Source organism: Vidua macroura, chromosome 28, assembly GCF_024509145.1.
Source record: "Vidua macroura isolate BioBank_ID:100142 chromosome 28, ASM2450914v1, whole genome shotgun sequence".
NCBI classification, from domain to species: Eukaryota; Metazoa; Chordata; class Aves; order Passeriformes; family Viduidae; genus Vidua; species Vidua macroura.
The window spans coordinates 1,852,243-2,129,892 of NC_071598.1; the positions used below are offsets into that span (position 1 = coordinate 1,852,243).

Genomic DNA, 277,650 nt, shown 5'->3' on the forward strand with positions numbered 1-277,650 from the left:
AGTGGGATAAATATTCCAAAGGGCCCATGGTGCTGGAAATGCAGGTGTCAGTGCCTCTGGAGCACTTTCGGGGAGGGAGGAGAGCAACAGGCTGTTATTCCTCAATCAGAGACCCCACTGTGGTTCTGCTTTGGGTTCCCCAAATCGAGGGGATTCCACCAAAATCCACAAGGGGAAAACACCGGGGAATGGGGCCACGTGTCCCAAATCCAGGAGGGAATCAGCACCCCGAGAACCGCCCGCTCCAGCTGCCGAGCTGCCACCCCGTGCCCCCCTTTTGCCCAGGAGCTGTTTATCACCACTCCAGCCTAATGAGCACCACGCACTCGTCCCCGGGCTGGGGACACCGCGGCCGGCCCCGCTCCGCGGGCGGGGCAGCCGGGACGGACTCGGGAAGCGACACATCTCCCGAGCGGAGTGTGAGGAGGAGGAGGAGGAGGAGGCGGCCAGCGGCCGCGGTGGCAGAGCGCAGCCTTCCAGCCCAATTACTATCATGCGGGGGGACACATGGATTGGTGACATTTGACATTTTCTACACAATATTTTGATGCAGAATGGCACCTCCGTCACAAATTATTTTGCAAAACTTGGCTTGGGTTCTGATGGGTTTTTTTAATTTTTTTTTTTTTTTTTCTGGGGGGGAAAAATAAGAAAATAAAAGCGTTGCACAGGGGGTGGCATTTGCAGGCGAGCAAAGGGAAGGGTCATGGTGTCCCCTCCGTGAGCAAAGGTTGCTGTGCTGCCAAGTGGGAAAACAAAGGGGAAACTGCACCCAGAAATTCCAGGCTTTGCTCCCGTGCACCCACAAGGCCCTTGGGGACCCTCAAAAGCTTTTTCCCTGCTCCCTCCCATGATTCCTGAGATGTCTCAGCTCGGGAGCATCGGGGGCCCAGACCCCTCCTGGCAAGGCAGGGGTTCTCAGCGCTGGGAATTGCTGAACTCGGTGCTACCAGACACCTCGGCGAAGCTGAAATGACTTTAAATGCCTAAACATTTTAAAACAAACCCTGGAACAATTCAGCTCCGAACTCCTCGCCTGCTTTCTCTCCCTCCTCGCTCTCTCTCTCCCATTTTTACGGTTTCCAGAGCTGTTTTACGCCTCATTACCTGCACACTGTGAGTGATGTCTGTCGGTCCTAGAGCTGTAAATACCTTAAATCATGCTTCATTAAGAATATCTCTGGTGCTATTAAAGAGCTATAATAGACAACGAGTTAACAGATGATTAAATATGAACTCCATTTGTGTCACTCACCGCGGGCAGGAAGAGGCTTTAAGTTTTTTAAACTCGCTCTCATTATCTGGGGAAGTGGCGGGGATGGAGGGGGATGGAGGGAGGCTCGATGGGATGAAGGGATGCTGGCTTGGAAATGTGAGGATGGGGATGGAGGGGGGAGGCTGGGGATGGAGGGAGGCTGGAGTGGGATGGAGAGAGGCTGGAATGGGATGGGGGAGGCTGGAATGGGATGGAGAGAGGCTGGAATGGGATGGAGAGAGGCTGGAATGGCATGAAGGGAAGCAGGAATGGGATGGAGAGAGGCTGGAATGGGATGGAGGGAGGCTGGAATGGAGAGAGAGAAGCTGGAATGGGGTGGAAAGAGGCTGGAATGGGATGGGGGAGGCTGGAATTGAGAGAGAGAGGCTGGAATGGGATGGAGAGAGGCTGGAATGGGATGGAGGGAGGCTGGAATGGAGAGAGAGGCTGGAATGGGATGGAGGGAGGTTGGAATGGGATGGAGAGAGGCTGGAATGGGATGGAGGGAGGCTGGAATGGAGAGAGAGAAGCTGGAATGGGATGGAGGGAGGTTGGAATGGGATGGAGAGAGGCTGGAATGGGATGGAGGGAGGCTGGAATGGGATGGAGAGAGGCTGGAATTGAGTGGAGAGAGGCTGGAATGGGATGGAGAGAGGCTGGAATGGGATGGGGGGAGGTTGGAATGGGATGGAGAGAGGCTGGAATGGAGTGGAGAGAGGCTGGAATGGGATGGAGAGAGGCTGGAATGGAGTGGAGGGATGCGCACACAGAAATGGAGAAATGGGGATGGAGAGGTTTTTGCATGGGATCAAAGGATGCTCCCACAGAAATGGTGGGACTGGGGGTGGAGGGATGGTCCTGTGGAGCTGGAAGGATGGGAATGGAGGGGAATGGAGGGGAATGGAGGGGAATGGAGGGGAATGGAGGGAGCCTCACGTGGGATGAAGAGATGTGCACATGGAAATGGAGAAGATGAAAGGATGTTCATATGGAAAAGGAGGGATGCTCATGTGGAGATGGAGGGATGGGAATGGAGGAATCTCACATGGAGATGGAGATATGGGAATGGAGGAACGTTCACATGGAGATGGAGGGATGGGAATGGAGGATTCTCACATGGAAATGGAAGGATGGGAATGGAGGGATCTCACATGGAAATGGAGGGATGGGAATGGAGGCTCAATGGAAACGGAGGAATGCTTCAATGGAAATGGAGGAATGGTTCTGTGGCCATGGAGCGATGCTCGTGAGGAGCTGGAGGGACAGGAATGGAGGATGTTTTGTGTGGAGATGGAGGGATTCTCTCGTGGGGATGGAGGGCTGGAAGGATGCTGTGAATGGAAGAATAGAATGGAAGAATGCTGTGGAATGTGGATGGAAGAATGTTTTGGAATGTGTGGAGATGGAGAGAGGGGATTTGAGGGATGCTCACAGAGATGGAGGGATGGGGATTTCGGGATCCTCACATGGAAATGAAGGGATGGGGATTTAGGGATGCTTGAGAGGGGATGGGGGGATGTTTCCATGGAGACAGCAGGATGTTGGCCCCACGGATGGGGGTTCTGCACCAGGAACACCCAGGAGACACCAGCTCCTCCACTCTGTGACTCCGAGCTGATGATTCCTGCTCGGATTTTCCCAGCTGGGGTCTGGTAGTTGGAGATTAGCAAAAAAATCAAATAAAGGGGAGGTGGACAAAGAAGAGATGCTTTGGATGGGACAGGGTGAGCACCTGGAAGAAAGGTGGATGGGACTGAGGGATGCATGGATACCTGGGAAGAAGGGCTGGAGAGAGGCAGCATGAATGGGGATGCAAAAGGGATTGAGCATCGCTGGCTCTCAAATACCAGAATAGCTCAGCACAAATGAATTGCCAAAGTGCAAATTAAATAATAATTAATACAGCTAAAATCCCATGAGCACACAAAAATACTGGGGAAAATTAAATAATGAGTGTTTTCTCTTCTGGATTAGATTCTGCTCTGTGAAAAGAAAGAGCATTTTCACAGGCTCCAGCACAAGTGGAATTATCCCACTGTCACAATTCCAGCTTCCCGCTGGGATCGGGGCTGTGGATGGTGCCAAACACCCAGCACACACATCCCAAACTGTCCCAAATGGGGAGGGGCTGGAGCCCCAGGAGAGGCTGAGGGAGCTGGGAAGGGGCTCAGCCTGGAGAAAAGGAGGCTCAGGGGGGACCTTGTGGCTCTGCACAGCTCCTGCCAGGAGGGGACAGCCGGGGGGGTCGGGCTCTGCTCCCAGGGAACAGGGACAGGAGGAGAGGGAACGGCCTCAGGCTGGGCCAGGACAGGCTCAGGGTGGACACCAGCAGGAATTTCCCCATGGAAAGGGTGCTCAGGCCTTGGAACTGCCCAGGGAGGGTTGGAGTGCCCTGGAGGTGTCCGAGGAATGGCTGGGTGTGACAAGGTGGGGATGGGGCACTGGTTGGACTCAGCGATCCCAGAGGCCTTTTCCAACCTCAGCCATTCTGTGTTTCTGAGGGAGGAGGATCTGGGGATGAGGACAGACCCTGACTGTGGGAAATCCTGAGCATGGCCCACGTCAGGAACGTGGCCACTGTCCCAGCAGATGTCCCTGTGGTCTTTGTGAGGAGTCTCAGAGCAGCACACGGCGTTGAGAGGAGCCTCCCCGGCTTCTCCCCAGCCTCTCCCATCCCCTCCTCCACTGGGATCAGCCTTAAAATCATCCGGACATGGATAGGGCCCTGTGGGAGCTGCCTGGCTCTGTCCCATGCCCTGTGTGGAGAGGGGGACACGGGACAGTCCTCAGTGTACCACACACCCCCCACAGCCACCAAACCCCAGCCCTGCTCCAAGAGAAAATCCACGGCCTGATTCCTTACAGGGATGAGCTCTCATTCCTACAATCCCCCGGCGCTCTCCCCCTGCTCATTGATCATTCCCGAACGCTCCCCGACCCCTCTGCAGGGACCCGGGGCCGCCCCCGAGGCCACCGGGGGGTGCCGGGGCGGCCGCGGCGCTGGCGGGGGGACGGTGACACTGCTGTCCCCAGGGACGGCGCTGCCGGGGCCGGTAATTGAATCTGGGCTCGGCGGGGCCGCTCCGGGATTGAGTTCACTGGAAATGCCATTTCCGCGCTGTCCAAAGCGCGGAGCGCCCCGAGCTCCTTATCAGCGGCCGCGGGTCCCCTCCGCTCCCTCGCCGCGACCTCGCGGCCCCTCCGGCGCCGGGGTCAGGCGGCTGCGGCCCCCAGGGTCACCCGAGGAAATTAATCCCGGAGCCCCTTGGGAGCCTCCGCCGGAGCGATCGCAAAGGCACGGAGAGAAAAAAAATACCTCGGTTCCATTTGGGGGGAAATTAAAGCGTTTCAGGAGCGGCGGGAGCTGCTCGGTCCGGCTCCATCCCTGGGGATGTGGCACGGACCCACCCACGGCATCCATTCACCTGCTGGAACCCCCTCCCAGCACTTGGAATTTGCTGCTGCCGAGTTGTGAGTATCCAAAAGAACAGACAGGGCCTTTCTCCCACCCCTATGCACCAAATAAAATAGTTTATAAAAATATATATATCGTATATTTGGAATAAAGATTATATATATTCTATATTTCCATATAGAACAGATATATTTGTATATTTTAATATATATGTCTAGATTTTTAAAATATATTCCACATGGAGATGTAGACTATATTCTCTATACATTCTCTGTATATTCTCTATGTATTCTCTATGTATTTTCTATATAATCTTTACATATTTTATATATGCACTGTATGGAAATACAGACTATATCCCAGACAGATAAAGATATATTGGAAGTACAGATATATTCCCAATATTACTTAGGAACAGGACCCTGCCTCAGGATCTCATTAAAAAGCTGTTTAAATCTAGGAATAATGGGAGAAATCTACACCCAGCTACCCCCAGAAAGAGCTTCGGGAAAACAACCAAGAGCTCACCCTCCCTCCACACAAACTGCTCTTGCCAGGAACAGGAGGGAAAAGATGCTCAGCTCAGAACTTCCCTCCCTGGTAAAATATTTAATAATAAACTCCGAGGAGAAGCCAACTGTCTCCCTTGGATGTGGTTTTCATTTGGAAGTTAATGGGAGTTTTATTTACAATCCAAAATTTTTTTTTAATTTTTTTTTTTTTTTTAATTCCTGATGTATGTTTTGTTCTGATAAATCCATCCTGTCACGGCGAATAAATTCCAAATGGGATGGACAGAGGGATGACACCCGTGTCACACTCCATTCCCCTCCAGCCACCCTTTCCCGAGGCTCCTGATCCCCGGCACTTTGTTAATCGATCCCGGGAACAACATTTGGAAATACCCCGAGCTCCACAACAGCCGCGTTAATGCGTTAATTCCCACCATGCCTCGGCGCTTTGAAATCCCGGGAGAAAAAAAAAAAAAAAAAAAAAAAAAAAAACAAACCACCAAAAAAAAAAAAAACCGGGGGAAAGCTGAAATGAGTCCTGTGAAAAGGAACAGGGCATCATTAACGCAGCCGGATCCGTATCACAGGCTGCAGCAATTATTCCCGGGTGGAACACGGCAAGCTGTGAAGAGCTTTCATTACCAGGGGTGTTACAGGTCCCTCACCTCTGGCCAATCTCCCGCTAAAACGGGCATTTTCTGCACCACGGATTCCAGCTCCATTTAAATCCATAATTGCTCTGATTGGGGGGCATATGGAGCACGGGGAATTCATGACTGAGAAATCTATTAGGCAATAAGTTGATTACTTTTAGGCACCTTGAAGGCAGCTCGCCTCAATTGCTGCCCGCCTCAGGGGGGTGCCTGGAGGTGCTGATTTCCAGGGGGTGCGATCTGCCCCGGCTCCCCTGTGCCTCAATTACCTGCCCAGGTCACCAAGGGGGAATTCAATCAGGGAAGCAGCCCATGGGATGCTGCTCCTGCCTTGGAAATGCAATTCCCTTCTCCAACCCACCCACGATGGATATCGGATGGGGTTTCATCGTTCCTCAGGCCAAGCAGGAGGTGTTTGCTTCAGGTGTGGATCAGGAATGATCCTTCCACAATATTTTTCCTTCTTGTATCGCTCATTCTGTACAGGGATGCTCAGATGATCCCTCCATCCCTATTTCCCTTCTCCTGTATCTGTGTTTGGTCCAGAGATGTTCAGGTGTGGATCAGATCTGATCCCTTCATCCTTATTTCCCCCTCTCCTGTATCCAATTCTAGTCCAGGGATGCTCAGGTGTGATCCCTCCATCCCTATTTCCCCCTCTTCTGTATCCCCTCTTTTCTCCAGGGATGCTCAGGTGTGGATCAGACCTGATCCCTCCATCCCTATTTCCCCCTCTTCTGTATCACTTTGCTCCAGGGGTGCTCAGGTGTGGATCAGACATGATCCCTCCATCCCTATTTCCCTTCTCCTCTATCCATGTTTGCTCCAGGGATGCTCAGGTGTGGATCAGACCTGATCCCTCCATCCCTATTTCCCTTCTCCTGTATCACTGTTTGCTCCAGGAATGGGTCAGATGAAATCCCTTCATCCTTATTTCTCCCTTTTCTGTGTCCATGTTTGCTCCAGGGATGCTCAAGTGTGGATCAGGAATGATCCCTCCATCCCTCTTTCCTCCTCTCCTGCATTCCCTGTTTATGGGTCAGGTGAGATCCCTCCATCATTATTTTTCCCTCTCCTGTATCCATGTTTGGTCCAGGCTGTGGATCATGTGTGATCCCTCCATCCCTATTTCCCCTCTCCTGCATTCTCTGCTTGCTCCAGGGATGTTCAGGTGTGGATCAGGTGTGATCCCTCCATCCCTATTCCCCCTCTTCTGTATCCCCTGTTTTCTCCAGGGATGCTCAGATGTGGGCCAGCCATGATCCCTGAATCCCCATTTTCCCCTCTCCTGTATCCGTGTTTGGTCCAGGCTGTGGATCAGAAGTGATCCCACCACCTCTATTTCACCCTCTCCACTTTTCCCCATAAACAGCCCTTTGGAAACCAAACAAAACCGATTTCTCTGCCTTTTTTTATCACTCCATTGTACCAAAACGGGCACATCCACCAGAAAACTCCCAAATTTCCTCGCTGCCATTCCCACTTCCCTCACTCCCTGGCTGAGCTGTGCATCCTGGGGTTATCCATTCCCAGGGGATGCTGCCGGAAACGGGAGACAATGGTCTATTCTCCTGTTCCTCCCCATCCCTGTATCCAAGTGCCTTCCAGGAGTGCATTAAATGATGCGATTAACATCTGTCACATGCGCTTCAGTCTCTCTTTCAGCCTCTCCCGGGGGAAGCAGCCACACGTGCAGGGAGAGGGTTTGTTTTGGTGGATTCAGCTCCTTTCTCCAAGCTCCTGGAGCACGGGGGGATTGAATCTCCCCGTGGGTGGAGTGTCCCGTGGTTGGAGCAGGATGAGGGGGATGGCATCTTCCAGCCAAATCCCGCTTTTTGGGATGATGGGTTCAGCCAAAAGCTGCTCCTGGGGTGGGAGGGGGTTTGGGGAAGATGCTGAGGGGTTGGAGCAGAGGCAACAGCAGCATTCCAAGATTCCCACAGTGGGATGGCCCTTCTCTTTTTATACCCAAGCCCTAAAAAACTCTAAAGCCCTTTCTGGGGATAGATGGGTATAGATTTCTCCCATCATCCCTAAATATTTTTTAATGAGATCTCACGGCAGGGTCCTGTTCCTAAGGGCTGATCTCCCTTCCCTTTTTATACTCAAACCCCAAAAAACCCCAAAGCCCTTTCTGGGGATAGATGGGTGTAGATTTCTCCCATCATCCCTAAATATTTTTTAATGAGATCTCACAGCAGGGTCCTGTTCCTAAGGGCTGATCTCCCTTCCCTGTTTATATCCCAAAATTCAAACCCTGCAGGGAAAAAAAAAATGCCCATTTCCTGCATGTTTCTCCTGGCAGGAGCTGAGCCTGGCACCTTTAACCAACCATCCAACCTGTGGCTGCTCCCAAAAAAACCCCACATCCCATGTGGACATTGGGACACACCCAGGGCAACCCCTCCACTCCCCAAATCCACCAAAATCAACACCAGCAGCAAGGCTGGGACACCACAGGACAGGGATGCTCCAGCATCCAGGAGATTGGGAGGAAAAATCCCCATTTAGGGGGATCAGCCCCTTCTGTGGGATTTTTTGGGGGGAAGAGAAAGGATGAAGCAGCATTTTAGCAGGACAGGCAGGAGGGCTGGGATGCTGCTCCCACAGCCAGGATTCCTTTTAATTAATTTCTCATGGTTTGGTGGCTCCTGGCTTTAATTACAACACAAATGTTTGCTGGTACAATTATGGTGCACACGCCATAAAGCTGTTAGAGGGTGTCACCAGGTCGTGGGTCTTCATTTATTTATGGCCTCGAGAGGGAAAAAGAGAGATCCTGCTTCCTGCCCAGATCCCCGGGGATCAATCCTAATCCCAAGGTGGGTTTCTTTGTGGCGGATTGGTTTGGATTTTTTTTTTTTTCTTTAGGTTTAATACATTAAAAGGGAAAGAAAATAAAAATGTGCCTTGCAGCAGCTCTGTCTGGGGGTGAAATAATCCACTCAACATTCCGATTATCAGCTAATGCACATTTGCATTAGAATGGGTTAGAAGAGCTCCCAGGATGGAGTGAGATCCCTGCGGATCAGCCACTGGCCTTACACAGAAAAGCCACGGATCCTTGCCCTGAGCACAAAAACACTCAGGGATGCAGGGCCAGCGACAGCATTAAATGTATGGAATATAAAACAGATGTATAGAAAAGCTGTGTTATATATAATATACTGGGGATATAAATATTATATATAATACATTGGGAAAACACATAATATGTGTAATATATCGGGAATATTGGGAATATACATAATATAGATACAATATTAGGAATACACATTATATATATATTAATTAATTGGCAATGCCATTTATGGCATATAATATGCCATTTATGTATGATTATTTGGAATACATTCACAATATTCTTTGGAAATAAGACCATGCCATGAGATTTCACTATAAAATGTTTGAATTTAGGAAAAATGGAGGGGGAAAAAACCCAGAATTGACCAGAATTAGCCAGGGCAGCTGAGCCATGAGGTTCTCCTAAAAGGTTTGGAAGTGCCTCACACTGGGATGGCAGTGCCAACCCCATGGAATTGTGGAAAACCCAGAGCACCCCTCGGCTCTGGGTCTGTGCCCATCTCAGCTTTAATCCCACAGGAAATTCGGGAGCAGCAGCCTCACGCCAGGTGAAGGGAAGCCGAGAGGAAATTCCCGGTGCGGAGCTGCCGAACGCAGCCCCCGGAGCGGCCACAAACCCTGACGCTGCACCTTTCCCACCTCAGCTGTCAAAAATGAAGCCCTGGCCCACCCCCCCCCCCTCCAGAGCCTCGTTAAAAATGTGATGCTTCCCTAAGGCGACCGAGGGAGACATGGCCAAATTAATGAGGATGTGACAGAGTTTACAGGGCGGATTAGACTCCTCTTCCTCCGGAATAAACCTGGGGATTGAGGGAGAAGAAGGGAAGGCGAGGCTGAGGGATGGCCGGGGGTTTGGGGAGCATGTGCGCTCACCAAAAGAGCAATCCTGTCCTTGTCACTGTTAATCAGGCACAGGGACAGGCGGGAAACGCTCGGCCCTGCCGGGAAAGGATTGGAATTAAACCTCCCTGCCCCACGGATCCGGATCCAGCCTCCTCTGGATGAGCTGTGCCAGGAGCAGGTTTGCAAACACGTCCTTGCAGCTCTCCCACTTCATTTCCCCATTGGAAAATAAATAAACATCATTGTTTGGTTTTGGGTTTTTTCTTTTCTTTTTTTTTTGTTTTTTTAAATCTCTCTTTTTCTGCTTTTCTTTGTCCAATCTGGAAAGCAACAAATTTCCAGCAAGAAGCTGGGATAGGCTGGAGGCATCTCCAGCTGGGCAAGGGGCACCCTTGTCTGTGTGATGATGAAAGATTTGTACCCCAAAACCCCACAGTGCCTAAAGCATGGAACATCACAGTCCCAGCCCAATAATCTGGGATTTGCTACCTCTGGAAGAATCCAGCTGATCCCACTGGAAATGATGCTTACAAAATGCCCACCCCTATAGATATAACCCTACACCTATGTCTGGAGGGGAGGAGACACCTGTGATCCCCTCTCCCACCATCAACAGCATTTGAGGGGATCAGGGATTTTAGGAAAGCACTGAGAGGGTCCTGTTTGAGGGCACCTCTTTAATCCCAACTCCATGAAACCGAAATAAAGCTTGAAACAATCCTGAACCAACCCCTCGAGCCCAAACAGCAGCGAGATTTGGGAGCCAGTCCAAGCTCTGCAGCTTAGGCCCATCTCCAAATATCTCCCAACAAGTTTATTTATGGAAAATAAAATCAGTCCAAGATGTTCACAGCTCAGGAATATTTAATGCTATTTGGTGAGAAAGTATTTCCAGCGCGGAGGGAAGCGCGCAGCTCCCCGAGCCCGGCTCATGGCATCGCACCGGGAACGGCGCCGGCACCGACCCACACCGGTCACCCCAGAGCCCTGAACTGGTCTGACTGGATCAAACGCCTCCCTCATTTCATTCCTGCTTAATTAATTGGCTCTGGAGGCCGGGATGAGGTGAGCTGTGAGAAGAGGAGGTGCTGAGGGATCTCCGAGGGGAGCGCTGCCCCTGGGTGCCACCGCGTCCCTGAGGCGGGGACACCTCATAGACCTGTCCCTTTCCTGTCATCCGGGAGCAGGAGGGAAATTTCCCTGTGTGGGAAGGGGAGGGAAGGGCAGCAGAACGGACCCAGATGATGCTCAGACACAGATCCCCCCCCCTGCAGCAGCCAAAATCCCAGGAGCCGTGGCCACCTCGGCGCTGAGGTCACCCACGGGGGTCACGCGTGACACGGAGCTGTCTGCTGGGCCAGCCCCGGGTCAAGGGCAGGCCGGAGGCAGCGGTGATGGGAGTCACGTTAATAGACACCTGTCACCTGATGGGGAGCGTTAATGCATCCCCCTGATCGCACAGAATGTCCCCCTGATCCCACAGGACACAGAGGAGCATCCTCAGCCACATCCCGGCTGCCACCACACGCTGGGCTGTCACCTTGGCCAAGGGGGGGACACCAAGCAGCCAGGGAGGGAGGGACAGCGCCAGGGCAAGGCCTGGACTTTACAAACAGCTCTAATATCCCTGGAAGACGTCTCCGAGTCATGCACAGGGTTGGAAATGTCTCCCATTATAATTCTGAGTCATTCGTGACTCAGTGACATTTCTGGAATGGAAAAGCAGTGGCTGGCCCAGCCCTGCACTGAGGCCACACCACAACTCCAGGGCTTATTTCTGATCCTATTTCCCAAACAAACAACCCCCCAGAGCCGTCACTCCCCAGCCCGGATGTGCAGCCACTCGTGGATGGTCCTCTGGGATGGCAAGTTTTGGATTCCCACCCCAAGAGGTTTTGTTTTGTGTGGGAAAAACTGGGATTCTGAGCTCAGCTTTGCCACTCGGGACAGAGCCAGGTGTGGTGGCAGCGGCTGGAGCTGCCCCAGGGATGTGATGAGCAGTGTGGGATTTCCTAAATCTTTATGTTTAAACATAAAATACTTAAAAAGAAATAAAAGCAACAATAAAATAAATAAAAGCAACTTCCAACAAGCTCAGAGCTGACACACACAAAGCCAGGGTCATGCTGCTGCTGCAAATTCCTGCAGGAAAAAGGGGTTCAGCAACACTCGGCCGCAGCAGGGTTGGAATGGTCACACTGGTGTTTCCTAGGGACAGGCATTTTCATTAAGGCAGCCCTCATCGCTCAGTTTTATCCTGGGAATGGCCAAATCCAGGGCAGGAAACACTTGGTGAACTGATAACTCTGGATCACACAATTATTTCCCCCCTCTCTCCACGGTCCTTTTACAGACTGTTATTAAAGCACTTGATTTTAGAGGCTGGGAGGAAGCTGCCCCTGAGGAAGGCATGGGGCCAGGATGCTCGGGGCCAGGGATGCTTGGAGGCAGGATGTTGAACAGCTGGGGGACTTGGAGGATGGAATGTTTGGGAGTCAGGATGCTCAGAGGTCGGGATGATCAGAGGTTGGGATGCTCAGACGCTGGGATGATTGGGGGTTGGGATGATCAGGGGTCAGGATGCTTGAAGAGAGGGATGCTCAGAGCCAGGGTGCTCAGGGGTCTGCATGCTCAGAGGATTGGATGCTTGGAGAACAGGATGCTCAGGGGTCAGCGTTCTTGGAGGCCCAGATGCTCAGGGACCAGGCTCAAGGGTCACAATGCTCAGGGATGAGGATTCCCAAAGGCCGGGATGCTCAGAGGTCAGGATCCTTGGATGTTGGAATGCTCAGGGACTGGGATGTTCAGGGGTGAGGATATTCAGAGGCTGCGATGTTCAGGGTCTGGGATGCTCAGGGGGTCAGGGTGTTCAGGGATCAGGATGCTCAGGGATCAAGGTGCTCAGGGATCAGGACCCTCGGATGTCAGCATGTTCAGGGGCTGGCATGGCCAAGGATCAGGATGCCCAGGGATCAGGATGCCCAAGGATCAGGATATTCAGGGATCGGGATGCCCAAGGATCAGGATATTCAGGGGTCAGGATGCCCAAGGATCAGGATGCTCATGGATCAGGATGCCCAGGGATCAGGATGCCCAAGGATCAGGATATTCAGGGGTCAGGATGCCCAAGGATCAGGATCCTCAAGGATCAGGATGCCCAAGGATCAGGATATTCAGGGGTTGGGATGTCCAAGGATCAGGATGCTCAGGGATCAAAGTGCTCAAGGATCAGGATGCTCAGGGATCAGGATATTCAGGGATCAGGACCCTTGGATGTCGGAACGCTCAGTCCCTCACATTCCCCAACACCCCAATCCCTCCATGCAGCGACAGCACCTGCAGGAACCCGTCACGGCTGCAGCAGGACCCGACCCCAAAACAGAACCAAACCCCAGGCCCAGGGACTTTGGGATGCCGGGAAAACCCAGCTCAGTGCAGGAGCCTTCCCTGCACAACCCACTTTGCCACCTGCAGCCGGTGATCGCCGGCACAGCTCGGCACCCGGGGAAGGCTCCGGCGGCGCCAGGACACATCAGAGCAGAAATAGACCCGGAGCCGTCGCCCCCCTCCCCGTCCCTGCCGCCCCCTTTTTACTATTATGTCTGAGAAGAGACGTCTCTCCTGGTTTTTTTCCCGCTGATTTAATCGCTTGGTGATGAGGGCTGCCTGGCTGGGATACAACTGCGCTCTGGGCATCGCCAAAAGAAATGGGGGATCTAAAAAGAGGAGGAAGCATCAGTAGCAGCGACGCTGATTGACAGCGAATGAAATGGAGCGGCCAAATTCCATTGGCGTGGTTTGAAAATCCCAGGACGCTGCCGAGAGCTGATGGCTCCTTTCCTAGGGTTTTGCCAGAGCTGGCATGTGCCTTTCATCCTCGTTTAATTCACTGTTTGGAGGCTGCCACGGGTTTGTGTGTGCGCGTAGTGGGGTTTTAATTGCACGCTGGGCCTCGTGCAGGAGGTTTTTTTTGTGTGTTGAGGTGTGCAAAGAGGAGGCAGAGACTTTTCTTGGCCACAGCTCTGCCTTGTGGCCTCAAGCCCTTGGGAAAAGTGCAATTCCCACCCTGGATATAGGTGGTTACATGGTTTATAAAGGATTTGCCTGGAAAAACAGCATCTGTTGGGGTTTAAACTCCGCGTGCCTGGGTGGGATATGGGTGGTATCGCTCAGGTAGGGACCCCACAGGGATCCCCCCATCCACCTGCAGGTACCCCCATCCCAAATACTGGATTTTGCTGGGAAAACCACATGTGTGAAGGCTGCAGTCACTGCAGGGGCCAGAGTGGCTTTGCTCATCTCTCCTCTCACCCCACAGCGACATCCCAACAAGACCAAAAAGTAACAAAAGTCCCATTTGCCAAACATTCCTTCACTTTCCAAAGGGAAAGGTGCCAGACAGCAGCTCCCTCTCTGCCAGCAGCCTCTCCTGGACCAGCTCATCTCATGGATACCCCATGGAAAAGGAAAAGAGAAAGGGAAAGGGAAAGGGAAAGGGAAAGGGAAAGGAAAAGGAAAAGGAAAAGGAAAAGGAAAAGGAAAAGGAAAAGGAAAAGGAAAAGGAAAAGGAAAAGGAAAAGGAAAAGGAAAAGCCCAAACTCTGACCAACCCAGCAGCCAAACTGCTCCTGTCCCCAACCATCAGGAGCCCTGATCTCCCTCATGGCCAGCTCTCCACCCAAATTCCCAGGCTTTTCACTCCAGCTGGAAGAAATCTGGCAAATCCCTAGGCTGCTGTGACCTGCCCCTCTGTGAGGAGGGAGAACTCCCAGGAGCAGCGAGGACAGGACAAGGTCCAGCAGCTGCCCCACAAACCAGTGCAAAGTCCCAACCCAATCCTGACCCCCAGGCCCAGCACGTGCCCCTCACTCCCATCCAGGATAATCCCCCCCAAAACAGTCGGGTCGAGGCAGGAATTTAACAGTTTTAGTGGAGAAAAACTGATTTTGCAAATCTCGTGGGTGCAAGACACTGCTCCCACCCCGGGGTCATCCTGGCTCTGTCATTGTCCTCCTCAGGGCTGTGAGTGATGGGGAAGGGGCTGGGCAGCATCTTAGGGGGTGCAGAATTTTGGGGGGCTCTGGCATTTTGGCGGACTGCAGCACCCTAAGGGATTGCAGCATTTTGGGGGGCTGAAGCATCTCAAGAAGCTGCAGCATTTTGGGGTCTGCAGAATTTTGGAGGGCTCAGCAGGAAAGGGGGACAGCATTTTGGGGAGCTGCAGCATTTTGGGGGCTCAGTGTTTTCAAAGGCTCAGCATTTTGGGGCAGTGCAGTATTTTGGGGGAGGCTCAACATTTTGGGGACTCAGCATTTTGGGAGGCTGCAGCATTTTGGGGGCTCAGCATTTTGGGGGGCTCAACATTTTGGAGGGCTGCAGCATTTTGGGGGCTCAGCATTTTGGGGGGCTCAGCATTTTGGGGGGCTCAACATTTTGGAGGGCTGCAGCATTTTGGGGGCTCAGCATTTTGGGGGGCTCAGCATTTTGGGGGGTGAAGCATTTTGGGTGAATGCAGCATTTTGGGGGACTGCAGCATTTTAGGGGACTCAGCATTTTGGACCAGTGAGCATTTTGGTGGGCTCAGCATTTTAGGGGGCTCAACATTTTGGGGGGCTCAGCATTTTGGGGACTCAGCATTTTGGGGGGCTGCAGCATTTTAGGGGGCTCAGCATTTTGGGGACTCAGCATTTTGGGGGGCTGCAGCATTTTAGGGGGCTCAGCATTTTGGAGCAGTGCAGCATTTTGATGGGCTCAGCATTTTGGGGGGCTCAGCATTTTGGTGAGCTCATCATTTTGGGGGAGTGAAGCTTTTTGGGTGAGTGCAGCATTTTGGGGAGCTGCAGCATTTGGGGACTCAGCATTTTGGGAGTCTGCAGCATTTTGGGGGGGCAGCATTTTGGGGGAGCGAAGCTTTTTGGGTAAGCGCACCATTTTGGGGGGCTCAGCATTTTAAGCGGCTGCAGCATTTTGGTGGGCTCAGCATTTTGGTGGGCTCAACCTTTTGGGGAACCCAGCGTTTTGGGGGGGCTCAGCAGCGCTGCTGCTCCCCTCCTCTTCCCACTCACCAAATATTTGTTTAACGAGGGAATTCCCGTCCACGCGGGAAGCGCGGCTGCCTCCAGCATTCCCAAACCCTGGAAAACCTCTGGAGACAGAGAGCCACGAGCCCCTGGAGCCCCGGCCCCAGCTGCGGCGTGGAGGTGACAATCCCTGGCACTGGGCACTTCACCCCGTGCCCCCCCCGGGCTGTGCTGGAGTGAGAGCAGCCACCCCGCCGTGTCCCCCGTGTCCCCTGGTGCCACCACATCGCGTCCCCCCCTCGGCCACCGCCGCGCTCCGCTCCCCGATCGCCGCCCGCCGCGCGGCCGCTTTGATCCGCTGCTTAATTCCTGCTTCCCATTAATTCCTGATCAGGCTCTGAACCTTCTCGCGGAGATGCCGAGATCAAATGCGTAGTTAAGAGACAGTCGGGCCGGGGGGAACATGAAAGGGAGAAGTTTTGTTTCAGGATTTTCATCCCGGCGAGGCGGCGCCGGGAAGCGGCGGAGTCGCGAGCCGAGAGCTCCCTCTGCTCCCAGAAAAAAACCTTCCAGGATTCCAAACGCTCCCAGCCTCCTTCCCCGGCCCGCTCTCGAGGCCCTGCAAACTCGTCACACCCCCAGGGGACAAGCGCAAGCTGCTGCACAGGGAAATGTTTGCTGCAGGGGATGAATTGTTGATTAAAAAGTGGCAGGAAAAGGATAAAATGGTCACAAACCCCTATCACCCCAAAAATGCATCAGCTCCCACGACAAGGGAGACCCCAGGATGTAGAATATCCTCTATAAATCATAAATATCTGATTTATCAATTGATTAGAGACAGCTCGAGGCAAATAGCAGCACTTGGAGCTCCCCAGGGATGGGGGGAAATGAAGGAATTTGTATTTCCATCGTTTGGGAAGGGAAATAAATAAATATCAGGCCAGCCAGGGGGATTTGGGGCAAAGAAGAGCTCAACACCCAAAATACAAGGGGAAATCAGGGTGCGAAAAACGATTTCAATTGCAATGAAAACGTATTTTATTAGAGGAAGCAGATTCATCTTTGGTCCTGGATCCCAAGAAAAGCAATATCCAGGGCTGTGATATCCCATCTCGCAGGGAGAATGAGTTATTAAAGCACAAGATGAATGGCTTGCAGTGCAGCTAAGTGCTCCAGTTAAGAGAAAAATAGTTCTAAACTTACTCTTTGCCCCAAAACACATTCCTCCCCCTCATCCCCGGGCCTCGGCTCTCCCCTCGGGTGAAGCTCACTCGTGTGCCTCATTTTTTTCTGGCTTATCAAAATTCCAGAGGGGAAATTTTAATAGAAGTAAAAATAAGGTGAATTTAGACGGGTGGTGATGCTTGGGTTTTTTGGGGTTTCTTTTTTTTTTTTTTTTCTTTTCTCCTCCCCTTCCCCCAACCTTTTAAAAAAAAAAAAAAATACACACGAGTAATAAAAATAACCCGGATAAGTTCAGTTGTGGGGAAGGAGGGAGGATGTAAATGAAGGAGCATTCTCATGGAGAGCAGCGCTCCCGAGCAGGGCGCCTCGCCCCGCGCCTCGGCTCTGCATGAATAAATAGGGATAAAAATGTAACACACGCAACTCCCAGCCCAGCACCTCGAGAGGGCTCCTCTCCTCGCGGGCTGGAGCAGCACAAGCCTCCAGCACTCCTGGATTTTTGGTATTTAGGGAAAAAAGCGTTGAAATGGTGATTTTGGTGGGGTGCAGAGCTGGTTTGGAGCCCCTCCCTCAGGTATTGAGGCTGGTGGTGCAGATCCACTGGGGACAGTGGGAAATGAGGGATTTTTTCCCAGATCTTTGGATCACTCATGTTGGAAAAGAGCTCCAGGATCACCAGGTCCAAGCTGTGCCCTGTCCCCACTTTGTCACCAGCCCAGAGTGCTGAGTGCCACGTCCAGGTGTTCCTTGGACACCCCCAGGGATGGGGACTCCAAACCTCCCCTTCCGAGGTTTAACAACCCTTCCCATAAGGAAATTCCTGCTGATGTCCAACCTGAACCTCCCCTTGGGATGATCCCAGGAGCGCTCAGGATCAGGCCGCCTCCTCCAAGCCATCACTGATGTTTCCTTTGAGTTCAACACTGAATCTCATCACAAAAATCCCTTTCCTCCCAAGATCCAAAGGAAACAGGGATGCTGGGAAGTCACCCAGTGACTCAATTAATTCCAAATCCGTGCTGAGAGGTGAGAGCACCCCAAAACCTCCTGGCGAGGCACCCGCAGCACATCCCAGCAGCCGGATTTTCCCCGGCACCACGGACTTTTCCCACTCGTTTCAACGCAGCCCTCCCTGCTTTCCCCCCTCCCCAGGCAGGATCTCCCGACCCCCCCCACCCCCCCGGCTGCCTGGCTCCCCGTTACACAACCCTGCTCGGGAGATCCTACGTGGGCAGCCGTGGGTTTTCCTGGGAATCGACAACAGCTCTCGCTGCAGCTCAGCAGAACATGAGCATCTTACATAAACAGCCCCGCGAGTTCCCCTGTGTGGGGGCTGCCCGCAGCCCCCCGGGCTGGGAGGCAACGCTGGGAGCCGCCTTTCCCCCCCCTCCCCATCCCCATCGCCATCCCCATCCTGCTTTTTTTTTTTTTTTTTTTTTTTTTTTTTTTTTTTTTTCCTTTAAACCAACCCAAACCCTTGTGGGGGAAAAAGGCAGCGCGCGCGCGAGAGAGAGAGAGAAATGACTCAAGTGTTTTGTAACTTGTCACATTCGGAGCTGCAATTTGGAGGCAGGAAGGAGGGATCCAAAATAGTCGCCCCAACCCCGGATTGTATAACCGAGATCCCCCCCCCCACCAGCCCCTCCCCTCCCGCCGAGGGGAAAAAAAAAAAAAAAAAGAAAAAAAAGGGGAATTTCTGCTGGAGATGGCAGCTGGAAAAAGAAAAAGGCAGGCGAGCTCAGGGTTGTTATAGCGCAGGAAGGAGCCCCCAAATTGGGAAGAATTACTCATCCATGGAAAAAAGGCTCCTGTGCTGGCGGGCAGGCTCCGGGGAAGATGCTGCAGGGGAGGAGGGAAGGCTCCCGGGAATGATGCTCCGAGCCCAGAGGTGAGGCTGAGCTCCCCGGGATGCTCCCCGCAGTGGGAGGTGATGTTTGGGAAGTGCAGCTGGGGCGGCAGAGCAGGACAGAGCAGGATTCCCTGCCAGGAAGGGACCTGGCAAGGGCTGCTGAAGGGCATCGCTGCCAAAATTCGGGTTCGGAGCAGGCTCGAGGCATCCCAGATGCCAGAGCCAGGCTGGGAGATGCTTGGATAATCCCAGGGGAGGGTGGCAGCAGGGTCAGGGTGTGTTTGCCAGGCAAAGACCTCTCCCACACCTCGCTGCCCTCCGCCCAGCACCTGGCAATTCCCAATTCCCAGATTTTTCAGCCATGTATCCAGCAGCTTGTCACACCCCAGAGAAACCCAGGAGAGCCCGGCTGCTCCCAGAGCCCTCTGAAAATCAGGGAGAGCAACACCTGCCTGGAGTGGGGAGAGTGATGGAGCAAAGACCCCCCCCAGTACACCCAGCCCAGTATTCCAGAGGTCCTGGAGCCTTTCCCAGCCCAAAAAATGTCCAGAGCTGCGGAGCAGGGAAACTCCATGGAATCAGGAGGAGCTGGGGAGATGGGGAGGATGCCAGGAAGATGAAGGGGAGCCATGCCCAGCTCCCCCATATTTAAACACAATTCCAAACCCCATAAATTCAATTTTCAAGCGCCAGGAGCATCGGGAGGAACCTGCCTGCTGCTATAAACCCTCATGCCCACCCAAAATGCCATTAATTCCTTTTGAAAAAGCCCAGGCGGGTCCGGGGCATGTCAGGAGACACCACGAGGGTGACAGGTCCACCTTGGGGCTCATTGATCTGCCATCGATCACCACGTGGAAGCTCTGAAACCCAGCTGGGCTCCAGGCTCTGCGGGGGCAGCGCTTCCTAAGGGTCTCCTCAAAAATAAATCCTGGAGTTGGGATGAGGGGAGGGATCTTTGCAGCTTTCTTCTCCAGTGCCACCTTGGTTAAAGGCTCTGAAATTCCAAGTGCCCGACGCCCACACTGGCACATCACAGGCTGCGGCATGCCGGGAAAACCCAAAGATGGGGCAAGGGGAAAGAAAAATCACATTTTTTTCAACAGATTCATCTGCTTCTACAACTCGGTTTGGTTCTGCAATTAATAAAATTCATGTAAAATCGATATTTTTTTATGCCAGACCCACCTGGCAGGTGCATCCCTGCAGCTTTGGGATTTGCAGGTGAAAATAAAGTGAATATAAAGCACTTGCTTGTGCAATAAACTGAGACAAAAAGCAAAATTTCCAACAAATTCCCAACCAGAGCATGACCACACCTTCCCCAGGATGTTCCACTGGAATCCTGGGCAGCCCCTGGCACATCTCATCCCCTCAGACACACCAGCACCAATTCCCACTGGTTAATTCCATACAAAACATACATCTGCGGGAGCCACACAATTATCTCTGGGAGCGAAGCGTTGATGGATGGAAGTTTTAATTACCAAACCTTCTCATCCTCCCCCATGCACAAAAAGTGCATTTCCTGGCATGTTTATTTAATAATAAAACATGGCCAAATTCCACACTGGTGGAACACGTGCGCGGGGCACGGCAAGGACGAGCCGAGCTGAAATCTGTTTTGTCACCAGAGCTGGAAATTTTAAGTTCCTTTGATCTCCCTGCCTCCAAAGCTGCTGGGGAAGGAGAGAGGAGAGAGCAGCGCACAGAGAACGTTATCCCAGGGCGTGGAGGGGTTCAGGGATGGATCCCAGCTCCTGCCTCCGCACGTGCCAGGGTTGTGGAGATTGACAGCTCCACTCCCGCACACGTCCCCATCCCTCGATGTCCCCAAAGAGCAGAGAAAGCACAAGCCTTAATTCCCATGGACAGGGCTAAAGGGTGCCCCTGTCACCCATCAGTATCATTTAAGGCTTGGGAAGTGCCCAATTCCCGTCGGGAACGCCCGGTGGAGCTCCGTGCTCATATCAGTCCTAATTTCATTTGGTCCTTCACACCGTCCCCCGCGGAACGGCGACGCCGAGCCGCGCTTCCCGGCCCCTGGCAGCGGGACCCGGCTGCTGCCACGGCTCGGGAGCCACCCTCTGCTCCAAAACCTGGCTGGCATCCGGGAACAGCGGCGGCTCCAGCCTGTTGGAGCCCAGTGTGATCGAGGTTACTCATTCCCAGCGCAAAGACGTGCGGAGGTTGAGGTCCCCCCCCCCCGCCTCCCCTTCCTTCCTTTCGCGAGTAAATCCTCCAGCAGGAATTTTCCCCCCTTCCTTGGAAATTCACAGCCAACCTGCTAATGAGTCTTTGTGAAACTTGTGCCTTCTTACCTCTAATTTTACAGCCTGTTCGGATTTGAGCTCTGTGGACAGCCTCACATTTGGTTGGGAATTATAGGCTGAGTGGCTGTTCTCTCCTATTATTGTGCTGTCAATCTCCTATTAGCACATTATAATATGCTACACTGAATGCATCTGTTCTGTAGATCACAAGTCCTAATTGTCATTTGTTGAATCACTTTGTCTTATATGATTGTTAAGCAATTATTTCACCCAAAGCAGCTTAAACTTTGATTACTGTATAGTGTTTACAGGGATCAAAGGGAGAAATCAGCGGCGCCTTCAAACATTTTCTGTGCTGCGGAAAACGAGGAGCGAGCGGGAGACGCCGAGGCACGGGGGATGACCCGGAGGTGCTTCCCAGCCTCCTGCCTTCGGGGGATGATGTTTGTCCCGGGTGGTTAAAGGTCCAGGGAACGGGAAGGTCAGGAGATGGATGTGAAGTGACATTCCTGCCAGGATTGCTCTTGGAACGAGGCTCTCCTGGCGCGTGGCACCAGCTGCTCACCGGTCGCCTCCGGTGGGACCGGGGCCCGGTGGGGGAGAACACCCCCTGTGATGTTGTTGAGCCACTCCAGGCATTCCCATCAAGGGGAAAAAACCTTCCTGCTCCCCAAAAGGATGGGAATTGGAGCAGTGCTTGGCTCGGAGGGGTCACATCCCGAATAAATCCCCAATGGAAGCGGCGGCAGGGGGTCAGCAGAGGACAGGGCCGAGGCAGCACGCAGAGCTCTCAGCACACACATTTATTTTGGCTTTGCCACCCCACTCCAAAGCCCTCAAAGAGGCCCCTCTGGAAGCTCAGATCCCTCACACCATTCCCCTCTGAAGTCCGGGGTGCTGGAATGCCACGGAGCGATCCCAGGGCATGGGAACCCAACCCAGCAGGGCCAGAGGGAGGGGTTCATCACCGGGGGCTTGGGCTAATCCCGGGAATCTCGGGCTGACAGCAGCGGGAAGGAATGTTGGGCCATTGTTTCTGAGGAGCCCAGACAGGATTGAGAGAGGGAGAAAACCACGCTGGTGGCTCCTCAGCTCCAGACGGCTCCATGAGCCAGCAGGGATACACAAACTGTCAGAAATCTTCTGCTTCCAACCATCTTCTCCAGCAAGGCGTGCATGGAACCTGAGTGCCACAAAAAGGTCCCTCCCCAGGCAGCTGCACGTCCCCTCCTGCACATCCCGGGAGGAGATGGAACAAAGCCGCCCTTGCCTTTGTTAAAATTAACGAATTTCCTCACACAAATGATTGCCCAAATAACGGGAACACAAAACTCTTTATGAATCAGGCCTGTCCCCAACTAGGCCACCAAGTGCTTCACAAAAAAAAAAAAAAAAAAAAAAAAAAAAGGGGGAGAATCAGGGAAAAGAACCAGAGTGGATTTTCTGTGGGTTTTTGGGAGAAGCTCATCCTCCTGCTCTTCCCTCCCTGGGCTCCCATTCCCAAGGGCACAGCTCCAACTCCCAGGACCTCTCCAGCCCCACCCCTGGGTGCTGGTCACAGGTTGAGGCACAAAAAGCTCAAAGCCACCCCTGAGGGTCTCATCCCATGGGTCACACAGCTGGGGGAGCTTTTCCAGCTGCCTTCCCAGCCCCAGTTCATCCCAACTTGGGAATGCTTTTATCCCAGAGAGCTTTGGAGCACCAGGAAGGAGCTGAGCTCAGGGATGTGCAAATGGGCTGCTTGCAAAAACAAGTTTTAAATAGTTACCTTTGGGGTAGAAACCCTGAGAAAAACACTTTATTTCTAGATTTTATCACCAAAAAGAAACCCTCCAATTCCTTCCTGTAGCCTAAAAAAGTGATGGCACGGCCTAAAGAAGCCTCTAAGGAAGTTGTCAAACCTTGGGATGAAAACAAATCTGGAGGAGCAGGTAAAAGGTAGCGGCTCCAGCACAGGTAAATTGCTTTTTAACAAGGAGACAAGGCCCATCCCTGGCATCTGCCGTATGTTTTTATAAAGCCCAGAAATATGTTTTTAAAAGGCCAGTAAATAAAGTTCCTATCGATTTGATCTCCCGTGTAATCTGTTTTTCTGTCTGCCACCACGAGTGGTAATAAAAGGGAATCAGGGGACGCGGGTTTGGGTTAATGCAGCGATCCATCATCGTCGGGGGCTTTGCTACGCTGCACAATTGAGAAACTGCCCCAAATTGGTGCAAGGGCCAATTTTCTTTTCCAATTTATTTTTGCTTGAGCGAAGCAATATCGAGGCAGGACAAGGAGGATGCGTTTCCCGTCCTTCCAGATGTTCTCCTGCTTCCCTGGGCTGGGAAAGGGCCTCCAGCAGCTCCCAGGATGGGGGTTTTGGGAAGGTGCTGTGGGTGCTTGGATGTTTGGGGGTTCGAGGTCAGGTCTTTGCAGTGGGACCCAAAGGGGGATTGGGAAGTGCTCAGGAGAGTTTTCCAGTGAGGATTGGGCATGCCAGGGCTGCATCTCCCATGGACTGAACATCCTGAACATCCCAGGAGTGATGTCCTATAGATTGAACATCCTGGCCATCCCATCCCAGGGCTGATCTCCCATGGACTGAACATCCCAGGGCTGATCTCCCACGGATTGAACATCCCAAACATCCCAGGGCTGATCTCCCATGGACTGAACATCCCAAACATCCCAGGGCTGATCTCCCATGGATTGAACATCCCAAACATCCCAGGGCTGATCTCCCATGGACTGAACATCCCAGGGCTGATCTCCCACGGATTGGACATCCTGAACATCCCAGGAGTGATCTCCTATAGATTGAACATCCTGGCCATCCCATCCCAGGATGATCTCCCATGGACTGAACATCCCAGGGCTGATCTCCCATGGATTCAGCATCCTGACCATCCCAGATCACCCATGGACTGAACATCCCAAACATCCCAGGGCCGATCTCCCATGGATTGAACATCCTGAACATCCCAGGGCTGATCTCCCATGGATTGAACATCCCAAACATCCCAGAGCTGATCTCCCATGGACTGAACATCCCAGGGCTGATCTCTCACGGATTGAACATCCCAGAGCTGATCTCCCATGGACTGAACATCCCAGAGCTGATCTCCCATGGATTGAAGATCCCAGGGCTGGTATCCCATGGATCAAACATCCTGAACATCCCTGGAGTGATCTCCTATAGATTGAACATCCCAAACATCCCAGGGCTGATCTCCTGAGAGATATTCCCAGATCTCTGCCCACCAGGACAGAGCAGTTCAAGGTTTCCCAGGGTATCCAAGCCATCCAGAACCACTCTCCTGTCCCTGGCAGTGCATCCCTGACTCCTTTCCCTGAGCCTGTTGCTCACTGAGATGCTCTCACGGCACTAAAAACTGCCCCAAAATGGGGGTTTGGGGCAGTAAATTGATGTTTGATAAAGCTGGCTTCGACAGCTCAGTGTTTAAACATGACAAAATATTCAACTCCACCCTAAAATGATGCAGTAAAGTCCCCCAGGCCAGATTTTGCTGCTGTCACAGCTCAGCTTTGCAAGATGCCACCCCACTTTCAGCTCCTTCACCCCAAACCATCGATGTTCCCTTCCTTGAGCAGCTGCAGAGACGGACCTTGAGCACAAAGGTGACCCCAAACCCATCCCAAATATCTGGGACGAGAGTGGAAAACTTCCCATTCGCCCCCCCCCCCCATACCCCTTTCAGAAAACTGATAAATATTTCTAGAGAGAAAAACAAACACTCCGCATTTGGCTTTTTTGGTGGTTGTTTTTCTTGAAGAGACAAAGTGTTCCACAGAGAGCCGACACTTCCTACACAAGTTTGCATCCTCAAACCCCGAGATTTTCTGCCACGGATTTGGATGGGGAAAAGCATCTCCAGCCCTTCGGCCAGCCCTCCCCACCCCATCCAGGATCACCGAGCTGGAGCATCCCACTGGAGCACCACAGGGAGATGGAGATCTCCTCGCTTTGCCAAATTTTCCCACTCTCATTTGGGAATAAATTAGGAATAATCAAATTTTCTGGGTTTAGAAATACCCACACAAAGCATAAAAACAACTCTCATGCCACAGCTCTTGGTCCCACTCAATTTAGGGTGAGCTTAGGAGGGGGAAAATATTATCCCAAAGCATCCTTAGAGGTTCAGGAGTAAGAAAATTGTATATTCCTATTAAAAACCAAAAAAAAACCTGAGGAGAGCCAGTTCTCTGTGAGGGGTTCAAGGCCACCCAAAATGAGCTCTTGGTTTGGACACTGCAGCTGGATCATTGCCAGCTGTGCAGAGCTGGGGAGGCATTTTTGGGGAAGGCCAGAGGAGAAAAGCACCCCAAACCCCGGGAAGCAGCGGGGCCCCGTGTCCTCAGATGCCGTCTCAGCACAAGATGTGCCGAGATGTCTTGGAAGGAAACGGTGCCAAATCCATCAGCGGAGCCATTCCCGGTGCCAGCGGGAGCCGCCGCCCGTGCCAGGGGCTCCCTGGGGACCTGCCACCCCCGAGGCACAGCTGGAATTCCATCCCAAAATAAACAGGTGCCACCCCCACGCTCCCAGCTCAGCCTTCCCTGCTTTTTGTGGATTCTGCATCCCACTGGCACAGCCTGGCAAGGTCTGGCTCTGGTGCCCAAAATCCTTCCCACAGCCGTCGGCAGCGGCATTCCAGCCCCGGAGAGTCCCTTCCCTTCTCCCGGCCCTGATTTGCTTTCCAGGACTAAAATTAAAGGAAAAACAACTGCCCACATCCCTGGGAAACTTCAAACTCCTGGAAAGCCGGGGATGGGTCTGCGTGCAGCAGCCTCTGCCAGGAAGGAGGATTTTTTTTTTGAAGAATCAGACATCTTTAAGGAAAAGTTCTCCTTCCAACCATGTGATCCGCAGGGGGAAGAGACTTCCCAGACGGCGCGGAAGAGCCGGAAAAACGGATTGTTCACACTCCGAGGTAACGCCAGCAGAGCTGACTTCTCCCTTAGCAGCTCCCAGGGCTGGAGCTGGCCGTGGGAATTACGGAAATTATTGGGATAAGGAGGTTTTTGGGGTGCCAGCGAGGATTCCACCGGGATTTGGGAACGCTACGAGACGATGCCGCATCTTGGGACAGATTTGGGATCACAGCAGGGCACGGCGCAGGGTGTCCCCCAAAATACGGCAATGTCACCCCATTTATTGTCCCCTCCCCGTGCACCCTCAGCGCAGATCCCGGCGCTCCCAGTTCCTCCCAGTTTCTCCCAGTCCGGGCGGCGCTGGAGCTCGGGCAGTTCAATGCTGCCACCTGGTGGTGGCAGGAGGGAACAGCAGCACCGGCATCTCCCGCCCCCCCCCCAGCCCCGATCCCAAATTCCCAAATTCCGCCGCGAATCCCAAATTCCGCCGCGAATCCCAGAGCTCAGCCCGAGGCCGGGACGGCTTTGAAAAGTTGACTACAAAAAGGAAATCAGCGGTGGAAATGTTTAAATTGATTTTTTTTTTGTTTTGGCTGAGTTGTGGCAAAGAAAAAAAAAAAAATGAAACGGCCACAGTGGAGTGAAAAAAAAAATCCAGTGGTCAGAAAACACCAAAAATTAAGTAGTCAAAGCAGAGGAAACAAAATCGAAATAGTGAAAATGCAGCAAAAAATATAAATATACAGTGGCCACAACATAAATAAAATTAATTATTTTTTTCTCTTACATGTGGCCATTTAATTCCTATTTTTCATACTTTGTGGCCATTTAATTACTTTTTTAAAAATAGCCATGATGGAACACAAAATTAAATCATTAGGAGGCTGCAAATAGCAAGAAATTAAATTATTAAGTGGCCACGTGTGGCAGAAAACATAATTTAATTTCTTTGCTACCTTCTGGCCACTTAAATGGTCACAATATATAAAAAATTTAATTGTTTTAAAAGTTAATGTAGAGAAAATTATAAATGGCTGCATTTAGAGGGGAAATAATAGTTACAATGCAGCAAATATTCTAAATTGAGATGTGGTGATAGGGTGAAAATAATTTATTAAATGGCTACAATGTGGCTGGAATAGCTGTAAAATGGGTGCAATGTAGAAAAAAATATATCAAGTAAATGGCCAAAAGAAAAAAATATAAAAAATATAAAATTAAAAATACAGCTATAAAGATATTTTTAGAATAATAAAATAAACTATAAATATAAAAGTAAAAATATAAAAAGGGTTTCAGAGTAGTAAAAAAAACACTCTGAATGTGAGAAAAGGTGATTTAATGGCCACAGTGTAGGAAGAAAAAATAGAAATAAACGACAAAAATATCACAAAAAAAAAAAAAAAAAAAAAAAAAAAAAAAAAAAAAAAAAAGGCAATTCCATTTATCCACAGCTCAGCCAACAACCAAACCCCTGAATCGATGAGGAAAAGTGGGAGAAAAAAACTTCCAAAAGTCACCCTGATCCCAGGAAAAGCCGGAGCGGGGCCTCACCTTCTTGGCCCAGGGGAAGCGGACGCGGGGCTTGCCCCACTCCTGGCTCAGCTTCTGGCGGTACCCGTGGCACTTGGGGATGTAGGAGCAGCTCACGTCGCCCACCTCGGGGTAGATGACTTCCAAATTCCCCCTGGAAAACGGGGACAGGGAGGGAAAATGAGGCTGGAGGTGGGAATGGTGCCAGGGCGGGCTCGGGATGGGGTTGGGAATGGCGGGCAGGAGCTGCAAGGGTGGGATAACAGAAGGTTATTTGAAATGATTGTCATTATAAATTCCTTCCCTAAATCTGCTGAAGAGCATTTTAAATTCCTGTGCTCCTCGTGTGTTCTTCAGCAGATTTTGGGAAGGAAGGTGAGGAGGGGCTGGGATGGAATTCCCAGAGGAGCTGTGGCTGCCTCATCCCTGGAAGTGTCCAAGGCCAGCTTGGACCAGCCTGGGAGAGTGGGAGGTGCTGGGGTTGCACCTGGATGGGTTTTAGGGCCCCTTCCCACCCAAAACATTTCAGGATTCCATGGAAAAGCAGCCTGAAGCGTTCCACGGAAAACTTCAGTCGTCCCTGACGCTGCCAAAGTCACTTCAAAGCCTCTGCACAGCAGGGCGGGGACCACTCCAGGCGCCCAGAGCCATCCCGGATTCCCGGGAAAAGGCGGAAAAGAGCCAAAGGGACAGCGGGATGAACAGAGCTGGGAGGTGACACAAAGGGAATGGCCGGGCGGGGGACAGAGGCCACGGAGCGAGGCTCACCTGCAGAACTCGTGGTCGGACTCGCTGAGGCTCTGGAAGATGCAGGTGCGGGAGGCCTCGCTGGCCCAGGCGCCCGGCAGGAGCAGGGTGAGCGCCGCCAGCACGGCCCCCAGCAGCTTCATCCTGCCCTGGGGACAAGGGGACAGCGAGGCTCAGCCCCACGGGGACCCGCACCAGGCAGAGCATCCCCGTCCTCGTGGGTCCCGTCAGGGCCTTCACGGACCCAGCGATGGGCTAACGGAGAGGCACTTTAGGAACTGTTATTCTGGTTTTAGGCTCGTGTGAAAGGTGAGACAACACAGATATAATTTAATTTTCATATCGATTTTTAATATATTATACATTAATGTATCATGCATATTATGTATATAAAGTATATCACGTATATTACCTATATCATATACATAATGTATATTATATATTAATATATATGAATATTATATGTATTATATATATCAGGTATATTATATATATAATATATTCTATTATATATTAATATATATAGCATGTATATTATATATATATCATGTATATTATATATAATATATATCGAATTCTTATAATTCACACCATTACAATCAGAAGCCAACTCTTTTTTAATTACATTATAAACTGGTTTTTGGCCTAGCAGCTTTTGCCACGCCGTACTTTAAATGTTTTAAAGTTAATTATCTAGAATTACTCCTCACGCATTTTACTATAATGCATCTTTCATTGTTCTATTTCTCTAAAGTTCTTCGTTTTATTTGTATTTATTTGATATTCTTTCAAACTTGTTTCTGGTTATATTTCTCTCTCAGCGAAGTCTGTCCTATCCTGTGGCATTTCTACGTCAGGATTTCTTATCTCGAGGTGTGCAAACCTCTCCGTTACCCCATCTCCGAGTTGAAAACGAACCTAAATCCGGCACTTGCCCATCATTTCCTCCTCCAGCTCCACAACTTTAATCCCATTTTTAATCCCATTTTTTCCAGGACAGCTGTTTCCTGCTGCTCCCCTTTGCCAGGCACTCTGAGGACCCTTTCCCGCGTGGCACCAGCAATGTCCCCACGTGGTGACACCGCGCTCCAAACCCAGCGCCAAGAGGGGACAGAGTCCCCTTCTCCACCTGCTGCTCTCCCAAATACGACGGAAAATTGGGATCAGGAGTGGTTGTGGTGTGTCCAAGACCACCCCCAAGGACACGCGACCAGCCAGGACACCGGGACATGTCCCCACCCTGGTCCTGCAGGGGAGCCTTGACCCAGCCACCCCCTCCAGCGCTTTTCCCACACGAGGACAACTCGGGCCACCCCTTTTTTAAGCCACACAAAGCCTCGAGGGGGACGAGGGGACACGGGGCTGGGTCCCCCCACCCCCCTGCCAAGCCCAGCGCCAGCCCTCACCTCCTGGCGGACCCGGTAGCCACGGGCCACCAGAGAGCCACTTACCAAGGTCCTGGGGACGGCTGAGCAGCTCCGAGGCAGAGCCCGGAGGTTTGAGGTTGCCGTGGAGATGGTTTCCTTGGAAGGAAGGGACAGAGGGACTGGGAATGAGAGTCAAAGCCCAGGGAAGAGGCAGCCGGCTGCTCCGAATGTGCCAACGGCTTTTAACCCCCCCGGCAACCGCCCCAAACGCCCCAAACGGCGCCGGGTCCTGCCCAGCCCAGCCCCCCCGGCCGCACCTGCAGCTGCTCGGGCTAATCAGGAGCGGTGTGAGCCCAACTTTGATTTGCCCGTCTCGTCCACTGCCTGATCGGCTCCGGGGAAGAGGCACATGCGAATAAATAAAATAAAATAAAATAATAGTAAAAGAGAGTGAGTTGGGAGTGGGGGTTACAGCAGCGAGGGGATCATTACATAATGGGGCTGTGGCTGCACGCTCCGAGAACACGAGCGAGCCCGGCGAGAGAAAGAGGCGCCGGGCTTAACTAATTAGAAACATTAATGGATTGGGAATGATCGGGAGCTTTTAGGGGCTTAATGGCTCCCGTTCCCACGCTGCCGAGATGGGCACAGCCCGTAATTAGAGCCCTGAGCCGGCAAATGGGCTCACGTGAGTCAGGCTTTTCCCAGGAATGCCGGGCTGGCTGAGTCAGGGCTAGGGTTTGCACCCTCACGGTGGCACATGGACGGGGGAGGTTGAAAATTGGGGGTCCCCAGCCCCGGGCAAAACTGGTGATGAGCAGAAAACGCCCAGAAATGTGGTCATGGAACGGTGAGAAAAGCAGGGATTTCCTTGGAGAAACGGGGATGTGGCTGAAAGTTGAGCAAGGGGCAGGCAGGGAGTTGGGCAACGCGAGAGGTGGAGATGTGAAAAAGGAACTCCTGGCAAAACATGGAATGGTTTGGGGTGGAAGGACCTGAAATCCCTTCCAGAGCCACCCCTGCCACGGCAGGGACACCTCCCACTGTCCCAGGCTGCTCCAAACTCACCTTGGGCACTGCCAGGGATGCAGGGGCAGCCCCAGCTCCTCTGGGAATTCCATCCCAGCCCCTCCCCACCCTCATTCCTTCCCAATATCCCACCCAAATCTCCCCTTTCCCAGTGGGAAGCCATTCCCTGTGTCCTGTCCCTCCTTGCCTTGTCCCCAGCCCCTCTCCAGCTCTCCTGGAGCCCCTTCAGGCCCTGAAGGGGCTCTGAGCTCTCCCTGGAGCCTTCCCTGCTCCAGGTGAGCATTCCCAGCTCTCCCAGCATCCAGAGGGGCTCCAGCCCTGGAGCAGCTCTGTGGCCCCCAGGTCTGGCTCAGGATCCTCTCCAGACCCTTTGCAGTGGGTTTTTTTCTTTTTGTTGTTGTTTTTGTTTGTGTTTTTTTTTTTTTGGGTGACCCCTTCACAGAGCTTCCCCAAACAACACCAAGAACTCAAAATGGGATGAACTCAGAAAAGGGATTTTTTTTTTTCCCCCCAAGCCCAGAGACTGGGAAAAGTCCTTTGCAGAGCCAAAATCAGCTCCTTCCATCTGGAGACCTCTCACACATCATCCCAAACGTGTTTACCAATGGAAAAGGTGCAGGGGGATCTCCCAGGGATGCTCAGGAAGCAAAACTCATGGGAACAACAATTTTACATTTTTTTAAATGTAAAAGTTTACAATTTTTCATCTTCCCATGTAAGATGAACCATGGCTTCCTCCCTAAAAAAAAAAAAAAAATAGAAAGAAAGAATTTTTTTTTTTTTTAACAAAGATTTTATTTCCTCCACTCAGGAGAGAGAGTTTAAAGGGCAGCAGGAAATTTGTCCTGCTGCCAGGGCCAGACACCCTCTGCTGTGTGATGCTCCCGAGGGGCGGGAAACCACTGGAATATTTAATTTTTAAACCCCTGTGGTTTCGCAACCCAGGCCAGGGTGACTCCAGATCTGCTGGCTTTGCTGTCCCTGCCACATTCCTGGAAATCCGGCCCCAGGGATGGGCGATTTCCTCCGGCATCCTCCTCTCCATCCTCCTGCCTGTGCCTGGAGCTCTCCCGGCTGGGGAGAAGCAGGAAAACCCCGGCAGGGGCTGCAATTGCCCCTCTGGAGAAGGATCCTGCTGTTGGAAAAGGCAGCTTGGGTGTCAAACCAGCTCCCAGGGAGGGGAAGTGATGCCTCAGGTTTGAGCTTTTCTAGTTTTCACATTCACATTTAGGTTCGTTTTCGACTCGGAGATGGGGTAACGGAGAGGTTTGCACACCTCGAGATAAGAAATCCTGACGTAGAAATGCCACAGGATAGGACAGGCTTCGCTGAGAGAGAAATATAACCAGAAACAAGTTTGAAAGGATATCAAATAAATACAAATAAAATGAAGAACTTTAGAGAAATAGAACTATGAAAGATGCATTATAGTAAAATGTGTGAGGAGTAATTCTAGATAATTAACTTTAAAGCATTTACAGTGTGGCGTGGCAAAAGCTGCTAGGCCAAAAAACAGCTTATAATGTAATTAAAAATAGTTGGCTTTTGATTGTAATGGTGTGAATTATAAGAATTTAATATATAATATATATAATATATATATTATATATGTAATATACATGATATACATTATATATATAATATGCATGATACATTAATGTATAATATATTAAAAAATAGAGCTGCTTTAGTGTGTGGGTCTGGGCTTCACATCAGGGGATGCTGAGCTCTCTGCACAGAGCAGGGAGACAAAACAATTCCTTCTCCAGCTGGGCACCAAGGACAATCAATGCAAGTTTCAGGCCCAAGAGCACAAACAACGTGGGCTGGAGAGAGAAAACGAGGATGGGACTTTGTGAAAAATGCAAATTTTATGATTGGCTTTTCGCAAATATTAAAATGAGTCTTATATGTGTAATGTTAGAAAGTTGTGCTGTATTAATTCTTTTAAGTAGTGTGCTAAATACAGCTTTAGGTTATAACATAATGTTAAAATAGAAACTCTGTAAGGTATTTTTTACTAACTCAAGAAAGGGATGAGGTAAACAAGAAACTCTTCACACAGAGATAACAGCGACAGGGCACACAAAGAGTTACAGCCTCCTTATCAGCAAAGACAAACATCCTTCCACCTCCTCTCCCTCTTCATGGAACCACCAGGATTAAGGGGAAGAAGTTGACAAAAACCAGAAAAAAATTCTTATTTTGCAAGGAATTCCCGCACCATGTATGAGATCTATGAAGATGCAACAGGCTGTTGCTTTTCAGGGTTATTCCTTTGTTCACAGGGCGTGGTTTTGGCAGCTCAGTGCCCAAAAACATCCGGACATCCAAAATTCTTCGCTTTTTATTGTCTTGTAATTGTGCTAACTCTAAATTTTTCTTACTCTAATTGTATTACTGCTTTTATAACCACTTCATTATTATTCAATAAATTCTAAATTCTTCTAAATTAGAATAAATTCTTCTAAAAATTCTAAAACCAAGTGACTGGCGCTTTTCACAGACTTCATCAGCTAAAGCTGTAATTGGACAACGAACTCCAATGTGCAAATGGACCCAAACTTATAAAATTCGTGCATTTTGGGACCATTTTGGTTCATTTTGGGTGCAGCCCTGGCTGGGCTCTTGTGCTGCCCATGGAGGAGATCCTTTTCATAAATCCCTGCTTTATTCTGTAGCTCTGTTCCAGGTCAGCCTTCCCGACCATCCCACCCGAGCCGGGTTCCTGTCCCGGCCACCCCGGGGTGTTCCCAGGTTCCCTGTCCTGACTAAGCCCTGTGGGACTGCAGGAATCTCGTTTTTCCAGCTGGGAAACCTCTGCCACCGTCCTCACGTGAGGTTCAGAGCTGAGGGAAGTCCAGGAATTCCCCCCTCATTCCAGGGTGGGATGAGAAACAAAGAGATGCTGCCCCGCACGTCAAAATTTTCATTTATTTCAGCTAAAAACACCATTGAAAACCTGTTTAAAACGCCTCAGCATTCCCAGCTTTCACGAGGGATATTTCCCAATATTCTGGAAATAGAATAAAGCTTTCAAACTAATCAGCACAAGATTAATTTAATTAATCAAATGAGGGAATTGATGGAATGAAATTACCGCAGTCCCAACATCAATTCATTTGGGAGCAGATATTTAAATAGAGATACAAAAATAAATATATTTTGCATTTGTATCCCCAGCAAACACCTCCAAAAGCGGCTCAAAAGCCTCTCAGAGCTGACAAAACCGAGAGTTAGGTGAGGAAATTATTTTCCTGTTAATATCAGAGATTAAAACGCTCTTAAAAAAAGGCAACCACCTGAAGGGAGGGGAGGGAGAGAGAAGTCTGGGGCTTGTTTTAACAGCAACAAAGCACCTGTGAAAGCCAAATCAGCCGAGTTGGGAGCCAAGTTCAACCTGGGCTGAGCCATGGGGCCACAAGTGGGGTTTGAGAGGGAATGGAAGGGGCAGAGGAGGCGAAAACCCCCAGCACATCCCACCTGGGCGCTCTCCCATCGCTGCCAAGGGGCCCCAGGATTCTTCAAGGGAGCTTTAAGATCCAGCTGAGGCAAAAATAGACAATTTTCGAGGCTCCCCATGACCATCAGCTGAGAGTGAGAAGCTCTCTGAGCTCCCCCACATGTGCCAAGCCTCCAGCTCTTTGTTTATTTAATGCGGAACCGTCACTTCCCGAGCAGAGTTTCACTTAAAAAGTTCATTAAAATCTTGTTTTTACTTCCCAGGAAAGCATTGTTTGGAACTTCCCTCCCGGAGCTGGCTTCCTGTTGATGTGAAATCCTGATAAACCAGCGCCCACGGCCTTTCTGCTCTCCCTGCTGCATAAAAAAAAAAAAAAAAAAGGACATTTTGCCATTTTCTTGGAATTTTCAGCTTGCTCCCATCCCATTTCGCTGCGGCCCCAGTTGTCCCCAGGTGTGAATGGCCTGCAGGGACAGGGAGGTGACACCACGCCCCTGATGTCCCCAGTCCCATCGGGATTTTTTTGCTCCCAATTTCAGGCTGGACAAAAATTTTAAGTCACCACTGAAGCCATGAAATTTCAAATCCTTCCTCATCAGCGAGCCAAAGCTCTGGAGAACAAGGATTTATTCTGCTTTTCGCCAGCAGAAGTATTTCTGAGCAATAAAAATGCTCCTTGGGCTACCAAGACCCACAGGCATCAGCCCAGCCCAGCTCTTCCTTTAATAATCCAGCATTTTCTTCTCATTCGGGAAGAAATCCAAATATTTCCAGGAGGCATCTCCATGCCCCAGAGTACACTGATCAAATCACCTGAGCAACTCCAAAATATCAACACCCACAGGCTGAAAAATCACTAAAAAACCATATTTACACTGCTGATACCAAGCAGCAAGGCAGCACGAAGCCAAGCACCCGGTGGCCGGGGGAATTCCCTCAATTTTGGCCTTGCAGGAAGCCCATTTTCCAGCCCTTTAATTCTGCAGAAATCAGAAAAGGAAACAAAACCCACATCCTCTCTCCTCGCTCAGCAGCTCCAGCTGTGCCTCTTATCTCCCTTCTCCATGGGTTGTCCTCGCATTTCCCTCCTTCCCCGGCCAAGAACTCGGTCCCTGCTCCAAGCCAACAACCCCAAGGTCGCCTTCACCTTGTCCTGGCCAAGCCCCTGGGCAAGAGCTTTGTGAATCAAAAACCCCACGCCGTAAATTTGCATCTGAAGCGATTTGCGGGGCTGGCTCTGCTCCTTGGGGAATTTTTAAGTGGATTTCAGGGATGTGACAGATTTATTGGGCTCGGGAGTTCCCCTGGGTCTGTCTAGAGCCACGTTGGGGGCAGGGGTTAAAGTCCCCACAGCATAAAAAGCTGAGCCACGTGTTAAAGGGCTGAGCCTGGAATTTTGGGTTTTTCCAGCATTTATAAGATGCTGGGGCAAAACCTGGAGGGAGGGGGGTTGAATTTATCTCCCCAAACCCCTCCTGTGAGCCGCAGGCTGGAACAGCAGAGCTTTAGACACCGAATGCAGATCCCTGGTGCAGCCTGAGATTAAGAGGGAAGGATTTCTGGCTTTTCCCTTTATACCTGCCAAAGCTCCAGCGCTGAACTCTCACCCCCTCCTGGCCCATTTTCCTGGCCGGCAGCTGTGCCTGGTGGAGCTGGATTAAACCTTGTGGCTGGGCAGGTCACGAGTGACCGCAGGGGACAGGTCAGAGCCCCGAGAAGGGGGGTTGGACCCAGAGCGCCCTCTGAGCAGGAATGTCTGTGCGATCAGGGAAGGGATCCGCGATGCTCTTTGCCTTTGGAGCTGGCAGCACCTCGGCTCCTGCACGGATCCCAACAGGAGGAGCAGCACAAACGCAGCGCCAGAGCAGCCCCGGCGCTGCTGCGACCCCCAGACCCTTCCGTGGCACCACCCCCACTCCTCTGACTCAGCTGGCTATTCCAGCAGCCATCAGGAGAAGAGGGATATCCGATATTTTCCGGGGAAAAGCGCGCAGCTGAGCGAGCCCCCCGAGCCCGGCAGCAACCCCCAGAGCCGCCCCCTTCCCATCCCAAAGCTCAGGTCCAGCAGCAGCACGAGCAGGAATTATCCCAATCCCATCCCCTGCAGCACCCGTGGGATCACAGGACTTGGGGATGCGGCCCCCACCCCATCACCCCCGCACCCCAACCCCAATCCCAGCCCCGGGGGCGGCTGCCCCATCCCTGAACTCCTCTGGCACGTTCGGGGAGGGTCGGGGGGAGCTGCAGCCCGGGGGAGGTGACCTTGGGGACAGCCGGGATGTGCAGCGCCGCACAGGCACACCTGGCACAGCCCCCCGTGCCACGGCAGGTACCTTGTGACTGCTCCTGCCGGAGCTGCGGCGCTTTCTGGGGAAGGGCTTCTATTTTGGGCAGAATGTTTTCACTTGGCCTATATTAAGCACATTCATTTCGCAGTCACAAGGCAGCGCAGAGCGGTGCGGGAGCCGCTTCTCCTCCGGCAGCAGCTCCGCAGCCTGGCAGCTCCCCGACCCCAGCGGTGCTGGCACAGCCCAGCCCAGCCCGCTCCTCTCCAGGTGCTGCCCGATCCAATCCCGTTCCCATCCCTCCGTTCCCACAGCGCTGAGCCCGTCTGTAACTTCCCGGCTCGAATTCCTGCATTAAGCACTCCCCACTCCCGGCTCCTGGAGACGGGAAAAGCCACCGGGAATTGCTGCAACACCCGACACGCGACCTCAGCTTGCAGGGAAAGCATTGAGAAACCCTCAGGTGTGACCTCTGCCAACCTCACCGCGCTCCCTGGGGATGCTGTGTGGGCGCAGGGATCGGGATGGAAGCATTTCCACCTTTTCCCTCTTTCCCTCCCACTCTCCTGCACACCGTGGCCTTGAAGAGGAGATGAATCTCTGCCCCGTGCCTCGTGGATGCTCTAATTGTGATTACAGCCCTTCAGGGATGACAGCAAAAAATAAACAAACACCTCTTCCAGGTGCCACGGCCCGGCTGGATGAGACTCGTGGGAAAGCCCTGGGGCAGTGGGATAATGAGGAGCCGGGATGAGGAAGGAGCATCCTCTGCTCTGACTCAGCTCGGGCTCAGCCCTGGTCCCACGAGCTGGGATGGACTGGGAAGGTTCCACTGCCCACCCTGCTGCTCCCTGCGCCAGCTGGGCTCCCCTGTGCCAGCTGGGCACCGGGACCCGCGTGGAATCCCGGCTGGCTGGGCAGGGGTGGGCTATAAACAGCAGCGTTCCACATTCAGCCTCCATGAAGCTCTTCCCTTCAATCCCTGCTTTGTTTTCTCCCTCTTCCCAAGGCTCTCTGCAGCCTGGGATGAAGGGGAGCACAACAGGCTTGACGCTTCCCTAAATCCTCCAGGGAAAACCTGGAGTTGGAACAGTTAAATTGGTTCAAATCCCCCGTGTTGATGCACTTATACCAGATTAACCTTTTCATCAATAGGCCCCCAAATCACTCTGAACCTGCTTAACCCTTCCCCAAATGGGTTTAACTGGTTTGCAGCAGGGGCTGGTAGAGCTTTAACGAGCTCACAGCTGAGTCCCAGTGGTGGTGCTTTCCTGGGAAGCCCTGAGCCCCCTCATGATCCCCAAAACCAGTTTGGAGCTGGAAGAAGGTGAGGGCACTTCCCATATTTGGGGGGAATCCTTCAGCGTGAGCATCTTTTCCAGAACACTTTCCAGCTTCTCCCCTGCCCAGGTGTTTTTTCGCAGCCCCTTGGCCCCCTGGCTCTGAAGGGGACCCCAAAATCTCCCCTGTTTACAGTTCCTCACAGTGGCAGGGTCACAGAGGTGCTGCATTTACACCCCAAAAAACCCTAAGCTGCAAAGCGACAGAAAACAGCCTGGGGTCCCCAACACAGCCAGCCAGGCCCCCCTTTTCCACCTGCCCCTCTTTCCAGCACCAGTATCCCCAGGGCAGGGCTGAGCCTGTGCCCAGCCGGCTCTGGCAGAGCCCCAGGGCTGAGCCTGGAGCCAGCGAGGGCTGAGATCCCCCCAGGGTGATCATTTGGGAGCAATTTGGGCGAGATTAGGACCATTTGCAGATGTTCCAAGACGCAGCTGCAAACCCGCCCTTGCTCCGGGCGGGGAACGTTTCCCTCGCTCTGTGACCCGGCAAAACAGGCGCCTTTTAGTGCCTCCCACCAAATTAGGTGGAAAAATGCCCCCGAGTTCCCTCCCTGACCCAGGCTGGAGCACGGGGCTGTGCCTGCAGTGAGGCCAGAACATCCTGGAGGTGCGAGAGAGCCCCGCTGGGTGCCCCGCGGCACCTCGGGGTGGAGGCGAGGCAAGCGCTGCGCTGGCCCCGTGTGTGCCGAGCTGCACGTTCCTGCTCTTATCAAATCCATCGGGATCAGCTCCAGCGGCTCCCGCTGCCAGCGTTCTCCAGCGAGGGGAACAGCCCGAGAGGAGCGCGTTCAAGGGGGCTCCTCCTGCCCCTTAATCCCGTGGCGCTGCCCATAATCCCATCGCCACCCTCCTTTCCCACGGAGTCACCGCTCGATCCCACTGAGTCACGCTCGTGCCTCCTTTCCGTGGCCCGTGGCCATTTCCCCGGTGCCTCGGTTCCCATTGACTCACCCATTCAGAGCTCACCGTCTCTTTTCCAGTTCCCATCCCGGGCATTTCTGGTCACTCGGCCTCACCTGGGACCTGCCTTCCTTCCTGCATCCCTGAGGAGCATCCCAGAGCAGGACCCCCAGGCTGGGCAGCTCCTAAAATCACCTCCAACCTGTGCAGAAATGCTATTCCCAGGCCTCAAGGCTGCAGGGAGTTTCCTTTTCCAGGAGCAAAGGATTCTCCCCATTTCTCACCCTAGCTGGCATCTTCTGCTGTGTTGGGTTTTTGTTTGTTTGTTTGTTTGTTTGTTTCCCACAGATCATGAGAAAATTAAAAGCTTTGCAGAATTTAGATGCAATCAGTGCCTCAAACATATTCTTTCACACTTCCCATCCATCCCTCCCTCCATCGTGGAACCATCCCATGGGTCGTTTTCTCCAGCTGTAGCAGAGGAAACATTTAGGAACGAGTCTGAGAGACTTGGGATTTGCAGGGAAATGGGATTTTTTTTTTTTTTTTTTTGGGGGGGGGGGCGGGGGGGAGCAGAGAGATGCGGGCCCCGGCGCGTGCCGGCGCACCCAGAGCCGGCCTGAGTGGAAAATTCCTGTCCGTTGAGCTGGGATTGTGGTCCAACAGGTTTTCAGTCCCAGCCCCTTGAGTTGTGTCAGTGCAAAAACTCATCCCTAGGGCATTTGTTTGGATCACATGGGCGAGCGTATAAAAATGGGTGCTGCCAGTCCAGGCTAGTTTGCACCTGGAAAGAGAAGGCGGCTGCTGGAGCAGAGGGGAAGAGCCGCGGGACAGAGCAGGGCCGCTGCGCTCAGGTAACCACGCCCGGAGCAAATCATCCCCCATTTCCCCAGGGAGCGCCGATGGGGCATGGAGGGGTGAAGGTTTCTCCGCCGGGAATGCAGAGGCTCTGAGAGTTGGGAAATGGGGGAATTGTGTGGGAGAAGGGCTGGATCCTGCCCTAGGAACAGCTCCAAGCGCCCCCGAGTCTTTTCCCGGTGCCCAGGGGCGATGCAGCCCCTCCGGAGCGGGGAGAGGTTGGCATTCGCTGCTCCTCCTTCCCTCACTACCCCTTGGAGCTGTCGAGAATTGGGGTGTGGGGCCTGTGGGGTGCCGTGGTGGCCCTCAGGGCAGAGAAGAGGCTGCTCAGGCAGAGCCACGTGTGAGGAGACACCGAGGTGTGCGAGCAGAGAGTTTTCCAGCGCGGAATTTGGCCCTGCTTTCCCACGGGAAGGGGAGATGCAGCCGCAGATAAAGCCGGCGGCGCTCCCCGTGCGCTGCTCGCTGTTTCGGTCACGGCTGTCGGTGGCTCCTGGCCAGTCATCAGCACAGCCACGAATCCACTCAGGGCTGTTGGTGGCTCCTGGCAGACAATCATCACAGCCATGAATCCACTCAGGGCTGTTGGTGGCTCCTGGCAGACAATCATCACAGCCATGAATCCACTCAGGGCTGTTGGTGGCTCCTGGCAGACAATCATCACAGCCATGAATCCACTCAGGGCTGTTGGTGGCTCCTGGCCAGTCACCAGCAGAGCCATGAATCCACTCAGGGCTGTTGGTGGCTCCTGGCCAGTCATCAGTAGGGCCATGAATCCACTCAGGGCTGTTGGTGGCTCCTGGCAGACAATCAGCACAGCCACGAATCCACTCAGGGCTGTTGGTGGCTCCTGGCAGACCATCAGCAGGGCCATGAATCCACTCAGGGCTGTTGGTGGCTCCTGGCCAGTCACCACCACAGCCACACAGGCACCGAGCCCTGGGTCACCTCCCTGCCTGCGCGCCCTGCGCTGCTGCCGCTTCCCTCGCCCTTGGGGTAGGAAGTTTCTCTGGGGACCCGGGAGCTGTTTCACAAGCCAGGGCTTGGATGATGACAGAGGGAAATCCTCCTGCCCCGGGGCTCCTTTCTGCTCCCAGTGCTGTCACCCCCATGTCCCTCTTTTCCTGCTGTTCCCTCCTTCCCTCTCCCCGCTGGGATCTCCAGAAGTTTTCTCCCCACTTAGCTTCTCCTTCTCTGCTCTCCATCCCTACTTGGAGACAGTTGCTTGGAGACAGACTCCTGGTTCTTTGATGTTTTAATCCCTTTCATTTTTTTAATGGGGGAACAGTGGGAGACGATGGCACGATGGGTACCACCACACTGGTTGGGAGCAGATGAGGGAGGAGAGTCCAGGAAAGATCTGACACCAGAGGGAAAGGTCTAAACCAAGCAACACCAGCATTTTCACCTCATCAGGAAATATCCAACCCCCCACCAAGCCCCCCCAAGCTCCATGCCCTGAAACAAGTCCTAGGAGGGTCCCATTTTCTCCTTTCTCGCCCCAGGCCCCCACCCAGGTACGGAATGAGAATGAATTCCTGGGCTGGGGGTGGCTTGGACGGCTATTTTCCTGTCCTGACGAAGAGCCCAGGCTGGTTGGCAACATTATCCACCTATTTTCTGCACTGGTCTCCGTAGCAGGAGAAACCAGGAGAAAAAGGGAAACGGAGAAGCCACAGGATGCACCGTTATAAGAGGAACTTTCCCCAAAATAGAAGCTTTTCACAGTTTTTTCACGAGGCGTCAGCAGCTCTTAATGCTGTATGAAACTGTGAATCCTGCCTGGAGCAGCCGGCGGGAGCCTGTCAGTGCTCCAGGCTGCAGCTGCAGCCTTTCCCAAGGTGTGGGGCCGGCCGTGCCCCCCAAAACCTGCCTGGGGTGTCGGGAACAAGCAGCTGGAAGCGCAACCTCGGCTGTGATCCCATGCCAGCAGCTCTTTCTGCACCCCTCGGGCTGGTAAATACAACATATCCCAGCTGGAGGGTGCAGAAATCCTGCACGGATGGATCGAGACCTTGAATTTCGCCCTGACCTGGTTTTTAGCTGCAGAAGATCCGTCTGGAGAGCCCCAAATGTTCATTAGCTCAGCGCTGGGGCGAAGGGATCTGGGCTTGTGTAAGGAGCTGCATTTTACAGGAGTACACGGCTCCTTCTGGGTTTAAATATTTATAAGCTGAGTGATGAATCCCTGGAGCTCTGCAGCCGTATCGATGGCAGGGTGAGCTGTCACCTGGGCCGTGTCAGGTGGCTGATTCCAGGGCTGGGACATGGGATCCAGCTGGGGCAGAGAATTCCTGCATGCAGGGAATTTCCAGAGCCCCCCCAAACTCCTGGCTCTCAGACAGCCCCTGCTGCTTTGGCAGGGCAGGGGATGGAAGGTGCAAAAATGTTCTTTTTTGCTTGTTTTAGACCTTTCCTTCTGGTACCAGCTGTTTCCCAGGCTCTGCTCCCCACCAGTGTGGTGGCACACCTCAATGTGTCCTTTTTCCCCCACTGTTCCCCCATCAAGGCTGGGTTTTGCCATTTTTGCAAAGTTCTGGTTGAAGATTTCTCCCGGCTCCAGTTGGATACTGAGCCTGTAAATGCCATTTTTTTGGACCTTCCACCTCCCTCCCTGGCTGCTGATGGGCCTGGAGGGCCCACGGGGTGCTTGGAGCTGTCCTGAGCAAGGAGACCTCTTGTAGCCTCATCCAGGAAGCAAAACTGCAGCATTTGGGATTTTAGAGAAGCAAAACAGAGGGGTAACCCTTGCTGCTCTTCATGGTGAATCCATGGATGGATCCAGCACCATGGTGGGTGCCTGGAACCCACTCCCTGCCAGGAGCCAGCACTCTGCTGGCTTTGCCAGGAGCAAATCCCAGGCTGGACTCTGCTCCTGACGTGTGCAGGATGCAGCGACGGGGAAGGAGGGGCAGCCCCTTGCCCTGCCTTGATCCGGAGCCTTGGCAAAAGCCACCATGCCTGGGGACTCGGTGGCCTGCTGGCCACCCCAGGAGCCAGGCACTGCCCGGGGAGCTCAGATCCACAGGGAAGGCTCCTAGCCCGAGGGTGAGCTGTTTGGAGAGGGGGTTTGAGCTGGGAGAGCCTCGCTGGGGCTGAGGGGAGGTTGTCACTGTGGAACCTCCAGAGCAAGGCACAGGTCTGTGTGTGTTCCATGGATTGATTTGTTTTGGCTGATTTGTAGGGTGGCATGAGGAGGGCAGGGCTGGCAGCGAGACATGGGGACAATGGGGAGACAAGGGACAGCTCTGTCCCCACACCAGGACTCTGCTTGGCCAGCCCAGAACTCACCTTCCCAAAATCTTTCTGTCTCCAGGGTCGGGAGGTGACACCGAGTGGGGAGGGGGTGGCTTTAGGATGTGAGTCCGTGTTTGGGGTGATCTCACAGATCCTTGTGCCCTCTCCTTGCAGAGCCTGCCAAGAGAAAGCGATGGAAAGCCCAGGGAAGGGCAGCCCCGCCGGGAAGATGACAGCCATGGCTCACAGCCTGTAAGTATCTCCTGCTGCCTCCTCCCGCCCCTGCTCCCGGCACTTTTCCACCGGTCACTTTCCCCGGGGACTTTGCTCTTTGCTCCCATCCCACCCACGCCACAGCAATGCCTCCGTTCCCCGTGGATGAGGTAGAAAACAGCAGAGGAAGGCAAAGGCAGGGTCCCAGGGGCTTTGGGAATGTGTGGTCTGGGGCTGCCTGGGGTTTTTGGGGTGTTTCCCTCTCCTAAATCCGCTGGCCTTGGTCTGTGCCAGCCTTTCAGCCCCTTGCAAAGTGAATGATGCTGGATTTTGGGGGCAGGGTGGGGGGCCGAGCCAGGAAAGCTGTAGTGGTTGCAGAGCATCCAAGGAGCATGAGGAAAATGGGTTTGGGTTTGGATTGCTGCATCCTGCCCCCAGTGAGGCTGGGCAGGGTCCTGGCAGCACCTGGAAGGGGTGGAAATGCCCCGGCTCTAAACTGGAGAGTCATAAATTTTACTGGGGCTGGAGTAATGTCTGCTCATATCTTGGATCTCCTGAGGGCTTCTTCATTCCTGGCTGGGGAGTGGGAGAAGGAGGGAGGAGGATGCTGTGGGGTGAAAAGGGGGTTTGGTGTGAACCCCAGAGCTCAGCCTTGGGTGTGGAGTCAGGATCATGGAGCTGGACAGACGGGATTCCTTGGGGACAGGCTCAAAAGGCTTAAACTGGAGAGACGGGAGCGGGAAGCAAAAGGCCTTTTAATCACAGCCCTGCCGGAGATCGCGGTGCTGAGGGAGGGGGATGGCACTGGGCAGCTGTGCCGTGCCGTGGGCAGCTGTGCCGTGCTGTGCTATTCCATGCCGTGCTGTGCTATTCCATGCCGTGCCAAGCCGTGTCACAGCGTGGGCTCGCTGGGGAGCAGTCAGCTGAGACTTGTGTTTCTCCCTCCCTCGGAGGAGAGGGGCTGTGAGCAGCACCCATGCTCCACAGCTGCTCCCGACCCCTCTCCCCTGGCCCGTGCCCACCTGGGTGCCTCCATCCGCCGGCTCTCTCCTCCCGCGAAACTTTTTCTGCCGGGAAGGAGGCCCGTGCGAGCTCCGCGGCCGGAGCGTTCCGCCTGCGGGTGACAATCGTGCTTTTGTTTTGCCTGGCTGCGAGAGGGGCAGGCGGGAATTTGGCTGCCCAGAAAGCTGCCGGGAACCCTTTCTGCCACAATTAAGCACCTGCTACAAGAGAGCAAATAAGCCAAATCATGCGGCTGGCAAACAAGCTTTACGTGTTCCTTCCCCGTGACCCACTCCAAGAAGCAGAAAGCTCCAGGCTCTGCGGCTCGGCTGCTCGCAGCTCCCGGGGCAGCGATTCCACTGCTCCGCCGCCGCCTCCCGGTCCCGGCGCGGGCACCGAGGCAGCGCCGGGAGCTGCTTCTTGCCGGCTCAAAACCCAAAAGGGCTTTCCCCTCCCCAAATTAGCGGCTCCATCTCCTTCTGCTATGGAGAGACAGATCCCCGTGCTGCGAGTTCGGTGAGGCGGGGGCCGGCGGCCGGGCTGGGGGGGCTGTGCCGGGCCAGGCGAGCGCTGGGCTTTGCGCCGTTCGCTGCGGCGCTGCATCAGCGTCAGCCTCGGCACGGGCCTGGTCCGAGCGGGACGGGATCAGGCCATGCAGGGGGCCGAGCTTAGCGCGGCTCCGCGGCGGGGATGGGCAGGGAAGGCGGCTGAATGCCTCGGGAAGGGATGGCGAGGATCACATGATGCGGATATACGGGGTCCGAGCAGCGCGGCCGGCGGTGCCCGGCGCCTTCCCGGCAGCCGCGCTGCAAAGATGACTCGGAGTTTTTTTGTGCCCTGAGGGTTCAGATTTTGGGGAAGTGCCCTAGGGGCGAGGAGAGGGCTGCAATAAGCCATGTAGAGAAGGGTAAAAAGGCAGGATCGCAGCGTGTGGCCTGTGCTTGGAGGGCACGGAGGGATGGAACAGATTTGCTCCCCTGCACGAGAAGCCCTGCGAGGGTTTGGGGGTGCTGCGGGGGGGCTGTGGAGCTTGTGAGGGGTCTCCTCCACAACCAGCACCACGCATGGCCCAGCTGGGAGCTGACACCTCCCTGAAATTTGGGGAAAGATCTCAGAGGGATGCAGGAGAGGGTGCACCCCTTTCCCAGATAAATACTGGAGGGCACGGGGGGGATCGGATGCAGAGGAAGGATGGAGGTGAGATTTAGGGGGGATGAGGGTGTCATCCCCCCCTATGGATGTCACAGAGGGTGGAGGGCAGGGTAGGGCTCTCATGCAGATGGAGGATAGGGATCCATGGAGTGCAGGACTGGGAGCCAGGACGGAGCTCCCTCTATGGGGTGGGTTTAGGGCCAGGATGGGGTCGCATGGAAGGCAGGATTGGGGAGGCACAGCAGAGTCCCCTGCAAGGGAGAATTAGGGACACGATGGGGGTCCGAAGGCAGAATTGTGGGGGCATGACGGAGCCCCCTGCAAGGGAGGATGAGAGGACATTATGGGGTCTCCAGGCGGATTTAGGGGGACATGACAAAGCCCCCTGCGAGGGAGGTTTACGGGCAGCATGGGGGTCCCACGGCAGGACTCGGGGCCACAACGGAGTCTCCTGCAAGGGACACGCTGAGGGTCCCCATGCGCGGCAGGATGCCCGTAGCCCCCCCGGGAGCCCCCCCGTGTCTCTGTGAGCCAATGCGCGGCAGCGGGGGGGGGGCTCGGGGCGGGGCTCGGCCGGGGCCGCTTGTTTTTTGTGAATGAAAGGCGGGGCGGCCGCGACTGCAGCGCGCAGGGCAGCGCGCACCGCTCGGCGCAGCGCGCAGGGCCGCGATCCGCGCAGGGCTCCGCGCAGCGCAGCGGGCCGCGGATGCGGAGATCGGGGCGGCCGAGGTGCCGCCATGGGCCCCCGCGGCCCCGGCCCTGAGCCGCGCAGCGCGGCGCCCAGCCGTGCCCAGCCGAGCCGCGCAAGCCGCGCCGTGGCCATGTCCGGAGGGGCGAGCCCGGCCCCGGCCCCTGGGAGCCGCCGCTTCGTCTGTGTTGGTGTAAGTACCGGGGGACCCCCCCGCGCTTCCGCCCCGCGTCCCGCTCCGCCTCCGCGCATCCTGCCTCGCCGCCCGGCCCGGCCCGGCTGGCGGACGGGGGACAGCGAGGGCCCGGCCCCTTCGCCGTGCCCCGCACCCCCGATCCGGGTGGCTCGACCCCCCTCTCGCCCCCTCGCCGTGCCTCACGCCGGTTCCCGGTGTTCTCCAGTCCCCTCGCCGTGTCCCGCACCCCCTCCCGCTGCTTCCCGTCCGCCTCGCGATGCCCCGCACCCCCGATCCAGCTGCCCCGAGCACCCCCAAGCTCCTCGCGATGCCCCGCAGCCCCGATCGCGTGCTCCGAGCTCTCCTCAGACTCCTTGCGGTGCCCCACATCCCCGGCCTAGGTCCTCCCCAGTCTCCTTGCCATGTCCCGCACCCCCGATCTGGTGCTGCGAGCACCCCCAACCTCCTCGTGAAGCCCCGCACGCCTGGCCTGGGTCCTCCCCGACCTCCTCTCCGTGCCCCGCAACCTCTCCCGGTGCTTCCCGTCCCCTTGGCGATGCCCTACAGCCCCGGCTCGGGTGCTCGGAACCCCCCTGAGCCCCCTTGCGATGCCCGCACCCTCTCCGGATCCTCCCGAGCCCCCTTGCGATGCCCGCACCCTCTGCCATGCCCTGCACCCCCGATCCCGATGCTCCGAGCACCCCCGAGACCCCTCGCAGTTTCCCGCACCCCCAATCCGGCTGCTCCCCGCTCCCTCCCCAAACTCCCGCACCCTCTCCCGCTGCTCCCCGAGCCCTCTGCGATGCCCCGCACCCCCGATGCGGGTGCCCCCCGCACCCCCGATCCCGGTGCCGCCCGCCCGCCGCATCCCCCGGCCCCGGCCGTGCTGCAGCCCCGCTCGGGGCCCCGTTTCTCCCGCACCGCCTCCCGCCGCGGCCTCCACAGCCCCGGCTGCTTCCGCGGGGACGCCCGGGCCCCGTTCCTCCCGCACCCCGCGGCTGCCCCGAGCGCCCCGTTATTTTTGGGCATCGCTGCCCTTTCGGGGCGGTTTCGCCCCGGTTTGGGGGTTCTCCTCCCCTGGCGAGGTGCGGGATGGAGGGTTTGGAGCCTGGGAGTTGCTAAGCGACAGCTCCCGGGGTGATGGTGCAGTTGCCGTGGCAACCGCGGGCTGGGAGCCTGGAAGGAGCAATTTTGGGGTTCTCCTTGGGGAGGGTGTGGGTGTGAATTGGGTGCCCGTGGTTTGGGTGGGGGGCTGCGGCAGGCAGGGAGAACAGGGCTGGGGGGCTGCTGGCTGGAGCAGCCCTGCTCCTCTGGGAAGAGCTTTTCCTTCAGGGGGAACTCCAATCTCTCAGCATCTCGGGTTATTTTTACTCTCCGGTGGGTTTTGGAGCTGTTCCCAGGAGAGAAGTGATGGTAGGAAATGTGAGGAGGGGGCTTGAAAAGCTTCAGCCCCTCCTGGGGTGGTGTCATGGGTGAGGGGCTGTGACCTCCCCCCCCCACTCCGTGGGGCTAACAGAGCTCCCCAGTGAGGTTCTGCTTTATCGAGAACCCCCTTTTTGTCCCTGCTGCTGTCCCCCTCTTCCCCTCCTCACGGCAGGCACTGATCCCACAAGGATTTAGCCCTTAATTCCCATGAGGCACCAGACTTTCCGAGCTGGCTCGGCTGGGGGTGGGCTGAGCTCCCCATGAGGGACAAACATCCCAAGTGCCAACTGCAGTTGTCATTCCTGTGCCTTCCCCCTCCATCCCAATGAGCTCGGCTGGCTCGGGAGCACGGCTGGGCCTAAAAATAACCACAGCAAAGCTCCCCGAGCACTCACACCCCCCACCCTGGAGATCTCCTGGTCCTACAGAGCCGAGCTGATCCCTGGCAGGAGCAGGGGACAGGGGGTGGCAGCAGAGGGGGACGGAAATGGATTTTGAGGGGCTAATGGGGAAGGAGCCCACCTGCCCTGCTGCTGCTCCTGGTTTTCAATGCCCTTTGGGATGAATTCCCCGCATCCCAAAGGATGGAGGGGGTGTGGGATGCGGCGACAACTACTCCGAGAAGTTCTGCCTCGGGACCAGCCCGGTGTGGAAGCGCTGGCACCCGAAGTGACCAGGATTTGTGCCACCTGCCTTTGCCTCCAGCTGCCCACGGGGCTCGTGGCTCCCCGTGGATCCAGGTGTGCCCAGGGAGCCTGCGCACGGAGGGAGGTGCTAACATTGGGAAGTCCTTGCCAGGCTGCCGGTTTGGGGAGCTGTGGTCCCACGTGCAGGGCTCGGTTGCCATCGTTACCGGGTATTTTCGCTCACTGCGCTGGTGGTTTATTATAGCAGCTCAGGAGGCCGCTGCCAGGAGGGAGCGACGAGGGGGAAGAGATCCGTGGCCTTGGGAAGTTCAGAGAAATTGGGATGTGGGTTTTTTTGTCCTCCTTGCTATACCGAGGGGGAAGAGATCCGTGGCCTTGGGAAGTTCAGAGAAATTGGGATGTGGGGTTTTTTGTCCTCCTTGCTATCCCAAGGGGGAAAAGATCCGTGGCCTTGGGAAGTTCAGAGAAATTGGGATGTGGGGTTTTTTGTCCTCCTTGCTATCCCAAGGGGGAAGAGATCTGTGGCCTTGGGAAGTTCAGAGAAATTGGGATATGGGGTTTTTTTTTTTTTCCTTTTTGCTATCCCTCAATCTCCTCAGTGCTTTTTCCCCTGGAAACCACATAAACCCTCAGATTCATGCTGTGATGAGTTAATTCTGCCTGATTTAGGCTCTAGCTTTGAGCAGGGAATGGGTGACACACCTGGGCACACCTGGGTGCTGCTCATCAGCTCTGCAGCACCCACAGCACCAGGAGTGCTCTCAGGAGTGTTGGGGTCACACCTGCTCCTGGGAGCTCTCCCAGTCCCCGTGGCTGCTGAGCCTCTGGGAAACCTAAGGAGTTTTGTCTTGCTGCTCTTAGCTGGGAGCAAATATCCCGTCGGGAATGGGGTGGGAAAAGGGGGGCAGGTCGGTGTCCCCTGCCAGGCAACAGAGCCTGGCAGTGCCCGTGTGTGCACTTGGTCTGGAAGCTTCTCTTGCAAATGCTGGAGATGGAGAAAAGGAAGAGGAGGAAGGGAGAGGGAAAAAAAAAAGCCTCATCTCACATGAACAAGCATGAGCCGGAGAGCCGGGAGGGAGGAGGGCACAATCCAACGCAGGCCATGTGTCTGACGTGGCACAGCAGCCACACTGCCACCAGAACATGAAATTTTAAAGGGGACTGGCGGGCACAGCGAGCTGGGAAGGGCTGGGCAGCTGCTGCAGAGCTTCCCCGGGCTGCCAGGGAGTGTCAGCATCCTCCTGCTTTGTGCCCCTGTGGTGCCCTGGAGACACCACCTGGCTGGTCCTGGCTGTGTTTGCCGAGCCCTCCTTCCCCTGGCAGGTCCCAATTAATGGATTCTGACATGGATTATGAGAGGCCAAACGTAGAAACCATCAAGTGCGTCGTGGTCGGGGACAACGCGGTGGGCAAGACCCGGCTCATCTGTGCCCGTGCCTGCAACGCCACCTTGACCCAGTACCAGCTCCTCGCCACCCACGTGCCCACGGTGTGGGCCATCGACCAGTACCGCGTCTGCCAGGAGGTGAGGGCTGCCGAGGATGCTGGGGGGGCTCATGGACACCCCGTGGGAATCCCGAGGAGGTGGGAGCCGCGTCCTGCTCGCAGGGGGGTCGTGATTGACTCCCCGCGGTGGGGACAGCCCTGCTGTTGTTGTTGTGAGGCTCAGGTTCTGAGGAGCTGGATGGTTTCTGTTCCCGCAGGTGCTGGAGCGCTCCCGGGATGTGGTAGACGATGTCAGCGTGTCCTTGCGCCTCTGGGACACCTTTGGTGACCACCACAAGGACAGGCGCTTTGCCTACGGCAGGTAGGGAGAGGCAGAGCCCGGCGCTACCCTGGGCAGGGAGGGGGGTCCCCAAACCGGACCTTGACCCCTCCCTCGTCCCCTCACAGGTCCGACGTTGTGGTTTTGTGCTTCTCCATCGCCAACCCCAACTCCCTGCACCATGTGAAGACCATGTGGTACCCGGAGATCAAACACTTCTGCCCCCGCGCCCCCGTCATCCTGGTGGGCTGCCAGCTCGACCTGCGCTACGCCGACCTGGAGGCCGTCAACCGGGCACGGCGACCCTTGGCCAGGTGGGACCCTCGTGCCCTGGACACGTCCCTGCCTGCCCTCCTTATCTCAAGAGGTCTCTTCATTAATTATCTCCCGTCTCTTTCAGGCCAATTAAACCTAACGAGATCCTTCCCCCGGAGAAGGGCAGGGAGGTCGCCAAGGAGCTGGGGATCCCTTATTACGAGACGAGCGTGGTGGCCCAGTTCGGCGTCAAGGACGTCTTTGACAATGCCATCCGTGCCGCCCTCATCTCCCGCCGCCACCTGCAGTTCTGGAAGTCCCACCTGCGCAACGTGCAGCGGCCCCTGCTCCAAGCCCCCTTCCTGCCCCCCAAGCCCCCTCCTCCCATCATCATCGTCCCAGACCCCCCTTCCAACAACGAGGAGCGTCCAGCCCACCTTCTGGAGGACCCCCTGTGCGCGGACGTCATCCTGGTGCTGCAAGAGAAGATCAAAATCTACGCACACAAGATCTACCTCTCCACCTCCTCCTCCAAGTTTTACGACCTGTTCCTCATGGACCTGAGCGAGGAGGACCAGCAGAGCACCGCGGGGCACGGCTTCGGGGCGGCCGTCACCGCGGCCGCCGAGCGGATGCTGCACCAGGAGGAGAGGCACCACGGGCGGGATTTCCTCCTGAGGGCCGCCAGCTTCGACATCTGCGAGAGCGCCGAGGAGGCCGGACCCGGCCAACGCAAACCGTGCCTTAGAGCCTCCACCAGTGACGGGATCCTGCGGGGCAACCGCTACGAGAACGGCGAGCGCGGGCTGCGGCGGGGCCGGAACCTCTCCTCGTGGAGCCGGGCCTTCACCAGCATCCAGGAGGAGATGGCTGAGGACCCGCTGACCTACAAGTCCAAGCTGATGGTGGTGGTGAAGATGGACGCGTCCATCCAGCCAGGTCCTTTCCGGGCCGTGCTGAAGTACCTGTACACGGGCGAGCTGGACGAGAACGAGCGGGACCTCATGCACATCGCTCACATCGCCGAGCTGCTGGAGGTGTTCGACCTGCGCATGATGGTGGCCAACATCCTCAACAACGAGGCGTTCATGAACCAGGAGATCACCAAAGCCTTCCACGTCCGGAGGACAAACCGGGTGAAGGAATGCCTGGCCAAGGGGACTTTCTCGGGTACGGCTCCGGGAGCAGCAGCCTGGTCCTTTCTGGGGGCTCACAGGCTGGGTGGGGGCTCGGAGCTCCTGGCTTTGCTCTGTGTGTGAGGGGGCGGCCGTGCCTCCCCCAGGGTTTTTGGTCACACTTTGCTGTTTGGGGATTTTTGTCACCTTTTTTTTTCTCCGAGAAAGTGAGTATGAAGCCCTTCCCCAGGATTTCCTGCTCCCCAGCTGGCCCAGCAGCTCTATTTATTTATGGAAGAGTTGCAAAGTCGACTTCCTTCACTCCCAGACGTTCACAGGGTCATCCTGATTTATGAGGAGCAAGTGCCCTTAGTAGGATTTCCCCAGCTTTCCAGCGAGCACCACGAGCCACCAGCACGAGGTGACATCCCAGGGGGACGTGAATGTCCCAGCTTCCCTCTGGCTGCATTTGTTTCATGGAGATGGATCCTAATATGGTCAGGCAGTTCCCTGTCAGGGACAGATGTGTGGGAGAAGCTGTGGAGAGCGAGGCAGGAGATCCCCAGCCTCCTTCCCAGCTCTCCAAGGACTCAAGTTTAGGTGTGACATTTGCTTCCCAGGTTTTCCCCTTGGAAAACCCCTTGGAATTTCCAAGGGGAAAACCCCTTGGAATAGGCAGAGCACTGCTGAGGCTCTTCCCCGTGCTCCTCCGAGCTGGCGGGGAATGCTGGATAAAAATGAGAGATATTTTTGGGAAAAATACAGGATATGCCAGGCTCTATCCCCTTCCCTCTGCTTTCCCCGGGCTGAGGGGTTTTGTGGCTGAGCCCCAGGTGGCAGGGCCGGTCCCAGCAGCACCCCTGTGCTTGTCCCCAGATGTCACCTTCGTGCTGGATGACGGTGCTATCAGTGCCCACAAGCCCCTGCTCATCTCCAGCTGCGACTGGATGGCCGCGATGTTCGGCGGCCCCTTCGTGGAGAGCTCCACCAACGAGGTGAGGAGGGCTCCCTGGGAGGGTGGCACAGGTGGGGACGGCCAGGAGGTGACAATGTGTGTGTCTGGCAGGTGGCACTTCCTCACACCAGCAAGAGCTGCATGCGGGCGGTGCTGGAGTACCTGTACACGGGGCAGTTCAGCTCCAGCCCCGACCTGGACGACATGAAGCTCATCATCCTCGCCAACCGCCTCTGCCTGCCGCACCTGGTGGCTCTCACAGGTGAGTCCAGGTGGCTGCAGCACGGCAGGGTGACTGTCACCCCATCCCAGCCACCCCCTGACCCCCTGTGTCCCCCTGTGCAGAGCAGTACACGGTCACCGGCCTGATGGAGGCGGCGCAGATGATGGTGGACATCGATGGGGACGTGCTCGTGTTCCTGGAGCTGGCTCAGGTAGGACAGGAGCCTGTGCTGGCAGGGCTGGGGGTGCTCCAGGTGACACACAGAGGGGTCTGAGGGGCTGGGGGTGCTCCAGGTGACACACAGAGGGGTCTGGCAGGGCTGGGGGTGACACACAGAGGGGTCTGGCAGGGCTGGGGGTGCTCCAGGTGACACACAGAGGGGTCTGGCAGGACAGAAAGTGACACACAGAGGGGTTTGAGGTGCTGGGGGTGCTCCAGGTGACACACAGAGGGGTCTGGCAGGGCTGGGGGTGCTCCAGGTGACACACAGAGGGGTCTGGCAGGACAGAAAGTGACACACAGAGGGGTCTGATGGGGCTGGGGGTGCTCCAGGTGAGACACAGAGGGGTCTGGCAGGGCTGGGGGTGCTCCAGGTGACACACAGAGGGGTCTGGCAGGGCTGGGGGTGCTCCAGGTGACACACAGAGGGGTCTGGCAGGACAGAAAGTGACACACAGAGGGGTCTGATGGGGCTGGGGGTGCTCCAGGTGACACACAGAGGGGTCTGGCAGGGCTGGGGGTGACACACAGAGGGGTTTGGCAGGGCTGGGGGTGCTCCAGGTGACACACAGAGGGGTCTGGCAGGGCTGGGGGTGCTCCAGGTGACACACAGAGGGGTCTGGCAGGGCTGGGGGTGCTCCAGGTGACACACAGAGGGGTCTGGCAGGGCAGGAGGTGACACACAGAGGGGTTTGGCAGGGCTGGGGGTGCTCCAGGTGATACACAGAGGGGTCTGGCAGGGCTGGGGGTGCTCCAGGTGATACACAGAGGGGTCTGGCAGCTCCAGGAGCTGGACAGCCAGGTCTGGCCTTGGATGTCCATGGAGAGATGAGGTGAATCCCTGGTGCTGGCCCGTTCCTGGTGGCCCTGAGCTGGTGTCCTGTCCTTTCCCAGTTCCACTGCGCCTACCAGCTCGCCGACTGGTGCCTGCACCACATCTGCACCAACTACAACAACGTCTGCCGCAAGTTCCCCCGGGACATGAAGGCCATGTCGGGAGGTGAGTGGCAGCCAGGGGGATGTGACAGGGGGGTCCCTGCAGTCCTGGCACCGCCCTCACCCCCCCCGTGTGCCCGCAGAGAACCAGGAGTACTTCGAGAAGCACCGCTGGCCGCCGGTGTGGTACCTGAAGGAGGAGGATCACTACCAGCGGGCGAAGAAGGAGCGGGAGAAGGAAGACTACCTCCACCTCAAACGGCAGCCCAAGAGGCGGTGGCTCTTCTGGAACGCCTCCTCCTCCCCTTCTTCCTCTCCTTCATCGTCGGCAGCCACAGCCTCCTCTTCCTCCTCCTCCTCCTCCTCCTCGGCTGTGGTTTGAAAGCCCCGTCCTTGCCCTGGCTCCAGCGTCCCTGGGAGGAGACGGGGAGGAGAAGGAGGAGGAGGAAGGGTGGGATGCCCTGCCCCAGCGCCAGGCGTGGGGCGGCACTAGCCCCGCAGCAGGCGGCGGTGGCCGCGGGGCGGTCGCTGGGGAGGGGCTCAGCCCTGCTCTCCCCGCGGCAGGACTGGCAGAGCCCGAGCAGCAGGAGAAACTCACGTTTACAGGAGCGCGAGGGCTGTGCTGTGGTTTCATTTCGGAATTTTTGTTGGAAATTGGTTTTGTTTTTTGGAACATCATCAGCATGAGGAAGGAGAAGACGAAGAAGAAGAAACACATCCTGCTTCTACTTTGATTTGGAACCAGAAGCTCTGGGATGTGGTTTGGGTGTCTGATGGCATCTCACCACCTGGAGCCACTGTGGGGGTCCTGCCACCCCCTTGGACTCACAGCAGGGTCAGGCACAGGGCAGGGGACCCTGGTCCCCAAAAGCCTCCAGGCACTGCAGGATTTCCCCTACAAGTGGGGTCTGTCCTAGTTCAGGGCACAGAGAGGATCGGAGTCCTCTCCTCCCTGTTCTTAACTCTTCAGTTTTGTTTAGACAGAAACTTAAAGCAAAAAAACAAAAAAAAAAACAAAACCCCAAACCCAAACCCACTCCCTCAATCTGCCACACCAGAAACCAACCCCGAGCCCTCGGCTTGGGATTTTAGCCTGGAAGGCTCCATTGTAATAAATGGTGTTTTAAAAGCCCGGCGTGGTCCCTGTGTGTGTGGGAGGAGCAGCTGGACAGGCACATCCTCGTGCCAGGCTCGGGGTGATGCCATTACCCCCTTCCAGCGCTCCTGGGACGGGCAGGGACAGCGAGGCCTGGCAGGACCCAAACCCTGGTACAACACGAGGTGGTGGCTTTTCCATCGGACTAACTCTGCCTGTCCCACCTGTGTCCCTGCAGGGCTGCCAGGCAGGGCAGGAGGCACCCAAACCTCCTCACCCTCCCCAGCTGGGATGGGGAAAGCTCCTTGGAGCCCATCCCTGCAGAGGCTGCTGCTGGTGGAGCACCCAGGGGTGCTCCCGGTGGCGTCTCCTCCCACCCCACGCTGCTCCTCTTCCCAGCTGGCCTCGTGGAGCACCTTGGAGCCTCCCATTCTGCATGCCCACCCTCAGCCGCGGATGCAGGAGCGAGGTGGCTCCTCACCCTCGGTGTTCCATCCCTTGGCAGCCCCAGTGAGCAGGTAGGAGCACGACTTTCTCTCCTTTTTCACACAATCCGGGCGCTCGCCGCTGCTTCCGAGTCCTGTTTGCCTTCCCCGGGCCAGGACCCGAGCCCTGGCACTGAACCCTGCATGTGCCTGGCCCTGCCCAGGTCTGCATGCTCAGGGGGCACAGGGGGATGCCCACGACCCCTCCGGGCAGGAAAAACAGCTCCTGCTTTTCACCCCAGCCCCCCACGCTCTTAAAAATCCCCTCTGCGGTGCAGGGGCTGGGGAGCAGCTGCAGGGGCGTTTTGGGGGGGCTGAGCAGAGCCCTTTTCTCACTTAGCACTGCATGGATTTGCAACACAGCTACTGCAAGCAACACACAGAGCCCTGGCTGGGTGGAGCCGGAGCCCCCCAGGTCAGCATTGCCAGTGCCACCCCCAGCACGAGGGACAGGGGTCACCCCCCTGCTCTGGTGAAGGGTAAATAAAGGCCAGGATGGCTGCTGAGAGCTTTCCCTGGCAGAAAGGGCCCTTGGGGGCTTGGTGGGGACCATTCCTGGTGGGATGCTGGGGTGGCTGAGTGTCGCTGTTGAGGCAGGACGGGAATAATGAGACTCCAAGATCAGAAGGCAAGAATAAACGATTTATTAACAAGTACATCGCTCTTTATAGAGCACATTGTGAGGACCAGCTTCACTGGTCCTACAGTAAAAACATCTCACACCACTGGTGCACTATGGATAGCACACGGTGGCAGCACATATCTATAAACAATATGAACAGCAGAGAGGTAATAAATTGTTTACATTCCTTTTGGACTCTTTCCCAGGCTTAGCCTGGTAGAAATCTCTCCTTTTCTCTCTGACTGAACTGAGACTATCCACAGCTGAGCATTAATTCCCTGGGCTGAGTCCTCAGTGCCACATGGAGCAACTGGTGTCCACTGGGACCCTGGACCTTGGTGTCCAGTGAGACCCTGGACAGGCCCTCACCAGAGTTCTGGGGGCAAAACAAATCAAACCAGATGAAAAAATCAAGAGGATTTTTTTTTTAAATAGTTAACCCTTCATGAACAAATGTACAAAACGGAATGTACAAAAGAAATGTACAAACGAGAAATGTACAAATGTGGAAAATAGCAAACTGGCTGGGCCAGAGCTCTGTAAAAAACACACAATCATGCATAAGAAAAAAAACAATATTTTTATATTGCTTTTCAGTTAATACATGTAATATTTACAATTGCTAAATAAATAAGTACAAAATTTCTGCTTGCGGATGCAGTATTGGAGGGTGGAGGAGAAGGAGAGCAGCAGGAAGGGTGCTGAGCACCTTCTCACCTCACTGGGGAAAGTCCTGGTGGACTGGGGTGGCAACTCAAGTAATCCAGTAGTTTTCCCAGTTGGTTTTGCAGCTAGGTTGTCCCTGAGCTCTGTGTGAGGCTCAGTGTTTGGGGAGCTGCCCACGGGCTGGGATGGGCAGGGAGTACCACGGTCACACTCACACTCAGTGCATTCAGCCCTCCATGCTGGGGCACACAGGGACAGCAGAGCCACCCCACGGCCACGGGGCTAACCTGGGCCCAGCAGGGGATTTTTCCCTTCTCCTCAGCTCTGGGGAGACTCCACTTGCAGCTCTGGGGCCTCCAAGGTGTTGGAGCAAATCCAGAGGAGGCCACGGGGCTGCTCTGAGGGCTGGAACCCCTCTGGAGCCAGGCTGGGAGAGCTGAGATTGTCCAGCCTGGAGAAGAGAAGGCTCTGGGACACCTTCAAGCCCCTTCCAGTACCTAAAGGGGCTCCAGGAGAGGGGAGAGGGACTCTGGATAAGGGCCTGGAGTGCCAGGACACGGGAATGGTTTTAAACCGAATGCAGATCACATTGGATGAGCTATCAGGAAGAAGTATTTCACAATGAGGGTTGGTAAACATTGGCAGAAAGGCTGCCCAGATAAGCTGCCCCATCCTGGCAAACATTCAAGGTCAGGTTGGATGGGGTTTGGCGCAGCCTGGTGGAGTGGAAGATGTCCCTGGTCCTGGCAGGGGGCTGGGCTGGGTGACCCCTGCATTGTCCCTTTCCCCAGGCACTTCCCCAGTGTTCACAGTGCAAGTCAATCATTCCTCCTGCCCCCTCCAAGTGCAGTTTTAAACTGCCTCCTAAAAACAAGCAGAACGATGTAAAACAAAACAAAACAAAAATTCAGTACACAAAAAGTAACCCAAGACCCCAGCTGAGCTTGCAGAACCACCAAGCATGCAGAACGAAGCTTACTCAGAGATGTTCTAAAAGCAGAAGCCATTTCATGATGCCAGGAATCCTTTGAGAATCAAGGATGATCCAGTTCAAAAGCACAGGGGTGCCAAAAGCCCTTCTCTGCACTGATCCCAAAGAAATCTGGGTAGTACCAGTGCTTCCAAGTGAGATGATCCGGGAAGCAGATTGAAATTATTTTAAACTCTTGGTGTTGTCCCAGTGAAATCAAGAAACCAGCTCGGATTCCACGAGGAAGCAACAACCTGTAATTCCAGCAGAGAGGACCCTGAGGCTAATACTTCACATGAGGATCAGCTCCTCCTGGCTCAGCTGAGCTCGTGATGGCTTCAAAAGGAGAGCAGCCACAGGAGTGCTACAAACAGCTAAAATCGAAATGTTCTCTGAGGTATTTCACAGCTGTAGCTTGAAGGAGGGAGTTGCAGCGTGTGCCCTGCTCCCTTCAGCTCGTTTCATACTGAAAACCATTCTTGAGGAGCCTGGAGGACATGTCCTCTGCCACCCCGCCGAGGTTGAGCCGGACCAGGGTCTCCAGCAGCGTGTTCACGGAGGCCTTGGAGCCCTCCCTGTTCTGCCACTTGCGCATCATGTTGTAGAAGCCATCGTCCGACTTGGCCATGTTGATATCGTTGTCCTCCAGGTTCAGGCTGTGGCCAAATTTCATCCAGTAGTCCATGGGGATCTTCTCAGCGAAGATGTAAAAGGTGCTCCGCAGCGCTGGAGGGGGGAAAAGGACAGCTCAGAGCACGGGGCAGCTGGGACAGGAATCCCAGCCCCCAGCACGGCCCCTGGGCCCCAGCACTTACCATCACTGGGTTCCTGCCCTGGTGCTGGAACCAGACGCCTCATGGGTTTCTCATTCATGGGCTTCTCATTTGGCAGCATCTCCTGCAATGACAATGTCACTCCTGGAATGACAATGTCACTCCTGGAATGACAGTGTCCTACAGCACCCCCCAAGCCCCAGCACCAATGTGTGATTAATGGGGACTGGAGACCCGCTCCCTCTCTCCCGGGGCTGTTGGGGCAGGAGATCACCCCCCACCCCCAGGACATCCGTGTTTCCTGTCTCTGCAATGGCAGCAGGCCCCGAGAGGTCCCTCTCTCTCCCCAAGGGAGACCAGAGCTGTGTTGGCTCGCATCAGCGTTAAATCCTCCGAGGACTCTCTTGAGTGCAACAAGCAGATTTTGCCATCCTGACCCCACAAAGAGACCCTTCACCATCTCCCTGAGCAGCCCAGCCCTGGAAGCCTCCCAGGATGATCAGATCTTGGCCTGCCACGCCGGGGCAGAGGGTGCCACTCACGTACCTGTATCTCTGCTGGTGTGTGAGGCTGACGTCTCTCTACAGGTGTGTTGTCCTCTGAACTCACCTCCTTGCACGACAGCAGCTTCCTAAACATGGAGCTCTGTGGCAAGGGAGAAACAAGAACTGTGGGGGTCTGGGAAGGCAGGACCCTGCCATGGATCCAAGGGTGTGGATCCCAAGCTTGCAGGGGCTCTGGGCAAGCACAGCCCCCCCCTACCCTGGGGTCTCCCCTGTGGACCCTGGATGTGCCAGCACTGCCACCAGGAAAGTGTTAATGGCACTGAGGAGGGGGCTGGAAGCGCCCAGGGCACTACCAGAGAGCCTCCTCTGCTTGGCCCAGCTCTACCACAACCCTCAGGGATGAGCCTCATCCCCCTGCTCCTCCAGCCTTCCCAGGAACTGCTGGATGAGCCTCATCTCCCTGCTCCTCCAGCCTTCCCAGGAACTGCTGGATGAGCCTCATCCCCCCTGCTCCTCCAGCCTTCCCAGCTGGATGAGCCTCATCCCCCTGCTCCTCCAGCCTTCCCAGGAGCTGCTGGCCAAGTGGGGAGCAGAGGGAATGGGGGACATCACCCCAGCCCACAAACACAGCCACAGCCCCCTGCCATGCCAGGAACTCACCACTATTTTATAGGGCCTCCTGCTCGAGGGTCTCCCATCCCCTGGAAGATGGAAAGAGCACTGTGATCCCTCTTCCCCCAAACAGGACCCTCTTCCCACCCAGCCCACACCAGATGGGTGCTCCCGGGGTCTCTCTTCCCACCCAGCCCACACCTGCTGGGTGCTCCCGGGGTCTCTCTTCCCACCCAGCCCACACCTGGTAGGTGCTCCCAGGGTCTCTCTTCCCACTCTACCCACACCAGATGGGAGCCCCTGGCCAAGGTGGGTGCTCCAGAGGCCCCCTGCACCCACCTGGGGAACTGCAGAGGCGTTTCCAGCAGCAGAACACAACCAGGATCACACCAATCACTGTGATGATGCTGATGGCCTTGATGTCTAAAGCAGATAAAACAGGGCTGTGAGCAGCTGCTCCTGCTTGAGCCTCAGCAGCAGCTCCCACTCCCAGCCCTCAGCCCTCCCCCAGCACCCCCCACTCACAGGAGGGCCAGGTGTCCGTGCCAGGACCACACAGGAGGTCACTGTTAGGTGTGCAGTGTTTCAGCTCCACTTGACCCTCGGGACACCTGGGAAAGGGGACACGGGGTGGGCTCAGCAGCCGTGGCTCAGCAGCACAGATCCCGCAGGAGCCGCCGCGGCACCCGACCCACCTGGGCTGGCACTTCTGGCACATCTCGCAGGGGTGCTCCGGGGGGCAGAAGGTGCCGTTCTTGCAGACACACACCGTGTTCCTGAGGGGCTGGCAGGGACTCTGCTTCACCTGATCTGTGGCACAGAGAGGACACGGCTCCACCCCGGCTCCTCTGCTCCCACCCCAGCTGAGCCGCGGGCCCGGGCAGGACCAAGTCCCTCCCTGCTGCTGAGTGCCAGCCTTTCCTGCCCCACAGCTGCCAGCACTAAGGGAAAAGCAGTGCCTGGAGCAAACTCCACCAGCAGCTTCCAGTGCTGCTGGGAGCCTCGTCCTCCTGCTCCATGCGGAGGTCTCGTGTCCAAGCTTTGCATGAGCGATGTGGCCTTTAACAGATACGGTTCTGGCACAGATTGCAGCCCCAACCACTCTCTGGGGACACTGCAGGTGACACTGTGCTCTGAGAGAGCTCAGCTAGACCCACCCTGAGCCATCAGCCCTGCTCCCCCCCAGCTCGTACCTTCCCTGCACTCCGAGCAGTCCTGGCACCACTGGAAGGCGTTTGGATATTCCATGTATTCCCCAGGTCTGCAGGGCTCACACCTGCCAGAGCCGTTCTGCTCCTTACACTCCTCTGCAATGTAGGTGCCTGAAGAGAAAGGGAAACTCGGAACACACAGGGAAGGAGCTGGAGCAGCAGGAGAAGCTGAGGGAGCTGGGAAGGGGCTGGAGCAGCAGGAGAGGCTGAGGGAGCTGGGAAGGGGCTGGAGCAGCAGGAGAGGCTGAGGGAGCTGGGAAGGGGCTCAGCCTGGAGAAAAGGAGGCTCAGGGGGGACCTTCTGGCTCTGCACAGCTCCTGCCAGGAGGGGACAGCCGGGGGGGTCGGGCTCTGCTCCAGGGAACAGGGACAGGAGAGGGAACGGCCTCAGGCTGGGCCAGGGAAGGCTCAGGGTGGACATCAGCAGGAATTTCCCCATGGAAAGAGTGCCTTGGAACTGCCCAGGGAGGTTTGGAGTGCCCATCCCTGGAGGTGTCCAAAGAAGGCCTGGACTCAGAGGCACCCAGTGACAAGGTGGAGATAGGGCACAGATTGGATTTGGCCCTGGAGGACTTTTCCAACCTGAAGGATTCTGTGATTCCACCACCAGCGAAGCTCAGAGGCAAATGAGCCAAGAAAGGGAAAATATTCCCAAAATGAGTGCTTAGATCCATGAGAGTGGAGCAGGGCAGAGCTCGAGCTCTGCTGCCCCTCAGGAGGAGCGAGGACACAGAAGAGGAGCACAGAGAGGCTGCAGAGGTGGGATCAGTGCTGAGACCATCTCACCTGCAGGGCACTTCTGGCAATAGACACCATCGCTTTTCCTGTAGTAACCATCTTCCCCTCGCCAGGTGAGATCCCTCCTCCTCAGTGCTCCTTTGGAAGCACTGGCTCCCAAAACAGACGCCTGTTAAAAAGATACAGAAAACCTCAGGTTAAAAACCACCCCAATCCACAGGGCAAGGGGAGAACGGGCAGGGGGAGAGCTGCTGTGCCCAGTGAAGAGGAGAGGAGCTTTGGGATGGCTCAGAGCCACCTCAGCCAAAGGCACTCCCCACAAACCAGGGCCGGTTTTTCCAACCTTGGCAAAGCCTCCGGAAGAGCTCTGGAGGTTTGCAGGGGAATTCTGCCTGCCAGGTTATCAGCAGGGCAAAGAGTCGCTAACGACCCTTTTCCTTCCCCAGTTTCCGAGAAGGACCCTTTTCCTTCCCCAATTTCTGAGTGCACCAACAGCCCCAATGGAAGGGAAGAGTCGGGAAGAGGAACGGGTTTGTGGGAGGAAACAACCCCGTGTCAAGGCTGGAAGGTGGCTCCAGTGCCCACCAGAAACCCCTGGGTTGTCGCTCTGGGCTCGCAGGGGACAGCACGGCCTCGTGTTTTCCCTGTTATCCTGCTGAGGATCAGGAAGAAAAGTCCACATTTCCGCCAGCTCTCCACACCCTTTTTGTGCTGCCTCAGCTCCTTCCTGGCCGGGTCACTCCAGGCGGACGATGCCCAGCTGGAATGGCCATCTGTCCCCTTAGGCTTCGGGGGTTTTTGGGCACCTCAGTGTCCCCAACGGGGACAACGCCATTGGCCTCTGAGCCAGCACGGAGCTGCCCCATGGATATCCGTGGGTATAAAGCTGCCCCTACCTCACCAGGGAGGTAAGGACAGACATGTCACAGCACTCACAGGCTGCAGGAGACACTTTTCCTCTCCCCTCCCCTCCCCAACACCGAGGGTAAAATCTGCGTTAAAGCAAATATTTCTGCCGTGAGTCAGAAGCCGCCTGGAACACCGAAACAATAGAGTTGCCCCTTCTGTACAGCACCAGTTCCTGCCTCCTCCTCCTTCCCGAGCTTCGGAGCAGGAAAAGACAAAACTGGCTGCAGCAGGTCACAGAGGGGAACACAGAACCACAAAACACTGAGACCAGCCAGGCTGATGCCTTGGGAAGGCTGGCCTAGAGCAGGGGTTGGACAGAGCTAAAGAATAAAGCAGGGATTTATTAAAAGGATCTCCTCAATGGATCCACCTTGGGCAGCACAAGAGCCCAGCCAGGGCTGCACCCAAAATGGTCCCAAAATGCACGAGCGCTCATGGGGTCTGTCACTTTTATCCCATTGTCCCAACAATGGAGGAGTTTGGATAGGGAGTTTGGATTCACAGTTTTGCAAAACCTTCACTCTCCCCTTCATCCCACAGCTCCTTTGAAGTCCTGGTTCTAGGGGAGGGAAGGAAGGAGGGGAGAGAAAGGGAGAGGAGAGATCTGAGGTCAGGCTCTGCATTTACTGTTAATTGTTTTTAGGGCACTGGGCTGGCACAGGAAGGAGAAGGGTTTATTTGACCTTCCCCCTAATCAGAGGCTGGGAAGCTGCCTTAGGAAAGGGAGAAAGGATGAAAAATCCACCTGCTTTTTAGTTTTGGTCCATTAGAATATTGGAGTTAATTGTCCAACTATAGCTTCAGGTTACAAAGTCCCATCCTCCTTGTTTTTCTCTCAATTCATCATTGTTTATGTTTTTGGGCCTGAAACTTGTATCGGTTGTCCTTGGCCCCAATCTAGAGAAGGAATTGTTTTGTCTAGCTGCTCTGTGAAGAGAGCTTACCACCACTGAATATGAAGCTCAGAACTGCACACCTAGGCAGCACAGAACCTGAAAAATATGAAAGCTAAAACTTAAGGCATCTGTGGCCACCTCGACCAGGCCACAGAGCCCCCAAGCCCCGGCCAGCCCGGGAACGGGGCCAGCTCCGGAGCCTGACTTGGAGGGATCAAATCCATGTTCCTCCAACGCCTTCTGGCTCTACATCTCCCAGGATCTGCTTCTGCTCCTCTTTTCTCCAGCTAGGAATGTTTGCAAGTTTGTAAAGTTTTTTATCCACTTGAGGAGCTCCAGCCACAGCGGCTTCACCCATTTTGGTCTTGGAAGTCCTGGCAATGAAGGGACAATTTGTTCCACTTCCATGGCGGGGGGGGGGGGGGGGGAAATCCATATTTCTTCCCCACCTGAACTCTGCCACGCATTTTCTGCAGTTTGGGAGGGCCCCTCAGCCATGGAATTTAATTTCTTTACAGAGAACAGCAACATGTACACGATAAGGTTATCAGCCTGCAGCACCCTGCTGCCATCCCTGACCAAAGTATCAGTTGGAGAATCTAGCACGGCAGAATTCAGGAGTTTTCAACCACAGTAAACAACTCAAAAAAGCCTGGAGGCAGAGGAATTAGAGGCACAGGAATCCCTCATCAGCCAAAAGCCTCTTCCTTCTTGGGGGATCAAGTCTGGGAAAAAGCTCAGGAAAGCATCAAGCTTTGAAATTCCCCCGCTTCCATCCCGGATTTGTTTCTCTCCTGAGATAATCCTCTTATAAACACGTTTATAGGTTAACTCAGTTAATCAATAGTTACCAAGTCAGTTAATTGTTAATCACCAGGTTAAATACCTCGATTCTGTTGATTACTGATATTGTTAATTACCCTACCCAACAGTCCTTCACCTGTACCCTCTTTTTTATCTGTGGAGTATTACCTCCTCTGCTTCCCAAATTGGCCCTAGCTATAAAGAAGAAGGTAATGGGCATATATGCAAATTAAATTAAGAGACATTTGGTACCATTGGGAGGAGTAACAGCCTAGAAAAGAGGAGCCAACCTGCACTTCAAGAGACTAAGTGACCTGTCCTGCTTGAGAACTGTCCTCCTATTCCACTGGCGTAATTCCAGGTTGTCACCACAAACCAACAAGAACTGGACCAGGGGGAGGACCTTAGACGACGAGCCCAAAAGTGTCTTTCTGGGCACTCTGTGAGGACGGAAGCGCCAGCTGTGCTCTACAGCAAAGCTGCCCGTCTCCTCCCTGATGCTGAAGGGAGCAGTGGGCAGTGTGTGTGTGACAGACAGTGTGTGTGTGCCACCTCCGGCCCACACCCAGAGCTGATTTCACAAAGAAGACGTTAAAAAGGAGCAGGTCTCCTTGCCCATTGATTTCAATCCCAAAAGGAGTTGGGACCCTGCAGCCAGCTCCAAGGAGAGACCCCTGGCTGAATTCCTGAGATGAAAGAGGATAAAACACAGAGAACCGGGATAAAAGCGGTGCCGGGCAGACACCTGATGTCATCTGCTCCAAGGACAGGGGGCTGACGCAGGCTGGGATTTTCCCCTGGAATTCCCGCACGTCCATTGGATTTGAAACTCAGCAATCCATCCTAAAACGTGTGGCCTGTGTCCAGCCATGACACAAGAGCCAGCGGACATGACGCAATATCGTATGATCATGTCATGTGAGTCACCCCCTCCCAAGCAGCTCCCCGGCCCTTTTATTCAAAAAAGGGGATAAAAATTAAAAAAAACCAAAAACCTGAGGCTGTTACCAGCGTGCCCTTAGGTGATGGGTTTAGTAAGGCTTGACTTTACCAGGCCAGTCTAAATGGACTCTGCTAAACAATGAATGGAATGAATTGGATGAGCTTTCTCTGAAAACCTGTTCTGGGCAGTGCTGATGTAATTCCGGTGTAATTCCGATGTGGGAGGCAGCACCCGCTGGGCTCCTTCACTACCGTGGGGTTACAGAGCAACCCTGGGATACAAGTCAGGGCAGGATCTCTGAGATAAAATTCAGGCCAGGATCCTCCTGACTTCAAGTGACAACAGAATTTAGCTATTTCCCAACTCTACAACATCCAATCCACGGGGAAATATGATATGCCCAGGTGGAATTTTCTGTACATAATCCCTGTGTTAAGAGTTTGGACATTGTTTGGGCTAGTTGCATTCCTGTTCAGGAGCATTCCTTGTGTTAAAAGATCCCCAGGGAGTGTCGGAGCTGCCACCAGAAGCCAGCACGGAATGGCAAACCCGGCTTGGGAGCGAAGGGAGTGGAAATCCCCTTCCCCGGGCTCCGACAATGAGCCTCCCGTCCAGCCCCACCGCCATCATCGTCCTCGCCAGGGCCATGTGCTCGGAGCCGGGGTGGGGGGCTGAGATCGCTTTACCCATCGAAAAAATTCCCATTCCAGGCTCTGGCATCTCCCCACCCTCAGCCTCAGGTCCTCCTGGTACCCTGAACCCCACTGTACCGTGCCCAGGTGAACCCCCTGGTCCCGCCTGCCCTTCTGAACCCCCCTGGTCTGCCGGCCCATCCGAACCCCCTGGTCCCCGCCTGCCCATCCGAACCCCCTGGTCCGTCTGCCCATCCGAACCCCCTGGTCCCCGCCTGCCCATCCGAACCCCCTGGTCCCCGCCTGCCCTTCCGAACCCCCTGGTCCCCGCTGGCCCATCCGAACCCCCTGTTACACCTGCCCATGCGAACGCCCTGGTCCGCCAGCCCATCCGAAACCCCCCGGTCCCCGCCTGCCCTTCGGAACCCCCTGGTCCACCTGCCCATCCGAACCCCCTGGTCCCCGCTGGCCCATCCGAACCCCCTGTTACACCTGCCCATCCGAACCCCCTGCTCCGCCTGCCTATCCAAACACCCTGGTCCACCTGCCCATCCGAACCCCCTGGTCCCCGCCAGCCCATCCGAACCCCCCTGTTCCGCCTGCCCATCCGAACCCCCCTGATCCGCCGGCCCATTCGAACCCCCCATGTCGGCCTGCCCTTCCGAACCCCCCTGGTCCCCGCCTGCCCTTCCGAACCCCCCTGGCCCCATCGCCTCAATCCCCCCCATCCCCCGGGCCAGGTGAGCCCCACCGCCCCTGTTTTCCCTGTCTCCTCCAGAGCAGGTGAGCGACCCAGCCCCCCCCCCCCCCCCACGGCTCCCGGAGCAGGTGAGCCCCTCCATGCCTCAGTTTCCCCCCGACTCACAGGCCCTTCTCCCCGCAATCGCAGGTGGAGGCACGCCGCATCCGCCGCTCTGCCCAGGTAACCCCACTCCCCTCACCTCCATCCAGGGGCACCCCCATTCACACAGCCCCCGCCGCTCGGCTGAACCTTCACCAGGACAGCCCCCCCAAACACCCCGATGTCCCCTCCCCACCCTTTCCCCCCCAGCCCCTCGCCGGACCCCGTCCCACTCCGCCGCTCCGAGCACCTCGACAGCGCGGCAAGTCTGGGCATGTCGCGACAACACCGCGCAACCCCGACAGGGCTCCGGACCCCCCTGACCGCGCTCCCGGAGGGTCCCCACGGCCCCACAAGCCCCGTCCCCACTGACCGTGACCAGCAGCAGCACAGGGAGGCAGCGCTGTCGGGGCCGGCGCATCTTCAGTGGAGCATGCAACGCCGCAGGGCGAGGAGCGGGCACGGAGCGGGCACGGAGCGGGCACGGAGCGGGCACGGAGCGGGCACGGAGCGGGCAGAGCGCGGGCCAGGCCTGGACACGGCTCTGAGACAACCGCCTCTCCCCAGAGCCTGGAGGAAAATGTGTGGGGAGGGCCCAGGCTGGAGCTTTTATAGAGGGCTAGACCGGGCGGGATGAGGAGGAAGAGGAGGACCTGGGGCTGTCCCAGCGCTGGCCCCGTCCGTGCGGAGTTCGCGCGTTCATTCGATCGAAATATTCTCGTTAAGTTCTCCTGCCCGCCTTGGTTTGCCCGAGAAGCCGAATTGGCTTTCACTGTTCCCCTTCCTTTTAGTTTTTAGCCACTCGTTATTTTCGCTCACCGCTCAAGTGACCAAATAAGTTTCGAAACACCTGAATCACGCGAGCGCTCGGGAAATGATTTCTCAGGGTGTTGCTCCTCCTCTTGCATTTTTTCCCGATCGCTCATCGGACCCAAGCGAGCAAAGCCGCCGGTTTTTGTGTCCTGAGAAAAAGGTGTTAAGTGGATAATCCCTGTGTGAGAGATCCCGTGCGATGCCGGAGGCGTTCACGACGCAAAGGCACGGCAGCCTTGCAAAAAAGTCGCCATCTCACCCCAGAGCTGGGAAGTGGGGAAATATTTCGTAGCTGTGTAGTTTTTTTTGGTTTTTTTTTTTTTGGTTTTTGGTTTTTTTTTTTTTTTTTGTGGTTGGTTTGGTTTTTTTTTTTTTTTTTTTTTTTTTTTTTTTTGTGGGCTAGAACTCGAGATGAAGGGGAAAAAAAGGTAAAAAATTAAATCTTTGGACTTTCTGCTGTTACACAAACGGCTCTGCTGCTGCACGCTATCAGGGGAGTGTGTGAGAAAAAAATAATTCCAAGAAAAGTCTGATTTTACTGAGATGGTGAAGGTGTGGTGGGAGTGTTGGAATGGAGCGGTAGAGAGGCTTTAGGAAGGACAGGAACCGGAGACTTCAGAGCCCCTTCCAATACCTAGAGGGGCTCCAAGAGAGCTTTTCCAGGTCTCTTCCAACCCAAACCGCTCCAGAATCAGGATTCTGAGAGAAAGCCGGGGCAGAGAACATTCTTGTTCATATTTTCCTCATCTGGACTTCTGTAAATTCCATTCCTGTCTGCCTTCCCCGGTGACTCATGGAAGGGTGGAGGCTGTAGAAAAGCAAGTTTGGCTTTGCAGTCCTAAGTGCCCGGAGGCAGGGAAATCTGCAGGAGACAGCCTGAAAAATGCCGCGAGCACCAAGGCAGGAAAAACGCTGCTCAGCAGGCAAAGGGCTCAGTGCATCGACAATGCCAAGGAGCTGCTGGGCACCTCCGCCCTGCGAGGAGGGCAGGAAGGCTCTTGGATTCAGCTGGATGAGGCGGATCACAGCTCAGCCACTCCGGATGTGGATATTTGGGAAGAACCTTCTCCTTCGTGACCGTGCTCATGGCAGGACAAGCCACGGCCACCTGGTTGTCTCCTTGCAGGGGGAGGCAGCCTGGCTGGGGCACAATTAATGAAGCTGAAGTGTGATTTCGGGAGAAGAGGAGCTCCTGCTCGTTTCCTGGGTGGGTACTTCTATTACAAGCCCCACAAAGTATGTGGGGCCTTTTGTTTAACCAAAACCATGTGTTCTGGGCACCACTGACACTGACTGCAGCTGAAGTCACTGGAGTCCTCAGGGAATGATTCATTTCTCGGTTAGAGCTGAGCTAGAACGAGGTTTAGGTCTAGGACTACAGCTAAATGCTAATCCATGTGCAAATGGGATGGGGAAGGATTCATTCTGTCTGTTCATCCTCTCTAAAAAATCAACCTGATGCTCCGTAGGGAACTGCTGAGCCTGAATTCAGCCAGGAAAAGTCGGGATGTGTTCCACATGGAAGTGGCCCGTGCCAGGTTGCCCCACAGTTCACCCCAGCAGGGCCAGGCCACCCCTCAGCATCCAGACCCCGGGATCCCATCCTCCTCCCACCAAACATCGCTGGGTAGCCGCAGGGTTTTCTCTTTCTGCCTCAGTCTCCCCATTTATAAACCAGCTCTGTTATCTGTGCTGACAAATCACAGGGAGAATATTTGTACAAAGGCAGCTCGGTGTCTGGCCCGGGGGGATTTAAGCTGTGGAGAGAGGTCAGGGTGGTCACCCTCTCCCAGTCCCCAGCCATCTCCAGGAGCGGGAAACCGGGCAGACACAGCATTCCCTCTCCCAGCAAGAATTTCCACCCCAGAAAAAGCACTGTGGTCTTCACTGAAGGTGGGGTTTTGGGCAGGCTCTGCCCACAAGTGAGAAAGGGTTGTGTGTTTATCTCCCAGGGCCAGACCTCCAGCCTTTATCACGCCCAGGCTGTTTATCCCACAGCTCCCTCTGCGCCCGGAATCCCCTGGAGCCAGGAGGCTGCACCCCAGCACAACACTGGGGGAAACTCAGCACGTCGAGAAGAGGACGGGACCCTCTGGTTTTGGGGTCTTAAATCCTCCTCTGGTTTGCTCAGTTCTGGTTTGCTCCTCTGGTTTGCTCAGTCCTGCTGCAGGTGGAGAATAAAAGGAGTGTGAGGGCTGGAGCAGGAGCTTGGCTGAACTCCTGCTCGCTGGCTGTGGAGAGAAGGAAGCCTGGAGCACGAAATTCCCACAGGGAATGAGCAATGAATGGGTGGCTGGGGAAGTCGAGGCTAAGTTAATGGGTAACCTCGCTGACGTTCAGACCTCAAAACGCTCCCGTCCGCCTGACTCAGCTCCTGTTTGTTCAACATCCAGCTCTGCCAAAGACTGGGGCTGTGGGGGGCTCTAATCTCCCCTCCCAGAGCGCCTCTCCGGGGGCTGTGACCCTCAGCACAGCCCGGGGAGCTGCTTGGCTCCGTGACCGCTCGTGTTTTATTTTTGAACATCGCCATCCAGTTTTACCCTCAGATCTGTGCTGCCTCCCGCCTGTTTTGGCGCCTGGGAGGCCTCTGAGGCTGTGCGATAATTTTGACCTTCTCCCCCTTCCTCCTGACAAACGAATTATTTTGTCTCATAAATTCCAAGAGAAAAAAAAAAAAAAAAAAAAGAAAAGAAAGCTCTGGCAAGCTGTGAACTTCATGAGAACAGGGCTCAACTCCCCACTGCACCTTCCTTGGGCAAGCCTGGGCAAACCACTCTGGCTCTCCGTGCCTCAGTTTCCCCTCTGCGGCCAGAGGTGCTCAGATTTCTGTCCTCACTGGCTTTGCCTGCTTTGTTTTTGGGGTTTGTGCGGTGCTCAGAGCAAGCAGGTGGATTTTTCATTACATTACCTTATATATTATATTATATTATATTATATTATATTATATTATATTATATTATATTATATTATATTATATTATATTATATTATATTATATTATATTATATTATATTATATTATATTATATTATATTATATTATATTATATTATATTATATTATATTATATTATATTATATTATATTATATTATATTATTACATTACATTACATTACATTATATTACATTATATGATATTATATTACATTACTTACATTATAATTTGATAGAATGATATAACATCAGATTGTCATATCATATATCTATAATATTGTGTATATATATGATATATTATACATTAAGTAGCAAAATTCAAGATTTTATTATTCCACACTTTATGTTATATGTACGTTATGTGATATGTTATAATGTGGTTATTATTATTATCATCAATAATAATAAATTATATTGTGAAAGTTAAGAATACACTACATGTATTATCTATATGATATATAAGGGAAATATATATAATATAATATAATATAATATAATATAAATTATATTATATATATTATATTATATTATATTATATTATATTATATTATATTATATTATATTATATTATATTATATTATATTATATTATATTATATTATATTATATTATATTATATTATATATAAAATATATAAAATATATTATATATATTTAATATATAAAAATAGATAATATATATAGTATATATAGTATATATTTTATATATATATAGTAGATATAATTATTATATATAGTCCCAAAGACCCAAACCCCGGTCTCACCACTATATATGACGTCACAGTGACGTCACCCCAGGGATCCGGGCGGCGATTGGGGGCGGGGCCGTTTTCTCCTCCGGGCCGTACCACAGCGGGGGCTGAGGGGGGGGGACGGCGCGTTCCACCCCGAGTGACGCAGGGGGGGGGGGGCGCGGGGGGTGGCACCGCGCATGCGCCGTGCGCGTCTCCCCTGAGGCGGGCGGGCGGCCGGGCCGGGCGGAGGCCGCGGCCGAGCCGGGGGCTCGCGTAGATGTGCAGCCCGGGCGAGGCTCCCCCTGGGCCGGCCCCGGCCGGGGACCTGCCCCCGGAGTGGGAGACGGATGACGAGCGCATGGCCTTCCTGTTCTCGGCCTTCAAGCAGAGCCGCGAGGTGAACAGCACCGAGTGGGACAGCAAGATGGCTTTCTGGGTCGGGCTGGTTCTGGCCCGCGGCCGGCGGAGGGGCGCGGTGAGGACGTGCCTGAGGGAGCTGCAGAACGGCTTCGAGCGGCGGGGCAGCGTCCCCTTGGGGCTCGGCACCGTCCTCAGGGAGCTGCTGAGGTAAAGGAGGTTCGGGCACGGCATCGGGGAGGGTGCGGGGGGTGGCAGGGGATGCGGCTGGCGCTGGATCCGTGCTGTGCCAGCTTGCAGGGTGAATTCTGCACCGTTTCCCACGGGCTTCCCAGAGAAGCTGTGGCTGCCCTGTGCCTGAAGTGTCCAAGGCCGGGTTGGACGGGGCTTGTTGCAACCTGAGACAGCCGAAGGCGTCCCTGGCATGGCAGCGGTGGCACTGGGTGGGATTTAAGGTCCTTCCAGCCCAAACCAGTCTGAGATGCTGTGAATTGCGCTTATGGGGTGTGTGTGTGGAATTTGGGAGGCCGAGCTGGACAGGGAATCAGAGCTCGGCCGGGGCTCGCAGGAGGTGTGGGAGGACAGGGAATATTCCCACAGGAATATCGCTGGTTCACGGGGGGGATGTTCCCTGGAATGTTGTGGTGCCGAGGGCACTGGGGATGTGTTGAGCTGGTGTTTGCAACCAGAGGTTTTGTGCTGTGAAATCGGAGCCCGGGACTGGTACCTCGAAGAGGCTCAAAACAGCAGGAGCTCTGTTGGTGACCTGAAAATTAAAACCAGTAGGTCTGAGAAGCTATTGTTGTAATTTGATATAAAAACTATCCTGAAACTGCTGATTACCCCTAAAACTGACCCTCCCTGTTCATTGATACCTCATCAGTTTTGAGTAGAAAACCGGAGAAACTTGCAAAACGGGAAAGAAGAGTAAAAAAACAAAAGGCACTTGGGATCCAGAGGAAGCAGGGGAGGAGTGGAAACCTCTGTGTGCTTCCAGCAATGAAATCTCAAACTTGAGCTGGATTTGGTGATAGAAAATGCCACTGGCGTGGAGGATGTGCAGGATATCCAAGGTTGAGGCTGACTGTGTTCAGTTCCACGTGAATTATCTTTTCCCTAGACGTGGGAAGCTCCAGAGGGAGTCAGACTTCATGGCCAGTGTAGACAGCAGCTGGATCTCATGGGGTGTGGGAGTTTTCATCCTGAAGCCCCTCAAGTGGACCCTCTCCAGCGTCCTGGGGGACAGCAAAATTCCTGAGGAGGAGGAGGTTCTGATTTACGTGGAGCTGCTGCAGGTGAGTGTTGTGGAGAGCTTTCCTGAGATTGTGCCTCTCCAGGAAAACCAGGAGTCATTTCCCGTGCTGGGAAGGAGGGGTCAGGGCTGAGCAAAACTTCATTGCTGCTCCTGAGGTGTTCAGAAGCCTGGAGAGAGATGGCTGGGGTGACTTGGAGATGGGAAGTGATTTAGATGTTCCTTGGAAATGATGGAGCTGCTCCAAGGGCTGGGAGCAGGCTGGGAGAGCTGGAGAAAAGAAACTGCAGGGAGAGCTCAGAGCCCCTTCAGAGCCTAAAGGGGCTCCAGGAGAGCTGGAGAGGGATTTGGACAAAGGATGGAGGCACAGGACAGACGGAATGGCTCCCACTGCCAGAGGGCAGGGATGGATGGGATATTGGGAAGGAATTCCCAATGTGGCTGGGATGGAATTCCCAGAGGAGCTGTGGCTGCCCCTGCATCCCTGGGAATGTCCAAGGTGAGTTTGGAGAACCCTGGGACAGTGGGAGGTGTCCCTGCCATGGCAGGGGTGGCACTGGGTGGGATTTCAGCTCCTTCCATCCCAAACCATTCTGACAGTGACTTTTCAGTGACTCCAAGAAAAGGAAGGGACACAATTCCTTGCCCAGGGAGGCAGGAATTGTGCTGGGAGCCAGCTGTGAATCCCAGGCTGGAGCTCATTCCTGTGCAGGACGTGAGGAGCTCTCAGCCCAAGCTCCATCTGCTGCAGGGATGAACAGGGGATGGAACAGGCACAGCTTGGCCATCCAGTGTCCCACCAGCCCAGGTTCCCTGGGCATTATTCCAGCTGCTCTCCCATGGGATTGGATCCTGTCCCAGCCCCTCTTCTCTCTCTGTTACTCTGTGTCTGCAGAATGAGCCCCGAGCCTTGCTGTGGTTGTCCGGGTTACTGTGTCCAGCAGAAATGCAGGAAATCTTTAAAGGCAGGGATTTTTATTTGGTTCAAACCTGGGGAGGGATTTCCAGGAAGTGCAGGGGAAGCCAATTGATTGCCTGTGTGGTTCCTGTGCTGTTCCACAGCTTTTCAGGGAATGTCAATAACAGAGTTTTGGTTTTTGTGGATGACTTTTTTGAGAGTTCCCTACGGCTCTTTCTGAAATTCACTCTGGAATAAAACAGGAAGTGTCCAAGTTGGGAGGAAGGAGGTGTGGGAGCATTTGGGAAGAGCAGGAATGCTGTGTGGGCTGACAGCTGTGAGTGACTACCTAGAACGGAAGCTAGGCAGAGTTAGAGCATAAAATGGGCATTTATTAATAATAAACAATACATTTATTTCTAATAAAATAATAATAATTATCGATAAATATTTCTTAATAATAAATAATATTAAAGGCCTTCAGTAGATACACCTTGGGCAGTCAGAAGGTGCACAGTGGTCACGAGTTTTTCAGGCAGCTATGAGTTTGGTCCATTTACACATCAGGGGTTAATGCTCCAATGACAGCTCCAGGTAATGAAGTCGTTTACCCCCAGTTTGCTCCCCCCAATTCACTTTTGTTGATACTTTTCAGGGCCTGAGGCAGCGGAGTGTCCTTGGATCTCAGGCCTGGAGGGGTTGTTTTGTGTGCCCAAAACGTGAAGGCAGTAACTAACACTCTCTGTGGAGTTCAGAGTTAGGCACTAAGGCAGTACAGGATCTGGAAAATGCCAGAGGTGAAATCCTAAGGCATCACTGGATCCCTTGCAGGAGAAGGCAGAGGAAGTTTATCGCCTCTACCAGAGCTCTGCCCTCTCTTCCCACCCCGTGGTCGCCCTCTCCGAGCTCCGCTCCCTCTGCGCCGGCCTCTGCCCAGATGAAAGGACCTTCTACTTGTTGCTGCTCCAGCTGCAGAAGGAGAAGAGGGTCACCATCCTGGAACAGAATGGAGAGAAGGTACAGGGTCCAGGTGACTGCTTTTGGGTGGTATCATCCCTGTCTTGCCTTCCATCTGCCTGGAGAGAAATGGATTTTAGCCGTTTTGGTGGCTGAAATGGGTGTTCTCTGCCTGGAAAGGTAAATTCCACGTGCTCCAGTGTTTTTACTTGGTTGTAGGTGACAAGAAATCCTCGTTCTGGCGTGGCAGCTTCTTTAAACATTTATAATAATTCAGATTTCATTTAAGAGTTAAAAAAATGGCAGACCCTGCAGGTTGACTATTCCCAGCTACACCAACTCCACACCTCTCGAATCAGCATGGAATTCCACTTTTTTTGAAAAGCTTTTTATCTTGTCGTTTCCTACAGAGGTGCAGGCACTCAGCTCTGAGAATCCACTTTCCCTGTGGTATTCTGAAGTCCTTGGGAGTCTGACATTCCCTTCCACTTCCAGAATCCAGGGACAGTTTTCAATCTTCCAGGTGTTCCATTAAGGCATTTTGTTTCCACCCTGCTGGTCCTTATCCTAGTTTAATATTAAATCCTGTGGTGACTGGAACAGCCTCATAACTCACAACTCCAAGGCCTAAACTGGGAATGCAAAAACTCCTTTCCTTTCCTTTCCTTTCCTTTCCTTTCCTTTCCTTTCCTTTCCTTTCCTTTCCTTTCCTTTCCCTTTCCCTTTCCCTTTCCCTTTCCCTTTCCCTTTCCCTTTCCCTTTCCCTTTCCCTTTCCCTTTCCCTTTCCCTTTCCCTTTCCCTTTCCCTTTCCCTTTCCCTTTCCCTTTCCCTTTCCCTTTCCCTTTCCCTTTCCCTTTCCCTTTCCCTTTCCCTTTCCCTTTCCCCTTCCCTCTCCCTCTCCCTCTCCCTCTCCCCCCTTCCCTTTTTCCTTTTGCCTTTTCCTAATTGAGATTTCTGGGAAGTGACTCCAGGCTGTGCTGCTCTGATTTTAGATTGTGAAGTTTGCCCGAGGCCTCCATGCCAAGGTGTCCCCAATGAATGATGTGGACATTGGAGTTTATCAGCTGATGCAGAGTGAGCAGCTGCTGTCACAGAAGGTGGAGTCCCTTTCCCAGGAAGCAGAGAAGTAATTTGGGGAAGGGTGGTGGGAACAACATCTTTGGGATGTAGAGCTTTGGGACACAATTAGAAGCTGCTTTCTTCTGTTGTTCTTTCCTGTTCCTAAACAAAACAGTCACAGCCATGTGATGGGGCAGTTTTCCAGCTTTTGTTCCCTGTTCCTTATGAAAACAAGGTGCAGGGAATGTCTGTGGGGAGTGTTTGCAAGGGTTTGGAATGCAGTCAAGGACTTGTGGGAATCAGCAGTGCTTTGAGGGTGGTCGTATCCAAAATGCTCCGTTGTGGTCCCCTCAGAGACAGGGAGAGGGTGGTTGTGATTTGTGAAAAAAGGAAGAAATTTCCTTTCCTTTTTCCATCTTCCAGGTGTAAAGAGGACGCCAGGAGTGCTTGCAGAGCTGGGAAGAAGCAGCTGGTGAGTGAAATTGCCAGGGAAATGTTCTGGAGCTGCTCCAGAACTGCAGATCATGCCCAGGGTTAAATCTGGGGGCTTCATCCCAGAGGTGCTGGAGTGAAACCAAAGCTCTCCTTAAGGTGAAGGATTTATTTTTCCAGAGTGAGGTGAGGAAGGGAATTGGAAATAAACCCACTTGTTCAATGTGTGCCTCAGGGATTCCTGATTGATTTGGGGTTTTTTTTATGACACTTCCAATCCCAGAATATCCCGAGTTGGAAGGGAGCCACTCAGAATCATCAAAATTCAACTCCTGGCTCTTTTTTTTTTTTTTTTTAATTTGTCAGTTAAAATATTATTCTTGACATGATCATTTCTGAACAAGTTTAGCACAAACACACATTTCACAACCTTTCTCTGCTTTTCCCTACTTCTTGTTTGATGCTACAGCCTACAAATACCTGCTTTTAATCAGCATGAAATTCCACAAGGATTCCTTTTTTTTTTGAGGGAAACTTCCAACACCCAGGAATGGGAATAGCTGCAGATGCCAGCTGGAATATTTCAGGTGGCATATTTTACATGTTAAAGCTGAAATATTTAGATGTTTACAGTTTAGCTGGAATATTTTGGATGTTAAAACTTGTAGACTTTTTATACTAATAAATTATAACTCCTAAAAAAACCACTACATTTAACCTAAAACTATAAAAAAACCTTCTAAAATTAATTAATAACACTAAGATTATAAGTATATAATTTAATTAAAAATATATAATATTACAAAGTAAAAAACTTAAAGTTTAAAGATTTAAAATATAATAATATATGTAAAAGTTTTAAAATAAAAACGCATATTTTTTCTTTATATTTTTCCTTATAAATTTAAAAAATATTTTATATTTAAACAAAAAAATCTGTGTTACAAATTTAAAATAATTAGTTATTAAGTTAAAAATAAAAATAATTAAAGTATCATTTCTTGATTAAATAGTTTAGTGGTTTTGGTTTGTGAATTTGAGATTTTACTAATTTTGAGATTTTTAAATTTATAAACTTTATAAAAATATAATTAACTTTTATAACTTATTAATCAAATACTATAAAACTCTTGGAACACTGGAATATAATAAAAAATAATAAACATTTAATCATCAAATACCATCTCTAACACTTCAATCTTAACAAAACCAAAAAAAAAAACCTTTTTTTTTTGACTTTCCAAAGCAGTCATCCTGGATTTTTCTGCTGGACAGCAGCTGGGTGATCTGGGATTTTTCCTGGATGATCCCACGGGTCCAGCTGCAGCTGAACTCCCCGTTTTTGGAGCTTCATCCCCCTTTTCCCTTGCACTGCTGGCCAGGGGTCTGTGTACAAATCACCCACGGGACGGGGCTGCTGTGGGACGCCTCTCGAGCTGTTTATTTCCAGCACCACTCTCATCCCGTGCTTGTAACAGTGAGAAGATGCCAGCAGCTCACATCCCCAGAACTCAATGTTACAACTCACTCTAAACGTTTTCTGACCAATCACACAAAGCAAAAACATGCTGACAGTAGATTTTTCCAACACATACCTTTTGTTAAAACAGTGCTCGCTTATTTCCAATCAATACCTGCTTGTAAGCCTTAAAACACAATGCACAGAGCTCCATTATTAAGCTTAGAACTTCCCACTATCTCTCTAGATATACTTTTCTGTAGCTTAGGGAGTTATTCCAGCCAAATGTTAATACACAGACCATTGTTTTATTTGTCCTTACTTTCTACTTCTTATATAACTTTCCTGCTGACAAATCTTATGGCTGTTGCTTAGCTCTAGCCACAGTTCTGCTATTTGAGGCCTGCCTTTTGCAGCTTTCCCAAAACCCCCTGATTTTAAGGATTCCCACACCATGGTGCCAGCAGGAGTTACTGGACTCACCAAAGTGGGAGCAAGGCCAGGGGAGGGTTCCCAGATTTGTGTGTGAAGCTGAGCTGAGGACTCTGTGTGTGAGCTGAGGTTGTTGTGTGTGAGCTGAGGTTGTTGTGTGTGAGCTGAACTCTGTGTGTGTGTGTTTGTCAAGCTGAGGTCTCTGTGTGTGTGTGATTGTGAAGCTGAGCTCTCTCTCTGTGTAAGCTGAGGTTGTTGTGTGTGAGCTGAGCTCTGTGTGTTTGTGAAGCTGAGCCCTGTGTGTGTGAGCTGAGCTCTGTGTGTTTGTGAAGCTGAGCTCTGTGTGTGTGAGCTGAGCTCTGTATGTGTGTCTGAGCTGAGCTCTGTGTGTGTGTGAGCTGAGCTCTGTGTGTGTGTGTTTGTGAAGCTGATCTCTGTGTGTGAAGCTGAGTTCTGTGTGTGTGTGTGTGTTTGTGAAGCTGAGTTCTGTGTGTGTGAGCTGAGCTCTGTGTGTGTGTGTTTGTGAAGCTGATCTCTGTGTGTGAAGCTGAGTTCTGTGTGTGTGTGTGTGTTTGTGAAGCTGAGTTCTGTGTGTTTGTGAAGCTGAGCTCTGTGTGTGTGTGTTTGTGAAGCTGAGCTCTGTGTGTGTGTGTTTGTGAAGCTCAGCTCTGTGTGTGTGAGCTGAGCTCTGTGTGTGTGTGTGAAGCTCAGCTCTGTGTGTGTGTGTGAAGCTGAGCTCTGTGTGTGTGTGTTTGTGAAGCTGAGCTCTGTGTGTGTGTGTGTGTGTGAAGCTGAGCTCTGTGTGTGTGTGTTTGTGAAGCTGAGCTCTGTGTGTGTGTGTGTTTGTGAAGCTCAGCTCTGTGTGTGTGTGTTTGTGAAGCTGAGCTCTGTGTGTGTGTGTGTGAAGCTGAGCTCTGTGTGTGTGTGTTTGTGAAGCTGAGCTCTGTGTGTGTGTGTTTGTGAAGCTCAGCTCTGTGTGTGTGTGTGTTTGTGAAGCTCAGCTCTCTCTCTCTCTCTCTCTCCCTCTCTCTCTCTCTCTGTGTTTGTGTCCCTGGCCAGGCCCTGAGGTGCCTCAAGTCCAAGCGGAGGACGGAGCGGCGCATCGAGGAGCTGCACTCCAAGCTGGACGCGGTGCAGGGAATCCTGGATCGCATCTACGCCTCCCAGACCGACCAGATGGTACCGAGGGCTCCTCCCCCGGCTCCTGCCCCGGCTCCTGCCCCTCTTCCCTTCACCTGCGGGTGGGATTTACCCTGCCAATGTCCCTCTGGATAAAGCTCCCTCCACGTCCTGGTGTTTCTCCAAGGATCCTGCTTGGGAAGCAGCTCTGGACAGGAGCTCCCACTGTTTTCATCAGCATTGTGCATATTTGTATTTTAGTTTTAATTTCAAGGTATTTAACACCTACCAGCCTGGAGTTCATCAGCATTGTGCATATTTCTGTCTTTTACATTTAACTTCCAGGTATTTAGCATCAACCAGGCTGGAGTTCATCACCATTGTGCATCTCCATCTTTTTTATTTTGAATTTCCAAGTGTTTAATGCCTACCAGGCTGGAGTTCATCACCATTGTGCATCTCCATCTTTTTTATTTTGAATTTCCAAGTGTTTAATGCCTACCAGGCTGGAGTTCATCACCATTGTGCATCTCCATCTTTTTTATTTTGAATTTCCAAGTGTTTAATGCCTACCAGGCTGGAGTTCATCACCATTGTGCATCTTTCTGTCTTTTATTTTTAATTTCCAGGTATTTAGCACCTACCAGGCTGGAGTTCATTAGCATTGTGCATCTTCATCTGTTTTATTTTGAATTTCCAGGTGTTCAATGCCTACCAGGCTGGAGTGGGAGCTCTGAAGCTTTCCATGAAGGATGTGACTGTGGAGAGGGCAGAGAACATTGTGGATCAGATCCAAGAGGTACTGGAACAGCCAGGGGGGTGTGGATATTCCCAAGAAACCTGCCCAGATATTAATTAATTATTAATTCTTTGGTTGCTTTAAATTATTTAAGTTTTTTCCATTATGGCACCAAAGCAAACTGACTTAATTCTGAGCTAAAACATCAGCAAGAAGATTTCTGTGTCTTCTGGTTTTGCTGCAATATATTTTAATTTACTTGAAATTTGTGCATTTTGTGAGGGTTTTTTGATCAGCAATATTGGAGAAGCACCCAGCTTTCCTAGAAAGTCTTTAGGTCTATTAAAAATACAAATCAAACCTTTGAAAGCTGGAATGCAACTGTGTGCATGAAACAGCCTGACATTTTATTTTATTTTATTTTATTTTATTTTATTTTATTTTATTTTATTTTATTTTATTTTATTTTATTTTATTTTATTTTATTTTATTTTATTTTATTTTATTTTATTCTGTTTTTGTTCTGTTTTATTCTATTTTTTCTATTTTTATTTGATTTATTCTATTCAATTCTATTCTATTTAATTCTATTCTATTCAATTCTATTATATTCAATTCTATTTAATTCTATTCTATTTAATTCTATTTTATTATATTTTATTTGATTATATTCTGTTTTAATTCTAGTTTTATTTTATGTTTATTCTCTTTTGTTCTATTTTACTTCATTTTATGTTATTGTTTGTTTTATTTTTATAGCTTGGACTTGATGATCTCAAAGGTCTTTTCCAGCCTAGTTAAGTCTGTAATCTCCTGCATTTCAGTGAGGGAAATGAGTTAATTCTGCAGGAATTGAAGTGAGCAGAGCAGTCTGGCAGTCTAAGCTGGTGTGAAAAACAGCCAAGGATTAATTTTTAGCACCATCAGCTCAAACTGAGCCTTCAGCTCGAGCTGAGGGGCTGCAAAATGTGGTTGGGATGTGTTGGTCTTCAGCTTCCTGATTCTGGAGCCCAAGCTGCAATTTCAACTCATGATTTCTGTGAAAAAGCTCCAATCAGAGGGAAATTTTTACTCCCACTGTGAAATTCTGGTTTAGGTTTGATCCTCAAATGTGCCATCCTTGGTGTTGTTATTTATTATTGTGAAATAATCTTCATGTTCCTTGTGAAAACCAAGGTGGAAATGTCTTTTGTACCAATTCCTGCTGCCTTCAGGCCAACTTCTGATTTTGTTTGTCATTTCCACTTCTGATAAAGCAGCTACAGTAGGGCACAGAGTTAATTTCTAATCTGTACCTCGCTGTGTTTATTCTACCTCAGCTTTGTGACACTCAAGATGAAGTGGCCCAGACTCTGGCTGGAGTGGGGATCAATGGTCTGGGTATGTCCTGGGTGTTTTATCCTTTGCTCATCATTTCCCTTTCTCCCTGCTTTCCCTTACTCCTTCCTTTCCCTTACTCCCTCCTTTCCCTGCTCCCTCCCATCCCTTGCTCCCTCCTTTCCCTGCTCCCTCCTTTCCCTGCTCCCTTTTTTCCTTTACTCCCACCTTTCCCTGCCCCCTCCCTTCCCTTACACCCTCCTTTCCCTTACACCCTCCTTTCCATCCCTGCTCCCTCCCATCCCTTACTCCCTCCTTTCCCTGCTCCCTCCTTTCCCTGCTCCCTCCTTTCCCTGCTCCCTTTTTTCCTTTACTCCCACCTTTCCCTGCCCCCTCCCTTCCCTTACTCCTTCCTTTCCCTTACTCCCTCCTTTCCCTTACTCCCTCCTTTTCCTTACTCCTTCATTTTCCTTACTCCCTCCTTTTCCTTACTCCTTCATTTTCCTTACTCCCTCCTTTCGCTGCTCCCTCCTTTCCTTGCTCTCTCCTTTCCTTTTCTCCCTCCCATCTCTGCTCCCTCCCATCCCTTACTCCCTCCTTTCCCTTTCTCCCTCCTTTCCCTTTCTCCCTCCTTTCCCTGCTCCCTCCTTTCCCTTACTCACTCCTTTCCCTTTCTCCCTCCCATCTCTGCTCCCTCCCATCCCTTACTCCCTCCTTTCCCTGCTCCCTCCTTTCCCTTTTTCCCTCCTTTCCCTGTTCCCTCCTTTCCTTTTTTCCCTCCTTTCCCTTTTTCCCTCCTTTCCCTTTCTCCCTCCCATCTCTGCTCCCTCCCATCCTGTACTCCCTCCTTTCCCTTCTCCCTCCTTTCCCTGCTTCATCCTTTCCCTTTCTCCCTCCCATCCCGTGCTCCCTCCCATCCCTGCTCCCTCCTTTCCCTGCTCCACCCCTTCCCTGCTCCCTCCCCACATTCAGCACCTTCCTGGGGGAATAAACTCTTCCCAAAACACCAAAGTTGGTGCCTTGAAGGGAATGGGGAGCAGGGAGTTCTCCCTTCTGACAGTTTATTCATCTCCAAATCCTCATGGTCCCCGTTTGGGGCTGGATTTCAGTTCAAAGCTGGGTAATGTGGATTTAAATCTATTTTTAGGGCGGCTGCTGCTTTGTTTTGTTGAAGTGATGAGCTTTTTCCTCTGGCCTGGTTGCTGCTGCAGCTTGTTTGCCTCTGCTGAAAGGTGCCAGAGCTTCTTGGCCTTAGTGCCAAGAAAAAAAAAATCTCCTCCCTGAGATCAGGACTGAATTTTCAGTCCTTTAAAAGAAGTACAGGAAATTCCTTGTGAGTAACAGTGGATGGAAGGAATAAGAGTTTTGTTTTGGATCTCAGTTTGTGCCGTGAGGATGCCACTGAATTCTCCTTGGAGCTGAAATATTTTCTTTAATCAGCAGAGGTGGACTCTGAGGAGCTGGAGAAGGAGCTGGACAGTCTCCTGCAGGACTCGAGTAAGGATTCCCTGGATCTGCCTCCCGTTCCCCAGAAGGTGCTGAGTGCCCCCATCTCCGATGCCGAGCTGGAAGCTGAGCTGGAGCAGCTCTCTGTGTCTGCTGGAGGTGGGAATGGCAGCAGGGCCTGGGAGGGAGCTGCTCTGGGAGCTGGGACAGCCCTGAGCAGCACAGGGGTCAGCAGAGTCCTGGGAGAGCTGGGAATTCTGCCTGGATCCTGCTCCAGCAGAGCTAAACCAGCTAAACCCAGTCCTGGGAGAGCTGGGAATTCTGCCTGGATCCTGCTTCAGCAGAGCTAAACCAGCTAAACCCAGTCCTAGGAGAGCTGGGAATTCTGCCTGGATCCTGCTTCAGCAGAGCTAAACCCAGTCCTAGGAGAGCTGGGAATTCTGCCTGGATCCTGCTCCAGCAGAGCTAGACCCAGTCCTGGGAGAGCTGGGAATTCTGCCTGGATCCTGCTCCAGCAGAGCTAGACCCAGTCCTGGGAGAGCTGGGAATTCTGCCTGGATCCTGCTCCAGCAGAGCTAAACCCAGTCCTGGGAGAGCTGGGAATTCTGCCTGGATCCTTTGCCAGGGGTGGAGGGAAAGCTGAAGGCTCTGTGAGGGAGCTGCTGCTTGGACTAATTGCATTTTTAAATTTGACAAAGTTGTACAAAGCCCGGCAGTGTTGGAAAGGATAAAAGAGAATTTTTTGAACAGGATTTGTCCAGCAGTCAGCATCTTCCCTGGAATGCTCTTTATGTGGGACAGGCCTGCTTTACTGATAGGGAAATAAATAATAAGAATGATAAATAAATAATATCTTATGATTTATTAATGGTCCTTTTGGGTCCCTTCCAACTCAGGATATCCTATGATTTAGTAATGGTGATTGACCAGAGTTCATGGGCTTGAACTGAGCTTTCCCTACACCTGTCCTGGACAGTTTCAGTTTTCCTTTTGGGAATCTGTTAATGAACAATTCCACAGAATTGCCCATGTAGTTTTCCTTCTGTTTGGGCAGGTTATAACCTCAGTTTCCAGGGCATGTGATTCCAGGGGGGTGGAACATGGAGCTGAGCAGGGAAGCACCTGGGCACTCTGGAATTGTATTGGGTGGTTGTGGATGTGTCTGATGAGTTCTGATCTCTTCCCTGTTGCAATTCCCTTCACAGACCTGGCACAGAAGACTCCCTCTGCTTCTTCTGAACCCAAAACAGCTCTGGGACTGAATCTCTGAAGAGCCAACAGCATCCTGTTGCTGCAGTTTGGGAAGTGTCTCAATGTTCCTTAACTGATGACCAGAACTTCCAAGGAGAGGGGGACACCCCCTGTCCTCCTGGATCTGTCTTTGCTCAGCAGCAGGAGCTCCTGCCATGACAATCCACTCTGGACCTGGCCCCAGCTGGTGTTTGTCATCTCTGTGCCAACATCTGGTCTCGATCTGACTCGTGACCCCAAGTCACTGCCACATCCAGTCTTCCCTCCTGGGAACACGACTCCAGCGAAGATAAACTCTCCTGTGTTCATACCAGTGCTCGGTTTTGGGTTTGATTTTGATTTCTCTTCCTTTGCTGTGGCTGATGTTGAGAATCTGAGTAGCAGCAGCGTTGCAGTGGCTCAACATTTGGCTGTTTGTGTGGTTGTTTAGAACACTTGGCACATCAGTCCTGCCCTTGCCGTACCTGCAGCAGCTTAAACACCTGGTGCTTGTTGTGTCCCTCCCTCTGGATCCTGCACTGGCAGCCAGGCACTGGAACTGCTCAGTTTGAGGAGGTTTTGGTGCTGCTCAGAGAGGGCAGCAATGGCGAGCACAAGACAAAAGAATCCCTCTCTCTGTAATGACATTAAGGCCTTAAAAGGGAGACCTGCAAAAGATTCCCCCCGAGGAGTTTCAGGCTCTTGTGGCCAAGGCCAGGCGTTGCCATCCAGCCTCTTTCTGCTGGCACTTGAAATTGGAGCTGGTGGCTATTTTTGTATCATCCCTGTAAGCAAAACTCCTTGGGAGCTGCAGGGTGATGGCTCTGAGCTGCCATGGAGGGATTTGGGGTGGGAAATAAAGGGATCCCTTGGGAGAGCACAGCTCCACAGAGCAGCCTTGGCTTTGCCTTCAGCCCTGGCACTGCGCTCCCACAGGATGTGTGTTCCCAGAAAGCCCCAAACCAGCCCTGTGGATGTTCCTGATGCACAAAACCCTGAGCACCACAGCTGCAGCTGCTCCAGGGCTGCCTCTGTCCCCACGAGCCAAACCCTCCTCTTTTGCAGGTCACTTTTTACCCCTCGTGTGCACACGGAAGCGTGGGAAGCCCAAATCCCTGAAAAACGGAGCTTCAGGAGGGGAATGTGCCCTTCCCTGGGATTCCTGAGCGTGGCAGGGGAGTGCCTGGCTGCCTGTGGATGGATCACCAGCCCTGTGCCCCTCTCTCTGACTGGGAATGTGTTCCAGCACCACTGGGAATGTATTCCTAGAGCACTGGAAATGTGTTCCCACAGCACTGGGAATGTATCCCAGTACCACTGGGAATTTATTCCAGTACCACTGGGAATTTATTCCAGCACCACTGGGAATGTGTTCCCACAGCACTGGGATTTATCCCAGTACCACTGGGAATTTATTCCAGTACCACTGGGAATGTATTCCAGCATCACTGGAAATGTATTCTACCACCACTGGGAATGTGTTCCAGTACCACTGGGAATTTAATCCAGCACCATTGGGAATGTGTTCCCACAGCTTTGGGAATGTATTCCTAGAGCACTGGGAATGTGTTCCCACAGCACTGGGAATTTATTCCAGTACCACAGGGAATGTGTTCCAGCATCACTGGGAATGTATTCTTAGAGCACTGGGAATGTATCCCAGTACCACTGGGAATTTATTCCAGTACCACTGGGAATGTGTTCCCACAGCACTGGGAATTTATCCCAGTACCACTGGGAATTTATTCCCACAGCACTGGGAATGTATCCCAGCACTTCCACGCTGCCTCTCCAAGCCTCATTCCTCAGTGGCAGCTTGGGATAATGGGAATGAGGGCTGGAGTTTCCCCTCTTGGTGATCATTTCTCAGCCACTCAGTCCCAGCCCAGGGCCAGGGGTGGCACTGGGGGTGTCCCCAGGGCCAGGGGTGGCACTGGGGGTGTCCCCAGGGCCAGGGGTGGCACCGGGGGTGTCCCCAGGGCCAGGGGTGGCACTGGGGGTGTCCCCAGGGCCAGGGGTGGCACTGGGGGTGTCCCCAGGGGCTGTGTCCCCTCTGTCACCACTCAGCAGTGCAGGCTCCTGCCAGGGGAGGGGGAGGCTGCAGCTCACACTTCCCCTGTGGAATGATGTACAATGACTTGAAGCTCTGTATTCCTTTCCTCTGGAAGTAAATGGGAGAAAAACCTCAGTGTTTTCTGCCTGTGTGTGACAAAAGGGGAGGGGAGGGACCCGAGGGGCTCTGGGGCCTCCTGTGCTTTGTCCCTGTTCCAGCTGCTGTTCCAGCTGTGCTGGGATCCAGGGATAGTCCTGGGCTGCTTTATCCAAACCCAAACTGAGCAACTGCTCCACCAGACTTTACCCTGGGTTTAAAAAGCTCATTATTGAATATTACCATGTTTAATAATTTGTCTGTTTTTCCTGAGCAGGCTCTGCTGCTTTTTGGGTGGCACTGCCTTCACTCCTGGAGACACAATTCCTGTTTTTCCTTATCTTTCCCCTTCTTTTTTATCATTGTGCATCTCAAACCTGCACTTTGAAGGCTCACAGTCACAGCCCTTTGCCTAAACCACTTTGCCCGTGGAGAAAAGGAAATGACTTCTAATGAACCCCTTGGTTTTGTACCAGACAATTCCTAAAAGCTGATTTGGGGGCAGTTTTTCACCCAGCTTCTTGTTCTAATTGTAATTAACCTGGTACTGGTTTTCCCTCTGCCTGAAGAAAATCGATGTAAATTGAGTGGCCTGGTGTATAAAAAACCAAATTTCCTTCTAAAGCCACGATGCCTAAACCTGGACTCCCCAGGCTGTTGATGCTGTTTCCTCTGGCTGAGGTTTGATCTGATCTCTGGAGAGCTCCCATGGTTTTTTTACAGGGCTCAGGTCTCACCTACAACCTGGATTTTTGTTTTTAAAGTCTGACTCCTCCTCCTTTCTCCCCTGATCTCAGAACTTGTCCCTTCCCTGGAGATGTGGAGGGATTCCTGCAGGAATAAACACTCCCCTGTAATCCTGGGATGCATCAGCCGTGCTGGAAGTGACATTTAGGAGTTAAACCCGAGCAGCTGCTGCTTTATTTGGAGTGGCTGGTAATTTTCTGCCTTTGATGCAGAGTGGGGGATGTAATCAGGGTGCCTGAATGGAGAATTTTCAGGATATTTTGGTGAGACAGCAGGGAAAGGAAATCAAGGGCAGCCTCTTGCTGGGTGAGGAAATTAAATATAAAAACTTTGAGCTGAATTGCCACCAAACTGGAATCTTTTCATGCTGGAGAGCTGTTTAAAATAGTGCTTAACTTGAGCCTGGAAAAAAAATAGCTGCTGAACTGTTGATTATCAAATAGTGCAGCTTCCTCAGGGGAGGAGATCTGATCTCTCCCAGGAGGAGCTGCTCTGGGAGCACGAGGAGCTGCTGGGTTTGGTTTGTGACAGCAGAACCCGCAGGGATTTCTGCAGCAGATGTGCTCCAAAATGCACAGAAATGGGATAAATTGAATTCCATCCCATCCCATGGATCCCATCCCATCCCATCCCATGGATCCCATCCCATCCTGTGGATTCCATCCCATGGATCCCATCCCATGAATCCCATCTCGTCCTGTGGATCCCATCCCATGGACCCCATCCTGTCCCATCCCATGGATCCCATCCCTTCCTATCCCATGGATCCCATCCCTTCCTGTCCCATGGATCCCATCCCATGGACCCCATCCCGTCTTATCCCATGGATCCCATCCCTTCCTGTCCCATGGATCCCATCCCATGGACCCCATCCCATCCCATCCCATGGACCCCATCCCGTTCCATCCCATGGATCCCAACCCTTCCTATCCCATGGATCCCATCCCATGGATCCCATCCCATCTTCCCACACCAAGCCAGCTCCAGCTGAAGGGGAGATCCTTTCCTGCAGCCTCAGGTTGTTCCTGGGGAGGTTTAGGTTGGAAATTGGGACAAAATCCTTCATGGAAAATGTCAGGCACTGGAAGGGTGGAATCACCGTCCCTGGAGGTGTTCAAAATGTGTGGATGTGGCACTTGGGGACACGGTTTGGGGTGGCCTTGGCAGTGCCGAGGCCACACTTGGACTTGATGGTACGAAGGGCTTTGCCAACCTTATCAACTCGAAAATTTTGTATTTTGGAGCTCCCGAGGAGGAGGAGCTGATTTGTATCTCAAAGAAAGATTTCCTGGAAGCCTCCTGGCTTGGGATGTGCCACCATGAGCTGCCACTGCCACCTGTGCTGTGACTTACTGAGGTGACAGATCAGTGCCACCCCTGCCCTGTGTGACAGATCAGTGCGACCCTGCTCTGTGTGTGACAGATCAGTGCCACCACAGCTGTGTGTGACAGATCAGTGCCATCACTGCTGTGTGTGACAGATCAGTGCCACCCTGCCCTGTGTGACAGATCAGTGCCATCACTGCTGTGTGTGACAGATCAGTGCCACCCTGCCCTGTGTGTGACAGATCAGTGCCACCTCTGCCCTGTGTGTGACAGATCCAGTGCCACCACTGCTGTGTGTGACAGATCAGTGCCACCGCAGCTGTGTGTGACAGATCAGTGCCACCCTGCCCTGTGTGTGACAGACCCAGTGCCACCCTGCCCTGTGTGTGACAGATCAGTGCCACCCTGCCCTGTGTGACAGATCAGTGCCACCACTGCTGTGTGTGACAGATCAGTGCCACCCTGCCCTGTGTGTGACAGATCAGTGCCACCACAGCTGTGTGTGACAGATCAGTGCCACCTCTGCCCTGTGTGTGACAGATCACTGCCACCCTGCCCTGTGTGTGACAGATCAGTGCCACCACTGCTGTGTGTGACAGATCAGTGCCACCTCTGCCCTGTGTGTGACAGATCAGTGCCACCACTGCTGTGTGTGACAGATCAGTGCCACCTCTGCCCTGTGTGTGACAGATCAGTGCCATCACTGCTGTGTGTGACAGATCAGTGCCACCACTGCTGTGTGTGACAGATCAGTGCCACCCTGCCCTGTGTGTGACAGATCAGTGCCACCCTGCCCTGTGTGTGACAGATCAGTGCCACCACTGCTGTGTGTGACAGATCAGTGCCACCCTTCCCTGTGTGTGAAAGATCAGTGCCACCCTGCCCTGTGTGACAGATCAGTGCCACCACAGCTGTGTGTGACAGATCAGTGCCACCCTGCCCTGTCACAGGGCACTGCCACCACTGCTGTGTGTGACAGCAGTGACAGCATCCCGGTGTTTGTTTCTGAGATCCTGAAAATCTTTGTGCCCAGAGCGGGGGTTGGGAGGAAAATGCGCCGTGGGGCACAGAGGGCAGAGCATCCCTGGGGGTGAGGGATCTGCCAGGGCCTTGGCGTGTCCTGAGGCAGCCCAAAATCCCACCCCGGGAGCGGCGTCCAAACGCTCCCGGAGCTCGGGCAGCCCCGGGGCCGTGCCCGTTCCCTGGGGGCTGTCCCGGGGTTTATCCCCCGCTCGGGGGCAGAACCTTTCCCGGCTCTCCGGCTGCCCCTGCCCTGCCCCAGCTCCGCGCTCTTCCTCTGCCGGGATCCCAAATTCCCGGATTCCCGAATTCCCGCGGGCAGGCGCTGCTCCGCGCGGCCGCTGCTGCCATCTACCCTCGCTCCCTGCCCTGCAGCCGCCGCTAATGAGGCTTAATTAATTAAGCCAAGCTGTCGCCGTGACACGGGGCCAGCGAGAGCCCGGACACCCAGGAGCGAGCCCCGGCTGTGTCTTCAGGGAATGTCGGCTCCTTGCTGGGAATGGCTCGGGGCAGGTCCTGCTGTCCCCGTGCTCAGCTGGGCCGGCTCGGGGGGATGGATCCGGATTTAGCAATCCCGGGGTGATGGATCCGGGCTTAGCAGAGCCGGCTCGGGGGATGGATCCGGGTTTAGCAATCCCGGGGTGATGGATCCGGGCTTAGCAGAGCCGGCTCGGGGGATGGATCCGGGTTTAGCAATCCCGGGGTGATGGATCCAGGTTTAGCAATGCCAGGGTGCTGGATCCGGGCTCAGCTGAGCCGGCTGAGGGGGATGGATCCGGGTTTAGCAATCCCAAGGTGATGGACCCGGGTTTAGCAGAGCTGGCAGGGGTGGTGGATCCTGCCTCAGTAATCCCGGGGTGATGGATCTGGGCTCAGCTGAGTCGGCTCAGGGTGCTGGATCCGGGCTCAGCAGAGCTGGCTCGGGGGGATGGATCCGGATTTAGCAATCCCGGGGTGATGGATCCGGGTTTAGCAATGCCAGGGTGCTGGATCCAGGCTCAGCTGAGCCGGTTCAGGGGATGGATCCGGGTTTAGCAATCCCAAGGTGATGGATCCAGGTTTAGCAATGCCAGGGTGCTGGATCCAGGCTCAGCTGAGCCGGCTGAGGGGGATGGATCTGGGTTTAGCAATCCCGGGGTGATGGATCCAGGTTTAGCAATGCCAGGGTGCTGGATCCAGGCTCAGCTGAGCCGGCTCAGGGGGATGGATCTGGGTTTAGCAATCCCTGGGTGATGGATCCGGGCCTAGCAAGATCCAGCTCAGGGGCATGGACCCGGGCTCAGCAGAGCTGGCTCGGGGTGCTCTGGTGGCCCTTTCCCCCCGAGGTGACAGGGAAAGGCAGGGTCGGGGACGCTCCAGGACCACGCTCCAGGCACAGAGGGAATTAATTAGAGCTGAACCGACTCATTTTGTGCCCAGGATTTGCAAAGCTTGTCCTGCTTTTCCCCTCCTCACTTTTGCAGGGAGGCTCTTTCTCCTCAGGAGAGCAGGGGTGGCACTGGATCTGTCACACACAGGGCAGGGTGGCACTAGATCTGTCACACAGGGCAGGGTGGCAGTGATCTGTCACCTCAGTAAGTCACAGCACAGGTGGCAGTGGCAGCTCATGGTGGCACATCCCAAGCCAGGAGGCTTCCAGGAAATCCTTCTTTGAGATACAAATCAGCTCCTCCTCCTCGGGAGCTCCAAAATATAAAATTTTAGAGTTAAGATTGGCAAAGACCTTCTTGCCATCAAGGCCACCCCCACGCTGTGTCCCCAACTGCCCCATCCACACCCGACTGGAAAATGATCTTGACTTTCTGGTTGATGTTTCCAGTTATCCCTGAGGTGAAAGCTGATGTGGAATGAACTGGAAATTAAGGAAATCGTGATGAACTTGAAAGAGAAGCAACTTTACTGAAAATAAAATCCATTTATTAAAGACTAAAAAATGTATCCAGGTGGTGTTCAGCATCCTCACTGGTTCTGCAGGTAACCTGTGCTGGAAAAAAGATCTGAGGCTGCTTTGTGTGAGACTTTCAAAAAGAAAAAACCTCCAGGTTTGTACAGGATTTTTAGATGTGTTCTTTCCCTTTTTTTCCTGGAGAAGGAGTTCTGCAGTGGACATGAAATGCCAGTTCAGGGCAGGGAGGAGTGATTGGTTTGGGGTCATCTCTGAGCTGTGACTCAGCTCCTGGGCACGGAAATCAGGCATCTTTTATGCAGAAATCACAATAAATTTCTGTGCTCGTTTGCATTGAGGACCCTCCAATCTGACTGGAATGATTATTTCCCCCCTCGAACCCTCTCACCGAATTCCCAGTGATTCACACATTCCCCAGCTCCGAGGGGCAGAGCCAGATCCCACCTGAGCCAAATCCAGAGGGAAGAGCAGCCGGGGTTGTGAGCAGGGAGGGGCTGCAGGAGCAGAGGGAGCTCAGACCCCTCTCGCTCCCGGCAGCGAATCCCAGCCTGGCCACGGAAGGGATCTGGGAATTCTGCAGGAGCACCTGCAGGTGAAGAGGAGAGAGGAGAGGGAGGAAGATTTGCAGCAAAGCCTCCCCAGCCCTGGAGGTGAGTTCTGGCTCCCGGGAGCAGCAGAGGAAGGGAGGGAAAATCCAAACTCCAAAAATCCTGTCAGCAGAGACCTGGAAAGGTCTGAGAGCTTCCAGCACTTTTCCCGTGCTGGCAGCGGGACTGGATTGCAGCTGGGGCTTCGGAGATGCTGTGAGAGCAGGGAGAAGGGAAAGTGGGCTCTGGATGCTGATGTGCACTTGAGCAGCTGAGAAACCGCGGCAGGACGGGATAAACGGGGAAGCCATGGATGGGTTTTACCCCTCGGCAGGAGGAGCTGGGCAGGAGGAGCTCAGTGCCAGCAGCTGGGCAGGACAAAGCCACTCGCCGCTGTCCCTGCGGGTGGTGACAGCCGCCTGCCTGTCCCTCCTCATCCTCTCCACGCTGCTGGGGAATGCCCTGGTGTGCGTGGCCGTGCTCAGGTTCCCACACCTGCGCTCCAAGGTCACCAATCTCTTCGTGGTCTCCTTGGCCGTGTCCGACCTGCTGGTGGCCGTCCTGGTGATGCCCTGGAGAGCTGCCAGCGACCTGCTGGGCTTCTGGCCCTTCGGGGCTTTCTGTGACCTCTGGGTGGCTTTTGACATCATGTGCTGCACGGCCTCCATCCTCCACCTGTGCCTCATCAGCGTCGAGCGCTACTGGGCCATCGCCAGCCCCTTCCGCTACCAGAGGAGGGTGACACAGCGCCTGGCCTTCCTCACCATCGGCGTGGCTTGGCTGCTGTCCCTCCTCATCTCCTTCATCCCCGTGCAGCTGCAGTGGCACAAGGAGCGGGAGCTGCCCGGCCGAGAGCAGCTGGGGTTTAACGGCTCTGCGGAGGAGGGGAGCTGTGATTCCAGCCTCAGCAGGCCCTACGCCATCTCCTCGTCCCTCATCAGCTTCTACATCCCCGTTGCCATCATGCTGGGCACCTACGGCCGCCTCTTCCGCATCGCCCGGCGCCAGCTCCGCGGGATCTCCTCCCTGGAGAGACCGGCGGGGCACGCCCGGAGCTGCCCGGGCAGCAGCGACTGCCCTCGGGAAACCTCCCTGAAAAACTCCCTCAAGAAGGAGACCAAGGTGCTCCAGACGCTCTCCATCATCATGGGCGTCTTCGTGTGCTGCTGGCTGCCCTTCTTCGTGCTCAACTGCCTGGTGCCCTTCTGTGACCCTGAGCGGGGCGACCCGGGAGCGCTGCCGTGCGTCAGCGGGGCCGTGCTCAGCACCTTCACCTGGCTGGGCTGGGCCAACTCCGCCCTCAACCCCATCATCTACGCCTTCAACGCCGAATTCCGCCGGGCTTTCTCCTCCCTGCTGGGCTGGGGCTGCCTCTGCCGCGGCAGCACCGTGGAGACGGTGACCTTCAGCAACGAGCTGGTGTCCTTCCACCCCGACACCACCGACCACAGGGCGCTGCAGACCCTCAGCCCCCCCCAGCTGCTGCCCCACGCTGTGCTGCAGGTGGAAAACCCCGAGGTGGCCTTGGGGAGGGTTTCTCCGGGCTCCTCCCCGCCTCAGGACCCCCTTCCTGAGTGTGGAACCCCCGTCCGGCTGGGGAGGATCCCCCCCCTCGCCAGCAGCGCCTTCCATTGAACCTGGCTGGGAAAAGAGTGGTGGGAAGGTCTCCAGCAGAGGGGAGCTGGGACATTCCGGCCACCCCCGTTCTCTGAGGAGCTGAGGGTACTCAGGGTGGAATACCAGAGTGGTTTTCCAGGTGTTTCTGCAACTGAATTTTGGCCCCAGCCCAGGTGGGCAGCCGGGATTTGTGTTGCTGCTTTCTCCAGTTCACCCATGGGGAGCAAACCTCACTTTCTGCAAAAGATGGAAATGGAAGGGCTGGAATTCCTCTTTCCTGGAGACTTCAGCTGAGAGAGCAGAGATGGTTGGATCTCCTGAGCCTCTCCCTGGTCAGGAAGTGAAAACCCAGCTGTGCCTGAGGGGACAGGTGGCTTTGGCACTGGCCAAATCCAGCTGGTCACTGGCCCAGGGCTGCTGGATGGGCACTGGCCAAATCCAGCTGCTCTGTGGTTGCCAACTGCTGCTGGCAATCCTGGCTGGAGCTCAGTGGGGCCGTGCTGGGCTGTGTGGCACCTCCAGCCATGGAAAACCAGTGGATTATGTGGGAAGGAGGCGATGAATTTCCCAGGATAACTCCCCTGGGCTCACCTCTGGCTGTCCCTGCCCTCAGGAATTCCATGGAATTCCTGGGATAACTCCCCTGGGCTCACCTCTGGCTGTCCCTGCCCTCAGGAATTCCATGGAATTCCTGGGATAACTCCCCTGGGCTCACCTCTGGCTGTCCCTGCCCTCAGGAATTCCATGGAATTCCCGGGATAACTGCCCTGGGCTCACCTCTGGCTGTCCCTGCCCTCAGGAATTCCATGGAATTCCCGGGATAACTGCCCTGGGCTCACCTCTGGCTCTCCCTGCCCTCAGGAATTCCATGGATTTCCCAGGATAACTCCCCTGGGCTCACCTCTGGCTGTCCCTGCCCTCAGGAATTCCATGGATTTCCCAGGATAACTCCCCTGGGCTCACCTCTGGCTGTCCCTGCCCTCAGGAATTCCATGGAATTCCCGGGATAACTGCCCTGGGCTCACCTCTGGCTCTCCCTGCCCTCAGGAATTCCATGGAATTCCCGGGATAACTGCCCTGGGCTCACCTCTGGCTCTCCCTGCCCTCAGGAACTCGTCCTGCAGGTCTGGCCACCTTCCCTGGAGCCAGGGTTTGGGAGCAGCTCCGTGTCTGGAGCTGCTGCAGGAAGGATTTGGTGGCTAAAATTCCACTCTGGCCCTGGGGCAGGAGCTGGGATTGCCCAGCTGAGGGGTCCTGGCAGGATCAAAGCCGTGGTTGAGCCCCTGGATGTTTGGAGCCTTTGGGAATGAAGGTGTCTGAGCCCCCCGGAGGGAGCAGGAGAAAATCCTCAGCACTGTCCTGGTTTCTGCTCCTCCACTGCACCTTCCAGCCCTCAGATCCTCCTGCTCCGAGGCTGTTCCATCCCTTTTTGCTTTATTCTCCCTCTAATTCCCTTCCTCCTCCATTTCATTAGGGATCCTTCTCCGGAGCTGCCTCATTTCAGTAACAAAGGCTCTTCAGGAGCTCTCCTGGCTCCCCAATCAACCTCTGGAAGTTTCTGTCTCATCACAGGGGTCAGGAACAGCTCCCGGGCTCCATCCCAGCCCTGACGGTGACTTTGGGAGGGAGTTTTGATCCCTGCCTGATTAAACCCAGCTCACCCCCGTGAATCACAGACATCCTCAGCTCCCCCTCCCCGGCAAGCAAAGGGAGAAATCAGCCAGTGCTAATTACAGAGCCCAGTGCTAATTACAGAGCACCGCTAGTAATGAAACAGAGCCCAGTTAGAGCAGGATAAACGTGGGAGGGGAGCAGAGCCCTCCCGGGAGTTTTCTGGGGAAGCACTGACAGGATTCCACAGCATCCACGACATCTCCCTGTGGGACAGCCAGGAGGATTTTGGGTCAATCCTAAACAATCTCGGTGTTTTTCAGCCTAATTTAGAGAAGGAATTGTTGGTCTGGGATGGGAGCGATCATCTGGAGCCTCTCAAATGACGGAGTTAATCTGAACGCTGCTGTAAAGTTCATAACTAATTAATCATAATAATTAATATTCATAATTCAAGGTGTTGTGTGGTGCTTGGAATTCCCGGCTTGGCAGCAGGAGGGAATGGGAGCGCCCAGCTTTTCCCAAAACCGTTTTGGAAGAGTTTCTTGATACTTGTGGCAAAATTCTGGGGCTTAATCCAGGATGGTTGGTAAAGGGAAAAACAGCCAGCTCGGAGTGTCTGTGATGAACAGGGTGAACCTGCAAAGGAAAGACAACAAAGAGGGTGAAGTGACCCTTTTTTGTGTCCTATTATTACCTGTGTTTAATTATTTAATTAAATGATTGTGTTTAATTAGCGCTGCATTGTCCTGCAGCAGCTCTGACCCAGCGCCCAGGGCCTGGCAGCAGAAGGGACCAGGTGGTGACAGAGCCAACCCCAAACCTGCCAGGCTCTGGAAGAAATCCCAGTGTGTTACAGACATTCCTGTGGGCAGACTGGGCAATGGGAACAGCTCCAAACTGGTGTGACTGGGGCTGCTTTTGGCACAGACCCCCCTTGTTTACCTGGCTGCAGAATGTGGCTCCTTCTTCCCTTTCTTCCTGCACAGGCTTCCTCTGTAATCCCACCACGAAGCGTCTTCCTCCTTCTCCTCCTCCTCTTTTCCCTTCTCCCATCCCAAATTCCACACTCAGGTGAGTGAAATTATTCCAGTCTGGGGCTGATCCCAGAGCAGGAATTGGGGCAGGATTTGTGCCTGACCCTGCTCTGTAATCCCCCCAAAAAATCCAGGTCACTTCTGGAGCTCTGGATGTGCCGTGGGTGACCTGGGCACAGGTTCTGGGTTTTCTGGGTGAGGAGCAGAGGGGCTTGAGAAAAATGATATTTGCAAAAGAGGGAAAGGAAGAAAAGCATCAAATCCACGTGGAAGTCAGCAGATAGAGGAGACAAATTGGAGGTTCCTCCTAATCCAAACCATTCCATGATTTTAATGAGCTAGGCTGGGGCAGGCAGGGAGCGTGTGGGAATTAACCCTGTGCAGGTGATGTGGAATTGTGCTGCTTTCCCAGCTGGAATTGCAGGGAGACAGCCTGGGACAGAGAATGACTGCTGACCTTAAAGCGATTTTTCAGCAGCAAGAAAAAAAATCAGGAATTTTAGGAAGAATGGATTTAACAGAGAAAGGGGGAAACGAGCGCAGGGGAGGATAACGGGATGTGGCTGCTGGGGGTTGAAGTCTTGCCTGACTTTGCTTCCAGACTGGAAACCTGCTCCTCCCATCACGGAAAGGCCGGGACGGTGTCCCGGGAAAGCAGCTCCGGGCAGGCTGAAATCAGCCCCGGCTGCCCCAATGTCAGCGGCGATTCCGGAGCGCTCGGAGCTGAACGGGGGAAGAGGGAAGGGGGATGAGCCCAGCCCGGGAGGGTTTGGGGACAGCAGAGCCAGGAGCTCTGCTGGCACCAGCGTGGGGATGGCCGGGAGGGAGCCAGGACGGGGAGGAAGAACCGGGATGGAGAGGGACAGAACTGGGATGGAGAGGGACAGAACTGGGATGGAGAGGGACGGAATTGGGATGGAGAGGGACAGAACTGGGATGGAGAGGGACAGAACTGGGATGGAGAGGGACGGAATTGGGATGAAGAGGGACGGAATTGGGATGGAGAGGGACAGAACTGGGATGGAGAGGGACAGAACTGGGATGGAGAGGGACAGAACTGGGATGAGGGAGAAGATCCAGGACAGGCCGAGAGGAGCCCAGACCGAGCGGGACGAGCCGGGACGGGAAAAGCTGCGATCAGTCGGGAGGAGCTGGGACGGAGCGGGACGATCCAGGACAGAGCGGGAGGAGCCGGGGCCGGGCGGGAGGAGCCGGGAGGAGCCAGAACCGGGCGGGCGGAGCCGGGATCAAGCGGGAGGAGCCGGGGCCGGGCGGGCGGAGCCGGGATCGAGCAGGAGGAGCCGGCACCGGGCGCAGGCGCCGCACCGGTATCCGCTGCTCGGCCGGGCCTGGCGGTGAGGACGCGGGGGGACCCCGGACGGGGCGGCCGGAGCCTGGGGGGGACACCGGGGGTGCGGGGGCGGGGGGCGCGGTGGGTGCGGGGGTGCGGGGATGGGGGCGATGGGGGGTTCGGGGGTTGGGGTAGTGATGATGATGATGATGATGGGGACAGGAGGCAGCACGTGGCGCTGGGGGTGCGCTGGGAGAAGGAGGGCAGAGAGCGGGATGGGGGGCTGGGGGTGTCCTGGAAAGGGGGATAACGGAATGTGGAGGTGCTGGGGATGCCCAGAGCGGGGGGATTTTGGGATGCCCAGAGCTGGGGGATTTTGGGATGCCCAGGGCGGGGGATTTTGGGATATCCAGGGTAGGAGGATTTTGGGATGGCCAGGGCAGGGAGATAACGGGGTGCAGACGGAGCCAGCAGAGGGGCGGGTGGGATTTGTAGGGGATGCTGGGCACCCATGGGCGGGGGTTTGCGGCCGTCCCTCCCTCCACGTGTGCCCCTGTCCCTCCACGTGTGCCCCTGTCCCTCCACGTGTGCCCCTGTCCCTCGGCAGGCCGCCCTGGCGCTGCGCTCCATGGATGGCGTTTTCCTGTCGCCCAGCGAGGATGAGTTCGTGGGCAGGATCGCGGAGGAGCTGGAGCACTTCATGGTGCAGGGGCAGCACCACCGGTGGGTGCCCGGCCCGGGCAGGGTGACCGGGGCTGACCCTCCGCGCTGCCCGGGCAGCCCCCGGGCGATGGGAGCAGCGGGGACACGTGGGGACTTTGGGCTCGTGGCTTGCATCGTTTTTCTGGGGTGAAAGCAGCAGCATTTGGGGTCTGGATGTGGAGATCCACGTGCTGGGATCGGTGTGGGATCCCCTCCCCTGGCCACGCCTTCAGGCAGGGGTTTGTGGCCATTGGTGGCCACTGCTAGTCCTGGGTTCACCTGGATCTGTTCCCAATCCAGTGACCTCTGGAGCCCTTGAGGTGGCCAATCCCAGGGTGCTGGACAGGAGCAGGGGTGGCAATGCTGAGCTGAGCTTCCTGCCAGCTTGTCATGACCTTAAATATTTGTTTCAGTGCTTTTTTTTTGTTTTTTTTTTTTGTTTTTTTTTTTAAATAAAATGCTTGGCAAAGAAATTCCCTTTGCCGTTGTCAAACACTCGGGGACAAACTGTGTGACAGCAAGTGACATTGAACGTGGAGTTTATTTATCCATTCTTGGTTTATTCCTGTTTTCCATGTGGGAAATGGATTTGTAGAGAAAATTTAAAGTTTGATAGAAGGTTTATATAGTATATATTTGTGTATACATTTTGAGATAAATACTGATTTAGAAATGTTACAGAATAAGATAGATATTGTTAAGAGAGAAATGAAATTCCACTCAGCCTGGCAGGGAGGGGATCAGTAGCAGCTTTCTGCTGGCGCTTCCCAGCCTTTCCCATATGGATACAGCAGGAATGAGAGTCCAGGCCAAGGCCTTGGGGTCAGGCATTCCCAGCCTCCCCACACTCCATTTTATGTGTAAAATGTGTCTGGCTGCAAATCTGGGAAGGCATTTGTGCTCTTTAATATCATCAAGTCCTGCTTGGCTTTTTTTCTGATTTAAATCCCGTGCTGGGAATGACTGGGGGATGAGGTTTTTAAATTTTTCCAGCATTCCCATCCCTTCCTGCACGTTTCTGGTGCCCTGAGCCCTCTCTCCTTTCAGGGTGCTCCTGTTCCCACCCCTGTCCAGCCGCCTCAGGTACCTGATCCACCGGACTGTGGAAAACATGGAATTGCTGAGCAGCTTCTCGGTGGGAGAGGGCTGGAGGAGGAGGACGGTCATTTGTCACTCGGCCGTCAGGTGAGCTGTGCTCCGTCGGGTCGGGGCTGGCAACGATCACGGAATCCTGGAATGGTTTGGAAGGGACCCCAAACTCATCCCAGTGCCACCCTTTGTCACCTTCTGGGGACACCCCCCGCTGTCCCAGGCTGCTCCAAGCTGGCCTTGGACACCTCCATGGATCCAAGGGCAGCCAGATCTCCTCTGGGAATTCTATCCCAGCCCCTCACTGCCCTCCCAGGCTGGAATTCCTTCCCAATATCCCATCTGTCCCTCCCTCTGGCAGTGGAAGCCATTCCCTGTGTCCTGTCACTCCCTGCCTTGTCCCCAGTCCCTCTCCAGCTCTCCTGGAGCCCCTTCAGGCTCTGGAAGAGGCCCTGAGGTCTCTCTGGAGCCCCTGGAGCATTCCCAGCTCTCTCAGCCTGGCTCCAGAGGGGCTCCAGCCCTTGGATCAGGCACAAAGTCACCGTGTCCCATTTAAGGTCTCCATTACCAATGGCACCTCCCAGACCCTAAGGAGCAGCGGGATTTTCCCTTTGGGAATTTGATGCTTCTCCTCCTTTTCCTCTGGCAAACCCCACATCCCTGGGCTCCCCTCTCACCATCCCCTCCTTCCCAGGCTTCCCAACGAGACCTCGAGCGACCAAAAACCCGGGACCAACCCGCCTCGGTCGCAGCGCCCAGCGCAGCCCTGGGGCCGGGGGGGCCGGGGGGCCCGGCTGCGCCACCCCGGGGACACCCACGGGGACAATTCCCGCGCCTCCGTGGGCTCGGGCAGGATCACCAGGCCGCCCAGGAAGAAGCCAGACAAAGCCCTGTACGTGCCCAAAGGGATCCGGAAAAAGGCGAATTGGAGGGAGCGGGAGAGCCCCGGGACGGAGCCCGACGGGGATGCGGCGCCAGGAGGTGAAAACTGCCCCAGAAATTCCATCCGGGACAGCCAGCGGGAGCTGGGCAAGGGTGGAGACAGCCCTGGGGAGCAGCAGGAGCCTGAGGAGGTCCCAGGAAAAGGCAGCGCTGAGCATCCTCTGTGTGATGAGAAGGTGCCATCCTTAGGGAATAGCAACGATTCCTGTGAGCAGGGAAGCCGGGATAAAGACTGTTCCCATTCTGCACGCAGCAAACACCCACCCCAAGCAGGAGAGCAAGAGTCAAGCCACGCCAGCACCGCCATTCCAGAAGGCAGTGAATTCCAGGGCCAGCTGCAGGAGGAGAAGCAATCCAGCCGGGATTCCGGAGGGTCGGAGTGTGGGAAAAGCTCCATCCCTTTGGAAAACCACGGTGGCAGCAGGACAGACCCGGCCATGACAGACCTGACCATGAGAGACCCAGCTGTGCCAGAACCAGCTGTGCCAGAACCAGCTGTGCCAGAACCAGCTGTGGCAGAGTCCCCACTGCTGGAACCGCAGAGCCTGGAGAGCAGCAGGACCCAATCCCCCCCTGGAGAGCAGGGTTCCAGGAATGCCGAGGGAAGCCGGGGTGATCTCGGTGAGCAGGAGAGCCCCAGCGCTGGCCAGGTGGAGCAGAAACCCCTCCAGAAGGTTCTGGAAGGGCCGGGTGAGGCTCTGGCTGCTCCTGAGCTGCTCCGTGGTGGAGATCCCGGCGCTCCGGGGCGGATCCGTGGCAGGAAGGTGCCTGGGGAGGAAGAGGAGGACAAGGAACGCTCGGATGTGGCCGAGGCGCTGTGGAGGGGCCTGGATTTGGCTGCAGGGGACAGAGGGGGGACAAGGCAGAGCGGCCTCGAGGACGACTGCACAGCAGAGCTCCTGGCTGAGGTGATTTGAGGGAAAATTTGGGGGAAGAGGGGAAGGAATCGCTCCCTGGGAGGAGATTCCATGTCCTGGGTGGTGCAGGGGGGGTTGGAGTGGCCGAGGTGGGGATTGGCCTCTGAGGGGATGAAACTCGAGCCTGGCTCATGGTTTTATTTTTTAATCCTTGGTTTGGATCTTGCCAGATCGTTGGGAATTTGACAGTGAAGGACATCAGCGTCGAGAGGATCAGCGTGGATTATTCCAGCTACGGAGAGGCCCAGGTCAGCGAGGGGGACCTGGGCCACGTCACCGAGATCTACGACTTCCCCTCATCCCTGAAAACCGAGGATCTGATGGAAATATTCTCAGATTTCCAGTGAGTAACTCCTGGGAGCCTGAGCATGGCAGGGAGGGCAGTCAGCCTGGGATGGGCAACAAAATCCTGGATTTTAGTTTCACCTTCCTCTCTCTGTGTGCCTGAAAGGAGCTTTTCCTGCACTTTAGTCCTGGTTAAAAGCCCAGCTTTACCCCAGGGCCCTGGCACCCAAATTCTGATTTTAATTTCACCTTCCCCTCTCCGTGTGCCTCAAAGGGGCTTTTCCTGCAGTTTAATCTTAGTTTAAAGTCCAGCTTTACCCCAGGGCTCTGGCACCCAAATTCTGGATTTTAATTTCACCTTCCTCTCTTTGTGTGTCTGCAGTTTAGTCCTGGTTTAAAGCCCAGCTTTACTGCAGAGCTCTGGCACCCAAATTCTGATTTTAGTTTCACCTTCCCCTCTTTGTGTGCCTGCACTTTAGTCCTGGTTTAAAGCCCAGCTTTACCTCAGAGCTCTGGCACCCAAATTCTGGATTTTAGTTTCACCTTCCCCTCTTTGTGTGTCTGCACTTTAGTCCTGGTTTAAAGCCCAGCTTTACTGCAGAGCTCTGGCACCCAAATTCTGATTTTAATTTCACCTTCCCCTCTCCGTGTGCCTCAAAGGAGCTTTTCCTGCACTTTAGTCCTGGTTTAAAGCCCAGCTTTACTCCACAGCTCCGGCACCCAGATAATTCCTGGATTAGATGGGAAAATTCCCTCTACAGATCCCTTAAATTAAACCAAATAAATAGCATTTAAATATGATATTTAAATTATTATTTAAAATGGAAAGAACAATTTTTATTTAACTATTTAGATTTCTGTTTTAATAATATTTAAATAAGTCTTCCTGCATTATGTGTGTGCTTCCTGAAATTTCTTTTTCCACTTTCTGAGGGTGAAGCAGAACTGGAAAAGGATGGATCCAATGGAGCAGTGGAGTGGAATTTCTGAAAATTCCTCCTCCCAAATTCCCCTTTTCCACTGACTCTTTATGAGATTTCACCCCAAAATCACTTAATAAATCCCTTGTTTTTTTATTTTTGTGTCTGGGAAGCACTTCAAAAATGTCAATATTTCAGTGCTGAAAGCCAATCCCTGAAACTGAGGTTGGCTTTGGGAAGCAAAAGCGAATTTTGGGGTAATTTCACATTTAATGTCCCTTTTCCTTCTTTTCCTGCCCTTTCCCCCCATTTAAAATGGGAATAATGCTTTGGGAAACACCATAAAACACTGAAATTCCCTCCTGGGGCTGCTGGGTTTTATTGGGGCTTCGTTTTTCTTGACATGAATTCAAATTATTCTCTTTTTTTTTGCAGCGAGAGCGGCTTCAAAATCCAGTGGGTGGATGATACCCATGCCCTGGGAATCTTCTCCAGCCTCTCCACAGGTATTTGGGGTGGGATTGAGGCACCCAGAGCTCCCCAGTCCCTTCCCAGTGCCCTGAACTGGTTTGCAGTGGGGTTTAATTTTTTTTTTATTTTTTAAATTTTTTTTTCCTGTTCTTTTCCATCCTGGAAGGGTTTTGGGAATTTCTGGGATGGGATGTGGAAATTGGTTTTTAATTGCCTTGGATGCAGCTGTGTGCACTCTTAGAAATTACAAATAATAATAATAATGGTAATAAAGTGGTTTTTCACTTTTTTTTTTCCATATTTTTAGTCTTTTATAACTGGAAAAAAATTCCTACAAACATCCAGTCACCTCCCAGGGATACTGGGAGGGGGATGGCACCAAAAATCAGGATAAACTCATTTTTTTGGGCAGGACAAACAAGTTGAGCTCAGAGCCAGCCCTGGAGGGGTTTCCATCCTCCTGTAGCCCAACAACTTCTGCTCTTTTATTTGGGATTTCCCCTAAAAGTGCCAAGATTCTTTGAAAAACCAATTTTTTTTCCTATTTTTTGGGATCCTTCCTGAGGTTCCCACCATGACTTCGGCTGGTTTAGTCCAAGCCTTGAGCAAATGCTGAGACCTTTGAGTGTTTTTGTGGGAACATCGTGAAAACTTTTTTTTTTTGTTTGTTTTGATTTATTTTTTTAATTTTTTTTGGGGTTTTTTTTGGTGTTTTTTTTTTTTTTTGAATGGGGAGATCTTTAAAAAGTTCTGTGTCAGGAAGGAGAGGTGGGTGGGATTTTTGGTTTTTCAGTCTTCACGTTGCTGTTCATTTTTCTCTTGTTAAAATCTCAGCACGCTGCCCAGCTCAGTGTGCAAAGAGAAGGCACCAAAGTCACACAGGTTCAAGGGGTTTTTAAAGCTGGTTTGTCCCTGGGAATGTATTTTATTTCTGCCCTTTCTGCCCATAACTAATTATTTTTCTATAGAAATGCATTTATTTATATTTATATTTAATTTAAATTTATATTTAATCTATATTTATAATGTATATTCATATTTATAATGTATGCTTATATTTATGTTTATATTTATATTTATAGCTGTAGTTATAGTTATTTTATATTTATATTTACATTTACATTTACATTTACATTTATGGTTATATCTATATTTATAGTTGTATTTATATTTATATATATTTATATATATATTTATATATATTACATAAATATAATATAATATAATATAATATAATATAATATAATATAATATAATATAATATAATATATATATAGAATATTATTGTATATATTATAGTATATATACTATATATAGTATATATAGTATATATACTATATATTATAGTATATATATTATATAGTATATTATATTATATATAAGATTATATATAATATATACACAATATAGAATATATAACATACATAATAATATATATATTATCCATATATCTTAATATTATATATTCTATATTATTACACATTTACATATTATTATCTGATAATAATTTTATTCTATATTTATATAAACATATTATTTATGTATTATTATATATTTATGTATTATGTATTTTTATTTAATACTATATAATTTGTAATATAGAGTGTATATAATATAAATATATAATAACATACATAACAATATATGCTATATAACATATGCTATATAATATACAACAATATCTATAATTTATAATATATAAAATATATTATATATTACATATAATAATTTATATATTATATAAAAATTATTATTATATATTATATATTATTATATGTTTAGATTATATATGATTATATATTTATCTAAATATATTATTATCTGGTAATAATCTGATTATAACCTAATAATCTGATTTTTGGGCGCTCAATCCAGCAGTTTTTGTTCCTTGCAGCATCCCCAGCAGGATGAATGGGACAGGCAGAGGAACATTCCCTGTGCCCAACATATAATCTGATAATAATATTATATATTTATATAAACATAGTATTTATGCTTTATATTTTATATATGATAATATAAACCAACAAATATAATAACATAGATAATTTCTATAATAAATACAATTATATAGTATGTATATACTATTATATATTTACTATATATTATGTATTATTATAGATTTCTATTATATATGATTATGTATTTCTATTAATATATTATTATCTGGTAACAATCTGATTATCATCTAATAATCTGATTTTTTGGGGGTTAATTCCAGCCCTTTGTGTCCTTGCAGCATCCCCAGCAGGGTGAATGGGACAGGCAGAGGAACGTTCCCTGTGCCCAGTGTATAATCTGATTTTTGGGGTTCATCCATCCCAAGCAGGATGAATGGGACAGGCAGGAGAACATGCCCTGTGCCCAGTGTATAATCTGATTTTTGGGGTTCACTCCAGCCCTTTGTGTCCTTGCAGCCTCCTAAGCAGGATGAATAGGACAGGCATGGGAACATTCCCTGTGCACGATGTATAATCTGATTTTTGGGGTTCATCCATCCCAAGCAGGATGAATGGGACAGGCAGGAGAACATTCCCTGTGCTCATTGTATAATCTGATTTTTGGGGTTCATTCCAGCCCTTTGTGTCCTTGCAGCATCCCCAGCAGGATGAATTGGGCAGGCAGGAGAACATTCCCTGTGCACCATGTATAATCTGATTTTTTGGGGTTCATCCATCCCCAGCAGGGTGAATGGGACAAGCAGAGGAACGTTCCCTTTGCACCATGTATAATCTGATTTTTGGGGTTCATTCATCCCCAGCAGGATGAATTGGGCAGGCAGGAGAACATTCCCTGTGCACGATGTATAATCTGATTTTTTGGGGTTCATCCATCCCAAGCAGGGTGAATGGGACAGGCAGGAGAACATTCCCTTTGCACGATGTATAATCTGATTTTTTGGGGTTCATTCATCCCCAGCAGGATGAATTGGGCAGGCAGGAGAACATTCCCTTTGCACGATGTATAATCTGATTTTTTGGGGTTCATTCATCCCCAGCAGGATGAATTGGGCAGGCAGGAGAACATTCCCTTTGCACCATGTATAATCTGATTTTTTGGGGTTCATCCATCCCCAGCAGGATGAATTGGGCAGGCAGGAGAACGTTCCCTTTGCACCATGTATAATCTGATTTTTGGGGTTCACTCCAGCCCTTTGTGTCCTTGCAGCCTCCCAAGCAGGATGAATAGGACAGGCATGGGAACATGCCCTGTGCACGATGTATAATCTGATTTTTGGGGTTCACTCCAGCCCTTTGTGTCCTTGCAGCCTCCTAAGCAGGATGAATAGGACAGGCATGGGAACATTCCCTTTGCACCATGTATAATCTGATTTTTGGGGTTCACTCCAGCCCTTTGTGTCCTTGCAGCCTCCCAGGCCCTGGGCCGCCGCTACCCCTGCCTGAAGCTGCGGCCCCTGATCCACGCAAGCCGCCAGTCCAAGCTCAGGGCGCTCCAGAGACCAAGTAAGACAAGATTTCCTAAATCCACCCCCTTTCCTCGGATCTCCTGCTCCTGATGGTCCAGATGACAAATTCCTATTCAGGACCAATTATTTTTTCTGATTGGGTTTTTAACGGGTTTCTTGGCACTGAGCTGCGGTGTGGAATTTTGCTGGAATTCAGGTTTAATTTAATTTTTTTTTTTTTTTTTTGTTGTAATTTGCTGCTATTTTGGGCAGTTGGAAGGGAAGGGTTGTGCTGGAATTGGGATTTTTGGAAGGCAAAGCCATCAAATTTCCCCAGGAATTTTCTCTTCCCTCTCCCCCTGGCAATCCAAAGGAGACAAACCCAATCTTGTGGTTGGCATAATTTTATTCAGGAAGGAGAAATGGTGAAGCTGAGCCATGAACATCAGTTGATTGATTACCATTGATTGATTATTGACTGATTGATTGATTGATTGATTTCATTGCCTTTCAATCAGATTGATCAGGTCCAGTTGCCACAGGAAAGCAAAGCCATGAACCTCAGCAGCAGCAGAGACTCTGAACCAACAATTCCTGGGATTTTCCAGCTCACTGCAGTCAGAATAAATTCCAATTTTAATGCTCTAAAGGGACACTGTCACAGTGACAAATTCCTGAGATTCAGCACTGCTGGATTTAAAGGAAACATCCAAAAATTTGCTTTGTCTGCATCTCCCCTTCATCTGTTTTTTCATTTATTCACTCTTCTAAATCAGGTTAAATGAAAATAGAATTATTTTTAATTTATTATTAATTAATTAATTAATTAATTAATAATTAAATAGAACAATTAAACACAAATTCCATCGGTATCCAGTTTCAATTGATTATTTTCCAAACACAAATTTGGATTTGAATTTGCTGACAGTGTCTCTTTTTAAATTTTTTTTTAATGATTTTTTTTTTTTTCTGGAATGAATGAAACTTGTGGAAAAACAAACAAAGCCCCCCCTTGCTGTGTAGATAACAACTTCAAATTGATAAAGGATTGATTAATTAATCCCCAAATCCAAATTATTGTGGACTTGGTGAAATTTTGGTGGATTTCCTTGCAGATGGAATTGCAGCAATCCAAAAAAAAATGGAGGCCACTGACCAAGGGGCTTCCCAAATAATCTGAAATATTTAGATATAATTTAAAATGCAGATTTTTTTAAAATTTTGTTTTCCTTGCTGTTTTCCAAGGATTTTGGCAGCTGGTTTTGAGGAGTTTCAGTTGGATAAATGGATAAATTGCCTGGGGGGTTTTTCCAGGCATGGAAAGGGATGGGACGTTGGGAATTTTGCCAGTTCACAGGGATGGGATGTTGGGAATTTGGCCAGGAATAATTCCTGGAAGAGGACGGGGAACAATTTTCCACACAGCAGAAGAGCCCTGAACCTTTATGGTGACCAAACAATCCCACTGGAAACCGTGGAATTCCATCATCCTGAAAAAAAAACCCAATTTATTCACCGCGACAGAAAAGATTTGCTGTCGATAAACCAATAAAACAGCAGGAAAAAAAAAAAGCTGATTTTTGGGATTTAACCAGGAATTTCTCCCTGACCAAGCCCCAGCTGGGTAAATTTTTTCCCATTTTTCCCTAGAGCTGCTTCAGCTGGGAAAGGAGAGGCCGCAGACGGACACGGCAGTGGCCAGGAGACTCGTGTCCCACGCCCTGGGCTGGAGGCACAGGCAGCAGGAGGCCACAGGGACTGAAGTTTTCCAGCCAGAATCCTTGGATCAGGAGGAATAATCCCAAAAAAAACCCCAAAAAGGCTGTAAAGATGAGCATGGCTGTGCTATTAAATGCATGCAGAGCAGGCAGTGCCACGGGGGTGTTCCTTTATGGATCAGCTTGGGGAAGTTGGGAATTTCTTGTTCGGGTTTTTTTGGAGCCCTGGGAAGTTGCTGGAATTCTTTGTTGGGTGTTTTAAAGCATCTGGGGCACCTGCAGGAATGAGGTGGTTTCTTTATTCCTTCTTCCTGCTCTGCTTTCCAACAAAAAGGAGGCATTAAGAGGAAGAAAATTGGAATTTTTTGGGCCAAAATTCAACTCTAAACAAGGGCAGGAGTTCAAAAATCTGTTCCACATTTGTTGTAATGTTGCTGTTCAGATATCCCAGAAAACTGGCAGGCAGTGAATTCAGATTTTAGGGAATTCTTTCCTTATTTGCAGAGTTTCAAGAGCCTGAACTTCCCTGATGGTGAGGAAAGTTGAGATCAAAAACTCCAGAATTTGCCTGTGCTGATGTGCCCAGAGCTGGGTTTAAAATGAGCTTTCACCCTCATTCCAGGCTCTGCTCATGCTCCAGTCTGGAATTCTGAGGAAAAACTGGAATTTTCCAATTGCCAGGAGGTTAAAACCCTTTGCCAGCTGGAGAAATGACAAATACCCAAAATATTTCTGCATTTTTAAGCCTCACAACATCCCTGTGAGGTGGCAGTTGGAATTCCCTGTGGAATCAGCTGGAATTCCAGGTAACTTTGATTGTAGAAGAGGGGGAAAACCCCCAAACTTCCAGGAATTGTGAGGACAAATACACCAAGGCCTTCTAAAGTGATTTTTCTTCTTCCAGGGAAAAGGTTTTTATTGGAGCTCTGTAGCAAAATGTGTCCTCAAACAAACAGAGGAGCACTGGGAATTCCCACAGGAGCAGATCCCTGGGGATGAGAGGCAGAAATTCCCTCTGCAAGGTGCACAAGGATCATTCATCCTTGAAAAAAAAAGATGGAATATCCAGTCAGGAGGTGATCCTTGGATGGGCACAGCACCAGGATTCCTGTGGGATGGGAATTCCCAGCCCAGAGGCCTCATCCCTGGGAATCTGCAGAGTTCTGGGTGCTGAGGGGTTGCTTCAGGGAGCTTTGATTCCCTGTGAAATTCCCTGTGAGATTCCCTGTGAAATTCCAGGTGAAATTCCCTGTGAAATTCCACGTTCTGCGTTTGCTCCCCTCCGGAGCGTTGGATCCAAGCGTTTCACTGCAGTATTAAATTCAGCTTTACATTGTTCTGCTCACAAAAAGCTGCTCCTTTTTTCCATTTTTTTTTTTTTTTTAATTTTCCTTCTATTTCCTTGCTAAACTGAGTCAGTGCTGAGGAGGAGTGCAGGAAGCAGCAGCACAAACAGGCATCGGGAGTGGAAAAGAGCTGAGAATTCCCAAATAATGCCTTGGAAATGAAGGATGAAGGCACTTTTGGGTGGCTGGCACCCAACCTGAGGCGAGGAGTGCTGCAAAATGTGGGAGAAATCTTTGGAATGGTGAAGAGCTGGAGCTGAGGAGAGCTGGAAGCTCCCGCCAGGAGCGGGGCTGGAATTGCAGGAGGCACCGAGGGGTGGCCTGAGCACCTAAAGTGGGGAGGGAGAGGCTTCTTCAGGAATGATTCACCTGAAATTCAGAGTTTGGTGGAGGCTCCATTTCCTGGGGTGCAGTGGTTCGGGAAGGGCCGGAGCAGGAGTCCTGGCTGCCTTAAATTAGTGGGAATTCTACCGGGCGGACACGTTGTTATTTGTGAGTCCCCTGAAGTGGTCGAACTTCTGCTCCGTCTCCTCGCTGAAGGAACCGCCTGGAGAGGCCACAGGGAGAGCAGGGGGTGAGCAGGGGAGGGAAAAACCCTTGGGAACACAGGGAGAGCATGGGAAAAGCCTTGGGAACATGGGGAAAAGCCTTGGGAACACAGGGAGAGCAGGGGGTGAGCAGGAGAGGGAAAAACCCTTGGGAACACAGGGAGAGCACGGGGAAAAGCCTTGGGAACACAGGGAGAGCAGGGGGTGAGCAGGAGAGGGAAAAACCCTTGGGAACACAGGGAGAGCATGGGGAAAAGCCTTGGGAACACAGGGAGAGCACAGGGAAAAGCCTTGGGAACACAGGGAGAGCATGGGAAAAGCCTTGGGAACATGGGGAAAAGCCTTGGGAACACAGGAAGAGCAGGGGGAAAAGCCTTGGGAACACAGGGAGAGCACAGGGAAAAGCCTTGGGAACATGGGGAAAACCCTTGGGAACACAGGGAGAGCAGGGGGTGAGGAGGTGCAGGAAAAAACACTCAGGAACACCAGGAGAGGGAAAAACCCTTGGGAACACAGGGAGAATATGGGGAAAAGCCTTGGGAACACAGGGGAGAGCATGGAAAAATGCTTGGGAACACCAGGAGAGGGAAAAACCCTTGGGAACACAGGGACAGCATGGGAAAAACCCTTGGGAACATGGGGAAAACCCTTGGGACCACAGTGAGAGCAGGGGGTGAGTAGGAGCAGGAAAAAACCCTTGGGAACACCAGGAGAGGGAAAAAAACCCTTGGGAACACAGGGAAAAGCACTTGGGACTATCAGGAAAGCACAAAGTGAGCAGGGAAAAACACTTGGGAACACCAGGAGAGGGAAGTACCCTTGGGAATACGGGGAGAGCACAGGAAAAACACTTGGGAACATTGGGAAAGGGAAAAACTCTTCAGAACACTGGGAGAGGGGAAAACCCTTGGGATCACTGGGAGAGCATGGAAAAAATGCTTGGGAACACAGGGTGAGCATGGGGAAAACATTTGGGAACAGGGGGAGAGCACGGGGAAAACCCTTGGGATCACCAGGAGAGGGAAAAAGCCTTGGGAACGCTGGGAGAGGGAAAAGCACTTGGGAAAACTGGGATTGGGTGGAACCAGCGCCCTGGAAATGAAGGGCTTAAAGGTTTGGGGTTAATTAAATGAAGTTTTAATTAAATCTTGCCCTAACAGCACAGCCAGGAGGGCTGGATGTGGATTTGCAAGACTGAATTACCCAAATTTCACTGGTTTGGTGCTTAAAAAATAAAGTGAGGCCCAACAAGGCCTGTGAGGGTGTGAGGGCTCTGCTCTGAACCACAACCAAACCCTAATTTCTCTCTAACTGGGACAAAGTGAAAACCAAAACTTTTGTTTTTAACCAGAAATATCTCCCAGCTCAGCTGCAGAGCCCGTGCCACAGCTGGAATGGGCTTCACTTTCCTGAACTAGGTCACAGTCTGAAATGTGGCACACAAGATGAGAGTTTTCTGCTAAAATCCCAACAAAATAATGAGAAAAAATAGTGGTTATGTGGATTTTTTTTTTCCAGGAAAAACATTCCTTGAAGAAGGAAATTTTCAGAGCTGGTTTTATTTGGAGCTGGGCAGGGAATTGTGTTAATTCATTTTCTGTGGTAAAAACTAGAAAAGGTCCTAAAAAGCCCCCAAGTTAATTCCATTTTAAATGGTTTTGACAATGGAATAAGCCAAATTTAAATTAGTTTGGCTTTGATATTTATTTCCATGACCAAAAAGAAAAATACCAAATGATAACATTTTACATTCAGAGATTTCCCTGACATTCCAGGGACATTTTAATTCCTGCCTGGTACAGCAGGCTCTTTCCCACTGCTTTCTTTCTTTTCCAAGAGGAGCTTCATGATCCAAAGAGATCCCAGCTTGGCAAAAGGATTTGATTATGGGAAGAAGGAGTTTCCCAGGATAATGGGATTGCACCAGAGCTTTTCACAGGGGGAAAACATGAAATTCCCTGTGTGAGAGGAATCCTTGGAGCACGCCTGGCCCTGCTGGAGGATTCCCAGCCCTCACCTATGTGGCAGTTGTACATCCAGATGCGCTGCCCGTCGTAGCGGCTCCGGCATTTCATGACGTTGTTGGAATAATCCGACTCTGCCACCTCGTAGTTGGGGTTGATCACGACCTGAGGGGGGTGGAGGGACAGGGGTGGGGTTGTTCAAAGGGGGATTTGGCAGGATGAAGGATCAGTTGTTTTTTTTACGGCGTTTTTTTTTTTAGCAGAAAATGAAAATACGATTTGTTTTGTACAGAGAGAGAGATGACGTGGATAAAGAGGGAATAAAGGCTGAGTCAGGGAATCCTGGGATGGTTGGGGTGGGAAGGGACCTGAAATCCCACCCAGTGCCACCCTGCCATGGACAGGACATCTCCCACTGTCCCAGGGGGCTCCAGCCTGGCCTTGGGCACTGCCAGGGATCCAGGGGCAGCCCCAGCTCTTCTGGGAATTCCATCCCAGCCCCTCCCCACCCTCATTCCTTCCCAATATCCCACCCAAATCTCCCCTTTCCCAGTGGGAAGCCATTCCCTGTGTCCTGTCCCTCCAGGCCTTGTCCCCAGTCCCTCTCCAGCTCTCCTGGAGCCCCTTCAGGCTCTGAGCTCTCCCTGGAGCCTTCCCTTCTCCAGGTGAACATTCCCAGTTCCCTCAGCCTTTCCTCCCAGCAGAGCTGCTCCATCTCCAATTCACCACAACCAAACCTTCCCCCACACCCCAAAATCTCCTTCCAAACCCCATTTTCCATTTCATACAGCTCAGACAGAAATAATTTCTCTCCTTTCCCTCCTGTGGCTGTTTTTGGACCCCAGACAATTTCCCCTATAATTCCTCTCCTTTCCCTTCTGTGGCTGTTTTTGGACCCCAGAATTCCCCCATGGGCACGGACTGGAGGCCCGGCCCTAATTCATGCAAAAACCCCCAAAATGGCACCATTTAATCCCAAAATTTTGGGAATGTTGCTTACAACCAGCTCCAAAGAGGAGTGCTGTGCTTTGGGGGTGTGACAACTCTGTCAACAACATCAGCTGGCCTGGGCCCACCCAGGATTAGCTGAACATGGATTTTTTTAAGACTTTAATCTCCAAACTGTGCTCATGGGCCCTGATTTTTCCCTTGGGAGCGTGTGTTGATTATCCTGGTGGATAATCCTTTATCTTTTAGGCATCTGGGAATATAATCCCTCTATAAACAGAAGTTGGAGGTGTCAGATGAACAAATTCGGTAAATCCTGGATTCGATTTGGTAAGATAAAAGCAGTAGGGGTGTCACAAATGCTGTTTGTCCCACCTGGAAGAGGTAATCCCCAGGGGGGACGTCGGTGATGTCGATCCACTGGCAGTCGATGTCGTGCCGATAAACGTCCCAGCAGCCAACTGTGATCCCCTGCTCCCCGAAGTTGGCACACTCGTACTGCTTCTGCACGTCTAAAGGAGGAGAATTAAGGCAAAAAGTGTTAAATCTGCAGCAGAATTCCCAGAAAATTCCTGGTTGCTCCCCATGGACAGTGATAAATTCCATGTGTGGTGTTTTGGGTGAGATTTAAGGAGCTGCCACCTTCCAACCCCAGCAGCCGGCGGCTTCTTTTGGAATTCCTGACTGGGTAGGGAGCAGAAAATGCACATTTTGGGGTTTTGGAGCAGCTCAAAATTGAGATGGAGGGAGCTGAGGGTAGAAAAGAGAATGGGGAACCTGGGGGCTTCCCATCCATGCATCATCCAAACATCCATCATCCATCCATCCATCCATCCATCCATCCATCCATCATCCATCCATCATCCATCCATCTATCCATCATCCATCCATCATCCATCCATCCATCCATCATCCACCATCCATCATCCATCCATCCATCATCCATCCATCCATCCATCCATCCATCCATCCATCCATCCATCCATCCATCCATCCATCCATCCATCATCCATCATCCATCCATCCATCCATCCATCCATCCATCCATCATCCATCCATCATCCATCCATCCATCCATCATCCATCCATCCATCCATCCATCATCCATCATCCATCCATCCATCATCCATCCATCCATCCATCCATCATCCATCCATCATCCATCCATCCATCCATCCATCCATCCATCCATCATCCATCCATCCATCCATCCATCATCCATCCATCATCCATCCATCCATCCATCCATCATCCATCCATCCATCATCCATCCATCATCCATCCATCCATCATCCACCATCCATCATCCATCCATCCATCATCCATCCATCCATGCATCATCCAAACATCCATCATCCATCCATCCATCCATCCATCCATCCATCCATCATCCATCCATCATCCATCCATCTATCCATCATCCATCCATCATCCATCCATCCATCCATCCATCCATCCATCCATCCATCCATCATCCATCCATCTATCCATCATCCATCCATCATCCATCCATCCATCCATCATCCATCCATCCATCAATCCATCCATCCATCCATCATCCATCCATCCATCCATCCATCCATCATCCATCCATCATCCATCCATCTATCCATCATCCATCCATCATCCATCCATCCATCCATCATCCATCCATCCATCCATCATCCATTCATCCATGAATCCATGAATCCATCCATCCATCCATCATCCATCCATCATCCATCCATCATCCATCCATCATCCATCCATCCATCCATCCATCCATCCATCCATCCATCCATCATCCACCATCCATCATCCATCCATCGTCCATCCATCCATCATCCACCATCCATCATCCATCCATCATCCATCCATCCATCATCCACCATCCATCATCCATCCATCATCCATCCATCCATCATCCATCCATCCATCATCCACCATCCATCATCCATCCATCCATCATCCACCCATCCATCCATCCATCCATCCATCCATCCATCCATCCATCATCCATCCATCATCCATCCATCATCCATCCATCCATCATCCATCCATCCATCATCCACCATCCATCATCCATCCATCCATCATCCACCCATCCATCCATCCATCCATCCATCATCCATCCATCCATCCATCCATCCATCATCCATCCATCATCCATCCATCATCCATCCATCCATCCATCATCCATCCATCCATCCATCCATCATCCATCCATCCATCATCCATCCATCATCCATCCATCCATAATCCATCCATCCATCCATCCATCCATCCATCCATCCATCATCCATCCATCCATGAATCCATGAATCCATCCATCCATCCATCATCCATCCATCCATCCATCCATCCATCATCCATCCATCCATCCATCCATCCATCCATCCATCATCCATCCATCCATCATCCATCCATCCATCCATCCATCATCCATCCATCCATCATCCATCCATCCATCCATCCATCCATCCATCATCCATCCATCCATCCATCCATCCATCATCCATCCATCCATGAATCCATGAATCCATCCATCCATCCATCATCCATCCATCCATCCATCCATCCATCATCCATCCATCCATCCATCATCCATCCATCCATCATCCATCCATCCATCCATCCATCATCCATCCATCCATCCATCCATCCATCCATCCATCCATCATCATCCATCCATCCATCCATCCATCATCCATCCATCCATCCATCATCCATCCATCATCCATCCATCATCCATCCATCCATCCATCCATCCATCCATCCATCCATCCATCCATCATCCATCCATCATCCATCCATCATCCATCCATCATCCATCCATCATCCATCCATCATCCATCCATCCATCCATCCATCCATCCATCCATCCATCCATCCATCATCCATCCATCATCCATCCATCCATCATCCATCCATCCATCCATCTATCCATCATCCATCCATCATCCATCCATCCATCCATCCATCATCCATCCATCATCCATCCATCATCCATCCATCATCCATCCATCATCCATCCATCCATCCATCCATCCATCCATCCATCCATCATCCATGATCCATCCATCCATCCATCCATCCATCATCTATCCATCATCCATCCATCCAGGACTGGTTCCTGGCTCCTGCCAGGCCACGCTCAGCCCCTGGGAGCCGTCTCCCCCTTGGGAAGAGGATGAAATTCCCGGGACGCGAGGCCCTGGCACAGACCTGCTTCGCACTCTGTGTCCTCCAGGCAGAAGCTGGCCTTGTGTCCCTCGGCCACCTTGGTGCCATTGAGGTTCAGGAGGTCGTAGTGGGTGAACACCTCCATGCTGTGGTAGTGCCTGTGGGGACAGACAGGGACAATCATCCCGAGGGATAATTAACTTACCCCTATAATTAATTTCACCTTGATTACCAGGGCTGAAGGGCCAAGGGGAGCTGCAGGAGTGGGACAACTCCAGCCAGGAAATTTTTCCTGGGGACAATCCTGTGTGGCTCCATCACCCCTCCAGCTGTCTCCTGGGACTGATTTCCATGGAATCCCAGACTGGTTGGGTGGGGAGGAAAATTCCCAGGAAATATTCCCTGGGGACAATCCTGTGTGGCTCCATCACCCCTCCAGCTGCCTCCTGGGATTGATTTCCATGGAATCCCAGACTGGTTTGGTGGGGAGGGATTTAAGGATTATTTTCTTCCATCCCTGTCCATGGCAGAGACACCTCCCCCTATCCCAGGTTGCTCCAAGCCCTGTCCAACCTGGCCTGGGAAATTTATTAAGTCCCTTGCTCCAGCTTTTGTGGGATCACAATGTTTTATAGTGGCAGGAAGGGCAAAAAATCCACAAAAAAAAAAATCATCCCTTGGAGCAGCCCCACCATTCCCCAGGAATATTCCACACAGAGCTGGCTGTGTCCAGACCTGGCTGCTTTTATTAATTGATTTTTTAAGCAGCAGAATGTGAATTTATCAGCAAAAACCAACAGCTGGAGCAGGTTCTTTCACCCTGCTCAGAGCTGGATTTTCACCCAGGAGCCACTTCCTGGTTTTAAACTGGGATGTGTCAGCCCAGCCTGAGGAACATTCCAGCACTGCTGGGCACGGCAGAAGTCAGGACAGAGCCCAGGGTCCCTGTTTAGATCCCTGACTAGCAAAGTCAGACCCAGCAGGGTTTGGGCGACATTGGACTCAGGGGACATTGGGATTTTTAAGCCCCACTGCTGGCTCAGCAGAGAATTAAGCTGAGCTTTAGCCCAGCTGGACTCCGTGGGATTTGCAGAGCAGGAATGGGCTGGAAATACCAGATTAAATCCCAGCTGTGGCTCCACGTGGTCAGGGCTGGGCACAGCAGTGTGGGTGATGCTGATGCAACACCTGGGATTTGAGCCAAGCCTTGGAACTGGGAGCAAATCCAGGGAAACAACTGGAGTGGGACCTGAAACTATTCTGTGTCACCCCAGCTTTGGGAATGCCCATCCCAGATTTGGGAATGCAAATCCCAGCTTTGGGAATGCCAATCCCAGCACTGGGAATGCCTATCCCAGATTTGGGAATGCCAATCCCAGATTTGGGAATGTGTATCCCAGCACTGGGAATGCCTATCCCAGATTTGGGAATGCCTATCCCAGCTTTGGGAATGGGTATCCCAGCACTGGGAATGCCTATCCCAGATTTGGTAATGTGAATCCTAGCACTGGGAATGCCTATTCCAGATTTGGAAATGGGTATCCCAGATTTGGGAATGCCTATCCCAGCTCTGGGAATTTGAATCTCAGCTTTGGGAATGCCTATCCCAGATTTGGGAATGGGTATCTCAGCTTTGGGAATGCCTATCCCAGCAGTGGGAATGTGTATCCCAGCTATGGGAATGTCTCTCCTAGCTTTAGGAATGTGTATCCCAGCTTTGGGAATGCCAACCTCAGCTTTGGGAATGCCAATCTCAGTTTTGGGAATGCCTATCCCAGCACTGGGAATGCCTATCCCAGATTTGGGAATGTGCATCCCAGCTTTGGGAATGCCTATCTCAGCACTGGGAATGCCTATCCCAGCACTGGGAATGCCAATCCCAGATTTGGGAATGGGCATCCCAGATTTGGGAATGCCTATCCCAGCGCTGGGAATGTGAATCCTAGCACTGGGAATGCCAATCCCAGTACTGGGAATGTGTATCCCAGATTTGGGAATGCCTATCCCAGCACTGGAACCCTGCACTGAGACCCAGCAGGGCCCATCAGCAAAGCTCAGCTCAGAGTGAGGCACAGACAGGGTCTAATTTAGAACTAGTTGTTTAAGAATTAAAATTAAAAAAAAAAAAAAAAGAAAAAAAGAAGGAAAACGGGCATAAATCCTCTCCTCTCCAGCTGTAAAAATAATCAAGGCTGAAACACTTCCCATCACCACCACTGCTCATGGATTTACAGATGGGGCATGAGCAGAGAGGGAAGGGGAGGAAATTTTTCCTGCTTTTCCCCTCACTAAAAACAGTAACAATCCAGAACTCGCCATCTGCCAGAAAGAAATAATTTTTCACTCCCTGCTCGGGGTCTTTCCCATTTTTATTCTACTTCCACATCCAAACAGGAGCTCCCAGGGCAAGAGGCAAAGCAGAGGCCCAAGGCCGAGGCCGGGCTGTTGACTTGAGGCAGATTTGGCTCAAATCAATGAATTTGATGCGAGTTTGAGCTTCTCGAGCCTGACTCAGTTTCTGAGCTATGCCTGAGTCACTCCCTGGGCTGTTTACACTCTGCTGTTCACAGACTGGAAAGACTGAAGAGGGATTGAGTTCATCCCTGTCCGTCTAAACTGGTTCCAGTTTGGAGCACAGATGGCTCCTGGCCTCTTCCTCACCCTTTCCCATCCCATCTCCCGTCCTCTGTGTCCAAAATTGCTCCAAGTTCCCCCTTTTTCAGTGCTACCTGCACATCTCAGCTCTTTGGGAAGATTATAAAGAACTCTAAGATTTAAAATTTACCACTCTGGTGTTTCCCCAGGTTTTTAAACAGGAGAGGAGCTGTGCACAGAGTTATTTCACTGCCTTTTACCTCAAATTAGGGAAAAATCCACCTTGTACCAGCCCTCATTTCACAGCAAAGCACCTGGATGGCCTCCAGCTCCCTTTTCCCCCCAATTTACCCAAAACTGTCTTAACTCCTTGAAAAATGATGCATTTATAGGATGAATTTTGTCAAAAATAAGCACAAAACCACCTCCCAGCTGCTGAGTTTTAGTGAGGTTGAGCTGCATAAAAAAAATGCAGAATTCCAGCATTTTGGGGTCCTTTTCCAGGTGAGAAACAGCTCAGGAAATCTGCACGTGGTGGGTGCAGAGTTCTCACATCCTGTCTGTGCAAACTCAGCTCCCAGGTGTCAGAAAATCATGGGATGGGTTGGAAGGGATTTAAATCCCTTCCAGAGCCACCCCTGCCATGGACAGGACACCTCCCACTGTCCCAGGGGGCTCCAAACTCACCTTGGGCACTGCCAGGGATCCAGGGGCAGCCCCAGCTCTTCTGGGAATTCCATCCCAGCCCCTCCCCACCCTCATTCCTTCCCAATATCCCACCCAAATCTCCCCTTTCCCAGTGGGAAGCCATTCCCTGTGTCCTGTCCCTCCTTGCCTTGTCCCCAGCCCCTCTCCAGCTCTCCTGGAGCCCCTTTAGGCCCTGAAGGGGCTCTGAGCTCTCCCTGGAGCCTTCCCTTCTCCAGGTGAACATTCCCAGTTCCCTCAGCCTTTCCTCCCAGCAGAGCTGCTCCATCTCCCATTCACCACAACCAAACCTTCCCCCACACCCCACAATCTCCTTCCAAACCCCCATTTTCCATTTCACACAGCTCAGACAGAAATAATTCCTCTCCTTTCCCTCCTCCCCAGTGCCAGTGACTGTTTTTAGACCCAGACAATTTCCCCCACTCCACCCACGGGCACGGACTGGAGGCCTATCCTGAATTCCTACAAAAACCCCACAAACGACACCTGGGAATGCCTATCCCAGCCCTGGAACCCTGCCCTGGGACCCAGCAGGGCCCATCATCAAAGCTCAGCTCAGAGTGAGGCACAGACTAATTCAGAATTGCTTACGAGCTGAATGAAGAAAGAACTGAACGAAGGAAGAATTCCCAAAATCCAGGGAACGTTGCTTACAACCACCAAACTGAGGGGCAAACCGGGACAAAACCGGGGCAAAACTGGGCCAAAACTTCCCCGTGGCAGCAGGAGGGGCTGGAGGGTGCCAGCGAGCCCCCTGGGGTGTGGCACCCACCGGTGGCAGTCGTGCCACACCCAGGCGTGGCGGCCGTTCTTGGGCCGGAAGTCGGACTGGCCGTTGTTGTGGATCTGGGAGGAGAAGCGCAGCAGGCGCCGGTAGCCCGAGGTCAGCGAGGTGTTGTGGGCTGAGCTGGCCAGGCAGTTCTCCTCCAGGGCACACTGCAGCAGGAACATGGGCCTGTCCTCCAGGTAGGCCGTCTGCTCCACCAGCTCCGCGTTCAGCACCAGGTCAGGGGCGGCTGGAGTGAGGAATGGGTGGTTCAAATTAGATAAAATCACCCCAAAAGTGGCTGCTGGAGGTGCAGGATGGTCCTGCCACTGAATGCTGAGACTCACTCAATGCTAATCAGAGAGTCATGGAATGACCTGACATGGAATGCTGATCAGACTCAATGCTAATCAGAGAGTCATGGAATGACCTGACATGGAATGCTGATCAGAGACACTCAATGCTAATCAGAGAGTCATGGAATGACCTGACATGGAATGCTGATCAGAGACACTCAATGCTAATCAGAGAGTCATGGAATGACCTGACATGGAATGCTGATCAGAGTCACTCAATGCTAATCAGAGGGCCATGGAATGGTTTGGCTGGGAAGGGGTTTTAAGGATCAGCCACTTCCAGCCCCAACACCTCCCACCATCCCAGGTTGCTCCAAGCCCTGTCCAGCTTGGCCTTGGACATTTCCAGGGATGGGGCAGTCACAGCTTCTATAGGGAATCCATTCCAGCCCTTCCCCACCCTCCCAGGGAAGGATTTCTCCTGAATAGCCAATCTAATTCTTTTCTGCAGGAAAAGCCTGGCAGGGAACAATTCACTATATGGGAATATGGACCTTAAATCCCATCCCATTCCGCCCCCTGCCATGGGCAGGGACACTTTCCACAATCCCAGCTCACTCCAAGCTGGCCTTGGACACTTCCAGGAATGGGGCAGGCACAGCTCCTCTGGGAATTCCATCCCAGCCCTTCACCACTCTCAGAAAGAACAATTTCTCCTGAGTATCCAAATTAATCCTACTCTGAGTTTGAGTAGGAAAAGCCTGGGGGGGGGGGAACCATTCACCATAAGGGAATAGTTGACCTTAAATCCCATCCCATCCCATGGATCCCATCCCATGAATCCTATCTCATCCCACCCCACCCTGGGCAGGGACACCTTCCACAATCCCAGCTGGCCTTGAACACTTCCAGGGATGGGGCAGCCACAGCCAGAACCTCTCTGGGGGTTACAATTCAGCGCTGTTTTGACGTATCCAGGTCACCCCATTGCTCCTGCACATCCCTCACGCCAAGGTGGATAAATCCCGAGTTACTCACTCTCCGAGCAGGACACGCCGGCCCCGAAGCGTCCCCCTCCCCTGGGGCAGGACACGTGGGGCCCGTCGTGCCGGCAGTGGGACAGGGACATCTCTGTCCCCGAGCACTTGACCCCGCTCATGACCACGTCGTCGGCGCTGACGTCCCCGTGCCAGTACCACGTTTCCTGGGCAAAAAAAAAAGGCAGGAAAAGGCATTTCACACATTCCTTGGGGTTTAGTGGCTCTTAGGGGAATATTTACCTGCCTAAAATGTGGATTCTCCCACCAGGGAAGATCAGGGCATGACCCCACATTATCCAGGAGGATCTTGCCAAAGGATGCTGGAGCAGGGGACTCAGGGAAGCAGAACTTTTGTCACCGAATCCTTAAAAACCTTGAATCCCATCCAGTCCCACCCCATGTCACGGGCAGGGACACCTCTCACTATCCCAGGTTGCTTCAACCTGGTTTTGGGCACTTCCAGGGATCCAGGGGCAGCCAGAGCTTCTCTGGGAATTCCATCCCAGGATCTCACCACTGTTCCAGGGAAGAATTTATTCCCAGTATCCCATCTAACTCTGTCCTCTGGCAGTGGGAAGCCATTCCCCCTTGTCCCATCATTCCAGTTCCTGATGAAAGTTCCGCTTCTCTATCATCCCCCAGTTTTACAAAACTCATGGGAATGACACAATGTCAACTCCCAAACCCCAAAACCTGGGAGAAGGGGAGGGAAGAAAGAACCTAAAAAAATCTGATGAGATCTATCCGTGTCCAAGCTGGGAGCAGTTTCCAGGAAAAGAAACCCCTGGTGTCCCACGGCTCCCGTTGCCCCCGGCTGTTTGGGAAGGCTGGGAGCACACAGGGCTGCCCTGTTCTGCACACTGGGGCTTTATGCTCCCGGAGCTGGGGCAGCATAAGAGCCTTTTCTGTTCCAAATTCCAGCAGCCTCAGCTCAGGGAAAAAATGCCTTTTCCTCGCTGGACTCTCAGGGTTGTGTCAACAGAGCCAGGCAGTTGGAAAGGCCACGCTCAGGGATGTGGAGATCCTCAGCTCCCGGGGTTTGATGGGGGGAAATCAGCTGGAGGAAGCAGCTGGAGCAGGGAGTGGCTCCAGCAGCACGTGGGCAGCTCCAGCCTCCTTCCTGCTGGGTGTCCAAGCCCTGAGTGTCCCCCGAGGACCTGCAGATCCCTCCCTGGCCATGGAGAATGGCTGGGATTTGTCCATGAGCCCAGGGTGGCAGAGGTCATGGAATGGTTTGGATTGCTCATCCCATGGGCAGGGACACTTTCCATCATCCCAGGTTGCTCCAAATCCTGTCCAGCCTGGCCTTGGACACTCCCAGGGTGGGGCAGAACTGAGGTGTCATTCCTGGCCGTGCAGAAGCAGGGAGGGTTTGGGGCAGGACAGGAGCAGGGAATACCAGCAGTTCATGGAGCTGCATCCAGCCACGCTGCTCAGGGATGCACTGGAGCCTCTACAGGAGCAGAATTCCCATTTTTTCAGGAGACCTGACACCAGTTTGAACCTGAGCTCTGCATTTCAGGAGGGACAAGAACCTGCATGCAGCCACCAGCCCAAGCAGGGGTTGGGGAATGTTGGGAAACTTGAGCTGTGAGAGAATTCAGGGAAGCAGAAGGTTTGTCACCAAATCCTTAAAAACCTTAAAACCCATCCAGTGACACCTTCCATTATCCCAGGTTGCTCCAAGCTGGCCTTGAACACTTCCAGGGATGGGACAACCACAGCTCCTCTGGGAATTCCATCCCAGGAGCTCACCACAGCCCCAGGGCAGAATTTATTCCCAATATTCCATCCAACTCTGCCCTCTGGCAGTAGGAAGCCATTCCCCCTTATCCCATCATTCCAGTTCCTGATGAAGTTCCCTCACTTCTTATCATCCACAGCTCCTTCTGCTCCAAATCCCCACCTCCATGGCCGTTGTACAATGAGATTTCACCCTCAAGGCTTTTCCAGCTCAACCCTTGAAGCTCCTTTTGGAATGACCCTTCCTCCTTCTTCTAGCACGCCCAACACACATCCCTTGAGATTTCACCCTCAGGGCTTTTCCAGCTCAACCCTTGAAGTTCCTTTTGGAATGACCCTTCCTCCTTCTTCCAGCACGCCCAACCCACATCCCTTGAGATTTCACCCTCAGGGCTTTTCCAGCTCAACCCTTGAAGTTCCTTTTGGAATGACCCTTCCTCCTCGTCCAGCACCCCCAACCCACCCAGGCCAGGTAGGGGTGGGACAGGGGCTCACCTGGAAGGCGTGGCTGGCAAAGCCCAGCCCCAGCTGCCGGCACACCACCATGGCCTCCACGGTGCCCCAGTTGTGGCTGCAGACCGTGCCCCACCTCAGGGTGCCGTTGCGCTCGGCCAGCACCTCCACACGGCCCTCGTAGGGGTTGCGGCCCCCGCTCAGGCGAAGCTGCAGGACACAGAACCCCTAAGTCCACAGCAAACTTCCAAGGGAAAGGGCAACAGGTGGGGAAGAAGGTTTTGTTCCCCCAAAATTTTGGAATCATTGGATATCCCCAGAGGGAAGTGACCCGGGTGCTGCAGAGCAGAAAACTCCCCCTTTAGCACAGAGCTGGAGAAACCCTGGTGAGGGATTTCCCTCCCACAGAGGGAATTCTGACTGGCAAAAAGGAGAACTGTGGGGATTGAGCTGTAGGGATTCACAAATTATGACCTTTTGACTGGCTCTTTGTGCTGGAATCTGCTTCCAGTCAAGGCCTGACATTCCTGACATAGAACTGGGACATTGACACGTTGGCTGTGAATAAAACACCCACAGGGTGGATGAGGAGTCAGGAAAAGATGAACACATTCCCAAAGCTTTCATGGGGAAAGTGACTCAGGGAGCTCGGGTGCAGCACCGTGTCCCATCCTTGTGTGGGATCAGGAGGGGCTCCTCAAGGGGAAGGCACTGGGAAACCATCCAGGAATGGAGGAGCACTCGGAGTCTCCTCAGGGCTTGAGCTCAGGGAGTTCAGCTCTTCTCCCACTTTGGCAGGGGATGGCCCAGCCAAGCCTGGCAGCTCAATAGGTTGGATCAGCTGCAGGAATTCCCAGGAAAAGCTGCCCTTCCCTGCTCCTTTAGACCTTTAGAAGGAGCACTCAGAGGAATCTGTGTCTGGTTCATGCAGTTAGCACAGAACCATGGAATGGCTGGGCTGGAAAAGGTTGAAAATTGGGTTAAAAATCACCTTGTGCCACGCCCTCCCACGGGCAGGGACCTTCCACCATCCCAAGTTGCTCCAAACCCCATCCAACCTGGCCTTCCTCATTTTCAGGACTCTGAGACGAGTCCAGAGGAGCTCAAAACCCACATGAAATGGAACCCTCATCCCCATTTCCCCTCCTTCTTTAGTTAAAACCTGAATTAAACACTTATGGCTTGGGTGAAATGATTCCTGCCCAGAATTCCCACCCCAAATTCCCTCACACCTGGATCTCTTGGCTCCTCACCTGGTTCTGGAAGCCCATGGCTGGCACGTTGCACCTCACAGCAGCATCTTCCTCGTGGTTGCAGCCCTGGGACTCGGTGTTGAACTTGCAGTCCGTGACCGACTTCTCAAAGCCCGTGCAGTCGATCTCGTTCAGGTGGATGGGACCCATTCCTTGGGGAAAAAAAAATAGAGGGAAAAGTCCTTTTGTGTGGTGAGGGAATACCTCAGCAGGTTGTGAACACCACAGGGACCTCCAGCATTCCAAACTTGGAAAAAAAATCCGCTGTTATTTTTGTAAAAATAAAACAAAAAAATCTGGAAAATTATTGTTAATAATTTCAATTTTTTTCAAATTCAAAACTTGGGAAAAATCCACTGGTTTTTTTTTTGTAAAAATAAAACAAAAGATCTGCAAAATTATTGTTAATAATTTCAATTTTTTTCCAGTATTCTCTGCGACTCAAGCGTGCAAGAATCCCAGGAAAAACCAAGTTTCCACTGTTTCATAATTTACAGACTTGAGCTGCAGGGATTCACAAATCATGACCTTTTGGCTGGGTCTTTGTGCTGGAATCTGCTTCCAGTCAAGGCCTGACATTCCTGACATAGAACTGGGACATGGACACGTTGGCTGTGAATAAAACATCCACAGGGTGGATGAGGAGTCAGGAAAAGAAATCTGGGGCAGGTGGAGGATTCTGGCACTGAGGGAAACAGCAGAGAACGACTGCAGAGAATGGGCTCGAGGTGCTGGCAGAAAAATGGAATAATTTGGGTCTTTCCAAGATGAGCAGCAGCAGAAAATTGGAATTTCCATCAGAAAAGCATGGAAGGGAATGATCCTCCTGCAAAACTCAGCTGCTGCTTCCAAAACTGGTTAGAAAGAACAACAAGGCAGAGATTGAATGTATTTGGTTTCATTTCACCCACAATTTATTAATGGGGTTTGGGCAACTTGGCCTGCCCTGTGTCCACCCCTCACACCACAGCTGGACAGGGTGGGAGGCCATTCCTGGGGGAGACTGCTCAGGATGGGAATCTTGTCCTTTTTTTGACTCTTTCTCATTAAAATCCTGTTTGTGGTTCCCATCTGGAGCTGGCAGCGCTTCCCGGCCATTCTGCAGCCACCAAAGGGCTGAGGGGGAGGAAAGCCTCGACCAGAACTGGAGGGAGAAGCTCCAGGAATGCAGGAGGGAGCCAGGCCAACATTCCCAGCCTGGCAAAGCCATTCCAGTGGGATGACAAGGATGACAAAGATGACAAAGGACAAGGACAGGGCCTCTCTGAGCCAGAGAACCCTGGCAGGGCTGCTCTTCTTGGGGAAATTATGGCACATGAGGGCACAGAAATGGAGCCAAAATATGTTGAAATGGGAGGAAAATTGTATTTCCTCCCCTGCCATTGCACTTAAAAAACCCCAGGCCTGTCCATCCAACATTTGCCTTCACCTACTCCTTGGAGTTTAATTCCACGTTCTCCCTCCCAGGATATCAACACTTCCATGAGCTCTGGGCTCAGTGTCTCCTCCTCTTGTGGAAATAAGGGAGAATTGTTTAATCTGGGTCTATTAAAGGTGGATAAATCCTCCTCCCACACCCTGAGCTCTGTGGAAGGCACTGCTCTCCCACTTTGTCTTAACTTTCTCTTCCTCCAGGCAGCACTGACACAACCAGAGGACACAGCCTCAAGCTGCACCAAGGGAAATAGAGGTTGGATATTAGGAAGAAGTTTTTACAGAAAGAGTGATAAAGTTCTGGAATGTCCTGCCCGGGGAGGTGGTGGAGCCACCATCCGTGGGTGTGTTTAACAAAGCCTGGGTGTGGCACTGGGTGCCAGGGTTTAGCTGAGGTGCTGGGGCTGGGTTGGACTCGATCTTGAAGGTCTCTTCCATCTGTGATTCTGTGAATTCTGTGAATTCTGTGAATTCTGTGAACTGGGACTCCCAGTTCAGCCACTGGGAGCTGATTTAGCCTGTGAAATCCAACCTCCCATTCCCACGGGGAGGCTGCTCCTTCAAAGCACCCTCATCACCCTCAAACCCCAAATTCCTCCAAAGCACCCTCAGAAACCCCAAATTCCCTGGGAAGCAGCTGGAACAGAATGAAGTGTAAACAGGGACACAGCGTGGAGAGCTTGGAGAGCTCCCTGTGCATCCAGGGCCAAAAAAATTCTCCTTTTCCAACCAAAACGTGACACTCTGGCTGCTGGAGGGACATCACCCATCCCAAGGGACACTCCTGACAGAGAGCACTGATGGATGAGCAGAAGGGAAAGGGGAAAAAAATGGAAAGGGAAGCGTGTGGGAATGCAGAGGGAGATTCCAGGCTGTGGGATCCGGCAGGAACAGCGCGTTCCACGTTCTCCTCCCTCACGTGGCAGCCCCGGGGTGATGAAGCTGTTTCCTACATCCCCTTAAACACATCAGCAAATTCCAGCCCGCCACAAAGAGGGTTTTTGGCAAATCCAGTGGATTTGGTCAAGTTTTAAAGCTTCCCAGACTCAGGACACCCACGTGTTTGTTCCTTCTCTCCCCTTCTCTAAGCTGAAGGAATTTCCCCCATTCCTTTATTCTCAAATTTCCCCCCATTCCTTTATTCTCACAACAAAGATTTGGTGTCATTTTTCTTTTGTGGTTATTCTCACAACAAGGGCTTGGTGTAATTTTTTTTTTTACTCTCACAACAAGGGTTTGGTGTTTTTTGTTTTTTTTTTTTTTAATTCTCCCAAGGGTTTGGCATCTTTTTTTTGTTATTCTCACAACAAGGACTTGATGTCTTTTTTTGGTTATTCCAACAAGGGTATGGTGTCTTTTTTGTTTGTTTGTTTGTTTTGGTTATTTTCACAACAAGGCTGGGTTTGAAGGGGTTTAGTTTAAATTTTTTAAACCCACAAAAGGGTTTGGATTAAATTTTTAAAGTTTTATTCTCACAACAAGGGTTTGCTGTATTTTTTTTTTTTTTTTTTTTTTTGGGTGTGGGAATCACCAGATGGTTTCAGTTCACCTTTGACCACTTTTTGGGATTTAAACCAACTCCCAAAGACAGGAAATCCAAACCCAAACCTGGCTCTGAGCTGTTCAAATGCCCTTCTATTTATAATGAGCTAAATTACTGTCCTGCTCTTAAATTGGAGTGTTTGAAGTCTGACTCCAGGACTTATTTTTTTGCCAGGAACCTTCTAGTAATGCATTACATCATGGTGTGGTTCTGGAGAACTCAAAGGGAATTTCAGAGCAGCAGACGAGATAATTAAGAATTAATTACTGGAACAATTATGAGCTGTTGAGAATTAATTACTGGGATGCTGAGTTTGACCTTTTGCTCAGGAACGGCTGCCTGAGCAAAAGGTCAAACTCATCATCCCCAGGCTTTTTCTCAGGGGATCTTTTTAAGTCACAGAATTCCAGTCTGGCCCCAAGAGACTTATTAAGGTTAGGGAAGAAATTCCTGGTCCTCAAATTGAACATCCCAAAAATCCGCCGTGCCCTGAATTATGGGATGTTCCTGGGGGTGGAACATTCCTTAATTCAGGGCACCAGTGAAAGGAATGAGGGATTTGTCTTTACAAACAAGCTGTGGGTCTGCTGATAAATAAAATTGGATCCTGAGAGATGAAAGAAACAATGGGAGGAACCATCAATTCCATAGGAATTCCAGTGATTGACACAAGGAAAAGACAAAGGGGGGGATACATTAGAAGGGGGTCTGTATTAGGTGATTTGGGAAATCTGAACCTCTCAAGTACCTCAGCCAATGGGGAATGAGAGAGGGAAATTAGGGTTAAAAGGAGTCTGCGTCCTCCAAAAATTTGAGAGACTCCCTGGCCTCTCCCTTTATTCCAATAAAGTTCCAGGAGTGCTCTGTCTTCTTTTTGGGCATAAACCTCTGGTGTTTAGGGATGAGTTTGGTGTCTGGAGTTTGGGGATGAGTTTGGTTTCTGAAGTTTGGGGATGAGTTTGGTTTCTGGTGTTTGGGGATGAGTTTGGTTTCTGGTGTTTGGGGATGAGTTTGGTTTCTGGAGTTTGGGGATGAGTTTGGTGTCTGGAGTTTGGGGATGAATTTGGTGTCTGGTGTTTGGGGATGAGTTTGGTTTCTGGTGTTTGGGGATGAATTTGGTGTCTGGTGTTTGGGGATGAGTTTGGTTTCTGGAGTTTGGGGATGAATTTGGTGTCTGGTGTTTGGGGATGAGTTTGGTTTCTGGTGTTTGGGGATGAGTTTGGTGTCTGGAGTTTGGGGATGAGTTTGGTGTTTGGAGTTTGGGGATGAGTTTGGTTTCTGGAGTTTGGGGATGAGTTTGGTGTCTGGTGTTTGGGGATGAGTTTGGTGCCTGGTGTTTGGGGATGAATTTTCCTGACACCAGGGCTCCCTGGGGCTGTGGTGGAGCTCACCTTGGCCCAGCCTGGCTCCCGTGATGGCCTCCTTGGCGCTGCCAAAGCCCAGCTCCCGGCACACCACGCTGGCCGACACCAGGTTCCAGTTGTCGTCGCACACCGTGCCCCACTCCCCGTTCTTGAGCACCTCCACGCGGCCTTCCCCCGTGTTGGCTCCTCCTTTCAGCCTCACCAGGGGTTGCTGCAAGAGACAGACACAGGAGCAGTGATCCTGTTTGGGTTTTGCCTTTGTTATAAATACAGAATTCAAAGAATGACTGGGTTGGAAGAGACTTCAAGATCATCAAGTCCAACCCAGCCCCGACACCTCAACAAAACCCTGGCACCCAGTGCCACACCCAGGCTTTGTTAAACACACCCAGGGATGGTGGCTCCACCACCTCCCCAGGCAGCCATTCCAGAACTTTATCACTCTTTCTGTAAAAAACTTTTTCCTCATATCCAACCTCTATTTCCCTTGGGGCAGCTCGAGGCTGTGTCCTGGTTCTGTCAGTTCCTGGAGGAAGAGCCCAGCCCCAGCTGAGCACAGCCACCTCTCAGGAGCTGTGGAGAGTGCTGAGGTCAGCCCTGAGTGTCACGCTCCGACACGAAATAACTCACACACGCACGTTAGATGTAAAAGAGGGAAAAGAGAGCAAAAGCAGGGAACTTTGTTTCTGACCTTGTCATATTTAGAATTCTAAAAGTTACAGTGGATTGGAGGATGAAATTGCCGCCTCTCTCGCTACACTGGTTAAACTAACAGTCTTAATTTTCTCCTTCCACAAAGAAGAATGTAAAACAATCATTATTTACGTGAACAGTGTGAGAAACTCTAGTAGAAATATGTAAATATTAGAAGCTATAGAAAACTTTTAGAAGAACTTTAAAGCTTTTAAAATAACAGGGCGACACCCTGAGTCTCCTTTTCTTCAGGCTAAACACCCCCAGCTCCCTCAGTTGTTCCTCACAGGGCTTACATATTATATTGTTGGCTTTTTGCAAATATTAAGATGAATGCTATGTGTGTAATGTTAAAATAACTTTACTTTTATTTCTACTATTATCTCTACAACTCCCTGTGAGCTAACTTTTGTGGACATCTTTCCATAACTGCTCCTGAAGGCCTTCAAATAAAGATCATCTTGTATATTACCCCCTTACTGAAATTGTCTCGAGCTTCCTTTCCAGGTTGGGAAAAAGGCAACAGTGGGGTCACTTCCACCTTTTACAGGGGTTATTTATGGAAATCAGGGTCTAAAAATGATCATAGGATCACCTGAGACACCTTAAAAAACCCATCACACAATTCCAATGCCTAGAAGTCCTGGATGAAAGGAGATTTTTATCTGCAAAGATTTTGGTGAGCACGGATTTGTTTCTCACACCTCACGTGTGGACAGAGAATAAAAAACCCCATCCCAGGTGCTTGGATTTAGAAGCATTTTTCCATCCCGGAAAAAAATGGAAAAAACCCCATTTCTTGTATTCCTTGGGAGCCTTGCAGGAGGGTTGGGAATGGCCCTGAGCCCACCAGTGCCCAGCTCTCACCCCTGGCTGCCCTAAAGAGGTTTATTTGCTGTTCACACCTCCAGCCCAGGCTCCTGGCTTAATCCAGGACCAAACTTGAGCTCAAGCCCTATAAAACCTGCCTGAGTGCTCAGTTCTGACCAATAAGAATACATAAACAATATATAATAAATAATAATGAAAAAAAAAAAGTGGAATAAAAAATCTGGCATTTGCAGTCAGAAATGAAATACCCAGCTGAGTGGCAGCTCCAGTTCCACTCATTTCTGGGTTTATAATATTTAGTTTTTATCTGTTAATCACCCACTCCTCTCTCCAGTGCCAAGCAGGGAGCGGCCAATTCCTGCTGCAGCCGAGAGCCGGCTTGAGGTGGTGAGAGCAAAGCTTTAGGTTTGGGAACACCAAAAATCCTTCGCTTTTCCGACCGGGATCATGCCTGGAGCTTTTCCTCCAGGCTGGGGTCACACCAAGGACACACAGAGCCTAAACAAAGGCTTAAGGAATTACTTGGCAGCGCGTGCGGCTCGGGAGATTAACAGTGATTTACAAAACCTTTCACCTCCCAGGCCTAAATCCTGCAAGCTCTGATGCAAGGAAGAGCCTGGAATCCAGGCAGGAATTGCATTATTCCCACCAATAATTATTCCTATTATTGGCACCTGGGAAGAGCCCGGAGACCATCCCCCCAAAAACCACCCAGGACGAGCCACAAAATCCAAATTTTCACAGTTTCACAAATCCACAAAATTCTCCAGTGAGAAGCCTCCATGATTCCCCCTCTATCCCAAGGCTGCAGCTGGAAAATTTCCCTTGGCACTCCCTGAGCCCGTGTTTGCTGCTTGTTAAGCTGTCCTCTCCTAGCCCCTGACACTGGGAACGACCAATTCCAGCCTTGTTTTCCAACATTTTTGCATCTCCTGGCACTTTTATTCCCCGCTCAGCGCTCTCCTCCTCGCTAGACTAAACAAACCCAGCTTTCCAAGCTCCCTGTGTTTTCCCAGTCTCCCCCCAGGGCATTTCCTCGCTGTGGACATGGAGGTAGAGGAAATGCCAGCTGATTTCCACAGGGTAATTCCAACAGAATTCCAGAGCCTGTGGAACAGCACAGCCGGGCACGAGTTCAGCTGGCTCAGACTGAGCAGCTCCAACAGGAACGTGACCCAGGGATTTCCTCACTCCTCTCTCCCAGCTTTGCCAGCTGCCCTGGGAGCTGTTCTCCCACCCTTTGGAGGAAAGAACCTGGAATTTAGGAGGGTGGGAGCTCAGCTGGGCGCATAGGGAGGTGGGAATTGCAGAGGGGACATTGTGGGAGTTGGTGGTGAACGTTACACCCGTTTCCTGCTCTAACTGGAAGCTGGATGGGATATTGGGAAGAAATTCCTCACTGTGAGGCAAGGGGCTGGATGGAATTCCAGGTCTTGAGAAGCTGTGGCTGCTCAAGACCTGGAAATGTCCCAGGCTGGGATGGATGGGGCTTGGAGCAACCTGGGATTGTGGAAGGTGTCCCTGCCCATGGCAGGGGTGGAATGGGGTGGACTTTGAGCTCCCTTCCAACCCAAACCATCCCATAATTCTGTTTTTGCATCTGTCAGTGCACTGGATGCTGCAGGAACTGCCCTAACTCTGGGAATCTGCTAGGCAGGAAGGCCTGGAGGGACAAGACACAGGGAATGGCTTCCCACTGCCAGAGGGAAGGGTTAGATGGGATGTTGGGAAGGAATTCTTCCCTGGAACAGTGGTGAGGTCCTGGGATGGAATTCCCACAGAAGCTCTGGCTGCCCCTGGATCCCTGGAAGCACCCAAGGCCAGGTTGGAACAAGCCCAGCAGAAGGTGTCCTGCCCATGGCTGGGCGTGGGATCAGATGGTTTTTAAGGCTTTTCCAACCCATTTTGGGGCTGCTCCCTGCTCACCTCCTGCCTGAAGGCCTTCCGGAAGCCGCTGTGGCTGCTGGGGGCGAAGGCACGGCCGGGCACGCAGCTGACGACCGCGGGCATCCCGTTGTCACAGCTGCTGTTCTTCCCAGTGCCCGTCAGGTGGTTTCCCAGTTTGCAGCTGGAAATGTGAGCCTCGTTCCCGCTGCAGTCCATGGAGTAAGCCCAGTAGTGCTGCTTCCTTCTGCTGGCAAACATCCTGAAAGGAGTTAAGGAGAAGGGGAGAAGTTAGGGATCCGTGAACAAATGGATTTTGCTAAATTTTGGGAGGAAAAATGCCCTGGGATGAAGTGAGGATTGGACAGGATTATTTGGAGGCTGATCCGTTCATCCACACCATGACTCTGTTGGAGTGTCACTTAAAAACATGGAATCATTCAGGTTGGAAAAGACCTCCAAGGTCATCAAGTCTTTAAAGGAAATAAATCCCTGCAAGAACTAAAAAGTGTGAGTAGGAATCAAAGGTGCAGCTGCAGCAAATGACATTCCCAGGAGTGCAGATCCCATCCCAGGCAGGGACAGAGATCAGCTAATTCCAAACGGACAAAGAGGATTTGTGCAGATAACTGGGCTGGAGAGCCCCCCCAGAAAACCTTCCCCTTTTGCTGACCAGCAGCTATCAGCTGGGATTGGGAAAAATCCAAAGCCTCTCTGAGTCTGTGTTAACAACCCGAGAGCAATTTCCGAGAGCACGAGCGATTCCCCTGCTGACTTGTTCACAGCAGAGCAGCTTGGCAGCAGCTCCTGCTTCTCGCTCCCAAACTTCCTGGAGCTGCTCCAGGCACTCCTGAGCAGGAAGGGGCACGTGTGATAAACTGGGAAGGGAAGGGATCCAGCTCCATCTTAACTGGGAGGCTGCTGGAGTGGAGAGGAATGGAAATATGGGACAGGTCAGCCTCAAAAAGGAGTTAAAGACAGGGAAGGCTCAGGGGAGCCCACGCCCTGCTGGGATCTCCACGTGGCTCTGTGGGATCCCGGTGCTGCTCCTCCTTCCAGGAATCTCTGCCACGCAGAGCCAGGATCAGGGATTAGCTGTGATAAATGGCACAGCGAGGTGGGTGGAATCTGGGGAGAAAAAGCAGCAGTTCTGCTTTGCTGGAGCATAGAGAGCCTGGGGAGCAGCTGGAGAGGGGCGAAGAGCCTTTCTGAGGGGGCTTTTGGGGACTCCACTGAGCAGGTCCAGGCTTTCCCAGGTTTTTTCCCTTTAGGATTTAGATTTTGCAGGGTCAGAGATGTTTGAGGGGACGCTCTTATCCCCTGTGCTCACTGAGCTCTGCTGCCCAGCTCAGCATTTCTCCAGGCTCTCCTGGCTCCCAGCCTCTCACTAATCCTTCCTGGAACCCGATCTCCCTGGGCTGAGGTTGGGGATGGATCCAGCCAGGCTGGAGAGGGAGCTGCAACTGCATCCCATGATGCTGGAAAAGGATGGAGCAGGGCTGAGATCCATCCCAGGGAACAGCAGCAGGAGGACCCTGCCTGTCCTGTGGGGAAAAGAGCTGTCAGAACCCACCTCTGGCACAGCAGAGCCGTCAGGGACTCCCCGAATCGAGAAAATAGGGATGGGAAAATAGGAAGAGAGTTAAAAATTTTTAAATAAACCCAGGAAGGATGCAATACAAAGCAGCCACTTCCCAGCTGTGCTCAGGACAGAAGGGAGGACCTGAAGGAGCATTTTCATCCTTCACAGACAAGTCCAGAGAGCTCCATGAACTCCAGAGCAGACAAGAACCAGCCTGACTTAGGGAAGCAGGGATGGGGATGCCTTAGAATAGCAAACAATGACCTCATCCTGGAAATTTCATGAGGCATCAACATCTGGATGGAATTAACAGCCCTCGGGAGACTGGGGAGAAATAAAGCCCCACCTCGTGTCCCCAGACTGAATCTATGTAAAAAAAAGCAGAATTCAGCTGATCTTTGCAGCCAGAAACTCAGGGCTCTGCTGATGTTTCGTTTTTAACACAAAAGGGTCCAGCTGGGATCAGTGGGAGCTCAGGGTGATGCTGCTCAGGTCAGAGGTGGGAATGAACATTCCTGCTGGGAGAGTTCGGCCAATTCCAGGTCAAGCTGGAATTCAAACTTCTACTGGTGAGGAGAGAGGGATTTTCATCCCAGAAAAGCTTTAAACAAAGCACCAGCAGAGCTCTGGTGGTTAAGGAGCACTCAGGATATTCCACGATTCCATGACTTGGGGAGCAGAGAACAAATCATTGCGCACAAACTCCAGGAAAATTCGCCCAAATCCCACTGAGCAGAGGCTGGGGAGCTCCTCCTCGGGGCTGTGAGCAGAGCTTTCAACCCTTGGGAAATTCCTGAAGTTATCAAGGTGCTGCCTTCAGCCTCAGGGAGGAGGGAGGGAAGCCAGGCCTGCCAAAGCCCTTCAGATCCCAGATTTTCCAGGGAAAAGCAAACCAGGAGGGCTCCTACTACAAACACTGAAGTGATGAGCTGCCCAGCACCTCTGACTGGGTTTGTAGCGGGGTGAGCAGACTGGTTCAATCAGGAGTAGCTGTTTGATCCTGGAGCCATTTCTTTGTCAAGTCACAAAGACTTCAAAAAGCCATCAGGTCCATCTCTCTGATCCCAAATTTCTCCTCTCTCCATCAGCAAAATGCATTAAATTCTGCTTTCCCAGCCAGAGCAGGAACTGGCAGGAGGAGTTACAGCAGTTCCTATATAAAAGCCACTGTGAGGAATGAACAAGACCAGGGACTCAGCTTTAGATTTGTTTCATTTCCGAACATAAATTGTGCTGTCAGCTCCAGAGTTACAGTCAGGAATAAACCCCTGGCAGCAGGACAACGATGAACTCACTTGTTTTCTTTTGAGCAAGATCCATCTGCAAATCATTTCACCTCCCAGCACTGTGCAGGAGCAGAGCTGGGCAGGCAGGGCTGAGACTGGGGGCAGTGGGATGTGGGGGATGTGGAAGGGGCAGCCTTGGCCAGCAGAAACCTGATCCCAGCTTTTCTCCCAGCTGCAGAGTAGGAGTGGGGAAGGATCTGCTCCAGGGAGAAGGGGATTCTCAAATTAAAGGGAGGAATGAGGAGAAAGGACTTTTCTGCAGCTTCACATTCACAGGGAGAGGGGTTTTAGCTCCAGGATGAGCTTTTCCCTCTTCAAAACAAACCACGTGGGACAAGCATCCCCTGGCCCAGGTGAGAAGGTGTCACTGGTCATCATCCCAGTGCCTTGACCACAAATCCAAGGTCATTCCCAGCCCAGAACTGGGAGCTTTCCCAGTAACACCAGCTGAACACGATGCATCTGCCTGTAACACAGAGGGAAACGGCCCAAGGAAGAATTCAGCTTTTAAACTCTGCTGACAAACAAAACTGTGCAGCTGCCAAAGCTTTACAAGCCTCTCCCCTCCAATAAAATGCCATCCCCATTTTTTCTCTGACCTGGGATAATGTTCAGTGTGTTTTCCAAAATATTTGTGGGTGCTGGAGCCCAGCAAGGCCAAAAACAAGGAAAGGGAGGGAGGTCTTGGGGCAATGAGGTTCTTCAGCAGCAGAGATCTCCTGGCTGGGATTTGGGAGCACTTCATATTCCTAATTCCAGCTCAATTCAGTGGATTTTCAGCAGTGCTGAGTTCCTTCTGTCAATCTTTCCATTTCCATGTGTCCCAGAGACAGAACAACTCCTGTGCACCCTTTTATTTAAGGCAGATGGCTCCAGATGCTCCGGTTAATGCTTTTCTTGGAAAGGCCACAACTGGAAGCAGGAAAAATCTACTTTGTCTGTCTGGAGGTGATTTATTCCCTGCTCCTGCAGGGGATGGGAATCTCAGGGATGGGTTTGAGGGAAATGTGCTGCACTGGTGGAAGCAAACTCTCCTGAAACTGGTGTCCAGGGCAATGAATCCCCTGCTCATCTCCCTGGGAATCCTGCAGACTGAATTCCAGCAGGTTCTTTATTCCCCATTTTCCATGTGTGGCTTTGGGCTATTCCAAGCCAAGGAACTCTCCAGCAGATCAGGATCTTGCTAATGAAAGAAACGAAACAAGGCCAGGCTGATCCAGAGGGAATGTTCAGAAATAGCAATTCCACAGGCCAGAAGGAGCAGGCAGGAAAACCACGGCTCCTGCCTGGGGCTCCCCTGGAGCAGCCGCTGCTTTCCCACTCCCCAGGTCACGGAGCAGCAAAGGAGCGAGACAGAATTTCATTTAAACTCTTTTACATCTGCTTTAGGGTGTTTTTCCTAGGGAACAGTGTGGGAAGAGGCCAGTCTGGGATGAGGGCTTGGTGACAAAAAGCAAACAGAAGCAATGACAACAAAGAAGTCCAGAGCTCCTGGCTCCCAAGGAACAGGAAACGCAGCCTAAACCTTTCCGCTTGCAGCTCTGGAAAACACAATGTTCTCCCTATAAATCACTGGTTTCTTCCTTCATTTTAAAGGAATCTGCAAAGCTAGGGAGGAAAAGCAGCACTGAGATCACAGAAAACCCTTTTCCAGCACCTTCTGGGATGCACAGACAGGAATTGCACTCGGGGTGGGAAGGAGGAACCTGGGCACAAGGAAGCACAAAAAAGCTCGTTTTATTCCAAGGTGACTTTTTTGGAGCTTCCAGCACATGCAGAACTGATCCCACCTCTGGATTTCTGCACAGGGATGGGGTGAGCAGTTGGAGACTTGACATTATGGAATGACAGGACACAGGGAATGGCTTCAAAATGACAGAGAGCAGGGAGAGCTGGGATAGGAGAAGGAATTCCTGCCGGGGAGGGTGGGGAGGGGCTGGGATGGAATTCCCAGAGGAGCTGGGGCTGCCCCTGGATCCCTGGCAGTGTCCAAGGCCAGCTTGGAGCTGGTCTCATGGAAGGTGTCTCTGCCATGGCAGGGGTGGCACTGGATGGGCTATAAATCCCTTCCAACCCAAACCATTCCAGGATTTTCTCACAGCTGATGGATTTACTGGGACAGTGGGAGCAGTTTGTGCCCTGCCCACCACACAGAGCCCATCCCTGCTGGAGGAAATGTTCATCCTCGAGCTGGTATCACAAAATACAGATATTTTTTGGGCCAAGTGTCCCATCTCCCATTCCAGGCCCTGCCAAACACTGACACTCATCAAGGTCTGCATCCCATGGACGAGGACCAAAGGCCTCCCCTGCCTGCACCAGGAAACGCTGGAAATTCCAAACACTCACACAAATGAAAAATCCCATCTGGAGGAACGAAGCAGTCAGGAGCTTTTCCTCCCCCAGGTTCCCCGGTGCCACCTGCCAGTCTGCGTTGGGAACAAGGCCCCGAGTGTTCCAAGGAATGTTTGTGGCTCCCACCAAGCCCTGCCCTTACTTGTAGACGTTGGTGTTGTATTTCCTCTCGCTCGGGAAGCCGAACATCCCGCAGACCACCCGGGAGTTCTTCATGGTCCAGTGCTTGTCGCAGATCTGCTTCCAGGTGCCCTCGTCCTTCACCTCCACGTAGCCCTCGGTGACAGGGACCCGCTTGCGGTAGGTGGCCAGGATGGCACGGATCCGAATGTCCTCCACCTGGATGTTCATGTTCTGTGGGTGGAGAATAAACGGGAATGATGCTGGATTGTAGGGAAATGGGTTTTGGAGATTCCAGGTGGGGTCACAGCCCAACAGTGGTCAAGTTCTGTGGGCAGAAAATAAATGGGAATGATGCTGGATTGTAAGGAAATGGGCTGTGAGCTTCCAGATGGGATCACAGCCCAACTGTGGTCAACTTCTGTGGGCAGAAAATAAACGGGAATGATGCTGGATTGTAGGGAAACGGGCTGGGAGATTCCAGGGGGGATCACAGTCCAACTGTGGTCAACTTCTGTGGGGGAAATTAACGGGAATGATGCTGGATTGTAGGGAAATGGCTTTTGGAGATTCCAGGGAGATCACAGCCCAACTGTGGTCAAGTTCTGTGGGTGTAAAATAAACGGGAATGATGCTGGATTGTAGGGAAATGGGTTTTGGAGATTCCAGGTGGGGCCACAGCCCAGCTGCAGTCAGGTAAGGCAGAAAGGATGAGGTGTTGAGGAAGGGACAGGGCAGAGAGGCAGAGGAGGGGCAGGAAAACAGGGATTCAGATTTCCAGAGGGCAGGGTTAGATGGGATATTTGGAATAAATTCTTCCTTGTGAGGGGCTGGGATAGAATTCCCAGAGCAGCTGTGGCTGCCCCATCCCTGGAAGTGTCCAAGGCCAGGTTGGAGCAACCTGGGATAGTGGAAGGATTCCCTGCCAATTGCAGGGGTGGAATGAGCTGATTTTTAAGCTCCCTTCCAACCCAAACCTTTCTGGGATTTTATGAAACAAACCTTTCCACCTTGTGTAAATCCATCCTCTGGAAGAAGATTCTTTTTCTCATTAAAAAAAAAAAAAAAAAAAAACAAACCTAATTTATTCTGTAAGTTGTCTTGTAACAACTCTGCTTTGTCACTTCAATTCCAAGTACTGTTTTCACCTTCATTTAGCCCCTGTTCCTGTGGAAATTAACCAAGCTCAGCTTTGTTAGGGCCAGCCTTACTCACAGAATCATTCCGGGTGCAGGGAGCTGGGAGCCCTGGCACGGAAGGACTTTGGGGTTTTCATCCAAAGCCATGATTTCATGTGGAATCTGGGATTCCAACGTGCTGACAGCAGCATTTCTCTGGCTCCTCCTCCACAACCTGGGACAGCAAGTGAGTCATGGAAAGCGAATGGATTTCACATATGGCACCTACGTGAGGACACAGAGCAGTCCTGGAAGATTCTGGGGGCAAATCCTGGCTGGAGGGGGCAAATCCAGGCTGGAAAATATCCCTGACGGCAAAAACCAGACCTGCAGGGCCTCAGGGGCAAATCCTGTCTGGAAAAATTCCCTGAGGGCAGACACCAGACCTGCAGGGCCCCAGGGGCAAATCCTGGCTAGAAAAGAAGCAAATCCAGGCTGTAAAATATCCCGGAGGGCACAAAGCAGTCCTGCAGGACTCCATGGTCAAATCCTGTCTGGAAAAATTCCCTGAGGGCAAAAACCAGACCTGCAAGGCCCCAGGGGCAAATCCAGGCTGGAAAATATCCATGAGAGCACAAACCAGCCCTGCAGGGCTCCAGAAGTGGCTGGAAAATATCCCTGAGGGCAAAAACCAGCCCAGGGGCAAATCATGGCTGGAGGGGGGAAATCCAGGCTGGAAAAGATCCTGGAGAGCAAAAACCAGACTTGCAGGGCCCCCAGAGGCAAATCCTGACTGGAGGGGGAAAATCCAGACTGGAAAAGATCCCTCAGGGCAAAAACCAGACCTGTAGGGCCACAGAAGCAAATCCTGGCTGGAGGGGGAACATCCAGGCTGGAGAAGATCCCTGAGGGCAAAAAACCCCACATCTGCAACGCCACAGAGGCAAATCCTGGCTGGAAAATACCTGTGAGGGCACAAAGCAGCCCTGCAGGGCTCCAGGGGCAAATCCTGGCTAGAAAAGATTCCTGAGGGCAAAAATCAGACCTGCAGGGCCTCAGGGACAAATCTAGGCTGGAAAAGATTCCTGAGGGCAAAAACCAGACCTGCAGGGCCTCAGGGGCAAATCCTGCTAAGGGGGCAAATCCTGGCTAGAAAAGATCCCTGAGGGCAAAAACCAGACCTGCAGAGCTACAGGGGCAAATCCAGGCTGGGAAAGATCCCTGAGGGCAAAAACCAGACCTGCAGTGCTCCAGGGGCAAATCATGGCTGGAGGGGGAAAATCTTGGCTGGAGAAGGTCCCTGAGGGCAAAAACAACCAAAACTGCAGAGCCATAGAGGCAAATCCTGGCTGGAAAATACCTGTGAGGGCAGAACCCAGTCCTGCAGGACCCCAGGGGCAAATCCTGGCTGGAAAAGATCCCTGAGGGCAAAAATCAGACCTGCAGGGCCTCAGGGGCAAATCCTGCTAAGGGGGCAAATCCTGGCTAGAAAAGATCCCTGAGGGCAAAAACCAGACCTGCAGAGCTACAGGGGCAAATCCAGGCTGGGAAAGATCCCTGAGGGCAAAAACCAGACCTGCAGTGCTCCAGGGGCAAATCATGGCTGGAGACGGAAAATCTTGGCTGGAGAAGATCCCTGAGGGTAAAAACAACCAAATCTGCAGAGCCACAGAGGCAAATCCTGGCTGGAAAATACCTGTGAGGGTACAAATCAGCTCTGCAGGGCCTCAGGGGCAAATCCTGGCTAGAAAAGATTCCTGAGGGCAAAAATCAGACCTGCAGGGCCTCAGGGGCAAATCCTGGCTGGAAAAGATTCCTGAGGGCAAAAATCAGACCTGCAGGGCTCCAGGGGCAAATCCTGGCTGGAAAAGATTCCTGAGGGCAAAAATCAGACCTGCAGGGCCTCAGGGACAAATCCAGGCTGGAAAAGGTCACTTAGGGTACAAACCAGCCCTGTAGAGCTCCAGGGGCAAATCCTGGCTGGAGAACATCCCTGAAGGCACAAACCCGCCCTGCAGGGCCCCAGAGGCGAATCCTGGCTGGAAAAGTCTTCTATGGCGAGCGGTTACAAAAGAGCTTCTGAAAAATGGAACAGTTCCCTTCCAGGAGCCCTCTCCTTGTCAAATATGTGCAAACCCACGTGGTCCCGCTCGGGGTTACATCAGAACTGAGGAATCCTCCGATTCAGCCACTCGGAAAAGAAAAACTGCCCGGAGCTTTAAAGGGCCACGGGTCTCCGATCAGGGCTCGCAGTGAGATCAGAGCAGGACCTGCCGGGTCCTGCAGATTCCGTGGCTCATCCATTCTCCAGATGCTTTCACTGGTGCTGATACAACAAGGGCAAAGAAAGAGGCTGCTGGGGCAGGAAATGGGTCAGGGAGTGGGGCAAGGAATGGGGTTGGCATCTCCTCCTCATGCTCAGCTCTGCCCACACCACTTTGCACAACTCACTTAAGGCTTCCCCCCTCCTTTTCCTTATTCCCCTCCCACCTTTCTGTCTTTTATTTGTCTGTGTTTACCACCCAGTTTTGCAGGAATTCAATTCTCCAAAATCTCAGCTGGAGCATCCCTCAACCCCTGGAAAACAGGATTTATCCAACAGAGCTACTCACATAGGGTTCATAGGCTGGGCTCCAGTTTTGAAAGCTCTTGTAGCCCTCAAGAATTAAAAACAACCCCCTTGATACCCAAATTTGTTACATCTGAGGCAATTTCAGGTGTTCCAAGGGTCTGATGTAAGAGGGGGTTTGAAACCTCTCCAGTGGAGCCTGAGAAATCCATTTGCAGCACAAAGTTTCTCCTGAGCTTGGCAGTTTCTCCTAAAATCTTGCAGAGTTTTTGACTACGTGCTGTCAGGAAGGTATCGGAGCCCCAGGGCATTCCAGGCCTCCCCAGGCTGCTTTCCAAACCCTGCAACTCGCTTTTCCCTGGTGCAATTTAGGAAATGTTTCCAGCTTTTGCCTTGATGGAGAAATTGTGTTTACCCAGGGCTGTCAGAGGGAACTTTGTTCCCCTACTTCCCCTACCCTGCCTCATTTTCTTCACCAGGAAGAAAGTAATCGAAGCCTTAAATGCGCTTGGAAACAGCTCTGGGTGCTGAAGATCTCCAAGTGTTTTTAATAAAAGCCATGTGAAGGGATTAACCCAAAGGCCAGGGAGCCAACGCTTCAAACTGTGCTGGAGAAGCACCTGGGAAAAAGATGGGAAACAGAAGGAAATTTGCACTGGCAGCCGGGAAAGTGGGAGACGGAGATTTCCATCTGTGATTGTGGGATTTATCCAGCCTGCAGGAAGCCCTGGGTAGGTTTGAGACCCACAGGTAAGTGAGGATCAGCTCTGCTGCACATTAAAGTGGCAGAAATGGGACGTTTTCCTTCTAGACCTGGCATCAGCAATGTGCTAAAGCCCACCCTTGTCCCTTTTCCTTGGATTTAGGCTGGCTGGAGGCCACAGCTGGTCCTTGGAATGAGTTCACACCCAGGGATGCTGCTCCAGGTGCTGTGTTTTGTGTTTTTGTGAGGAAGCTGCTCCACAGCTCAGCCCGATTGAGTCGTGGGCTCTTCCAGATGCTGAACATCTTCCTGCTGCTTCCCAGGATCAGCATTCCCATGTTCCAGCACTTTGTCATCATTGAACATCCCCGTTCTCGCTGCTGGGCCATCCCAGGGAATGTCATCCAGGTGGGAAACCTGGAAAACCCCCAAGGCAAACAGAGGGGTCGAAGGACTCGCTTGGGCTCCATCTTGGATGTCTTTTCCAGCCTCAAGGATTCCTGGGAGGGAGCAGCAATTCCCAAACTCCTTCTGTGCAGGAATCAGGTTTAGAGAGAACAAACTGCTTCTTCAAAGGCCAAAAAAAACAGGGAATCCTATCCAGGATCCTGAGGATCCCCCCTGCAGCAGGGAACACAACAGAACCCCTAAAGCAGCCACCTTCTCATCAAGAATATTTGGGTTTTCCTCTCCTGATCCAACGGATTTGGGATTTCCCTTTTCTTCCCACTCCTCCAGCCAGGCAGGAGCTCTGTTCCCCAAATCCCAACTCATCCAGCCTGTCCCTGCCAGCTGCCAGAGGCTGAGGGGAGAACACTGAGCAGAGTAACAAGGAGCAATCCTTCCCTGCTGCGTTCCTGCAGCTTCCAGGCATCTCCACCTCGTGGATTTTCCAAGCCAGAGGGTGGATTTTAGTGTTCCAAAGCCCTGGATGGATCTGGGAATGCCTTGCTGGGATTTACGGTATCACAGCATCAGGCAGAGAAAGAAAAGAGCCCACTGAGGCTGAGAAGGAGAAAAGTCACAATGATGCAAAAAATAAAAAAACACCTTTTAAAAATGGGAAGCTTGGGAATGCTGGCAGAGACTTTGGGATTTGCCTGTTATTTTTGCAATTATTTCTGCAGCTTAACAAATCAAAAGAAGTTGTTCCAGCTGCTTCCAGAAGAGCTCTGAGCACAGCAGGAGTGGGATATCCATGACTCCAGAACTCAAGATCCCTATATTTCCCATTCCAGGACTCCAAATCCCTGTATTTCCCACTCCAGGCTCAAGATCCCTGTATTTCCCACTCCAGGACTTGAAATCCCTGTATTTCTCACTCCAGCACTCAAAATCCCTGTAGTTCCCTCTCCAGGACTTGAAATCCCTGTATTTCTCACTCCAGCACTTGAGATCTCAGAATTTCCCACTCCAGGACTTCAAAGTCCTGTATTTTCCACTTCCAAGCTGGGCATTTGGACATTTCTTCCTCCCAAAACTGACTAGGCTGGCTCCTTGTTGTTTTGTTTTTTTTTTTACAGTGGTGAAAAGTAAGGTGTGAATGGAATTTCTTGCTCTTGGATTTGGGAAAACATTCCCAGGTCCAATGTGCCACCTCAGGCTCTGGACAGAGCTCTCCCATCTCATCCCTCTCCCCTGGAGATGCTGACTCAGACACAAAAAGAAATCCTGCACCAATCTGGGATTCTGTTTAGTGCATCCAACCCTTTTGTCATAATTTTTTTTTTTGGCCTGTGTTTGCCAAGGAGGATATAAAAAATGAGCAAAGCAGAAAAAAAAATGAGGCAACATTTCATTCCTGGAGGGAATTCATCTCCTGATAGCTCCAACAGGCCACAGTGACATTTTTAGGGTCTGTCTGAGAGCAAAACCAACACAAATCCCTTCCCCTTTTCCCTCCCAGGGCTGGTTTAGAGCAGGAAATTTTGGAATTTTGACTGGGAGCAAAACCAACCCCAATCCCATCCCCTTTTCCCTCCCAGGACTGGTTTAGAGCTCTGGAAATTTTGTCTGGGAGCAAAACCAACACAAATCCCTTCCCCTTTTCCCTCCCAGAGCTGCTTTAGAGCGGGAAATTTTGGGATTTGGTCTGGGAGCAAAACCAACCCCAATCCCATCCCCTTTTCCCTCCCAGGGCTGGTTTAGAGCAGGGAATTTTTGATGGAGCAACTCAAGGGTTTGCTCCGGCTCTGAACAAAGAGCAAAACCTCAGAGAGGAATTCAAGCCACTGCAGAGCTCAGCTTTGTATTGGAAAATTGAAGAACAAAGGATCAGAATAAGCACACTGAGGGTTCTCCATGAGAAAGGGCTGCCAGGAGCTTTTTTTCCCAATAATTCTTTGGGATTGGAATGGTTTCCTTTGGCTGCAGAGGTTTTGTTACACCGGGGCTGTTCAATAATGCAAATCCAGGCAGAAATGGTTTCAACTCCAACAGCAGCTGGGCTGATGGTGAAAACAGATTCCAGAGAAACATCGGGAGCAAACAACACCTAATGGATAAAGCAGATTCCTAAAACCCCCCTCTCTGTGCTCCATGGACACGTGGAGAGCGATCCCACAACAAGGAAAACTCTGGGATCGAGAGAAAGCTGAGCCCCAACCCTAACCCGGGATTTGGGAAAGGGAGGGACAGGATGGGGGGAATGGTTTGGAATAGAAGGAGGGCAGGGATAGGATGGGACATTGGGAAGAAAAGGGCTGGGATGGAATTCCCAGGGAAGCTGTGGCTGCCTCTGGATCCTCTGGAAGTGCCCAAGGAGAGGTTGGAGCAGACTGGGATAGTGGGAGGTGTCCCTGGGGATGGGATTTAAGCTCCCTTCCCACCCAAACCATTCCAAGATTCCACAATCTTGTTTGGGATTTCCAGCATCCTACAACACAAATAAGTAAAAAATGAGGGGAAAACGTGTGAAACTCTCCCAAGCTGGGTCGTATTTCCCTCTATCCCAATCCTTTCCTTGCCAGGAGCCACATCCAGGGCCCCAGAGCTGCTCCTCTCCAGCGGGGACACAAAAGCCCTGGCAGAGGCTCCGAGCTCCGTTACGAAACCAGGGACTCGCAGCCCTGGCAGTTGGGGCCAGCCCAGAGAAAAGGGTTTGTTTTTGAGCCCTCACAAAAGGATTCCTGGCTCGGAAAAGTTTTCACACGAGCCTCGACTGCTTTTGTTTCCACCCTCTGAACCAAACGCTTCCCCACGGCTCCGGATCCGACGGCAAAATCCCACCCAACTTTGGGAATATTCCCCTGCACTGCTGGCCACGTGCTTTGTGTTGGCAGGTGATGCCCAGGACGGGTTTTTGGGGCCCTCCCCGTGCCCAAACCCAGCCATTCCCTTTCCTTTTGAAGGGCCCTGAAGATGCTCAGGAATCAATCCAGGGAGAGGATCCTATTCCTAGAAATCCCAGGCTGCAGACACTGCCCTGGTGCTGAATCACCCTGGAGTTTGGAATTCTCTCTGCTCTGTCCTTGGATTTTTTTCATTTCCATTTTCATTCCTCTCCTGCTTTAAGAGCTCCATGATCCACTCAAACTCCTCTTTCCTTCCCTAAGCCTGACCTATTCCACTGCCCCTTCAATAACACCTATATAAATAGGTTTTAATAATATAATTTAATAATATAATAGTAGTGAAATCCTTTTTCACTCCCAACAGAACTCCAGGATTCTCAGCTTCCTAACATCAGGAATTAAGGCTGAAACTTCAACGAGAAATTGATTTTTTTTTTCTCCAATCCACAACACAACACAAAAATCTTTGCCCAGGGGCTTTGTCCATCATAAAAACCTTCGCTTCCACTAAAACCTCAGCCACCAGAGGAAAAAGACTTTTTTCTTCACATCCATCGGAACGGGTGGAATCTGTTTGGGTTTAACCATCTGGAGCTGAGCCTCTGAGTCACCCCAAGGTCCTGCCTGTTAAATAAACACGGCAGGATGGGACAAAGCTGGGGGACAGCGGTGCCCTGGGGACACGAGCTGGGCTGGGGCTGCACAGAAGGGTGAGGGAGCAGAGTTTGAGCCAGGCTTAGGGGCCAGGAGCAAACCCAGCGCAGATTTGGGCTGACAAAAGCCTGGCTGAGCTGGGAAAGGCTCCGTGGGGGCCGGGCAGAGTGAGGGGACAGCCCTGGGAAAGGCTGGGGACACCGGGGAGGGGGCAGAGCAGGAGCAGGGGCGCCTGCAGAGGTTTTGGCACGGGGCAGGCTCAGCTTAGGCAGGCTCAGCTTAGGGAGGACACGGCTCTGTCCTGGCAGCCCCACGGCTGGGGGGGGCTCCTGATGGGCAAAGCTTTGTCATTGCCTGTGTCCTTCCTGCTGAGCTGCCTCAAAGTGTTTGGATCAGGCACTGAAAGCTGGGAAAATTTATTGCCAAGACACAACAAGGTCAGGAACACAGAATTAATTACATTAAATCTGTGCAAAAGACCTCCAAGCTCATTAAGCCCAACCTCTGACCAATCAGCACCTTCTCACCCCACTCTGTCCTTAGGAGAAGTTCAATATTTGAACAGAAAAATTATCTTTAAAGGCCTTTTCAACCCAAACCCTTCCCTGATTCCCTGATTCCAGCACCCTGACCTGCCACAAAGGAGCCCCTGAGGCAAATGATCGAACTCACTTTGAATTTACAGCACTAAAACATGGTGGTTTACCCCAAAATCAGCTGAATTAACATTTTCCTGAGGTGAGGAGATGCTGAAGACCCTCCCAGACAAGAAAGCAGCAGAATTTTGCTGCACCTGGGCTTTGGTTTGGAGGAGTAAACATTTACAGCAAAGGGAAACTCAAACCCAGTTGTCACAACAAACGGGCAAATCAAACTTTTCTAATTAAACCCTGAGGGCTGCAGGACACAGAGGTGGGGTGGGGGTGACCTGTGTGACAAATCCCCACAGCGGGGACAGAGATTCCACAGATTTTCATGGCAAAAAGCTGGACAAGGGGGAGATCTACCTGGGGACAGGGCACAAACTTCTCCCCCTTCCCTCCCTGCACCCCCAGCTCAGTTTGGCCTCACACAGAGCCTGGTTTGACTGAAATCCCCTGAGCAGGACCCGGCAGAGCCTTTTCCCACTCCTAAAAAATCTGGAATTAACCAGAATCATGGAATGGTTTCTGCTGGAAGGGACCTTAACCCCATCTCATCCCACCCCTGGGACACCTTCCACCACTCCAGGCTGCTCCAAACCCCATCCAGGCGAGCCTTGGACGCTCCCAGCCATGGCTGAACCCACTTTTAACCCAGCACAACCAAAGCCTTTGAGCCACCGGGCTTTGAAGGGAGATTTTTCTGCCTCACAAGGACCCAGAGGGGAAATGAAGGCCAGAAATAGCAGCCAGACCTGTCTGGCCACCGTCTGGCCAAAGCCCTGGGCTGGCCTCAGGTACCAGAGCTATTTGGGAGCTGGAGAAATTCGATATATTTAGAGCCTGGCCTATTTGAAGGCGGTGTGGGCGCACGCAGAGGAAGGAGGTGGACAGCAAATATTTTGTTCAGGATGTTTTGGGGCGTGCATTAAATAAAATCCCTCTGGTGCGTTGATTTAAGGAATATATTAAGGTAGGAATCAGCCACTGTGGCCTTGAAATGGCTGGAAAAGCCAGGAAAGCAGCTGCAGGTGGGTCTGGAATGAGCTGGGATCACACGGAGTGACTGCAGGCACTGTTGGAAAAGCAGGGATGGCGTTCCCAGCTTGGGGAACACACAGGGAATTCGGATTTCAGAGCTCCTGACCCCCAGCAAAGGCTCTGCAGCTCCATCACCCTCCAAGAAATCCTCCAAAATCGGCAGTGGAAGTGGAAAACAGCAAAAAAAAGGAATTTTAACAAGGGAGGGATGGAATTGGTGTTGCCAGAAGGATTAACCCCTTCCTGCCTGTCTCCCTCCTCCTTATCACCACTCTCCCACCATTCACCCTCCCCCAAAACACTTCAGGGTTTGGGTTGAAAAGGCCTTTAATGATCATTTTTCTGTTCAAATATTGAACTTCTCCTAAGGACAGAGTGGGGTGGTCTGGGTGAGAAGGTGCTGATTGGCCAGAGGTTGGGCTTAATGAGCGTGGAGGTCTTTTGCACAGATTTAATGTAATTAATTCTGTGTTCCTGACCTTGTTGTGTGTTGGCACTAAATCTTCCCAGCTTTCAGAGGTCAAGCACTGCCCCTTCCCAGCAGGAAAAGGATAGAAAAGCTCAGGATGGGAAGAGCTGTGACATAACCCTCCAAACATGAGCTGTGATGGGAAGGGATCTGTCTGAGCACATCCATATGGAATGGCTGGGTGATTTACAGCCATGGAAAATTTCATCCTATCCCTCTTATCCGCAGCTTTTCCAAACTGGGAAGCGGCGCTGTGCCGGTGTCCAATGAAAACGAGCTCGGCTCGAAGGTTATCGAGCTGCTTCTGAAGGAGTGGGGGCTCCCTGTGGGGCAGAGCTGAGCCAGCCAGGCCAGATTTGGGCAAAACGTCCCCATGCAAGGCCCTGCCACCGTGGGGTCACCGGTGGATTTCCACCCCCTGGTTTTCCATGTTCCCAGCACTTCCCAGCCCCACGGAATTTGCACCAAAGGGGCTTTAAGATTTTCTGAATTATGAGGAAAGACTGGGGGAATTGGGATTGTTCAGAAGTTTTGGGGTGACCTCATTGTGGTCTTCCAGTGCCTGAAGGAGCTACAGAACATGGAGGGATTTGGGACACAGGGAATGGCTTTCCACTGGAAAAGGGGAGATTTGGCTGGGATATTGGGAAGGAATTCCTGGCTCTGAGGGAGAGGAGGGGCTGGGATGGAATTCCCAGAGGAGCTGTGGCTGCCCCTGCATCCCTAGAAGTGCCCAAGGCCACCCTCAAGGTGAAGAAACTTTTCCCAAAATCCAACTAAACCCCAGCTCCAGCTGTTCCCTTGGATCACAAAATCAGCCCTCACTCCTGTTAATCCCTAGCCTGTGCACACAGTCAGATCCATTTGGGAATCACAGCCAGGGTGGGAATGCAGAATCCAACACCCAAGCTCGGTTTAGCACCTCCAGCCAGGCCTATTTTAGTAAAGCCTGGTTTGAACAGCGGCTGCAGGACAAACTGACAGATCTCTTCCCCTGCGAATCCCAGTGGGATTGCGCTGGCTTTGCTCTGCCAGTGCAAAAGCTGATGGAGAGTCCTGACCACAGCAGAGCTCAGAGGAAATTCCAGCCCCCTCACCCCTCATTCCAAAGAGGAAACATCACTGGGACAAGAACCCAGGAGCTCACAAATGATGATGTTTCCCCTGGTGAATGTGAGGAATGACCTGCAGAATTCCCAGGCGTGTTGGGAAGGGCAAAACTTCCAAACTCGCCTTCACAGGAGGCTTTGGAGTCCCCCTGGTTCAGGTTTGTGACCCCCTGGGTCACCCTGCTCCTCGTTTTTGGCTCCAGCTATGTCCCACTGGCTGCTGAGGAGATAAAGCAAAGATAAGAGTGGGAAAACTCAGAGGGGGAAGGAGCTGGAACATTCGACAGCCAGTTGTGACTGCAAGGAGCTGCCACGATGGCATCCTAAACATCCCAACTCCTCACCTCCAGCCTAAATCCTGCTGCAAGGAAAGCAGCAGGGAAGGAGCCCTTCAGCTCCAGGGATTTTATTTTGTAGGGAGAGAGGAAAAATCAGCTGGGTTTTGCAGAATGGAAGCAGTGGTGCTGTGGGAAGGTTCATGAAATTCAGGGAGATAAAGAATCCTTGAATAGTTTGGGTGGGAGAAGAACTTAAAATCATTCAGGGAAATAAAGGATCCTGGAATGATTTGGGTGGGAGAAGAACTTAAAATCATTCAGGGAAATAAAGAATCCTGGAACGATCTGGGTGGGAAAGGAGCTTAAAATCATTCAGGGAGAAACAGAATCCTGGAATGGTTTGGGCGGGAAAGGAGCTCAAAATCATCCAGTGCCACCTATGCCATGGGCAGGGACAATTCCCAGGTTACTCCAGCCTGGTTTTGGACACTTCCAAGGATCCAGGGGCAGCCACAGCTTCTCTGGAATTCCATTCCAGCCCCTCCCCAACTTCACAGGGAAGGTTTTCCCCCCTAATTTCTAGTTTTAACTTGTTCCCTGTGTCAGTTTGAGGCAGGCAGGGGATGAGCAGGGAGCCCAGGAAATGCAGCACTTCCACCCCACTCAGAGCAGCTCTTTAAAAATAAATCCACTTCTCCCTTTTCCATCCACTTCTCCTGCTGATGGACCCAGGCTTCTGCTCCAGGAATCACCTCAGGCTCATGATTCATCTGAGGTTTCAGCACCCCCACAGCAGCAGCCGAGCTCATTCCCAATTATCCAAGGAGTTCCACTCCTCCAGCCCCGGTGCTGAGCTCATGGAAAAGCAGAGCCCTCCAAAGCTTCCGTGATTAATTCCTGGAGCAGCTCGGGGTGAGGTGACCTCTGTCTAGACTAAAGCAGATTTTCTTCCCGGTGTTTTGAGGACTCTCTGTGGCTTCAGAGGAGCCAAAGCCACCCCTGGTGTTCCATGATCTCGCCTCATTCCCTGGGACACAACGGAGCCATTGATGGAGGAGCTGGGGATGATCCCTCCCGAGGCAGGGGAAGCGAGGTCAGGGCGAGGAAAGGAACTGAATCCCTCAGATCCTGGACCTGCAGCCCTTCCCTGGAATGCTGAGCGCTGCCTGCTCATCCCATTCCAGCTCATGGAAAAACCCAAGGATTCGTCCCTGGGGACCCCACTGGGATGTGCAGCACGTCCTGGATTTTCCCTGCCCGCTCAAAAGGAGCTCTGGAAAATGCTTACAGGGGGGTCCTTCCATACATTTTGGCCAAGGGCAGCCAGGGAATTGAGACAGGAAAAATCCAAGGAAAGGGAGGTGCCTGAGGCACCACAAACTCCCCAAGATGAGGAGCTAAAGGAAAAAAAAAATCCCTTTTTTCCCCTCTGAAGAGCTCATCCCAGCTCAGCATTCCCGCATTTCTTTATCCTGCAGAAATCCCACCGGGATTTCCCCAAATCTCCTCCTCAGCCTCCCAGTCTGTCCCAGTGAGAGCCCAGAACCTTCCCCACAACTCCCTCACTTCCAGCCCTAATCCCACATTCCCACAAATATTCCCGTATTTTTATCATGGCTTCTCCATCATTGCTCATCCAAACTACATAAAAATATCTTTATATCTTCCCCAGAAATCCAGCCGTGGCTGTAGGAATTATTCCACCCCAAATCCAACCCTCCCCGCTGCTCCCGTTAGCCCAGAGAGCTCCAAACTGGTCCCAGCATTAAAAGAGGAGAGAAAATTCAGGATTTTTGTCCATTAGAACCAAAAAAGTCAGGAAGTTCTGTGAGCACAACACGGATTTTGTCCCTCTAAATTCATTCTTTGAAATATTAACAGAACGGGTTTCAATTTGGAAAAATCGATTGAGGAACTGGAACAATTTATAGTAAAAATAAAAAAAAATCTGATTGCTTCAAATTCTTATTATTTATCTGATAATGTGAGAAAATATGTGGGATAAACATGGGATAAATTGATAATGTGGGAATAAATATGGGATAAATTGATAATGTGAATAAATATGTGGGATAAATATGGGATAAATTGATAACGGGAATAAATATGGGATAAATTGATAATGTGGGAATAAATATGAGATAAATTGATAACATCGAAAAAAATATGTGGGATAAATATGGGATAAATTGATAATGTGAATAAATATGTGGGATAAATATGGGATAAACTGATAATGTGAATAAATATGTGGGATAAATATGGGATAAACTGATAATGTGGGATAAACATGAGATAAATTGATAATGGGAATAAATATGGAATACATTGATAATGGAAATAAATATGGGAGAAATTGATAATGTGGGAATAAATATGGGATAAATTGATAATGGAAATAAATGTGGGATAAATTTATCACGTAAATAAATAGGTGGGAGAAATACAGGATAAACTGATAATGTGGGATAAACATGAGATAAATTGATAACAGGAATAAATATGGGATACATTGATAATGGAAATAAATATGTGGGATAAATATGGGATAAACTGATAATGTGGGATAAACATGAGATAAATTGATAATGTGTGAATAAATATGGGAGAAATTGATAATGTGGGATAAACATGGGATAAATTGATAACATGAATAAATAGGTGGGAAAAATATGGGATAAATTGATAATGTGAATAAATAGGTGGGAAAATATGGGATAAATTGATAATGTGAATAAATATGTGGGATAAATATGGGATAAACTGATAATGTGGGATAAACATGAGATAAATTGATGATGTGAATAAATATGGGATAAGTTGATAAGGTGAATAAATATGAGATAAACATGGGATAAATCGATAATATGAATAAACATGCAGGATAAACATGCGATAAATTAACAATTTCCATCACTTCCAACCACCCCTATCCGCAGGACCCTCCGGAGCATCATTTTTACCCCAATTACCTCAATTTGATTAATCAGGGAGTTGTCAAACTTGAAGCCAGGGATCCTCTTCTCGCTGCACACCACGCCCACGTCCTCGGTGTGTTTGCAGTCGCTCACGCCCCAGCCATTGGAGCCACAGGCGGCCAGGCTGCTCTCCTTGCCCGTGCAGTGCACGTTGTCCAGCCAGATTTTCCCTGGAAAAGGAGGAAAACACAGCTGAGATTCCAAGAGGAGGAATCTGGGCTGGATTCCTTGAATCTGGATTCCAGGAAATCTTCCTGGGTCTCACTCTCAGTGTGAAAATCAAGGTGAATAAAGCAGCACCTCAAGGATTGATGGATGGGAAAAGCTCTGGCTCATGGATTTTCCTGTCCTTTATCCATTTGGGAATAAAAATCCACCTCCAGCCTGTGCTGCTGCAGGGATCAGTGATGAAAATTCTCAGTGGGGAAAATCAAGGTGTGAAAATCAAGGTGTGAAAATCAAGGTGAATAAAGCAGCACCTCAAGGATTGATGGATTGGGATAAGCTCTGGCTCACAGTTTTTCCCATCCTTTATCCATTTGGGAATAAAATTCCACCTCCAGCCTGTGCTGCTCCATCCATCAGATGGATGGATCCATCACAGGGATCAGTGAAGGAAATCCTCAGTGGGGAAAATCAAGGTGTGAAAATCAAGGTGAATAAAGCAGCACCTCATGCAGTGCACATTGTCCAGCCAGATTTTCCCTGGAAAAGGAGGAAAACACAGCTGAGATTCCAAGAGGAGGAATCTGGGAAGTCCCTGAACCTGAATTCCAGAGAATCTTCCTGGGTCTCACTCTCAGTGTGAAAATCAAGGTGAATAAAGCAGCACCTCAAGGATTGATGGATTGGGATAAACTCTGGCTCACAGTTTTTCCCATCCTTTATCCATTTGGGAATAAAATTCCACCTCCAGCCTGTGCTGCTGCAGGGATCAGATGGATGGATCCATCACAGGGATCAGTGATGGAAATTCTCAGTGGGGAAAATCAAGGTGTGAAAATCAAGGTGAATAAAGCAGCACCTCATGCAGTGCATGTTGTCCAGCCAGATTTTCCCTGGAAAAGGAGGAAAACACAGCTGAGATTCCAAGAGGAGGAATCTGGGCTGGATTCCTTGAACCTGGATTCCAGAGAATCTTCCTGGGTCTCACTCTCGGTGTGAAAATCAAGGTGAATAAAGCAGCACCTCAAGGATTGATGGATGGGAAAAGCTCTGGCTCACAGCTTTCCCCATCCTTTATCCATTTGGGAATAAAAATCCACCTCCAGCCTGCGCTGCTGCAGGGATCAGTGATGAAAATTCTCCGTGGAACATCAAGGTCTGAAAATCAAGGTGTGAAAATCAAGGTGAATAAAGCAGCACCTCAAGGATTGATGGACTGGGAAAAGCTCTGGCTCATGGATTTTCCCATCCTTTATCCATTTGGGAATAAAAATCCACCTCCAGCCTGTGCTGCTGCAGGGATCAGTGATGAAAATTCTCAGTGGGGAAAATCAAGGTGGGAAAATCAAGGTGTGAAAATCAAGGTGTGAAAATCAAGGTGTGAAAATCAAGGTGTGAAAATCAAGGTGTGAAAATCAAGGTGAATAACGCAGCACCTCAAGGACTGATGAGTTTGATGCCATGACGATTTTTTGCCTTTTCTTTAATCTACTTTTTATGTTTTCTCAGTGCTCTTAGCATGCACACTTGTAATTCCTTAGGTCTGATAACCTCACATAATCCTGACATTCTGTTAAACCCAAAACCCAAACATCCTAAAAGCCTCGCGGTTAGAGGCTGAAAAACCCTACACTACCTTAAAAAACCAAATTTCCCTATAAAATACATCCTATAAACTAAGATTAGCCCATCCAAGGGAATAAAAAATAAATTAAAAATAGAATTAAAAAATCAAAATAAAAAATAACAAGCTAATCATTCCAGCCTCTCATTAAGACATCTTTGTTAAAAATCCTAATTTGCAAAGTCTGTAAAATTCTATCTGTGATCTATCTTGTTTGCACATTTCAGCCTGCTCCACCCTGGCAAAATGTTGCATCCTCATTAAATACCAAAACAAAAACCCATTATCCCTTAAATTAATTAGCTTTAAATTTTAACTTTTAAATTATTAATTTAATTAAATTTTAAGGCCAAAGAAAAGCTGTCAAGTTGGGAAAAGCTCTGACCCAACGGCTTTTCCCGTCCTTTATCCATATGGGAGTATTAAATTAATATTAATTAATTTAATCAATATTAAATTAATAAAAAATTAATAAAATTAATAGAGTAATGATATAATTAAATAAATGTGATTAATTAAAATAAATAATATTAAATAAATTAATAATAGAATTATTATTTGATTATAAGATAATTAATATTATATTGAGTAATATTATATTGATAATATTATATTGAATAATGTATTGAATTAATACATTTACATTTATTTTAAATATTAAAATAATAAATTCATATAAAAATCAAGCCCCTCAGAACCAGAGTGGGAAGACCCCAGACCTTGGATTTGGGATTTCCCTGGGAATTCTCCCTCCCGTTGAACCCCGTGGCCAGCCCAGTTTGTTTTCACGGCCTCTTCCTCGTTTGGAAATCTCCTGCTCTGCCTCCGGAGCCAAAATCCACAAGTTTGGGAGCACATTCCCGCTTTGCAATTTCCCTCAGGCCCTGCTCGCTCTTTTACGGGACATTTATAGGTGTGAGCACTCAAAAATTGCTAAAATCCACCCCAAACCAGCACCTTCAGCCCTCCTGAGTGGAATTTTATCCCTGGCAGGAAAAATCCTCTGTAGGACAAGATTCCATCCCAAATCCCAACAAATCCCTTGGGGTGTCCGTTATTACACGGATTTGTTGTTACTCCTGGATTATTTCAGAGTTTTCCCTCTCAAATTCGGTGATTTCAGAATTCCCAGCAGTCACACACAAATATTCTCCTTTCCAAGGGTTTCCCCTGAAGATATTTGGGATTCAGGTGGGATTTTCCACATTTCCACCAGGTGCAAGTTCAGAGGGTGAGAAAGGATGTGGAAAACACATCCCCAGGACAAGGGGAGAGGATTTAAGGTGAAAGAGGGAAAATTTAAATGGGATTTTGGGAAGAAATTCCTCCCTGGGAGGGTGGGAAAGGGCTGGGATGGAATTCCCAGAGAAGCTGTGGTTGCCCCTGGATCCCTGGAAGAGCCCAAAGCCAGGTTGGAGCACCTGGGATAGTGGGAAGTGTCTGTGGAGGTGGGGAATTGGATGATTTTAAGCTCCTTTCCATCCCAAACCATTCCATGAGTCCATCAGATAAAATTTGGGATGAGGCTGAACAGCTTTTCCCCACCAGGAGCAGCCTGGAGGCACCCAAAATGATTATTCCCATATAATCCAATAGTTGTTATTCCCATATAACCCAATAATTGTTATTCCCATATAACCCAATAGTTGTTATTCCCAAATAACCCAATAGTTGTTATTCCCATATTATCCAATAATTGTTATTCCCATATAATCCAACAGTTGTTATTCCCATATAATCCAACAGTTGTTATTCCCATATAACCCAATAGTTGTTACTCCCATATAACCCAATAATTGCTATTTCCATATAATCCAATAGTTGTTATTCCCATATAACCCAATAATTGTTATTCCCATATAATCCAATAATTATTATTCCCATATTCCAATAGTTGTTATTCCCATATAACCCAGTAATTGTTATTCCCATATAATCCAATAATTGCTATTTCCATATAATCCAATAGTTGTTATTCCCATATAATCCAATAGTTGTTATTCCCATATAATCCAATAATTGTTATTCCCATATAATCCAACAGTTGTTATTCCCATATAATCCAATAGTTGTTATTCCCATATAATCCAATAGTTGTTATTCCCATATAATCCAACAGTTGTTATTCCCATATAATCCAATAGTTGTTATTCCCATTTAACCCAGTAGTTGTTACTCCCATATATTCCAGTAATTGTTATTCCCATACAATCCAATAGCTGTTTTTCCCATATAACCATTCCCATAGGATATGGAATGTTCAGCCCCCTTTGGAGCCGCAGAGCAGACCATGGCACAGAACTTTTCCCTGAAGTCCAACCTAAATCCCCCCGGCACAGCTCCAGCTCTGCCTGGATCCCGTCCCTGTCACAGAACCATCAGAGCTGTCCCTGGGCAGGAGCAGATCCCAAAAATTCCCCCCTCAGTCTCCTCTTTTCCAAGTGCCCTCAGCTGCTCCAGACCCTTCTCCATCCCCTTTGGATGCTTTCCAAGAATTTCACACCTTTTTTTACCTCTCAGATCCCAAATCCACTCAGCACAGCACGAAACACCCCAAACGCATCAATTAAACAGAAATCAGGGATTATTGGGAGATGGAGAGGCTCCCCCAATTCCCTGGGATCCCAATCCAAGCTCCTTCAGCTGCTCCAGACCCTTCCCCATCCCTGTGTCCATCCTTTGGATGCTTTCCAACACTTTAACACCTTTTTTACCTCACAGAGCACAGCACGAGAAACCAACACTCAAAACCATCAATGAGACTGATCATTGATGATCAATACCAAACATCAGGGATTATTGGGAGATGGAAAGAGCCTCTCCCAGCTCCAAGATCTCCTCACCTTCTCCTTTCCCGTTCTTCGATCTGGGCAGCCAGGACACGGCCTCCACGTAGCCCAGCTCCCAGCAGGAGAGAGAAACGCCCCAACACCACCAATGAGACTGAAATCAGGGATTATTGGGAGATGGAAAGAGCCTCTCCCAGCTCCAAGATCTCCTCACCTTCTCCTTTCCCGTACTTGGAGCTGGGCAGCCAGGACACGGCCTCCACGTAGCCCAGCTCCCAACACCTTCAGTCAGACTGAAATCAGGGATTATTGGGAGCTGGAGAGCCTCTCTCTATTCCAAGATCTCCTCACCTTCTCCTTTTCCGTTCTTGGAACTGGGCAGCCAGGACACAACCTCCACGTAGCCCAGCTCCCAACACGAGAGAGAGAAACACCCCAACACCATCAATGAGACTGAAATCAGGGATTATTGGGAGATGGAAAGAGCCTCTCTCTACTCCAAGATCTCCTCACCTTCTCCTTTTCCATACTTGGAGCTGGGCAGCCAGGACACGGCCTCCACGTAGCCCAGCTCCCAACACCTTCAGTCAGACTGAAATCAGGGATTATTGGGAGCTGGAGACATTCCCCACACTGCTCCAAGATCTCCTCACCTTCTCCTTTCCCGTACTTGGAGCTGGGCAGCCAGGACACGGCCTCCACATAGCCCAGCTCCCAACACCTTCAGTCAGACTGAAATCAGGGATTGTTGGAGATGGAAAGAGCCTCTCCCAGCTCCAAGATCTCCTCACCTTCTCCTTTTCCGTTCTTGGAACTGGGCAGCCAGGACACGGCCTCCACGTATCCCAGCTCCCAGCAGGAGAGAGAAACACCCCAACACCATCAATGAGACTGAAATCAGGGATTATTGGGAGATGGAAAGAGCCTCTCTCTACTCCAAGATCTCCTCACCTTCTCCTTTTCCATACTTGGAGCTGGGCAGCCAGGACACGGCCTCCACGTAGCCCAGCTCCCAGCAGGAGAGAGAAACACCCCAACATCTTCAGTGAGACAGAAATTAGGGATTATTGGGAGCTGGAGACATTTCCCACACTGCTCCAAGATCCCCTCACCTTCTCCTTTTCCACACTTGGAGCTGGGCAGCCAGGACACCGTCTCCACGTAGCCCAGCTCCCGGCAGGAGAAACACCCCAACACCACCAATGAGACTGAAATCAGGGATTGTTGGGAGCTGGAGACATTCCCCACACTGCTCCAAGATCTCCTCACCTTCTCCTTTCCCGTACTTGGAGCTGGGCAGCCAGGACACGGCCTCCACGTAGCCCAGCTCCCAACACCTTCAGTCAGACTGAAATCAGGGATTATTGGGAGCTGGAGAGCCTCTCTCTATTCCAAGATCTCCTCACCTTCTCCTTTCCCGTACTTGGAGCTGGGCAGCCAGGACACGGCCTCCACGTAGCCCAGCTCCCGGCACACCACGTGGGCGGCGTGGATGGAGAAGTCGTCGTCGCACACGGTGCCCCACTCCCCGCTGTAGAACACCTCCACCCTGCCCTCGTTGTGCTTCCTCTTCTGCCCCGCCAGCCTCAGCTGGATTTTGGGGACGTCGGGGGCTCTCTGGGGGGGCTGGAACACCTCGGGGGGTGGCTCGGGGTAGCCGGGCAGGTATGGCCAGTGCTCGTACTGGGCACAGCTCAGCTCGGCCAGCAGCAGCAGCAGCACGCAGTGGTTGGAGGGAAAAACTTGGGATCTTCCCATGCTCAGTGCTCTCAGAGCCAGGTCCAGGCAGTGCAGGCAGGGCTATCCTGGAGGAAAATCAGATTTTAATTGAAGTTTGTAATGATACCAAATTGATATTATCTAGAATACTATGTTATTTACATTATTATATTATTTCTATTATTATATTATTTCTTTTACTAATTATTCTTTATTTTGCAATTATTATTTATTAATTTATTTCAATTTCTTTATCGTGATCTTTATTATTTATATTATTAGTTATTATTCATATTATTCTATTGGAAATTGGGATTGCCTCCAACGCCATGGGTAAAAAACCAAAGTCGGGTCAATTATTTCTTGTGGGGTGGGTAAACAAACTGAAACCTCTCCCATTTATAAGTTTAGATCAACTTGCCACATAATTTCACCCCAAAAATACGTTTTCCCCAGGTAAATTTCTCTAGGTTGGGAGTTGCAGCAAATGATTTTCCTGTTTTCCTCCACAAATCCAGCAGGAAAACTTCACCCAGATCCTGCCAGGACAGAACTGAACCCTTTTCTCTCCTCACCAAGAATCCAAACCCATCACGAGCTGTAGAAAACCAGGAGGGTGAGGAAACCTCACGGCCAGCAGTGAGGGATTTATCCCAAAGTCTGGATTCCCAGTGGGATAAAAGATTTATTTCTGTTCCTGCACGTCTGGTTCCATCTGTAGAAACTCAAAACATCACCAGACACTTGGCAGAAGCCTTGGGTAACCTTGGAACAGTGGAAAACGTCTCCAGGTTTTGGTTGTAAGTCTGGATGGGGATTTACTGGCATCCACGTGCTCCACAAGCACAATTTAAGGTAGGAACAGACAACTTCTGATGATTCATGAGAGGAATTCCATCCAGGAACGGAATCCTGTGAAATCCTGTTCTTTTCCTGCTTCCCACCCACACCCAGGCACACGGAGTGGTCAGGCAGGACACGTGGGGGGAGGATGAGGATTCCATCATTTCCGAGTGAAGCAATGCCAGAGCTCAGTGGGAAAAACCTCCCCAGACCTTCGGAGCTCCGTTATTTCCTGGCAGCCACCGGAGGGGAGGGAGAAAGGGGGAGGATTTGGCTCCAAAAAAAGATGTCGAGGAACTAAAATTCTCTGAAATTTCTCTGGTCTAGCCCTAAAAAAAAAAAAAATCCAGAAAAATCACATCCTCACAAAAAGATACAAAATCTGTGAACAGCCTTTAAAGCTGCTTGCTTCCCTCAGCAAACCCTCGTCAAAAACAAAATTGGGCTGCAGAACCTCTCCCTAAAAATTCAGCTGAGGAGGCTGATTTAGCCCCAGATCCCAGCTGGAGTAGAAAGGGACATTATTTGGGTTTAGAAAGGGTCATTAAAGCTTTCCCAGGGCAGTCCCACACACTGAGAACGCAGGGCTCTGTTTATAAATATTTGTATTTATGTTTCTGGGGGCGGCTGGATGGTCCTGCAGCCACGTGAGGGAAATTTGGGAAGGACAAGGCAGATAAAGAGTGGAGCAACCTCCCAGTCAAACCCTGCAGCTGTCAGAGATAAGGCAGCACTTCAGCATCTTGAACAGAATACGAACAAATTCCCCTCTGGGTCAGTTTTGTTTTATTTCTGAGCCTCCAGAAAGCTCAGTGGCAACTCAACCTGAATATCTGAGAGGAGAAAAGGCTCAACAAAGAGCCCAGGACCTGCCCTGTGCCAAGGCAAACAGGAACCCGTGTCAGCCCTGCTTTCGGGGGGTCCCTCGGGATCGGGGAACAACTCCAAGCTGTGAACTCTCCTTCCCAGCCCTTTCCCTGCTCAAACCCAACCTCTGCAGCCGTTTCACGGAGGACTGGAGCCAAAAGACACAACAATTTGGGGAAACCATGCGGGGGAGGGCTGGGGATGGCTCCCGGCCGCTCCGGAGGTGTTAATGAGCCGAGCGCTGCCAGGTGCCAGAGCCTTTCCAAGAATCCCGGCCCTGGGAGACCTCGGGAGCAGCTGGGAGGGAGGGGAAGGTCACGGCAGAGCTCCAGGTTGCTTTAATTGGAACCAAGATTAGCCTGGGAGACACTAATTGGGATTAGAGCAGCTCCAGGAGGTGGAATTTTCACTCTTGGCAAAGCCTTGCGGAGCCGGGCTGCCCCAGAGCCCGAAGTGGGTTTGCTTTTGTTCCCCAGGAATGTAGGGATTTGGGAATCACCGAGTGTCCTGAGCTGGAAGGGACCCACAAGGATCATCCAAATCCTGCACAGGGAAAGGAGAAAACTCACAGAGCTGGTGAGAGAGGATAAAGCACCACAGAGGGAATTCTGGCTGGGAAAAAGGAATTTTAACAAGATTGTAGGAACACATTCCCGACCCATCCCTAGGAAAAAGGGCTCAGGGCACTCAGGTGGAGCAGCACCGTGGCTCTTCTTTGCCGTGGGATCAGGAGGGGCTCCTGGAGGGGAAGGCACTTGAAAACCACTCAGAAATCCCATTCCACGTGCAAAAATCCTGGGGGAATTCTGCACGAGACCGGGACAGCAGCAGCGCCCTGATCCCTCCAATCCCAAACACCAGGAGACAAAACTTCCACAGGGTCTGCGTCCCCCAAAATAAACCCTCCTGCTCCCACAGCCCCTGTTCATTGAGGGGCTCAAGGAAATTGCCTCAGATTAAGTCAGGAAGAGCAGAATCCAGAGGGATTCCACAGCCACGATCTGGGATTCCCACAAAAAAACGGCAGCCCAGGTGCAACGGGGAAACTTCAGGAACTCAGCAGAATCCAGGGAAAGCTCCCAAGGCTCTCAGCTTTCTGTCAATCCCGAGGGGACAGCAGGGAAAACAGGGAATTCTGGCATGGCAGAGCTCAGGCTGTGGCTGCCCCATCCCTGGAAATGTCCAAGGCCAGGCTGGACAGGGCTTGGAGCACCCAGGGATGGTGGAAGGAGAAGGGATTTAAGGGATTTAAAGTCCCTTCCCATCCAAACCATTCCATGGCTCTGACCCACAGCATCCAGGTCCTTTTTCGCTGGGATTCGAGGCCAGGACTGGTTTAGAGGATTGACAAGAGAGAAAATTGCCCAGCAGTTCCTTCACTCCACAGAAATCCTGGATTTCTTCTTTCCTGAAATCTCCCTCCTCGGCTCCAAGACGTTTCAGGGCTCCCATATCCAGGAGAACTCTCCCTGCAGCAGGGATGGTTCAGCCACAGCCTCACTCAAAACAACACTTAAAGGGCACGGGCAGCACCAGGCAGAGCCAGCTGCACCCTCACACTGTGGGGGCACCAGGAAACCACAAGAACACAACTCAACATGGAAAATATTCCAGCAAAACCACGGCTCCGCCGCTGGCAGCGACACTTGGACACGTTCTCCCCTCCAGCCCAGGGGAGCTGCACGTGCTGAACTCCCTGAGAATAAATCCAGGCTTAAGTTTGCAGGAGGTTTGGTTTGGGCTGGATTTTCCCTTCCTTTCGGGCTCCTTCCTCCCCTCACGGCCTCTAACAACCTCCAGATTTATTCCTGACGTCAGGGCAATATTTTGGTCTCTCCATTCAAAGGAATCCAAGACAGAACATTAAAAACCCATCGAGCAGAGCCAGTGGAGAAGGCAGGAAATGCTCCAGGTCTCCTGGTTCTCTGTGCCTTATTCCAGGCTGGAAGCTGAGATCCATCCCCACAGGAATGTGTAATTTAAGGCTCGCAGGCATGATCCTGGTGGCTGCTGACTCAGCCCTTTCCAGGGCTCCAGTCCTGGGTCTTGAAGGAAACAGAGGCACGGGATGGTGAGGAAAAAACATGGAATTGTTATGGAATCATGGGATGGTTTGGGTTGGAAGGGATTTAAATGCCATCCAGTGCCACCCCTGCCACAGCAGGGACACCTCCTGCTATCCCAGGTTGCTCCAACCTGGCCTTGGACGCTTCCAGGGATGGGGCAGCCCCAGCTGATCTGGGAATTCCAGCCCAGCCCCTCCCCACCCCCTCCCAGGGAGGAATTCCTTCCCAATATCCCAACTATCCCTGCCCTCCAGCAGTTTAAAACCACAGCCCCTTGTCCTGGCACTCTCTGCCCATTTAAAATCCTTCTCCCTCCTTTCCATGGACCTCCCAAAGCTCCGAATCCCGAGCTTTTCCTTCTCCAGCGCTTTCCCAGGTGTAACAGAGCCTGTTCATCTCCTGAGCCAAATCCAGCCAAAATTCCCCTTTTTAATCCCATCCAGTCACCCAAACAACAGAAGAGCTCAGACAAAGCCCAGAACCAGACCCTTCCCTGCTCCTTGCTCATCCAGACAACAAAAGGAAAGTCTGGAATGCCCTTGGGAGCCCTTTGTGCCCGAGGAGGCAGCAACGCTGCACGTCCCTCGGGAGCAGGGACGATTATCCCGATTGTCCCTGCGGCTCCAACCGTTGGTGCTCAGCCGCTTGGAACTGGGAATCCTGGGAATCCCAGGAATCCCTGAATTCCCAATTCCATGTTCCATTGCCCCTGGTGCATTCCTGCCCCAGGTACACCCCTCAGGCTGGGAACAGGAATCTTGGGAATCCTTGGAATCCTTGGAATTCCTGCATTCCCAATTCTGTGTTCCATCACCACAGGTGCATTCCTCAGGCTGAGAACAGGAATCCTGGGAATCCTTGGAATCCCTGCATCCCCAATTCCATGCTCCATCAGCCAGGTGCATTCGTCAGGCTGGGAACAGGATTTCTCTTGGAACAGGAATCCCAGGAATCCCTGCAGTCCCAATTCCATGTTCCATTGCCCCAGGTGCATTCCTCAGGCTGGGAACAGGAATTCTGGGAATCCTTGGAATCCCTGCATTCCCAATTCCACACTCCATCACCCCAGGTGTGTTCCTTGGGCTGGGAACAGGAATCTTTTGAATCCCTGCAGTCCCAATTCCATGTTCCATTGCCCCAGGTGCATTCTTCAGGCTGGGAACAGGAATCCTGGGAATCCTTAGAATCCTTGGAATCCCTGCATTCCCAATTCCGTGTTCCATCGCCCCAGGTGCATTCCTCAGGCTGAGAACAGGAATTCTGGGAATCCTTGGAATCCCTGCATTCCCAATTCCACACTCCATCACCCCAGGTGTGTTCCTTGGGCTGGGAACAGGAATCTTTTGAATCCCTGCAGTCCCAATTCCATGTTCCATTGCCCCAGGTGCATTCGTCAGGCTGGGAACAGGATTTCCCTTGGAACAGGAATCCCAAGAATCCCTGCATTCCCAATTCCACACTCCATCACCCCAGGTGTGTTCCTCGGGCTGGGAACAGGAATCCTTTGAATCCCTGGAATCCCTGCATTCCCAATTCCGTGTTCCATTGCCCCAGGTGCATTCCTTGGGCTGGGAACAGGATTTCTCTAGGACCAGGAATTCTGGGAATCCTGGGAATCCCTGCATTCCCAATTCTGTGTTCCATCACCACAGGTGCATTCCTTGGGGTGGGAACAAGAATCCTGGGAATCCCTGCATTCCCAATTCCACTCTCCATCACCCCAGGTGCACTCCTCGGGCTGGGAACAGGAATCCTGGGAATCCCTGCATTCCCAATTCCATGCTCCATCACCCCAGGTGTGTTCCTCGGGCTGAGAACAGGATTTGTCTGGGACCAGGAATTCTGGGAATCCCAGGAATCCCTGCATTCCCAATTCCATGCTCCATCCTCGGGCTGGGAACAGGATTTCCCAGTGCCACGGGAGGAATTCTCCAGCCTCTTCTCCACTGGGAACCTCTCCAGAACTGTTAAAGGGAATAACATCCTACCATTCCCTGGGATGAGATTTTGGATACCTTCTCCCACCGCTCCAAGAGTCTCCACCCTGCCATGGCAGCAGCTTTCCAAGGGTTAAATCCCCATGGATTAAATCCCTTCTCGTTCCCACTCCCAAAAACCTGAGCCAGAAAAGTCCCTGGAAGGATCAGAGGCACCAACCACTGGCAGAAAATCCCGATCTCCTGAGCCGAGGGAACAACCAGACCAGGGAATTCCTGGTTGGAAAAGGAGCTCTGGGAGAGCCCAGAGAGCCATGGGATGGGTCAGGCTGGAAAAGACCTTTCAGGACATCACCTTGTTCACCCCCAAGACACAACCAGGCTTTCCTGGAATTCCCAGGGATGGGGACTCCACCTTGGCTGCCCACTCCAGGGCATTTGGGAATGTTTGCCAGCCAAGGACGGGAAACTGCAGCAGGCAGAGAGCAAAGAGGGATGGAAAACTCCGTGTGAAAATTCCCTGATCAAGGCCTTTTTCATCGCTGTTTGATTAAATCTGAAAATCCTGGAATGGTGTGGGTTGGAAGAGACCTGAAATTCACCCAGGGCCACCCCTGCCACGGCAGGGACACCTCCCACTGTGCCAGGGAGCTCCAGCCTGGCCTTGGGCACTTCAGGGATCCAGGGGCAGCCCCAGCTCACTGGGAATTCCATCCCAGCCCCTCCCCACCCTCCCAGGCAGGAATTCCTTCCCAATCCCCCACCTAACCCTGCTCTCTGGCAGTGGAAACCATTCCCTGGGTTCCTGGCACTCCAGGCTCTCCTGCCCAGCAAATTCCCAGTGTCCAGGGCTGTTCCTGCAGCACCTGCAGAGGGATGGGAAAACAAAATCAAAAAACCCTGGAATGGTTTGGGTTGGAAGGGACCTTAAAGCTCATCCCATCCACCCCTGCCATGGCAGAGACACCTCCCACTGCCCAGGCTGCTCCAGCCTGGCCTTGGGCACTGCCAGGGATCCAGGGACAGCCCCAGCTGCTCTGGGAATTCCATCCCAGCCCCTCCCACCCTCCCAGGCAGGAATTCCTTCCTGAATTTCCTCCCTTTCAGTTTTGTAGTACCAGCTGGAGGATGAACATTTCCTCCAGCAGGGATGGGCTCTGTGTGGTGGACAGGGCACAAACTGCTCCCACTGTCCCAGTAAATCCATCAGCTGTGAGAAAATCCTGGAATGGTTTGGGTGGGAAGGGATTTACAGCCCATCCAGTGCCACCCCTGCCATGGCAGAGACACCTTCCACTAGAGCTGCTCCAGCCTGGCCTTGGGCACTGCCAGGGATCCAGAGGCAGCCCCAGCTCCTCTGGGAATTCCATCCCAGCCCCTCCCCACCCTCCCAGGCAGGAATTCCTTCCTGAATTTCCTCCCTTTCAGTTCGAGCCCCCCCCTTTTCCCACCAGTGCAGTTCATGAACTGGGAATTCCTGGATCCTATTTCCAGGCTCTTGGAGCAGCCAGGACGGGGCTGGCCCTGGACCCTGGGACCCACATCTCCATTCCTGCTCCCTCTCCCACCCCAGGCACAGGGAAGAGAGCAGGAAACCAGGGACTGGCAGGTGAAACAGCTGGATTCCAGCTGTGCCATGGACAGAAGATGCTCCACACATCCCCCTCTTCCCAGGAGAGTTTTGGTGCCTCCTGGGATGCATCGAGGGGCTAAAACTGGGAGCAAACAGGAACTGGGAAGAGGCCATGGCCTGGATTTGGGAGCTGCCCCTTCAGGAAAGGTGCTGGCCGTGGATCCGGGTGTTGTTCCCTGGAAAAATTCCTGTGTCCCTGCAAAGTTTAGGACATTTATCCTTATAAACATCAATATATCCTGATAAATATGTCCTTATAAATACATCTTTATGGAGACAAAAATCTCCTTATAGTCACAAGTTTCTCCTGATAGAAAGAAATTTCTCCTGATAGAGATGAGGAAAACTTTTCCTGCTACATTCCCAGATTTCTAAACCAGGATCTCTGTAATGTTCTAAGCTCTCCTGGTCTTTTGGTCTTTATTTTTTTTTATCTCCACACAGCAAAAACTGCTTAAATTAAACACCAAAAATTCATCTGAAGGGACAAAATTAACCCCAGAAGAGCTGAAGGAGCAGAGCTGAGCTTGACTTGGGGTTGAACATCCCAAATTTCCATGGAGAGGATTTCCAGGTGGATCTGAGCTCCTCCAAGGAGGATGGGACCACTGCTCACCCTCTGGGTGATGCTGTTTTAATTAATCTCCCTAATCAACCCTGGGACAGCCGGGCTCCAAAGCAGGCTGTTGTTATTGCTGGGAAATCCCCCTTGGAATAACAAACTTCCATCCTGGATTAGGAGTGGAACTTTTCCTCCTCCCAGGGCGTTTTTTTGCAGATGGGAGCAGGAAATGTGGGACAGAAAGCATCAAAAAAGGGCTCTGAGAGTGGCAAAAAAGGGGCCTTAAGGTGTCCAAAAAGGCTCAGAAACTGTCAAAAAAGGGCTCAGAAAGTGCCAAAAAAGGGCCCTGAGAGTGTCAAACAAGGGCCCTGAAAGTCTCCAAAAAAAAGGGCTCAGAAACTGCCAAAAAAAGACCCTGAAGGTGCTAAAAAAGGGTTCAGAGAGTGTCTAAAAAGGGCCCTGAAGGTGTCCAAAAAAGGGCCCTGAAGGTGTCCAAAAAAGGGCCCTGAGAGTGTCCAAATAAGGGGCTCAGAAAGTGTCAAAAAAGGGCCCTGAAGGTGTCCAAAAAAGGGCCGTGAAGGTGCCAAAAAGGTGCCCTAAAAGAGTCAAAAAAGGGCTCAGATACTGTCAAAAAAGGCCCTGAAGGTGTCCAAAAAGGGCTCAGAAAGTGTCGAAAAAAAATGCCCTGAGAGGGTCCAAAAAAGGCCCTGAAAGAGTCAGGAAAGGGCTCAGAAAGTGTCCAAGAAGGGCCCTGAGTGTGGCAAAAAAGGGCTCAGAAAGTGCCAAAAAAGGGCCCTGAAGGTGTCCAAAAAAGGGCCTGGAAAGAGTCAAAAAAGGGCCCAGAGAGTGTCAAAAAAGGCCCTGCAGGTGTCCAAAAAGGGCTCAGAAAGTGTCCAAAAAAAGGGCCCTGAAAGGGTCCAAAAAAGGCCCTGAAAGAGTCAAAAAAAGGCCCTGAAAGGGTCCAAAAAAGGCCCTGAAAGAGTCCAAAAACGGTCCCTGAGAGGGTCTAAAAAAAGGGTTCAGAAAGTGTCCAAAAAAGGCCCTGGGAGTGACAAAAAGGGCTCTGTCTGTCTGTCTGTCTGACACTGACCCCCAGCAGAACTCTGCATTTGACCTGAGGCCGTGGAGAAGCTTCCAGAATGGAGTGACAGAACTGGGATTGTGGGGCTGGAGTTGGGATAGAAGTGTGTGACATCACAGGGTGGGAAACTCAGAGTTTAAGGGCTTAGAATATATATATATATATATATATATAATATATATAAAATAGAAAATTAAATATATAAAATCATATATATTACAATTATATATATAATTTTTTTTTTTTTTTCAAAAAATGTAAAGCAAGATGGAAGTTTTAGGGCAAGGCTGGTCCTTCTTCCTCACCTTGTTCTTCATGGGTTGAAGTGGAATTGTGTAAATGGATAAAAAAGTCCACACTGCAGGCCACAAGTGGTTAGTTATTAACTTAAAATTAAAAAAAAAATTAAGTGTCATTTTTTAATTAGAAAATTTATCCTTAACAAGCCTTGCAGAGAGAGACACAGGGCTCCGTTTTTTAGTTTGTTAGAGTGAAGTGCTGTAAAACTCAGAATTTTTGAGACTATAATATAAATAAGAACTAATAAACATCTAAATCCAAACAAGAAATAATATCTTGTGCATTTAATCCCGACCCTGGCAAAATCTGGATGTGCCCAGAACTGGGAGCTCTGGTTTGAAACCACACCAGGAATGCTCTGGAAGTGTTCAGGAGGGGAAGGAATAAAAGGGGGAAATGAACATAAATTAAGGAATGGAAATCAAAGCAGAACGGAGCACAGGGATGGTAAAGAGTCAAATTATTTAGGAGTCAATTTATGGATCTAAAAACGCAGGGCTCGTTACTGGGAAAGCATTTTGGGGTCTCAGCCTGCTGGAGTGACCTTCCAGCAGCGCTCAGGGATTTTCCATCAGCTCAGGAGTTTGTCCTGGGCTCCAAAACCACCAAAACTCCGCAGCCCTCGGCGCTTTTCCGAGCTGCTGACGCTTCCCTGAAGTTTTCCCCCTAAAATTCTCATTTCTGCACCCCCAAAGCTCCCGCTGGCTGTGAGTGGAGAGGAAATCTGAGCCAGCACCGCCTGATTTAAGGATTAAATTTCCTTTTACAACCCATTTTCGGGGATGTTTCCCAACATCCTCCTGCCCTTGGGGCCAGGATTAGCGGAATTCCCTCCTGGAGCACCCAGCGCTGGCTCCAAGGTGTGATTCCTCCCCGAGCACTCGGATATTCCAGCAATTCATGCTTTTATTTCATTTAATATTATTTTAACTGCTCCCCACTCCCCAAACGAGGAAATTCCACCACCGTGGGTGGCTCAATGCAGAGAAAACTGGGAAGGAGAAGCCCTAAATCCATGATTTTCAGGCTGTATCCAGGAAAAACTGGAAGCACTGCGCTGTCACCTTTCTGAGCTGATTGTGGAGATGATGAATTATTTTCCTGCTGCACTCCCACATATCCAAACTTGGATCTTCCTCTCCAATATTCTAAATTATCTGGGCTCGGATCTTTTACCCGCAGCTGTTTAATTAACAACAAGAACTCATCGGGAAGGAAATATTAATCGCAATTATTGGTGAGCTCAGCCCGGGTCGGGTTGAACATCCCACGGTTCTCCAGGGCAGCTTTCCAGGTGGATATCCTGAATTTAATCCTAAAAATCACCAGGATAAAACAACTTGCAAGGAGCTGCTGGTAGGCTTAGAGAATCCCCAGCAGTGACAGCAGGAAAAAAAAAAAAAATCCTTAATTAAGGACATATTTTGCACCTTCTGCCAAACATCTGCCCCTGAGTTTTCCTCTGAAAAAACGGGAATTATCCAAAGAGGAGAACTCCAAGATGCTCCCCGATTTACCCGGTGACATTTACCCGGTGCTGATGGCACCAGCCGGGGTTTTCTGCTCGAAATTCGGGATATTTTACCAAAATCCCAGCTCAGGCATGGCCCGAACTCGCAACTCGTCTTTTATTCCAGTCGGGAAAAGCTGGGAGCAAAAAAGGGATAAAATCTCCAGCTCGGCCAGGACTTCTTTACAAAGTGACACTGAAACTCTTCGGCATCGCAGCCCGGCCAAATCCAGCTCGGGGAGCAAGAATTAGGAAAAACATCTTTTTTTTCCCCACCCCCCCCATATCTTTTATCACGATGGGAGAGGGAGAAAAACACGTTCGGAGAGAAGGAGGGAAATGAAACTTTCAGCCGCGAAGAAAGAAAGGTTCAGAAATGATGAAATTAATGAATCGGCCGCACTTTTTGTGGCGATAAAACCCCAAATGCGGCTCGCAGCCCCCAGTTTACCTCAATTAGCGGCGCCTGTGCTGGGGGGCAGCTCAGCCCAGCTTCATCCAGGTTTTCCTCCCGGGCTGAGCGCTGCAAAAATCCTCCCGCAGGCAGGGAAATGTGCGGCGAGGAGCTGCTGCTTCCTGCCAAATTTCACTGGATTTACTCCGCAAACCCCTCCCAGGAGCCGCCCCGCCGGCGGCTCCGCCGTGAGCTCAGCGCTCCTCCCGGCAGGAGGCAGAGCGGAAAAAAAAAAGAAAAGAAATAAATTAATAAAAAAGCGTCGCTGTTGAGTAAGAAATGACACAGATTCACTAGAAAGCTGGTTGGGACAACAGCAGCTTTAATACGAAAACTCTCTTTTTTTTACAAGCAGTTTTGCTACTTTCTACGTGATTGGTTAATTAACAAAACCATTCTTTTTTAGAAACGGGCTGTGGGAAGAGCAGGAAAATAGAGGAGGAGAACACCACCTGTAGGTTGTTTATACCCGCAGGTCATCATCGTTTCTCTGTAACTCTCTAAAATGTTTTGCAAGTCTGTTGTGAGAAAACGAATTTCGTTTCCTCGCTCTCTGACCAGGCTGTCACATCCACAAAAATCCAGGAAAATGGATTTTTATTCCGCCTGTTCCCAGAGAATCAATGCTGGGAGCGGTCCCGGCCCCCGGGGTGAAACTTTAAGGACTCTGAGGTGATTCAATCCCTGGAATTCCAGGGGTTTCTGGCGCAGCATCCTGGAATTCCCAGCGCTGGCATCCCCCTGTGTTCCCCCACCTTTAACACTTTCCCAGCTTTTCCACACTCTCTGGAATTCCCAGCGCTGGCATCCCCCTGTGTTCCCCCACCTTTAACACTTTCCCAGCTTTTCCACACTCTCTGGAATTCCCAGCGCTGGCATCTCCCTGTGTTCCCCCACATTTAACCTTTTCCAGCTTTTCCACATTCCCTGGAATTCCCAGTGCTGGCATCTCCCTGTGTTCCCCCACATTTAACCTTTTCCAGCTTTTCCACATTCCCTGGAATTCCCAGTGCTGGCATCTCCCTGGATTTCCCCCACCTTTAACCCTTTTCCAGCTTTTCCACACTCTCTGGAATTCCCAGCGTTCTCATCTCCCTGTGTTCCCCCACCTTTAACCCTTTTCCAGCTGTTCCACATTCCCTGGAATTCCCAGCGTTCTCATCTCCCTGGATTCCCCCACCTTTAACCTTTTCCCAGCTGCTCCATATTCCCCGGAATTCCCAGTGTTCTCATCTCCCTGATTCCCCCACCTTTAACCTTTTCCCAGCTGCTCCACATTCCCTGGAATTCCCAGTGCTGGCATCTCCCTGGATTCCCCCACCTTTAACCCTTTTCCAGCTGTTCCACATTCCCTGGAATTCCCAGCGTTCTCATCTCCCTGGATTCCCCCACCTTTAATCAGCATCCCTCTTTTCCAGCTGCTGGACATTCCTTCAACTCGCTCCTGCAGCAGCTCCAAGGAAAGCAGGGAAGTTTTGTTACTGACCCAGCTTGTCCTGCAGTTATTCCCCACTCCTGGGAGTCCCAAGGATTAAAAACAATTCCTCATGGAAAAACAACAAGTCCTAGACTGGAGAATTCCCAGGAGGGAACAGTTCTTTTCCCAAAAATCAGAGCTGAATCAATCCCACGTCACTCTGAACCTCAGCCAGGGGGGTTGTGGTTTTAAAGTCATCCAGGGTTTTAATTTATCCTAAAAATTCCCTTTATTCCCTTTGCTTCAGGTGTGAAAATCACAGGAAACTGAAGTGGGTTTTAAATCTCAGAAAAGAACCTGGAATTCTGTCTCCTGACCCAGTTTTGGGCAGCAGCGTCAGCATTTCCCAAATTCCAAAATATTCCCCGCTATTTTCTCCCAGCTTTGGCCCTGGCTGTTTCAATCTCTCTCCCGTGGGTTTTTCCAAACAAATCAGCAGCAAGCTGATGGACACAGACAGGGAAGTTTTCCCAAAGGTAACTGCTGAAGGAATATTCCCATTTATCCAGTGGATTCCTACTTTAGAGGGTTTTCCAGCAAGCCCTTCCCCAGCACGGGGCTGCTCCTGCACAGCAATTCCAACTTAATTCTGTTCATCAGGATTAAAAATTCCAGGTTTGATGCCCAGCTCTGGGGACATTTCCAACAGTGCAGCACAGGGACATTCCCATCAGGAGACTTCTCCCCTTTCCCAGCTTTTCCATCCCTCCCAAACAGGATTTATCCATGCCAGGTAATTCCAGCTTCAGGGCCCAGCTCCATCTCCTGGAAAAACTGAGTTTGTTCCCATTCCAGCTGCTCTGGAAGCAATTCCCACGGCAATGGGAAGGGAAATTGCACTGGATTTGGCACCAGCATTGAAGGAAATAAATGGGATTTTGGGAAAAAAGAATTCCTCCCTGGGAGGGTGGGGAGGGGCTGGGGTGGAATTCCCAGAGGAGCTGGGGCAGCTCCATCCCTGGAAGTGTCCAAATCACTTCCAGAGACAAGGGATCCCTGGGATGTGGGATCTCTGGGATTTGGGATCTCTGGGATTTCAGATCCCTGGGATGTGGGATCTTTGAAATGAGGGATCCCTGGGATTTGGGATCTCTAGGATGTGGGATCTGTGGGATTTGGCATCCCTGGGATGTGGGATCTTTGGAATGAGGGATCTCTGGGATTTCAGATCCCTGGGATGTGGGATCCCTGGGATGTGGGATCTCTGGGATTTGGGGTCCCTAGGATATGGGATCCCTGGGATTTGTGATCTCTAGGATATGGAATTTGTGGGATTTGGGATCCCAGGGATAAGGGAACCCTGGAATGAGGGATCTCTGGGGTGTGGGATCTCTGGGATTTGGGATCCCTGGGATAAGGGATCCCTGGGATGTGGGAAGTGTGGGATGTGGGATCTCTGGGATTTGGGATCCCTGGGATAAGGGATCTCTGGGATTTGCAGCAACCTGGGATAGGGGAAGGGGGTGTGATGGGATGGGTTCTCAGGTCCTTTCCCTGCACCAGGAATTCTCAGGGAAGAGGACAAACCCTGGGAATTGGATCCTGAGCCTCAGCAGAGCCACCTCCCCCAGCTCAGGGACATGAGGGGGGAAGAGGAGTCCCAGGAAAAGCTGCAGGGAGAAATTCCAGGCTGGAGTGAGGGATGTGGAGAAAGGGACGTGTCAGTCTGCCCGGCCCAGCACGGGTCAGGCGAGGACAGGGCAGGATTTTTTATCCATGAAAAAATTCCAGCTGATGGAAGGCAGAGCTTGGGATGAAACATCCAGCAGGAATCCAGCAGAGCTCCTCGAGGCTCTGCCTGATTCAGGGAATTTGCTGCCCCCTCGGTCCTGCAGCTGGGTAAGAGAGAGGGAAAAGCACTCAGGGGGAAAAGGGGATTTGAAAACAGCCTGGAATCACACAGGGAAAAAAATGCTGCTCCAAGGGGATTTGGGAAACAGGGAAGGCAATTCCCAGATCCCCGAGCCTGCTCCGTAAGAGTGGATCCCGATTTTCAGCAGCCAGTGACTTTGCACATGGATTTTTCACCCCAAACCCCTGCACAAATCCCAATTTCAGCTGAGTTCCTTCCCTGGTCTCACTCCCAGCCCCCATTCCCGGTCCCATCCCTTCCTCCGGGGTTTTTCCCTGCCCTGAGGACACACCTGGGCTTTGACCGAGGAGTCCCAGTCATGCTCCCTGCTCCCAGAAACGAGGAACGGGCCGCTGGCTGCTCTAATTTCCCTAATTAGCAGTTCCTTGGGGAAGGCTCATTGCCTCCCCATCCCGCTGTTCGCACCCTGCAGACTCCGTGGGGCGACTCGACCTCTCCAGCTCCGGGAGCAGCTCCCTAAAAGCCTTTCCCTGCAGAGATGATCCTGGAGATGCCCAAAAACCTGCAGGAATTTTAGTGGCCGTTTTCAGGGATCCAGTGGGAAGTTCCTGCAATGGGTGATTGAAGAGCCAGATCCCAGTGGCTGAGAAACCCCAAAATTCTGGAGAAATGAATCAGTATCTCCCCCCTAAAGAGCTATTTCTGTATTTAATCCCTGTGGGAATTTCTCCAGCTTGGAATCATGGAATGGTTTGGATGGGAAAGGACAGAAAATCGTCTCATTCCACCTTTCCTCTGTCCCAGGTTATTCCAGCCTGGCCTGGGACTCATCCCCATTGTCCAAACCCCTGGGAGGTTTCATAGCCAAGGTGGGAAAATCCCAAATGGCAGAGAAATCCTCCCAGCAGGAGCATTTCCCTGCAGGCACTGGGGCTTGGGGATGGCTCCAGGCATTCCCAGAGAAAGCAAATCTTCCTTTCTTCCCCTCCTTCATTTCTTTAATTAATTCATTCCTTTATTTCCACCCTTTCAGGAAAAGGGTGAATCAGTGCTGGGGTCTCCTGTACAGGGACACAGGGACACATGGAAGGGACAGGGACATGGGGACAGAGGGACAGGGACAGAGACAGGGACACAGAGACAGGGACACATGGAAGGGACGGGGACACGGGGACAGAGGGACAGGGACAGAGACAGGGACACAGAGACAGGGACACATGGAAGGGACGGGGACACGGGGACAGAGGGACAGAGAGACACAGGGACACATGGAAGGGACAGGGACACAGGGATAGAGACAGGGACACATGGAAGGGACAGGGACACGGGGACAGAGGGACAGGGACAGAGACAGGGACACAGAGAAAGGACACAGAGACAGGGACACAGGGACGGCACAGGGACAGGGACGGTGGGACAGAGGGACAGGGGACAGAGGGACAGAGGAAGGGACAGAGGGACGGTACAGGGACACAGGGACAGGCACACAGGGAGGCGACCCAGGGAAGTGACAGGGGCGTGGGGAAGGGATGAAGGGACAAGGGATACAGGGATGGGACAGGGACACGGGGAAGGGACAAGGACACGGGGAAGGGACAGGGACACGGGGAAGGGACAGAGACACGGGGTGGGGACACAGGGACAGGGACACAGGGAAGGGACAGGGACATAGGGAGGGGACACGGGGACAGGGACAAGGACAGGGACACAGGGAAGGGACTCAGGGACAGGGACAGAGGGAAGGGACAGGGATGCAGAGATGGGACAGGGACACAGTGTGAGGACACAGGGAGGGGACAGGGACACGGGGACAAGGACACAGGGATAGGGACGCAGGGACAAAGGGAAGGGACAGGGATGCAGGGATAGGACAGGGACACGGGGACAGGGACACGGGGACAGGGACACGGGGACAGGGACAGGCCCATTCCAGCTCTCGGGAGCTTCACGCGTTATTTGGTACCAACAATGGGACCTCGGGAACAACAATGGAATTTCGGGAACAACAATGGAATTTCGGGAATAACAATGGGACCTTGGGAACAACAATGGGACCTTGGGAACAACAATGGGACTTTGGGGATAATGCGGGGACTTTGGGAACAACAATGGCACTCCGGAGGGACGAGGTGCCCCTGCCCCGAGCCGCTGCCGCCGAGTGTCCCCTTGTCCCCTCCCGGGGCTGCGGGGACACAAATCCCTTCTGTTGCCGCGGGGATCCCGAGGAGCCGCCCCTGCCATCATTCCCACCCCTCCCATGGATCTCACCCTCACTTCTCCCGTTTGGGGCGTTCTCCCCACGGAAAAGCACAAGGAACGGAGGAGGGATGGGTTTAAAGGGCCGGGAAGTTTTGGGATCGTTCCCTGCCCTGCTCCCCTCCCTCACCCGCCCCTAAAGCACCTGGAGAAGGAAAATGGATTTTGTGAGGGCAGGAAACCCCAAATGCCAGCGTGGATTGGGAATTCCAGGCTGAGGATCCCAAAGGAATCGCCCCCGGGGAGAATGGAAAATCCCTGTGGGTTTTCTGCTTCGTGTGGAGCCACAGGAAGATCCGTGGGGATCATTTGGGGCTCCTTTCCCCCCAGGAGATCATTTGGGGCTCCTTTCCCCCCAGGAGATCATTTGGGGTTCCTCTCCCCTCAGGAGATCATTTGGGGTTCCTCTCCCCCCAGGAGATCATTTGGGGTTCATTTCCCCTCAGGAGATCATTTGGGGTTCATTTCCCCCCAGGAGATCATTTGGGGCTCCTTTCCCCCCAGGAGATCATTTGGGGTTCCTCTCCCCCCAGGAGATCATTTGGGGTTCCTCTCCCCTCAGGAGATCATTTGGGGTTCATTTCCCCTCAGGAGATGGCACCGAGTTCTGCCTCCTCCGGCTGAGCCCACCCTGCAAACCCTTGGGATCCCTGGGATGTGGGATCCAGGGGATTTGGAATCTGGGATCCAGGGGATGTGGGACCTGTGGGATGTGGGATCTGTGGGATGTGGGATCTCTGGGATTTGGGGTCCATGGGATGTGGGATCCATGGGATTTGGGATCCCTGGGATGTGGGACCTGTGGGATGTGGGATCTGTGGGATGTGGGATCTGGGATCTGTGGGATTTGGGATCCATGGGATGTGGGATCCCTGGGATGTGGGATCCTTGGGATTTGGGATCTCTGGGATTTGGGATCTCTGAGATTTGGGATCCCTGGGATGTGGGATCTCTGGGATGGGAGATCTCTGGGATCTCTGGGATGTGGGATCACTGGGATTTGGGATCAGTGGGATGTGAGATCCATGGGATTTGGGATCTCTGGTATGTGGGATCCCTGGTATGTGGGATTCCTGGGATTTGGGATCTCTGGGATGTGGGATCCCTGGTATGTGGGATCTCTGGGATTTGGGATCTCTGGGATTTGTGATCCCTGGGATGTGGGATCCAGGGGATTTGGGATCTCTGGGGTTTGGGATCTCTGGGATTTGGGATCCCTGGGATGTGGGATCCCTGAGATTTGGGATCTCTGGGATTTGGGATCCCTGGGATGTGGGATCCAGGGGATTTGGGATCCCTGGGATGTGGGATCCCTGGGATTTGGGATCTCTGGGATGTGGGATCTCTGAGATTTGGGATCTCTGAGATTTGGGATCCCTGGGATGTGGGATCCCTGGGATGTGGGATCTCTGGGATGGGAGATCTCTGGGATCTCTGGGATGTGAGATCCCTGGGATTTGGGATCTATGGTATGTGGGATCCCTGGGATGTGGGATCTCTGGGATTTGGGATCCCTGGGATGTGGGATCCAGGGGATTTGGGATCACTGGGATTTGGGATCTCTGGGATTTGGGATCTCTGAGATTTGGGATCCCTGGGATTTGGGATCTCTGGGATGTGGGATCTCTGGGATTTGGGGTCACTGGGATTTGGGGTCACTGGGATTTGGGATCTCTGGGATGTGGGATCTCTGGGATTTGGGATCTCTGGGATTTCAGATACCTGGGATGTGGGATCCCTGGGATTTGGGATCCCTGGGATTTGGGATCCCTGGGATTTGGGATCTCTGGGATTTGGGATCTCTGGCACGTGGGTGGGGCGAAGGAGGAATGAAGCCCAAGCCCCCAGAATTCCAATCCTCAGCTCCCTTCCTGCAGAGCTCCCAGCGGGACGAGCTGGACCGAAACCCCTTCCAGGGGAGCCCCAGCCCCCCTAAAATCCAACCCAGGCACTTCCCAGTGGGAAATCCCCCCTCGGCCCCAGCTCTTCCAGCACTTCAGCACAATTCCTGTGGATGTTCTGCCACATCCACCTGGGAAAAGTGACACCGAGGTGCCACAAAGAAATCCTGGGACAGCAGCAGAGCCCCTGCCCACGGATGCGGATTCAATTTTATTTTTTCCTGATTTTTTTTCCTTTATTTCATTTTTTTCCTGTTTTTTTCCTTGATTTTATTTTTTTTTTACTGTTTTTCCCGATTTTATTTTCCTGATTTTTTTTCCTGATTTTTTCCCTGGATTTTTTTCCCCCCCGATTTTATTTTTTCCCCCTGATTTTATTTTTTTCCTGATTTTTTTCCCCTGGTTTTACTTTTTTTCCATTTCCCCCCCGATTTTAATTTTTCCTGATTTTTCCCTCGATTTTATTTTTCCCTGTTTTTTAAAATTTATTTTCCCCTGGTTTTATTTTTTCTGATTTTTTCCCCGTTTTTTTCCTGATTTTATTTTTCTTCCAATTTTTCCCCTTATTTTAATTTTTTCCCCAATTTTATTTTTTCCCATTTTTTTCCCTCTGATTTAATTTTCCCCCTGCTTTTATTACATTTTAATACCTTTTTTTTTTGCCTTTTTTTCCCCCCCTTGCTGGATTAGAGACTCTGGCACTTCTGCCTGGATATTTCCAAATCCCACAGATCCCTTCCCACAGGATTTTTTAAAAAAATTTAATCCTGAAATTGGAAATTTGGGCAGCTGAGAAGGGGAAATTCAGGCTCTGGCAGAGTCAATTTTGGGATCATTTTTATCAGCCCTGATTTTAAATCCCAATTCCAGCCCTGAATTTTCTAATCCTGCACCCAAACCCAGATTTGGATTTAAGCTCTGCCAAAACTTTGATTTTGTAAACACCAAAAATATCCTTTAGCAAAGGAAGATTTTTGGAATTCTGAAGGTTCAGTGAAAGATTCTGCTCCAAAATTCTGCCCCAAATCCAGGGAATTCTGACTCAGCACGTGCTGGCTGCGAGGAGCAGAAGTTTAACACCCAAATTTAGGCAAAATTCAGCAGCTCCAGCCTAAATTCTCTGTACAAAGGTAAAAAACCCATCAAAAGCAGACAATAAAACAATTTAAATTATCCCGATTTTTAGATGAATTATGCTAAAAAATGTACCCGCTTCTGCAATAATAAAACCATCCCATTTTTCCAGCATTTTCCCACCTTTTAGAAGTTTTCCAGCTGGAGAATCAACAAATAAAACACCCACGCCCCAAAGGTTCATAGAAATCCCACTTTTAATCATGGACAAATTGACTTTCAAGTAAAACCAACAGTTTTAAATAAAATATAAATTACCAGAGGACTTGGAAAGACCCTGTGCATGTTCTCCTCTGCTTTTCCAGTTCTCTTCACATTCCTGGAGTTTCTGGGAGGTCTCTCCATGATTATGGAACAGAAATCAGGGATTAAAAGCAGCGACTGGTGCCACTGGGAGGGTGGAAAAAGGAGGAAATCCTTTTCCCTTTTCCAAGGAAAAAGGAAGGAGCAGAAGTGATGGAAGCAGTTTTTTATGGAAGCACAGCATTGGATGCGAGGGATTTTCCTTCTCCATCCCAGGAGTGATTCCAGAAGGGAAAATCGCAGGAAATGTCTTAAAAGGGTTTGGTTTTGTTTTTTGTTTTTTTCCTGCTTTTGGAACTTCCCGTTCTTTGAGATTCCAAAGGGAGAGCAGGGATGGCAATGCTGGAATCCAGCAAGGGAAATCCAAGCTCATTGTGGGATTTCAGCCTCTCCCAAAGGTGGGAACTCAACTCATGCTCTCCTGCACACCCCAAAGTGCAACATTCCCAGCAAAGTCTTTGTTTTTTTGGCATTTTCCCCTCACCACCCCATTCCACTGGAATTCCCAAACCTGCCTGGAATTCCCAACACCGCTTCTCCAAAAAGGGCAAAAAAAAAAAAAGGAGGAACCCTGAGGCAAAAATGGCTTTTTTTTTTTTTTTTTTTTTCGTGTGTGTGTGTGTGTGTGTGTGGATGAATGCTCCATCCTGGAATCCTATCCCGGGATTTTCTGCGGGGGAAGCCCCTCCTGGACCCAGAGGGGAGGGGAGGAGGCGCTGTGGAAGAGGCGGCGGTGGATGCGGCGCAGGCGGAGCAGGTAGAGCAGGATGGAGAGCAGCACCACCAGGAAGCAGGCCAGGAACAGGTAATGGTTGTACACGAAGGAGAAGCTCCTCCAGTGCGAGTGAATCCCACGGAAATTTTCCTGCTGGATGTCCCTGGGAAAGAGCAGAGGGACAATGGGCACGTCTTAGAGGCAAAATTCCACTGCCAGCTCGGTGGGAATCAAACAGGCTGGGAATCAGAGCCCGTTTTGGTGGAATAAGCTCTAAAAAGCACAAGTTGAGGCTCTAAAAAGCACAAATTCCAACCCCCAAAATCCTCTCCCAAAGGCTTTTCCCAGATTTTTGAGAGGATGTCCCTAGAAAAGAGCAGAGGGACAACAGCCAGGCTTTGGAGGCAGAATTCCACTTCCAACTGGGCTCTGGGCAGGAATCCGAGCCCATTTTGGGGAACAGGATCTAAAAGCCACAAGCTGAGGCTCTAAAAAGCCACAAATTCCCATCCTCAAAATCCTCTCCCAAAGGCTTTTCCCAGATTTTTGAGAGGATGTCCCTGGGTAAGAGCAGAGGGACAATGGGCACATCTTAGAGGCAAAATTCCACTGCCAGCTCAGTGGGAATCAAACAGGCTGGGAATCAGAGCCCGTTTTGGTGGAATAAGCTCTAAAAAGCACAAATTGAGGCTCTAAAAAGCACAAAGTCCCACCCCCAAAATCCTCTCCCAAAGGCTTTTCCCAGATTTTTGAGAGGATGTCCCTAGAAAAGAGCAGAGGGACAATGGCCACACTTTGGAGGCAGAATTCTGCTTCCATCCTGGTGGGAATTAGAGCTCATTTGGTGGAATAAGCTCTAAAAAGCACAAGTTGAGGCTCTAAAAAGCACAAATTCCCAACCTCAAAATCCTCTCCCAAAGGCTTTTCCCAGATTTTTGAGAGGATGTCCCTAGAAAAGAGCAGAGGGACGACAGCCAGGCTTTGGAGGCAGAATTCCACTTCTGACTGGGCTCTGGGCAGGAATCCAAGCCCATTTTGGGGAACAGGATCTAAAAGCCACAAGCTGAGGCTCTAAAAAGCCACAAATTCCCATCCTCAAAATCCTCTCCCAAAGGCTTTTCCCAGATTTTTCAGAGGATGTCCCTGGAAAAGAGCAGAGGGACAATGGGCACGTCTTAGAGGCAAAATTCCACTGCCAGCTTGGTGGGAATCAGAGCTCATTTGGTGGAATGAGAAAAAAAAAAAAAACATAAGTTGAGGCTCCAAAAAGCCATGAATTCCCATCCTGAAAATCCTCTCCCAAAGGCTTTTCCCAGATTTTTCAGAGGATGTCCCTGGGTAAGAGCAGAGGGACAATGGGCACGTCTTAGAGGCAAAATTCCACTGCCAGCTCAGTGGGAATCAAACAGGCTGGGAATCAGAGCCCGTTTTGGGGAACAGGATCTAAAAGCCACAAGCTGAGGCTCTAAAAGCCACAAATTCCCATCCTCAAAATCCTCTCCCAAAGGCTTTTCCCAGATTTTTGAGAGGATGTCCCTGGAAAAGAGCAGAGGGACGACAGCCACACTTTGGAGGCAAAATTCTGCTTCCATCCTGGTGGGAATTAGAGCTCATTTGGTGGAATAAGCTCTAAAAAGCACAAGTTGAGGCTCTAAAAAGCACAAATTCCCAACCTCAAAATCCTCTCCCAAAGGCTTTTCCCAGATTTTTGAGAGGATGTCCCTGGAAAAGAGCAGAGGGACAACAGCCAGGCTTTGGAGGCAGAATTCCACTTCCCCCTGGGCTCTGGGCAGGAATCCGAGCCCACTTTGGGGAACAGGATCTAAAAGCCACAAGCTGAGGCTCTAAAAAGCCACAAATTCCCATCCTCAAAATCCTCTCCCAAAGGCTTTTCCCAGATTTTTCAGAGGATGTCCCTGGAAAAGAGCAGAGGGACAATGGGCACGTCTTAGAGGCAAAATTCCACTGCCAGCTTGGTGGGAATCAGAGCTCATTTGGTGGAATGAGAAAAAAAAACAAACATAAGTTGAGGCTCTAAAAACCACAAATTCCCACCCCCAAAATCCTCTTCCAAAGGCTCTTCCAAGATTTTTGAGAGGATGTCCCTGGGTAAGAGCAGAGGGACAATGGGCACGTCTTAGAGGCAAAATTCCACTGCCAGCTCAGTGGGAATCAAACAGGCTGGGAATCAGAGCCCGTTTTGGGGAACAGGATCTAAAAGCCACAAGCTGAGGCTCTAAAAGCCACAAATTCCCACCCCCAAAATCCTCTCCCAAAGGCTTTTCCCACATTTTTGAGAGGATGTCCCTGGAAAAGAGCAGAGGGACGACAGCCACGCTTTGGAGGCAGAATTCCATTTCCAGTTGGGCTCTGGGCAGGAATCTGAGCCCATTTTGGGGAACGGGCTCTAAAAACCCCAATTTGAGGGATCACCACCTCTTCCCACCCCAGAATTCCCTTCCCAAAAGCTTTTCCCAGATTTTTGAGAGGATATCCCTGCAAAAGAGCAGCCACGCTTTGGAGGCAGAATTCCACTTCCAACTGAGCTCTGGGCAGGAATCCGAGCCCACTTTGGGGAACGGGCTCTAAAAACCCCAATTTGAGGGATCACCACCTCTTCCCACCCCACAGCTCCCCTTCCCAAAGCTCTTCCCGGATTTCTGGGGTACCTGAGGGGCAGGAAGCGGGTCCGGTAGAGGATGGCCCCCAGTGTCCACTGCACCTCCTTGTCGTAGACCTGCAGCGCCGTCTTCAGGCTCCCGTAGCTCTCGGGGAAGGAAAAGCCCCGGTGGAAAACCTCGAACATCCAGGCGGACTTAAAGCACTGGAACCTGGGGAGAGCCGTGGGGTCAGCCAGGAAATGTGGGGTCAAGGACAGTGGGATCAGGCAGGAAATGTGGGTCAGCCAGGAAATGTGGGGTCAGGGGATCAGGGACAGTGGGGTCAGCCAGGAAATGTGGGATCAGGGACAGTGATCCCACATGTTTGGGACAGTGGGGTCAGCCAGGAAATGTGGGATCGGCCAGGAAATGTGGGGTCAGGCAGAAAATGTGGGATTGGCCAGGAAATGTGGGGTCAGCCAGGAAATGTGGGGTCAGGGACAGTGGTGTCAGCCAGGAAATGTGGGATCAGGCAGGAAATGTGGGGTCAGGGGATCAGGGACAGTGGGGTCAGCCAGGAAATGTGGGATCAGGCAGGAAACGTGGGGTCAGCCAGGACAGTGGGATCAGTCCAGGACAGTGGGATCAGCCAGGAGAAATGGGATCAGGGACAATAGGATCAGCCAGGAAAAGTGGGATCAGGGACAGTGGGATCAGCCAGGAAATGTGGGATCAGGGGATCAGGAACAATGGGGTCAGCCAGGAAATGTGGGATCAGGCAGGAAATGTGGGATCAGCCAGGAAATGTGGGGTCAGCCAGGAAATGTGGGATCAGCCAGGAGAAATGGGATCAGGGACAATAGGATCAGGCAGGAAAAGTGGGATCAGCCAGGAGAAATGGGATCAGGCACAATAGAATCAGCCAGGAAAAACGGGATCAGCCAAGAAATGTGGGATCAGGGACAATAGGATCAGCCAGGAAAAGTGGGATCAGGGACAGTGGGGTCAGCCAGGAAAAATGGGATCACCCAGGAAATGTAGGATCAGGCAGAAAAAGTAGGACCAGGGACAGTGGGATTAGCCAGGAAATGTGGGATCAAGGACAATGGGATCAGCCAGGAGAAATAGGATGAGCCTGGAAAAATGGGATCAGGGACAACAGGATGAGGCAGGAAAAGTGGGATCAGCCAGGAAATGTGGGATCAGGAACAGAGGGATCAGGAAAAGTGGGATCAGCCAGGAACAGTGGGATCAGGAACAGTGGGATCAGGAAAAGTGGGATCAGCCAGGAACAGTGGGATCAGGAACACTGGAATCAGTCAGGGAGAATGGGATAAGCTCAGCTCAGCATTCCAGCGACCGCGGGGCAGAATTAAACACGGAATTCTCAGCTTTTCCAAGGGATTTTTCCACAATTCTCAGCTTTTCCAAGTTTTTTCCCACTTCCAGTTATCCCACAAAATGGAAAGGCCTTGGGAATTCTGGGTGGGATGAGTCAGGAACAGTGGGACCAGTTAAGGACATTGGGATCAAGCAGGAACAGTGGGATCAGTCAAGGAGAACGGGATAAGCTCAGCTCAGCATTACAGCAAGCACGGGGCAGAATTAAACATGGAATTCTCAGCTTTCCCAAGCTTTTTTCCCACTTCCAGTGATCCCATGAAATGGGAAGGCCTTGGGAATTCTGGGTGGGATGAGTCAGGTACAGCAGGATCAGCCAGAGAGAACGGGTTAAGCTCAGCTCAGCATTGCAGCGACCGCGGGGCACGATCAAACACGGAATTCTCAGCTTCTCCAAGGGATTTTTTTGACAATTCTCAGCTTTCCCAAGCTTTTTTTCCCACTTCCAGTGATCCCATGAAATGGAAAGACTTTGGGAATTCTGGGTGGGATTAGTCAGGAACAGTGGGCCCAGTTAAGGACGTTGGGATCAGCCAGGGAGAACGGGTTAAGCTCAGCTCAGCATTGCAGCGACCGCGGGGCAGAATTAAACATGGAACTCTCAGCTTTCCCAAGCTTTTTTCCCACTTCCAGTGATCCCACAAAATGGAAAGGCCTTGGGAATTCTGGGTGGGATCTGCCAGGAACAGTGGGACCAGTCAGAACATTGGGACCAGCCAGGGAGAACGGGTTAAGCTCAGCTCAGCATTGCAGCGACCACGGGGCACGATCAAACACGGAATTCTCAGCTTCTCCAAGGGATTTTTTTGACAATTCTCAGCTTTCCCAAGCTTTTTTCCCACTTCCAGTGATCCCACAAAATGGAAAGGCCTTGGGAATTCTGGGTGGGATCTGCCAGGAACAGTGGGACCAGTCAGAACATTGGGATCAGCCAGGGAGAACGGGTTAAGCTCAGCTCAGCATTGCAGCGACCACGGGGCACGATCAAACACGGAATTCTCAGCTTCTCCAAGGGATTTTTTTGACAATTCTCAGCTTTTCCAAGTTTTTTTTCCCACTTCCCGCGATCCACCAAACGGACAGGCCCTGGCAGGAGGAAGAAAGCCCAACCCCAAAGCCCAAATCCCAACCCCAGAGCCCGGCCCCGCTCACTTGAGCCGGTGCAGATCCGCGTGCGGGGCGTAGAGGCCGCGCTCGAAGCGCTCCCGCAGCACCGCCCACCTGGTGGCACAATAATCCTGCAGGGAAGCCAGAAAAACGGGAAAAAGGGAATGAGGCCAGCATTCCTCCTGCCTGGAGAAGGAAAATCCCGCCAGAAAAAAATGATCTGAAACACCAAAAACCACAAAGTAACAGCAGCTTGCGCTGCCAGCAAGGAAAATCCCGAATTTTGTGGGAATATTTTGATCCACACTTGGAATTTGGGGTGGAATTAATGTGAAACTCTCTGGGAATATCCAGTAAGGAAAATCCCAAATTTTGTGGGAATATTTTGACCCACATTTGGAATTTGGGGTGGAATTAACATTAAATACTCTTGGAATATCCAGTCAGGAAAATCCCAAATTTTGTGGGAATATTTTGACCCATATTTGGAATTTGGGGTGGAATTAACATTAAATACTCTGGGAACATCCAGTCAGGAAAATCCCAAATTTTGTGGGAATATTTTGACCCACATTTGGAATTTGGGGTGGAATTAACATTAAATTCTCTGCGAAAATCCAGGATCCCAAATTTCGTGGGAATATTTTGATCCACATTTGGAATTTGGGGTGGAATTAATGTGAAACTCTTGGAATTTGGGGTGGAATTAATGTTCAACTCTCTGGGAATATCCAGTAAGGAAAATCCCAAATTTTGTGGGAATACTTTGATCCACATTTGGAATTTGGGGTGGAATTAACATTAAATTCTCTGCGAAAATCCAGGATCCCAAATTTCGTGGGAATATTTTGATCCACATTTGGAATTTGGGGTGGAATTAATGTGAAACTCTTGGAATTTGGGGTGGAATTAATGTTCAACTCTCTGGGAATATCCAGGATCCCAAATTTTGTGGGAATATTTTGATCCACACTTGGAATTTGGGATAGAATTAATGTTCATCTCTTGGAATCTGGGGTGGAATTAATGTGAAACTCTTGGAATTTGGGATAGAATTAATGTGAAATTCTTGGAATTTGTGGAATTAACATTAAACTCTCTGGGAATAGCCTTGGGGGTGAAAATGGAGCCCCTGTTTTTAGGGAATTGCCCCATTCCCTAATGGGAAATTGTCCCATTCCTCTGCTTTATGCTGGAGTTTTCCCTGTTCCAAACAAACTCAACTCTCCAGGAATAACACAAAATGGGACAAAAAAAATGGCACAAAAATGGCACAAATGGCACAAAAAAAAAAAAAAGAGGAAAAGGAACTTTTCCCCAGGAATTCAGAAATTCCTAAAAAATCGGAAGAGGTGGAAGCAGAATGGATTTTCCCAGTTCTGCTGGGACTTGATCCCACAAATCCCATTCCCCCTGCAGTCAATTTTATTATTAAAAATAAATATTTGGGAAGGAAACACAATTATGGGATCATGGAATTGTTTGGGTCAGGAGGGATTTAGGGATCTCTTAAGGAATTTGGGATCCCTTATGGAATTTGGGGGTTCTTAAGGAATTTGGGGTTTCTTAAGGCAAAGTTTTGCTGCAGCACTTTGGGAACAAAATCCTCATGGAGAGATGTTTTAAATTAGGAATTTAGTCCTGATTTTCACTTTTGCAGCTTTAGTGAATTTAGGAATTTGGGATTTCTTACAGAATTTGGGATTTCTTAAGGAAAAGTTCTGCTGCAGGACTTTGGAACAAAAAACTTATGGAGAGATATTTTAAATTAGGAATTTATCCCCATTTTTTTTCACCTGTGCAGCTTCAGTGAATTGAGGATCTCTTAAGGAATTTAAGATTTCTTAGGGGATTTGGGATCTTTTAAGGCAAAGTTTTGCTGCAGGACTTTGGGAATAAAATCCTTATTAATAATGTCTTAAATTAAGGAATTGATCCCTTTTTTCACCTGCACAAATTTAGTGAATTTATGAATTTAGGATCCCTTAAGGAAATGTTTTAGGGAATAAAATCCTCGCGGAGTGCTGCTACACAGGAGGGAATATTTCACCTGTGCAGTTTTAGTGAATTAATGAATTTCAGATCTCGTAGGGAAGAGTTTTTGGGAATAAAATCCCTGCTGCAGAGGAGGGAATTTTTTCACCTGTGCAGTTTTAATGAGTTTATGAATTTGGGATCTCTTAGGGAAAAGTTTTTGGGAATAAAATCCTCCCAGAGTGATGCTACAGAGGAGGGAATTTTTCACCTGCGCAGCTCTGGTGAATTTATGAATTTAGGATCCCTTAAGGAAGAGTTGTTGGCAATAAAATCCCTGCTGCAGAGGAGGGAATTTGTCACATGTGCAGTTTTAATGAATTTGGGGTCTCTTAGGGAAGAGTTTTTGGGAATAAAATCCCTGCTGCAGAAGAGGGAATTTGTGACCTGTGCAGCTTTGGTGAATTTATGAATTTGGAGTCTCTTAGGGAAGAGTTGTTGGGAATAAAATCCCTGCTGCAGAGGAGGGGATGTGTCACCTGCGCAGCTCTGGTGAATTTATGAATTTGGGGTCTCTTAAGGAAGAGTTTTTGGGAATACAATCCCTGCTGCAGAGGAGGGAATTTTTTCACCTGTGCAGTTTTAATGAATTAATGAATTTGGGATCTCTTAGGGAGGAGTTTTTGGGAATAAAATCCCTGCTGCAGAGGAGGGGATCTGTCACCTGTGCAGCTCTGGTGAATTTATGAATTTGGGGTCTCTTAGGGAAGAGTTTTTGGCAATAAAATCCCTGCTGCAGAGGAGGGGATGTGTCACCTGCGCAGCTCTGGTGAACCTGGCGGCGCTGTAGTCGCCGCCCATGCGGAGCACGTCCTCGGTGCAGTAGTAGAACTCGGAGAAGCCGTAGAACTCGCTGCTCTGCAGGTGCACGGGGGGCTGGAAGACGCCGTTCAGGGAGCTGCGGGTGCCGTTGGTGCGGTTCAGCAGCGGCTGCAGCCGCTCCCGGCACAGCTGGAAGTCGCCGGTGCCGCGCAGCTGCAGCGTCAGCCCCCGGTGCCGCAGCTCGTCCCGCGCGTCCCGCGGCAGGCACGGGTCCGGCACAGCGGCCTGCGGGCTGTGGGGAGGGATCAGCAGGGCTTGGCTCAGCAAGGCCTGGCTCAGCAAGGCTTGGCTCAGCAAGGCCTGGCTCAGCAAGGCCCGGCTCAGCCAGGCCTGGGACAGGGAGAGATCAGCCAGGCATGAGTCCGGCACAGCGGCCTGCGGGCTGCGGGGAAGGATCAGCAAGGCCTGGCTCAGCAAGACCTGGCTCAGCCCAGCCTGCCTGCCCAGCCTGGGACAGGGAGAGATCAGCCAGGCCCGGCTCAGCCAGGCCCGGCTCAGCCAGGCCCAGCTCAGCAAGGCTTGGCTCAGCCAGGCCCAGCTCAGCCCCAGCCCGGCCTGCCACCCCTGAGCCTGAGACAGGGAGAGAGATCAGCCAGGCCCGGCTCAGCCAGGCCCAGCTCAGCCCAGCTTGGGACAGGAGAGATCAGCCAGGCCCAGCTCAGCAAGGCCCAGCTCAGCAACGCTTGGCTCAGCCAGGCCCAGCTCAGCCCAGCCTGCCCACCCAGCTTGGGACAGGAGAGATCAGCCAGGCCCAGCTCAGCAAGGTCTGGCTCAGAAAGGCCCAACTCAGCCCGGCCTGGGATAGGGAAAGAGATGAGCAAGGCCTGGCTCAGCCAGGCCTAGCTCAGCCCAGCCTGCCCACCCAGCCTGGGGATAGAGGGAGATGAGCAAGGCCCAGCTCAGCAAGGCCCAGCTTAAATTTCCACTTTTTCAGCTGAACCCATTACTCCAGTTCCTGAGGAGGAATCCCTCTCCACTTCCCACATTTGCCCTTCCCACTCTGCAAGTGCTGTGATCTCTCCACAATATCCAGGATCTTTCCAGGGCCACCTCCCACCATCCCAGGCTGCTCCAAGCTGCTCTTGGACACTCGCAGGGATGGAGCAGCCACAGCTGCTCTGGGAATTCCATCCCATCACCCTCATCCTGGCAATTCCTTCCAGAAATGCAATCCATTCACATCACACACTGCAAGTGCCGTGAGCTCTCATTATCAGGATCATTCCCACATTTCCAGGGCCACCTCCCACCAACCCAGGCTGCTCCAAGCTGACCTTGGGCAGTCCCAGGGATGGAGCAGCCAAAGCTGCTCTGGGAATTCCATCTCAGCCCCTCCCCACCCTCATATTGGGAATTCCTTCCAGAAATCCAACTGAAATTTCCTCTCTTTTAGTTTGAACCCATTATTCCAGTTCCTGAGGAGGAATCCCTCTCCACTTCCCACATTTGCCCTTCCCACACCAGTCGTGCCGTGATCTCTCCACACAACATCCAGGATCATTCCCACCTTTCCAGGGCCACCTCCCAGTGCCCCAGGCTGCTCCAAGCTGACCTTGGGCACTCGCAGGAATGGAGCAGCCACAGCTGTTCTGGGAATTCCATCCCATCACCCTCATCCTGGGAATTCCTTCCAGAAATCCAATCCATTCACATCACACACTGCAAGTGCCATGAGCTCTCAACATCAGGATCATTCCCACCTTTCCAGGGCCACCTCCCAGTGTCCCAGGCTGTTCCAAGCTGCGCAGGGATGGAGCAGCCCCACCTCCCAGGGAATTGCAGGTACCTGTTCCCGAGCAGGCTGCTGGAGAACAGGCTCTCCTCGTATCTCCTCCGCGCCGCGTTGCCGCCGAAGCCCAGGAAGGTGGCCACGTACACGCGGTACACGTGCTCCGTCTGGTGGGCATCGCAGCCCAAATTCACCTCTGCCAGCAGGTTCTTGGCCACTTCCTCCTGCAGCAGCAACATCAGGAGCCATTGGGATGATCCCAATCCCAAAATGAAATTTTTGGGATGTCTTGGACACTTTTAATTTCACCCATTGCTTCAGTGCTCCCCTCTCCTGTCTGCACTCTGATAAAGGATATTCCCATGGGATCATGGAAGTGTTCTGGTTGGAAAAGACCTTGAAGATCAACAACCCAACAGCAAGATCAGGAACCATTGGGATGATCCTGATCCCAAAATGATTTTTTGGGATGTCTTGAGGGCTTTAATGTTGCCCATCGCTTTAGCGCTCTCCTCTCGTGTCTGCACTCTGATAAAGGATATTCCCATGGGATTGTGGAGGTGTTCTGCTTGGAAAAGATCTTGGGGATCATACATCCAACAGCAAAATCAGGAACCACTGGGATGATCCCGATCCCAAAATGAATTTTTTGGGATGTCTTGGACACCTTTAATTTCACTCCTCACCCATCGCTTTAGCGCTCTCCTCTCCTGTCTGTGCTTCCTGCACTTTGATAAAGGATATTCCCATGGGATTGTGGAGGTGATCTGCTTGGAAAAGATCTTGGGGATCATCAACCCAACAGCAAAACCAGGAACCACTGGGATGATCCTGATCCCAAAATTATTTTTTTGGGATGTCTTGAGGGCTTTAATTTCACCCCTCACCCATCTCTTTAGCGCTCTCCTCTCCTGTCTGTGCTTCCTGCACTCTGATAAAGGATATTCCCACGGGATCATGGAGGTGTCCTGCTTGGAAAAGATCTTGAAGATCATCAATCCAACAGCAAAATCAGGAGCCATTGGGATGATCCTGATCCCAAAATTAAATTTTTGGGATGTCTTGGACACTTTTAATTTCACCCATTGCTTCAGTGCTCCCCTCTCCTGTCTGCACTCTGATAAAGGATATTCCCATGGGATCATGGAAGTGTTCTGGTTGGAAAAGACCTTGAAGATCAACAACCCAACAGCAAGATCAGGAACCATTGGGATGATCCTGATCCCAAAATGATTTTTTGGGATGTCTTGAGGGCTTTAATGTTGCCCATCGCTTTAGCGCTCTCCTCTCGTGTCTGCACTCTGATAAAGGATATTCCCATGGGATTGTGGAGGTGTTCTGCTTGGAAAAGATCTTGGGGATCATAAATCCAACAGCAAAATCAGGAACCATTGGGATGATCCCGATCCCAAAATGAATTTTTTGGGATGTCTTGGATACCTTTAATTTCAGCCATCGCTTTAGCGCTCTCCTCTCCTGTCTGTGCTTCCTGCACTTTGATAAATATATTCCCATGGGATTGTGGAGGTGATCTGCTTGGAAAAGATCTTGAAGACCTTGAAGATCAACAACCCAACAGCAAAATCAGGAGCCATTGGGATGATCCTGATCCCAAAATGAATTTTTTGGGATGTCTTGGACACCTTTAATGTTGCCCATCTCTTTAGCGCTCTCCTCTCCTGTCTGCACTTTGATAAAGGATATTCCCACGGGATCATGAAGGTGTCCTGCTTGGAAAAGATCTTGGGGATCATAAATCCAACAGTCCTGAAGAGCCACATCCCTGGTTTTTGGATATTCCCAGGAATGAGAACTCCAAACTGCCCTGGGCAGCTTTTCCGATGCTTTCCAGCCCTTTATACTCCAGATGTTTGAGGAGTTTTCCTTGGGAATGATCATCTCCCACATTATTTGGAAAATCCAAGATTATTTCAGAGGAGAGCAAAATTGAGGAGTTTTCCTTGGGAATGATCATCTCTCCCATATTTTTTGTTAAAAAAACAGGATTACTTCATAGGAAAAGAAAAAAAAAATGGGATTTTCCTTGGGAATTATGATCTCTCCTATTTTATTTGGAAAATCCAAGATTATTTCATAGGGAGAACAAGATAAAATAATTTCCCTTGGGAATGATCATCTCTCCCATATTTTTTGTTAAATAACCAGGATTACTTCATAGGAAAAGCAAAAAAAAAAAGGGATTTTCTTTGGGAATTATCATCTCTCCCATTTTATTTGGAAAATCCAAGATTATTTCATAGGGAGAACAAAATTGAGGAGTTTTCCTTGGGAATGATGATCTCTCCCAATTTATTTGGAAAATCCAAGATTACTTCATAGGGAGAACAAAACAAAAGAGTTCTCTTTGGGAATGATCACTTCCCACATCATTTGGAAAAAGATCACTTCAAAGGGACAGCAAAATCTTGGAATTTCAGATTCCCAGCCCTGAAAAGCCCAGGAATTGCTTCTGTTGAGCCTGGAATTTTCTTCTCCCATGGAAAAATGTGGATTGTGGCTGCTGAATTCAGTGCTCCAACTTCCCCTCTCCCATTCCTGATTCCCAGGACAGATTCCATGACCAAAATTCCCATTTTATATCCATTTATGCTCAGCTAAAACCACCCCACAGGCAGGAATTGTCATCCCTATTTTCCCAGCTGATATTTGCCTGGATCTGCTCAGGAGCTGAATGTCCAAATTTTAATAATTCCAAATCATTTCTTACACCCTCTGTTAATTAAAACAGAGCAATAAGGGAATTAATTAGGGAAACATCATTCCACAGGATTTAAAAACTCAACTTATCCATTATTAGAACAGAGTCAAACAGGGGGATTTGATGCTGTTTTTCCTTTAGATAATTCCCAGTTAATTTCATGGGAAGTTCAGCTTGAAAAACTCAGGAATTGCTCCAGAACTCAATGGAATTGGAGCAATTTATGTTCAGTTTGGGACAAAGCAATTTGGTGACATTTATAACTGCTAATTCCATTTCTGCCAAAAATTAAAGGGAAAAGTCATTTTTATGGAAGGTTTTTTTATAGGAACCACCAGGAATTTTGGAGTTTTTAAGCCCCAGGATGCAAATTTTGGAACGTAAGGGATTTAAAATTATCCACAAAGCAAAAAAAAAAAAAAAATGAAGGATTAATGCAAGATTTGAGTGATGGCAATGAAAAAAAACCAAAGGGATTCTTAATGGGATGGGATGGAGGATTCCAAAGGATTGGGAAAGAAAGGAAAAGGTGTTAAAATTATCCCAGAGGGAATTCCTGGATAATGAGGGGAGGCAGGGCTTACACTTTGGGGCACCTCGTAGGCGATCTGCGTGGAGACGCCGCCCATGTCCAGGATCCCCACGGTTCTCTTGCGGAAAATGGGATCGTGGTGCTCGCTGCCCGGGACCTGCACCTCCACCACCGCCTCGTCCTCTGGGAAACAGGGAAAATTCCGTGAAAAAATGGGAGAAATCCATGGGAAACAGGGAAAAATCTATGGGAAATAGGGAAAGGTCAATGGGAAATAGGGAAAAATCAATAGGAAACAGGGAAAAATCCATGGGAAACAGGGAAAAATCAATGGGAAATAGGGAAAGGTCAATGGGAAATAGAGAAAAATCCCTGTGCTCGCTGCCCGGGACCTGCACCTCCACCACCGCCTCGTCCTCTGGGAAACAGGGAAAATTCCATGAAAAAATGGGAAAAATCCATGTGAAATAGGGAAAAATCCATGGGAAACTGGGAAAAATCCCTGTGCTCGCTGCCCGGGACCTGCACCTCCACCACCGCCTCGTCCTCTGGGAAACAGGGAAAATTCCATGAAAAACTGGGAGAAATCAATGGGAAATAGGGAAAAATCCATGGGAAATAGGGAAAAATCCATGGGAAATAGGGAAAATTCCATGGGAAATAGGGAAAGGTCAATGGGAAACTGGGAAAAATCCCTGTGCTCGCTGCCCGGGACCTGCACCTCCACCACCGCCTCGTCCTCTGGGAAACAGGGAAAATTCCGTGAAAAACTGGGAGAAATCCATGGGAAACAGGGAAAAATCAATGGGAAATAGGGAAAAATCCATGGGAAACAGGGAAAATTCCGTGAAAAACTGAGAAAAATCCATGGGAAACAGGGAAAAATCCACGGGAAATAGGGAAAAATCAATAGGAAATAGGGAAAAATGTATGGGAAATAGGGAAAGGTCAATGGGAAATAGGGAAAAATCCATGGGAAATAGGGAAAAATCCCTGCGCTCACTGCCCGGGACCTGCACCTCCACCACCGCTTCGTCCTCTGGGAAACAGGGAAAATTCCATGAAAAAATGGGAGAAATCAACGGGAAACAGGGAAAAATCCATGGGAAACAGGGAAAAATCCATGGGAAATAGGGAAAAATCAATGGGAAATAGGGAAAAATCAATAGGAAACAGGGAAAAATCAATGGGAAATAGGGAAAAATCCATGGGAAATAGGGAAAAATCCATGGGAAAAAGGGAAAGGTCAATGGGAAATAGGGAAAAATCCCTGTGCTCGCTGCCCGGGACCTGCACCTCCACCACCGCCTCGTCCTCTGGGAAACAGGGAAAATTCCGTGAAAAAATGGGAGAAATCCATGGGAAACAGGGAAAAATATATGGGAAAAAGGGAAAAATCCATGGGAAACTGGGAAAAATCCACGGGAAATAGGGAAAAATCCATGGGAAATAGGGAAAAATCAATAGGAAATAGGGAAAAATCCATGGGAAATAGGGAAAGGTCAATGGGAAATAGAGAAAAATCCCTGTGCTTGCTGCCCGGGACCTGCACCTCCACCACTGCCTCGTCCTCTGGGAAACAGGGAAAATTCCATGAAAAAATGGGAAAAATCCATGGGAAATAGGGAAAGGTCAATGGGAAATAGGGAAAAATCAATAGGAAACAGGGAAAAATCAATGGGAAATAGGGAAAGGTCAATGGGAAATAGAGAAAAATCCCTGTGCTCGCTGCCCGGGACCTGCACCTCCACCACCGCCTCGTCCTCTGGGAAACAGGGAAAATTCCATGAAAAACTGGGAGAAATCCATGGGAAATAGGGAAAAATCCATGGGAAATAGGGAAAAATCAATGGGAAATAGGGAAAAATCTATAGGAAACAGGGAAAAATCCATGGGAAACAGGGAAAAATCCATGGGAAATAGGGAAAGGTCAATGGGAAACTGGGAAAAATCCATGGGAAATAGGGAAAGGTCAATGGGAAATAGGGAAAAATCAATAGGAAATAGGGAAAAATCCATGGGAAATAGGGAAAAATCCATGGGAAACAGGGAAAAATCAATGGGAAATAGGGAAAGGTCAATGGGAAATAGAGAAAAATCCCTGTGCTCGCTGCCCGGGACCTGCACCTCCACCACCACCTCGTCCTCTGGGAAACAGGGAAAATTCCGTGAAAAACTGGGAGAAATCCATGGGAAACAGGGAAAAATCCATGGGAAAAAGGGAAAAATCCATGGGAAACTGGGAAAAATCCATGGGAAATAGGGAAAAATCCATGGGAAATAGGGAAAAATCCCTGTGCTCGCTGCCCAGGACCTGCACCTCCACCACCGCCTCGTCCTCTGGGAAAAATCCATGGGAAACAGGGAAAAATCCATGGGAAATAGGGAAAATCAATGGGAAATAGGGAAAAATCAATAGGAAATAGGGAAAAATCCATGGGAAATAGGGAAAATCAATGGGAAGTACAGAAAAATCAGTAGGAAACCAGGAAAAAATCTCTGGGATACAGGGAAAAATCCCAGGGATCCAGCCAGGGAGGGCCCAGAGGAGCTGCTGTTTGTGGGAGTGGAGCCAACCCAACGCAGCAGCAGCTGCCAACATCTGGCTGGAATTGCATCCCAACATCTGGAAAGGCAACTCCCATGGCTGGAATTGCATCCAAACATCTGGCTGGAATTGCATCCCAACATCTGGAAAGGCAACTCCCATGGCTGGAATTGCATCCAAACATCTGGCTGGAATTGCATCCCAACATCTGGAAAGGCAACTCCCATGGCTGGAATTGCATCCAAACATCTGGCTGGAATTGCATCCCAACATCTGGAAAGGCAACTCCCATGGCTGGAATTGCATCCAAACATCTGGCTGGAATTGCATCCCAACATCTGGAAAGGCAACTCCCATGGCTGGAATTGCATCCAAACATCTGGCTGGAATTGCATCCCAACATCTGGAAAGGCAACTCCCATGGCTGGAATGGCTTCCCAACATCTGGAAATGCACCCCAACATCTGGAAATGTAACTCCCATGGCTGGAACTGCACCCCAACATCTGGCTGGAATTGCTTCCCAACATCTGGAAATGCAACTCTCATGCCTGGGATGGCGTCCAAACATCTGGATATGCAATTCCCATGGCTGGGATGGCTTCCCAACATCTGGCTGGAATTGCATCCCAACATCTGGCTGGGAAATCATCACCTGGAGCCCCAGCTCCCCTTCAGATCCTCACCATCGTCCGTGTGCTCAAATCTTCCAAGGACAAAGTTGATCCCAATCCATGCATAGACCCCTGCAGGTGGGGAAAAAACCACATCTGGAATTTCAGGAGTATCAGGAACAGCTGGATTACGAACTTGAGAGCAGATTGAAACATTTTAATTCCTTTTTTTTTTTCTGTTCTTGCTCCTTTTTCTTTTATAAAATCGTAGAAGTCAAACATTCCTGGGAAATCATTAATTCCTGAGAATCATTCCTGGGAAATCATTAATTCCATCAGGAATTCCTGATGGTTTTCTCCTCTCCCAGGTCAATACCACGATAAAATCCCAGATGAAAGAATTAAAGACACTTTGATGTGTAAAATCCAGGAAAGAATGGAAGGAAATGAAATTTTAAAGGGATTTTAAGGCTCTGGTGATCACACCAAAATATCTCTGCTTTTGAAATCATCTCATCCTGCAAAGTTCCTTCCATCAGGAATGTTGTGATTTATCCTTCCCCCTCCCTCTAGAGGAAATGGATTCTATTCCAGTAAATTTTCAGGGATAATCAGCAAAGATTTGGCCAATCAGGATTTGAAAAAAGCAACAAAAATACCCCAAACCTTCCCTTGGAAATCCCAAATATTTTCCAGCAACAAAAATTCCCCAAAAATCCCTTGGAAATCCTAAAAATTTTCCAGATTCAATTCCATTAAAGGAATTCCTAAATATTTTCCAGATCCAATTCCAGTAAATTTTCAGGGATAATCAGCAAAGATTTGGCCCATCAGGATTTGAAAAAACAACAGAACCACCCCAAACCTTCCCTTGGAAATCCCAATTATTTTCCAGATCCAATTCCATTAATGAAAATCCCAAATATTTCCCAGATCCAATCCCATTAAATTTTCAGGGGTAATCAGCAAAGATTTGGTCAATGAAGATTTGAAAAAAGCAACAAAAACGTCCCAAGAATTCTCTTGGAAATCCCAAATATTTTCCAGATCCAACTCCATTAGAGGAAATTCTAAATATTTCCCAGATACAATTGCATTAATGGAAATACTGAATATTTTCCAGATCCAATCCCATTAAATTTTCAGGGATAATCAGCAAAGATTTGGTCAATGAAGATTTGAAAAAGCAACAAAAACATCCCAAGTATTCTCCAAAAATCCCAAATATTTTCCAGATCCAATCCCATTAGAGGAAATTCTAAATATTTTCCAGATCCAATTCCATTAAAGGAAATCCTGAATATTTTCCAGATCCAATCCCATTAAATTTTCAGGGATAATCAGCAAAGATTTGGCCCATCAGGATTTGAAAAAACAACAGAACCACCCCAAATCTTCCCTTGGAAATCCCAAATATTTTCCAGATGCAATTCCATTAAAGGAAATCCTAAATATTTCCCAGATCCAATCCCATTAAATTTTCAGGGGTAATGAGCAAAGATTTGGTCAATGAAGATTTGAAAAAAGCAACAAAAGCGTCCCAAGAATTCTCTTGGAAATCCCAAATATTTTCCCGATCCAATTCCATTATAGGAAATTCTAAATATTTTCCAGATCCAATCCCATTAGAGGAAATCCTGAATATTTTCCAGATCCAATCCCATTAAATTTTCAGGGATAATCAGCAAAGATTTGGCCAATGAAGATTTGAAAAAGCAACAAAAACACCCCAAGTATTCTCTTGAGAAATCCCAAATATTTTCCAGATCCAACTCCATTAGAGGAAATTCTAAATATTTTCCAGATCCAATCCCATTAGAGGAAATTCTAAATATTTTCCAGATCCAATTCCATTAGAGGAAATTCTAAATATTTTCCAGATCCAATTTCATTAAAGGAAATCCCAAATATTTTCCAGATCCAATCCCATTAAATTTTCAGGGGTAATCAGCAAAGATTTGGCCCATCAGGATTTGAAAAAACAACAGAACCACCCCAAATCTTCCCTTGGAAATCCTGAATATTTCCCAGATCCAATCCCATTAAATTTTCAGGGATAATCAGCAAAGATTTGGCCCATCAGGAGTTCCCACCATCCCCACACTCCAAAGGAACAAAGAAGATTCCTCTGCTGAGCAATAAAGGCTCTCAAGCAAATCAAGATTTGAAAAAACCAATTAAATCCACCCCAAATAATCCCTTGGAAATCCCAAATATTACCTTCCTGCATAATCCCTTGGAAATCCCAAATATTACCTTCCTGCATAATCCCTTGGAAATCCCAAATATTACCTTCCTGCTTGCCAGAAATCACCTCAGCGTGGGAGTCAGAGAAGAGGAAATCAAAGTGCACGGGGATGTCCGTGAGCAGATCCTCCAGGATGGCTTTCTGCTGGCTGCAAAATTCCACAAGAAAAGGCTGAAAAAAGAGCTGGGATTCAGCTGGAATTCCCAAAAAAAAAAATAAAATCAAGCAGGGCATCACCTCTCGGGCAGGATCCTCATGCCTGCAGTGCACAGGATGTAGAGAGGAGTCTCCTTGTGCTTGGAGCGGGGCACGTGCTCGGCAGCGAAGCTCAGCAGGGGTGAGATGTAATCACTGACCTTGTCAGGAGAGCTGGCAAACTCCGAAATCCCTGGGAAAACAGAAAAGTGGGAGAGGAGCAGCTCCAGCTGCAGCGTTCCCTGGAAAATGCTGAGCAGAGGAATGAAGGGAAGTGGGAAATCAGCTGTAAAAATGATGGAATTCTGGTTTTTGATGGTGCTTTTCTCTCCTAAGGTGATCCCTGCATTCCAAAGGGGCTGGATAAAGGATATTCCCAGGTTTCTTTGGGGTTGGTTTGCAGGGAATTTTTAAGTCTGGAATGGGGCAGGAGGGAGAGGATTTTCCATGGGACAGCAACAGGAAAAGGTGGTGATGAAAATCAAACCACATAATGGAAAACATGGAATTTCTCCATGATTTCTTCTCCCAACTTTGCTTCCTGCATTCCAAAGGGGTTGGATAAAGGATATTCCCAGGTTTCTTTGGGGTTGGTTTGCAGGGAATTTTTAAGTCTGGAACAGGGCAGGACGGAGAGGATTTTCCACTGGACAGCAGCAGGAAAAGGTGGTGATGAAAATCAAACCAGGTACTGCCAAAAATATGGGATTTGTCCAAGATTTCCTCTCCTAACTTCACTTTGTGCACTCCAGAGTGTCTGGATAAAGGATATTTCAACCTTGAGAGCGCGGAACAGCTCCAGGTTTCTTTGGGGTTGGTTTGCAGGGAATTTTTAAGTCTGGAATGGGGCAGGAGGGAGAGGATTTTCCAGGGGAGAGCAACAGGAAAAGGTGGTGATGAAAATCAAACCACATACTGGAAAACATGGAATTTCTCAGTGATTTCCTCTCCCAACTTCCTGCACTCCAAAGTGGCTGGATAAAGGATTTTTTCCAGGTTTCTTTGGGGTTGGTCTGCAGGAATTTTTAAGTCTGGAATGGGGCAGGAGGGAGAGGATTTTCCACTGGACAGCAGCAGGAAAAGGTGGTGATGAAAATCAAACCAGGTACTGCCAAAAATATGGGATTTGTCCAAGATTTCCTCTCCTAACTTCGCTTCGTGCACTCCAGAGTGTCTGGATAAAGGATATTTCAACCTTGAGAGCGTGGAACAGCTCCAGGTTTCTTTGGGATTGGTTTGCAAGGAATTTTTAAGTCTGGAATGGGGCAGGAGGGAGAGGATTTTCCAGGGGAGAGCAGCAGGAAAAGGTGGTGATGAAAATCAAACCACATAATGGAAAACATGGAATTTCTCCATGATTTCCTCTCCCAACTTTGCTTCCTGCACTCCAAAGGGGCTGGATAAAGGATATTCCCAGGTTTCTTTGGGGTTGGTTTGCAGGGAATTTTTAAGTCTGGAATGGGGCAGGACGGAGAGGATTTTCCATGGGACAGCAACAGGAAAAGGTGGTGATGAAAATCAAACCAGGTACTGCCAAAAATATGGGATTTGTCCAAGATTTCCTCTCCTAACTTCACTTTGTGCACTCCAGAGTGTCTGGATAAAGGATATTTCAACCTTGAGAGCGCGGAACAGCTCCAGGTTTCTTTGGGGTTGGTTTGCAGGGAATTTTTAAGTCTGGAATGGGGCAGGAGGGAGAGGATTTTCCACTGGACAGCAGCAGGAAAAAGTGGTGATGAAAATCAAACCACATACTGGAAAACATGGAATTTCTCAGTGATTTCCTCTCCCAACTTCCTGCACTCCAAAGTGGCTGGATAAAGGATTTTTTCCAGGTGGAAGAATTCCAGGTGTTTTGGGATAGTTTTGCAGGGAGTTTAAGTCCGGAATGGGGCAGGAGGGAGAGGATTGTCCATGGATAAGGCAGGGGCTGGTGCTGTTATCATTTAACTTCATTCTCTGTATTTAATGAAGAAATAATTGTGTTCCTGTGAAGTCATTTCAGCCAACTATTATCAATAATTCTCTATAAATTATATAAAAATTATCACATCAACACAAGTTTTATCTAAGGTTGAAAGGATGCTCAGGTGTCACCTTCATCCTTTTTTTCCTTCTTTTCCTTATTTTTTCCTTATTCTCCTATATTTCCTTATATACCTTATTTTAAACTCCCTGCAAACCAATCCCAAAGAAACCTGGAGTTCTTCCACCTGGAAATATTCTTTAGAGGGCAGAAAGCAAAGTTAGGAGAGAAAAGCATGGAGAAATTCCACGTTTTCCCAGTACCTGGTTTGATTTTCATCACCACTTTTTCCTGATGCTGTCCCATGGAAAATCCTCTCCCTCCTGCCCCATTCCAGATTTAGAAATTCCTTGCAAACCAATCCCAAAGAAACCTGGAGCTGTTCCATGCTGGAAATATCTCTTAGAGGGCAGGAAGCAAAGTTAGGAGAGGAAATCTTGGACAAATCCCATGTTTTTGCCAGTACCTGGTTTGATTTTCATCACCACCTTTTCCTGCTGCTGTCCAGTGGAAAATCCTCTCCCTCCTGCCCCTTTCCAGACTAAAACTCCTGCAAACCAACTCTAAAGAAACCTGGAGCTCTTCCACACTCTCAAGGTTGAAATATCCCTTATCCAGATACTCTGCAGTGCAGGAATCACAGTTAGGAGAGGAAAGCCTGCAGAAATTCCATGTTTTCCCAGTACCTGGTTTGATTTTCATCACAACGATCTACCACTGATTTCCAGTGGAAAATCCTCTCCCTCCTACCCCATTCCAGACTTAAACTCCTGCAAACCAATCCCAAAGAAACCTGGAGCTCTTCCATGCTCTCAAGGTTGAAATGTCCTTTATCCAGATACTCTGGAGTGCAGGAAGCAAAGTTAGGAGCCTGCAGAAATTCCATGTTTTTCCCAGTAACTGTTTTGACTTTCATCACCACCTTTTCGTGTTGCTGTCCCATGGAAAATCCTCTCCCTCCTGCCCCATTCCAGACTTAAAAATTCCTGCAAACCAACTCCAAAGAAACCTGGAGCTCTTCCACACTCTCAAGGTTGAAATATCCCTCATCCAGATACTCTGGAGTGCAGGAAGCACAGTTAGGAGAGGAAAGCTGTGAGAATTCCCATGGTTTTGGCAGTACCTGGTTTGATTTTCATCACAACGAGTTACCACTGATTTCCAGTGGAAAATCCTCTCCCTCCTGCCCCATTCCAGACTTAAATTCCTGCAAACCAATCCCAAAGAAACCTGGAGCTGTCCCACCTGGAAATATCCTTTATCCAGACACTTTGCAGTGCAGGAAGCAGAGTTAGGAGAGGAAAGCCTGGAGCAATTCCAGGTTTTTCCCAGTACCTGGTTTGATTTTCATCACAACCAGTTACCACTGATTTCCAGTGGAAAATCCTCTCCCTCCTGCCCCATTCCAGACTTAAACTCCTGCAAACCAATCCCAAAGAGACCTGGAGCTCTTCCATTCTCTCAAGGTTGAAATATCCTTTATCCAGACACTCTGGAGTGCAGGAATCACAGTTAGGAGAGGAAAGCTGTGAGAATTCCCATGGTTTTGGCAGTACCTGGTTTGATTTTCATCACCACAGGTTTCCTGGAGCTGTCCCTCATCTGCTGGATGTCCAGCAGGTCGTGGGGACAGCACCTGCCTTATCCATGGACAAACCTCTCCCTCCTGCCCCACTCCAGACTTAAACTCCTGCAAACCAATCGCAAAGAGACCTGGAGCTGTCCCACCTGGAAATATCCTTTGGAGGGCAGGAAGCAAAGTTAGGAGAGGAAATCATGGAGCAATTCCAGGTTTTTGCCAGTACCTGGTTTGATTTTCATCACAATGAGTTACCACTGATTTCCAGTGGAAAATCCTCTCCCTCCTGCCCCATTCCAGACTTAAATTCCTGCAAACCAAATCCAAAGAAAACTTCCACACTCTCAAGGCTGAAATATCCTTTATCCAGATACTCCGGAGTGCAGGAAGCGAAGTTAGGAGAGGAAAGCTGTGAGAAATTCCATGTTTTTGGCAGTACCTGGTTTGATTTTCATCACCACAGTTTTCCTGGAGCTGTCCCTCATCTGCTGGATGTCCAGCAGGTCGTGGGGACAGCACCTGCCTTATCCATGGACAAACCTCTCCCTCCTGCCCCACTCCAGACTTAAACTCCTGCAAACCAATCCCAAAGAAACCTGGAGCTGTCCCACCTGGAAATATCCTTTGGAGGGCAGGAAGCAAAGTTAGGAGAGGAAATCATGGAGAAATTCCAGGTTTTCCCCAGTACTTGGTTTGATTTTCATCACAACCAGTTACCACTGCTTTCCAATGGACAAACCTCTCCCTCCTGCCCCATTCCAGACTTAAACTCCTGCAAACCAATCCCAAAGAGACCTGGAGCTCTTCCATTCTCTCAAGGTTGAAATACCCTTTATCCAGACACTCTGGAGTACAGGAATCACAGTTAGGAGAGGAAATCTGTGAGAATTCCCATGTTTTTGGCAGTACCTGGTTTGATTTTCATCACCACAGGCTTCCTGGAGCTGTCCCTCATCTGCTGGATGTCCAGCAGGTCCTTGGGGTTGCCGTTGTGCCGGGGCCAGCAGTACACGAACACCCTGGAGCCGCTGCTGCCGCAGTCCACCACGATCCCGTAGTTCAGGTTCGGGTTCCTGGTGTCCGTGGCCTCTGTGTCTGTCACCCTGGCCAGGTATCTGGGGAAAAAAATGGGAATTGCTGCAGGGAATTCGGCTCCCTACGGGTGTTACTGGTCAAAATCCCATTCAAAATTGGGTGGTTTTCAGGGAATTTTGGGATGAGTTGGGTGGGATTTTAAATCCCATCCAGTGCCGCTCTCAGGGACCCCTCCCAGTGTCCAAGGTTGCTCCAAGCTGGCCTTGGGCACTGCCAGGGATCCAGGGGCAGCCCCAGCTCCTCTGGGAATTCCATCCCAGCATCCCACCTAGCCCTGCCCTCTGGCAGAAGGAAGCCCTTCCTGCCCCTATTTCACAGGAAATTCCGAGGGAAGGGCCAATCTCAAGGATCGAATTCCCACAGCAAATGGTAAAAGCAATTCCCAAAAATTTTTTATTATGGAGAATTTTCACCCCTACAGCTCCTACAGAGACATAAAATATAAACACCTGAAAAGCTCCCTAAAAACAGCAGGAAATGTTTTCTTTTAGTAAAGATTGATGGGAAAAGCTACTTCCTGTACCACCAACAACCTGAGCGTGTTTCCCCTTTCCCCCAAGCTCTAATTCCCTCTTTTCCATGGAATTCTTTTCCCTTTTTCCCCTCAGAGCTCTATTTCCGCCTTTTCCATGGAATTCTTTTCCCTTTCCCCCCCAGAGCTCCATTTCTCTCTTTTTCATGGAAATCTTTTCCTCCTTCCCCCAGAGTTCCATTTCCTCCAGAGTTCCATTTTCCCCTTTCCTCCCAGAGTTCCATTTCCGTGTTTCCCATGGAATTCCCTCCCTCTCACCTGTGGAATCTCCCATCCCAGGCTCAGTGCTTCCCATGGATCAGGAGCAGAGCAGCATTTCCCCTTTCCCCCAGCCTCCATTCCCTGTTTCCCATGGGAATCTTTCCTCCTTTTCCCCAGCCTCCATTCCCTGTTTCCCATGGAATTCTTTCCTCCATTCCCTGTTTCCCATGGAATTCCTTCTCCTCTCACCTGTGGAACCTCCCGCTGTCCCGGTGCTTGAGGAGCAGCAGCAGTGAGCAGAGCATTCCCCATTCCCTGTTTCCCATGGAATTCTTTCCTCCATTCCCTGTTTCCCATGGAATTCTTTCCTCCATTCCCTGTTTCCCATGGAATTCCGTGCTCTCTCACCTGTGGAACCTCCCGCTGTCCCGGTGCTTGCGGAGCAGCAGCAGTGAGCAGAGCATTCCCCATTCCCTGTTTCCCATGGAATTCCGTGCTCTCTCACCTGTGGAACCTCCCGCTGTCCCGGTGCTTGCGGAGCAGCAGCAGTGAGCAGAGCAGCAGCGCCGCCGCCGCCGCCCCCAGCAGCAGCAGCTGCCGCAGGGACGCGTTCAGGACCCGGGGACACCCCACGGGAGAGAGGCTGAAGTGCCACGAGGCCGGGAGCAGGCAGGAGATGCTGAGCCTGGAATCCCAAGGGAGAAACCCAGCGGATTGAGTGATGGATTTGGTGCTAAACGCAGGAAAAATTCCTCCCTGGAGGGTGGGGAGGGGATGGGATGGAATTCCCCACTCCTGCCCCATCCCTGGGAGGGGCCTGGGCTGAGGAGGATGGAAGGATCCCATGGGATTTGCTGGGTTTGGGGCTGGAGCTCCTTTCTATCTCCTGGCTTTCCTTCACAGTCTCAGGAAAATTAGAGCCAGGAAGGAGGGAAAAGCCTGGCTTGGGATTCAGGGAATGGAAATCTGGGGATGATCCTGGAGAAATCTGGGGAGACCTCAGGGCAGTTCCCCAGGGCCTGAAGGGGCTCCAGGAGAGCTGGAGAGGGGCTGGGGACAAGGCATGGAGGGACAGGACACAGGGAATGGCTTCCACTGGGAAATGGGAGATTTGGGTGGGATATTGGGAAGGAATGAGGGTGGGGAGGGGCTGGGTTGGAATTCCCAGAGGAGCTGGGGCTGCCCCTGGATCCCTGGCAGTGCCCAGGGCCAGGCTGGAGCCCCCTGGCACAGTGGGAGGTGTCCCTGCCATGGCAGGGGTGCGATGATCCTTAAGGCCCCTTCCAAGCCATTCCAGGATTCTGCTCTGGATTGAGAGGACTCGGGACACCATTCCCATGCTGGAATTCCTGATTGGGTTCCCCATCCTTCCCACCAAAGCCTTTCCCGTTTGTCCCACAGTTCCTCTGGGATCCTCACCTGCCCATTTTGGGATCGGGGCAGCAGCAGGAGCTGTGCAGCCTCAGCCGGTGACCTCGGAGGGCCCAGGGACATCCGAGCTCCCCTGAGCCATCCCTGCTCTGCTCCTGAGGGAAAACCGAAGGAGCTGAATCCCTGCAGAGCACGGGGAGATCCCCGAGGAACAGCCTGGGATGAGACCCTTCCCTTCCCTTCCCTTCCCTTCCCTTCCCTTCCCTTCCCTTCCCTTCCCTTCCCTTCCCTTCCCTTCCCTTCCCTTCCCTTCCCTTCCCTTCCCTTCCCTTCCCTTCCCTTCCCTTCCCTTCCCTTCCCTTCCCTTCCCTTCCCTTCCCTCAGCACCGCTGGGGCTTTCCCGGGTGAGGAGTGCAGGAATCCAAAGGAAAACGGGAATTCAGAGGGGATGGAAGCACTGAATCACCTCGGGCACGGTGGGGAGGGGCTGGGATGGAATTCCCAGTGAGCTGGGGCTGCCCCGGATCCCTGGCAGTGCCCGAGGCCAGGCTGGAGCAGCCCGGGACACGGGGAGGTGCTGGGGGTGGAATTTCAGGGATTTCAGGTCCTTCCCACCCAAAGCACCCCGGGATTCTGGGAGCCCTGCCCGGATCAAACACCAGCAAAATTCCAACAGAAACAAGGAAACGCTGGAATTGCGCCTCAGGACGCAGCCGGGGCCGCCCCTCCTTCCGCCCCGGCCTGAGGGAAGAGCCCGCCCCGGCTGCCAGCAGCGCGCACCGGGATGGGCGGGGGAACAGCGGGATAGGCGGGGGAACAACACCGGGATGGACGGGGAAACAACACCGGGATGGGCGGGGGAACAACACCGGGATGGACGGGGAAACAACACCGGGATGGACGGGGGAACAACACCGGGATGGACGGGGAAACAACACCGGGATGGACGGGGGAACAACACCGGGATGGACGGGGGAACAACACCGGGATGGACGGGGAAACAACACCGGGATGGACGGGGGAACAACACCGGGATGGACGGGGAAACAACACCGGGATGGACGGGGGAACAACACCGGGATGGGCGGGAAACACCGGGATGGACGGGGGAACAACACCGGGATGGACGGGGGAACAACACCGGGATGGACGGGGGAACAGCGGGATGGACGGGGGAACAACACCGGGATGGACGGGGGAACAGCGGGATGGACGGGGGAACAACACCGGGATGGACGGGGGAACAACACCGGGATGGACGGGGGAACAGCGGGATGGACGGGGGAACAACACCGGGATGGACGGGGGAACAACACCGGGATGGGCGGGGGAACAACACCGGGATGGGGGAACAGCGGGATGGGGGAACAACACCGGGATGGACGGGAAACACCGGGATAGACAGGGGAACAGCGGGACGGAGGAACACCGGGATGGACGGGGAAACAGCACCCGGATGGGCGGGGGAACAGCGGGATGGGGGAATGGGATGGGAGATCGGGATGAGAGAACAGCGGGATGACGGAAAGGGATGGAGGAGCGGGATGGAGGGAACAGGATGAGAGAACGGGATGAAGGAACGGGATGGAGGAACGGGATGAAGGAACGGGATGGAGGGAATGGGATGAAGGAACGGGATGGAGGGACTGGGATGGAGGGACTGGGATGGAGGAACGGGATGGAGGAACGGGATGGAGGGAATGGGATGGAGGAACGGGATGGAGGAACGGGATGAAGGAACGGGATGAGGGAAAGGGATGAAGGAACGGGATGGAGGGAATGGGATGGAGGAACGGGATGGAGCAGGGACGGGGAAGGGACGCGGAGCGGAACGAGCCGGTCCAGGCCCCCCGCCCGTCCCCACCGCCACCATCCCGCAGGGCCCGGCTCGGCTCCCCCCAAACCCCGCGGCCCCCCGGCGATGCCATTCCCGGTCCCATTCCCGATCCTGGTCCCATTCCCGGTCCTGGTCCCATTCCCGGTCCCATTCCTGGCCCCATTCCCATTCCCGGTCCCGATCCCATTCCCGGCCCCATTCCCGTTCCCATTCCCGTTCCCATTCCCGATCCCATTCCCGTTCCCGTTCCCATTCCCGATCCCGATCCCATTCCCGTTCCCATTCCCGGCCCCATTCCCGATCCCGTTCCCATTCCCGGTCCCGATCCCATTCCCGTTCCCATTCCCATTCCCGATCCCATTCCCGGTCCCGGCCCCATTCCCATTCCCGGTCCCGTTCCCATTCCCGGCCCCATTCCCATTCCCGATCCCATTCCCGGTCCCATTCCCATTCCCGTTCCCATTCCCGTTCCCATTCCCGGTGTTTCCCCCCCACTCTCTGCCCCCCAACTTCACCTCCCGGGCCGCCCCATGGCAACCGACCCCACGCCACTTCCGGGTGCGCCGCCGGACGTGACGCAGAGCGCGCTGACGTCACGGCGGGCCCGAGAAGGGATTCCCCGGGGGCGTGGTCCTGGGGGCGTGGTCACGGCGGAGGGGGCGTGGCCAGGAGGAGCCGGGCGCTAAAACCAGCCAAAAATCGCTATAAAAACACCGGGTTTTTTCCTATAGAAATAGGAATTTACGGCTATAAAAATGCCAAAATTGAGAAATATAACAAATTTATAGCTATTACTGTGTCAATATTTTGAAATATATAAAATTTATAGCTAAAAACGTGACTATATTTTGAAATATATTGAATTTATAGCTATAAATATGACAGTATTTTGAAATATATAAAATTTATACTTATAAATGTGTCAATATCTTGAAATATATTGAATTTATAGCTATAAATGTGCCGGTATTTTGAAATAAATGTATAGCTATAAATGTGTCAATATTTTGAAATAAACTTATACATGTGTCAATATTTTCAACTCTGTTCAATTCATAGCTATGAATGTGTCAATATTTCGACACATTTAAAATTTATAGCTATAAATGTGTCAATATTTCGGAATAAATTCAATTTACAGCCATCTCTCTGCCGATATTTTGAATTATATGATTATAAATATCCAGGGCTTGTGGCAGCTCTGATAAATATCTCAATATTTACGATATAAAGAATAAATATATTAATTTTATTTTAAGAAAACAAGGAAGGGGAGGAAATTCCGTGGGAAAAGGGGAATTTTCCTGTGTTTTGCCACTGAGCGGCAGCACCGCTCCTGGATCCCTGTGGAGAAATGGGAAAGTTTCTCCCGGGCAGGATGAGGTGGAAATAACGGGAATAAAGTCCGGGATTTGCAGGGTGGGATCCATCCCCGGAGGGGATTCGGGCTGGGAAATTATCCCAGGGGAGGGGAGGGAATGAGGGAAGGGAAAAAGGAATAAGGGAAGAGGGAAAGAATAAGGAAAGAGGAAGGAGAAAGGGAAAAGGAAAAAGGGAAAAGGGAAAAGGGAAAGGAAAAAGGAAAAAGGGAAAGGGAAAGGGAAAGGGAAAGGGAAAGGGAAAGGGAAAGGGAAAGGGAAAGGGAAAGGGAAAGGGAAAGGGAAAGGAAAAAGGAAAAAGGAAAGGAAAAAGGGAAAGGAAAAGGGAAAGGAAAAATGAAAGGAAAAAGGAAAAAGGAAAGGAAAAAGGGAAAGGAAAAGGGAAAGGAAAAAGGAAAGGAAAAAGGAAAGGAAAAAGGAAAAAGGAAAGGAAAAAGGAAAGGAAAAAGGAAAAAGGAAAGGAAAAACGAAAGGAAAAAGGGAAAGGAAAAGGGAAAGGAAAAAGGAAAAAGGAAAGGAAAAATGGAAGGGGAAAGGAAAGTTGAAAAGAGAAGGGAAAGGGGAACAGAATAAGGAATAAGGAAAGGAAAAAGGAAAGGAATAAGGAAAAGGGAAAGGAATAAGGAAAAGAAAATAGAGGGGAAAGGAAAAGGAGAAGGATAAAGGGAAGGGGAAAGGAATAAGGAAAGGCAAAAATAAAAGTAACAAGGGAAGGGGAAAGGAAAAAGAGAAGGAAAAAGGAAAGGAATAAGGAAGGAAAGGGGAAAGGAATAAGGAAAGGGGAAAGGAAAAAGAGAAGGAAAAAGGAAAGGGAACAGAATAAGGAAAGGAAAAGGAAAGGAATAAGGAAAGAAAGGGGAAAGGAATAAGGAAAAGAAAAGGGAAGGGGAAAGGAAAAAGGAAAGGGGAAAAGAGAAGGGAACGGGGAATGGAATAAGGAAAGGAAAAAGAAAAGGAGTAAGGAAAGGAAAAGGAAAAAGGGAAAGGGAAAGAAAGGGAAGGAATAAGGCAGAGGTTTGTCTGTCCCCAGCGAGCGCTGCCCAGGCGCGGCTGAGGGTCAGAAATACCGGGATGGGGTCAGAAATACCGGGATGGGGGTCAGAAATAACGGGATGGGGATGAGAAATACCGGGATGGGGTCAGAAATACCGGGATGGGGTCAGAAATACCGGGATGGGGGTGAGAAATACCGGGATGGGGTCAGAAATAACGGGATAGGGGTCAGAAATACCGGGATAGGGGTCAGAAATACCGGGCTGGGGTCAGAAATACCGGGATGGGGTCAGAAATACCGGGATAGGGGTCAGAAATACAGGGATGGAGGTCAGAAATACCGGGATAGGGGTCAGAAATACCGGGATCGGGGTCAGAAATACCGGGATAGGGGTGAGAAATACCGGGATGGGGATGAGAAATACCGGGGTGGGGGGTCAGAAATACCGGGATGAGGTCAGAAATACCGGGCTGGGGATGAGAAATACCGGGATGGAGGTCAGAAATACCGGGATGGGGTCAGAAATACCGGGCTGGGGATCAGAAATACAGGGATGGGGTCAGAAATACCGGGATGGAGGTCAGAAATACCGGGATGGAGGTCAGAAATACCGGGATGGGGTCAGAAATAACGGGATGGGGTCAGAAATACCGGGATGGGGGTGAGAAATACCGGGATGGGGATGAGAAATACCGGGATGGGGTCAGAAATACCGGGATAGGGGTCAGAAATACCGGGATGGGGATGAGAAATACCGGGATAGGGGTCAGAAATACCGGGATGGGATCAGAAATACCGGGATGGGGTCAGAAATACCGGATAGGGGTCAGAAATACCGGGATGGGGTCAGAAATACCGGGATGGGGTCAGAAATACCGGGATGGGGGTCAGAAATACCGGGATAGGGGTCAGAAATACCGGGATGGGGATGAGAAATACCGGGATAGGGGTCAGAAATACCGGGATGGGGATGAGAAATACCGGGATGGGGTCAGAAATACCGGGATAGGGGTCAGAAATACCGGGATGGGATGAGAAATACCGGGATGGGGTCAGAAATACCGGGATGGGGTCAGAAATACCGGGATAGGGGTCAGAAATACCGGGATGGGATGAGAAATACCGGCATAGGGGTCAGAAATAACGGGATGGGGTCAGAAATAACGGGATGGGGTCAGAAATACCGGGATGGGGTCAGAAGTAACGGGATGGGGTCAGAAATACCGGGATAGGGGTCAGAAATACCGGGATGGGATCAGAAATACCGGGATGGGGTCAGAAATACCGGGATGGGGTCAGAAATACCGGGATAGGGGTCAGAAATACCGGGATAGGGGTCAGAAATACCGGGATGGGGTCAGAAATAACGGGATGGGGATGAGAAATACCGGGGTAGGGGTCAGAAATACCGGGATGGGATCAGAAATACCGGGATGGGGTCAGAAATAACGGGATGGGGTCAGAAATACAGGGATGGGGTCAGAAATACCGGATGGGGGTCAGAAATACCGGGATAGGGGTCAGAAATACCGGGATGGGGTCAGAAATACCGGGAAAGGGAGGCGTGCAGAGGAGCTGCTGCAGCCCTGCGGGTGGCACGGCACGGAAGCTGCCCGCGCTCCCAGGGACGGGAGGGAAAAGCCCGATTTGGGATTCAGGGGAAACCTGCGGGATGTTGGGAATGATTCCATTCAGAGGCACTAAACCTTCCCGCCGGCTGGAATCCTGCGGGAATCCCGCCTTGGAGCGCGGCAGGAAGAGTTTTCCAAGCATCCAAATCCCCCTCGGCGCAATTTGGGAGAAGCCGGGGCCAAATCCGTGCTGGGGAACACCGGGATGGAGGAGCAGCGTTTGGGAAGTGGCATTTCCCCAAGGAGGAATCACCCCTGGGACAGGGCCAGGTCACTCCTGTGCCCCTCAAGGTGTGGGGTGGGTGGGGGTCCCTATCTCGGGGCCGGCCGCGCCCTCGGCTATCGGCGGGGCCGGCAGCGCCGATAGGAGCGGCCGGGGCTGGCGCTGCTCGGGGGGGAGCGGCCGGGGCTGCGGAGGAGGAGGGGATGAGGCTGGAAAGGTCTCCCAGAGGGATTTTCCTCCCGGCATTTCTGCGTTCGTTCGTTTAAACGTTCCCGTTTCAAAGCTGGAGGAGTGGCCCTGTCAAAAATAGGTTGGAGAGTGTTGTGAAATAGCTGGTAATTGTTAAGCATGCTCTGTTAGTTTGGTTATTAGAGTGTAAAGGGGTTTGAAGCGGCGGTTGCAGGAAATACGGTACTCAATGTACCGTATTACACCGAAGTAAAGCGAAACGAGCCTGGCCAGAACTGGAACGGGCCAATCGAGCGCCTTAAAGCTTCATGCAAATGAAGGATCCAACCAGAAACCAATCCAAAGGGACAAAAACCAGGATAAAAAGGGGCATCTGACGCCCTGAACCCGTGCCGCTCCACCTGGACCATCGGGGACGTCGCTGCTCAGCAGACCCAGAGCCAGCCCTGCACCTCCTCGAGGGGAACGCTCCTGCTCAGCCCGGGCCCCCTTGCTTTAGGCCTTTCTTTTTATTGTAATAAATGCTGAAATCACTTTTAGTGCCGGGAGTGTGGTCCCGTTTTTAACATCCGAGCTCCCGAAGCTGTGCTGGCTTCGGGGTGAATAAAGGGGATTTTTTTTCTCTGCTTGTGTTCTGCCAGAAGGCTCAGAGTGCATCAGACTCCTCAGTCCAGCCTTTTCTCTTCACTGTTTTTAATCCCATTTTAAACGCGTTTATTTGCCCTGAAGTGGTGAAACCCATCAGAATTAACCAAATGTGACCGAGGCCATGCGAGGGGTCAGGGCAGAGCAGGATCCTGGAATGGTTTGGGTTGGAAGGAGCTTAAAGCCAATCCTGACACCTCCCAGTGTCCCAGGGGGCTCCAGCCTGGCCTTGGGCACTGCCAGGGATCCAGGGGCAGCCCCAGCTCCTCTGGGAATTCCATCCCAGCCCCTCAACCCTCCCAGCCAGGAATTCCTTCCCAATATCCCTCTGGCAGTGGGAAGCCATTCCCTGTGTCCCATCCCTCCATCCTTTGTCCCAAGTCCCTCTCCAGCTCTCCTGGAGCTCCTTTAGGCTCTGGGGAAGTGCCCTGAGACCTTCCCTTCCCTTCCCTTCCCTTCCCTTCCCTTCCCTTCCCTTCCCTTCCCTTCCCTTCCTTCCCTTCCCTTCCCTTCCCTTCCCTTCCCTTCCCTTCCCTTCCCTTCCCTTCCCTTCCCTTCCCTTCCCTTCCCTTCCCTTCCCTTCCCTTCCCTTCCCTTCCCTTCCCTTCCCTTCATCCCAAGCCAGGTTTTTCCCCTCCTTTCTGGCTCTAATTTTGCTGAGTGCTGGAAATAAAGCCAGGACAAACCCAGGAGCTCCAGCCCCGAGGGCTCCTCGCAGCCTCCTCTGCCCGTGCCACCGCTCCTCCCGAAATCACCTCCAGCTGCGCCCTCCCATTGTTCCCCCAGGGCTCCAAACCAGAAAAGCGAGTTGGGGGGAAAAAAAAAACAAAAAAACAAAAAAACCCAACAAAACAACAACTTTGGTGCAGGAAATAATCCCAAAGCAGCTTTAATTACACACGGCGGGCTCTGCCTCTCCCTGCGCCTGCTCGGGGAGGGGAATTAGGTCAGGTTATGTGAGCACTGAAAGGAAATTCCGGGAGTCACACCTTAAACTCAAGGGGGTTGGAGCTGCAGCGCTGCCTTTTCCCATCTTGGGATGGTTTGGGGCTGGAATAATCCCCTGGAGAACCAGCAGGGCTCGGTTCTTTCTGATTTCTTTGCTGCGACGCTGTGGTGACGTTACACAAAATCCCGGCTGTGAAGCCGATCCCTCGGTGACTCAGGCAAAAAGGAGAAAGTTCAGGAATGTGGTTAAAGCTGGGAATGATCCTGCTCTGCCTGCACGGTCAAATTGTTTCCTTCTGATGGGCTCCACCACTTTTTGGGGCAAAAAAACCCCATTAATCCCTGCCCTGAGCTTGTAGCAGAGCGGGAATTTCTGTTTTCCATGATTTTCCAGCACCAATCCCAACAGCAGCAGCCACATTCCGGAGTCCACACCTTTCCCTCAAAGCTGCACAGTCAGAGGGGCTGGAGCTCCCTGCCTGGCTCTGGGAGAGCTCCAGCACTGCCTTTTCCCATTTGGGGATGGTTTGGGGCTGGAATAACCCCCTGGAGAACCAGCAGGGCTCAATTCTCTCAAATTTTCTTTGCTGGTGACTCTCCCTGTGGTGAGAAAGTTCAGGGAATGTGGTTAAAGCTGGGAATGATCCTGCTCTGCCCACACGGTCAAATTGTTTCCTTCTGATGGGCTCCACCACTTTTTTGGGGGGCTAAAAAGTTCATTAATCCCTGCCCTGAGCTTGTAGCAGAGCAGGAATTCCTGTTTTCTGTGATTTTTCAGGATTGATCCCAACAGCAGCACCTCATGGAGGCTTCAAACCAGAGGCTGCTGCTCCCAAAGTGGGTCAGGTCACCCCGAAGACAAAACAGAATTGTTTGTTTGTATTCCTGGCGTTTGCAAAGATGAAGATAAAAAAATAACTGGGACACGTCAGGTTTCCAAGCAGATGAATCTGCCTGTGGCTCTCCATTCCCAGGAGAATCCAGGCTGGAATCCAGGGATCTCCTGAGGCTGGCCCTGCCTTGGAGCTCAGGATGGGGCTGGGAAAGAGGTGCAGACTCAAGAGTTAAATTTGTATTTTGGGGCTGGAAAAGAGGTGCAGACTCAAGAGTTAAATTTGTATTTTGGGGCTCAGAAAGAGGTGCAGACTCAAGAGTTAAATTTGTATTTTGGGACTCAGAAAGAGGTGCAGACTCAAGAGTTAAATTTGTATTTTGGGGCTCAGAAAGAGGTGCAGACTCAAGAGTTAAATTTGTATTTTGGGGCTCAGAAAGAGGTGCAGACTCAAGAGTTAAATTTGTATTTTGGGGCTCAGAAAGAGGTGCAGACTCAAGAGTTAAATTTGTATTTTGGGACTCAGAAAGAGGTGCAGACTCAAGAGTTAAATTTGTATTTTGGGGCTCAGAAAGAGGTGCAGACTCAAGAGTTAAATTTGTATTTTGGGGCTGGGAAAGAGGTGCAGACTCAAGAGTTAAATTTGTATTTTGGGGCTGGGAAAGAGATGCAGACTCGGAGTTAAATTTGTATTTTGGGGCTGGAAAAGAGGTGCAGACTCAAGAGTTAAATTTGTATTTTGGGGCTCAGAAAGAGGTGCAGACTCAAGAGTTAAATTTGTATTTTGGGGCTGGAAAAGAGGTGCAGACTCAAGAGTTAAATTTGTATTTTGGGGCTCAGAAAGAGGTGCAGACTCGGAGTTAAATTTGTATTTTGGGGCTCAGAAAGAGGTGCAGACTCAAGAGTTAAATTTGTATTTTGGGGCTGGGAAAGAGGTGCAGACTCAAGAGTTAAATTTGTATTTTGGGGCATTTTGGGTGTTTCTAAGGAAGGATGGGGATGGGATGTGTTGGGAGGGGGCTGGTCCATATCCTGTGTGATGGGGAATTGATTCCCACATGGAATCTGTCTTTCCAATGAGGATCTGGCACCCCAACTTGCTAAAAAAAGCTGTGAGGACATAAAATTCCAGCTGGCTGTGCTGCAAATAAGATTAAAACCATTTATATTTGCTCTGATCCCTCTTCTAAAACCTTTATAAAATGTCATAAACTGGGGTCCTTCCCACATTAAAAATCATGGAATGGTTTGGGTTGGGAGAGACCTTAAAATCATCCATGGGCAGGCTTCCACTATCCCAGGCTGCCCTTGGACACTTCCAGGGATGGAGCAGCCACAGCTCCTCTGGGAATTCCATGCCAGGGAAGAAAACCACTAATATCTGATGCTGAACACGCCGATTTTTAAAATTTTTAAAATGTTTTTTAACAAAAATAACTTTGAATTTGCTGCTCCGTGGCTTTGGCAGCTGCCGGTGCCGGTGGTGGGAAGGATAAACCCCTCGAGCCAGGTGGAGCTCAGCTGTTAGAGAAGCTGGAGATTTGCACAGTGCAAAAAAATAGAAACACAAACCCCTGGATCCAGGAGATAAAGCCCAATTTGGGTGCCCACCTCGCAGCTGGGCACTGCTGCCTTATCAACCCGGCTGCAGCTTCTGGCTCTGGCACCTCCTGCGTGGGGAGGGCTTGGATAAGGAGCTCCAGGTTCTCCTTATCAGCTGGGAGGTGCTGCAGGGGCTGTGGGTGCAGCCCCAGCCCACCAGGAGCCCTCCACTGCCTGCTGATTCCTCCTTTCTCCTCAAATTCCTGGCACTGGGCTCTGTTCCTGCTGTCCCACAGCTGCTCCAGGTGCAGCAGGGAGGTGCTGGGCCAGCCTTGGGTCTGTGGTTGATTCCTGCATTTATTTGGCTGCTGGAACAGAGGGAATGCGGGTGAATTTTGGGGATTCTGCTGCGAGTTGTTGGATCATAAAGTTGTGGATTCATGGAATGGTTTGGGTTGGAAGAGACCTGAAATTCATCCAGGGCCACCCCTGCCATGGCAGGGACACCTCCCACTGTGCCAGGCTGCTCCAGCCTGGCCTTGGGCACTGCCAGGGATCCAGGGGCAGCCACAGCTCACTGGGAATTCCATCCCAGCCCCACCCTCCCAGGGAGGAATTCCTTCCTGAATTTCTTCCCTTTCAGTTTTGTAGTACCAGCTGGAGAATGAACATTTCCTCCAGCAGGGATGGGCTCTGTGTGGTGGGCAGGGCACAAACTGCTCCCACTGTCCCAGTAAATCCATCAGCTGTGAGAAAATCCTGGAATGGTTTGGGTTGGAAGGGATTTACAGCCCATCCAGTGCCATCCCTGCCATGGCAGAGACACCTTCCATGAGACCAGCTCCAAGCTGGCCTTGGGCACTGCCAGGGATCCAGGGGCAGCCCCGGCTCCTCTGGGAATTCCATCCCAGCCCCTCCCCACCCTCCCAGGCAGGAATTCCTCCCCAATCCCCCACCTAACCCTGCTCTCTGGCAGTGGAAACCATTCCCTGGGTTCCTGGCACTCCAGGCTCTCCTGCTCAGCAAATTCCCAGTGTCCAGGGCTGTTCCTGCAGCACCTGCAGAGGGATGGGAAAACAAAACCCTGGAATGGTTTGGGTGGGAAGGGACCTTAACTCCCATCCAGTGCCACCCCGGGACACCTCCCCTTGTCCCAGGTCACTCCAAGGCCATCCAACGTGGCCCTGGACACTCCCAGGCTGAGGCTGTTGCAGCCCAAATGTGGTTTTAGCTCTGCCCTTCCCTGTTTCCCTGCTCCCATGGAATTTGGGGCTCGTGGAGCACCCAGGGACCTCCAGGCCTGGGGAGGTCCAGGATGGGATGCAGGGAGCAGAGGGTGGAAGGGAGGAGCGAGGGAATCCTGCCCAAGCCTGGTCTCAAAGGAAGCTTTTTCAGGGAAGCTGAGCTCCTTTTGCCCAGGGATGGCAGAAACCCACCCCAGAGCCACAGGCTGCTCCTTTTCCTGCTGCTGGCCACAACCTATGCAGAGGATGTGAATCTTCCATCAAACTTTAAACATTTTCTGGAAATTTATTTCCCACACCTGTCTGCCCCATTTCCCTGGCAGAAATCGTGGCTAATCCCATCCATCCCATCCCCAGGAACACAGGGAAACCCCTCAGGCTGAGCCCCTGCTGTGGCACCTGAGCTTTGGAGCAGAAGGATTCTTCATGGCACCGCTCCAGGGTTAAAATATAACCTGGAAGCAGAATTCCAGCGTGCCCCAGGTCATTATCAGGGAGCAACACCTGAGAGAGCAGGAGAAAGGGCTCGTTAAGGTGACCCTCCCTGCCCTGCCAGAGGCACGGGAAGGAGATTAAAGTTCTTGCTCAAGGAGAGGAAAACCTCGATAAACCCTGTGGAGCAATCGTGGGAAATGTGTCCCTGCCAGTTTTATCTCCTTGGATGACAGAAAGGGAAGTTGCTGTGCCTGGTGTGGTCTGGGGATCATGGTTCCTGCTGGAATGACGGGTGTGGATGTGGCTCTCCAGCTTTAAATGTCACTTCATGTGGAAAGCACAGTGCCAAAGGCTGCCAGCAGCACAGGTTTGGTCTCTCTCCAAGGAAATAAAGGTGAGATAATCCCCTGGCTTCTCCCAGAGGGCAAGAAGGGGAGATTGAAGCAATTCCTGGGTTAAATTCTGTGTTGTGGAAGGGTTTGATGCTCAGCTTTGCGCAGGTTGAGTTTCCCGGTCTCAGGGATGGGGCATGGCTGGGACAGCAGCTGGCTGTCACCTCCAGCTCTCCCACATCCTGGAGAAGTGTTGTGCCACGTGCAGGAAACGCTGCCAGGTCCCCAGAATCAATCAGGAGTGAGTCCCGTGCGTGACAATGTCATTTATCGTTACTTTCTCCAGCAGCTGCGTGTTCCCACGGGGAACGGAGAATTCCCAGCACAAATAAGGCAAGGAGGAAGGAGAACAGCTCGTGCTGCCCCCAGCACCTCTCCAGGTACCCAGGATGTGACCACACCTGGATTTTCTCACCTCGTGTGTGTTCATTTCCAAACCCAACGCTTTATTTCCCTGCTTTTTCCAGGCCCTCAGGATGGTTTTCCTCCTTCCCAAGGCCCACACAGCAATAAATTGCCCTGCAGTATCATGGGAATGATACCTTGATTTGAGTTCACGCAACACCTCCTTCCCTGCAAGGTCGAATTCCAAATAATCCTTTGGAGAGGAATGAAATAAAAGTCAGGGCTGCTCCCTGGGCCACAAAGACTTTGCCTCCTTCTCCTGGAGAACACCAAATTCCCCCGGCTTGGGCTGGTTTTGTGGTGGAATCATGGAAAACATGAAGAGAAGTGTTTTTGGGGAGCAGGGACACGAGGGGAGCTCGTTCCTCCCCCAGGCAGGGAGTGGGATCTGCAGGGAGGGATGGGGATGCTGTGGATCCCTTATTTTCAAAAAAAAAAGGAACACAGGAAGTTTTCCCAAGCCCTTCCATGAGGTTTTTCCCCCCCACAGCGAGGGCAGGGGAGCGGCTGTGGCACCACAGGAGGGGACAGGGGACTGCGTGCACAGAGACAGCGCCAGGACTGCCCACAGAACCCCAAATGAAGCCGGTTCTGGGCAGCTCCCCTGGATCGGCAGCACAGGAGCTGAGCACAGCCCCCTGGGCTGCTTCGGGGACAAGTTGGGCTGATCTGGGGACAAGCTGGGCTGCTCTGGGCACAGTTTGGGCTGATCTGGGGACAAGTTGGGCTGATCTGGGGACAATTTGGGCTGATCTGGGGACAAGTTGGGCTGATCTGGGGACAAGTTGGGCTGATCTGGGGACAAGCTGGGCTGATCTGGGGACAGTTTGGGCTGATCTGGGGACAGTTTGGGCTGATCTGGGGACAAGCTGGGCTGATCTGGGCAAGTTTGGGGCTGCTTTGGGGACAATTTGGGGCTGCTTCGGGGACAATTTGGGGCTGGTTTGGGGTCAGTTTGGGGCTGCTTCAGGGACAATTTGGGGCTGCTTCAGGGACAATTTGGGGCTGCTCTGGGCACAATTTGGGGCTGGTTTGGGGACAGTTTGGGGCTGCTCTGAGGACAATTTGGGGTTGCTCTGGGCACAATTTGGGGCTGCTCTGGGGACAATTTAGGGGTGCTTTGAGCACAATTTGGGGCTGCTCTGGGGACAAGTTCGGCTGCTCTGGGGACAATTTAGGGCTGGTTTGGGCACAATTTGGGGCTGCTCTGGGCATAGTTTGGGGCTGATCTGGGCACAATTTGGGGCTGCTTTGAGCACAATTTGGGGCTGCTCTGAGGACTCTGCAGGGAAAACAGCCACTTTGCCCATGGAATCTCCATTTCCAGGTCTGACCACACCTTGCCCTGCCTCACCGGGGATGACTGCAGGGGGGACACCTTGCACAAGGGGTGACTGCGAGCTTTGAGGGGCGCACCCCTTCTCCCGGGGACCGCGGGACACGCAGAGGTGACACCCCGGGCGTGCCAGCCGTGCCACCATCCAGCAGCGACTAAAAACCCCTCCGACAAGCGGACCTGCTAAATCTGCCCTTTCTTCCCCCCCGGCTTTCCCCGTGGCATAGACCGCGGGGTGAGCACGCCCGTGGTCCCTCAGACAGACACAGACCGCCGCTGGCTCGCTGCGGCACGCCCCCGTCGCTCCGGGTGACAGTTACGAGCTGCCCGGCCGCGTCCCCTCAGCGGCGGCGCCACAGCACACCGGCCCCTCACGGCTACGCCCCGCCCATCCACCACCACCACAGCCAATCTCAGTCCTCCGCCTCTCGCTTCTCGCCTTCCATTGGTCAATATCCTTGCCAATCATTTTCCCGCCTGGTGATCTCACGAATGCGCGCCGCGCTGATTGGTGAGGCCGGGATGGGCGTGGCGAGCGCGGCTTTAAAGGCGGTTGGGCGGCGCGCGGTGGCAGTGTCCCCCCCGCCCGCCCCCCGGTGCCGGTGTCCCGGCCCGGCCCGGCCGCGTCCCCCGCTGCCGGCGCATGGAGCTGAGCTGCGCCATGGCGGGCAGCGCCGCCGCCCCGCCGGGCCCCGGGCCCCCCGCCGCCGCCGCCGCCGCCGCCGGGGCCGGGCTGATGGAGAGCGACGAGTACGAGAGCCTGCCCAGCGGCGTCGCGCTCGGCACGCACATGGTGGCCGGGGCCGTGGCGGGGATCATGGAGCACACCGTCATGTACCCCGTGGACTCGGTCAAGGTGCGCGGGGACAGCGGCGAGCGGCGGGACAACACGCGTGGGGTGCTCGGGGGGCACGGGGAGCGGTTCGTGGGGTGCAGGAAGTGCTGGGGTGCAAGGGGGGAGTGTAAGAGGTGTGCGAGGGGTGCTGGGGGTGCGAGGGGGGAGAGAACAAGGAGTGTGCGAGAGGTTTTGGGGTGCAAGAGGAGGGGAGGTGTAAAGGGTGTGCGAGGAGCTGTTGGGGTGCCAAGGGCAGGTGTGTAAGCAGCCGTTGGGGTGAAAGAAGTGCTGGGAGTGCGTTGGGGTGTCAGGGACGTGTACGAGTTTTTGGGGTGCAAGGAAGGAAAAGCTACAAGAAATTGGGGTACAAGGGGGAGGGCACGGAGGGGATGTTGGGGTGCGAGAAAGGTGGGGATGTGTAAGGAATCTTGGCATGCAGACGGGCAAAGTGTCCATGGAATGTTGGGGTGCACGGGTGAGGGGGAAGTGTCCATGGAATGGTTGGGAGGAATGTCCATGGAATGTTGGGGTGCATGGGTGGGAGAGTGTCCATGGAATGTTGGGGTGCACGGGTGAGGGGGAAGTGTCCATGGAATGGTTGGGAGGAATGTCAATGGAATGTTGGGGTGCATGGGTGGGAGAGTGTCCATGGAATGTTGGGGTGCTTGTGCGGGGGGCAGTGTCCATGGAATGTTGGGGTGCACGGGTGGAAGAGTGTCCATGGAATGGTGGGGAGGAATGTCCATGGAATATTGGGGTGCACGGGTGGGGGAGTGTCCATGGAGTGGTGGGGGGCAGTGTCCATGGAATGTTGGGGTGCACGGGAGGTTCCCGGGACAGGGAGGGCGCTGGGCAGGTCCCCGAGGTGTCGCCCCCAAATCCCCGCTGGCTCCGGGGCCGTCCTGCAGCCCCCGGGAGCTTTGCACAACCGCCGGTGCGAAGGCGACGCCCCGGTGCTGCTCCCTGGACTGGGAGATGCCAGCCCGGTGCCACCAGTGCCCTGCTGGCCTGGAACTGCATCAGGAGCTCCTTGGGGAGCTTCTCCCTCCCGGAGCCTTGGAAATCCCTGGGATGGGGCGGTGTGGCTGCCCTGGGATGGGCTGAGTGGCTTTGTTGGGGTCAGGGTGTTTGAAGAGGAGCTGCCTGGTGGATTTTGGAGCTGATGATGCTCGAGCACACTCAGGGAAGGCTCCCCAGTGTCTCCAGAGTGTGGGAATCATCCCGAAGGAGATTTCCTCCCTCTGCCCTGCCAGTTTGCTGCTGTAGGGCCTTCAAAAGAAGAGGGAAAGCTGGGAAAAGCCGAACTCCCTCGATGGATGAATCACGAGATGTTGCAATCCCTTCTCCTTCTCGTCCAGGGCTCCCTGAAAGAGTAGAAAGAGCAGAGGAGAGGAAATGCTTTGGCTTTTGCAGATTCTGCCAGTGTTACAAGCACTCAAAAGAAATATTCCCGCTTTTTTTTTGCCCTGTTTTCCCTCTGGCTCTGTCCCTGCTGCACCTGGCTCACAGATTTGGGATGTCCCCGCTGGCTGTGGGGTTGGTGCCCACCCTGAGCGTGCCACCAGCTGCTGCTGGCACAAACAAATGAGGTGTTTAGTGCCCAGTCGGGGCCGGAGCAGCTCCGCGGGTGTTGTCCCTCTGGAATTCTGCAGTTCTTTCCTCGGCGGGGCGAGCAGAGCCAGAAATGAAAGCGGTGCCCGGCTTCCTGGAGTGGGAGGCGCTTTGGAGGAAAAACTCCCCGAGCTGTGACTTCCCTGCTGCTGCAGGGCCGGGGCTGAGCCTTAGGCTGGGGTAGCCCTGCTCGGCTGGAACACGCCGGGGGAGCCCGGCCAAGGTCGCTGTGCAGAGAATTCCCGCTGGGATTGCTCCTGCCCTGGGCACCCGCCACTGTTCCACCTGTCTGCCGTGGGCAAAGGTGACAGCCGACCCAAAAAAAGGGAGTTTTTGATCCCTGAAGTGGTTTATTTTTTTCTAGTGGGTGTAATTCAATAACAACTCAGCTCTCTCACGTTACTGTGGCACGTTCCTGCAGGAAGGGAGCAAAGCTTTTCCTCAGTGGGACTTCCTGGGGCAGAGTTCCAGGCTGGAGGAGGTCGGGTTTTTCTGCAGGTGCAGAAGGAGCACCTGGGCAGCTCTGAGGCTCCTCCTGCCTGGCTTCCAGCGAGTCATTTCCTCCCAAAGAGAAATGCAAAATGTTGTAATTTGGGGAAATTGTTTGCTGCAGACACTTGCACAACCCCTGAGCTTGATGGGGTCACAGAATCCCAGAATGGTTTGGGTGGGAAGGGACCTTAAAATCCCCCGGGGCCACCCCAGGGCAGGGCCACCTCCCACTGTCCCAGGCTGCTCCAAGCTGGCCTTGGGCACTTCCAGGGATCCAGGGACAGCCACAGCTCCTCTGGGAATTCCATCCCTCCTTCCTCCCTCACAGGGAAGAATTCCTTCCCAATATCCAATTTCAATCTACACTCTTTCCCTCCCTGTTATTTTCCAGTATTGAATAATAAATAACAATTTATTTATTTTTTTTACCATTAGGCAAATGAGAGGCTGCGCTTTCCCTCTGCCTCTCCCCCTCAGCTCCAGTTGTTTGGGCACCCTGGGCTGGCTTTTTGCTGGTGCTGGGTGTGTTTCTCACACTTCTCAGGCTTGTTTTCGTTTGTGGCTGCTGCAAACAGCTGTGCTGGGAGCCCTGACCCATCCCCTGTGATCTGGAGGGATCAGCGTGTCAAGGACTCCTGATGGCAGCAGAAAAGGAGTTTCTGGGGGGCTCCCCTGGAGCCTCCTCCTGCTGCCCTGATCCATTTGGTGACTTTTCTGCCAGAGCTGGTTTCCCAAAGCTGTGAAACAAAGGATGGGACCCCACCTTGGGGATGTGAGGAACAGTTTTGCTCCCCTGGGGGTTAATTAATTGCTGGGGGGAGAAACTGGAGGCGTGCAGGGCTGGCACCTCCCTTCTTGCAGAGGGTGCCAGTGCCTCTAGGGAGCAAAAAAAATCCTTTCCCATGAAAACCTGGCCTGCCCTTGGAGCTTCCCTGTGGTCACAAAGGTGCTGGAAGCACAGCAGAGCATCTGAGGGATGCAGGGCTGTGGATTCTTTGGGGTTTGGTGCTGGGAGATTCTGCATCCCCCCCCCATTTCCAGCTGCTCCAGGAGGATCAGTTCCTCATGTTCTAGCTTGAGGGGGAGTTTTGGGATGTTGGGAATTCCAGGATAACCTGCTGGGCTGACCCTCTGCTCCCTTCCCATGGGTGTGCTGCTCATCTGGAGGCTGTTCCAGCTGAATCCCCCCAAAACTGGGGTTCAGAACTTGAGCCTGGCTCGTGCCTTGTCCTGTTCCAGCTGAACTCATCCAAAATTGGGGTTCAGAGCTTGAGCCTGGCTCGTGCCTTGTCCTGTTCCCACTGAACTCCCCCGAAATTTGGGTTCAGAGTTTGAGCCTGGCTTGTGCCTTGTCCTGTTCCCACTGAATCCCCCCAAAATTGGGGTTCAGAGCTTGGGCCTGGCTTGTGCCTTGTCCTGTTCCAGTTGAACTCCCACAAAATTTCGGTTGAGAATTTGAGCCTGGCTTGTGCCTTGTCCCATTCCCCCTGAATTCCCCCAAAATTTGGGTTCAGAGCTTGAGCCTGGCTCGTGCCTTATCCTGTTCCAGCTGAACTCATCCAAAATTGGGGTTCAGAGCTTGAGCCTGGCTCGTGCCTTGTCCTGTTCCCACTGAATTCCCCCAAAATTTGGGTTCAGAACTTGAGCCTGGCTCATGCCTTGTCCTGTTCCCACTGAATTCCCCCAAAATTTGGGTTCAGAGTTTGAGCCTGGCTTGTGCCTTGTCCTGTTCCCACTGAATTCCCCCAAAATTTGGGTTCAGAACTTGAGCCTGGCTCATGCCTTGTCCTGTTCCCACTGAATTCCCCCAAAATTGGGGTTCAGAGTTTGAGCCTGGCTCGTGCCTTGTCCTGTTCCAGCTGAACTTATCCAAAATTTGGGTTCAGAGCTTGAGCCTGAGGGTGTTTGTAGGGTGTCCAACCAGTGACCCTCTGCCAGAATGTGCAAAACAGAGACCTGGGAAAAGCAATTTTGGGTAAAAAACCAACCAGAAAACAACTCTGGGGTAATGCAGGGGGGCTGGGGCTCTTCCCAAAGTGCATCCAGCAGGACAGAGCTCTTCCCCAGGAGCAGGGAACTGCCTCAACCTGACCCTGGCACTTGTGGTGGTTTTTTTTTCCTGCCCAAACTGCAACCAGGACAAGCAGGGTGCTTGTGGCTGGCCCTGCACCGCTGCCTTATGCAATGGGGATTAATTGGAGTAGGTGGAGGAGAATTTCTTGGCTGCTTATCAGGGGTGAGGCTCCAGGAGCTGCTTGGTGGCTTCAGATAGGTGAGAGGAGCTGGGGGCACTGCCCAGCTCAGGGAAATCATCTCCTCAAGCCCTGATAAACTTCAGCTCCCTCCCACAGAGCTGCTCCCAGCTCCGGGCCTCTGGCTCGGCAGCAGGCACCAGGAGATCCTGGATTAGGTTATTCCTTGGGCTGTTTGTTCTCCTAAATTGTGATTTTTGTTATTGCTTGGGCTGTTTGTCCTCCTAAATTGTGATTTTTGTTATTCCTTGGGCAGTTTGTTCTCCTAAATCTGGATTAGGTTATTGCTTGGGCTGTTTGTCCTCCTAAATTGTGATTTTGGTTATTGCTTGGGCTGTTTGTTCTCCTAAATCTGGATTAGGTTATTGCTTGGGCTGTTTGTCCTCCTAAATTGTGATTTTGGTTATTGCTTGGGCTGTTTGTCCTCCTAAATTGTGATTTTGGTTATTCCTTGGGCAGTTTGTTCTCCTAAATCTGGATTAGGTTATTCTTTGGGCTGTTTGTCCTCCTAAATTGTGATTTTGGTTATTCCTTGGGCTGTTTGTCCTCCTAAATCTGGATTAGGTTATTCCTTGGGCTGTTTGTTCTCCTAAATTGTGATTTTGGTTATTCCTTGGGCAGTTTGTTCTCCTAAATCTGGATTACGTTATTGCTTGGGCTGTTTGTCCTCCTAAATTGTGATTTTTGTTATTCCTTGGGCAGTTTGTTCTCCTAAATCTGGATTAGGTTATTCCTTGGGCTGTTTGTTCTCCTAAATTGTGATTTTGGTTATTCCTTGGGCAGTTTGTTCTCCTAAATCTGGATTACGTTATTGCTTGGGCTGTTTGTCCTCCTAAATTGTGATTTTGGTTATTCCTTGGGCAGTTTGTTCTCCTAAATCTGGATTAGGTTATTGCTTGGGCTGTTTGTCCTCCTAAATTGTGATTTTGGTTATTCCTTGGGCAGTTTGTTCTCCTAAATCTGGATTAGGTTATTCCTTGGGCTGTTTGTTCTCCTAAATCTGGATTAGGTTATTCCTTGGGCTGTTTGTCCTCCTAAATTGTGATTTTTGTTATTCCTTGGGTAGTTTCTTCTACTAAATCTGGATTTGGTTATTGCTTGGGCAGTTTGTCCTGTTAAATCCAGGTTTTCATTATTCCTTGGGCTGTTTGTTCTGCTAAATCCCTATTTTGGTTATTCCTTGGGTTGCTTGTCCTCCTAAATCCTGATTTTGGTTATTCCTTGGGCTGTTTGCCATCTTAAATCCAGGTTTTGGTTATTCCTTGGGCAGTTTGTTCTCCAAAATCCTGATTTTTGTTATTCCTTGGCCTGTTTGTCCTCCTAAACCCAGGTTTTGGTTATTCCTTGGCCTGTTTGTCCTCCTAAACCCAGGTTTTGGTTATTCCTTGGGCTGCTTGTCCTGTTGAATCCAAGTTTTGGTTATTCCTTGGGCTTTTAGTTCTATTCAATCCTGATTTTTGTTATTCCTTGGATTGTTTTTCTTGATTTTGGTTACTCTTTGGGTAGTTTGTCCTCTTGAATCCTGCTTTTGGCTACTCCTTGGGTTGCTGAATCCTGGTTTTATCTGCTCCTTGGGCTGTTAGTCCTGTTGAACCTGGGTTTTGGTTATTCCTTGGTCAGCTAGTCCTGGTTTTATCTGCTCCTTGGGCAGTTTGTCCTGTTAAACCCTGCTTTTGGTTATTCCTTGGGCTGTTTGTCCTGTTTTTGGTTATTGCTTGGGCAGTTAGTCCTGGTTTTACGGGCAGTTAGTCCTGGTTTTACAGGCAGTTAGTCCTGGTTTTATCTCCTCCTTGGGCTGCTAGTCCTGTTTTACCCAGGCTTTGGTTATTCCTTGGGCTGTCAGTCCTGTTGAACTTGAGTTTTGGTTATTCCTTGGGCAGTTAGTCCTGGTTTTATGGGCAGTTAGTCCTGGTTTTATCTGCTCCTTGGGCTGTTAGTCCTGTTCTACCCACAGGTGATGGGTGGCTGATGCAAACTGCAGCCTGTGTGGGCTCCTCTGGGCTGTGGGGTGAGTTTTGAACCCCTTCAGAGCGGCTCAGATCCACCAGAATAAAAAAAGAAATCCTATTTATCCATTCTCACGTGAGAGCTGTACCCACCTTTATCCCTTTTCCATGAAAAGCTGCCTGTTCCTGACCAAACTGGGGCAGCAGCCTGTCTGTAAATTGATTTTTTCCTGGGGTGTGTGTGGCCCTGACAGCTACAGAAGGTTCTGTTCCTTCATGGGAACTGCTGGGGTGACAGTGGGAAAAACTGGGGTTTTTTTTAATTCCCAAAACCACATTGCTCCTACACATAAATGTCACCTGCTGCTAACTGGGATAAACTGGGATGAGACTGGGATTTTCTCTGGAGAATCCCGAAATCCTGAGCAGCCTCTGTAGGATGGGAAGGTGCAGACACCACGAGGGCTTGCATGGACAGCTGGATATAAAACCTGCTTTGAAATTCTGAGCTCATTCAGTGCATTGCTGCCCTCCTTGAGGGATTTTCCTGAATTTTTGGGTTCCTTTGGAATTCCCAGGGAATGTGGTGCTGTGGAGCAGGGAGCTTTGCACGAGGCTGCCAAATTCCTGGTGGAGGGTGATGCCTTTCATGAGCACCGGCTGATGCTGGAGTCTGAAATTCCAGCCAGATCTTTAAGGGTTTTTAAAGTGTATTTACTGCAAATTCCATAATTTGGTCGGTCTAGACTTGAGTAAACCCAGCTTGGTTTTGTTATTTTGGGTGAAAGTCCTGAACCGAGCTCTGCTCTCTTCCTTGGGCTCACAGAGGGGGTGTGGAGGTGATTTGGGGGCTCCAAGGTTCAAACCTTAAAGGTTTTTATGGAAGGCTGAGCTGCTTTGTGGCCTCCTGGCTGATTAATGAAGGCCTTGACGAGCTGGAGGAGAGAATCCTTCCTGCAGCTTCTCCTTGGAAAAGCAGGAATTCCAGAGCTTGCTGAGCACCCCTCGCCAGGGCCGAGCCCGCCCCGGTGCTGGTGTTTGGAGGCTGCTCCAAGGGCCTGGTTTCGGTCTCGTGGGCTGGAATTGCAGGATCATGGAATTCCTGAGGTTGGAAAAGCCTTCCAAGGCCATGCAGTCCTGCTGTGGCCCATCCCCACCTTGTCCCCAGCCCGGTGCCACGTCCAGGCCTTCCTTGGCCACCTCCAGGGCTGTGACTCCACGGCCTGTCTGGGTGTTTAACCTTTTCCACAGGGAACACAGGAAGGATCTGTGGGCATTTTGCTGCTCAGGATTTCCTGGGGTGCCTGTGGAGGTTTTTACCCAGTGCTGATTGGGGTCCTGGGACCCCTCACGTGTTGTCATTGTCACCTCCAGGCCTTTGAGTCCTGCTGGCTGGCTGCAGAACCCTGGAACGAGCTCCAAGGAATTTTCCTGAGAGGAAAATTGTGTAATGAAGTGGTGGCAGTGAGCTTTGGAGCAGGTTTGGATGCCAGGAGCTCAGCTGGCTTAAAATCTGTGCTGAGAAAAATCCCTGAGGGACTGAAATGCAGCTGGAATTCCCTGCCAGGCCCTCGGGGGAGAATCCACTGGGAGCTGAGGGGAAAACAGGGACAAGGAACCTCCCAGAGCCTCTGGGGGACACTGGCTCTGCATTTTCTCCTCTTCAGGGAATTCCTGCCTGTTCCAAGTTTTCCCAGCTTGCCCTTCTAGGAACTGTCCCAAGCTGCTGGGCAACTGCAGGAGGGACAAGCTGGGGCAGAGTCAGGGTGTTGAAAGCAGGAGAAAATTACAACCTTCCCTGGATTTCTTCACCCAGCCTTTGGAGCAGCCTCACTCCTTGGGCTTTCCATGGATAAAGCAGAGCAGAGGTTGCACTTCCCTCCAGGAGCAGCCTGGGTGTCTCAGTGGGAATGTGGACTCCATGCAGCAGGATAATAAAAATTAGGATAAATAAGGGACGTGCAGGGGCTGAAGTGAGCCCTGGGGGTGGGTGCATGGGGTGGGTAACCCAGGCCTCTCCCTGGCGTGCTTTGTTGCAGACGCGGATGCAGAGCCTGCAGCCGGACCCCGGCGCGCAGTACAGGAGCGTGTACGAGGCTCTCAAGAAGATGGTGCTGACCGAGGGCTTCTGGAGGCCTTTACGTGGGATTAACGTCACCATGCTGGGGGCTGGCCCTGCCCACGCCTTGTACTTCGCCTGCTACGAGAAAATGAAAAAGTCTCTCAGTGATATTTTCCAGCCAGGAGGAAACAGCCACTTGGCCAATGGTAATTTTCGGGGTTTGCCCTAAAAAAAACACCCCATGTGGGGTTATCAACCTATCCCTTGCTTGCTTCTCACTCAGACTGGTGCCCCTCCCCGTCTAAATTCTTATTTAATCTCAAATTATTCCAGCACAAATCATCAATTTAGTGGGCAAAAGCGCCCCTCCCAATCTAAGTTCTTATTTAATCTCAAATTATTCCAGCACAAATCATCAAATTTAGTGGGCAAAAGCATCCCTCCCAATCTAAATTCTTATTTAATCTCAAATTATTCCAGCACAAATCATCAATTTAGTGGGCAAAAGCGTCCCTCCCAATCTAAATTCTTACTTAATCTCAGATTATTCCAGCACAATTCATCAATTTAGTGGGCAAAAGGTCTTCAGGTGCAGCTGTGCTGTTCCTATATTGCCATGGAATCCTTAAATTTGGGAAAGATCTTCGGGTGATAGTTTGAAGGTATCACCTAAAGGTGTGATCTTACGTTGAAGGCATCACCTCAGCCTCTGGAGCTTTGAATTCGGTGTCCCTGGGAGCACGGAGTGCCCTCCATCCTCTGTGTGCTTTCATTTTTAGCAGGAATATTTCACTTTTAAACCCAAGCAACAGCAGCAGAAAGCCTGGAATTGAGCAGCCAGGGCTTTACCAAAGGGTTTGTGCTGGAGATTCCCATGGTTTTGCTGGGATGTGCTGGTAGGAATCTGCCATGGGGCCACGGAACTCAGCGAAGGGAGTAAAATCCCTTCTGCTCTTTGCTGGGAACACATTCCTGTGTTTGCCTTTCAAGTAGCTACAGGCCTGTGGGTGCCAGCAGGAAAATCAGAGCTGTGGCTTGGTGAGAAATGACCAAAAGTCATTTGGGCAAGAGGGAATTGGAGGTGGGAGCCAACATCAAAGGGAAGGAGTGGCTGGAGAGCCTGATCCCAGAGCTGAGCTCGGGATGGGTCAGGGCTGGCTGGGTTTGGCACGGCCTGGGCACTGAGCCTTGGAAAGCAGGCTGAGTAAAGGGATGAAAATCCCTAATTAGGGATGCGCTGACGGGAGGGTAAACATTGCTCACAGCTCGCTCGGGCGCCGCGGGTGTCTGGGGCAGACGGATCCTCGGGGATTGTTGGGGAGAGCAGAGGGGGGCTGGGAGCGCATCCGGGGTTCTCTGGGGATGGGCTTCTGCCCTGGGTGTGGGGCCTGGCTGCTCCCTGAGCATGGCTGGGATCCCCATGGATGGATTCCCATGGATGGGATTCCCCCATGGATGGGATCCCCATGGATGGGATCCCCCTGGATGGATTCCCATGGGTGGGATCCCCCCTGGATGGATTCCCATGGGTGGGATCCCCCCTGGATGGATCCCACTGGATAGATCCCCATGGATGGGATTCCCCCATGGATGGGATCCCCCATGGATGGGATTCCCCCATGGATGGGATCCCCCTGGATGGATTGCCATGGGTGGGATCCCCCCTGGATGGGATTCCCATGGGTGGGATCCCCCCTGGATGGATTCCCATGGGTGGGATCCCCCCTGGATGGGATTCCCACAGATGGGATCCCCCTGGGTGGATTCCCACTGATGGGATACCCCTGGAAGGATTCCCATGGATAGGATCCCATATGAGTGGGATTCCCCTGGATGGATTCCCCTGGGTGGATTCTCACTGATGGGATCCCCCTGGATGGATCCCCCTGGATTGGATCTGCTGGAAGGATTCCCATGGATGGGATCCCATATGAGTGGGATTCCCCCTGGATGGGATTCCCCCTGGATGGATCCCCCTGGATGGCAGGGGTGCCTTTTGAGCTGGGTTTTGTGTTCTCAGGGCTGCTCTTGCCTTGCAGGCATCGCTGGGAGTGTGGCCACGCTGCTCCACGACGCTGTGATGAATCCTGCTGAAGGTAATCCTGGCATTCTGGGAACTGCTGCTCCCTCCAGGGCCCTCGGTGCCCCTGCCCGCATGAATCCAGGCATAAATCCCTCCTGGCTCTTCTCCCTCTGTCCCTTGGCAAGAGCAGGAAGAAATCCAGGGCTGCCCCCAGCTCTGAGACCTCCAAAAACACCAAAGTCAGTGACCTCATTCCTCTGTCCCCTGGGAGGAGAGGGAGAGCAGCCAGGAGGAATTTGTCCCTGGATCTCTGTGGTGCACTGGGACTTTGCAGGGGAGGTGTCCCCTTTACTGGTGTCACCTTTACTGTCACCACTCTGCTGCTCCTTGGGCCAGTGGTTCTGGTTTTCCTGAAGCTTTGGACTAACCAAGCTGAGATTCCTGGCGAGGTGGAGGGGCAGGAGAAGGCCGCAGGAAAATGAGGATTAACAGGAAAATGCAGCTCAAATGACAATGCTGTCACCTGCCAGCTCCTCAGGGTCACTGGGTTGTGCTCCTGAGTGAGCCCAGAGCTGGGAATCTCTGAAGGAGAAACCTTCAGCATATCAAATCCTTTTAATCGTTCCCTGATTAAATCAATTCAATTAATTGGCCTCGTAAGTCAGTGGAAGCCACTCTGGCCAGGGAGGCTGGAGGGGGTGTGTGACACCCCGTGATGCTCAGGTGTGACCTCACCTTCCCACCCTCACCTCTGCTGGGTCCCTGCTTGTGCATCCCCAGCGAGGGTCCTGAGCAGCCTGGCTCAACTGGGACAGCTGAGGGGCCATTAATTAACCCTGAGGAGAGGGGTCCATTAGAACTGCTGGGTCATTAATTAACCCTGAGGAGAGGGGTCCATTAGAACTGCTGGGTCATTAATTAACCCTGAGGAGTTCATTAGAACTAGTGGGTCATTAATTAACCGTGACGAGAGGGGTTCATTAGAACTAAAGGGTCATTAATTAAGCCTGAGGAGAGGGGTTCATTAGGAAGTGAGCTCTGAGCTGTCCCCTGGCTGTGCTGAGCTCTGGGGGCACTGGGCAGCTCAGGGGGATTGGTTTGGGTGGGGAAGAGGAGGCTGGGGCTGGGGTCACTCTGGGGGCTGTGCCAGCCAGGCCTGAGCCCACAGCTGAGCAGTGTCCCTGTCCCCACACCTATCCCGAGTTCTGGGGGCACTGGGCATCTCAGGGGGATTGGTTTGGGTGGGGAAGGGGAGGTTGGGGCTGTGCCAGCCAGGCCTGACCCCACAGCTGAGCAACGTCCCTGTCCCCATTCCTGTCCTGAGCTCTGGGGGCACTGGGCAGCTCAGGGGGGTTGGTTGAGGTGGGGAAGGGGAGGTTGGGGCTGGGGTCACCGTGGGGGCTGTGCCAGCTGAGCCTGCAGCTGTGCAGTGTTCCTGTCCCCACGCTGTCCCCGAGCTCTGGGGACACTGGGCAGCTCAGGGTGGGGAAGGGGAGGCTGGGGCTGAGCCTGGGGTCACTCTGAGGGCTGTGCCAGCCAGGCCTGCCCCCACAGCTGTCCCCACACTGTCCCCACCCCACAGCTGTCCTTGTCCCCACACGCTGTCCCCAAGCTCTGGGGGCACTGGGCAGCTCAGGGGGATTGGTTTAGGTGGGGAAGGGGAGGCTGGGGCTGTGCCAGCTGAGCCCGCAGCTGAGCGGTGTCCCTGTCCCCACACCTCTCCTGAGCTCTGGGGGCACTGGGCAGCTCAGGGGGGTTGGTTTGGGTGGGGAAGGGGAGGTTGGGGCTGGGGTCACCGTGGGGGCTGTGCCAGCTGAGCCCGCAGCTGAGCGGTGTCCCTGTCCCCACGCTGTCCCCGAGCAGTGGTGAAGCAGCGGCTGCAGATGTTCAACTCGCCGTACACGTCAGTGCTGGGCTGCGTGCGGACGGTGCACAGGACTGAGGGCTTTGGAGCCTTCTACCGCAGCTACACCACGCAGCTGACCATGAACGTGCCCTTCCAGGCCATCCACTTCATCACCTACGAGCTCATGCAGGAGCACCTGAACCCCCACCGCCACTACAACCCCCAGTCGCACATCGTGGCCGGCGCCGTGGCCGGAGCCGTGGCCGCCGCCGCCACCACGCCCCTGGACGTGTGCAAGACGCTGCTCAACACGCAGGAGAACACGGCCCTGAGCTCCCTCAAGATCAGGGGGCACCTGTCGGGCATGGCCAACGCCTTCAGCACCGTTTACCAGCTGGGAGGGGTTCCCGGCTTCTTCAAAGGCGTCCAGGCTCGCGTCATTTACCAGATGCCCTCCACGGCCATCGCCTGGTCCGTGTACGAGTTCTTCAAGTACTTCCTCACCAAGCACGCGCTGGAGAAAAAGCCATCCTCGTGAAAAAGGAGTGGGGGTCTCCCTGGGCCTCCTCCCAGCCAGCCCAGCTGGAATTCTGGTGGATTCATATCTCCACGTCTCCCTGCCCGCGATTCCCTGTGGTGCTTGGTCACTGAGTGTCCCCAGGGGTTCCTGGTCACCGAGTGTCCCCAGGGGTTCTGGGGATTCCCTGTCACTGAGTGTCCCCAGGGGTTCCTGGTCACTGAGTGTCCCCAGGGGTTCCTGATCACCGAGTGTCCCCAGGGGTTCCTGGTCACCGACTGTCCCCAGGGGTTCCTGGTCACCGAGTGTCCCCAGGGGTTCTGGGGGTTCCTGGTCACTGAGTGTCCCCAGGGGTTCCTGGTCACTGAGTGTCCCCAGGGGTTCTGGGGGTTCCTGGTCACTGAGTGTCCCCAGGGATTCCTGGTCACTGAGTGTCCCCAGGGGTTCCTGGTCACCGAGTGTCCCTAGGGGTTCTGGGGATTCCTGGTCACTGAGTGTCCTCAGGGATTCCTGGTCACTGAGTGTCCCCAGGGGTTCTGGGGATTCCCTGTCACTGAGTGTCCTCAGGGATTCCTGGTCACTGAGTGTCCCCAGGGGTTCTGGGGATTCCCTGTCACTGAGTGTTCCTAGGGATTCCTGGTCACTGAGTGTCCTCAGGGATTCCCTGTCACTGAGTGTCCCTAGGGGTTCTGGGGATTCCTGGTCACTGGGTGTCCTCAGGGATTCCTGGTCACCTAGTGTCCCTAGGGATTCCTGGTCACGGAGTGGCCCCAAGGATTCCCATGGTGCTCCCCAGGGATTCCTGGTCACTGGGTGTCCCTGTCACTGAGTGTCCCCAGGAATTCTGGGGATTCCCTGTCACTGAGTGTCCCCAGGGATTCCCAGTCACTGAGTGTCCCCAGGGGTTCTGGGGATTCCCAGTCACTGAGTCTCCCCAGGGATTCCTGGTCACTGGGTGTCCCCAGGGATTCCCAGTCACTGGGTGTCCCCAGGGATTCCTGGTCACTGAGTGCCCCTTTCCCTTCCTTAAACAACAACAAAAAGAGAGTTTATACAGACTTTGATATTAATATATATCTATTTAATAACTTTATTTCGAAGCAGTGAAATCGCAAGCTTCTCTTTTTCTGGAAATAAGATGGAAGATGGAGTTTACTCCTTGCTGAAGGTTTAGGTTATCCAACCTAAGCTGTTTGTTTTTTTTTTTAATTTTTTTTTTTTTACAGCAGAGAAACAAAAATGTCCTGGCACAGAAGTTAATTTTATATAAATATAAAATAGCTGGATAATGTTTATCCTTTATTTTTCTATGTAGGCAGTTGGGTGGTTTTAAAATGCTTTTGCAGCTGGGTGCAAAGCTGTTTAAAAAGGGCTCAGTTCTTCCCTCCTGTGAGGAAGACCCAAAATCATTGATTTTATGGCCAGATTGGCTTTAATTACCCAGGTGGTGGCCTGGCTTCTCCTCTGGGTGTCAAGGTACTTGGAAGCCCCTTGAGGAGACAAGGAATGGGGACATCACTTTGGGAACACGTGGGGCATCCCAAAATCCCTTTGTGGGGGAGAGGGGGAAATCTCAATTCCATTTTTTTTTTTTTTTTTTATAACTCTTGAAGATGTAGATTTTTAACCAAGCTGATTTTACAATTTAAACTTGCTAAAGGTACATTTTTATGGGGTGGGACAGCTGACCAGCCTTCATCCTCGCAGAGGTGATTCCCCCTTTTTCCTCTCTGAAGCCCTGACCCCATTCCAGGACCTCTCCTGGGATCCCGGGGGGTGCCTGGAGCTGCTCTGCTCCCAGGACAGGGAGATCCTGGAGCTGCTGTTTACAGAGTCCCTGGCAGCTCCAAGCCAGCCCCAAATCCTTGGGAAATTCCCAGAGCAGATCCAAAGGCACCTCCCAGCCCTGCCTGCTGCTCATCCCTGTCCAGGAGGGACACAAATCCCACCTGGAGGGGGAAATCCCGACCTGCAGAAACTCCTCGTTCCCTGAGTTTGGTTTTCCTGCTGAGTGGGAAAGGTGGAAACTTCCCTGCTCCAGCTGGGAATGGCTTTCCAAAACAAATTCCATCCTTCTGCTGCTCCTCTGGGGCATCCCAAGGGATTTTTGGGATCCTGGATGTGCAAATTTGGATAACAGGGTCCATTTCCCATTTGGGAATGGCTCTTCCAAAGCGAATTCCATGCTTTAACCTCTTACTTGGGTGATCAGGAGGGATTTTGGGATCCTGGATGTTCAAATTCCAGGGTCCATTTCCCATTTGAATCCAGGGATAAATTCTATCCTTCCCAAACCAAATTCCATCCTTCAGCTGCTCCCTTGGAAGATCAGCAGCCAAGGAGGGATTTTTGGGATCCTGGATGTGCAAATTCCAGTTCCAGGGTCCATGTGCCCATGGGAATTTCTCTTCCCAAAGCAAATTCCATCCTTCAGCTGCTCCCTTGGGAGATCAGGAGGGATTTTGGGATCCTGGATGTGCAAATTTGAGTAACAGGGTCCATTTCCCATTTGGGAATGGCTCTTCCAAAGCGAATTCCATCCTTCAGCTGCTCCCTTGGGAGATCCTGGGTGTTCAAATTCCAGTTCCAGGGTCCATTTCCCATTTGAATCCAGGGATAAATTCCATCCTTCCCAAACCAAATTCCATCCTTTAACTGCTCCCTTGGGAGATCAGGAGGGATTTTGGGATCCTGAATGTGCAAATCCCAATTCCAGGGTCCATTTCCCATTTGAATCCAGGGATAAATTCCATCCTTCCCAAACCAAATTCCATCCTTCAGCTGCTCCCTTGGAAGGTGAGCAGCCAAGGAGGGATTTTTGGGATCCAGTTCCAGGATCCTCATCTGCCCTCCCTGGGATGTCCCTGGGGATCTCTGGGGCTGGAATGTGACCCTGGAGCTGTCCCATCACCCAGGTCTGGTTTTTAGGGTGACCCTGAGCAAATCTCATCCTTTTCCCACAATTTTGGGAGCAGGAAAAATGCAGGATCCCCTCTTGGGGGTGCCACGTGTGCCTTGTGGGAACGATCCCGGTGTGAAATGAGCTTTTTGCTGCTTTTTTTTTGTGTCTTAACCTGAATAAATCCCTACACCAAAGGCTCCCTGTGCCTTAAAGTGGGAAAATCCCGCTGGATTCTCCTGGATTTGGTGGGATTGGAGGTCTCAGATCTGAAGTTTTCCCTTGAGAAACTGGGGAGTCACTCCCAGAGCCAGAACAGCCTGGAAAATTCCTGTGGAGGCGGAATTTGGGGAATTTAATGCTGAAGAGCCAAAATGTGGGATAATGTGGGTGATTTCCAGCTTTTGGTGCAGCCTCTGGAATTCCTGCTCCATCCTCCTCTTCTTATGGATGTTCCTTGGGTAGGAGAAGTTCAGCTCCTCCTTGGAGTAACCTGGGAGTAGGGACTGGTTAGGGGATGTTGGGAAGGGGTTTGGGCATCCTGGGAGAGGGGGAGACCCCGAGGGATGGGAATAAAACTGATCAGCCAGGATCTGTTGGGAATTTGCTCCTCCTCAGGCTGGGAGTGGGCAAATCCTCCTGGGAAAAGGGAAATCCTTTCTGGGAAAAGGGAAATCCATCCTGAGAAGAGGGAAATCCATTCTGGAAAAATGAAAAACCCTTCTGGAAGGAGGAAAATACTTCTGGGAAAAGGAAAATCCCTTCTGGGAGGGGGGAAATCCATTTTGTGAGGAGGGAAATCCATTCTGGGGAAAAGGATAATCCATTTTGGGAGGAGGATAATCCATTTTGGGAGGAGGAAAATGCTTTCTGGGGAAAAGAAAAATCCCTTCTGGAAGGAGGAAAATCCACTTGGATCCCCTTGGATATCCAACAAAACCAGGCCAGTTCTCATCATTCCAGAGGTCTCACCTGCAGCAGGAATATTTCCAATTTTCCAGCTGCTGGCGCTGGATCTGCAGGGAAAATCCCTTCCCAAATCCCCTTCCCCATCCCAAAAATCCCTGCCGAGTTTGCCTTTGGAGGCTGTGCTGCAATTCTGAGCTGAAATCCTTGATTTTAGCCCAGTCCCTGACCCAATGCTGCCACAAACGCACAAAGTTCTTTAAGGGAGGATGAGGAACTTTTCCAGTTCTTAATCCTTTTTTTTTTTTTCCTTTGGATTTTTTGCCTTGGCAATAATAAAATAAAATTAAAAAAAAAAAAAGTTTTCTTCAGTGTTTACCAATGCAGGATCCGGGTATGAAATGCTGCTACAGTTGTGTCACTGGAGCTTGAGGAAATAAAAATATCCTGATTTTTTTTTTTTTTGTCTTTTTGGAGTTCGTGGTTGTTTTTTCTTGGGAATGAGGGAGGAGCTGGCTCATGCCTGAGGGAATGGTGCCTTCTAGCGATGCCTGAGCTCTTCGGGAGGAAAAATCATCCTGGGAGGAGGGAAATCCATCCCCGGAGGAGGGAAATCTGTACTGGGAGGGGGAAAAATCCATCCTGGGAAAAGGAAAATCCATCCCGGGAGGAGGGAAATCTGTACTGGGAGGGGGAAAAATCCATCCTGGGAAAAGGAAAATCCATCTGGGAAGGAGGAAAATCCATTTTGGAGGGAGGTAGATTCTTCTGGGAGGAGGAAAATCCATCCTAGGAAAAGGAAAATCCATTTGGGGAGGAGGAAAATCCATTCTGGGAGAAGGAAAATCCTTCTGGGAGGAAGAAAATCCTTTCTGGCAGAAGAAAAATCCATTGTGGGAGGAGGAAAATCCATCCTGGGAGGAGAAAAATCCCGGGAGAAAAAATTTGAACTGGGAGGAGGAAAATCCATTTTGGAGGGAGAAAGTTTCTTCTGGGAGGAGGAAAATCCATCCTAGGAAAAGGAAAATCCATTCTGGGAGAAGGGAAATCCTTCTGGGAGGAAGAAAATCCTTTCTGGCAGTAGAAAAATCCATTCTGGGAAGAGGAAAATTCTATTTGGAGGAGGAAAATCCATCCTGGGAGAAGGAAGATCTTTCTGGGAGAAGGGAAATCCTTCTGGGAGGGGGAAAATTCTTTCTGGGAGGAGGAAAATCCATTTTGGGAAAAAGAAAATCCATCCTGGGAGAAGGAAAATCTGAACTGGGAGGGGGAAAATTCTCTTGTGGGGAGGAAAATCTGAACTGGGAGGGGGAAAATCCATCTGGGGAGGAGGAAAATCCGTTCAGGGTAGGGGAAAATCTATCCTGGGAGAAGGGAAATCCTTCTGGGAGGGGGAAAATCCATCCTGAGAGGAGAAAAATTCTTCTGGGAGTAGAAAAATCCTTCTGGGAGGAGGAAAATCTGCTCTGGGTGGGGGAAAATCCATCCTGGGAGGAGGAAAATCTGTACTGGGAGGAGGAAAATCCATGTGGGGAGGAGGAAAATCCATTCTGGGAGAAGGAAAATCCTTCTGGGAGGAAGAAAATCCTTTCTGGTAGAAGAAAAATCCATCCTGGGAGGAGGAAAATCCATTTTAGGAAAAGGAAAATCCATCCTGGGAAAAGAAAAATCCATCCTAGGAGGAAGAAAATGAGTTCTGGGTAGGGGAAAATCCATCCTGAGAGGTGGAAAATTGCCCTGGGAGAAGGGAAATCCTTCTGGGAGGGGAAAAATCCTTTCTGGCAGAAGAAAAATCCATTGTGGGAGGAGGAAAATTCTATTTGGAGGAGGAAAATCCATTTTGGGAAAAGGAAAATCCATCCTGGGAGGAGGAAAATCTTTCCTGGGAGGAGAAAAATCTTTCTGGGAGAAGGAAAATCTGAACTGGGAGTGGGAAGATCCATCCTGGGAGGAGGGAAATCTGTACTGGGAGGTGGAAAATTCTCTTGTGGGGAGGAAAATCTGCTCTGGGTGGGGGAAAATCCATCCTGGGAGTAGGAAAATCCATCTGGGGAGGAGGAAAATCCATTCTGGGAGAAGGAAAATTTCCCTGGGAGAAGGAAAATCCTTCTGGGAGGAAGAAAATCCTTTCTGGTAGAAGAAAAATCCATCCTGGGAGGAGGAAAATCCTTTTGGGAGAAGGAAAATCTGAACTGGGAGGAGGAAAATCCATTTTAGGAAAAGGAAAATCCATCCTGGGAAAAGGAAAATCCATCCTAGGAGGAAGAAAATCAGTTCTGGGTAGGAGAAAATCCATCCTGGGAGGTGGAAAATTTCCCTGGGAGAAGAAAAATCCATTCTGGGAGTGGGAAAATTCTATTTGGAGGAGGAAAATCCATCCTGGGAGAAGGAAGATCTTTCTGGGAGAAGGGAAATCCTTCTGGGAGGGGGAAAATTCTTTCTGGGAGGAGGAAAATCCATTTTGGGAAAAAGAAAATCCATCCTGGGAGAAGGAAAATCTGAACTGGGTGGGGGAAAATCCATCCTGGGAAAAGGAAAATCCATCTGGGGAGGAGGAAAATCCCTTCAGGGTAGGGGAAAATCTATCCTGGGAGAAGGGAAATCCTTCTGGGAGGGGGAAAATCCATTTTGGGGAAAGGAAAATCCATCCTGAGAGGAGAAAAATTCTTCTGGGAGTAGAAAAATCCTTCTGGGAGGAGGAAAATCTGCTCTGGGTGGGGGAAAATCCATCCTGGGAGAAGAAAGATTTTTACTGGGAGGAGGAAAATCTGTACTGGGAGGAGGAAAATCCTTTCTAGGGGGAGGAAAGTTCTCCTGGGATGAGGAAAATCCATCCTGGGAGAAGGGAAATCCTTCTGGGAGGGAGAAAATTCTTTCTGGGAGGAGGAAAATCCATTTTGGGAAAAGGAAACTCCATCCTGGGAGGAGAAAAATTCTTCTGGGAGTGGGAAAATCTGAACTGGGAGGAGGAAAATCCATTTTGGGAGGGGGAAAATCGATTTTGGGAGGAGGAAAATCCATTTTGGGAGGGGGAAAATCCATTTTGGGAGGAGGAAAATCCATTTTGGGAGGAGTTTTCCAGCCTGGCAGCTCCTCCTGGGGCTCACGCTCCTCTAGGAGCCGCTGGAGAGTTTTTGATCTCTCCTGGCGGGGAATTCCCAACCAAGCTCAGGAACTGCGGCTCCTGCGGCAGCAAAAATTCCCAAATTCCCACATAATTTGGGATTTTCCTCCCCTGGAATCAGCATGCGGGGAGGGAGCTGCTCTTTGCTGAGGTTTCTCTTAAATTTCCTGCAGGATTTGAAGGAAAAACCTCAGGAAATGCTGGAGCTGCTTTGGATTTTCCCTTCTTCTGGAATAAAAATGGGGGGAAATTCCATTTATTGGAGCATTTTCTGCCCGGTGCTGGTGCTGAGCAGGGAAGAATTCCCTGGAGTTTGAATTCCCTGGGGTTTGAATTCCCTGGGGTTTGAATTCCCTGGAATTTGGGCTGGGCAGCATCAGGTTCAAAGGGATTCAGCTCTCCCTGAGGCCAAGGAGACCCCAAGGTGGGATCTAAAGGGGGAAAAAAAAATGGGAATCTTCACCAAAATATTGAAATTATGAATTTTTTCACCGTGGAATGAGCGTTTCAGCTCCAAATGGACAATTCCTGGTTTTTCCCAGGGGTTTCTGGAGCCCTGAGCTGTTCTGTGCCACGGATATTCCCACAGCTCCACACGGGCAGCAGGAATTCCTCAGCTCCTTTGGGATTTTGGGGGGGTTTTGACCCAAATTTGCCAAATTTGGGTTTTTTGGTCTGTCCAAGTGCTCCCTGGGAAAGGGATCCAGTCCTGGGAAAGGGATCCTTGTCCAGGGAAAGAGAGCCACTCCAGGGAAATTGATCCAGTCCAGGGAAAGGGATCCAGTCCCAGGAAAGAGACAAAATCCTGGGAAAGGGACCCAGTCCTGGAAATGGGATCCTGTCCAGGGAAAGGGATCCAGTCCTGGGAATGGGATCCAGTCCTGGGAATGGGACCTAATCCCGGGAAAGGGATCCAGGCCTGGGAAAGATACAAAATGCCAGGAAAGGGACGCAGTCCAGGGAAAAGGATCCAGTCCTGGGAAAGGAACCACGTTCCAGGAAAGGGATCCAGTCCTGGGAAAGAGATGAAATCCTGGGAGATGAATCCAGTCCAGGGGATGGGATCCTATCCTGGGAATGGCATCAAATCCTGGGAAAGGGATCTGGTCCTGGGAAAGGGATCCAATCCAGGGAAAGGGATCCAATCCAGGGAAATTGATCCAGTCCTGGGAATGGGACCTAATCCCAGGAAAGGGATCTTGTCCTGGGAAAAGAAGCTAATCCCAGGAAAGGGATCCAGTCCTGAGAAAGAGACAAAATCCCGGGAAAGGAACACAGCCCAGGGAAAGGGATCCAGTCCAGGGAAAGGGATGCTGTCCTGGGAATGGGACCAAATCCTGGGAAAGGGATCCAGTCCTGGGAAAGGGATCTTGTCCTGGGAAAAGAACCACGTTCCAGGAAAGGGATCCAGTCCAGGGGATGGGATCCTGTCCTGGGAATGGCATCAAATCCTGGGAAAGGGATCCAGTCCTGGAAAAGGAACCACGTTCCAGGAAAGGGATCCAGTCCAGGGAAAGGAACCAAATCCCAGGAAAGGGATCCAGTCCAGGCTCAGCAGAGCCTGCAGCTCCCAGGATTTGGGAGCAGAATTTCTTTGGACCACCAAAATCTCCATTTCCACCCTATTTCCTCATTTCCTTTGCCCCACTTTTCCCCACTCCCACTCCCACCACATTCTTTAGGAAATGTCCAATATTTCCCCCTCCCTCCAAGATTTTTGCTGGAGTTTTTTTTTTTTTTTCCCTGGCTCTCCGTGGCACCTCCCCCTCCTCAGCCCCTTTGGAGCTGCTGAAAGGAGGGATTATTCCCTATTTATCCAACATTTATCCACTATTTATCCACTCCTCTCCTGGGCAGAGCAGCCCTGGGGGCATCAATCTGCACTTTCCTCTTGTCACCTGCTCCAAACCTCGCTGGGGCCCGGCCGAAAGCAAACAAAATAATAATAAAAATTTCAATAAAAGGTGATGGATGGATTGGATGGATCCGCTGATCCGGGCTGGGCTGGGGAGCTGCAGCTCCCAGGAGTTTTTTGGAGGGTTCAGCTTCCTGCAGGCCGTGAGAAATCGATTTTTGTTTGGCAAACCTTGGAGCAGGTGCAAAAAAAAAAAAAAAAAACCAGGAGGAAATCCTGGTTTTTCCCCTTCCCAGCAAAAAATGGGATTATTGAGGTGGGAAACAAAGCAGGAGCTGAGTGAGGCAAAGGTGGGGATGCTCTGAGGGGGTTGGAGCTGCTGAATTCTGCGACAAGAAAGCCCAAAATTGACAATATTAGGGCTGGAATTCCATCAGGATATTTTTATTTTCTCAAGCTCCAGTGACACAACTGTAGCAGCATTTCCCACCTGGATCTCGCATTGGTAAGCAGTGAAGAAAACACTTAAAAAAAACCCCAACTTTTATTTTATTTGGCCAAGGCAAGAAAACAAACAAAAAAGCAGATTAAGAACTGCAAAATTCCCCATTCTCCCTTGAATGACTCCGTGCATTTGTGGCAGACAAAGTGGCAGAATTGGGTCAGAGATTGGGCGAAAATCAAGGATTTGGGGTCCCAGACTGAGCTAAATCAAGGATTTGGGGTCCCAGACTGAGCTAAATCAAGGATTTTTTGGGTCCCAGACCAGGCTAAAATTAAGGATTTTTTGGGTCCCAGACCAGGCTAAAATTAAGGATTTGGGGTCACAGACTGAGCTAAAATCAAGGATTTTTTTGGTCACTGAGTGGGCTAAAATCAAGGATTTGGGGTCACAGACCAGGCTAAAATCAAGGATTTTGGGTCCCAGACTGTTCTAAAATTAAGGATTTTTTGGCTCACAGACTGGGCTAAAATCAAGGATTTGGGGTCACAGACCAGGCTAAAATCAAGGATTTGGGGTCCCAGACTGGGCTAAAATTAAGGATTTTTTGGCTCACAGACTGGGCTAAAATTAAGGATTTTTTGGGTCCCAGACCGGGCTAACCCCAAGGATTTTAGCTCAGAATTTCTGGCCCCGCTCCAGAGCCGTTTGACACCTGCAGAGCCCTGCAGAAAACACTTTCCCTGCTCCCAGGGCTGTTGGGAGGAATTCAATCCCCTGGCCAAACACAAATGTTTTTATTCCCTTTGCGGCCGAGGGTGGCAGAATCGGCCGGGGGAGGGGAAGGAGTGGCCGGAAAACTTTTCCCTCCTGGAGCCCTCCAAGACAAACAGGGAGAGGGAAGAGGGGAGGTGGAAGAGGTGAGATGTTTGTGTTCGTGCTCATTAGCCCTGAAAGAGCGGCAATATTTGAGCAGAAGCCGAGATTAAGATCGGATGGGTGAACAAAAACCGACACGAACCCAGCCCAGATCCTGGATTAAGCCAACGGCAGCGCCCAGGTTTGGGGTCGGCCCCGGGAATTCGGGGCTGCTCCGGCCCCGGGAGGGTCCCAGGACGGGATGGAGCAGCCTGGGGTGGGGAGAGAGGCCCTGCAAAGGTCCCTTGAGGGCTGCTCCCCCCCTGGGAATGGGATCTGGGAATGGGATCCTGTAATGGGAATGGGATCCAGCCCTGGGAATGGGATCCAGCCCTGGGAATGGGATCCAGTCCTTGGAAAGGGATCTGGCCCTGGGAAAGGGATCTGGTCGTGGGAATAGGATCTGCTCCTGGGAATGTGATCCTGTCCTTGGAAATGGATCCTGTAATGGGAATGGGATCCAATCCAGGGAATGCAATCCAATCCTGGGATGGGATCCAGTCCTTGGAAAGGGATCTGGTACTGGGAATGGGATCCTGTCCTGGGAATTCTATCCTCTCCTGGGAATGGGATCCAACCCAGGGAATGGGATCCAACCCCGGGAATGGGATCCTGTCCTGGGAACGGGATCCTGTCCTGGGAATGGGATCCTGTCCAGGGAACGTGATCTGGTCATGGGAAAGGGATCCCGTCATGGGAATGGGATCATGTCCTGGGAATGTGATCTGGTCATGGGAAAGGGATCCCGTCATGGGAATGGGATCTGGTCATGGGAAAGGGATTCTGTTTTGGGAATGTGATCCTGTCCAGGGAAAGGGATCCTCTCCTGGAAAAAGGATCCTGTAATGGGAATGGAATCCTGTCCTGGGAATGGGATCCAGCCCTGGGAATGGGATCCTGTCCTGGGAAAGGGATCCTGTCCTGGGAAAGGGATCCTGTCCTGGGAATGGGATCTGATCATGAGAAAAGCATACTGTTTTGGGAATGAGATCTTGTCTAGGGAATTGAATCATGTCCAGGGATGGGATCCAGTCCAGTGGATGCGATCCAGTCCAGAGAATGGGATCCTGTCCTGGGAATGGGATCCTGTCCTAGGAATGGGATCTAGCTGTGGGAATGAGATCCAGTCCAAGGATAGGATTCTTTACTGGGAATGGGATCCTATCCAGTGATTGGGATCCTGTCTGGGGAATGGGATCCTTTACTGGGAATGGGATCCTGTCTGGGGAATGGGATCCTGTCCTGGGAATGGGATCCTGTCCTGGGAATGGGATCCTGTCTGGGGAATGGGATCCTTTACTGGGAATGGGATCCTTTACTGGGAATGGGATCCTGTCCAGGGAATGGGATCCAGTCCGGGGAATGGGATCCTTTACTGGGAATGGGATCCTGTCCAGGGAATGGGATGCTTTACTGGGAATGGGATCCTTTACTGGGAATGGGATCCTTTACTGGGAATTGGATCCTGTCTGGGGAATGCGATCCTTTACTGGGAATGGGATCCTGCACCAATCCCGCCCTGCCCCTGCTGGAGGTGCCAGCCCGGCTGTGGCACTTGGTGGCACCGCTGTCCCCTCGGGGCCGGCCATGGCTGTGCCCTGGGAGCTGATGGCACCTTTGGGACCGGGACAAATCCATGGGTAAATGGCCTTGGAAGGGTTTTTCTGGGATTTGCTCAGCCCTGACACCTCAGCAGCTCCTTGGAGCCGTGGGATTTCCTGAGGGAAGGAATTCCCCAGGGCTGCTTGGGGGGAAACGAGAGGGGGAGAGGAGGGGAAATGAAATAAAGGCTGTGAGAAGCCCAGGCTTGAGGGGTGGAAGGAGAAATCCTGGAATCTGGGAATGGAAGAGCCCTGATTTTACCCCTTCAGCAGCACAGGCTCTGCAGGACAGGATCCCATTCCCAGGGCAGGATCCCATTCCCAGGACAGGATCCCATTCCCAGGGCAGGATCCCATTCCCAGTACACGATCCTTTCCCAGGACAGGATCCCATTCCCAGGGCAGGATCCCATTCCCAGGACAGGATCCTTTCCCAGGACAGGATATAATTCCCAGGACAGGATATAATTCCCAGGGCAGGATCCCATTCCCAGGACAGGATCCCGTTCCCAGGGCAGGATCCCTTTCCCAGTAAAGGATCTCTTTCCCAGGACTGGATCCCTTTCCTGGGACAGGATTCCTTTCTGCAGAGAGGGTCTCATTTCCAGGACAGGATCCCATTCCCAGGACCAGATCCCTTTCTCTGAACAAAGTCTCTTCTCCAGAACAGGATCCCTTTCCCAGTACAGGATCCTTTCCCAGGACAGGATATAATTCCCAGGGCAGGATCCCATTCCCAGGACAGGATCCTTTCCCAGGGCAGGATCCCTTTCCCAGTAAAGGATCTCTTTCCCAGGACTGGATCCCTTTCCTGGGACAGGATTCCTTTCTGCAGAGAGGGTCTCATTTCCAGGACAGGATCCCTTTCCCAGAATAGGATCCCATTCCCAGGACAGGATCCCATTCCCAGGACCAGATCCCTTTCTCTGAACAAAGTCTCTTCTCCAGAACAGGATCCCATTCCCAGGACAGGATCCCTTTCCCAGTACAGGATCCTTTCCCAGGACAGGATCCCTTTCCCAGGACAGGATCCCATTCCCAGGAGTGGATCCCTTTACCAGTACAGGATCCTTTCCCAGGACAGGATCCCTTTCCCAGGACAGGATCCAATTTCCAGGAGTGGATCCCATTCCCAGTACATGATCCTTTCCCAGGACAGGATCCCATTCCCAGGACAGGATCCCATTCCCAGGACAGGATCCCTTTCCCAGGACAGGATCCCATTCCCAGGACAGGATCCCTTTCCCAGGACAGGATCCAATTTCCAGGAGTGGATCCCTTTCCCAGTACACGATCCTTTCCCAGGACAGGATCCCATTCCCAGGACAGGATCCTTTCCCAGGACAGGATCCAATTTCCAGGAGTGGATCCCATTCCCAGGACAGGATCCTTTCCAAGGACAGAATCCCTTTCCCTTTCTCCTCCTTTGAGATCCTGCTCCAGCCTCTGTTCTGGGAGATTCTGGGAGATTCAAACTCCTCCATGGAAAACCAAACCGTGCTGGGAAATCTGGGAATATCCCTCTAGAATCCCCGTGTGGGAAGGCAGGGTTGGAGGGGATTTGTGCACCTTGCTCTGAAGTTTTGCCACCTTTTTTTTTTGGAAATCTGGCTGTCCCAGAAACCCCTGGACGAGGTTTTGGGGCAGCCAAAAAACCAGCCCACCTGCACTTGGCTGTTTGGCAGCAAAATTTGGGATGCAGCTGGATTAGGGAGCAGGGGGATGCTCAGCAGGATTATCCAGTGGGAAACCCCAAATCCAGCCTTACTGTGGGGCTGAATTTCTGGGAATTCTGTGTGGCTGCTGTCTCTTGGAAATCCTGGAATCATCGCTGGGAAAAGCCCTCGGTGGGAACAGAAGTGGGAGGATCCTCCCTCGCTTCCAGCGGCATGCAGTGGGAAAATCCCGGGAGCCTCCCTCGCGTCCTTGCTGTCCCTGGCAGCTCCCGGAGCCGAGGGAACGCCCAACTCCCCCGGGATCATCCCGGGGATGCGGCTCTCCCTGGCAAAGGGGACCCCAGCGTGGGGTCCAAAGGGGAAAAAATGGGAATTTCAACCGGAATGTTCGGATTGTGAAATCCCCAGCACAGAGGGAATGTTTGGGATCCAGGTGGAAAACATTCCTGGCTCCTCAGGGGGATTTTTGGTGGGAGGCAGAGCCGGGTCCTGGGTCCCATCCTTGACTGCCACCCTTTTCCTTAATTTCCACCCCTTTTCCTGCATTTCCACCCCTTTTCCTTCATTTCCACCCTTCCTCTGTGATTTCTGTCCTTTTCCTTGATTTCCACCCATTTCTTTGATTTTTGTCCCTTTTCCTTTATTTCAACCCCTTTTCCTTGATTTCCACCCCTTTTCCTTTATTTCCACCCTTTTTCCTTGATTTCTGTCCCTCTTCCTTAATTCCCACCCTCTTTCCTTTATTTCCACCCCTTTTCTGTGATTTCTGTCCTTTTTCCTTGATTTCCACACCTTTTCCTTGATTTCCACCCCTTTTCCTTGATTTCCACCCCTTTTCCTTCATTTCCACCCTTTTTCCTTGGTTTCCACCCCTCCCCATCCCCATTCCCAGAGGATTCCCAGGTCCCTGCTGGGAAGGGGACCCCTTTTATCCCTCCCTTTCCCATTTTGGGATGAGGGATAACAACAAACCCAAATCCATCTCCCAGATCCTTCCCTCTGCTCCTTTTGGTTCCAAGACCAGAGCATTCCCACACAAACCCGGGCACGCTTTGCTCCAAACCCCTTTTCCCATAAAAATCCTTTTCTTATCTCCCAACTTTCCCTCCTGGGAGCGGCCACCACAAATTCCTGCTGGCTTTGGGAGCACTTCCAGAGATTTCTCCTGGGATTTCTCCCTGCTTTTGGCTGGTTTTTGGGAATTGAGGTGCTCAGGCTGTGACAAAAAATAAGGAATTCACCTTGGATTTTTGGCAGGAATTTCCCATGGGAATGCCAATCCCCAAAGCTGCATTTTCCACCTCTCCAAGCCCCTTTTCTCCCTTTCCCCCCCTCCTTTATTTTATTTTATTTTATTTTATTTTTTTTTTTTTGTGGAAATCTGCCTGGATGGTTGTGCCACTTGGGTTTTCCCCTTCTTCCCTGAATCCCTTTGGCATTGCTGCTTCCAAGGATGGAGGAAGCACCAGGTGGATCCATGAGGAGTTTCCATGGATAGCAGGAGCATCCATGATGGGAATAATCAGCACTGGGAATCCTTGAGGGGTTTGAAGAGCTCGAAATCCTCATGGAATTGTGGAATGGGTTGGAGGGACCCTAAAGCTCATCCCATTCCCACTTTTCCCCTATCCCAGGGGGCTCCTCCAGGCTTTGGACACTTCCAAGCCTGGGGTGTTCTCATGGCTCAGCTTCCCTCTCTCCTGGGAGAACATCCCCACATCCCAAAGGATCCATTCCCAGAGCTTTCCTGCTCTCCCCTGGAGGATCCCCACATCCCAAAGGATCCATTCCCATTCCCAGAGCTTTCCTGCTCTCCCCTGGAGGATCCCTGCTGCACCCCAGGGGTGTCCTTGCCCTTCCCACCCCTCTCCGTGCCCCAAACCCGTTCCCAGCGCTCTGCAAACCCTTCAGCCGAGGCTTTCCTTGGCTCCAGTCCCCGGATTTCTGCCAGGAATGTGGTTCAGGGCATGCAAATGCTGCTCAGCACTCCCATTATCCTCAGGCAGCCTCCTCCCTCCCTCTTGTATATTTTTGGGAGTTTTTTTATCCTTTAAAGAAATGATTTGGCCCTGAGCAGGGGCAGCGTTGTGGCAGCACCAGCCCTGGGATAATCCCGATGGATCATGAGGGATTTAAACGATGTTTTCCCTTCCCACTTGGGCACAAAGAGGAATTCTGCTTCCTTAGGGCTGGTGGAACCCCCTGGCTCTGGAGTCAGGTGTGGGATTTTCCCGGTCCCCATTCATCACGGGGATATTTATCCCCTGGGAATGATTGATGCCTTCAGACTCCCCAAGGATTTCCTTATCAAACAGCTCAGCCCCTTTTTTGTTTGTCCTGGTGCTTTGTGCTTGGAAAATAAAGGGGAAACGCTCTGGAAGTGTGATTTATGTCCATAAAAACCCCCTTGGGATGGGAGGGGAGGAGGGAGGGCAGGCCTGAGGCAGCCAGGAGCATTCTCCCAACAGAGCTGGGATGGATCCGGGGCTGCTGCCTCATCCCTGCTCCAGCCCGGCTCATCCCAGAACTTTTTGGCAGGATCCCACCTGCACTTTGCTGTTTGGCAGCAACATTTGGGATGCAGCTGGATTAGGGAGCAGGGGGATGCTCAGCATTTGGGAAATCCCAAATCCAGCCCCGCTGTGGGGCCGAGGGTGTCCCTGCCTGGGACAAACCATCCCCTTGGAAAGGAGCTTTTCCCAAACCGAGTGACGGGATCAGGGCCTGGAGAGCTGGCTTGGGCTCCACTCCCAGCTCCATTTTCCCATTTCATTCCTGCTTTGGGGTTTTTTTTTAGTAATTTTTTTATTAATTTACCAGAATAGAACCTAAACTGGGAATAAGGCAGGGACTGGGGATAATTTTCCATCTGGGAAGAGCAGCAGGAGGGAGGGAGGGAGTGTGGGGACAGCTGGGACCGAGGTCAGTCCCTCCCCACCCTCCGAGGGGGAACATCCACAGTGAGAATTCCCAGGACAAATCCCTGTATTTATGCTCCTAAAAAAAACCCCAAACCTGCCCCTGACGGGGATTCCAGGACTCTGGAAAGCAGGAGCAGAAATAACCAGGATGGGGCTTCCAAAACCCTGGATGGTGCTGAAATTGTGGGGTTTGGGGGTGCTAAGGAAAGAATTTCACTTAGAAACTCTGACTTTTGGGGAATAATCACCTGGAATTGGGATCGGGGAATGCTCAGGGATGTTGTGCTGAACCTGTGGGATTTGGGGTGATAAGGAAAGAATTTCGCTTGTAAATTCCAACTTTTGGGGAATAATCAGCTGGAAATGGGATTGGGGGGTGCTCAGGGATGCTTTTTGCCTGGCTGGAGGAGGGATGGGGCAGGATTGGGTGCTGAGCACCTAAAAAATAGGGATGGATGGGGATTTTGGGATAGTTCCTCACTCAAACCTCACTCCAGGGAGCTGTGTCCCAGTTTTTGGTGCTGCTGGGACACTCAGGGTCACTCACAGGAGGAAGAGGGATGGAAAGAACCCCAAACCTGGGAGAAAAACCCCAAACCCAGGACAAAAACCCCAAAGGCAGGACAAAAACCCCAAACCCGGGACAGAAACCCTAAACCTGTGATAAAAACCCCAAACCTGTGTTAAAGACCCCAAACTCGGGATAAAAACCCCAACTCCAGGTCCAAAACCCCAAAGACAGGACAGAAACCCCAAACCCGGGTTAAAGACCCCAAATCCAGGACCAAAACCCCAAAGGCAGGACAGAAACCCCAAACCTGGGATAAAAACCCCAAACCCGGGATAGAAACCCCAATGGCAGGACAGAAACCCCAAACCCGGGATAAAAACCCCAAACCCAGGTCCAAAACCCCAAAGGCAGGACAGATACCCCAAACCTGGGATAAAAACCCCAAATCCAGGTCCCACACCCCAAAGGCAGGACAGAAACCCCAAACCTGGGACAAAAACCCCAAACCCGGGATAAAGACCCCAAATCCAGGACCAAAACCCCAAAGGCAGGACAGAAACCCGAAACCTGGGATAAAAACCCCAAACCCGGGACAGAAACCCCGAAGGCAGGACAGAAACCCCAAACCCGGGATAAAAACCCCAAACCCGGGACAGAAACCCAAACCTGGGATAAAGACCCCAAATCCAGGTCCCAAACCCCAAAGGCAGGACAGAAACCCCAAACCCGGGATACAAACCCCAAATCCAGGTCCCAAACCCCAAAGGCAGGACAGAAACCCCAAACCCGGGATACAAACCCCAAATCCAGGTCCCAAACCCCAAATCCAGGACAGAAACCCCAAAGACAGGTCCAAAACCCCAAATCCAGGTCCCAAACCCCAAATCCAGGACAAAACCCCAAATCCAGGACAAAACCCCAAATCCAGGTCCCAAACCCCAAATCCAGGACAAAACACCAAATCCAGGTCCCAAACCCCAAATCCAGGACAGAACCCCAAATCCAGGTCCCAAACCCCAAATCCAGGTCCCAAACCCCAAATCCAGGTCCCAAACCCCAAATCCAGGACAGAACCCCAAATCCAGGACAGAACCCCAAATCCAGGACAGAACCCCTCGGAAGCCGCTCGTTCTTTGCACAGACGCTGCAGTTTTATTCCAAAGGCTCCCAGAGCAGAGGGAGCGGCACCAAAACCCGGGGTAAAAGCAGAACTGCGGCGTTTGGGGAGAGCTCTTGGGGTCGGGAGCTCGAGGAGGAGATTTGGGGTTGGAAACCCCGAGCAGGAAAAAAAATCAGCCGTGACAGCGACATTTCCCCAAAGAAGCACCCAAGAAATTCAGTTTAGAGCTCACTTTTAGTTTGGATCGCATTTTCAGTTTTGATCTAATTTTTTAGTTTAGGTCTCAGTTTTAGTTTTATTTTCAGTTTAGGTTTTATTTTCAGTTTAGGTCTCATTTTCCATTTAGGTCTCATTTTCCGTTTCGGTCTCATTTTTAGTTTAGATCCGAATTTTAGCTCGGATCTCATTTTCAGTTTAGATTTAATTGTCAGTTTAGATCACATTTCCAGTTTAGATCTCAATTGCAGTTTAGATTTTATTTTCAGTTTCGATTTTTTTCAGTTTAGTTCTAATTTTTATTTTGGATTTCATTTCCAGTTCAGATCTCACTTCCAGTTTAGATCTCATTTTCAGCTGAGTTCTAATTTCCAGCTCAGATCTCATTCCCAGTTTAATCCCCTTTTCCCAGCCCAGCCCAGTCCCTCCCAGTGGAACATTCCCACCCCAGCCCGTGCAGTGCGGGATGCTCCGAGCTGGTTTTAGTTAAGCTCGGTGTCCGTGCCGGTTTAGCTAAGCTCGGTGTCCCAGCCGGTTTTAGCCAAGCCCGGTGTCCGTGCCGGTTTTAGCTAAGCCCGGTGTCCGTGCCGGTTTTAGTTAAGCCCGGTGTCCGTGCCGGTTTTAGCTAAGCTCGGTGTCCGTGCCGGTTTTAGCTAAGCTCGGTGTCCGTGCCGGTTTTAGCTAAGCCCGGTGCCCGTGCCGGTTTTAGCTAAGCCCGGTGTCCGTGCCGGTTTTAGCTAAACCCGGTGCCCGTGCCAGTTTACAGCCAAGCTCGGTGTCCGTGCCGGTTTTAGCCAAGCCCGGTGTCCGTGCCGGTTTAGCTAAGCTCGGTGTCCCAGCCGGTTTTAGCTAAGCCCGGTGTCCGTGCCGGTTTTAGCAAAGCGCGGTGTCCGTGCCGGTTTTAGCTAAGCTCAGTGCCCGTGCCGGTTTTAGCTAAACCCGGTGTCCGTGCCGGTTTTAGCTAAGCCCGGTGCCCGTGCCGGTTTTAGCTAAGCCCGGTGTCCGTGCCGGTTTTAGCCAAGCTCGGTGTCCGTGCCGGTTTTAGCTAAACCCGGTGCCCGTGCCAGTTTACAGCCAAGCTCGGTGTCCGTGCCGGTTTTAGCTAAGCTCGGTGTCCCAGCCGGTTTTAGCTAAGCCCGGTGTCCGTGCCGGTTTTAGCAAAGCGCGGTGTCCGTGCCGGTTTTAGCCAAGCCCGGTGCCCGTGCCGGTTTTAGCTAAGCTCAGTGCCCGTGCCGGTTTTAGCTAAACCCGGTGTCCGTGCCGGTTTTAGCTAAACCCGGTGCCCGTGCCGGTTTTAGCTAAGCCCGGTGCCCGTGCCGGTTTTAGCTAAACTCGGTGCCCGTGCCGGTTTTAGCAAAGCCCGGTGTCCGTGCCGGTTTTAGCTAAGCTCAGTGCCCGTGACGGTTTTAGCTAAGCTCAGTGCCCGTGCCGGTTTTAGTTAAGCTCGGTGTCCGTGCCGGTTTTAGCCAAGCCCGGTGTCCGTGCCGGTTTTAGCTAAACCCGGTGCCCGTGCCGGTTTTAGCAAAGCGCGGTGTCCGTGCCGGTTTTAGCTAAACCCGGTGTCTGTGCCGGTTTTAGCTAAGCCCGGTGCCCGTGCCGGTTTTAGTTAAGCTCGGTGTCCGTGCCGGTTTTAGCTAAGCCCGGTGTCCGTGCCGGTTTTAGCTAAGCTCGGTGTCCGTGCCGGTTTTAGCCAAGCCCGGTGTCCGTGCCGGTTTTAGCTAAACCCGGTGTCTGTGCCGGTTTTAGCTAAGCCCGGTGCCCGTGCCGGTTTTAGTTAAGCTCGGTGTCCGTGCCGGTTTTAGCCAAGCCCGGTGTCCGTGCCGGTTTTAGCTAAACCCGGTGTCGCGCCTGTCCCAGGCTCGGCAGCGATCCCCGCGGGGTTCGGCCCGGAGGTGCCCTCGGGGGTCGTTCCCAGCTTTGCGGCCACGAAGGGAATTCCCGGCGTTCCCGAGGCGGTGAGAGCCGGCACGGGCAGTTTCGGCGCGGCGGGACGAGATGTCCTTCCCTCCGCAGCCCGGCTCGGGGGTGCCCGGCACGGGCAGATAGGAAAAGTTACTTTGAGACAATCCCAGAGCCGCGGCTCGGCCTCCAAAGCTCAGAAGTTCTGATAGCGAGAGGAAAATTCCCAGCTCCCGAGTCTGGCTGTCCTCCACTCCCTGCCCTCCCTTCCCTGGAATTTCACCCCTGGAATTTTTGCCTCCTCTGCCTGGCAGCTCACAGCATTCACCAGGCCAAAGAGAAATCCCAAAAAATCCTGTGGGAAAAGGGGGAGATCCGGGCAGTTCCTTCCCGTTCTTTGTTGCTTGCGTTTCCCTGCTCCAGGAGGGAACACCGGGAAGAGCAGGAATCCGAGGAACATTCCTGGAGCTTCCCAGGGGAAGAAACCTCGGTGGATTTTAGTCCCAGGAGGTTAAATCTGCTCGGGCAGGGCTTTGCTGAGCTACTCCAACTGAGAAAATGCATTTCCAGCTGAGAAAACCCATTAAAATTCATTTAAGGAAGTGCTCAGGAAATATTTAAGGAAATATTAAAGAAATATTCAGGAAATATTTAAGAAAATATTCCTTAATATCCAATGTTAAGGATTTTTTTTTAATCTAAAAAAGGAAATCTCCTTTATTCCCACACTTTTCCCATGGAATTGATAATACTTTAAGTGCACTTAGTTTTTAAAAATTTCAATTTTTGCTATTCTGTAAGCGCAAATGGGAATTTCCCCCCCTAAAAACGACTCGTTGGGATCTTTCTGTTGCTGCTTCTGTGACCCAGCGCTGGGAATTGGGCTGATCCATGGAATATTGGGAGGATTTGGGTTGGAAAAATACAACTCCAACCCCCAAATTCCGCCTGCAGTGGGGATTTGCTGCTCTGCAAGTCCAGCCCTGGGGCCGCTCCTGCTTTGCCAGCCCGGGGCTGCTCGGCAGGGCCAACACCCGGATATGCAAAGCTCGTCTGTCACTGCCCCATTGTCCCTCCCGGGGTGGCATCCAGGGCACCTCCGCCTGGGCACGGGGTTTGGGCACTTCCAGCCACGGATCCCCTGGGAATTCCCAGAGCGTCGCCAGCAAACTCTGAATTAAGTGGCATTAAAATTTTGGTTTGGTTTTTCTCTGGTTATTTCAGTGTGAGTGGCCAGAGGTGTTTGTGCTGCCACTGAAAATCCCGCCCCCAGTCTGCTCTAGGAAGAGCAACACAGAGATAAACCAGCCCAAATTTAGGGAAAAATGACTTTTTCCTCCCAGAAATGCAGGTTCTAGCAGGAGGGGCTCCAGGAATTCCCCAGGGCAGGTAGGGCCAGGTGCCCTCAGCTCCAGCCTGGATTTGGGCACTTCCAGGGATGGAGCAGCCACGGATCCCCTGGGAATTCCCAGAGCGTCGCAATCAAACTCTGAATTAAGTGGCATTAAAATTTTGGTTTGTTTTTTCTCTGGTTATTTCAGTGTGAGTGGCCAGAGGTGTTTGTGCTGCCACTGAAAATCCCGCCCCCAGTCTTCTCTAGGAAGAGCAAAAAAGAGTTAAACCACCCCAAATTTTGGGAAAAAATGATATTTTCCACCGAAAAATGCAGTTTCTACCAGGAGGGGCTCCAAGCCCCATCCAGCCTGGATTTGGGCACTTTCAGGGATGGAGCATCCAAGGATCCCCTGGGAATTCCCAGAGCATTGCAATCAAACACTGAATTAATTGTTTTTAAAATTTCAGGCTTTTTTTTGTTATTCAGTGTTAGTGAGGAGCAAACTTTAAGCTGCCACTACTGCAAATCCCTCTGCTCTGAAATTAAAGAAAAACTGGGGATTTTCCTCCCAGAAAAGCAGTTTCTACCAGGAGGAGCTCCAGGAATTCCCCAGGGCAGGCGAGGCCAGGCACCCTCAGCTCCAGCCTGGATTTGGGCACTTCCAGGGATGGGCAGGCGTGGGAATTCCCAGAGCATTGCAATTAAATTTTGGGGCTTTTTTTCACTTATTTCAGTGTTAGTGGTGAGAGAATTTCATGCTGCCATTACAAAATGCTGTCACTGCAATCCCTCCCCTCTGGACTGAAGGAAAAAACAGATCTTTTAACCCAAAAAAGCCATTTCTACCAGGAGGGGCTCCAGGAACTGACCTAGTACAGGCAGGGCAGGTAAGGCCAGGCGACCTCAGCTCCAAATCCCGTCCAGCCTGGATTTGGGCACTTCCAGGGATGGAGCAGCTACAGATTCCCTAAGAATTCCCAGAGCATTGCAATCAAACTCTGAATTAACTGTTGTTAAAATGTTGGGCTTTTTTTTTGTTATTTCAGTGTTAGTAACCAGAGGTGTTGGTGCTGCCACTGAAAATCCCACCCCCAGTCAGCTCTGGGAAGAGCAACACAGAGTTAAACCAACCCAAATTTAGGGGAAAATGGTATTTTCCACACAGAAATGCAGGTTCTAGCAGGAGGAGCTCCAGGAATTCCCCAGGGCAGGTAAGGCCAGACGCTCTCAGCTCCAGCCTGGATTTGGGCACTTCCAGGGATGGAGCAGCCACGGATCCCCTGGGAATTCCCAGAGCATCGCCATCAAACACTGAATTAAGTGGCATTAAAATTTTGGCTTGGTTTTTCTTTGGACAGCGTTCTCTGCTGCTACAAAACGCTGTCGCTGCAATCCCTCCCCTCTGGATTGATGGAATGACCCCAAAAAAGCCATTTCTACCAGGAGGGGCTCCAGGAATTGACGTAGTAGAGCCAGGGCAGGTAGGGCCAGGCGCCCCTGAGCGCCAGCAGCGACATTCCCGGGAATTCTGGCGCTTCCTGCTGCGAGTCCAAGCGGCTCATCCCGGCCACCACCTGTTTCCTCTTGGTCTTGTACCTCCTGTTCTGGAACCAGATCTTCACCTGGGTCTCGGTGAGCTGCAGGTGCCGCGCCAGGTGCGCTCTCTCCGGGGCTGACAGGTATTTCTGGTGGCTGAATTTCCGCTCCAGTTCGATCACCTGGCTGTGGGAAAAGGCGGCTCGGGAGCGTTTGCCCTGCCTGGGAGGCTGCGGGGCCATGGGGTGCGCGCCGGGGGCGCACTCGGGCAGGAACGTCTCCACCGGGGCGCCTGGGAAGGGAAGAATTGGGAAAGAACGGCTTGGAAAAGTCCTCGCCTGGAGAAAAATCCCCACCTGGAGAAAAATCCCCACCTGGAGAAAAATCCTCACCTGGACAAAGATCTCCACTTGGACAAAAATCCTCACTTGGACAAAGATCCCCATCTGGACAAAAATTCCCACCTGGACAAAAATTCCCACCTGGGCAAAAATTCCCACCTGGACAAAGATCCCCATCTGGACAAAAATTCCCACCTGGACAAAAATTCCCACCTGGGCAAAAATTCCCACCTGGACAAAAATCCTCACCTGGACAAAAATCCTCACCTGGGCAAAAATTCCCACCTGGGCAAAGATCCTCACTTGGACAAAAATTCTCACCTGGACAAAGATCCCCACTTGGACAAAAATTCCCACCTGGACAAAGATCCTCACCTGGACAAAAATTCTCACCTGGACAAATCCTCACCTGGGCAAAAATTCTCACCTGGACAAAATCCTCTACTGGACAAAGATCCCCACTTGGAAAAAAATTCCCACCTGGACAAAAATTCCCACCTGGACAAGATCCCCACTTGGACAAAAATTCCCACCTGGGCAAAAATTCCCACCTGGACAAAAATTCTCACTTGGACAAAGATCCCCACTCGGAAAAAAGTTCCCACTTGGAAAAAAGTTCCCACTCGGAAAAAAAATCCCACCAAAATCACTTGGTTTTCCTCCTTGCAGAGAGGAAAAAAATTCCTAATTTCTATTCCTATTTTCCATATTCCCTGTGTTTTAATTTAATGGTGTGAGAATCATGTAGGGGAGTTTTGTCTTCCTAAATGAGAGATTTTAATTCATATCCTCCTGAATTCCATAGGAACAGAGATCCAAAGGGTGGATGGAAATAGGGATAGGGATAGGGATAGGAATAGGAATAGGAATAGGATAGAATAGAATAAAATCCCCAAAAAGGGATATTTTCCAGTGCTGGAATAGGACTAGGAATAGGAATAAGGATAGGAATAATGATAGGATAGGATAGGATAGGATAGGATAGGATGGAATAATATCCCCAAATAAAATGGGATGGGATGCAATAATATCCCCAAATAAAATGGGATGGGATGCAATAATATCCCCAAATAAAATAGGATCGAATGGAATAATATCCCCAAATAAAATGGGATAGGATGGAATAATATCCTCAAATAAAATAGTATAGGACGGAATGGAATAACATCCCCAGATAAAACAGGATGGGATGGGATAGGATGGGATAGGATAGGATAGGATAGGACAGGATGGAATAAAATCCCCCAAAAGGGATATTTTCCAGTGCTGGTGGAGGACTCCCTAAATCCCAAGGTTCTGGTGTTATGTCCAAAATGGCCTCGAAGGAAATTTTTTTGCAGGATTCATATCAAGCCCTGCTTTGGAGTATCCTGCCGTGCCTGTGGGAAAAGCAGAATTCCCGAAGGAAATAAATCCTCAAGCTCCTCAATCCTCAAGGGAATGGCTCCGCAGTAGGAAGTGGGAGCAGCTCAGGGCAGACTGCAGGGGGAGAACACCGGAATAAATCCCTGCCTTTTCCATCCCATAACTCCAAGGCAATGCCAAGAGATTTTAGGGCAGTTTTAACCCTTTACACCTCAAACTTCAGACCTGGCCTTGGATCTCCAACTAATTCCCAATGGGTCACCAGAGTCAGGAGCCAGGAAGGTGCTGAGCACCCGGGAAGTCTCACTCACAACAGCTAAAACCCCTCAGTTATTTTATTTATGGAGTTAATCCCTTTTTGAGCATTAGCCAGATGGAAATTAGCCTTTTTTTTTGGCTTTTGATCATTTGTCCATTTGTTTTCTTAAAGCGCGAACAGAAGCTCAAGAAAAAAACAAGGGATTTCATTCCCAGCTTTGTGAATCCTGGTTGTTCCTGGAATCCCAGAGCTTTTATGTAGGAATTTCTGTTAATAGAATTGGGCTGGAAAGCCAAAATTCCCCTGGCAGGGCTGTTGGGGTGAGAGACAGTGCTGGAGAATTCCAAAGGGTTTGGGGTTGTTTGAGCTCAGCCCAGGATGTTTGGGCAGGGAATTGCTGAGTCCCCTCTCCAAAAATCTTGTCCCAAAATCCTGTGTCCCACTGGGATTTTGGGATGCTGCTTCTCCCCCTCTGGGCAGCCCCTTGCCCAAGGTGCCTTTTCTGGGATTTGCATTAAAGGGAATTTTTTCCCCCAAGCTTTCTAGAAATTCATCAAATTGGGTTTTTAAGTAACATTTTAGGCAGATTCCGAGCTTGGAGCCCTTTGGGGCGCGGGGGAAAGGTTTTCACTCAGTCTCTGAACTCCTTATTCTCCCCTGCTCCAGCTCGGGTGCTCCTGAGTTCAATCTGAGAGAGTCTGGCTCCAGCAGCCGGGTCTGGATCCTGATCCATTCCCTGACCCAAGCTCAGATATTCCTGTTCCATCCCTGATCCATCCCTGATCCAACCTAAGCACAGACTGTCCCGATCCATTCCCGATCCATTCTTGATCCATCCCTGATTCATTCCTAATCAATTCCCTGTCTCAAGCACAGCCATTCCTGATCCATTCCTGCTGCATTCCTGATCCATTCCTGCTCCATCCCTGATCCATCCCTGATCCATCCCTCATCCATTCCTGCTCCATCCCTGATCCATCTCTGATCCATTCCTGATCCATTCCTGCTGCATTCCTGATCCATTCCCCATCAATTCCCGATCCACCCCTGACTCAGGTACAGCCATTCCTGATCCATTCCTGATCCATCCCTGATCAATCTCTGATCCATTCCTGATTCATTCCTGATCCATCCCCAATTCATTCCCGATCAATTCCCGATCAGTTCCTGATCCATCCCTGATCCATTCCCGATCCATTCCCAATCCATTCCCAATCAGTTCCCGGTCCATCCCCGACCCAGGCGCAGCCATTCCTGATCCATCCCTGATCCATCCCTGATCCATCCCTGATCCATCCCTGGTCAATTCCCGGTCAATTCCCGATCAATTCCCGACTCATTCCCGGGCGCAGCCGTTCCCGCTCCCCTCCAGCGGCTCCCCCGTTACCTGTGTCCGGTCCCTGCGCTGTCCCCGAGGCTCCCGGGGGATGGGGACCCCCGGGGGGGAGTCCCGGGGCCGGGCTGGCCCCGGGGCTCTCCTCGCTGGCCGCTCCCAGCTCCGCATTCCCTCTGCCCCGGGCGCGCTCGGGCGCGTCCCAGAGGATGTCCTGGATGAGGAAGGACGTGCGGGGCCTGGCGGGGCCGGCCCGGGGCTGCGGGGCTGCCCCGGGGGAGCCGCTCATGGCCAGGGGGGTGCGGGCCGAGCTCTGCCGCCGTCCCGGCCGCTCCCCGCCGCTCATGCCCTGCTCCTCCCGCTGCCCGGGGCTCGCTGCATCCCCGCCCGGCCCGGCCCCGCATTTATCCGGCCCGAGCCAAACCTCCCGGGGCTGATTGGAGAGCCTGGCACGGTCTACGCCCTTCGCCCGTGCCTCGGCTCCCGCCTGGTTTGGAGCCGCTTGCTTCTCCCTCCTGCTCAGGGCGTGTGGATTTGTGGGGTCACAGCCGCCCCTCAGCGCCTCCCTCGCTTTCTTTGCTCACAGATCCCCCCCCGGATCTGAAGACGAGGACGTGAATTTTGGGATCAAAATGCGTCCAGACCGGGTTTTTTTGGGAGAGCATCCTTGGAGGATGTTCTGCATCCATCGCCCCAATCCCAGCTCTGCTTCCCCTCGCTTATGGGAATGATTTCCACCCCTGAGCTCTTCGGGAAAACGCTGCTTTCAAGGGGAAAAGAGGAGAAATAAAAGGGTTGGGTGGTTTTTAAATTTATTTTGAGGGTCTTCCTTAAACGGCTCCACTTTGACGCACTCTGAGCGTGTCGGAAAACGGGAAAATGTCAAAGACGTTTTTGTCAGCTTTGCAAAGCCGCTCCAACGAGAGCTTGGGGGTGATTTAAAAACCGGGGAGAGCAGCTCCAGAGGCAAATCCTGGCGTGGAAAAGGCTGAAAGTTTAAGCCTGAACCTCAGACTAATTCCTCAATTCATTAAGAAGCCTGAACACCTTTTACAACAAAGTCTTGGTCACCCAAAAGGAGCAAAACCTTCCCAAATCCAAGAAAAACCGCGAGGGGAGCTGCCTGCTAGAACAGATCCTTTCCTGAGGACCTGATTCATTTGTGGCTGTTCTTCCAGAGTTTCAGTCAGGGGAAAACAACCCCGACAGCCTCGGGACCCCCCAGGTGTGGGGAACACGGGATTAAAAATTCACCTTGTGCCATCCCGTGGCAAATCCATCTCCTGGTGAAGATCCCATGGGAGCTCTGGTGATGCTCATGGGCAGAATCCCTGGGAACTGCAGGCAGTTCATATTGAAATAAATCTCTAAATCTCTACATATGAATTTCTCAGTGACCTCCTCCAGCTCTGCTGTCTCCAAACCCCTTTTCCTGCTGGAATATCAGCACTGATCCCTTCTTTTATTTCCAAACTCAGCCCCTTCAGCCGCTAAGCGCGGGCCTGTTTTTTTTTTTTTTTTTTTTTACCCTTAAAAAGGGAAACAAAAGATTTCCCTCAAATCCCCTGCGGACTTTGTTGATTTTATAGGAGGTGTTTGGTTACAGCCGCCCGAAGCCGCCAGCCGGTTGTGCAAACGTGCCCCAAACGCGGCTCTTCCAGCCCTTTTTCCTTCTGCAGCCTCTGGTTTGGGAATTATCCCCCCAAACTCACGGAACGCTTGGAAAAGCTCAGGAGCTCCAATGGCTCAGCCTGGTTTTAGGCAGAGAAAGGGAATTTGGGAAGAGTTACGAAGGAATTGGGAATATCCTGAGCTGGAAGGGACCCACAGGGATGATCGAGTCCAAATCCTGGCCCTGCCCTGGATAATCCCAACAATCCCACCCCGTCCCCGGGGGCTTTGCCCAGAGCTCCTCCAGCTCTCACGATTCCCATTTCCAGGCTTTTTTTCCTGAGGGAAGCCATTTCCTCCTTGATTTCTGCCTTTCTTTGAGGGAGTTTCCTGGGATTTGCCTCAGTTTGTGGCTGAACATCCAAGGAAAACTCCCAGTGTAGTTCGGGATTCCAGGTGATCCCAGTGCCAGCAGCAATTCCCAGTGCAGAGAAAAGGGAAAATCCCTGTGGAACTGCAGGGAAAAGGAACCTGTGGAACGGCAGGGAAAAGGGAATTTCCTGTGGAATTGAAGGGAAAATCAATTCCCTGTGGAACTGCAGGGAAAGGGAATTCCCTGTGGAATTGTAGGGAAAATGAATTCCCTGTGGAATTGAAGGGAAAAGGATCCTGTGGAACTGCAGAGAAAAGGGAATTTCCTGTGGAATTGCAGGGAATGGGATTCCCTGTGGAGTTGCAGGGAAAAGGGAATTCTCTGTCTAATTGTAGGGAAAATGAATTCCCTATGGAATTGAAGGGGAAAGGGGATTCTCTGTGGAACTGCAGGAAATTCCCTGTGGAACTGCAGGAAAAGGGAATTCCCTGTGGAGTCGCGGTCTGCTCGGGATCCCCGAGTGAGCCCGGGCGGATGGAGGGAGGGAAGGGCGGCGTTCCCAAGGCCTCGGAGCGCAGGATGAGGAGCGGCCTCTGTGCCCGGCTGGGACTCTCGGGGGGATCCCGGGGTCAGGGATGTCCCGTTTGGGAAGTGAGGAACGCTGGAGGCTGGCTGGGATCAGAGATAAATCTTTCATTTCCTCCCGCAAGGCTTTTTCCAACAGCTGCCGGGAATAGAGTGGGAAGAAAAAACTTCGGAGGGGTTAAACCTCGGGAATTCCCGAACTTGGACTACAAGGTGACTTTTGCCTGGATTATTAGGATTTGATTTGATTTTGATTTTTCTTTGGCTCGGGTTTGGATGCTCAGGTGCAAATTGCGGATGGTAAAATTCAAAATACAAAGTGAGAAATGACAAGAGAGCAAAACCACAATTTCACCCATCAGTTTTTATTTGCAAATAATAATAATAATAGTAACAATAATATTAATAATAAAGACAGAAATCGATACCTGTGCTGGGAGTTATTAAGAAAAACAAATCAGAAATAAATCTAGAAAATACAGCAACACAAAGCATTAAATATTGTCCATAAAAAAACCCCAGGGATGTGCACGGTCCCTGTTTTCCAGTTATCCTGAGGAAGGAAAAGCAATGTCCTGGTGGACCAAATCCCTTGGGAGCTGGAAGGGCCAGACTCCAGATTATCGTGTTTAATAATAAATAATTTATAATTATTGGGTGCCCAGAGTCTCAGCGCTGTGGGGCAGCGTCCCCCTCTCTCTTTCCAGGGCTTGTTCCGCTGTCCGGGCTGGCAGAAATCCTTTGGATTCGGCTCCTGTCCCGGTCAGGGCTCGGCTCGGGAGCCGCGGGAGCTTTCCCGGTGCCTCTTCCCTCCTCACCTCCAGCTCCCAGCGCTGATTCCCGCTGGCGGAGCCGGGGGCTGGCGCTGGGCACCGCCGGGGGTGGCACCTGGGGACACCCCGGGGTACGCGTACCCCGCCCCGAGAGTGCTGCCGCCGTAGCAGGAGCTGTAGGGAAAAGGGCCTGGAATTCCGTGGGGCGCCGGGAAGGGCCGGGAGCCCCCCAGGCAGGGTTTGCCGTCCCGCACCAGCACGGGCACCGCCACCCTGCGCGGGGGCAGCGCGGGCACGGCCAGCGCCAGGCACCGCTCCTGCCGCTGCCTCTTGCTCTTGTAGCGCCGGTTCTGGAACCAGATCTTCACCTGCGTGGGGCTGAGCTGCAGGTGCCGCGCCAGCTGCTCCCGCTCGGGCCCGGACAGGTATTTCTGCCGCTGGAAGCGCCGCTCCAGCTCCAGCACCTGAGCCTGCGAGAACAGAACGCGCGGCTTCCGCCGCTGCCGCTGCCTGGGCGCCTGGCCGGGCTCCCCGGGCTTCTCCTCGGCCTCAAAGCTCGGGCCGAGCAGAGATTTTCCTGCCGCAGGGAGAAAAACAAAGCAAAGTCAGACCCAAACCCAGCTGAGAGGGAGGGATCAAATCGAGAATGGCAACTCTTGGGAATAGGATGGAGTAGGGCTGACAGTTCGTAAAGAAAAGGTTGATACTAGGTAAATTTAATATGAATTTTCCCGTGATATTTATTCAGAATTCAATATTTTTTAAAATATATTAAGCTGTTACACCAATTCTCGATAAACCCTCCTTTTTTTCCCCTCCTAATGACGCCTCTGATGTTTTTGTCCGGGAGACACAAAGAAAGGCAGGCACACAACAGGTTCGAGTATTCCAGACCCTAAATCTCCTTTCCCCACCATCCTGCTGTGGAATCCGGACCTCCGGCAGGATCTGCCTCCAGCTCCAGGAAAGGAGAATCCCACATTTCTCTGAATTTCGGCAAAACTAAAAAACTCCGAAGGAGCTGGGAGCGGAGGAGGGAAAAATCTTTAAATCTGAGGGGATTTCTGGTTTGGGGGATTTCTGATTTGCTGGGAATTTGTGCGGCAGACGAGCAGCCGCAAGCTCCGGCTGGGATGCTCTGGGATACCTCGGCAGGGAATTCGGGAGTTCCAGGGGGTGCTGGAAGGCTCTGGGTGATGGAAGGTGTGAAGGGGACAGAATCGTCCCCTCTCCCTCTCCCCGTCCGCGTCCCAGTCTGCCCAGTGCTCCCGCTCTGCCCCCACTGGTTTCCGCGCTCTGCCGCCGCCGGGCGTTAGGGAAAGCGGAGCAGAGGAAATCTGGGGGATTTTAGCTGCGGGGAGAAGCGGGACAGCTCCGATCCCCCCTCCGGGATCCTCTGCGCTCCCGGGGCCGGGCGTGTCCCCAGCGGGGCCAACTCACGGAGCGCGACACCATGGTGACATCGAAAGCGGCGGCGATGGGAGACTTCGGGCAGGAAAAACCCATTAAAATCCCAAATCCACCCCCAGCCCCATCCACCCCCGAACCGTCCCGTTTCCCCGAGGGCAGCCGGAGCTGCGGGGATGCGCGGGGGATGCGCGGCGGCGCCGGGGCGCACCGGGATGCCCGAAAATGCTCCAAACCAGGGGGTAAAAAAGAGGGGGGGAAAGGGAGGGAAAAGGGGAACCACCGCGAGCGGCGGGTGCGAGGATGCAGCGCTGCCCTCGGGATCCGCGCCGGGGGAACGAGAGCGGCTCCGCGGGGTCCCCCCGGCGCCTCCTCCGCCCGTTTCCGCAGGGTCCCGCGGGCACTTACGCGGCCGCGGCTCGTCCTGCCCGGCGGGGCTGCGGGCGGCTCGGGCCGCGGGGGCGGCGCGGGGCCCCCCGGGCGCCTCCAGGCTGAGGATGTCCCTCACCGAGAAGGGCGTGGGCAGCATCTCCGGGCGCGGGGGGCGCGGGGGTGCCGCGGCCACCGAGCGCTGCCAGCCCCGCTCCCGGCTCCGAGCCTCCCGTCGCCGCCGCGCCACGAAGCACCCCCGGCCCGGGGGGGTCCCCGGGGGTCGGGGGGAGCAGGGGAAGGAGGGGAAGGAGGAGAAGGAGGGACAGTGCCGGGAGGGCTCTCCCTGCCGCCCGGGGTGCTCCGGCTCCCCATGCGCTGCCCCCTGAGCCGCGAGGAAGGAGCAGCCCCTTCCCTGCGTGTTTCCAAAACAAGGGAAGCGGGAAGGAGCGGAGGGAGGGGGGCAGGGGGTGCCGGGGTTTGGGCTGAGCCGCAATAAAACAAATCGAGTCCATTTGAGCTCCATTAAGGTCACATTAGCGAGCGGCTCCGCCAGATAAGCGCTGATAAGGAGCGGAGACCACCAAGCTCCTGCGGGAGGGGAGGGGACGCTGGGACAAGGACGTGGGACAGCTTCGGGCCCCAGTTCCCTCCCAGTTTGTCCCAGTTTGTCCCAGCGCTTCCTCGGCCGAGCTGGCAGAGCCTTGCCAGGGCATGGAGAGAGGTCAGGGTACCCCCATGAATTTGGGCAGGGGGGTCGGGTCCTGGCACCCCGTGGGACAGCGGGGGGGGGGGTGGTCCTGGGGAGCCCCTCGGGCCGCGGGGCGATGCTGGGCCTTATCTGAGCCCAGGGAGCGGCGATTTCAATTAAAATTCCTGGCCGGGCTCAGGGCTGGTGTTCGCTGATAGCCCTGACAGAGCCGAGCTCGCCGCGGCCGGGCTGGGCCGGTGCCTCCCGCCCCACCGAGAGGGCCAAAGCGGCCCGGGAGGGGAGGCTGAATAAATAAACGGCCCCAAAGCAGGCAAGGAAGCGAGGGGCTGCCACAGGAGGGAAAATAAATACAGTGGCTCCGGGAGAAAAGTGCTTGGAGCCCCCCACGGCTCGGTCCCAATTCCTGGGAAACACCCGGGATCCTTCCCAGCCTCTGGGTCCGTGGGTTCGGCTCCGGGTGCTTTCACAGCCACGGGACATCCCTGCTCATGGGGGTCTTACTTAAGGGGTTTTGCAACCTTTCAGTGATTCCATGATTCCCATTTCCCAGTGTAAAGTGGGAATTCTGGCTGGACACATCACGGGAATCACTGAGCTCACCTCCCCAGGTCTGCAGGCTCAGGGCTCAGCATCCCCTCAGCATCTCCTGAATCCCTTTGGTGGGGGAAGCCCAGGCCTTACTCAGTGATTTCTCTCCTCTTACACTCTTCTCTGAGATCCCCTTCTTTTTTGCCTTGTTTTGCCCTTTCTTTGCATTTTTTTCTTTTTTTTAATTTTTTGCCTCTTTTTTTCCTTGTTTTGCCCTTTCTTTGCATTTTTTCCTTTTTTTTTGCCTCTTTTTGCCGTTTTTTTTGCCCCTTTTTTGCTTTTTTTTTCTTTGTTGCCTTTTTTTTTGCCATTTTTTTCAATTATTGTTTTACCATTTTTGTATTATTGCACTCGCAGCCCACCCCCCCAAAACTCCCAGTCCCACGAGGCTGCAGCTCCTTGACCCAACCCCGGCTCCTCAGGCTGGATCCTCCTGCCGTGCCAGCCCTTGCCGTGCTCCCCTGCCTCAGTTTCCCTGCTCCGAACGCCCTCCGCGAAGCCAGGAGCGCGTCCCGCTCGCTGCAGCCCTTTCCCGGCGCCCGGGGGATTCATTGCCACGTCTGGCCGGTTTGTTTGGGGCTGCGAGCAAACAGGCGGTAATTTTACACCTCGGCTCGCGGCCGGCGCCAAGGTGAAATGCTTGGCTGGGATCGAGACGAGCAGGAAGGAATTGGGGGAAGTGGCTTTATCCGCCCCTAATGACTCCGGGATTAATGGACGGGCGGGGTTTGGCTCCCGGGACCCGCGGAAAGACGAGGCACCGGCAGGGTTGAGTGATGGAAAATGGATTTCCGTGTCCCAGGATGGCTTTGGGGCCGTGTGGCCGCCCCCATCCCTCTCCGTGTGCATCCCACAGGTCACAGCCAACCCTCCCTTGCTGGCAGGCGGCCTCCGGAGCATCCAGAGGCTTGGATGAGGCTCCTAAATCACCTCACAGGTGCTCCCCGGCCAAAACCTGCTGCTGAGCCCTCCTGGAGCCTTTTTGGGGTTTTCTCAGCGGCATCCAGGAGGGATCACGCCCATCCCAAGGGGCTCAGGCCCTTCCCAAGGGGCTTGGGACCTTCCCAAGTGCCATCCAGGGGGCATCAGACCATTCCCAGGGGGATCAGACCATTCCCAAGTGCCATCCAGAGGGCATCAGACCATTCCCAGGGGGATCAGACCATTCCCCAGTGCCAACCAGGGGGCATCAGACCATTCCCAGGGGGATCAGACCATTCTCAAATGCCATCCAGGAGGGATCAGACCCTTCCCCAGTGCCATCCAGGAGGCATCAGACCATTCCCAGGGGGATCAGACCCTTCCCCAGTGCCATCCAGGAGAGATCAGACCCTTCCCAAGGGTCTCAGGCCCTTCCCCAGTGCCATCCAGGAGAGATCAGACCATTCCCAGGGGGATCAGACCTTTCCCCAGTGCCATCCAGGGGGGATCAGACCCTTCCCCAGCACCATCCAGGGGGAACAGACCCTTCCCAAATGCCATCCAGGAGAGATCAGACCCTTCCCAAGGGTCTCAGGCCCTTCCCCAGTGCCGTCCCGGAGGGATCAGACCATTCCCAGGGGACTCAAGCCCTTCCCAAGTGCCATCCAGGGGGGTTCAGACCCTTCCCAAGGGTCTCAAGCCCTTCCCCAGTGCCGTCCCGGAAGGATCAGACCATACCCAGGGGACTCAAGCCCTTCCCAAGTGCCATCCAGGGGGGATCAGACCCTTCCCAAGGGTCTCAAGTCCTTCCCCAGTGCCATTCAGGAGGGATCAGACCCTTCCCAGGGGGATCAGACCATTCCCAAATGCTTCCCAAAGCTCTGGGCCGGAGCATTTCGACAGGGATGCCCCCGGGGAGCTCCTGGGAAGAAGCCTGGGAGGATCCACCATCAATCCCCGGGCTTTAATCCGGTTACGGCTCTCCAGGGCCATTACTGCTCTTTCTAACCAGGTTAGGTGAAACCGGGAGAAAGCCACTTTGGGGGTGGGACGGGAGCATCTCCATGGCAGCGGCACCATCGCAGCTCCCGGGGTATCGCATTTCGGGAGCTATCGCTGGGATGCATCAGGAGCTGCGGCGGCGGAGGAGCAGCCGAAGCCCTGGAAACCCGAATCCGCCTCTCAGGAGAGCCAACACCCCCCAGCGCCTCAGTCCTGCCGGATTTGGGGTTTTAAGCAGTCAGGAGTGGGGGAAGAATAGGAATATTGACACTGGGAATATTAGGAATTAATAAATGGAGTAATGAGCGAGGTGGTGCACGGGGGACTGCGAGCACAGAGCTGGGCATGGGCTCCTCCGAGGAGTTTGGGGATGCTCTGGTACAGCTGAAATTCAACTTGAAAGGGTTTTCTTCATCCTCTGCTTCCTCCCAGCTGCTTTCTGTCCTTTTCCACCAGCAAAATAAAAGAGGAATTGGAGAAGATGGGAGTGAGAAGGAGCTGCAGGGCGATGAGAGGGAGGAGATTCCCTCCCCAGGGCTTTCTAATACACATCAGCGGGGAAAAAGAAGAAAAAAATCTTCCATTTCAGAATCCATGGGATAAAAATATGAAACTTTAGTGCATTTTCGTGGAGAACCCGCTCTGTGGCTCTGGGGTGGAGCCGCTCCCCTGCCCTGCTGGGTGTCAGGATGTTCTGATGAACCCCAAAGTGGGCCAGGCTCTCATCTCCCGTGTCCATTTAATCTCTTTTCCCCCTGGTTTTTCCATTTTCCACTTCCCCAGTGCTCTCCATCACTGCTCTGTTCCACTGGGTGTTATTCCCACTTTTTAACTTACTATTCCTGGATTTTTTTAGGACCTGTTGGAATCAGGGGGATGAAGGGGACACAGGATTTCTCAGCCGCTGCTCCTGCGATTTCTGCTCCCGGCAGCAGAAATGTGCCAGGGTTTTGGGATGGACTCAAAGCCCAGTGCAGAGCCCTGGCTGGAATCGTGAGCCAGCAGTGCCCTCTGCTTGGCCAGCCGGGATCTGCAGCTTTGCTTCTCCTCCAAATCCCCAAAACTGAGGCTTGGAAAGGTGGGAAAATCCCCGCAGTGCTCCTCCAGCCCCGCGGGTAAAGAGCAGCGGGGCGGCGAGCGGGAATTGCTGATTTTTGGGGCTTTGCTGTGTCACTGGAGATAAAATCCAGCGGGGTTCAAAGTGCGCTGAGCAGGCTCCGAGTTTGTTTTAAACGGGATCTTTTTCGGTGAAGCCTCGTGAATAATTCGGGTCGGGGCTGGCGGTGGGAGAGGGGTGAGGGGAGGAAGGAGATGCCGGAGGAGGAGCGGGGAGGCTCCGGGGCTGCGGGGACACGGAGCTGTCGGGCAGCAGATGGCACAAGAGCCGTGGGGAAAAAAAAAAACGGGATAAAGATCTCATGGGATAAAAAAAAAAAAAAAAAGGGATAAAAACCCTGAAGTGCTTCAGCCTGGGACGGGCGCAGGTCCCTTCCAGCCTCACCCACATCTCCCAGAAATTCCCGGCGGGATAACGGCTTGGAGTATCCCAAAGTCACGGTGGGAAAGGCACAGTTCTCCCCCCTCAGAGGGTGGGGATGGCCTGGGATGGAATTCCCAGAGAATTTCCCCATCTCTGGAAGTGTCCAAGGCCAGGTTTGAGTAACCAGGCACAATTCTACCCCCTCAGAGGGTGAGGATGGCCTGGGATGGAATTCCCAGAGAATTTCCCCATCTCTGGAAGTGTCCAAGGCCAGGCTGGACAGGGATTGGAGCCACCTGGGACAGTGGGAGGTGGCACTGGATCGGTCCTCAGTTCTCCCAAGCCAAACCATTACAGAATTCCTCAATTCTGGGATTTCAAAGCCATGGCAGAAGTGCTGGGATTTGCTTCCCTCTCTGGAACTCCAGCTGCAGCTGTTGGGTTGGTTTTGCTTTTAGGTTTGTTTTTTTAATTTATTTTTTTTTAATGGGAGATTTATTTAGATTGAGGAAAGATCCCCTGGATTCTGGCCTGAAAACGTAATGAAAATATCTGGAATAAGTAAACTCCGAAACCCAGAATTGCTTCGTTTTTATCTCTCTGATGTCATCCAACACCAAAATCCCAGGAATGGCCCAGTTTAAACCCAACCCCAGAATTGCCAGGGCAGGGGAAAAGGCCTCAGGGGTTATCGACTCTTTGTGCCTCTCCCACACTTCAAATCCATCACTGGGCTGGGAGCAACTCCCTGAGCCAGGCTGGGAGACCTCTGGGGCTGCTGGAGGTCACCCCAAAGAGCCCAGGAATTGAATTTAAATTAAAAATATTGAAAAATCCCAGAGAAAAGCAAGGTTCCGAGGAGAAGTTGGGATTTTCCAAAGGCTGACAAGAGGAACGGGGTCCCTCAGACCACAAGGGTGAGAGCTGTGCCTGTCCAGGGCAGCAGACTCCTTCACGAGGGCCAGAAGTTGATCCCAAGATCAGGGATGGATAGAAATTATCCCAAAACCAGGAAAGGCCGGGAGAGGGGGAGTGTCCCAAGAATTCCAAAGCAGGACTGTGGATCCTGTCACACGTAGAGGTGAATGACCCAAACACTAATGCTAACATTAATCCTGATCCTAAACACTGACCTAACCCTAGCAATAACACATAACACTGACCCTAAACACTAACACTAACCCTAAAACAAAACCCTAAGCCTAACCCTAAAACTAAACTGAACCCAAACACAAACCAACCCTAACCCTAACCCTAACCCTAACCGTAACCCTAACCCTAACCCTAACCCTAACCCTAACCCTAGCAATAACACATAACACTGACCCTAAACACTAACACTAACCCTAAAACAAAACCCTAAGCCTAAACCTAAGCCTAAACCTAACCCAAACAGAAACCAACCCTAACCCTAATCATAACCCTAACCCTAACCCTAAACCATGGTCTTCACCCTAAACCAAACCCTAACTGTGACACTAACCCTAACACTAACCCTAAAACAAAATGCTAAGCTTAACCCTAAGCCTAAGCCTAACCCAAACACAAACCAACCCTAACCATAATCATGATCCTAACCCTAACCCTAAACCATGGCCTTCACCCTAAACCAAACCCTAACCATGACCCTAACCCTAACCCTAACCCTAAAAAAAACCCCTAAACCTAAGCCTAAGCCTAAACCTAACCCTAAACCGAACCCAAACACAAACCAACACTAACCCTAATCATAATCCTAATCCTAACCCTAAACCATGGGCTTCACCCTAACCCTAACCCTAACCCTAACCCTAACCCTAACCCTAAAACAAAACTCTAAGCCTAAACCTAAGCCTAAACCTAAGCCTAAACCGAACCCAAACACAAACCAACCCTAACCATAATCATAATCCTAATCCTAACCCTAAACCATGGCCTTCACCCTCAACCAAACCCCAACCCTGACCCTAACCTTAAACCCAACCCTAAAACAAAACCCTAAACCTAAGCCTAAGCCTAAACCAGGAAACAGGAATCATCTTTTGGAGCCACAATCCTCCTTATCCTGGACTTTCACTTGGCTTAAAAATCAAAATCAAAGGGGGGAAATAGAAAAAAGCTCAGTTTGTGTGGAAAAATGCCATCCCCCCATGAGCTCATACTGGTTTTACTGGTTTTTCCAACTGCTCCTGGAATAAAACTCCCAGGTCTCTCCCAGATATTTTGTGCCTGACGTTCTCCAACCTCAGGTTGGATCCAGGGGGGAGTCACAGAAACCCTCTCTGATGTTCTTTCCAACACCGATTTTGGCTTTTTTTTGGGAGGAAAAGCCTTTGGAAATCCAGCTTTGTGCACCGAGGAAGAGCTGGCTCCTTGGAAAAGGTGGAAATTTATTGGGAAAAGTGACTTTTGGTGAGTCTGGAAGCAGGGAATCCTCCCTCTGACCCGCCCAGCAACACGGCAGGGATGGAACTGGAGGGTCTGGTCCCATCCAAGCCAACCCAACCCAACCCAGCCCAACCCATTCCATGGCCCCGTGGTTTTCTGGGATTTCCAGCCCCATCATCCCAAGGGTTGGAGCTGGAGGGTCTTGTCCCAACCCAACCCAACCCATTCCATGGCTCCGTGGTTTTTAGGGATTTCCACCCCTATCATTTCATGGGTTGGAGCTGGAGGATCTGGTCCCATCCAACCCAACCCATTCCATGGATCTGTGGTTTTCCAGGATTTCCAGCCCCATCATCCCATGGTTTGGAGGATCTGGTCCCAACCCAACCCAACCCATTCCATGGCTCCGTGGTTTTCTGGGATTCCCAACCCCATCATCCCATGGCTTGGAGGATCCTGTCCCATCCAACCCAACACATTCAATGGATCTGTGGTTTTCTGGGATTCCCAACCCCATCATCCCATGGCTTGGAGGATCTGGTCCCATCCAACCCAACCCATTCCATGTCTCTGTGGTTTTCCAGGATTTCCAGCCCCATCATCCCATGGGTTGGAGGATCTGGTCCTTCCCAACCCAACCCATTCCATGGCTCCGTGGTTTTCTGGGATTTCCAGCCCCATCATCCCAAGGATTGGAGCTGGAGGATCTGGTCCCAAACCAACCCAACCCAACCCAACCCAACCCATTCCATGGCTCCATGGTTTTCAGTGATTTCCAGCCCCATCATCCCATGGGTTGGAGCTGGAGGATCTGGTCCCAACCCAACCCAACCCAACCCAACCCATTCCATGGCTGCACGGTTTTCCAGGATTTCCAGCCCCATCATCCCATGGGTTGGAGGATCTGGTCCTTCCCAACCCAACCCATTCCATGGCTCCGTGGTTTTCCAGGATTTCTAGCCCCATCATCCCATGGGTTGGAGGATCTGGTCCCATCCAAGCCAACCCATTCCATGGCTCCGTGGTTTTCAGGGATTTCCAACCCCATCATCCCCTCAATCCCCCAGATTAATTTTTGGCCGCTGCTTTCCACCAAAATTGATAAAAAATACATCAAAATCTCAGGGTTTTGAGAATTCCCTGGCCAAATCTTCATCCCTTTGCATTATTCCTGCCTTTCCCTCTGCTCCTCACCCATCTGAGCTCTCCTGATGGGATTCACCTCTGAATTTGGGTGATTTAAGCTCTGGTTTCTATTTTTAGCAACTCCAATTCTTTTATTTTTTGAACTCCTTCCGTGTTCCTGCTCGGAGCAGCTGAATCATGGCAGCAAAGACAACATCCTTCATTTCTGTGGGAGTTTTTGTTGTCCTTCATTTCTGTGGGAGCTTTTTCCCTCCTGCTTTTTATTTTTCTCAGTTCCTGGGAGTCAGGAAGGGAAGTCTGGTCCCGAATTTAATTCCCAGCCCTTTGGAAGTGTTGGGGATCCCACTCCTCCTTCCCTCCCTCCCTCCCTCCCAAAGCTGGCAGGAAGGGTGAGGACTGGGAAAATCGGAACTGGTTTTCCCTTTGTTTCATCATGAAACTGCAAAAAAAACCCCATGGACAAGAAAAGAACATCCAGTCAATCCTTTGGACCCTGGCCAAATCAAATTCCTGTTTTTTTTTTTTTTTTTTTTTCCAGGGGAAAATCAACCAGGATTTGAATGCTTCCCGAGCTCTCCGTCACCACCGAGCCCAGATTTCCTTTTCCAGGACTCTTTTCTTCGTCATCAAGGCGAGATTTCCTTTTCCAGGACTTTTTTCTTTGTCACTGAGCTGAAATTTCCTTTTCCAGGACTTTTGTCTTGGCTATCAAGCATAAATTTCCTTTTCCAAGACATTTTTCTTTGTCACCAAGCCAAAATTTCCTTTTCCAGGACAATTTTCTTCATTATCAAGCATAAATTTCCTTTTCTAGCACAATTTTCTTCATCACTGAGCCAAAATTTCCTTCTCCAGAATGATTTCCCTCCCAGTTTTCCCACCACAGAGCCTAGGTTGATCCGACCCCTCTGCTCCTGCTCTTTTTTGGGAATTCAGCTCCCTCCATTACTAGCACTGACCTAAATTTGTCCATTTTATTCCCAAAATTGTCGAAATTCTGGAATATTGTCAACATTGGGAGCTCCAGGTGGAAGTGTTCAAGGGAATTTCCAATGCTGTCAATAATTATAAGTATGATATATAAATATTAATTATAACTCATTTATTTCAAGATTTATTTTTAGTAATTTTAATAATTTAATCAATCAATATTATTGACAATGCTAATGATAATAATAAGAATTATTATGAAAATTATTATTATTATTATTAATAATAATAATAATAATAATAACATTGCAACACAGTGCAGGGGGTGGGATGAGTTCAGCTTTAAGGTCCTTCCAATCCAAACCTTTCCATGATTTTAGGGCAAGAAATCTTTTATTAATCCTCTTCCATTCCCAATATTTATTCTTACCCTCTCATGTGATGGGAAAATGATTTTTTTAATCTTCGCAGCAGCTTTTGGAGCAGAGTCGGAATTAAGATCCCACTTTTCCTCTGCTGATTATTAAATGTATTTTGATGTTCCAGTGGAAATTGGAGATTTCTTGACTGGATAAAATGCACGTGGAATTCCAGAATCCAGGTGTTTTATTTCCCTGCAGGGGCGTTGCAGCTGCATTCGTTAAAAAGTGCTTCTGCCTTAATGAGTAGGGTGAATAAAATGCAATTAGCAGGCCAAGCCATAAAAAGCCAGAGGAGACAGCAGAGCTCTGATGCTCAATCCAAGGAAAAAAAAAATATAAAATTTTATTTAATCAAAATAAAAAAAATTATCCTGCTGCCATCAACAGCCCAATAAAAATCCGGACACCAAAACCCTTTAAATTTGACTTTTTTATTTCATTGCAGAAGAAAATCCAACGTAGGCCTCATTACGTTATGCATCTTCAATTATAAAAATAAGCAAAGAAAATAACTTGCCTCTCTCTCCTCGCTATGATATGTTTCAAATTACCTTTATATGAACACACGGAGCTTTACAAATGTCATGGAAACAATAAATAAGGACATATACCAGATATGCTCACTGTTTATTCCAGTACTCAGCAAAAAAAAAAAAAAAACAAACAGAAAAAACAAAACCCACAACCCCCCAACTCTCTCCCTTTTCCCTTTTCTAGGTCTCTTTAAATTATAAATACAAATAATGCAAATTTATAATGGCACAAAAACGTCTAAAGTGCAAACAAACCACGAGACTCATGCAAACCTTCCCAGAGAAGCCCCTCCCCGCCCCGAGAGAAAATCCTTTTGTGAGACCAAAAAAAAATGAAGCAGAGATGAACTCCCAGGTGAAATTGCTGGACTTGATCGTGGGGATCATTCCCCACCCCGAGGGATCTCTCCCACCCAAATCCAAACCTTTCCATCATTCCCCAGGGATGGGAGGAGCTCCCAAATCCCCTCTGCTGAGCAGGGAGGGCTGGGAGTGCCCAGCTCGGGCGAGGGAAGGGATGAGCGATCCCAAATTCCTCCCTGCTCCAGCACAGGGACAAAAGTGGCCTCAAAGCAGCTCAAAAATCGGGAATTGTGGCTCTTTGGGACACGGATGGCGCAGGGGGAGCTCCCTGGGTACCAGGGGATGATTCCCTGGGCCACCACAGCAAACCCCCTTGGGGGAATCATCTCCCCGCTCCTCTTCCCACCCTTATTCAGGAGACAAAGCTGGAATCGCTGCTGGAAAGGGAAATTTCATTATGGCACCCCAAAAAAAAAGATGGGACTGGGAGGCCCAAGGCGCCTCCCCGGCCCCAAATCTGCTTTAGGTGCCTTTTTGGGGTTGCAGAGAAACGGGTGGGTGGAGAAGCCACTTTCCGTGAGGAATGTCCCTGGCCAGGTGTCCTTGGAAAGCTCCTGGAAGCTTTGGGATCCCACAGTGGGAGCTCTGGAGCACTGGCAGAGCCTCCCAGGTGGGCTTAGGCCACTGCCCCGAGGCAGGGAAAGACTTTTTGTGAGCAATTCCCAAAGAAAAGCATGGACTGGATGCACAGACCCCAGCAGAATTCCCTGGCTCCCAACAGCTGCGGGGTGGGAAATCAGGGATGCACTCCTGGGATCCATTCCTAAATATAATCCCACTTTTAGGGTCGGGATATTCCAGAAGCTTTTGGTTTTCACCTCTCAGAACTTCTTTGTGTTGGCCTCTCAATCCCTGCCTGATTCAGGAAGGAGCAACTTTGCATCTTCCTTGCCCTGCATGGCTCTGTTCGGAGTATCCCAAAAAAATTACAAATTCCGACCCTCCACCGATGTCAGCAATGTTTTTTTTGCTGCTTCCAATTCTCTGCCAGCACTTCTGGGCTACATTTTGTGAAGACAGCGACATCTGAAACGTTGCCGCTGCATCTGGTTTCGATATTTTAGCAGCAAGTTCTGGTTTAAAGGCTTTGTGGTTTCCCGAACAACACACAAAAAAAAAAAAAAAAAAAAATTATATTGCTTCAGGTTTCCATAAGGAAAAGAGATCCCTCCTTTATCAGCTCTGAGGCAGAGTCTCCCACTCTGCAGGGACTCCAAGGCATGGGTTTGGGATTGGCCTGGTGGATCCCACACCACCAAGGGGATTTTTGGGCACACCAGGACCTGGCTGTGGTGGGGAGCGGCTTTGGGGTCTCCCAGCTCTGCTCCTCTTCCCAGAACCCGCTGAGGAGGAGGAGGAGGAGGGTGGAGGAAAGGCAGCTCCCAGAGCATTCATTGTGTCCTCAGCTTTCCTGCTGGAGCTTGAGAGAATGATGGATTTTCCCAGCCTTTCCCCAGAAATCCTGACGGGAGTTCTGCCCTGTGAGATTCCCAAAGGATCTGAAATTCCGGAATTCCCAGCAGCTCTGCCTTGGCGCTAAGTGCATTGCCTGGCAGCCCTGTGGGGACAGGACTGACCAGCCTGAACTTGGGTTTTTTATGGATTTTGCCTCAATTTTAGCTCTGAAAGGCTGTTCCTGGTCCTGCGATTCCCATCCTAAACCTTTCCCCTCTTCCTTTCTAAAAAGGCCACAGAGTGGAACGTGAACTCCTGACTATGACAGAGGTGCTGCTTCCAGGACAAAGAAAGCAATAATAATAATAACAATAATAATAATAACAATAATAATAATTATAAAGAAAGAGCTGACTTACAAAACTCAGTTTAGGCAATAAAGTTATTCTGCTCTGCTCCTTTGAAGCAGACTCTGGTGGAGTTTATGTACAGTACAGACAGATTTTAGCACTATTTATACCACGGTTAGAGCAAGGCCTTTAATACTCTAATCTTAAGACAGGCTTTGTTTCTGTTAGGCTTGGTTTAAAGCTTCAGGCAGTTAAATACAGTACAGAGATGTGAGCTTTGAAATACAACGCACGATTATGGGACCTCCTGACCAGCTCCAGCCACAACCTCTTGCCATGGTAGAACACGTCCCTCTCCTGCTCTTGCGGTTTGTGGGGTGGTTTGAACTCATTTTGCACCGCCGTGCCGGGTCCTGGTGACTAAACCATGCAGCCAGCTTGGTAAAACCCGACTTAAACGTGTTCACAGCGCTCTGCTGGAAGGATTAGGTCTGAGGGTGACACTACAGGACCAGGAACGTGACATCCATGTTCGTCCATGGCCAGCACAGATTCATGACATGAATTCCACGGATATTTTTTAGGATGTGCGAGAGTTTTTAGTGCATCTTCCGGCACCTGCAGGAGAGGAGCAGCTCCTCCCCTCGGCGCCGAATCTCCAGGCCTGGGTGGTGTCAGCACAACAGTCTGGGACAAAACTCAGCCTCCAAACGTTGGGTTTGGTGCCTGAAGGCCTGACCACTGTAGGGATCTACTTATGAGTAAGATTTTTTGGGAGAACAGATATTTTTTGTGGGGAAGAGAAGAGACAGAGCCGTCAGGCTGGCGGGAAAGCCGCGACACCGAACACAGACCCATGCAGAAGTGTTGGTGGAGAGGAACAGAAAAGATGAACTAACTAAACGAGCCCTAAGGAACTAAACCCAGCTCCTGGGGGTTAAAATACCTACAGTCCTCTGGCTTTGGGTGCAGCACTGCTAGAGCAGAGCCCTCAGCTTTGGTCGTGCTCGGCCGGCCCTGCCCCGGTCAGGCGCGCTCGGCGGAGCCGCGCTTGGCGTGGGCGGGCGCGGAGCCCTCACCTCGGAGGTTCCTGAGGAGCAGCTTCAGCTTCTGCGGCTCCGAGACCCTCCTGCGCAGGAGGTCGGCGCGGGGGTGGCCCTGGGCGCAGTGGTCGCTCTGCAGCAGGTGGAACAGGCTGGCCATGTTGGGCCCCAGCTTCTCCATCAGGCTCTCCTTGATGGTGCTCACCGTGTCCTCGTCGCACTCCAGCAGGCTCCTCACCAGCTTGTTGTAATACCTGCAGCAGAGCCACCTCGTTAGCCCACGGTGCGCCCCAGCCGGGTGGCAAAACTGCGGGAATCTGGATTTTTAACTGAGCCAGAGCGTGTTTGGAATTGATTTCTGATGGTGTCGTGGCAGAATTTTTACAGTTGGGAAAGGCCTCCCAAGGCCGAGTCCAGCCTTGTTGTCACTGCACCCAAACACCCTGGGCACAGCGGTGCTGTGCCCCTGGCACAGAGAAGGAACCCCATCGCCAAAATTCTGATTTAATTGCCCTAAACCAACAGCTGCCCCAGCTCTGGGAGGTGAGGGGTGAGCACAGTGGGTTTGGAGCAATCCTGGCGGATCAGGAAGGTAAAAACGAGGAGCTGAGAGATTAGGAATGGGTTAAAGGGTGTGATTTACTCTCCGCTAAACACCCGAGCTCCTGGAGCTTTGGGAAGGAAAATAATTGATGTTGGCAACAACAGATCCTGCTGGGATCCCAGCCTGGCCTGGCCTCTGCTCCGAGCCAGAGCCATGACTGATCCATCCCTGTGGCACCAGTCCCTCTTGTCCCTCTTGTCCCTCTTGTCGCTTTCCCTGCACAGAAGGACCAGAAGGGGGAGAAGCAGCCCAGTCCAAGCCTGTCAATTCCCTCGCGACAGATCTTTAGGACACACAATCCATTGTCACTTCCATTCCCTTTGTCCCTCTCGTCCCTTTCCCTGCACAGCCCTTACAAGCGCCAGAAGGGGGAGAAGCAGCGCAGTCCAAGCCTGGCAGATCCCTGGATTCCCTCAGGACA

The 277,650-nt window shown here is 51.5% G+C and overlaps 12 protein-coding genes and 1 long non-coding RNA gene across 28 annotated transcripts in view; 6 read left to right on the plus strand and 7 right to left on the minus strand.

Moving 5' to 3' along the window:
* Positions 1 to 30,038, minus strand: part of PEBP4 (phosphatidylethanolamine binding protein 4) — a 74,596-nt gene extending 44,558 nt beyond the window's left edge. The window contains exons 1-4 of one of the 2 annotated variants that reach the window (XM_054000733.1): positions 29,934 to 30,038; positions 29,701 to 29,772; positions 28,271 to 28,398; positions 27,524 to 27,656 (exon numbers count right to left, since the gene is read on the minus strand). In XM_054000733.1, the coding sequence (XP_053856708.1) occupies positions 27,524 to 27,656; positions 28,271 to 28,392 (255 nt within the window). In that variant the 5' untranslated portion in view covers positions 28,393 to 28,398; positions 29,701 to 29,772; positions 29,934 to 30,038. Of the gene's footprint in view, positions 1 to 27,523; positions 27,657 to 28,270; positions 28,399 to 29,700; positions 29,826 to 29,933 lie in introns of those variants that run through there. The other variant, XM_054000732.1, reaches the window with a different exon arrangement.
* A 12,882-nt stretch (positions 30,039 to 42,920) lies between these two features.
* Positions 42,921 to 54,630, plus strand: RHOBTB2 (Rho related BTB domain containing 2). 4 transcript variants are annotated; one of them, XM_054000725.1, is made up of 10 exons: positions 42,921 to 42,980; positions 49,354 to 49,555; positions 49,734 to 49,837; positions 49,924 to 50,109; positions 50,196 to 51,220; positions 52,042 to 52,160; positions 52,232 to 52,382; positions 52,466 to 52,554; positions 53,457 to 53,562; positions 53,642 to 54,630. In XM_054000725.1, the coding sequence occupies exons 1-10, from the start codon at positions 42,922 to 42,924 to the stop codon at positions 53,878 to 53,880; spliced, it is 2,280 nt and encodes a 759-aa protein (XP_053856700.1). In that variant the 5' UTR covers position 42,921; the 3' UTR covers positions 53,881 to 54,630. The 4 variants fall into 4 exon arrangements, with proteins under 4 accessions (XP_053856700.1, XP_053856698.1, XP_053856701.1 ...); XM_054000723.1 differs by lacking the exon at positions 42,921 to 42,980 and adding an exon at positions 44,092 to 44,459; XM_054000726.1 differs by lacking the exon at positions 42,921 to 42,980 and adding an exon at positions 45,854 to 45,976.
* Positions 54,631 to 55,700: 1,070 nt separating this feature from the next.
* On the minus strand, positions 55,701 to 67,314 carry LOC128820171 (tumor necrosis factor receptor superfamily member 10B-like). Of its 2 annotated transcripts, XR_008440850.1 has the most exons (11): positions 66,575 to 67,314; positions 61,225 to 61,345; positions 60,422 to 60,550; positions 59,924 to 60,038; positions 59,754 to 59,839; positions 59,568 to 59,651; positions 59,277 to 59,317; positions 58,657 to 58,755; positions 58,153 to 58,234; positions 56,757 to 58,063; positions 55,701 to 56,705 (listed from the first exon to the last, which is right to left on the minus strand). XR_008440850.1 is itself a non-coding variant. In XM_054000731.1 (10 exons), the coding sequence occupies exons 1-10, from the start codon at positions 66,620 to 66,622 to the stop codon at positions 57,789 to 57,791; spliced, it is 1,080 nt and encodes a 359-aa protein (XP_053856706.1). In that variant the 5' UTR covers positions 66,623 to 67,314; the 3' UTR covers positions 55,701 to 57,788. The 2 variants fall into 2 exon arrangements, 1 of the variants encoding a protein (XP_053856706.1); XM_054000731.1 differs by having other exon boundaries at positions 55,701 to 58,063.
* Positions 67,315 to 70,877: 3,563 nt separating this feature from the next.
* CHMP7 (charged multivesicular body protein 7) lies at positions 70,878 to 85,563 on the plus strand. Of its 3 annotated transcripts, none has more exons than XM_054000729.1 (10): positions 70,878 to 71,244; positions 72,155 to 72,329; positions 74,016 to 74,201; positions 75,135 to 75,268; positions 75,625 to 75,673; positions 78,584 to 78,703; positions 79,344 to 79,442; positions 80,702 to 80,762; positions 81,847 to 82,032; positions 82,143 to 82,232. In XM_054000729.1, exons 1-9 carry the CDS (start codon positions 70,955 to 70,957, stop codon positions 81,981 to 81,983), a joined length of 1,251 nt encoding a protein of 416 aa, XP_053856704.1. In that variant the 5' UTR covers positions 70,878 to 70,954; the 3' UTR covers positions 81,984 to 82,032; positions 82,143 to 82,232. The 3 variants fall into 3 exon arrangements, with proteins under 3 accessions (XP_053856704.1, XP_053856702.1, XP_053856703.1); XM_054000727.1 differs by lacking the exon at positions 81,847 to 82,032 and adding an exon at positions 83,351 to 85,563 and having other exon boundaries at positions 70,880 to 71,244; positions 82,140 to 82,304; XM_054000728.1 differs by lacking the exon at positions 81,847 to 82,032 and adding an exon at positions 83,351 to 85,563 and having other exon boundaries at positions 70,881 to 71,244; positions 82,143 to 82,304.
* Positions 77,843 to 78,430, plus strand: LOC128820173 (uncharacterized). 4 transcript variants are annotated; one of them, XR_008440851.1, is made up of 3 exons: positions 77,843 to 77,871; positions 77,976 to 78,198; positions 78,261 to 78,430. It is a non-coding gene; the product is annotated as an uncharacterized LOC128820173 (long non-coding RNA). The 4 variants fall into 4 exon arrangements; XR_008440853.1 differs by having other exon boundaries at positions 77,847 to 77,869; positions 78,162 to 78,198; XR_008440854.1 differs by lacking the exon at positions 77,843 to 77,871 and adding an exon at positions 77,901 to 77,917 and having other exon boundaries at positions 78,162 to 78,198.
* Positions 85,564 to 91,419: 5,856 nt separating the features above from the next.
* Positions 91,420 to 92,745, plus strand: LOC128820111 (D(1) dopamine receptor-like). The gene has a single exon (XM_054000651.1). It carries the CDS (start codon positions 91,420 to 91,422, stop codon positions 92,743 to 92,745), a length of 1,326 nt encoding a protein of 441 aa, XP_053856626.1.
* Positions 92,746 to 96,714: 3,969 nt separating this feature from the next.
* On the plus strand, positions 96,715 to 107,274 carry R3HCC1 (R3H domain and coiled-coil containing 1). Of its 3 annotated transcripts, XM_054000636.1 has the most exons (8): positions 96,715 to 96,730; positions 97,274 to 97,389; positions 98,416 to 98,553; positions 99,152 to 100,307; positions 100,487 to 100,659; positions 101,957 to 102,027; positions 105,361 to 105,456; positions 107,049 to 107,274. In XM_054000636.1, exons 2-8 carry the CDS (start codon positions 97,295 to 97,297, stop codon positions 107,195 to 107,197), a joined length of 1,878 nt encoding a protein of 625 aa, XP_053856611.1. In that variant the 5' UTR covers positions 96,715 to 96,730; positions 97,274 to 97,294; the 3' UTR covers positions 107,198 to 107,274. The 3 variants fall into 3 exon arrangements, with proteins under 3 accessions (XP_053856611.1, XP_053856610.1, XP_053856612.1); XM_054000635.1 differs by lacking the exon at positions 96,715 to 96,730 and having other exon boundaries at positions 97,178 to 97,389; XM_054000637.1 differs by lacking the exons at positions 96,715 to 96,730; positions 107,049 to 107,274 and adding an exon at positions 105,917 to 106,264 and having other exon boundaries at positions 97,178 to 97,389.
* On the minus strand, positions 105,787 to 169,498 carry LOXL2 (lysyl oxidase like 2). 2 transcript variants are annotated; one of them, XM_054000640.1, is made up of 14 exons: positions 169,428 to 169,498; positions 157,865 to 158,263; positions 151,875 to 152,050; positions 137,050 to 137,261; positions 131,727 to 131,946; positions 128,304 to 128,487; positions 123,936 to 124,087; positions 122,725 to 122,892; positions 120,485 to 120,650; positions 119,157 to 119,400; positions 115,127 to 115,242; positions 112,298 to 112,434; positions 111,028 to 111,139; positions 105,787 to 109,009 (listed from the first exon to the last, which is right to left on the minus strand). In XM_054000640.1, exons 2-14 carry the CDS (start codon positions 158,214 to 158,216, stop codon positions 108,930 to 108,932), a joined length of 2,319 nt encoding a protein of 772 aa, XP_053856615.1. In that variant the 5' UTR covers positions 158,217 to 158,263; positions 169,428 to 169,498; the 3' UTR covers positions 105,787 to 108,929. The 2 variants fall into 2 exon arrangements, with proteins under 2 accessions (XP_053856615.1, XP_053856614.1); XM_054000639.1 differs by lacking the exons at positions 105,787 to 109,009; positions 157,865 to 158,263; positions 169,428 to 169,498 and having other exon boundaries at positions 110,831 to 111,139; positions 112,298 to 112,432; positions 115,125 to 115,242; positions 151,875 to 151,955.
* An 8,692-nt stretch (positions 169,499 to 178,190) lies between these two features.
* On the minus strand, positions 178,191 to 206,795 carry ENTPD4 (ectonucleoside triphosphate diphosphohydrolase 4). The gene is made up of 13 exons (XM_054000653.1): positions 206,734 to 206,795; positions 204,430 to 204,536; positions 203,516 to 203,695; positions 202,092 to 202,297; positions 197,620 to 197,770; positions 197,427 to 197,530; positions 195,207 to 195,266; positions 192,026 to 192,156; positions 188,780 to 188,946; positions 186,928 to 187,225; positions 184,183 to 184,268; positions 181,699 to 181,860; positions 178,191 to 179,192 (listed from the first exon to the last, which is right to left on the minus strand). The coding sequence occupies exons 2-13, from the start codon at positions 204,435 to 204,437 to the stop codon at positions 178,970 to 178,972; spliced, it is 1,776 nt and encodes a 591-aa protein (XP_053856628.1). The 5' UTR covers positions 204,438 to 204,536; positions 206,734 to 206,795; the 3' UTR covers positions 178,191 to 178,969.
* An 11,451-nt stretch (positions 206,796 to 218,246) lies between these two features.
* SLC25A37 (solute carrier family 25 member 37) lies at positions 218,247 to 232,264 on the plus strand. 3 transcript variants are annotated; one of them, XM_054000564.1, is made up of 4 exons: positions 219,042 to 219,269; positions 227,589 to 227,817; positions 229,651 to 229,707; positions 231,498 to 232,115. In XM_054000564.1, exons 1-4 carry the CDS (start codon positions 219,057 to 219,059, stop codon positions 232,016 to 232,018), a joined length of 1,020 nt encoding a protein of 339 aa, XP_053856539.1. In that variant the 5' UTR covers positions 219,042 to 219,056; the 3' UTR covers positions 232,019 to 232,115. The 3 variants fall into 3 exon arrangements, with proteins under 3 accessions (XP_053856541.1, XP_053856539.1, XP_053856540.1); XM_054000565.1 differs by having other exon boundaries at positions 219,059 to 219,269; positions 231,638 to 232,264; XM_054000566.1 differs by lacking the exons at positions 227,589 to 227,817; positions 229,651 to 229,707 and having other exon boundaries at positions 218,247 to 219,269.
* Positions 232,265 to 251,008: 18,744 nt separating this feature from the next.
* NKX3-1 (NK3 homeobox 1) lies at positions 251,009 to 258,620 on the minus strand. Its single transcript, XM_054000569.1, has 2 exons — positions 258,310 to 258,620; positions 251,009 to 255,249 (listed from the first exon to the last, which is right to left on the minus strand). Exons 1-2 carry the CDS (start codon positions 258,599 to 258,601, stop codon positions 254,858 to 254,860), a joined length of 684 nt encoding a protein of 227 aa, XP_053856544.1. The 5' UTR covers positions 258,602 to 258,620; the 3' UTR covers positions 251,009 to 254,857.
* Positions 258,621 to 261,638: 3,018 nt separating this feature from the next.
* Positions 261,639 to 263,533, minus strand: NKX2-6 (NK2 homeobox 6). The gene is made up of 2 exons (XM_054000570.1): positions 263,413 to 263,533; positions 261,639 to 262,174 (listed from the first exon to the last, which is right to left on the minus strand). The coding sequence occupies exons 1-2, from the start codon at positions 263,531 to 263,533 to the stop codon at positions 261,639 to 261,641; spliced, it is 657 nt and encodes a 218-aa protein (XP_053856545.1).
* A 9,823-nt stretch (positions 263,534 to 273,356) lies between these two features.
* STC1 (stanniocalcin 1) overlaps positions 273,357 to 277,650 on the minus strand; it is an 11,437-nt gene continuing 7,143 nt past the window's right edge. The window contains exon 4 of the mRNA XM_054000568.1: positions 273,357 to 276,879. Within this exon, the coding sequence (XP_053856543.1) occupies positions 276,609 to 276,879 (271 nt within the window). The 3' untranslated portion in view covers positions 273,357 to 276,608. The remainder of the gene's footprint in view (positions 276,880 to 277,650) is intronic.

Excerpts from the sequence above, each read along its gene's own strand:
- LOC128820111 (XM_054000651.1), top strand. The coding sequence starts at position 91,420 with ATGGATGGGTTTTACCCCTCGGCAGGAGGAGCTGGGCAGGAGGAGCTC.
- SLC25A37 (XM_054000564.1), top strand. The coding sequence starts at position 219,057 with ATGGAGCTGAGCTGCGCCATGGCGGGCAGCGCCGCCGCCCCGCCGGGC. Across the intron at positions 219,270-227,588 it reads ACCCCGTGGACTCGGTCAAG|ACGCGGATGCAGAGCCTGCA; the intron begins GTGCGCGGGGAC and ends GCTTTGTTGCAG. Across the intron at positions 227,818-229,650 it reads AAACAGCCACTTGGCCAATG|GCATCGCTGGGAGTGTGGCC; the intron begins GTAATTTTCGGG and ends CTTGCCTTGCAG.
- CHMP7 (XM_054000727.1), top strand. The coding sequence starts at position 70,955 with ATGTGCAGCCCGGGCGAGGCTCCCCCTGGGCCGGCCCCGGCCGGGGAC. Across the intron at positions 71,245-72,154 it reads GTCCTCAGGGAGCTGCTGAG|ACGTGGGAAGCTCCAGAGGG; the intron begins GTAAAGGAGGTT and ends TCTTTTCCCTAG. Across the intron at positions 82,305-83,350 it reads GCTCTCTGTGTCTGCTGGAG|ACCTGGCACAGAAGACTCCC; the intron begins GTGGGAATGGCA and ends TTCCCTTCACAG.
- LOC128820171 (XM_054000731.1), bottom strand. The coding sequence starts at position 66,622 with ATGCGCCGGCCCCGACAGCGCTGCCTCCCTGTGCTGCTGCTGGTCACG. Across the intron at positions 59,318-59,567 it reads ACGCCTCTGCAGTTCCCCAG|GGGATGGGAGACCCTCGAGC; the intron begins GTGGGTGCAGGG and ends TCCATCTTCCAG. Across the intron at positions 58,235-58,656 it reads ACACACCAGCAGAGATACAG|GAGATGCTGCCAAATGAGAA; the intron begins GTACGTGAGTGG and ends TTGTCATTGCAG.
- RHOBTB2 (XM_054000723.1), top strand. The coding sequence starts at position 44,191 with ATGCGGCTGGCAAACAAGCTTTACGTGTTCCTTCCCCGTGACCCACTC. Across the intron at positions 49,556-49,733 it reads AGTACCGCGTCTGCCAGGAG|GTGCTGGAGCGCTCCCGGGA; the intron begins GTGAGGGCTGCC and ends CTGTTCCCGCAG. Across the intron at positions 52,383-52,465 it reads GCACCTGGTGGCTCTCACAG|AGCAGTACACGGTCACCGGC; the intron begins GTGAGTCCAGGT and ends CCCCCTGTGCAG.
- ENTPD4 (XM_054000653.1), bottom strand. Across the intron at positions 197,531-197,619 it reads ATGAGGATCCTGCCCGAGAG|CCAGCAGAAAGCCATCCTGG; the intron begins GTGATGCCCTGC and ends GGAATTTTGCAG. Across the intron at positions 179,193-181,698 it reads ACCCGCTTCCTGCCCCTCAG|GGACATCCAGCAGGAAAATT; the intron begins GTACCCCAGAAA and ends GCTCTTTCCCAG.
- NKX3-1 (XM_054000569.1), bottom strand. The coding sequence starts at position 258,601 with ATGAGCGGCGGGGAGCGGCCGGGACGGCGGCAGAGCTCGGCCCGCACC. Across the intron at positions 255,250-258,309 it reads AGCGCAGGGACCGGACACAG|GCGCCCCGGTGGAGACGTTC; the intron begins GTAACGGGGGAG and ends TTCCCTTCCCAG.
- R3HCC1 (XM_054000635.1), top strand. The coding sequence starts at position 97,178 with ATGGGCGGGGGTTTGCGGCCGTCCCTCCCTCCACGTGTGCCCCTGTCC. Across the intron at positions 100,308-100,486 it reads CAGCAGAGCTCCTGGCTGAG|ATCGTTGGGAATTTGACAGT; the intron begins GTGATTTGAGGG and ends GGATCTTGCCAG. Across the intron at positions 100,660-101,956 it reads GAAATATTCTCAGATTTCCA|CGAGAGCGGCTTCAAAATCC; the intron begins GTGAGTAACTCC and ends TTTTTTTTGCAG.
- LOXL2 (XM_054000640.1), bottom strand. The coding sequence starts at position 158,216 with ATGGGAAGATCCCAAGTTTTTCCCTCCAACCACTGCGTGCTGCTGCTG. Across the intron at positions 131,947-137,049 it reads TACAACACCAACGTCTACAA|GATGTTTGCCAGCAGAAGGA; the intron begins GTAAGGGCAGGG and ends AACTCCTTTCAG. Across the intron at positions 120,651-122,724 it reads TTGCCAGCCACGCCTTCCAG|GAAACGTGGTACTGGCACGG; the intron begins GTGAGCCCCTGT and ends TTTTTTGCCCAG.
- NKX2-6 (XM_054000570.1), bottom strand. The coding sequence starts at position 263,533 with ATGCTGCCCACGCCCTTCTCGGTGAGGGACATCCTCAGCCTGGAGGCG. Across the intron at positions 262,175-263,412 it reads GCAGGACGAGCCGCGGCCGC|GAAAATCTCTGCTCGGCCCG; the intron begins GTAAGTGCCCGC and ends TCCCTGCGGCAG.